This window comes from Triplophysa dalaica, chromosome 1, assembly GCF_015846415.1.
Source record: "Triplophysa dalaica isolate WHDGS20190420 chromosome 1, ASM1584641v1, whole genome shotgun sequence".
NCBI lineage: Eukaryota > Metazoa > Chordata > Actinopteri > Cypriniformes > Nemacheilidae > Triplophysa > Triplophysa dalaica.
Window position 1 is genome coordinate 17,488,528 of NC_079542.1, and position 288,358 is coordinate 17,776,885.

Below are 288,358 nucleotides of genomic sequence, written 5' to 3' on the forward strand. Positions count from 1 at the left end.
TGGAGAGTTTTAGATGGAAATAATGAAAAGACATAACATAAGTGAGTGAAAGATACGAGAGAAAGGTTTTCTTTCGTTCGTGGCTGGGAGACCACTGTCATCATGTCTCAGGAATTAGGCAGACACATGCGTTGGTGCTGCTGTAGGAGTGAGGCGCCGCTCTTGGCCTGCGGTTGGAGAACATGAAAGGGTTTGTGGGATGAGCAGGAGGGCTGGCCTGGCCCCTGGAGCGCCGTGGTGCTTGTAGCCAGAGAAATTTGGCAGCACGCTTTCAGCGCAGCCTGCGGAAGGAATCCACTCCTATATTCCAGCAGGGAACCACAACTCCAAACAATCCCCTGAGAACAGGGCTGCTGACAAAACAACTCTTTCCACACTCGGTCATACACTCACGATCATACACGTTTAGGCTTAATCACTAATGAACGTAATCACACACACAAACTAAGTACATACAGCCATACAGATAGTAGGTCCAGTCCCCGTCACAGCACAAGGGACAAGGGCCCCGTGCACATTGGAATCATTGTCTCATTCTTTTCTTCTCTCCAGAGAGGAGAAAACTCCCCGGTCGCACACACTAGATTCGGCATGCCTCAGTGCTCATTTGGCCATACTGTTCCCCAAACAAAGTTGTCTTTGTGTTTTATTTTATTGCAGCCAATTAAATGGTTAAATTTGATATCTATCATTGAGAGGTCAGACGTTGTGGTGAAGAGGACAGAGAGCAGAGCAGTGGAAGAGGTCCCTCCCTTAATAAAAGAAATACTCAGAAAACACTGCTTGTCTCAGCAGATCGTCTTTACATAACAGAGTGGTGTGACCGTCTAAATCTGTTATGTATATTTTACAAATCAGAATTATATTAATGTTAGTCTCATGTAAGGATGCGTAAAGTACAGTACAGTACAGTACAGTGTGTGCAAATGCATAAAATGCGTAAAAAAGGAATGAAAAATAATCTTTGAAAAAACTATAGAAACCATCAGAGATTCTAGTGGATGTAAGGGTACAATGGATATTTGCATTGGTTTCAAAGGGATAGTTCACCCCAAAATGAAAATTCTGTCATGATTTACTCACTCTCTTGTCATTTCAAACCCGTATGACTTTGTTCTTCAGCAGAACACAAAAGAAGATATTTTAAACAGTGGTACCCATTGACAGCTATTGTACAAACACAAAACAAATGCAAGTCAACGTGCAAGTCAACGGGTATCGCCATTGTTCAGTTACCAACACTCTTCAAAATATCTTCTTTTGTGCTTTGGAGAAGAAAGAAAGTCAAAAAGGTTTGAAATGAAATAAGGGTGAGTTTAAATGACATTATTGGGTGAACTATCCCTTTCATAACAACTGTAATGTTCAAGGTCTGTAATGGTGGGTATTTACTTACAGTATGTTATGGGATCTATTGTTGGGATGTTATCTGTCAAATGGTAACTAATAGACTATTAAATCCTACCGGAATAAAACACACCACATAAAGGCAATTTGTTAGTGGTTTTAACAATAAACAGCAAAGTTCATGAAGATATTTGTAACGGAAAGCGATAAAATGTGTAATGACAGAAAAATATCAATTACATTATATAAATGATGGATTTGAATATATATGACTGATCAATAAGGTTTAATCAGCAAATCCGTGTTCAGAAATTCATTTTAAGTAACAAGCTAGAGTAAGAAGTCACTCTTTCTTGTTCCTTAAGTCTTACTGAGTAGGCTATACTGTAATTCTATACACTCAGGCAGTAGGAGGCAGCATAGACCGACAGATAAGAAACTATGGCAGACTCCACGTCTTGTGCGTTCTCTCCTCCCTCACACTGAACACTGAAAATCAAGAAAACAGTTTTAGACCAGAAGCAACTGCCCATCCCTCAGGCCTGCTGTCAATCCCATTAGACATTTTTCACACACACACACACACACACACACACACACACACACACACACACACACACGCACACACACACACACACACACACGCGCACACACACACACACACACACAGACAAACACACACAAACACACACACCTCTCCACGGCAGATCATTGGACAGAGACCACAGCGACAGGTGACTGTTGCACGGTGACATGTGGCCAACAGAGAGAAATAGAGAGTCCCATACATCTGTGTTAGTTTGGATGAGAGCAGCATTTCTGTTTTCTTCTGCTTATTCTCTATTTTTATCCAACTTCTTTATACTTGTATCAGTTTTTTACTGTTTTGCTATTCTGGGCCAGATTGGGTTTGGCTTCTGCTGTTGTTGGTGGCCTTTATTTTGTTGTTATGCTTCACGACAAGGGTTTACAAGCAAACACTCAGACGTACAGTTGCTACACATAGACTTTTCCCACAGAATCAGCAGAAATCGGCTGGCGTGATACTGCCAAACCAGCACTCAGGAGGGAAAATCACTTCTGGTGACACTCGATTCATCCGTATGACCGCAAAAAAATTGCAACCGGCCACTGACTCAAGTTTACATCTGTAAATGATTTCGAGGATCTCGCAGTATCAAATGCACAGAGGCCGACCTGTTTAAAGCGATTTGCAGGTATAATTTATGGAATTAAGAGTTACCAGAGTTTATGTAAGGCCAAAGTACATGGTCTGTAAAACAAGGCTTTATTCAAGACTGTACAATGAAATCTGACAAGATGTTATCCCTAAAAACCTCAGTCACCTCTTCAGCTATTAATAGAGAAATTTGTCAGGTCTGGCACAGACTACAGTTTAATCTAAGCATGATAATGTCTCGTAGAGCATGAGCAGGAGAGACAGAGTTTGCACTCATGCAGTAAATTGGCCATTAGACATAAAGAGATGAGTTTAAAAAAGCACCCTGAAGTCACTGAGAGGAAAAGAGAGAGAGAGGGAGTGCACATCAAAAATGCACATCAATCCCAAAAATACACTCTGTCTCTTTATAAAACACGTTTACTCAGCCATTTCACTTTATAATTTCGTGTTTGCAATTAAAACCCTATGGCCTGCCCCGAAGCTGACTGTAATTTACTGAAACAATGCTTTAAATCTAGCGTTCTCCCCCATGACAGACTGTCTCTCTCCAGAGAAATCTGGGATTGAGAATACCACAGTCTGCCATCCGCATGTTGCCGTCGCTCAAAATCACGTTTCATCTGCCATGGCCTGCTAATTACCAGCAGCAAAGCATGCTGGGAAAAGCCTCAAAATGGCTGTCTTATGTTTTCTGCTGTGTAACTTTGCAATAACGGCCTTTCTTTGCGTTTTTAATTACGGCTGATTTACGAGGCAGGGAGCTGAGGTCAGAGTCATATAAAATGGGGTCGCGCTAGGTTTATAGTTTCACCACTCTGAAAATCTGACACAGCCAAAAAGTGTCAACAGTTTACTATGTAAATTTAGGAGGGAGGCTATCGTACCCTGTCTTGCTCACGGCCAAGTGCTGTTTTTCTACTCAAACACATGATTATATGCATCCCTTCAACTTCTCAAAAGCTCTGGCTAACCACATGTTAAGATATTTCTAATTGCTACATTCACTGAAATAAACCTATTCTTCAAGCAACTCAGACTGTGAGATTTTTGGGGAGAGTTAACACTTAAAAGCATGTAATTAGTCTACATTTCTTATCGCTTTTACGTGATAGACGACTGTGCAAAAACAGTCAGACAGAACATTCCTGTGGGTTCTGGCTCAGTCTTTGAGCACGGGGTAGGTCACAATAAGTTGCACGTCTTCAGATTTATAGGTTTGAAAGGGGCAAAAAAAGCTAAAGAATGAAGCAAATGTCAAAAGAGTTGTGCGATTTGATGTTGTTGAGCAAACATCGTTTTATTTATATGGTCTTCAGGTTTTAGCTGTGACAGGTGGCACCATTTTTACTCTTCCTGTCTGATCAGGGTCATCCTGGGCCTTTTGCAGCGGCCTGGAACGACGGCACGGTGTTGATGCCAACATCTCTGTCACCTTTCCAGTTAGGACAAACAAACACACTTTAGTCACTGGCTGAGAGAAGCGACTAATGAGAATGTCTAGAAACACTTTCTGGAAATAAATAAATAAAGTGATACGTCAGTAAATATCGTTTTGCCAAGCATTTCGGTTGCAATTGCCATGTCAGTCGAAACAAAGGGAAAATAAATTATTAAAGCCTTGGACACATATTCCGTTGTTAGAAAAACCCAAACACTCCAAATTCAGCCTACAACCACCATAAAAGTTAAAAGCCAGCCAAAGCCTTTTTTCTTTAATGATAAGAGGAGCATTATATGCGGTCACCGCTGTGCTCGCATATTCGAATGCCACCTGCAAATTATTGGCCCGTGGAGGGATTTTTTCCCTTTAACACATACAAATGCATTTTGTGTTCTTTATTGGGGCAAGAAAAAAAGAGAAGTCGCTAATCTGATCCTGGTTCAGTCAGAGGCGGCCCACCGCTGGCACATCTGCGGACCAGCTGAGCGAAGCGTTCCTTCTCCAGTCCAACTCCTCCCGCTTCAGCATATCAAAGAGCCTAAGGGTGCCTTGGCACTGCTCGGATAGTTGTCCTTTTTATAAAAGACAAATAAGCCCAAACCTCGGGCTGCCGTCCAAAAGCCGTCTCTGACACCATGTTGAAATGAGGACTTGGCCAGCAGACATGTGATCAACATGGGTTTAAAAGCCGTGGCGGTTTCGGGACGACAGCGCTCGTCTTCCACGTTCTAGTACAGTCACACATTCTTTCATTAATCTGGCCCAGCGCTGCGCCGCAAAACAACATAATTTGCAAAACCACTTGATAGCTTCAAAAGGTTTTACCCAGACAGCTTTGGTCTTCCTGACAGCGCGAGAGACAGAAAGGGGGAGATCCGAGGGTTATGGAAAGTGCTAGGTATGTGGTAGGTCCCTGTCTATTTCGGGCCTCCTCTTTTGTCTGAAGTGGGTGTTTACACTAAGAGGGGTCTGATTGTTTGTTCTTTTGACGTGGTGATATCATCGAAAAGATCACAAATTACAGTGGCGTTCAATTAAACAAAACATCACAGCGTGCTTGTTTTTCTTCTGCTCCATCTGCGCTGACACTTGGAAAAATGAAGCATTTGAGTTGTAAGAACCTACAAGCTTAAGATGAAACAATTTGACTAGACCGACTGATCAGTAGAAGGGCTAAAGGCCTTATTGATGCGGTAGTTGGTGTTATGATCAGACATTGGAAAACAATGTCACCAGCAGTGTTGGGTGAAACTAGTTAAGTAATTAGTTACTGAAATTGAATTACAGTTACTTCTGATGTAATAAATACTTTGAGTAATATATGCGTGTGCAAAGAATTGACATAAAAATTCAATGTTTAGGCCTAACTTTAAAATCCGTGCTTTAATGCATAATTCTCACATTTGTAATACTTTGGTCAGTAAATAATACTTTTTATGTAGTATTATGTCGTTTTATATTGTTGGTTTGAATGTATTTCCTTGAATCACTTAACAAAATCAAGGTTGATAGAGGATATAGAAAGTAATTGGTAACAAGTAATTAAATACTTTTTGGAAACAGTACAGTAATCTAATTACGCTATTGAATATGGCATTATTTACTAGTAATGAATTACTTTTCAGAGTAACTTGCCCAACACTGTAAGCCAGTAATGATGAAAATGGTGAAGTGAACCACCGCTGATGATCACCGACCGCATAAATGCATGCACGCATCCCCTAAATGACCTCATCAGCTCCAGCTAATAAGGAGTTGTGTTTAACACACACGGACAACACACTGCACTCACTGACTCAGAATCATATAACAATTGCGTATTAATGGAAACAAGCAGCTTTTGGGTTTCGAACATCAAAGCAATTAATAAACGATGGATAACCAGAAGCCACTCTTCTGGGCCAGGCCAAACCAAACATCCATATGCACGTATACTTATGCCAAACCAAATACACAATTAAACACATGTTGAGTGGAGCAGGGAGAATGGTTTAATATTGCTTAGCCTCAGTACGCACGACCTCAAACCAAGCTACATCGATCAAACTATGGCATTATCCACACACATAAGAATGCCATTTTACAATCCTCATGGAAACAACTAAACAGAATCATTTACTGGCAAATAAATAATCTGCGGAGTAGGCCTACAGTTATACAAAAGGCGTAACAGATCATTCATTGTAACACTGTCTACATCGGACACGGCGCATCAAAAGAAAATAGAACGCATTAGAAACCATTATTATAAAATATTGTCCAAACTGAATGTGGCAAGGCACGACGTGACAATTTCATTAGAACAAGCCGTGTGTCGTGTTGTGTCGCGTCGGTCATGTCCGGTGTAGACACTGCTTGTGAAATTTCAAAATTTCCTTTTTAATCAGTCAGCTTCCTTATTGATTAAATTCCTTTTTCCTTAATACTATTGCTACTATTTAAATTAATATTACCTGCAAACATTATAATTTATTTTCAGAAAATAACCTGAGGCCTCAGAGACCTGCAGTGTTTGGCATCTATCAAGACACATACAATGCTCATTGACATGCTTTTGTTCCCTTATATAATATTTATTAAGATGGGGTTTTAAAAAACTGAAATACCACAAATTTGCAAACGGCAGGATTGTTCTAAAATATTGTTCTAAAAGGAAATAATTGCGTTTATACCGTAAATGTTAAATTCGCAAAGCCCTTTCTATGAATCCTGTACCTTGCGCAACATGTTGCTTTTGTATGAATGAAGCCGACTTGACTGCGTCATGGCTGCCATCTAATCCTGTTTGCATGAAATTAGCCTGCTCCCGAGCAGGTTTAAACTAATGGACCTGTTGCTTAAACAACAAGTCCAGGAAGACCGTCGAAGAACCGAGCAATCCAAGATCATGCGAAATCATCAACAATCAAATCCAGCTAACTGAGTTAGCGAGGTACTAAGGACGGCTCCATGTCACTAGCTTGTACTATTTATCTGCCATGATAATAAATTCAATTTGTAGTTTTATTGTGTACCTCTTCACTTTTGTCCTTTGCCGTTTAGTATGGCTTGCATTGAGAGAAAATTCCAGAGAAGCCCTCATAAAAGTAACCAAAAACATTTGTGTTCAAAGAGCTTGCTTTGAACTCCATTATTGCTCTTTAGCTTACATTCTAAAACACTTTGATCTGTCCTGGTTATGTAGAACTAAGAAAAAGCTGAATGCCTGTTTAAATATTTTGAAGAAGCTACCAAAATGACAAACTGAAATTTAGCATTTGTTTATCACCCCAGCTAACAATTTTACGTTATAAAAACGTTCCTGTAACGTTTCAATTAAGTTTTAAAAACGTTTATGTTCTAACGTTCTTAGAACGTTCAAAACGTCCAGTTTTTTAGACGTTGTATTAACGTTATTGTTTGGTTATAAGAACGTTATTCAAAACGTTTTTAGAACGGTTCCATTTGTTGTTATATTAATGTTCTAAGAACGTTTTTAAAAACATTATAAAAACATTCCATTTGCCATTATAACAATGTTCTAAGAACGTTTTTAAAACGTTCCATTTGCCATTATATGAATGTTCTAAGAACGTTTTCCTAACGTTCACATTAAGTTTTAAAAACGTTTATGTTCTAACGTTCTTAGAACGTTCAAAACGTCCAGTTTTTTAGACGTTGTATTAACGTTATTGTTTGGTTATAAGAACGTGATTCAAAACGTTTTTAGAACGGTTCCACTTGTTGTTATGTTAATGTTCTAAAAACGTTTTTAAAAACGTTATAAAAACATTCCATTTGCCATTATAACAATGTTCTAAGAACGCTTTCCTAACGTTCACATTAAGTTTTAAAAACGTTAATGTTTTAACGTTCTAAGAACGTTCAAAACGTCCAGTTTTTTAGACGTTGTATTAACGTTATTGTTTGGTTATAAGAACGTTATTCTAAACGTTTTTAGAACGGTTCCATTTGTTGTTATATTAATGTTCTAAGAACGTTTTTAAAGACGTTATAAAAACATTCCATTTGCCATTATAAAAACGTTCTAAGAACGTTCCATTTTCCATTATAGTAATGTTCCAAGAACGTTTTTTAAAATGTTATTAAAACGTTCCATTTGCCATTATATTAATATTTTAAGAACGTTTTCCTAACGTTCACATAAAGTTTTAAAAACGTTTATGTTTGAACATTCAAAACGTCCAGTTTTATAATCATTGTATTAACGTTATTGTTTGGTTGTAAGAACGTTATTCAAACGTTCCATTTGCAATCATATTAATGTTCTAAGAACGTTTTCCTACAGTTCACAGTTAATTATAAAAACAATATGTTTAAACATTCTTGGAACGTTCAAAACTACCAGTTTTAAAACATTGTATTAACGTTATTGTTTGGTTATAAGAAAGTTATTAAAATCTTTTAAGAACGTTCCAGTCTCTTGTTATAAAAATGTTCTAAGAACGTTATATAAAACATTAGGAAACTAAAAATACTATTCCGGTTCTTTGTAGCAACAGCAAACAATACATTGTATGGGTCAAATGTATAGATACTATGGATACAAAATCAATGACATGTACAAAGAATCAATTAAATGTATACTTTATATTTTAGTTAAATTCAGTTTATAATATAATTAACTTGCAGATCAAACAGTATTTCCAGTTCACATCAATATAAAACAAAATCAAGAACTTTAAGATTTTTAAATGGATTGAAATTATTCAAAATATTTAGAACATTCATAAAAAAAGGTAGACATGGCAATATTTTTTCATGAAAACAGCTTAAACACTTAAATCTAAAACATAGACAAAAAATTAAAAAAACAAATATTTAAAGATGCAGAGAAATATTTTAAGATGCAGAGATGTATTATACATGACAAAAGTTTTTAAGGATGTCACTGTGACTCCATGTCAGCTTCAATCAACGGGACATCTTAGTGGACCTAAGCTTCAGATAATGTCGGGAGATACTGGAACGACAAGAAGACAACAGTATTGTAAGTGGAAGTTCACCCACAAATCAATTTTGTGTGATTTTTTACTCACCCAGATGACGTTAAACAGGTTTAGAGAACTTCCGGCTTCTTTGGAGCACAAATGAAGATATTTAGGTGACATCAGAGAGACTTCCAGGCCTCCTCATAGACATCATGGTGTCAGTTTTGGCCAAAGTCCAGCAAAGTACTAAATACATTGTTAAATTGGTCCACCCGTGCATAGTGGCTCAGTTGAATTTTTTGAAGCGACAAGAATGCTTTATGTTTGAAAAACAAACCAAACTACCGTTTTGTGTCAGTGTCTGACGAATGTCAGTGTATGCTACGCGTTCACAAGAGCACTTCTTCTGCATGAAGAAACACAGAGTTGCGCTTCCGTGTTATGAGTAAGAATGCCCAATAGGGGCAATCCCCATGCGTTGTTCGGCACACAAACCTAATACGCATGCGTCAATGTGCTCTCATCCAAGAAGAAGAAGATGAAGAAGTGCTCTTGTGAATACACTGAAAAGACAGAGGAGAATATATTGATTAAATCTGTATTTTGGTGTGTTGTTCGCACATAAAGCATTCTCATCGCTTCAAAAAATTTCAACTGAGCCACAATGCACGGGTGGACCAATTTGATGATGTCTGTAGTACTTTTCTGGACCTTAGCAAAACTGACACCATGATGTCTATGAGGAGGCCTGGAAATTTCTAGGATGTCACCTAAATATCTTTATTTGTAGTCCAAAGATGCCGGAAGTTGTATAAACATGTTTAACGTCATGTGGGTGAGTAAAAAAAAAAAAATCACACAAAGTATAATTTTGGGTGAACTTCTCCTTTAAGTGAGGTGAGATTTAGTATAAAATAACTGGAACACTGTAGTTGCTCATGCAGAAGATCTTATAAAAAAGGAGCGAATATTTTTTTTTATTGTTTAAGTATTATGAACTAATGATTAGTCAGAGTTATGGACAGGTGTTCCTTTAAGTTAGTATTTGAAGAGTATGCTCCAAAATGAGATAACAATAATTCCAAAATAAAGTTATGTTTAAAAAAAATTATTGTTCATTCCAATTGAGTGATATCAATCAAACTGCAGTTTGTTTGTTTTGATTTAAGACATACTAACTCAAAAAATACAGCTCACTAACACAATGAAACATAATAAATGATTTTTGAAAATTGAAAACCAAACTCTTCATTTGTATTTACAACTAATATTCAAACACTGAGCATTACTGCATCAATATAGTCTCGCTATTGTATCGTTAAAAATATTATTTATTGACAAGAGTTTCAATTTTCTACCTTGCGCAAAATAATATTTTAAAGACATTTTTAACATGGCAAATATTGAAAATAATTGAATTTAAATATAAAAAATAATTTAAATAAATAAAAAAAAAAACTAAAAGGGGGGAACAAAATGGTCATACCCAGTCCCGGTCAGACTCCATGAGGGATATATTTTGTAAAATTGCCACTGTTAAAGAAATGAGAAAAAACAGACAAATTAATTAATCTGAAAATAAAACAAGCCTGATGCGTTATAGTGAATAATATTCTGATAATTTGACAGTTGGTTTGATAACTTTATCTGAAACGGTGGCAGAGTTAAATTAATTGAAGTACATCATATTAAACATAAAAACATGGATTCAGTACCGTATATGAAAACATAATACGCGCAAATGCCTAAATGTCTAATGAATATCAAACGTCAAACTAACTTTAACGCTTTGGGTAAAATTGCGCGTCTTGTTCATCCGGTCATCTAATCTTAGCCCAGTGAAGGCAACGTCGCTACTGGAGTGCCGCGCTAGCAGAGTTTAACTCGATCCAATCCTTATCAAACACAAGTCTTGCTTTCTGGGTTAATAACGTTAATCCCGAATACACAGATGAGCTTTTTATGGCGTGTTATATTAAGGTTGGAGCTATAAACTCTAACGCGGCCCTCCAGGACCGACGATGCTCTTAGCCGATTTGGTTTGAATATCAAGAAAGTGGTCCAACGAAAAACATTTCGATAAATCAAAAGAGTGAACTAAATGTTCGGGAAAACATCGCCTTAGCAAAAACATTTATCAACGACATTCGACTGTATTCCTTAGTTGTAAATAACGTTAGCCTATAGCTATAGCTAACAGCTCTGTGAATAACGGCCGCAGTTTTCGAGATAATTCAATCCTACGGTTAACCCAATCATAACCTCATTAAAACAATAGTAACTGCTGCAAAACTAAGATGATCAACATTGTTATTAATGTATTTTTCATAGAATCAGCAAAGGTCTCTATGCTTACCTGGAAGTCGAAGTAGCTCTGAAGTCGTCCGTCCGTTAGTCCCGCTGTTTGAAAACGCACGTGGTGTGCTCTCTTAAACCACGCCCATACTATCACGGTCATCAGCATCGTTAATCCTTGAAAGTTTTTCATATGTATTTATATTTTTTAAATTAATGTACATTTATAAGATTATATTTGGTATTATACTGCCTTTGTATCAAATTACAAGAAAAAAAACTAGTTAATGCTAATGTGGGGGTGTTTCTTATGCAAATTCTGTAAACTTGATTTCATTCTCTCTGCTGACTGCATTCAGTTCTATATTTTTTCCTATTTTGTGGCTATTTTTGGCTATTTGAGCAAATGGGAATGGAAAAAAAAAATTTGTGGTACTCTCCCATTCACTACAACTTCCGCTGCTGAGAAATGTTGTGGAGTTTGAATAAGTAGTTTTGAGAATTGTATTTCGGATCAGAAATATGAGCAAAAATGAGCGAAAAAAATCTCCTGACAGATTCGCTTAATAGGACTAGTTGGTATAATCGCATTACAGCACAGTTGAATTGCCCAATAAGACATTTCCCATGCCTTATACAGAGGGAAGCAGTCAAGAATATGAATAGAGGAAAGGATGTCTGAGATTGCACTGGTTCGTCAGGTAGCCATCCTCTGTGTCTGGTCATAAATGATTATAATACATAGCATACTTACCTTTCCTTGTCATTATCAGAGAGACATCTCATGAGTTGTGTGTCCCAATTTCATCACAATACCATGCCTTTTGGTGAGGTGTTGCTGATAGTGCCCTTTGTATGGTTCCCATCAATGCGACACATCGTCAGTTGTGCACCTCAGCCTCATTGGGTGTTTCAGCCCTTTATCACAAGACACCCTCAGCCAAGGTAGGCCCACCACAGATTAATCAGACCTGGGTGTGTTGCGCATTGTTACAAGGTCATCTGGCAGAAGCAGTGTGCAGCTATCACAGCAGCTCAAAGGCACCACAGTCGTTTCCTGGCGGCCCTGAGAAATCGAACCGGCAATCTTCTAGTCACGATTCCGACTCTCTAACCATTAGGCCAAGACTACCCAAACCGTTAATGCGCGCTCAGTCCCCCACAGTCCTGTATGGCATACCATTACAACACATTACCAAAATGAACGCAACCAAATACACCAAACCATTGGCTAAGGCTGTTAAAGCCCCTCTGGCTCCGTTAATGTTAGCTCAGACCTCCTGGTCCCATATGGCATCATAAAACAACACTATTTTTTATGTGGTCACTTGGCAGCCCATATTCCGTCATTCTGTTTCAACCAGAGCCAGTGGCCTAACTCGCAACGAGAGTGGCAAGTTGTTTGACTAGTGTTCGTTTGGTCTTTCCTCTGATCCCCACTTTCTTAAGCAGCCTTATAGTGGAATTGGAAACACAGCCCCTGTAGCCCACTTCCACCGGGGAACACTTTCGATGTCCAGCTCCGATCTTCAGCCTTCGCTGACAAGTTGGCATTAGATTCTTTCTTTCAAATGCTTTGTTAATGACCTCATCCCAAGGTACAGACACCTCAACTATGAGGACTGTCCTGGCGCTGCACCACAGAACCAAGTCCGGCTGATCGATGGCACTCATTGCTAATGTTTTTTGAATGTCCCCCTAACAATGCAATTATAGCTTTGGTAATGCTTATCCCAACCTGCAAAAAGTCGTCAAAAAGATGTCTGGTGGTGGGTTTCTAAGTTTTTAGAACATTACATTAAAAACGCAAAGGTAACGTTTTTAATCGAAATGTTTTTAGAACGTTTCGCTAACAATGCAACTATAACGTTTTTAATGCTAACGTTTTAAGAACATTACATTAACAAGGCAAAGGTAACGTTTTCAAAGCAAAGTTTTTTGGAACGTTTTGCTAACAATGCAACAATAACGTTTTTAATGCTAACGTTTTAAGTACGTTACATTAACAACGCAGAGGTAACGTTTTCAAAGCAAATATTTTTAGAACGTTTTGCTAAGAATGCAACTATAACGTTTTTAATGCTAACGTTTTAAGAACATTACATTAACAACGCAAAGGTAATGTTTTCAATGCTAATGTTTTAAGAACGTTTAGCTAACAATGCAACTATAACGTTTTTAAAGCTAACGTTTTAAGAACGTTACATTAACAACGCAAAGGTAACGTTTTCAAAGCAGATGTTTTTTGAACGTTTTGCTATAAATGCAACTATAACGTTCTTGATGCTAACGTTTTAAGAACATTACATTAACAACGCAGAGGTAACGTTTTCAAAGCAAATATTTTTAGAACGTTTTGCTAAGAATGCAACTATAACGTTTTTAATGCTAACGTTTTAAGAGCATTACATTAACAACGCAAAGGTAATGTTTTCAATGCTAATGTTTTAAGAACGTTTAGCTAACAATGCAACTATAACGTTTTTAAAGCTAACGTTTTAAGAACGTTACATTAACAACGCAAAGGTAACGTTTTCAAAGCAGATGTTTTTTGAACGTTTTGCTATCAATGCAACTATAACGTTCTTGATGCTAACGTTTTAAGAACATTAAATTAACAACGCAAAGGTAACGTTTTCAATGCTAATGTTTTTAGAACGTTTTGCTTACAATGCAACTATAACGTTTTTAATCTTAACGTTTTAAGAACGTTACATTAACAACGCAAAGGTAACGTTTTCAATGCTAAAGTTTTTAGAACGTTTAGCTAACAATGCAACTATAACGTTTTTAATGCTAACGTTTTAAGAACTTTACATTAACAACGCAAAGGTAACGTTTTCAATGCTAATGTTTTAAGAACGTTTAGCTAACAATGCAACTATAACGTTTTTAATGCTAACGTTTTAAGAACATTACATTAACAACGCAAAGGTAACGTTTTCAATGCTAATGTTTTTAGAACGTTTTGCTAAGAATGCAACTATAACGTTTTTAATGCTAACGTTTTAAGAATGTTACATTAACAACGCAAAGGTAACGTTTTCAAAGCAGATGTTTTTTGAACGTTTTGCTAACAATGCAACTATAACGTTTTTGATGCTAACGTTTTAAGAACATTACATTAATAACGCAAAGGTAACGTTTTCAATGCTAATGTTTTTAGAACGTTTTGCTAACAATGCAACTATAACGTTTTTAATGCTAACGTTTTAAGAACATTACATTAACAACGCAAAGGTAACGTTTTCAATGCTAATGTTTTTAGAACGTTTTGCTAAGAATGCAACTATAACGTTTTTGATGCTAACGTTTTAAGAATGTTACATTAACAACGCAAAGGTAACGTTTTCAAAGCAGATGTTTTTTTAACGTTTTGCTAACAATGCAACTATAACGTTTTTGATGCTAACGTTTTAAGAACATTACATTAATAACGCAAAGGTAACATTTTCAATGCTAATGTTTTTAGAACGTTTTGCTAACAATGCAACTATAACGTTTTTTATCTTAACGTTTTAAGAACGTTGCATTAACAACGCAAAGGTAATGTTTTCAATGCTAATGTTTTTAGAACGTTTTGCTAACAATGCAACTATAACGTTTTTAATTCTAACGTTTTAAGAACGTTACATTAACAACGCAATAGCAACGTTTTCAAAGCAAATGTTTTAAGAACGTTTTGCTAACAATGCAACTATAACGTTTTTAATGCTAACGTTTTAAGAACATTACATTAACAACGCAAAGGTAACGTTTTCAATGCTAATGTTTTTAGAACGTTTTGCTAAGAATGCAACTATAACGTTTTTGATGCTAACGTTTTAAGAATGTTACATTAACAACGCAAAGGTAACGTTTTCAAAGCAGATGTTTTTTTAACGTTTTGCTAACAATGCAACTATAACGTTTTTGATGCTAACGTTTTAAGAACATTACATTAATAACGCAAAGGTAACATTTTCAATGCTAATGTTTTTAGAACGTTTTGCTAACAATGCAACTATAACGTTTTTTATCTTAACGTTTTAAGAACGTTGCATTAACAACGCAAAGGTAACGTTTTCAATGCTAATGTTTTTAGAACGTTTTGCTAACAATGCAACTATAACGTTTTTAATTCTAACGTTTTAAGAACGTTACATTAACAATGCAATAGCAACGTTTTCAAAGCAAATGTTTTAAGAACGTTTTGCTAACAATGCAACTATAACGTTTTTAATGCTAACGTTTTAAGAACGTTACATTAACAATGCAATAGCAACGTTTTCAAAGCAAATGTTTTAAGAACGTTTTGCTAACAATGCAACTATAACGTTTTTAATGCTAACGTTTTAAGAACGTTTATAAATTGCAGATAACGTTAAGAAAACGTTCTACAAACGTTATTTCAAGAACATTTTTGATAACTTTGAGAGAACCTTCAGAGAACGTTAGCCAAAGTTACGGGAACGTTCCCTGTTAGCTGGGACCAGCCTCGCGCCTTCATTTTTCCTATTGAATTTCCTTACATTGTTTAGCTATGAAGGCAGAAGACTTCAACTTCAAGTGGCCTAACCACCATACAGACTCATACGAGACACAAACACACAGAAAAGATGTGTGCTCCTGTATATTGAATTTTATAATGTCTTTCAGCCTGACATTGCGCACAGGCCTCTTTTGTATGTCAAACCTCACGTTTAATGGATTTCCTATAAAACTGTTCACTGATCGCGGTATTCAAATCACAGCTCTAGCAAAACTGCCCCCTCTGATGGCGTCTGGAAACGATCCTAGCCAAGGAGGTACACCACATCTAACAGAAGGCTGCACGCTCTTCCTTAAGCAACCATCGAGACATTTTCTGCGGTGCGTGTGTGATCATTTATAGGGGGCTTAATCAACATGTATTTAGTGCATGTATTTTGTGAATCATTTTAATAGGCACTGGTTGCCTGGTTCTGCGTACACAAGCTAAAGGTTGCGCCAGAGCTGAACACGAATCCATCAAAAGGGCCACCGTGACATTCAAAGACAGGGTTGTTAACCCTTATTTCACAAACTATTATGAGACGCAGTAAATCAGAGACTACTAATATTTGTGGAGCTTTATACGGTCCTCGAAACACTGCCCGCAGGAAGCGGATGCAACTATTTATGACCCTATTTGTTTTGAGTGCATAATTCTTAAAGCAGGTATTGCTTGGTTTTATCCATTAATGATTTGTGCCACAGGCCGACCAGTCATTCGATAGCTGTAACGGTGGGCCATACCTAGAGAGTACAAACAAAAAATATGAAAATAAAACTGGAAGAAGAAAAAAAATCGCATTGAGCGGTAGGAATGCATAAAGTCAGCAAGAAAAGAAATCTCTTTTGAAAAGGGTACATAATCATTCCGAGAGCACCAGCATGGAACCAAAATAATACTGTTCAGGTTTTGATATGACTATTACTGCCTGGGAAGAGTGCTTTGAAGTTAATTGAAACCACTAGGCAGCAATCTCCTTTATAGCACTGACAAATAACAGTTTCCTACAGCTTATCATCGAAGGTTAGGACACAGGAGATACACATGCCTGTTCCATATGCCTATTCAATACAAATAAAAATCAAAAGGCCGCCCCTTCTCCAAGGCGTATCACGGAGGACACCAAGGAAATGGTCACGGACAGGATGTGGGGAGGACGAAATTTGGTCTTTAACGATATTGAACAACGGTCTCAATGTGTCTGACGCTCTTGGGAAACCCTATTACTATGTTCACAGAATTTTTACCAGACTTTACCACGTCTTTAGAAGAAACCACATCACAACTTGATAATGCTATATTAAAGTATAGGTGGCCCATATATGCACTTAAAGGGGAAACCTATTATTATTTAAAGGAAAGACTGCTTTTACTTACAAGCAGTTTTTTAAGCCATGCATCAGGCAGTCTGTAGCCTCTTCTGGTTCTAATATTTGGGCTCGGCACAATGGTTACTGAATTTGTCTTTAATGTTTCTTTTTGTTTTTTGGCACAAAGCTCTTATTCACCTTTGATTTCAGCCCAGTATAGTCTCTTTTTAACATGCCTATTATATTTGCGGGGGTAAAAAGCAGGCCTGTCAGAGGGTCATTCGCCGCCGATGCTGCACAATAACGCATAACATCCCCCATGGTGAAAAGTGAGAACAGAGAATTGGCCAGACAAAAGACAAGGAGGATTTGATGATCTGCAGGAGTTCAAAGTTTTCTTCTTTGCCTCTTTTTTCTTCAATCCAAGCTTGTACCACAACTGAAAGCACACTGCCCATCAACCTGCATTTGAGTTGCTGATCACGTATTAAAATTATTTTTGAACACAAGACGAGATGGATGACTGGACGCAGCTCAAGCGAATAGCAATTGGCAAGAAGATGAGAACTGATCCGAGGCTGACGGGTCACTGAAATGTCAAGCCTTGATTGACAGTTGTAAGTAATGTACAGTATGAAAAACGATTTAACACGGAAATGGACGGAAATGCACAAACACAAGCAACATTAATTGATTGGATGTGAGTCACACATGAACCATAAACAGACATGAACTTAAATTTCTAGAATGGCAGAATCATAATTTCCTTTCTACTTTCAAAAAATCCAAATAGACACATGTGCTTATGCTCTTATGTCCATATGGAGCCACTTTGCTCAAGGTATTTTTCAAACACATATTTCCCTCCAAAGCTAAAAGAGAAGGACGGAAATGTAGGTTATAAATAGGAATCAAAAGAGCCCTCTTGTTTATTGCAACAAGATGACAGAGACACTGAAATCTTTGAAAGTATGAGCGCTTTGAGCTTTTTACAAGACAGGTGAAAGGAACACATGCGATTAATCTGTGTACCAGGCCTGCCTGGGTCGGCTCTATAATAAAAGAAGAGCGATTACAAAGAAGTCTAATGAAGACACTGATCAAAGTCTGTAATGCTAATACATAGCAGGTGGTTATAAACCTTTAAAACCCCCGCTTCTCCTCTGCGAGGCTCGTGCCTGTATATCTTTCACAGACCCGGTCCTTTCGTCCTCAGTTGAAACAGGCAACCAGCAGAGCGCATTTCAACACCACTTCGAATGCATTTATGAGATATCTGCTGACCTCAGATGCTCAGAGGGGGTTATGTCCATGTCATACACAAATGCTGCTACATATTCTATTACAGCTCAAAGAGGTGTTTTTGGAAAATATAATATCCTGCTTTGGGGCCCTTTATCTTCAGCTGTACAGCATCTGGGCAAACCTGGAGAAAAGGTTGTAAGAGACCAGGCAAGACTGAGTTTTTGGAATGAGCTCAAAGCACGATTACGATTTTTGCCGGAGTTGCAAAGCTCTGCTTTTGATTTTTATTCATTGAAAGCAGGAGTATAAACCACACAGGGGGCACTAACAGAGGCAAAGCTGTTGTGTTTCATCTCAGCAAGGTATTATTAGTCCTAATTGCAGTGCAATTATTTACTATTAATTTACACTCACAGAGGCGAATGTTCCATCATCACGCATTTGCATATTACTTATATACATATTTTACCATTAGAGTCAACATCTTTGAATTAAAGAATCTATTACAAACATCCGAGGAAAGACAGCATTTCATAGCGTTTCGTCTAACCCCATTTCCGGTTTGAGTCAAATTACGAGGACGGTTTTCCTGGCGCGAGGATTCTGGGAAATGTAGTCCTGAATGGACTTCTGGTCACGACTTTCAAATAAATCCTACATATAAACCAACAACCCAGGCTTAATAATGTACAAGCTAAAATGCAATAAATCAAATATTACTGACGCTATATTTAAAACACAACCCGACATTTATCACGCTAAAGACATAATATAAAGACTACATCTCCCAACCATGCGCGTCATGAAACCGAGGCAGTGTAAACAGTACTCCAGGAACATGAAAAGATCGGATGACAGTGAGAGGGAAAAGAGGAGAAAGGTATCGCTTGTAGTTTTCTCTCAGTTTGCCAAGCACTTCATGTGGTTTCAAAGTTGATAAGACACAGTTCAGTGTGTCCGGAGCGGTATTGCATGCGCTGATCGGTGCCGTGTGTTCATTTGAAGTGTGCGCGTGTGATGCTGCTGATCTCGCCTGATGTTTTCATTCTTTTATCGTTTGATTTCTTTCTTTCTTTGTATACCGTGATCCAGCACGTGGGTGTGAGTTGAAGCACAGCGCCAGGGAAGTGTTTTCTCGTGACTGTCACATACAGAGTTGGCTGTAATGTGCCTTGTGGAAGTCAGTTGAATCGTGGTGGTAATGAATGAAGAGATGAAGAGTGTTCAGGTGTATCTGTCCCTCCATTTATATAATTCGAGACGTGTGTATAGTAGTTTAATTTAGGTTAATCCACTAACTGTTGTAAACGTAAGTATGATGTGCTTCTTTTATCTAAACAGGCAAGGATTGTTGATAAAGTAGCATGTCATTTTGTGCATGACCCTGGTGTGAATTATATATAGAGCTTCTACTTGTATCACTTTAAGTAACATTTGTACATCATTAAAGTCCGTTTTCACATTCCACTGTCTCTTGTGGTGAAGATTGTGTGGTTTGTTGGTAAAAACATCAAAAGTTTGGCTGGCATTTCTTTTGCATTTCAGATTACGTTAGTTTATGAGAAGAGCTGTTCTCACAGTCCAGTTGCTTTTGTCAGTGGACTGTCTTCACTCCTCTTTTTGTACTGTATCTCAGATTTCATTATTCGTTTCATTTCTTTTATTATCATGATCATTTTTGATCTTCTGTTCCTCTCTGATGGCATGTTTTTGGATCATGTTTGACAGAAGGGAATCTGTGTAGTACTATGTGGTTCCTTTGGTTTATTGCCGCTGCTTCAGAGTACAGATGAGACTCACCGAGATCCAGATGGTTCTCAATCTGTAAAACAAACAGACAGGTGAGGTGAATAAAGACTATCCACTGGATACGGCCATATTTTTGTACATAAGGGGTTGGTGTATTTACTTGTATTATTATTATTTAGTCATAATAATAAATAAAATAATATAGGAGTTGTTTCTCTTTCATAAACTTTTGAGCATTTATTCTCAATAACTGGGACATGGACAGATGTCACCTGCGAGTCTGTGAACTATCAATCTCAAAAAGGACTGTTTTTATGCTCTGTTTAGCTTTGCCAAGCATTTCCGAACCATATGTGGCACATGTGCATAATAAAAAGACCACTTACATTATTGTGCTGTTGCCTGCTTTAAAAGAGAGAGACTGTTGACTAATAGCCTATTAAAGGCTGACTTCATTCCTTTAGAAGTGGCCTTACATGGCCTTCACCTCAAAAATAATGTTTTCAATATAATTCAATCAAGGGAAATTGGACCATCAGAGTTTCTGGTTTTAACGCTGCCAAGATAACCACAAGGACGCCCCTAAAGTATCACTAGTACATTTCAGTTGCCCATTCGACCATCTTATTGGAATGTGGGTTATGTAATGTGACCTTACATGCTGTTTTTCTTTTATCACAGTTATAAATTAGTAAAGTACATTCTCATTGTTGGTCCATCTGCTGAGCACGTTTTGTTTTATAAATATTACACTTACCAGCCTTTGACACATTTACTGATGAATGCATTTCGGTCGTTTTAGGATTTCATTGTGCAGTGCCTTTGTTTGGAAACGAAAAAAGTCTTCACCGTGAAATCTGGGCAGATAAATAATCAAGGATAAAAGATAAAGCAAGTTATTCCAGAGCCGCAGTGTACGTGATGTGTTACAGAGGGTTACCAGATGTTCGGAGGCTTTCGCTCCTCTCGACCCATCATTCAGAGAGTTCTCGGCTCATTGGCTTTCTCGGCGCGTGTGTTTGCTGGAGCAAGCTGTTTAGGCTATTTCACTCCTGAACACTCATTAAAATGGTTTGTGTTCCCCTTGGCAATTCTGTTAAATTAACAGCTAGCTTCAGTTCAGGCCTGATTATTAGGCCACACAGCCAGTCTTGATGAATCAATTTCTCCCACAAAATGTTCCTCTGTAAAATAGTGTTAAGGTAACGATTTATAGGTCCTAATGCCGGGGCGCTGTCATGTCGGAGCTGATGTTTTAGCGGGAGGTGGTGTTGCTTTCGGCGTAATCAGCAGCTTTTCTCATCCACCCCCCTGTTATTTTTCCCTCTCTCCGTTCGTCACCGCAAGCCTTCGTCCTATTAATGAGTCTATAATAGAGAAACAGTGTCGGACAGCCACATAAAACTTGTCAGGAATACATAATTAGACCCGTGTTCAAGCAGCACCGGGGGTAGATTTATATCTGGAGACTGAGTGATGTGAAAGTTGAATCGAAAATAAAACAAAATAAGGTAATGTTCATGACTTCTGGTTCTGGACATCTGAAAAGAGGAGAGGGAAAGAGTGAAATAGAGTGGGAGTGTTCGAAAAAAATACTGCCACAGTTGATAATGATGCCATTACACTAATGGAGGCAGCAAATGAAGTAGCAGGCGGACATCGTGCTTTATTGCCATAGGGGGTCGTTTCCTGCTGCATTCCTAATGGCTGGAGCCGCCGGTATTGATCAGGCCATCATACCGCTAATCCACACAAGCATTACTTACTGCCGCAATGCCGTGTCAGTCTTTCCACCACTGCCACCCACAGCCACAGGCCCCACAACAGAGCCTGTAATTTAAAAACAGAGGATTGGATGGTGGTGTGGAGGTCCGCAGTATAGAACTGCGTCAGTCAGTGTCCCTTCAGTCAAGCTTCCAGAATGTTTTATGACGCACAGAGAGTGATTGAATATGGACAAAGGTGTTTCTTTAATTAAGAGTTAAGGCGTTATCTGGTCTTCAGCGTTTTAATTGTTCTGTTAGTCCGTGTTTTAGTAGAACGATAAGTGTGCTGCTCTCTTCTCTAATGGCTCAGAGCTGTAAATAAGTCCAGGCAGATCCATACCTTTTGGTGGCAACGTCAATTTACTGGCAAGTAAAACACTAGGCATGAAATTGTATTTGATTAAACAAAATCTCATTCCGATCCATCAGCTCCAAGCCTAATTTAGTTCATCTTTCAGCAAGAAAACGTATATCTACTTTTTCATAAATAAGTTTACATTTTAGGAATCGGTGTCAAACTCCATACAGTAAGTGGATTAAGAAAATGAACCATTTTATGTAAGAGAACTCATTTGCATTATCAGAGGCCCAATTTTAGTTCACAAAGTCCACTTTTAAAGGGGTCATATGACACGGTTAATACCAATACTATTGTTTTTTTGTTTCTGTTTTTGTTTTGTTTCATAGTTTCTCACACTATGATATGTGGTAACTACAAACATAACTATATATAGCGTCCAGCTGTCCACCAACAGATAATAACAATAATGTTATGCTAATTCTATTTGTTACATTTAATTAATAAGTTAGTTCAGTGTTACAGTCATAAAGATGGTTGAAGATGACCTGCTGATGTTTTACGCTTCACAAAGAAACACAACGCACTCTTTATGTCACATGGACTTCTTCAAAGACTAGAGGAGTTAAAGCCATTACTCTGGTGAGAGAGTTTTTGTCTTTTAAGGACAAATTTTACATATATTTTTTATGCGGTCATGTCTCCGTATCAGTTTTAAGGCATCCTGGACATTGCGAAATATGACATCAGCAAGGGCCAGACAACATTCAGGATCCTATCAGTGCCTAGACAAGTATGTCATCATTAATTTGCTAGCGAACCGCCAAAACAGTTTGTAATTAAATATATTAAAATGTAGATATATATGTTTATAAAGCGAACCTAGCACACATTGTGTTCACAAGCCGAAATTCTTTCAAACTCTGACATACGTAGAATGTCTTAGTAGGATTTAAATGATGCTTCCATTAGATTCTTACATGATCAAATAGTCTTTCATAGTTGCTGTAAATTAATTCCCCATTTTCTAATGTTAGCCCTTACCTCACCTAATGATCACCTTCATCACAAATGAGTTAAAGCTCGATTAACATGTACAAGCGGGTCTTACTTTAACACAACCCCGCTCTGCTGTCATCTTCCCAGCCCGAGCCGTCTGTCGCATTTTCCTGTATCAGCATATCGCCCCTAACCTCTGCCCTCCGCTAATCAAACACTTCACCTTGAGGGAAACATTCATTCAGCTCTCTCATTATGATGGCTTCTGTGGTCATAAAGATGTATATTTATATTTCCGGCTGTTGCAGGGAAACTAGATATTGATCTGGATATTTAGTCATTTCTTTCTGCCGGGACATCAATATTACGCTAACGTGTGTGCGAGCCGCGCTTGACCCTGTCCCCAGTCTCTATCTGTCCTCCCATTGGAGTTCAGTGATATACTATTCTGAAAAGCAAATCAATGAGTGAATATGAAGTTTGAAGAGTAATATAAGGCGACCCTGAGGCCTATAGCGGCGGCATTGATCCAATGTGTGGATTAAGGTTGATTTGTTTGTTGTGAAGCATTTCACCTTTTATATCATCCAGAGGCCAACACATATCCTCAAACTAACATTTATGGTTATTATCCGCATTTTCCTTGCCATTGTATTTGCATAGAATATTGTTCATTAAAGCGCCGTGTTATAGGGTTATGTTCATTATGTTTATTAGACATTTATGGCCTATATTATGCGCATTATAAAAGCCCTGTTGCCTATTTCGACCCATGTGGACCTGAAGTGCATATGTTTCCCTCAGTTTTAATGGTTTTTATTGTGATGTGTTTTGAGGTCCACTTATAATGATTCGAATGTCTCATGAAACATGAATAACTGATGTAAACTCAGCAGATTTCAAGTCAGTTTGTCAATGTGTATGTGACATTTGTGAAAGCGGGGAGAGGGGACGCTTGGCTATTTGCTGATCATTGGTGATATGTATTCAATAATCAATGTGATCAATAACAATAGGACCTGCTCAGAAAAGCTTTGAATAAACATAAGATTGACCTTGTAACCTAGTCATACACTCTTCAATTTTAAGGGCCTTTTAGTCAATTTAGTTCAAATTGAATTTAGTCTTATAGTCAAACTGCTTTAAAAGTCAGTTTTCATATGTTTGTTGTAATAATTTAAAATACATAATTAAATAAATATTGTATGTTTTATTGAAAAATATAGATAATATATATTTTTATAGTGCATAATATTGTGCGTCTTTGTCATTTTCTCCTTTCCTCTGACTGTGGCATTGAACAGCAGGTTCCTTCTTTGCTGTTTATTTGTGAATTTATTTTCTTGTGTAATAGCTCACCTTTTCTTGTAAAGGAAAACTAGCTAATGGCAGCCCTTTGCCCAACATCTGCTTCCTATTGCCAGTCCAAAGTCCCCCTTTCACTCGATCTACAGGAGGCCACTTTCACTACAGCCTGTAAACACTAACTCTTAATTTGTACATCATAAGTTATGTTCTATAAATGAGGGAGCGAAAGTGGGCTTGAGCACCTGGCCTGTGTGGGGATGGGGGACGAGGCAATGCCCCTACCTGTGCCAGTTGGAAGGCTGTCTTTACGTCTGTGTCTGCCAGAAAAGAAAATGTAGGTCCTGGCCTGCCAGCCTACTGCTGGGTACACACAGGCACATGTAGTGTGTAATAAAACTACAGTATATAAAGAAATTTACATGTGTGACACTTCTTTTAGCATTTTGAAAACGGAGCTGTTTCAAGTGTTTAATTGAGCTTGCTTCCAGAAAACAGTTGAATTTAGACTTTTTTTATTTCTGGTAGATCAGGACACATCTACGACACCTATATAGTGTACTGGGTGCTTGTAAAATGTTATGGAAATAAAAAAAACATATACTGATAATGATTTTTTTTATATTGAACCTAGTAAGTAGCTTACTATTAAAACAACCTTAAGGCTGAAATCCGTATTTTTAATTTAAAATAAATAAAGCATACAAAAATTCTTGAGCAAAGTTAGTGTTCAAAAATGTCTCAATGTAATGTACTCTACCCCCATTCACAGTGCTAAGCTTACAATAGATGATAGATAATTTGAGCTGTTGTTGGGTACGATTTAACAATAAATCTCAGTGTGGCATATTTGGACTAGTAACTAGTAAGTATAGGTAAAGTAACCTGTCTATTTTATTTCAAACAGAGGTGGCAGTATAGAGGCAGAACATTCAGATTGCAACGTCAGTCAGTTTTTAAATCAGTTTTTAAAAAGCTATGTTTCTGCATCTCCGAACTTCAAACTTTTTGTCTCTCTCCTTTTTCTGGGACACTCGTTTTATGACTTGGAGAAGTCTACTAAAAAGCTGAGGATTTGAATCCACCAAGAACAGGATAGGGAGGGAGATTTAACACAAAATTATGGTGTATAAATGCTTTATATTTGGGCCTTATGTTTTTGGTTTAGTCTACTTGTACTTTTTGTACTGAAGTATTTTCAGACCCTTAGCAAAACATTTGAAGTGTATTTTCTTCTGTGCCTTTAAGATATAGCCTTATTCTTACAATAACATTGTGTCAGGTTCCCAAGACAATCCACACAGGGTTATGGTGAAATTTTTGTTAGTTCACTCAAAAATAAAAGTTCTGTCATCATTTATACACCCTTTTGTCATTGAATTTCTTTCTTCTGCTGAACACAACAGAAGATATTTTGAAGAATGTTGTTAACTGGCCACCATTCACTTGCATTGGTTTTGTGTCTATACAATAGAAGTAAATGGGGGCAGTCCTGTTAGGTTCCTTTCTTCAAAATAACATCGATTGTGTTTGGTGGAAGAAAGAACATCATAAAGGATTGAAATGACGAGGGTAAGTAAAATGTTTTTTGGGTCAACTATCCCTTTAAGGTTCAGAATAGGCCACTGGTTGTAAGCAATTGGCAAATGTTTCATATCGATAGCCATTTAAGGTGATTCTTTATGTTATAATTTTTTTATCAATTCAGAAGTTTTTGTGTTTGAGTAACATATATAAAACTATTTTCTGTGTTTCATTGTTTTCCTTCACTTCATCACAACTTTAGTTTGGCATCGCCATGCCAACAGGTTAAGTGGCACCTTGTCAGGTGTCCAGTGTGTGATGCTCTGGCTTCAAGGTGAGTTGCAGACAGAGTGAAAGAGAGAGCAAGAGTGAGCACTCAAGTGGTCACTGATGCATGACACTGGCCTCTTATTACTGTCTATTCTGCTTTTACCTACACACACATGCACACCGGAATAGTTGTGAGTGGTGGTCTTTTGGATGGTCATTGGTATGCTTGCCGTAATTTTTCTGTCAAAATGCGTTCTCTCCTTTTCTAGCTGTCTTTCTCGCTCTCTCACTCTCTGTGCCCCTGGTCATCCAGCTGTAAGTTCACCCCCAAATACTGTCAACCACATGATCAGGCCTGCATAAAGAAGGCTTCTCTGTTTTTCTGTCTATCATACACTTTTCTGTCCCCCTCGCTCATTCTCGCTCTCTGTCTCTTTGTTTTTGTTAGAAGGCCAGACCTCTCATCTCCCCTGTTGTTTATTTAGATGAGATCAGGCAGGGTTAGTGGTTCAAGTTCAGTTGTTATGGTGATATGAAGCAGACATCTGTGTTCTTCTAACAACACCGGCTGAATGGAAGATGTCCCAGCGTGTTATGAAAATCTTTCATCTAACCATACCGTATCTTTTTGTATTTTTCCCAAGACAGATGTTATTAGCAAATCATTGCGAATAATGACATAAAATATGACTTTGACATGATCAAATCTCTTCCAAATCCTAGTAACCTGCCTGCAATTTATCACATCATAGACATGTTTCTGACCTGGCTGACCTGATTGTTTCAATTGCCAGTTGTAGCCAGGTTTACATACAACCAAATAATCCATTTAATCGGATTGATGGCTCAATCGGACTGAATAACCTTCATGTAAACACTTCGATCTATCCGAATCGATACGATTGAAAGCTGTGTTGTAGACCGAAAGCAATCCGATCAGGAGGAAAAAATATGCAAATGCTTGAATCAGAGTATTTTCTCAATCGGATTTAAAAATACCTTGAGCACATGCGCAGTGCTGCGTATGTTTTATACATCTTATGTTTACGTCAAATATGAAAAAACACGAAACTCTGCACAAGAGCCTTTTCTATTATTAATTAAGGGAATGGGGACACGAGGTGTATGTTCTGCTGCCGGGCTTCTGTGTGTTCTTTTATAACATTTCATAAAGCAAAACGTATGTAATATTATTTGACAACTTAGTTTTCATTTCAAATATAAAAAAACGGACTATGTTAACATCATGCATCCATCCAAAGACAAAGTTTGAAGGGATATGTTAGACGAGTGTGCAGGGTTGCCCTTTCCTGCTACGTTTAAAGTGCATGGACGATCAGGAAGTTTTTTAACGGTTCATGCGGTTGTTTCTTTCCCAAGGGTTAAAAGTAATAATGTTGTTCATCAGTTGTTGATAATTTTCTATGTGAGGTCATTTGAGCTAGTTTTTGGATAGTTTTGAATAGCCATTGGACTGGATTTGTTGCGCGAATCTGGCAACCCTAGCTGTGTGCTTGCGTAGAAGTTTTGTTCAGAACATATTTCATATGCATGTAAACACGTTTTTGAACCGTATTGCAACATTTAGGGGACATGTAAACTGCACCGGCATTATCTGCAATCAGATTGAATTCATTCGGATTGACAAAAATGGGTGCATGTTAACAGCCTGTGTTCCTCAATAGGGAGGACAATCCCAGAATGCATTGGAATAAACTCGATGAAAGTGTCACAAAAGTAGTTTTACTTTTTTCCTCTTTTTGTTGTGTGTATTTTGGTGTGTTGACAGTCTGACAGACGTTCTCGCCCTTGAGTGAGGGCACATACTGTGTGGATTGGGCTAATCCAGGAACCTTGTTCCTCACGCAATCACTCACAGCCTCTGTCGAGCTATCTCTGTTTGTAATAGCGTACTCCACTCTATGATGACAATGGGGATTAAACAATGAGGTTTTAAATTTTTTACTTTTCCTGTTTTAGAGGAAAGAGAGCTTCTTTATCAGCTCCTCCAGGATCCAGCATCATCCTCTTCTCTCCTCCGCTGCCAATTACACAGCGGATCATATACTTCAAGGGTATAAATGTTCCAACACAAGTATTAGTGAGCAGAGCTGAGTCCCTGACAGATGTAGCAACTTTAAGTCTCTACTTGTGGATGTTCTTTTACTTTAATTAATTTATGTATCCTCTTTTTGTCCCTCCCGCTCATTCATGACAATCAGGGTTTTCGTGGGGACTCTGAGAATGTGTCATCGCGCTCACTCCTGCGTCTTGTTTCATAAATTCGGTTGGCTAATGTATCCAGGAAAACAGTAAATGACAGGTTAACAGAGCAGAATTGAGACAGATTGCGTGTTTGTGTTGTGGGACTATGGCAGGAAAGAGAGTTTGGGGGTCAGTGAGTGATTTGACGATGAGAAATGACTTCATAAAGTGCATGAATAAAGAAATAAAAAATACAGACATATATTCAGCTATTCCAACTCAAATCTGCTCAGAGCAGGGTTCGAACCGGCAATCAGTCTAACTTTGCTCGAGAGTCTGACGCCCTACAGGTATACTATGACGTCTTATTAGAGTACTCATGTCGAGGGAAAAATACGTTTTTTTTAAAGGAGACATCAAATGAAACCCCACTTTTTTGTGTTTGAGTGCTATAATCGGGTCCCCGGTGCATCTAGCAACCCAGAAAACGTGAAAATAAAAACCCAGTAAGTTTGTTTTGGTGCGCCTTTCCCTGCAAGCATGTGAGAAATCGAGCCATTCAGATTTCACTCCGGTTGTGATGCCCAAAGCCTTATTCTACACATTTCCACCTGATTTTTCTACCTGGGACAGTACAAGCAGGATTAGCTTCAAAGTTGTTCCTCAAGAGGGATCGAGACTGCCTGAACGAGACAAAACTGCCGATTTGAGAAATATTTATCAACAGTCTAAATTGAGGTAATTGTGCCGTATATATAGGAGGATAATGTTAGCATATGATAGCGAAGGGAGCTAAGTCAGTCACGGGCTAAATAGAACATTCAAAGCTTGTGTTAAACTTACTGTATATAAGTGCAGATGGACACTTGGAGTTTAGCTGTATGATTGTTAATACATTATGTTTTATAATATGTTTAGCAGAGGCAAGCTGTTTGTTTTGCTTATGAACTGGGGTGAACGCTGCAGGTTAGTTTCATTTTAAACTTCTCCAATAATTCGTGCTTAGGTTGAAAAATCCTTCACAGCTTACTAGTTATGCTTTCACGTTGTGAGTAAAACGTTATAAATTGTCAATGACAAACGCTTAAATCCACGTTATTCTGCTTAGAGCTGCAGGTGCGCAATCTGTGGTTTTAAGGCAAGCATACACGCATTTTTTAGTCTCTGGACGAATGATTTGAGACCTTTAAAACTAAACTTACCACAGAGGAGTTCAGGAAACATAATTTAGATAAACCATTGCCATGGCAGTGCTACATGTGTGCTGTGTTGACATGCATGATGGAAGGGGGGTGGTGTGCACTGCGCTGTAACTCATGATCATTTAAAGGGACATGCACCAAAACGGGTTGCTGTGAGCACAGCTGTTTTTGACGAGGAAAGAGGGGTTTGTTTACACAGCCATTGATAGTTTTTAAGCAAAATATGTTCCAGACATTTCATGAAGACCCTAATAAATCATACCAACTTGTTGAAAATTATTATTAAAAATGATTTCTGTCTTATTTCTGGGGTTTTATTCATTTAATGATTCATTTATTAGTTTTTTGGTACATTTATCTATTTATTCATTTAAACTTAAGTCATTTTCAGGACACCATTAAATCCACTGTATGCAGAGCGGAAAGTGTGATTCACTTTAAAGCGCCTTCTGCCGCTATGTTGCTTTTTTGGGTGCCATTGCCATGGTGAATCGTAATATCGGAGCTCCAGTGCCTACCCAGTGTAAATTGAACTAACTCAAATCAGCTGTTCTGAAACCAAAACTCAAAGTTTCTAATTTCTAAGTAAAAAACTCTGAGTTCAAGGTTTTACCTAGTGTTTCTAATTATTGAATATGGCCCCTGGTGTCTTGTCAAAACTTCATACATTTGTTATCACTACTTCACTTTATTTTTGTTTTTAAACAATTTCCTTTTTACTTTAAAATGTTTTAGTTTTCTCCATACTTTCTGAATTTACTCTTCTTATTTTGACAAACAATTAAAATACCAGTAAGTCTGGATAATAAATAAACTTAAATCTACAAAATCTATTTTCAGTTTTATTTTAACTATGATTTTATTTAGAACTTCTTATTTTTATTTTGAATTATTTCATGGTTTATATGTACAATATTTGTTATGCCAATCAATTTTTCGTCCCATTTTTATTTCATTGTGTTGACGTGTTTGCGGTTTAAATAGTAAGTTGGAAAAATACTCTATTCCTTCGTAGGCCATTTCGTTTTTAGGTTTACACCATAGCCCAGCAAAACAATCTCTGGCAAATGGTATTTATGATTTGAGGGAAAGCACATTCTCACTTTAAAGAGCAATTTATTGTACAAAAATGGCCGTATGGTCTTTTTAACAAGATTTTTCATCAAGTTTTTAGCCTCTAGTATCATTATTTGTGTATGTTTATTTTGTGAGCTGTAAGTATAATACTTAACACGTGGCTTCAATGCTAAGAGTCTGAAAACAAAATCCTTTTTAAATGTAATTAAATAGTGAATATGAAGTCAGTGCTAAGCCTTTCAGGAAGATAAAGGCATTTTTGCACGTGTCATTAAGAGGAAGTTCGAAATAATTTATATTTATAAGTTTTGCTAATAACTATTTTTATCACGAATGTCAATAACGATTCCTAAATTGAGTTCCAATTATTTGGAGTTGGAAGAAGTTTTAGACACCTTAACATCTGAGTGTCATTCTGCTTAAGGGTCTCTATGCACATATAGTCAGTGTCTTGAAATGGTACCATATATGAGCTAATGAGCAAACTCGCATTGTTTCTCTTCCATTATCATTAGCTTTGTGTTATTCCTCTCTGTCCTCCTCTCAGAGCTCTCTCTTTCTCTTTGTCGAGATGATTGTGACAATATTTCAGGTGTTGATCAAACATCGCTCTGACATCTGGTTAGACTGCAGTGTGCATTGGAAGTAACTTCTCCCCTGTGCTAATTAAATGTGCACCCGGTCTGTCAGCTCAGAGAGGGAGAGAGCACAGACTTATTATGTCACGCTTTTTGTGACACTGTCCTGACTTCTCTCCAATAGCTGTTTTTGAGATGTTGTCACAGTTCTTTAAGAAGCTGTTGTGCTCTTGGTGTCAACTAGACATGTCTATCACTTTAAAAAAAACACATAAGAAAAAGTACTGGCAGAAAATTACCAGCAGTGTTGGGTGTAACTACACGCTCGACCTGATTTTGCCAGGTGGTTGATGTCCTCAGGGCAACATATTTTGTTGACCTAAGGACAACATTTTTATAAAACCTAAACCCACACCAAACCCCCAACCCTACCCGTAACTTACCCCTAAAATAAGAGGGAAATGATTAGTGGAAAAACAATGGTCGGCAACCTAATCCTGGTTGGAAGATTACATTTAAAATAAACTGTAAACGTATTTCTGAAATCTGATTGGTTGATTTAAATGTTGTCCTAAAGATATCAACCACTTGGCAAAAACAGGAGAGCCGTAACTACACTGTAAAACTTTGCAGAAATTTCGCAGCAGGGTTGCCAGTAACTTACTGTAGATTTAATGTGCAATTAAATAATAAGGCATAAACTCACGTAGTTTATATATTTTTCTTTCATAAAACAAGACTTAATATCTTAGGTCCCTTTTTTTTGTTATGTAAATGTATCGTAATTTAAGAAGTTTTAAATATTTTTAAAGAAAACAAGAGAAAAATGCTTTTCTTTTTTTTGCAGTGTTGCTGTGCTAATGCCAGTCTCTTCTTGCTCATTTTGAATTTTGTCTTCTCAAATGTCAAGGTGTTTTAATTTTGATTAAAGTAATTGAAAACAGTACTAATTGGGAAGTATATTAAGTAGTTATTAAATCTACAGTAAATTACTAGCAAACCTGCTGCGAAAACTACAGCAAAGTTTTACAGTGTAGTTACTAAGTAATTAGTTACTGTAATTTTAATTACTATTCCCTTGAACAAGTAAAGGAAGGGATTACTCAATGTCCTCATATTATATAAGTGTCATCATGATATTACAATCTGGAGATTTTGTGTGTTTGTAGTTGTATGGCATCTGTCTCCAAAAGGCCATAATTCACCCCCACTTCTTTCCTCCCGGTCGACTCCTCCGTCTGAATACATTTGACCACTGGTCATGTGGTATTACGCGGGTCAGTAGGAGTAATTATTTCTAGCCACTGAAAACAGACTGAAGATGAATAGTTTTTGAAGAGAGTGTAATGTGTAGCTGACCCACGCTGACATACGGTTCATCCCGACTCTCACAGCCGTGATTTATTCCCACAGCATGTGTGTGCTTACAAGAGGCTCTTAGCCCTACCTCCATCTTCATCATGATACACAGGATGGGTTTTGGTGAGAGGCTAAAGGGAATGCTATTGCACTCATCATGATTTCCAAATCCCTCTGCTGACTCACAAATAGAGGCAGCTGCTTTACTAAGATACTTGCAGGACAGTGTGCCGTGTATATAGGAAAAAGATGACAAGTGTGTCTAATGCCCTGTTTACATATAGGGGTTATTACAATTTGCATTGTAATATAGTTGTAGTTCACCGTCAGAATGAAAAACCTGTCATCATTTACATGACATCTTGTCATTTCAAAGCTGTATGACTTTCTTTCTTCTGTAGAACAACAAAGAAGATATTTTGAAAGATGTTGGTAACAGAACAGCACAGCCCCCCCCCTTCTATTGTAACAATTGTTAATGAATAATGGGAGGCTGTTAACAATATTCTTAAAAATACTTTTTTTTTGTTCTGGGGAAGAAAGTCATACAGGTTTAAAACCGCAAGAAGGTGAGAAAATGATGACAGAATTTTCATCTTGAGCGTGAACTGGTCCTTTAAAGCAGCTGTACAGAAAAAATCTGGTAAAAGAAACATACACTGGAATTTCGCCTTTTCATTTAGGGAAAGTTCACCCAAAAATGGTAAAAAAGGTGTTTGATGGTTTGATCGCATTTATAATACGTCTGTATGTCCGGCCCAATCGTCCATTCCGGCCCCATACGTTAGCGGCCCACTGGGAAAAGTTCTGATACTCCATATGGCCAGTCTGCCCCTGGTCACAGCCGTAGGCCTTCGGTGGGTCGGCCGTTCTGGACTTTGACAGAATGTCCTACTGGTCAGTCCGCCCTTGAGGAAAGCAAACCGTTCTGGGTCACTTTTGATTAACATTGTAATTTTTCCTACTGTGTAAGTCAATGGGGTCCAAGAACTGTTTGGATATAAGCATTCGTCCAAAAATCTTTCTCAGTGTTCAACCAAACAAAGAAATGTAAACAGATTTGGAAAATCTAGAGAGTTCCTTTTTTTGTGGAACCCTTTCAGCTAAATCTGAATTTTAACCAATTTAGGTCAGTTGCAATAATTAAACTTACTTGTAAAATAAATGTGAACTTTGATTCGATTTTAATAAGTGCAGCTAGATTTTTAGAATCGGTTTAATATAATTTAAATTCAAGTGACTTCAAGCCATTTTTATTAGGGTTAACTGCTGAAATTGTGAAATATATTTATTTTCAGTTTGTCAAAGGGCTATTTACCTAATTCTGCATGTTGCCCAGACTGTTTAAATGTAGTATGTTTTCATTTGTATTTTTTTTTTAATTGTAAAGACTTATAATATTAGTTATTTATCTGTTATTTGTAAAGTGCTATAACAAGAACAATGTATAAGTGCATACAAGGACGTAATCAGCAGCAACAGTTTGTATAGCCACAACATTAGAGACCCTTCACTCAAATCTGATAACAAATTGGGATGATATACATTTGACATGCATATTAATGTTAGGTAAGGACAAAAAAATTAATAACTTAGCTCTGAATGTTTAAATATCCCATCTGAAAGTGAATCGAAATAGAATAGAATAGAAACGTAAATAGAATGCAAAATTATAAATACATTACATGAAATGAAGAGTAAATGTTGCATTCCAACAACATTGATATGCTTTATAAAATATTTTTTGTAAAAAAAAATATACAGGGCCGAGGCCACTTAACTGCGTCCATTCCTGGTTTACTCAGGGGCCAGGAAGCTGTCACTAGGTGGCACCTGGACATCAAGAAACGCATCTTTCTGCTCTCTCCCCTCTCACCAAGCAGATGTGAAGGTGTATTTTATAGGGTGAGGCCACTCTATGATGGCTTCCCTTGGCGCTGAATAGCTGTAAAGAGCCAAGGAGCATGACCTGCCCCACTCCACCCTGTTAAGCCTTCTGATTGGCTCTAATTCTTATTGGCACATTACACTGGGCACATGACAGTAACTGTGTTCCGTCCCACTGGCAAGCGAGCCGTTCCACAACGCACCCCACATACACACATCATCATGTTAGTGTCACTTCTGTTTCACCGATCTCATGTGAATTTAAGTGCTTAAAGCAGACTGCTCAATATGCCACCAGCAATTACATTTTCAAATGGGTCGGTTTGCAAACATCATCTGTGTTAATCTGTCTGTCACTGCCCGAGCTGCTGCCAGAGAGAGGAAAGAGGATTAAGTTATTCAGCCCCTGGTGGAATATTCTCTTTGTTCACACATGATTGAAGGGGAAGTAAATAAAGCAACAAGATCGCTTCCTGACGAGTTAAGAAAAGGCAGATTCCTTCTGCGGTGTGCCTTAGATTTGACTTAAGCTGTTCAGACAAGTCGCCCTCCCAGAATCCATTGCAAATTGGCGAAACGAGTGCGTGCGATCGGTCGTGGCAAGGAGAATAGTTCCGCCCGGGCCGTAGATTAGGACGGAATGACTGACACTGTTTCGAGAGGAATTAAAAGTTGGTCATCTGTTATTACACACACAGCTACGTTTCTGCTGTAAAGTCGCAAAGCGATACTCTCGTCACGGTGCGACAGGACATCAGTAGTAAAATTATCTGATTTACAGTTTGAACTACTAAGAACGGAGTAATCGGGCCGTCACGCTGGGATTTCCAGATAGGAAGTTTACAGGGAGTGATGTGGCACTGCCCCTCGTACAGAAACACGTTCTTAAGTTGACAGGAACGCTTTTAAAACATCGTACACTGGTGTGCCTAAATCTTATTGAGTTGTTTATTGTTGGAAGATCTCAGCCCCTGTCCTCTTCTTTAAACGCTCGGTACCGGGGCGAGCATGCTTCATCACTCAGCTGGGACTAACAAGCGTTACGCTCCTGCTAGCTGAAATTTAACGCCTGACCCGCTTATCGATCCTTCCCGCAGAGGAGAGAGAGGGAGAGAGAGGGCAGGTCCAGGCTGGACATTGTCCTTGACTCTGTGTCCGTTGGAGAGCCCTGGAGGACGCCCCACTTTCACCACCCACGACAACAACGGCCTCCTCCCTGGGGCTCGCTGCACTTTACAGAAGGATATTGATTTTGTTGGAGGAATGCAAGAGTGGAGAGAGTGAACGAGCAAAAGGAGGTGGTGAAAAAGAAAGTGAAAGAAATAAACAGAAGGTTTGACAGAAGGTAGAAGGAAATATTCAAACATAGATCCAGGAATCAGGGTTGATGGATGACTAGAGACTAAAGTCTGTGAGTCATAACATTTTGAAATAATTTAATCTAGGGGTGTCCCATTATACCAGTATTAACAGTGATGTTAAAAAACATGATTATCGATATTGTGTTTGATACCAATATGATAATATTGTAAATATCCCAACACCTATTTCAAATTTTGCCTTAAGAGTAACAATAATCTATCAATATCTGCCTTCCTATACTAACATTTTGTGTGTGATTTATTAACTCAAACAAAAGCAAATGCTAAATTAAGAATGAATCTTAGTTCATAGCATTATAATAAAACACTTGGTTATTCTGATAATATCGTTACGGCCAATTCTTTCCGTCACGATAACTGTTAGGACTGTGTACTGACAAGGTCTTCGCGATGGGATGTATCGATAGGTGGACCGCGATGTGATATATTGCGATACAATACTGTGGTGAGGAAGGCGGGATGAGAGCATAAGCGCACAACGGTCCCGCACATCTCACGGAGGAGATCATAAGAGGTCGAGTGACGGGACTGCTGACGAGGGAGGACCGGTCCCAGAAATGTTTAAGTTTGTATTTATTCATAAGTTTCTTGTGCCCGGCAGTCGACCGTGAGGTGGCTGCTGGTATTTTAATTGCGTATTATTGTTTGTTTATTTTTTATTAAAACTTTATTGAATGTTCGCCGGTTCCCGCCTCCTTCCTTCATATTATTGAACCGTGTTACAATCACAAATTGTGATATATTGTAATTCACAAAATACAGGTTTTTACTTGCGTAATATTGTTTGTTTTATTTTTTATTAAAACTTTCTTGAATGTTCGCCGGTTCCCGCCTCCTTCCTTCCTATTATTGAACCGTGTTACAATTACAAATTGTGATATATTGTAATACACAAAATACAGCTTGCTGTGTATTGATGTGTTAAACATGGTCCTATCTAGTCAGTCATTTCTCCCTTATCATTTCATACCTTATTTGTATTTTTGCATTATTTGTTTTATTTTATATGCGATTTTTACTGCATGATGATTTATGTTGCACTTAATATAAAGCAAGTGTACTAATCTGCAGGTTGATGCTAAACCACCATTTGTCTGCCAATTCCCCAACACTAACATTTGAAATCACGGTTACCGTTGTGTTGTAGCCTAACTCGGCACCAGTGCGTTATGTCTGTTTTTTGAGTGAAACTCTTTCAATCTGTCTGACCTCTAACCTCTTTTCTTTCCTCTTTTGGCAGCACTTGACGTGATGTGTCGCAGAAACATATTTTTCCGCTTTTAGATGAGTAAGACTGTGAAATATGTGTTGACACACATACACACACCATGAAAAGCACTTAAGCCTAGGGCCCGTGTGTTGTTTGTCAGGACGGCAGTGAAGCAACTCTCTTGTGTGCTTGTTTAAATACTTTCAAGTGATTGATTTGAGAACCTGGGCTTCAGCCGCGGGCTTACACCTGCTAAAGTCCTTACCAGACAGAGAGGGTGAATGAGAGTAACGGGAGGAGACATGCGGAGAGTGTCGTGTGACATTTAAGCTTCTGGTGTGTGTAGGTGTGTTTTAAGCAGGTGTAAGCACATACAGCATGTGTGCTTATGACATTTTGTACTCAAAAGTATTGAAATGGTACATAGTCAATATTGTTATTAGTTGCATTTGGCTAAGGATTTGTCTTTTGTAAATGTTTGTGTTTTTAAGGCTAGGATCACTATTATCATTGCTTATATATAGGGCTTTAGGAATTAAGTTTAGAGTTTTGGGACACCCCATAAGTATTAAACTTGAGAATGTACATTATTCTGCATATAAAAGACAAAAATTGTCTTATGTTGCGTTCACACCAAACGTGAATTAAGCGTTTTGCACCAGTAAATTACATACAAAGTTAATGCAAAGACACAAATAGACGTCTACTCGCGCGAAGGAATGTGAATAATTCACATTGCGAACTTGAGTGAGAAATTCACGTGCAAAGCTCATTGGACACCTACCTAATGTTTTTTTGCATCACTTGCGCAAAAATAACGAATTGACAATAATATTGAAGGAGGTACCACAAGTCGTATCTACAACAAGAAATCATTATAGGTGGACTCCTGACTCGGGTCAGTAAGCAACCACCCAAAATGCCCTAGTAATCGCACATTAGAGCACACAAAAACACTCGGAGTACCTCAGACACTGCATAGAAATGCCTGACAACCTTACAATGACACCCTATCAATTATGCCAGTTAACTTTGGTAAGTTCCTTTCACATTTTCTGTAAAAAAAAGTATCATATTAATTTGGGTGTGTATGATTGACTCTGTGGCTGTGGGTTGTGTCCCATTGTTCTGGAAAAACCCAAGATCTGATCTAGAGCTCGGCAGTGAAAGACCAGGAGTCATTTGATCAGGCTTTTCTGTCAGCCTCACACCAAATAAATCCCATATAGTCTGCCAGATCAGAAAAATCATTAATGTGTAGTGCCTGTTTCCATAGAGACCGCCCTGTTTGAGGTGAGCTAACCATGCGTTTGCCGCATGGATCATCTGGCTGTCATCTGAAACCCCCCTCTGCCATTCACATCTCCGTTAGATGGTGGAAACTCTTTCCTGTTACTTGGAGATGCTAACACGCCGACTGCCTTTCCACTTTGCACGGCCGCGAGTGCTTTTGAGTCGGGCCCACGGGCGTGTGTCATGGCACCTACGTGCTGTGTTCTCTCAGCCGGGTTCTATGCAGTCACACACAGGCCTTCAGCATGAGGTAAACGGTCGCTCTACGCCGCTCTGTTTGCTCAGGTGGATCCGTTTTCTCCTTTTCCTTCTATGAGGAGGACATCCCCTGTTCCTCCTCATGCACCTCACTGTCTGTACCACCGTCACCCACAGAACACATTCCGCAACTCCCTGACAAATAGGAGACTCGGAGGAAGTGCGTTTGATGTGTTTTGATGTTTTACAGGTGACTTGTCAAAGTGTTTGATTCAGCGGGGAAAGAATTGGTGACACACAAGCTCCAACCGTGTACTTGCCAAACACGGGGCTCTATTACTCACGCACATCCGAAAAACCTCCGGACATGGAGTGTGCACTCCCTTGCACACATGCATCTTTGTGTCAGGTTTAGTTTCTTTGACTTTGAGCGAGTTTGTTTCTGGTGGAGACTAATGAGTGAAACTAATGCCAGAATCTACACAAACTGGACTGTACATGTTTCAATCTTTTAATGTTTATAAAGCATTGCTTTGAAGCGATTGTATGAAAATCACTGCATGCCAAATAATATTGTGACTGAAAGTTAACTCACTGTGACTGATATCTTATCTTTTTCTCTGATCTCAGAGAAGCAGCGCTAGTTCAGATTGAGTTATTGTTTCTGTGTGTAATCGCTCCTCTTTTTCTATTTGTTTATGTGTGCATGTTAAGTGAAAAGGAGAAGAAAGCGTTCCATCTGTGCAGTAGAATGGGTCTGTCTTCTTTTTTCTTTGGAATTTGTGAGCGGCTTGATGTATTTGACATATGCGTGACAGGCCAGTGCTCCTCGAGTCTTGCTCTGAAACCGCGCTGTCCGGACCAGCTGTGTGTGCGGGTGTGCACATTGTTGTGTTTGCACATCAGAGCAGCCAAGCATCGCCACCGGCTAAAAAAAAACACACACATAAACTGCCCCCTTTTTTAATACCCTTTGCTTCTGTCATGAGATAAATTTTGACACCAACAATGAGTGTGTGTCAAGTTGTCAGTTTATCTCTCTCTCTCTTCCCTTTTACGCATCCACTTTGTCTCATTCCCTCTCACTCGCTCGCCCTTTTCCTCTGCCTTGTTCTTCCCTCTCTTCATCTCTGTCAGGCCTTTAAGTCAAGACTGTCCATGAATAGTGCATGTTATTTTGTTTGTAGATGTCATTTTGACAGTTTGCCTCTTTCTGGTTTTGTTCTGGTTTAGCTGAAACCTCTTAGAGGAGACGGGTCATACCTGGCCTCACCAAAGGAACTAGAGCAGTTCATCTCAAACTTTCTTGCCCCTTATTTTGCAGACCATTTTTTAAATTACAGTCCACCTCAAGTATAAAATGCTAAATGAGTAACGTGGTCCATCAGAATTCTTATTCCCTACGTCTAGAAGCATTTTGGACCAATCTGGCTGGTTTCATTATCAATATTGTGCTCAGAACTGATGAATCCAAAGGCAGAGGCTAGTTTCAGCTCACCTTCAGGAAGTCAAGCATCTAGAGTAAGGGCCTATTTGTACCATTATTATAAAATCTTGGAGTAACTTTATCTGTTATACAAGCCTATTTACACTCATGAGCACATACATACTCACACACGTGCACCCCATCTCTTTCTTAAATCAGGACATAACCTCTTTAATACATTTACTTTAATGTTATTAACAGGACATTTTTATTTTACTCTAAAAGTCAAGACCCATTCACACAAAGTCTAGTCACTCAGCCCCCTCGCAAAGAAAAATGTCCCATGTGAAAACTTTGCCATTATTAACATGTCTGAAATGTGAAACTCCTTCTTCGTAAATGTCAGGGAATACGGGTATATAGGGGCTTCTTTCTCTTTTAACGTCTCAGCTGTGCGCTTGTGTGCTTAAGTGAACAGCACGACCATTGCTTGTCAAGCTCCTCGATGGACGAGGCCAGATCAGGGTCACTGACGTAATGCCCCCACCGTCCCACCTGAACGCAGTCTCTCTCGCACCTGCGGTGAAGGAAAAGAGGACGTGTGTGTATAGGGAGGGACAAGAGTGGGTGCACTTGCGAGATTTATTTGGGTATCAGAGTTTTACACCGGTTGCTGTTGGATTTACAGGTCAGAATGGAATGCAGCCCAATGAAAAGTCCTTTGATGGGCATAGCAGGTTGAGTTTTAACAGAGGAGCATAGCATAGAAGGCCGTAGTTTATGTGGTTTTGAGAAGACCCTCTGCTGCCTGCTAGAGCCATAAAAACCTGAGAAGGCCATGAACGGGAGCGCTATGAGGAGGCAGCGATGGATTCTGGGAAATTCACTCCGACTAGGTGGAGACACTAGTGAAAGTGCCTGAAGTTTTCGCAATAGCCCTCCTCTCATCTGCAGCTCTTTGATGGTCTAAATGTGTCAATATGTGACATTCTCTAGATGTTTCTAGATTCTTTTAGTTTTTTGATTTTGTTTTTTGCAAGTAACATCTTGGTTGTTATAGTCTACTATGTTGTTCCAATATGGTGCCCACAGATAGTGTAGGATAAGACATTAATCTGGCAGTACACTGTAGGCTGTGCCCACACAGCTCTCAGTGCTCTGAAGGGATCAAAAGTGTGATAAAATGCAGAATAAAAACTGAATAATGTCAAATCACCCAAACAGATTCATCCTGGAAAAAGTTTACATTTCTTTTTTAACAACAGGAATGTTAATGAATAATTCACCTTAAAAACATAATCTGTCATCATTTACTCACCCTCTTGTCATTTTAAACCTTTGTCATTTTCAAAAACCATTGACTTCTATTGTATAGACACAAAACCAAAGCAAGTCAATGGGGACCAACGGTTTTCTGTTATCAACATTGTTCAAAATATCGTCTTCTGTGGAAGAAAGAAAGCCATATAGGTTTGATATGACAAGAGGATGTGTAAATACTGATAGGAATTTCATTTTGAAGGTGAACTATCGCTTTAAATCTTGAACTACATATGCCTATGGGTTGTTTTTGAGGGACCCCAAATATAAAGAATGAACAGTCGTGACAGATCACAAGACTTGTGTGTGTGAATGTACTGTAAAGTTTGTTTATTTCTGGTTTCTCTACAGAGGCGGAGGCTTCTACAGGAGCTGGGAGAACAGAGGATTCCCTACCTTTCACCTACAGACCCCGGATTCCAGGAACTGGTTAGAAATCCTTGTAACATCTCCAAATTACTTCAGTACTTTTCGCAAACATACTTTGATGTTGCATAGTAAAAAGACACGCTGTTTTTATGTATTTAATATGTACATATTTAATGGTTGATTGTGTTTATACTTCGACAGTGGGACTCCAGTTATGCCGGACTGGCTCTACGGCAGTCCAGTTGCCTGCCTGACGGTCTCCATGAGAAAGTTCAGTCTGCTCTGGTCACTTTACATCGCCATGGCTGCCTCCTCAGAGATCTCGTCCGTGTCCGAGACCGTGACGTCTTCACAGCCGTTTCGCGCGCCCTCGTCGGTCAGGCGGGCTACACGTACCGTTATCTGGACACGCGTCTCTTCACCATCCCCTGGCACTGTGAGGGAGAAAGTGGACAGAGAGACGAGAAAGAAAAACCGTGCTGTGAATCTGACCTGAGGGACGCTTGCAAAGCATTGTGGGAACTCAATCAGTTTTTTAGTACAGATGTGCAGCAGCAGCAGACAAATGTGAGAGGCGTTAAACGTTCCCGCAGTGACACCGAAAACAGTGAAGATGCATCTGTGGAGGGTCCGTGTAAGGAGAATGTTTTGGACAGGTTGAAAGAGGAGAAGCAGGAAAATGTGGAGAGGCTTGATGAGGAGCAGGAGGAAGAGGAAGAGGACGAAGAAGAAGATAGCGGTCAGGGCTGCTCTCATTCCTCACCTCCTTCCTCTACTATGCCATCAACTCAGACCGGCCTGGTTCAGTTTAATGTTACTCTCATCAACTACATGGACCCAGCAGCCATGACGCAACTGAAAGAGGAGCCATATTACGGGATGGGCAAGATGGCGGTCGGCTGGCATCATGATGAGAACTTGGTGCCTCTCTCACCAGTCGCTGTTTACAGCTATAGCTGCCCTCTAGAGCCAAAGAATGAAGGTGAGAGGTCAGACAGTCTTAGTATAGACCAGGGTTTCCCAACAGGGTTTATCATAAGTTTATGATCAAAATGCAAACAGGATCATGCTTATTTTGACAACAGTATTGTGGACACATGGCAGGCAAATGCTGTTAATTATTACATGAGAACATGATAGTATCATGATGATTAAATGATTGACTGAGTTGATTTCCAAATAACAACATTTTTATTGATCTGGCAACATTTCTTGAAATCATAGAGTACAAATAAATTGGTTCAGCTGATAAAAAATGTTGGGAAGCCTGTAATATTTTATGATAATTAAATAATATTGTTAGTTCACATATCGGTAACAAAATATAAATAGAAATGCTTGTTGTGAGATAAATTTAAAAATAATTTAAATATTAATTAAATATTATGTAAAATAATATACAACTATTATGTAAAATAATATAAAATGTAACGTAAATATTAATAGAAAATGTAAAAATAAAACCAAAATAGTGTAATAATATAATATAAAATAAAATTATATAAAATACTATTAAATAAAAAATTTATTAAAAAAATCTGAGCTCCAGTTTAATGAAAAATAAAAAGACAATTTGAAGGATAAGTTCGAAAAAATATATATTATGATAAAGTATTATAATATTGTGTAAGAGCTCTGTATGTGAAGCATCACACGGATGATGCAGGTTTAAATCTGTCATTCGAAAAATCATTGACCCATTCCCTCTCCCTGTTGTTTTTTTAAATCCTTTACTCTATTAGTCTGAAGAAAAGCTCAGAATGATATTCGTAACAATAAGGGATAATATTCCTTCCTAACATACCTTTAGCACAGTTCATTACCTCACTCAGCTGCGATCTAAAGCTGTTAATATGACACTAGGCAGTGTAAAATCATATTTCAACTGATGGGTTGACTGCACTCATCCAGTCATTGCATGAAGTTGTACCATGAAAAAGGAACCAGATCTACCATATTTCACATGAGAAGCTTTTCTACACATCGGTCTCTATTCATGTCAAGCTAACAGTAACAGCTTAGCAGGCATCTGTGTTTGTGTGTGTGTGAGTTAGACAGAACAGAGCGTGCTGTGCTAACCAGAACCACCTGCCCCACGGGCTCTGTTTCGCCAATCTCTTACTGACCGATTTGACCCTTGACCTCCCCAGAGCCCGCTTCAAACACTGCATGAATGGTCCGTGTGTGTTTTTGTGTGTGAATGTGTCAGTTTGTGTGGAATTATTCCGCAGCTGTTTTTTGGAGGTAAAATTGACCCCTCGGTTCCAGACTTCAGAGAAACTCCCCCGATGGAACGTTTTTGCAGCGTGTACGCACCCTTGCAGAGCATCGCACAAAACGTTGCCTTCACTTTAGAGAAATCGCTGTGAAATGCTGCAGACCAGCTGAAACGGATTTGTACTCTGAGGAATTTCACTTTGTACATCTTTTTTTTTGCCGTGTGTGTTAGTATGTGTGTGTGCACGTTGTATTTTTTATTGTCCCTTTGGATAACATCTGTATGTTGTATAGATTCTTATTTCACCTTAGCGCACTTTAAAGGTTACGTGTGTTCTGCAGAATACCTTTGAATAAGGGTTTCACTATGCATGCATCTTTTAACACATCTGTGATGGGTTTATCGAGTATGTTGGCCATGCTGCGGCATCCCGATCACAGACTCCTCGCTTGTTCGCTCAAACCCGGCAACAGACGTCGCTCCAGCAGGGGAAGTTGCTCGCTGACAAATCTGTCCAACTCTTCATCCAACACTGACTAGATCCAGCTCATTTCCTTTTAGAGCAGGCGTTGGTTTGCGCCACTGTGGTTTTTGATCAAATCTTTTCCGCTTTGTGTGTGTGCTGCTGTGTTAGCTGCAGATGGCCCTTTGAGAGCTGTGTCAGAGAGCACAGACTGAAATTAAGTTACTATTTATCCCTGCTGAGCGAAGAGAAAACCTTGCTCAGGGCTCAGGCTTCCAAGAGCGTTTTAGTATTGATTTCACTGATGGGTGTCGGCCCTGCCCTCTCTGAATTTTGCTGTTATCATTGTTACTTTACTTCAGTCATTTGCTTTTACACTGTATTTCACTTTGGTTCTTGATCATTTGATGGAAAGGGAATGGGTTTGTAAGTTTGTATATAAAGTATCTGAAGTGCCTACTAGTAATGGTCAGTACCAATTGGAGCAATCTAGCATTAAAGGCATAATTCACCCAATAATAACAATTCTGTCATGATTTATTTACCCTCATGCAGTTCAAAACCTTTATGTGACTCTATCCTCTGTGAAACACAAAAAAGATATTTCGAGAAATGTTTTAGTGGTTTTGTGGTTGTGCAACGGAGGTCAATTAGGGCCAGTGTTGTTTGATTAATAACATTCTTCAAAATATCTTCTGTGTTCTGCAGAAGGAAGAAAGTCATAAAGGTTCAGAATGATGTGAGGGTTATGTAAATGATGACATAATTTCAATTTTAGGTGAACTATCCCCATATCCCTTTAAGTGCTTTGATCAAAAGTACAGTAGTGACAGCTGATGCTCCTCATGGGTCTCTAAACAGCATCTTTAGGTCAAAGTTTTATTTAGAGAAATTTAGCTGTTGTTTTGTATGTTTTCAGGAGTGACTGAGAAAGACGGAGAGGGTCAGAGTAAAGAAAAAGAGAACAAGACTGAGGGTGGAGGAACGAGTAAAGATGAGGGACAGAAGGAAGAAGGCGAAGGTTCGAAGAAGGAGGAAGTGGAGAAAGAGAAGACATGTTGGCGAGTTGGACTAAAGGTAGCCTGGGATATTCACACACCAGGCCTGGCCCTGCCTCTGCAGTCTGGAGACTGCTACTATATGACAGGTAGACAAACACGCACACGCACACGCACACACACACACACACACACTATTCTATTGTAGTGAAGTTGTAAATACACTGTTTCTGTATAAAAAATGACATTTTTGACACTGTCACAAAACATGTGCATGACTCCTTGAATGATTATTCCCAATGGATATACAGTACATCACTATGTACATGCTTTTCTACATGTGTATCTCTTTCCCCTTGTCTTTGCCCCCACATGTTATTGTGCGTTAACAGACTAGAAAACCAAATGTCAATTCACTCTTTAAAGCTCTGTGACCCCTGTCTGCGAGTGGGACAGAGACACTCAGTAAATCTGACTTTATTAGTGATGACTATAATTGCAGACGTCCCCTTTTCTCCAAACACACACATGGAAAAACTCTCCTCTAAATATCCCATTGAGGACGTCCGATGATCTTAATAGGGACACTGTTTAGACTTTTTGATTTCTGTGTACAAGCATGACTAATGCTTTTTCCCTCTGTTCCACACACACACTTTTATTGTTTCTCTCTGGACTTTTACATCGGTTTGGAATGTCTTTGCAGTGGTTGGGCCTCTTTGTTGTTGGTATTCAGGTCTGGTCTAAACTAGACTTTATTTATACCCACCTAATGGCACAGTCACTCTGCGACTTTAAGAAAAGTCAAAGCAATAATGGGTCATAATGGGCTTCCTGAGCACAGGACGGGGGTGAGTGAATGACTGGAAAAGGACTTATAAACTGTTAAGGACACTTTGCCTTTTATCCTAGTCTGATGTTTGCTGTTGAATTTATCAAAAGCTGCACTTCTAAAGGTACGAGGTCTAAATGGCAGCGCTATGTGACACAAGTTTCAGATACTGTCGTCTCTCAGATGTGAAGAAAAGCACTCTAACCTTTGAATAAATCAAGGTTCTATTTTAGAGAAAGAAAGAAACAGAGAGGGAGGTAGAGAGAGAGAGAGAGAGAAAGAAATTACAATATTTATCTTTGCATCATTCTCTCAACACTGTTGCATCCCTCCATCCACTAATGCCTGAGACTTCTATGTGCAAATCTAATCAGTGGATTCTCAAAAATGGAATTTTGGGCTAGTTAGCGGGGGTACAATTCGTTGGACCGACACCGGTCCCAGCTGGTAATAAGATTTCCTGTGCTGAATGCTCCAGGGAGAGGACGGACCTAAGGAGAGGTTTTGACCCAATACATTTAAAAGCCCTCCTTTAAAGTGAGGACAGCAGCCAGCTGACGAGAAGAGAATAATGATAAATATTTATTTAAGGAATTTTGCCAAATGGTTCAGGGTGAGGATGTGACAGAGTCCAGGTTGAGGGATGCCATGTATTATTAGATACAATGCATTTTAAAGTTGGTAAAATGTAACGGGAGAAATGAATTGTCTGGGAAGGAAAAGCATGAGACTGCTATTATACATATATGTTTACAGACTACACTTTGCACTGTCTTTGTTTGTCTGAATAGGAATATATCAATTATTTTGCTTATTGTTTGTGTGTGTATGTCATTGTGTCTATAGATGATCTGAATCGAACACATCAGCACTGCGTTCTAGCTGGTGACACTGCTAGATTCAGCTCCACACACAGAGTTGCACAGGTGAGAGTCGTCTCCATTTTCCTCTACTCATTACACCTGTTTCCTAATCGAATGTCCTTTACATCCAAAGCACATTACACTGTCTACACCAAACGCGGCGCGATGCAACAAAAGACAATGGAACGCATCAGAACCCATTATAATATGACATTTTGTCCACACTGGATGCGGCGTGACGCGACAATCCCATTAGAACAAGCTGTGTCATGTCAAGTCGCACAGGTCGCGTCCGGTGTAGACACGCTGTTACAGTTCAGGGTGTACATTTTATAAGTATGTGCATTATCTGGGGTTTGAACCGGTGACCTTGATGTTGCTAGCACCATGATGCACCAATTGAGCTACAGGAATGTTAAAGGGATAGTTTATCAAAAAAAAATATGTCATGAATGACCTTCCCAAGTTGTTCCAAATCTGTAAACATTTCTTTGTTCTGATCACCACAGAGAAAGATATTTGGAAATATGTTAACAGCTGACATTTTTGGGACATCATTGACTACCATAGTGGGAACAATTTCAATGCTAGCCAAAGGTGCCCTAGAACCGATTGCTTTCCTAAATTCTTCAGAATATCTTCTTTTGTGTTCAACAGAACAAAAAGCGTATAACAATTTTTCCTATAGTAGTCAACGATGTCCTAGAAATGTCATTTTTCCAAAGTTCTTTCTTTGTGTTCATCAGAACAAAGAAATTTATACAGGTTTGAGGGTGACTAAATGATGACAGAAATTACATGTTTGGGTGGCACTATTTTTGGCAATCATGGCCTAATGGTTAGAGAGTCGGACTCGTGACCAGAAGGTTGCTGGTTCGATCCTCAGGGCCGGCAGGTAACGATTGAGGTGCCCTTGAGCAAGGCACCTTACCTCTACATGGTCCCCGGGCGCTGCAGTGATAGCTGCCCTCTGCTCCGGGTGTACGTGTGTTCACCACTTGCTGTGCGTGTGTTCACTACTCACTGGATGGGTTAAAAGCAGAGGTCACATTTTTTTTTTAGATTAGATTAGATTCAACTTTATTGTCATTACACATATACAGGTACAGTGTAACGAAATGTAGTTTAGGTCTAACCAGAAGTGCAATTAGCAAGTGCAGATATACAGTGTGAATAAATACAGAATACAATATTAGGAAAATAATTTACGTTGGGCATGTACTATGAAAATATGACAATCGGTATGTACTATGAACAATATATACAGAAGGCTATATACTGTGAACATTAATGTACAGGAGGTTATGAACAGATAACAATATAGACTATACAATAGTGCAAGTGACTTGAGTGTGCATTAGTTACAGACATTAGCTTTTAAAGTTACAGTGCAGTAGATGAGTTAATGTGGTTATTAAAGGTACGGTGCAATACATGAGTAGATGCAGATATACAGTCACAGTGCAGTAGATGAGTTAATGCAGTTATTGAAGTTATAGTGCAATAGATGAGTAGATGCAGTTTGTTATGCGATAGATGCAATAATGCAATAGATGAGTTACAGTGCAGTAGGTGAGTTAGTGCAGTTATTAAAGTTACAGTGCAGTAGATGAGTTAATGCAGTTATTAAGGTTACAGTGAAGTAGATGAGTTAATGCAGTTATGAAAGTTACAGTGCAGTAGATGAGTTAATGCAGTTATGAGAGTAGTCCATTAGTGCAAATGAGCATTCAGTGTAATGTTCCTGGTGTGCAAGTGAGCAGTATAGAGTGCAAATGATGCGTGTAAACAGTCCGGTAGAGCAGATACATGAAGTACTGGTGTGTACAGTTCCGTCATGCATGGCAGCCCTGTAGTGCAATGTAAACATTATAATAGCAGCATTAAGTTAAAGTTATGAGAGGTAGTGAAATCAGTGGGGAGCAGAGTTCAATAATGAAACAGCTCTGGGAAAAAAGCTCTTTCCTAGTCTGCTGGTTCTTGCCCGGAGGCACCTGAAGCGCCTACCGGAAGGCAGGAGAGTAAACAGTCTATGAGCGGGGTGAGAGGAGTCCTTGAGAATGCTGCGAGCTCGACGCAGACAGCGTTTCTTCTGGATGTCCTCAATGGAAGGGAGTGTAGTTCCTGTGATGCGCTGGGCTGTTTTCACCACCCGCTGCAGTGCCTTGCGCTCAGCAACAGAACAGTTCCCGTACCAGACTGTGACACAGTTGGTCAGGATGCTCTCTATCGTGCAGCGATAGAAGTTCACCAGGATAGTTGAAGACAGTTGGTTCTTCTTCAGTGTCCTCAGAAAGAAGAGACGCTGGTGAGCCTTCTTGACCAGGCATGAGGTGTTGGTGGTCCAGGACAGGTCCTCCGAAATGTGGGTCCCCAGGAACTTAAAACTGGAAACACGTTCAACAGCCGTCCCGTTAATGTGGATGGGGTCGTGTGTGCCTCCTTTCGCCTTCCTGAAGTCCACGATGATCTCCTTTGTCTTTGAAGTGTTAAGGAGCAGGTTGTTGTTTGAGCACCATGTGGCCAGGTGCCGTACCTCCTCCCTGTAAGCAGTCTCATCGTTGTTGCTGATGAGACCAATCACTGTTGTATCGTCTGCAAACTTGATGAGGGAGTTAGATCCATTCACAGGCCTGCAGTCGAGTGTGAAAAGGGAGTAGAGAAAGGGGCTCAGTACGCAGCCCTGTGGTACACCAGTGTTGAGGGTGGTTGTGGTGGAGCAGATGTTGCCTAGCCTAACAAGCTGAGGCCTGTTCGTCAGGAAATCCATAATCCAGTTGCAGGTTGTATTGTTAATGCCTAGGTTTCCAAGTTTGATGATTAGCTTGGAAGGGATTACGGTATTGAATGCAGAGCTGAAGTCTACAAACAGCATGCGTGCATAAGTGTCCTTATTGTCCAGGTGTGTGAGCACGGAGTGCAGCGCCATGGACACTGCATCATCTGTGCTCCTATTGCTACGGTAGGCAAATTGGTATGGGTCCAGTGTGGATGGTAAAGAGTCTTTTAGGTGTGACAGGACCAGCCGCTCAAAGCACTTCATAACAATGGGTGTGAGTGCTACAGGGCGGTAGTCGTTCAGGCATGTCGGGCTGGAATGTTTTGGAATGGGCACAATGGAGGTGGATTTGAAACATGCTGGAACCACTGCTTGGGCGAGGGACAGGTTGAAGATGTCCGTGAAGACCCCAGCGAGCTGCTCCGCACATGCCCGGAGTACGCGACCAGGGATGCCGTCAGGGCCAGCAGCCTTGCGCGCATTTATCCGGCTTAGTTCAGTGAAAACATCTGTGGAATTTAGTGTGATGATTGGGTGGTCGGTGGAAGGTGTGAGCCTGGTGGCGGGTTCCTTATTGTCTCTCTCAAAGCGTGCATAAAAGTCATTAAGCTCGTTTAGAAAGGCAGCATCTGTGGTTATGGGGATGGAGTGGTTGGGTTTATAGTCACTAATGGCCTGGATGCCCTGCCACATGCGTCGAGGGTCAGAATTGGTAAAATGCTCCTCTAGCTTCAACTTGTAGCAGTGCTTGGCCTTTTTGATGCCCCTCTTCAGATTTGCCCTGGAAGTACTATAGGCCTGTGCATCACCTGATCTGAAGGCGGTGTTGCGTGCTTTCAACAGGAGGCGCACTTCCTTGTTCATCCATGGCTTCTGATTAGGGTATATGGTGATCTGCTTTTGAGTTGTGACACTATCAATGGTGGTATTGATGTAGTCCAATACAGAGGAGGTGTAGCTGTCTATATCCGTGTGAGAGCCACTGGTGGCCTGAGAAGCAAACATACTCCAGTCTGTGTGTAGAAACCTTTCCTGGAGTGTGAAGTCTGCCCCCGCAGGCCACACCTTGATGGTCTTCATTGATGGCTTCACACGATTAATGAGAGGTGAATACTTGGGGGTGAGGAACAAAGAAAGGTGATCAGATTGACCCAGGTGGGGGAGGGGGGTTGCGGTGTAAGCTTCAGCCATGTTTGTATAGACATGGTCTAAAGTTTTATTTCCTCTTGTGTGGCAGGAAACATGCTGATGAAATTTAGGGAGCACTGTCTTTAAGTTTGAGTGATTAAAATCTCCCGCAACAATAAATGCAGCCTCCGGGTGAGCAGTCTGTTGTTTACTGATGGCTGCATGAAGTTCTTTCATAGCAAGCTTGGCATCAGCATCCGGTGGAATATAAGCTGCCGTTATAATGGTGGAAGTGAATTCCCGTGGCAGATAAAACGGTCTACATTTAACCATGAGAAACTCAAGGTTAGCCGAGCAGTGTCTCCCGACAATAACAGAGTTCGTGCACCAAGCTTTATTGACATAAATGCAAAGTCCACCTCCTCTTGTCTTACCGGATTCCTCTGCCGTTCTATCCGCCCGGTGTGTGTTGTAGCCCGCTAACTCAATAGCGTTGTCCGGTATGCCGCTGTGTAGCCATGTTTCCGTGAAGATTATGACATTGCAGTTCAAAAGTCTTTTGTTGTTGATGATGCGGAGTCGAATCTCATCCATTTTGTTCACTAATGATCGTACATTAGCAAGGAAAATGCTGGGTAAAGAGAGCCGGTGTGGTGTTAGCGTTAGCTTAGCTCTTAGCCCGCCGCGTTTTCCCCGCCTCTGTTTACGATCTCGACGCCGCCGGCGAGCACTTCCGCCGGGCCGTGTGGGGTGCGTAGCATCGGAGGTTTTGACGATCTCAGGGACGAGTTGAATGTTGCTGATATAACTTCCGGGAATGCGCAAACCGATATCCAAAAGCTCATGCCGGGTGTACGTTGTGAATGCACAACTGTTCTTAACGAACAGGCCCGAGATGAGCAAGAAAAACACTATATAATTGCTAAAACTGGAGAGACGCTGAGCCTCGCGATGTTCACGCGCCGCCATCTTGGTCTTATAGAAAGACTTTCGGGTATAGGTCACCATACCTGACAAATAGGTCACTTTCACTTCACTTTCACTTTAATGTCCTCTTCTATATCTACCTCTAACTGGCTTACATAAAAAATCCTTAATGTTATCTGCTTGTTTCTTCAGTGTTGCACAGGTACGCTGGACTACATACAAAAGCGTTGCTCAGAGGCCTTTGAGAACTTGCACATGGATGCTGAGACTAACACCAAGAGCTTGTGTTCTCTCCTTCCCTCCACCCTGCAGCACATCGAGGACATTCACAACGAGGTGTGTGTATACGTGAGTGCAGGTGTGTTTGAACCATTGTAACATTGTGTACTCATGACACCAAATCCCTAGCACCTGCCTCCGACCATAACAGATGAGGTTGCTCGAAGGTTTCTTAAAGGTTGTGCTCGGCATTAATTCTTTTGGGCCCTATAGAATAGCTCTTTCATTGACCTGACCATAAGTGCAGCCCTTGTATAGGTCTCGGTTGAACCCGGACTCACCTGGATTAGCATTCAGCACCTTAAAAACCCCCTAAAAATATTAAAGTGCTATATATACACCCTTGCCCGGGGCGGCAGAGTCCCCGGAGGTTACGGACCTCAACACTCTGACCTGATCTTGGCTATTTCGTTGAAATTGCCCTCTAGTGCCTGTGTGGGTGTTCCTAAATGATGTACTGTATTATTTATTATTGATACAAGTTTTTCTCGCTGGTCTGGCAGAGCTCTGCGTCTAGCTTCCATTTAGTGTATTGGACTGCATGGAGATCAGTGTAGGCAGTCCTCGAAGGGTTTTTGGTGTGTGTGTTAGAGAAGTGTTGTCTAAGCAACAAATATCCACAGATGTCAAATCGCATTTTTGCATGCACATTTTAACTTGATTCCTTATGACACATCGCTCTAGGTTTGAGATCAATGTTGACGAAACAACCTCACTGACTTCAACATATCAGGTTTGATTGAGCACGTTTGTGTGCCATTTGTTACGTACGTTATGCATATAAACTTTGAATTGTCTGAGCTTATGTGAATGCACATATGTGCCTCTACATCTGTATATGTGTGACCATGTGTGCATATGTATAGCTGTGGGTTTACAGAGCAAACAGTACAGACTGCCCTTTATTGATCAAGTCCCAGCGGTGCTTTGGGTAAATTGATTGGTTGAGATGTGCATAAGAGATGTCTAGAAACCTTAACCCATTTGATCTTGTATATAGCTGTGTTGCTATGCATACAGGTCACCCTGGTGAGCATCTGACCACTGCTGTAGCTACAGGCACTCATCACCACTTTCAGCTGGATGGTGATGCTGATGAGATAGACAGATTGTTTGACCACCTGTCACAAAACCCTTTTGTTTCCGCCTTTTCCTCTCTTTCAGCCCTCCAGCATATGCAGGTGGCATTTAGTCTTAGTACTTCACAGCAGCAGACGGTTTGGCTCTAAATGCCAGTCTCATAGTTTCCAGCTCTGTGCCTGTTGCAGTACTGCTCCACAGGAAACTGGCCTCCATGTTGGCTCAAAGCGCCCTGCACTGTGTGGGCTTTTAACACAGAAGGACAGACAATCGGCGCGGGGGGGAACGACAGACACAAAAGAGTCTGCTAGCATTTGTAGCCTCCGGCGTCCGTAGAGGGTCTCTCAGTGGTCGGTATTGGTGTGAAGTGAGCGTAGGTTTGAACCAACACAAAGTGTAGCATTTCTTTGAAGGCGGCCATATGTGAAAGTGAACTCTGGGCGTATGATCTCAGTCCAGCTGAAGATGATCCCGTTCCGGCAAGTTTAAATGGATGCTTAGAAACGGATACCCGACACAGGTTTTTATGAAGCGTCTAGGAAAAAGAACATCAGCTGGACAGTTTTTCAGTTCTTTGAATAAAGAATCAAGCATGTTTGAACCAATTTTTTACATTTTTAGCACATATTTTCGCCACGTCAATCAAATGTGATCTGTCATGTGGTCATTACGAATCAAATGTATTTGATCAGGATCTGAATTGTACAACATTTTGAAGACAGCAATAATATAGACACGAAGAATAACAAGCAAACCATATATATGGGTTTAAAAAAAATAAGGCTGTCAAACGACTATTAAATCGCATCCAGAATAAAGGTTGTAATAATATACAAACATAACAAACATAATATACATAATATATGTTTGTGTACTGTGCATATTCATTTCGTGTTAATAATCACATACACATACATGTTTGCATATTAACATGTATATATATTTTATATAATATATAAATGTTTTTTAATTTTTATATTTCTGATAAATATATGGGTGTATGTGTATGTTTTTATAAATACAAAACTAATATGCAAAGTACACAGACATATATTGTGTAACACAAACTTTTATTCTGGATGCGATTAATCGCGATTAATCATTTGATTATGATGAATCACAATTATTATTATTTTGTTTTCCAAAGAACCATCATTATAGGATATTTTTAGTATAATTAATGTGAAAAAATTTACATACAATATCATAAATAATATTAGCATAGCCTCAAATCCAATTTTTTCTTTGCAGTGCATCAAAGTGAAGCTTTGTATATTTTTATTGCTGTTTTGTTGTCAGTCTGTGTTTTGTGCGGTTGTAACTCTTAGATTGGGCACAGAGGGCCCTGTTGTTTAAAGAATGAATTTTGGAGCACTGCTTTGTTTTGCACTTGTGGGATGGCAAATATGAGGTTCTTGCATTTAGATTTGGGGCAAGTACACAGATACACACATGCACGTGGCTACAATAAGCATCCTAAGGAGGGTTAACTCATCACTTCAAAAGAGTCAAAGATGAGCAGATTCCCAGAGGAGAAAGACTGAGAGCCTGTGGTGTATTCTGTTGCTCCCTGTAGAGGGAGAGAAAGAGAGATTGATGAGATGAAGAATGAAAGCAATGAAGAAGAATGAAAAGCAGCGGTGAGGAGGAGAGAAAAGTGAATTGTGTGTAGGTGCTAGAAGGTGTGATGTTTTCGACTTGTGTTATAAACCTTTACTTCTCTCCTGGGTGTCAAGTAGCAGCAAACAATAGGAACAAAGCAACCAACAGGAAAACAGGAAATGCAGATGTCATCATCTCCCTTCCTATTGTGATGACACAGTTATGATCAGCACCAAGCAAAGACGCAGATGTTGAGTACAAGGCAAATAGTGTATGTATGTGAACAAATAGTTGAAAGGAGATTTTATTAGAAAATTTGAAAATTCTCTCAGTGAAATGGCTAAATAATATTTTGTCTTAAATCTGAAGTGAATAGGATTAAATTTAGCGTTAAATTTACGGTTAAGTTTAAGTAAAAAATGTAAAAGTATGAAAGTTTGTACATACCTACAAACCACACGCAACATCATAGCATCAGGCGCGGAGGCAGAAGGAAAAGTGCGTTTAAAACTAAATTTTTGCGCACGTGAAAAGCATTGTTGAAAAGGACAATCGCAAAGTGTTGTCTCAGATAAAGAGAAAATGCTGTTGATATTATTATTCAGTTTGCCCGTGTGATGTGTGATGTGCAATGTTATGAGAGACAGTTGCCTCCCTTTCGAATTTCCACTTCTAGAGCTCTGCCATTCTAAGTGAACTCGGCTGAACTAAAGCACATTGTCAACAAAACACAGACAACAGTTTCACTCACCGCATGCAGTTCATGTCCGGCATCTTATAGCGACGGCTCCATATATCAATTTCAAACGATCTCCAAATCCAGCGTTATATCCACCGTTTATATAACATTCATCAACCAATTGCAGTGAACACACAAACACCTGAACTTCAAGAACGTATGCTTTTTCTCTCTCTCCTGTACACAAGTGAAAGTGACCCCTGCGCATGCTTCTTCTCCTGCTCACCTTGCTGCCGCGTTGGTGTGCCGCATGCTTCTCCGGGAGAATTGTCCAAAAAACTGTACAAAACAGTTTTATATGTTTGAAAGAAACGTTCTGAAGCCTGTACGATCACTGGGGGAGTGTATCGAGCACAGAAATACTACATAATACGCCCAACTCGTTTTTTGACGTTTAACACTGTGAAGAACAGAATGCATGACACATCATTGCAGCACCCCTTTAATATATCGTCAGGAGCCGCGTGGATTACTTTTGTATTGATTGTTTCTGCTCTTTGAACTTTCTTTTTTATGAAAGGTCTTAATAACTTTTTTTTTTCAATTTGAGCTCTTATAACTATTCAGTCCTCCACTTTATTTTCTCTATCCTGCATGTTTTAAAAACGAAATGTCAGACGCGCAAGAGCTTTGCTTCCGAAGGACACGCTTAGGAAGTTGCACTTCTCCAAAAACCTAGACAAATAAAGATCATTTTAGATGTTTAATTGCAACTAATTTTTTAAATCTCAAATTCTACCAAAATATTGAAATAAATATTTTTACTTCTTTTCCTGTAGCTCAAAATTAGACCGTGCACATTCCATGCCAGCAGCACGGGTCTCATTCGCATATAAGCTTTACCTAGCTCATACCGCTCCATAGGTGTCATGTGGTGCACTTGAAATAAATACATTTTGACCAGTAAATTGTGGCAGCTGTGACAACCTAACAAGCCAACCTCCATCCTCCCCGTTTTTCCCCCTTTTCCGAGTTTTTTGGTCTGCTTGTAGGTCCTCACTAACTTCAAACGTTTGTGTCTATGTAAAAGTGTTTGGAGACCATTTGCATTTGTTTTGTTAAATATTTTTTGTTGTTCTGGCTTGCGTGTGCGTTCTGCATCCGTTGTCCTCTAAAAGCATGCAGATCTACCAGTGTTTTCTTGTCACCGTGACCTTAACATGGGTGTTTAGTTTGGAAAATCACTCCCAGCACCCCCTGAAAATGTCCTTCCCTGGTCTCTCTACCTCACTTACTTCAGTTGACCAACAAACACTCCCTTATGCTGCTCTGTTCCGCTACTAAATTGCACACTGATGGATGGATAGAGTTTGATGAATGGATGGACGTCTGCACTGGTGTTGTTTCACAGTGTGCTGATATAATACAGTTCACATGGGCCAGAGAGTGGGATAGTGAAGAATGACTAGAGCAGAAAACATTTTTGTCCGACAACCACATTTTTTTACAGTCTATCAAACATACTCCACTGCTGTTTTTTTTTAGTTGGTGTTAAGTTAATGTCAGGTACTTGCTATGTGTTGACCTCTTGGTCAAGGACTTGACCAGTCAAAAAGACTTTCAGACCGTGTTTTATTGTTTATAACCAAGAATATCAACAGCTCAGTGTACAGCTTCAGTACACCTGACCTAAAAGCGTATATATTTTTCTCTGACCGTAGGCATGTGTGTGTAGTTTTTTATTATAGTTTGTAGTTTTTTCCTTAAAGTAAATTATTTGGGATTATTAAGGGATGTAGAATAAGTTAATGTAGAATAAGGAATTAATATGTGCTTTATACATAGTAATGTACAACCAATATGTATGTTAATTAAGGGAAATAACAATCCAAACATTTCTGACCCTATGTGTAAAAGTAATTGCCCCCTAAACCTAATAACTAGTTGTGCCACCCTTGGCAGGTAACAACTGCAATCAAGCGTTTGCAAAAGCTCGCAATGAGTCTTTCACATCGCCGTGGAAGAATTTTGGCCCACTCTTCCTTGCAGAATTGTTTTAATTCAGCCGCATTGTAGGGTCTTCGAGCATGAACACCATTTTTAAGGTCATTCCACAGCATTTCAATTGGATTTAAGTCAGGACTTTGACTTGGGCTCTCCAAAACCTTTATTTTGATTTTCTTCGGTCATTCAGAGGTGGAATTGCTGGTGTGTTTTGGATCATTGTCCTATTGCATTACCCAAGTACGTTTAAGCTTGAGGTCACAAAGCGATGGCCGGACATTCTCTTTTAGGATTTTCTGGTAGAGCGCATAATTCATGGTTCCATCAATTATGGCCAATCGTCCAGGTCCTGAAGCTGCAAAGCAGCCCCAGACCATCACAGTACCTCCACCATGTTTGACATTTGGTATGATGTTCTTTTTATGAATACTGTGTTAGTTTTACGCCAGATGTAACGGGACGCACACCTTCCAAAAAGTTCAACCATCGTCTCATCAGTCCACAGAATATTTGCCCAATAGTTTTGGGATAAGATGTTTTTTAGCAAATGTAAGACGAGCCTTTGTGTTCTTCTTGGTCAGCAGTGGTTTTCGCCGTAGAACTCACCCATGGATGCCATTATTCTTTCTTATTGTAGAATCATGAACACTGAACTTAACTGAAGCAAGAGACGCCTGCAGTTCTTTAGGTGTTGTTCTGGAATCTTTTATGTCCTCATGGACGAGTCGTCGTTGTGCTCATGGAGTAATTTTGGTGGGCAGGGCACTCCTGAGATGGTTTACCACTGTTCCATGCTTTCTCCATTTGTGGATAATGGCTCTCACTGTTGTTCGCTGGGGTCCCAAAGCCTTAGAAATGGCTTTGTAACCTTTTCTAGACTGAAACATTTCTATAACTTTGTTTCTTTTCTGTTCCTGAATTTCTTTAGATGATAAGTTATTATTTGAGATCTTTTAGACTACTTCAGTTTGTCAAACAGGTTCTACTAAAGTGATTTCCTGATTCATCAGGTTTGGTAGTAATTAGGCTTGAGTGTGGCCAAGTGAAATTTAACTCAGTTATTCAATTCATCACAGTTATTTCATGATTTAGCAAGGGGGGCAATTACTTTTTCACATAGGGTCAGAAAAGTTTGTACATAATTAATACATAAAACCATCATTTTAAAACTGCATTGTGAATGTACTCTGGTTTTCTTTGAGTTATATAAACATTCGTTTGATGATCTGAATCATTTAAGCATGACAAATATGCAAGAAAACAAAAATCGGAGGAGCAAATACTTTTTCATACCACTGTACAATGTTTTTTTCAGACATTCTCTGTTAGGGTTGCCTTTCTTAATCTTAATTTTGCATTGAAATTCAGTTTAATCTTTCAGTGACAGACCTTTTCAATTTCTTATTAATTTAAGTACGGTGGTTGGTTTAATTTAAATTTGAATTGAATGATCTTGAATAAATCGTAAACAAAAGTATTCAAAGTTTTTTTTTAATTGTTAATAGTTCAGAAACAATTGTCAGAAAACAATTTGTTGATATACTGGGATACAATTGTAATTGTGAACCAGGTATTGTGTATTGTATTAAAATATGAGCTGAGCTTATTTTTACAATTCTATGTGGTACCACTCGTGGCGTAGAAGTTGTTCACTGCAGCTTTAACAAGCTGATCCTCTGTTGTTCATCAGGTGGAGTTTGAATGGCTGAGGCAGTACTGGTTCCAGGGGCGGCGTTACGCTCGATTCTGCAGCTGGTGGACAAAACCTATGGAAAAGCTGGAGAAAGACTGGAAAGAGATGGAGAGAATGGTAAGAATGATAAAGTGTGATGTAAACAGGACTGCACAATCGGCACCTAGAATCAGAATGCCCATCATTCAAAGCTCTACACATCCGCTGCCCCTTACAAAACATTTTGGTTTATCAACTGCTTATAGGTAATGTAGCTAAAAGTGTAGAACTATCAGCACTGTTAAACACATTTCCAGACATAACCCCATCTTAAACAAAAACAAATAAGGTCCACATTTTGTGTGTTGCTATCTATGAGAAAAAAATAAGGAATCCGTTTTTATAATTAAGAAAATTACTTTTTGCCTTATGGACAACATCAAAAGTTCACATTTCTATAATCACCTCTTTATAATACACAGATTCTTCACATGTCTTGAACAGTGTTACTGTTCCCATAATAATCCTGCTGCCTTTAGATGAGCCCTGTATGCAGACCTCTGTCATCTCTCAGTAATCTATCAAATTTAAGCCTGTGTTAGAAAGGATGCACAGAGGTCATTTATACCTTTAACTGTCACTCACCGACCAGTCCTGGCAGATTGAGACATGTTTGATCCATATGTGTGTCTGTGCTCTCCTCTCAGGGCTATAGCTTGTTTCAGTAGGGGGCACTGTTGTATCATCATAGTCTCTCTCTCTCTTTCGCTCTCTGAGCAGTAATCACATCTCATGTGCTGCTGGGGCTAAGGACCGGCTCTTGAGCCAGCCGCAGTGTGTGTTTGTGTGTGTAGCAGGGAGAATAGTCTGTCTTAGTCTTACTTTGGGATACTAATTCTCCTTTCGTCCAGAGACACGTTTTACAAACTTGGATATTCACCAAACGTACATGTGTCATTGTTGTGTATTTTTTAATTTATTTAAATATATATTTTTATTATATAATTGATACATTTTTATTTTAGTTTTTTAAAGAATGTATTTAAAAGAATGTCAATTACATTATAGCATGCATTTTATTTTCATTTCATGAGTGCAGCGTTGTTTTTTGGTCAAGTGTATTTTTCAAATAATCAAAATAAGATTTATGCATATATTTTAATAAACACTCTGTATGTATTTGTATATAAATTTTTCATTTAAATAATAACAAAAATAATGAAAGGAGCACTTCCATTTATAGCATATGATGAAATATTTACTTAAACATTAAAGGAACAAGGAGAGAGAAATTCGAAACATCTTTTAAAACGCACTTCATTTTTCAGTATTTTTTGTTAAAGCATCCAAGATTATATATATATTTTTTCCTCAAAAAATTGTGTCTTTTTTAGGCTTTTTTCTTTCTACTCAATTTATTTGCCTGTTTTTTAATTTGTGGATGCATTACATTTACCTCGATGATCAATCCGTTTTCTGCATTGTATAAGTTGTAAAGAGAATTCGCAGGATTTGTTAGAGGTTGAATAAATCTCTCATGAATGCGAAAGCGCTTAGGCAATAAATATTCATTTGAATTCCTAATATTTGATATTTTCATGCCTGATTTAAATTCATTTAAGAATGGCAGAGTGTTTGTATTTCTTTAACAGACAGTCATGGCATTTAACAGAGACATGCGTTTATCTCTATTCTTGGGAATAGTCTCCTTCACCTTCCCGCGCTTGTCTTGATTTCAGCAGTCTGGGCAGGTCTGGGCTTTTGCTGGTCCATGTATTTCTCTGTGTGTTCACCCTCTTCCTGCTGTTTATTAAAACCGTTCCTCTCCCGTGGGGGTTTCTCTCTTTCGTTTTCCTTCTCTCTCTTTTCTTGTCTCTCTCTCTCTTGCTCTTCAGGCTGTTGTGATGCAAATTTTCACCCCTCCATTTGAATGACATCCTGATAAAACAACTTTGTGTGTGTGTGTGTGTTTCTCCCTCTCTTTCTGTCTCAAACCTGTACCTCATGAATTAATGTGAAATGCTTAATGGAAACAGCGTCGAAAATATGGCGGCAAATAGAAAAGAAGAAAGAAAAGAGAAGAGATGGGTGATGGATAGACATTTAAATGTGCCTAGTTTTTGCTGTGATAAGATGAGGTAAATGTTATCAAACATCAGGTCTCAGGCCCCTCTCCTCAATTTCTCCACACGCACGCACACACACACACACACACACACACACTGGCTGTGCGTCTGGTCCCTACAGGAAAGCTATCGTACTTCTCATACACCACTGACATTTATTTAGTTTCTAACAATGACACACACTCTCTCTGTGTCTTTCTATCGAGGTACAGGTCTGCTAGTCTGTTATGCAAAATATTTTTTAAAACCGTCCAGACATTTTTAAAAAATGTTTGCTTTGGATTTCTGTGTATGAGGCACAGGAGACCGTGTGTTTACCGTCTATGTGTGCTGATGCTTTAGCTCTAATTTGTCACTTTTTTCCACTTCTGTCGCTCAGAGCAACACATCAAAAAGCTTTTCTTCCTGTGTCTGTGTTTCTTTTTCTTTGTTTAGCTCCTTTTTGGCAGTTTATGCCATTATTTGAAGTCTGTGTAAAACGGTGTTATCTGTGTTTATGCGCTCGTCAGATAAATCAATTGAGTTATTTACAGATTTAATTATTGGTCAGTATACAGTTGTGCACTGTGTAAAGTGGACAATGCATGGGGTTGTTTTTTAAAAGCATCAAATGCCACAATTATTTCATTTTTAAAATGCAGTATAACGGTATAAAATAGAAAATCTATTTTTAAAAAATCAAAGCAATTATAAAATTGCCTCAAGATCTTTAATTGTGTTGTGTTGTGCTGGTTTTGAATGAAAACAAGTGACTGTCCAGAATGATACCATAGTGAGCATGAAGTGTTCATCCAGACACTACAAAGATGATTTAAACTGTCTGGTTAATAACATGTTGTAACCAATCACAAAATAAAACTAGGCCCTCACGTGTTTGTTATAATTTTTATATATATATATATATATATATATATTTATATATATTTTGTATTTTAGTCGTTTATATCGCTTATAAGTACTCAAAACTCAAATACTTGTGTCCAACTACTAGGTAGTTGACAACTTTACCGTAAATGTGTCTTATTGTCTTACAGCTGAATAAAAATAAATAAAAATAATTATAAATGTAAATACCAATGCTATTAAATAACATATTTAAGCGTATGTTTTCAAAACTTTTGCTAAGTCACACCATTGGACACATGTACAGTATATGTGGTCAACTACACGTGTAGAATACTGTATCTTTTTTTCCATTTCAGCGATGGCCTGTTTATTTGTGTGTGTGTAGGGCTGTGCACAATGACCATTTCATAATTTCATTCTCTCCGTCCGATGAAAGAAAGAGAGCGAGAGAAAGCGAGCAATCATGACTGCAGGGGTCACCATTGATATCTGATTACGTTATTGACCCGGCGTGTGTGTGTGGCAGACAGGAAGGTAAAGACCTCTCTCCCCAGCGAGAGATGCAAGCAGAGAGTGAGGGTCAATGTAAATGTTATTGCAGTGTGAGCTCATTTGATCAAAGCCACTGAAAGGTTAAGCGAATCCAATCTGGTTTAGTGTGTCTGAGGGCAGGGGGTGTATATGTGTGGCTGTGGAGAGAGGCAGAAGCAGTGAGAGGATTATCGTATAGCTGCATGGTGAAACGCTGGATGCGGTGTGGAGCGCTTCTCTCTGTCTCTAATGCGTTTAGACAGCAATTGGCCTTAATAACCTTTATTGACTTGAGTAGGTCAGTGCCAAGGATCTAATTATTCAAGTGTATCAATTTCATCTAGTTTCGAGCTGCCTCGTTCTGATAATTATTTTAAGGTCGACCGGGGCAATTAATCTCTATTCACTTATTTGATGAGTTTGTAAAACATTATAAATGTAATGGCTCTGGTGCATGTTTTCCCCTTAAATAATATTTCAGAATGCCGTTCCAAGCGCAGGCTGCCGGCATTTCAGAGCTGCTGATGTTTTTTTCCTGCGTAGCTCTTTACGGTTAGTCTTTGGGTTATTATTTTTGAAAATCTGTGCATGTCGGGACAGCGTTTTACTGTCGTTCTCTGTGATCAATTGGATACCAGAGAATATGCAGCTTTTGGCAGTTACAGTCGGAATCCCACACGGAGCAATTTAGCCTTTATTCTTTTTGTGGTGTAATAATAAAAATATGCACATAGAATAAAAATAATAGCATTTATAGCTTCATGTTTTATGTGTAGTTTTTTAACCACCCATCTGCAGTGCGAGTGTGCGGCGGCTGGTTTTTGAAAATCAAGGCGGCGTCCTTCATTGTCTTTTTTTCCCCCTTTGGAGACATTTCTCCTTTAATTTCTCAGAATAGAGGAACGGATGTCTCCTGTCAGAACAGAACGAATCTTGCTTTAATCCCCGATCTGTTTACCTGCGTTTCTCCTTCGGTTCATCTGCTTAAACAAAGGAGCAGTAATTACCTTCCTAATTTCTCTTATTACACTTATAAACGCTTAATAAAGCAGCTTCTAATAAATTTCACAGCAAGGGATGGTTTTTACTGGAGAATGAAAAAAAGGAGAAGAAAAGAGGCAGGAAAAAGGGGGGAGAGGAGAGAAACGGTGTACAGTAGATTTTGCGGGCAAAAGGTATTTATGATTCCCTTTGAAGTCCTTATTGAAACGGGTAAACTGAATTTTAGCAGGCCGTGATACTAGGGAGGGTAAATACTTAAACTCCTTCAGAGAATTTCATGCACTGATATGCCACTTGCAGGCTGTGTTTGTGAACGAATGTTTGTGTTTTCTACCTACAGGGAGACAGTAGCCACTAGCTTTGTACCTGCATACAAAATGTTTTTTTTAGAGATTCTCTGTGCAGCTGGGCAGAAAGACTGACGTGTGTGTACTGTTTAGTTTTTTTGGGCCATGTCCGTAGGTTTGGAATCTCTTTTTAGACACTTTTTATAGTACAGTACACAGTACACAAACATTCCATTGTAACAATGCATATAATCAATTTTAGTTTTTCTTTTAAATGGTTAAACAAATGTACTTTTGGGGAATAACTACTTACTGAATTTCATAGAGTTGGCCTGGTGAATTCTCTGAATGCTGAAGGTTCTGTTTGGGGTATTTAGCAAGTAAAGTAGACATCAAAACATAAAACAGTATTCTATTGTGGTTTCAAAGTAGAAATCTTACACAAATAAACATTGTTTATTAGTTTTATATTTTCTGTACATTTGTAAACATTTACAGTCAAGTTATTATTTCAGTTATCTGACTTTTTTGTCAGTTCTGTTTGATGTGGTTTCATTGATTTTTTTTTGTCATCTCCTAAACGGCATCTCTTGTGTTCACTCTACCACAAACTTTGTCGCTGTGTGTCGCCCGTCTCTTTCTATGAAATCACTAAGAGGTGTTCCTACTTCTGGTTGTCCTGGTAACAGTTATAAACAGTAAGATGACGTGAGCTCCACTTTCTTCACTCACAACTCCTGCAAGTTGCTTTTTATATTCATAAAGTTGAACTTTCCTAATTTTGTTGCATCACTTGACACGCCCACTTCTTTTCACCAATGGTCACTGTCGCTGGAAGTCAGAGTAAATTTGGCCTCACAAGATTGCATGTTATTTAAAACATATTGTCATTTTGTGCTTACAGTACTGTAAATTGAGTATTTTCTAAAGTATTGTTTCTCGTTTAACAAACATCCCAAATGTTTTTAGCCATATTGTTTAATATGTATAAAATTTAGAAACATTGCTTTTTTGTCCCATTTTTGTGTATTATTAGTATAGACACATAGACGGCTGAGTGCTGTTCTGATGGTGTTGATCGTAACTCTCCGAAAGCTGGAGCAGACGTCTCTGACAGCCTCTGAACTCTTTGAAGTGGAGTTTTATTTTTCTTCGAAAACCAATAAGTGCTTTACAATGCCTGATCTATCTTATCTACCGAAACCCTCTCCGCGCACTCGATTTATCTAGCGCTTTTCTTATTTATTTATTTACTCCACAGTTTATTCGGGCTTGCTGCTTGATCAACGAGATAAGACTGAAGACAAAGAGAATAAGATGTGGAATTACAGACCATGACTGATTAATCACTGCTGGGGTTAACCCACACAACAAACACTGCACATACATGCTCCATACATCACACAGGAACACACAAAATCACCTGCCAATCAGGTGGAGCCTAACCTGCTTTAAATATGTCTTTCTCTCTTTTTGTCTAATGTGTCTTTCTCTTTTCTCTCTTCCGTCTTTTAATTCCTCTCCAGGTTGGGTATCATATTGGAGCTCTTAACTAAGCATAGCAAAGGTTCAGAACAATAAAGGGAACAATGGGCGATCCTGACGGCAAGCCACTGAAAAATTGTAGGATTCGCTTGAAAAATCCCAAAGAAAGGGAGAAATTATGAAGAAGATCTCGCAGATAATTTAAGAGGTTTTAGAAAGAGCCAGGTGAGGGAGAGAAAGAGCGGATGATGTAAAGAGAGAGTGAAAGCTCAGCGTGTGAGTTGCGCACATGTGCAGTCTGGTGGCTGATGCATACTTAGAAGTTGCAGTCTTTTTGTTTGTTTTTGTATTTGTTTGTTTGTGTATGGACAGAAGTTGAGAGTAAGGGATGGCACTCTGGCTGAGATGAATAGACACAGATGTGTTTGATAGTAAACATACTCTCTCTCTTTCTCTCTCTCCAAAGGGAAATGTTCCTGTAGAAATCCGTTATGATCCTATTGCTTTCAACTTGCTCTTCCGCTCTCTGTCTCTCTCGTAGAGGTTCTGTGGAAAATGACGAATGGTTTTGTGACTATATTCAGCATCTTTCGCTAAAACAGCAGACCAGACCACAAGATAGTAAAGAGAACATTTTATTGGCAAGGACAGTTGAAGTGGTAGCAGATCGGTCCTGAGAGAGAATGACAACCGATCCTCATAGAAAAGCTTTGGAATATTGGGAAGTTACATCAAGAAAGTTGGAATATATCTTATCGGGATGGCTGTTTGTTACTGTGTGTGTGCTGATGGCGGCTAGGACTTTGTGACATCATAGTTGTGTCATTATTTTCAGAAAACATTACATTTGTTTCGGGTCAGAAAAGCATCATAATAACACAATTCCAAATAAGAGATGATTATTCGGTCTGCTTTGCCTCAGCCAAGACTATATTCACAATATAGAACAGACTTTTGTATCTTAATACTTTACAATCCATGATGTATACATGCTTGCTAAACATTGTTACTGTAATAAGAACAACTAATCCTTTATATTTGTGTTGCAAGCTGGTTAAGAGTAATAAAGCCATCTTTTATTTTTCGCCTGCCTGATCTAAAATGCTATCCTCCGTTCCTTCTAACATGATACTGATTGTGAGTGCCTATTTGTATCTGTCTACCCACTTATATTATTCTTACATGTCATACCAAATGACTGCTGCACATATTTCTTAAGGCGTTCTCGCTGGAGGTATTAAGCTATCAGATTTTGGAAAGAAAATTATTTTGTTACACTTACTCATATATAATGCACTGGAAAAATGTGTCCTGCTATACAAGAGCCCCCGGGCTTCCCAGAACCACTGAAGCATATTACTTCATTCACTTCACTTCTGATATTTTTAGCTTTTAGATGACATATAAATTACACTACACTGTCTCCTGTAACATCGTAAGATGCAGTCAGAACAGCTTGGGTTAGGTTTCGTTCTTTTAGCAGCGAGCCAACGCTAAATACTTTATCAAAAGCGTTATCCCAAATGTCACTTTTCAACCACCGTCGAAAAAAAGACACGTAATGAAAATGGCTTCAGGTCTGCGTGATGGTTATCTTTGCGTGGAGTTCACATTCTGTTAATGGTGAAAATGAATCTGTGTGGATTGAGGGGAGAGTGAGGTTTTGGCCTGCCTCCCACTGCCAAAAGCTTTCACTGGCAAGAAAAGTAGGTGCAAGATTGTAATCTGTAATCTCTAATCAGCAGGCAGATCCAGAAGGTGATGGAGGTGGAGAGAGATGGGTATACGTGTATACATGTGTTTGTGTACGGGAGAGCAGAAGCGAGTCAGAGAGAAAGTGATACTTTAAGGAGACAGCAGTGATGTTTTTAAGAGATGGATGTTGTATCAGAACCTTTTACACAGTTGCCAAAATTTCTAACTGTTAAAGAAGCTCAATTTTGTTGTACCACTGTACAGTGATGGTATCGGATTGTAATACTCTAAAACTTTAAACTTTGATACTGAACTCATGTTCTGTGGTATGTTACCTCAAAGAATACCATGTTAGATGGTAGGGGGGTCAGATTGTTTTACTATAGATGGTTTCAAAGCAAAAACAGAACCAAACGTTCCTGTGCATGCGCTCTTTTGTGGTCCAAACCTAGTCTCTGTAGATTGTTTCTAAAAAACAAACTAAAGAAAAAAAAAGTAAATTACAATAGCTAGCAAAACTATGTCTAGCCAATATTATTTTGGGTTAACAGTAGAAGAACTGTATCCTGGCTAAACTTAGTTACAATAAATTATTTATTTGATGAAATGAACGTACAATAAAATTCAACAAATTGTTTATTTGATTAAATTCATTTACAATTAAATTAAACAAACAGTTTATTTAATAAAATGATTATACAATAAAATATTAACATAATGTAATATTTATACAAATTAAATAAAATATAAATTGTTTTATTATTTGCCAGAACGATAAATGATGTTTTATTAACAAAGTTCGGGAGGAACCTAAGCATATAATCAGCCTGCCGGTCTATCATCAGCAATCAAATATAGTTTGAGCATGTGAGCTCATCACAATCATCTCGGCTGGTACAACATCAGCAATCACAGCTCAAGCAAGCTCCATCATAAATAGACAAGCAGTCTTACCTGATGCTTCTAGCAAGTTCAACATCCCTCCTCCACCCCAGCTCCTCTCATTTTCCTCTCAGTCTCGCAGGACCCCCGGGCGGGTGTGTTCTGGGCTCAAGCCGGTTCCGCGCCCAGCGCACTTGCCCTAACCAGGGTAGAGTGCTTCGGGTTCGGATAGACCCGGTGAGCTCGGAGCCCACTCCTAGCACAGCACGCCAAATACGCATGACCTTCATATCCATGCTTTACCAATTCATCCTACAACCAAGCTGCTTATCTGCAAGGGTGAACTCGTGAAACAAATAAAAACTGGAAGTTGACTTCGTGCCAGGCATGTGCATCTGATGAAACTGCCTATATGGTTATTGTGGCCAAAATAATTCACAATAACGATTTTTTTGCAATATCTGTTGACATTTTTTAAAACAGTAAATGCTGCTGTCAAATTCATCATGAATTTTTGTTTCCCTTTTTTGGGGAGTCAATGATAGTCAAAATACAAGTGTAGGAAGGCGAAAAGAGAGTTTGTAAACATTTTGTCTCTTAATGCAAAACTTTAAATGGATGCCAAAGTTTTTATGAAATTATCATAAGTGTTGTATTAACACAATATTTATAATCATGTTTTTCTATCACGGTTATTGTAAATGACGGTTTATTGTGACACTTATGAAAACTATTAACTATAGTAACCAAAGTTTTTGGCTTTTATTTTGAAAAATCATAGTTTTAATTATTATTTAAATTGTAGTTTGTATTTTGTTTAACATTTGCAGTAAAACTAAACTTATACAAATAGTAATCTGTGAATAAAAACGTTTATAAAATAATTAACATTTTCTGGAATATCTTCTATAGTGATCTATGACATGCATGAAATACCACAGTACTTTTTTAATGAACTATATATTGTTAAGTGATGCTAACTAATGTTTTTTAACTTGCAGTTCATGTGCCTGAACTCTTTTGAGTGGATTTGCCGTATTACCTTTGTTGTGCTTGTCTCTGAGGCAGAAATCTCCTTCAAATTTTTCATTCTGAACCTAATATATCATTACTTGTATATCATTGAACCCATAGCCCTCTCCTAATTTGCTCAGTGCGACAAAAACAGGATTGTGGTATTGTGAGATCTTATTGAGAGCTTTTGGTGTCCTTTTTAAAACTCAGTTTTCTTTCACCTTCGAGAGAGTGAGTGAGGAGAGACAAACAGAGAAAGAAAATCACAAAGCTTTTAGGTTTTGCCTCATTAGCTCAATCAAAAAGCATATGTCCAGTTGTCTCTGGGTAGAAGAGCTTGAATCCCCAGCACAAAAGCCCGCTGCCCACAGCGATGGTCCACAATGCCATTAAACACTTTCACTTGTTGCGTCAGGCTCTTCAGCAGCTGGGTTTCTATTATCCGTCCATTGCTGTGATGTTGCAAACACATTTTTCTAATGTTTTACACTTCATATAATCCATTCTTTCATCGTGCTGGCTCTGGGGGGAGAGGTAATTGATGAGCCTCAGAGCTTGGAGGGTCAATGTGGCTGAAAGGCCAAGCTCTCAATCTCTCTGTCACACACACACACGTATATAAGCAATGGAATTCATTTTTAGGTGGTGAAGGGTATATCATCTAAATACATACTTGGAAACTCGCCGCTTTTAGGCGAAATTTGCCGTTATGAATCCAAAAATGGCATTCTTGTGAATTTAATAGATCTCAAGAGTTTTTATCCAGAGTGGGGGGGGTGGGGGCTTGGTGATTTATAAAATGTAAGTCCTCGGGTGCTATATTTTGAACATGCAATACACAAATACAGGCAACATCATAGCATCAGGCGTGGATAGGGCAGGAAAAATGTGTTCTAAACATACTTCTTGCGCCCGTGAAAAGCATTGCTGAAAGGGACAGATGCAAAGTGTCGTCTCAGATAAAGAGAAAATGGCGTTGATATTTATTCATTAGTTGACCCGTCTGATCGAAACTGCTATGTTATGAAAGACAGTTGCCTCCCTTTCAGAGCTCTGCCATTCTAAGTAAGGCACTTGGGTGCGATCGATATTCGTCCGAGCTTCAGTCGCAGAATCTGTAGTTTACAGATGATATTTAATATTTATTTTAGAGACCGATCAGTTCGCTTCATAATATATTAATATAGCCTATCGCTAGGGGTCGCGCAGTTTACTTTTGTATTGCTTGTATCTACTTTTTGAACTTTCTGTTAGGAAAGTAATTAACAAATTTTTCTTTCATTTTGAGCTCTTATAACTCGCTTTAATCATGTCCTGCACTTTATCTCTCTTAATAACTCTTTTAACATCATTTTTCTTTTTTCACTCCTGCATGTTTTACAACTGAACCAGCAAACGCGCAAGTGCTTTGCTTTCGATGGACACGCATCCTTTTTATTAAAAAAGACTAGGAAGGTGCACCTCATAGTAAACGTAGACAAATAAAGATAACCAACTTGGAGCATTGGGACCGCGTGACTAGGGCAATGTAATCTCAAATTCAACCAAAATACATATTTTCACTTCTTTTTCCTGTAGATCAAAACTAGTCTGTGCGCATTCCGACTCAACATGCCAGCAGCACGCGTCTCATTTGTGTATAAGCTTCACCTAGGACATACGACATGCGATTAGCTGCTGCACCTGCTAGGTCATGTGGGGCACTTGAAAAACTTGTGCAGCCCAAAAGACTGAAGAAATAAATGTTGACCAGCAAATTGTGGCTGGAGTGACAGTTTTTTTTTTTTGTCAGAGTGAACAAGAATTCATTATTGATGTGTTAAAATTACAATAATCATTTATGGGAAGGATTCCCCCAGACCCTTTGCACCTCACACAATAACAAAATACTCACCACAGACCCCCGATGTAACTTTTTTCACCCCCGAGTCAGCACGTCTGTAAATACTTTTAGAGCCACAATATACTTGTTGAGACGCACTTGATGTAAATGCTAGAAGGTAAACTTCAACTTAACAAACCGACTATGATGTAAATGAACATATTGACCCTATATGTACTTCCTGTTTGCCTGGCACATTATCTGTGTGTTCAGTCTGTTTCACAAGTAGATCAAAGTCTAGCTGTGTAACAATTGTGTGTGTCTGCTTGTTAAACCAATTTACTGTATGTGTTCTATAGATTGCCCGCTGGCTCTTTTGTGTGCTCATGTCATGTATTATGTCAGCGTTTCCTGTCTGACACCAGCTCTTCAGGGTTCTGCAAATATGCTGATGTTTGGATGGCCCTTTGGCTATTGGTCGACTGGAGTCGCATTGGTTACCCGTGATGCAGTCCTGGTGTGTGCTAATGTGTGTTTATTAAACTGCTTTTAATGTGGGGTAAACCGAAGTGTGTTCCTTGTACAAATACACACACCCGCCTTAGTTAGTTACATGCCCTCAGTCTCACCCTCTTCCCTGTGGTCCTGAACCCAGAAGCACTGCACAACATCATCAAACTGATGACAGCTAGCGTCATTCGGGGGTAAACAGGCACACACACTTAAGGTGGACACATATAGAGTGCTAGATGTACGTTGGTTGTGAAAATTTCTCTCATCAACCCGCTTTGTAAACACATCACACATAGAATCTCACACACACGCAAACACACACAGTTCCAGATTGTGTCATCTGTGTTTAGACTGATGTGGTTCTTGTGTGGCTCAACTGACCTCGCGACCCCACAGTCGGAATTAGTCCTGAAAGTCTCTCACCCAGGTCTTTCTTAGACAGGTAACAACCGCTGACAGGTAACGCTTCAGTAACAGACAGAAGTGCTGTCTCACGGATGAACGAGGTATGAAAAGAAATAAAGAAAAGAGAAGGCTGCCAAACAGGTGAGGTGAATCTATGCTTAGAGCACTCTTTGCGTAGCTTTTCTACCTGTCAATCACTCTAGCTCAAAGCCGACTTTAAGGATAGACAGCGAGGGAAGAGTTTGGTATGTGGCATCTTTAAAAAGATATGAAAATAGACTTATTTTATAACACCTAAATGAAAACATTACTTTTCTATACACATTTACTTACAATCATATTAGCCTCTTCCTAAACACTCCAACCCTTTAAGAAAACTTGTATTATTTTTACACCAAAAGTTTTATTTACTCTAATTTTATAGCATTTTACAAATGAGGATGTCCCCAAACTGACTTTTTGTAGATTTTTCAGGTTCTGTGATTTTGGTTTATTTATCTGTGTTTAGTTTAGATGCTGTTTTTCAGAGTCCAGCTGCATAAGTGTGGTACAGATTTGACCTCTGACTTTAAGGAAATAAATGTATATTGGTCTCTTTAAGCACTGGCTAAGAGCTTGTCGGTGAATTCAGCTTGATTTATTTATTTCTGAAAAGAAAGATTGTTTTTTTTTATTCTGTCAACATTTACTCAGATTGTTCCAAACCTGTTGAATTGAAAGATAAAAGATATTTGGAAGAATGTCTGTAAACAAAGAGATCTCATCTCCCTTTTACTGCCATAGTAGGGAAAATACATACTATCAGAGTCAATGGGGGATGAGATCCGTTTGGTTACTGACATTCTTCTAATTATCTTTTATCTTTAAATGGATACAGGTTTAGAACAATTTGAGGGTGAGTAAATGATGATAGAATTTTCATTTTGGGTGAAATGCTTGGACTTTAGGTCCAAGTTTTTTTGTTCTATTTCACTTTGTAGTTAAAACATTTACACAATGTAAATCAGTTGTCACAGAATAAGAAAAAATGAACAAAGAACCTTATAGTTAGAAGGTGACAATGTTTATCTGTAATATTTAAATCTCTATTTAGCATTTTAACTTCTGTCTACATTTGTCATGTGACATTTCTTCCTTTAACTGACTTACTGACCGAAATTAGTTCTGTGTTAAATTGTGTGAATCAAGCCCAGCTCCAGATATGAGATGAAAGGTTAGGGTTAGGCCAAGTGATTTTCCAGGTGGGCGGAGGGGGGTGTAACTAAATATATATTTTTTGCCCAAAACTTTTTACTATAAACGAACCATTTACAAAATAACTATTTAGCTTTTTGAATTATGCTTACACATAATTAATATGTGTAATATGTGTAATCTAGTATTAATATTGTATAATCATTTTTACATTCTTATATATTTAGCTTACAATTATTTTTGTTTACTTTTATTTCACATTCATTTAGTAACTTTAGATTTGATGAAAACCATATGAAAGAGTATTAATATTGTATAATCATTTTTACATTCTTATATATTTAGCTTACAATTATTTTTACGTTTACTTTTATTTCACATTCATTTAGTAACTTTAGATTTGATGAAAACATATGAAAGAGCTATTCATATCACTATATATATTGACATAGCATTAACTTTCTGCTCATTTTAGAGAATCTGTCACTACTCATCATGTCCGTATCATGTTTTATCATGAGCTAAAAGTAAAAGTATTTTTCCTCTCATGAAACATTGTTCGGCGGAATGGTGTCAGAACCATCAATACTGCTTTTGATGAACCGCTAATATTTGATGTAACGGATGTAATAATTATTCATGTGTCATTTGGGGTTCGGGTCGGGAAATAATACACATAGACGCAATGCGTATCCAGTAGCCAAGAGTATTTCGACTCACCTCAGCTGATGCAAAGCTGCTTTTACACGTTCCTGTGCTTATTTAGATTCAAGCTCTGCCTGAAGATCTGATTTCTAATTCCCCACGCGCTTTGCAGCGTTGAGCATTGTAGCATTGAGCATAGTAGCCAATCGTGTTCAACTGATGGACAGCAGCCAGCTATAGTTAGGAATCGATACGTTTTCACATTTTACATGTTGCATGAGAAAGTAAATGTTTTTTCTACATCAAGTGTAATGCAGGTGTGGTCCGGGTCGCGGCACTTTTGTCAAACCGATAGGGTCGGGGCCGGAATTAAATGAGTGCTGCTGTCGGGTCGGGTATTATTCTAATTACTGCGGGTGCGGGTATATCAAACAGGACCCGTACTGAACTCTGACACAGAGTCGCTGAGAGAGAAAATCGTGCAAAGTACTTTCTCTGCAATGGAACAGTTTTTTCACAGCAACGGCTGTTCGCAGATCCTCTCTCTCAACGGCTCTGGGTGAAGGCAGGGTGAGCAAAGCTTCTGATAAGGTGGGCAAAGCCCATCCTGGTCCCCCCGCGGTTTAAATGTGACAAAAGTGTATTTTGAAGTGCTAATAATCACTGTGGTGTTTGTAACTAGACTCAACTGTTGCTGGCTGTGGTGGAGGACGAGAACACGGCGCAAGAGAACAGAAGAGAGATGGCCGACGTCCTACTAAACGCCCTGACGGACAGACAGCAACACAGACAGACATGGAGAGACAGGTAAGATGCAAGTGTATAGATAGAAAAACCCTTAAGTCTCGCGAACCATGGCTCTGTCGAAGACTCTTAATATTTTTTTGTTTATAAAATCAGTTGAAGGACAGTCCGTCAGGCTTGGAGAGTTCACACACACAAATAGGCATACACATGTGCTGATAGCTCGTTGACTTCCTTCCTAAGAGATAAGAGCAACTGAGAGACATTGCCCATTTGTTCCGATAACAGATAGAACTGACCTTACTCGCAGATACACATACCAACGCGCTAGCAAACACTCCTCCTTTTTCTCAGTCTTCATTATTTCCCGTCAGAACGGGTTGTGTGTGTGATAATCCGTCTTCATTCACATCAGACCTACACCATTAGTCTGCAGGCCTCGCCATTTTCCCTTTAAAATTCCTGTATCTTAACCTTTACAACATTAAGGGCCCCTCCCTGGCTTCCTATTCCTCTAAAGTGGCCCCGTGAGGGGGGGATCGTCCCCTCTCATTGACCTCTGAGGGACGCCCAGGCCTGCTGGTACCTTTTAACAGTGTTGATGTTGTGCTGAAACTGCATTCTTATGTTAGACAATGAAAACTATGTCTCATTGTGTAGGCATTTGATAAATGAATCACAACCTTGTCCAAAAACACACACCCGCCTGTGCCCGGTTTTATTTTTTGTACTTCCTCACAGCTTTGCCCTTCAAGGCTGGATTCAGACCAAAAAGTGGCCTGTTCCATCCGTGTGTTTTGGTTCTGCGTTTTCTGGTTCCTTCGCGGCGGGTATGTTCTGGCCCGGGGGTCACCCGGAAAAATTCCCAGTATGCACCATTACCGTTACATCCCCGAGTATATTCCAAAATACATATCTCGATTTTACGCTTGAATGCATGTTAACTTAAACAAACAAACACATGTGCACACTCAATCACACACAAGTTTATTTCATTGTACAGAGCAGCGTGATTAGATAAGGATATCTTCACTTCTTCATGTGCGCACACACTTCGGTGTGTTTGAACTCATCCCTTTCCACTATCACTTCCTGCCCCCCTGCTTTTGGAGTGAGATAACGCCACTCTACGGACGTCAAGCGTGGGTCTGTGAAGTAGCTGTCAACATATAGCATTAAGGGAGGGGAGGCAGATAGCTCAGCGTAAGGTCAGGACAAGCTGTTGAGACAAAAATGAACTGTGCTGATAATATCTTCTGTGACATGAGGTGATAAACTAACACACAGCACTCACCTGAATAATAGTGATGTATTAATGCTATTATCATGACAGACTATTATAACAGCTACTCGCAGAGTTCTGTTTACAGACATTCATTTCTGACCACTTTTCTTTAGAAGTTACTTCAGAGGCGTGCGCTAAATCATGTCGCTCATTTTCCAGCAAAAGAATTTAATTGTTTTTTTTTCGTTTAGTATGCAGAAGGCCCGTTCCTCACATTATGGCTTTCTTTTGTCTCTGCATCTGTGTTTTGAGTGGTAAAAGCGAGTGATGGATGACTGGTGCTGCAGGCTCATAAACATAAGCACAGCAGGCTGATTGATTAAGGCTTTTATTGTATTACAGACATTTGCTTTCTTAAACAGTAGTTTAAGTGTTGCAGACTGAGGGGCATCTGGACCTGCTTTCAGCTATCTGACTTTCCTGTCTGAGATGCTATATATGACTGCAGGGACTTATGGGTACTTTCAGGCTGAGCGATGACCGCACTTCGTCTCTCCCGGTAACACATTGATTTACCTGAACTCATGCAACTCGCCGCCCTATCACACAAACGTCACTTTAAAGTATCTGTTTCGGCTATTGGAAAGATAACAGAATAACAGCAGTCTGCACATTTTACCCCCTGAAAGTATGAATGTCATTATATTACAATTAATCAAACTGCAAACAAGTGATGCTGCATATTTTCTCAGGGCTAACTTTGCTTTTCAATGCTCGTTTTCAGTCATCTTCTAACCACCTGGTTATTTTTTATTGAAAGTATGAAGTCACTTAAGTTTGTTATTGGTTCCCAAAAAGATTTACTACAGCTATATTACCACATTAATTATGGTCAAGTTTTACAAGGTTTGACAAGTTTGTCTTGATTTTATTAATATACCAATAACAATACATAAGGTTCCATTTGTTAACATTACAGTAGTTAACATACATTACAAATAATGTTAATTTTAATTCAGCTGTTTATGTACTGTACATTGGTTTATCTAAAGTGAACTATCATTAACCATTATTAGGATAACATTCATTAAAAATGTAAAATTTGTTTTTCTTGTCAACAAAGGCATTAACAAATATTAATGAATATGTTCTTGTTATAAAGTGTAACCACTATATTCATTGCTTTAGCCTTTTAAAATCACTAAAAAGATTGTGTTTTTATAATGCCTAAGACATTCATGCTTAAATATTCATATGTGAGGCTTAAAGGTACAATTTGTAAGAATTTTGCAGCGTTACCTTTGTTAGCGCCTTTACTTACGTAGCAACCACGTGACACTGTCGTAGACAGATGCGGAAGTAGTTTGTACCGTCGGTCCGTTTCGCATTATTGCAAATGATTTGGGTACGTTCAAAATAACTTTTACTATATTAGTAAAACTGCGCAGTGATATAACACCATCGAATTGGACAATTACTGTAACATCTTTGACTAACAATTTAGTTTTAAACCTTACATTACTCCGGTCCATAATGAAATAAAATGATTTAATCAAAGCAACATTTATTCAACTTCGATCTGATTGATGTATCAGCGGTACCATCAGCGGTGGAGTTGAAGACAACATATCCCATCATTCTACGCTTCTACACAGCGTCATCAAGCTGCGCGGTTGTTGTTGTTTTGATCGTGCGCCCTCTAGCGGCGATTTCTATAAACTTTACCTTTAAGGGTCCAAGTTCTTGGGGCCACTGTATCTGCATAGCCATAAGTATCAGGGTGGTGTGTTGAATATTCTTAAATGATTATGGCATGCCGCATCTTCCACAGATCAAAACCCAACTCTGCTTGAAAGAAGAGTTCATAAGGATTCATTTGCATAGACAGACAGAAGGGGTCGACCTTGTGGTTATGTTTCATCCATATGCAAGCCACAGATTTGTGGGTCAAAACTATTGATCTTTAGCCTCCCCTTTACGCCTCCATAGACATGATGCAATGGAAAGTTTCCGTAAAACCCACACACAGACACACATTGCGATAGATCCCACTTTGCTCGGTAAGATCGTACAACTCCTGTCACATCTACATCCTTCCATTGACCTCTGTAGGGGTCACAGTCCATTCCTGTGGTGGGCAGATTGCGTGTTTGGGAGGTGATGAAGGGGGCAGTGCCGGGAACAGCTGTGTGGTTTGTAGTGACCGTGCTAACTGCTGTAGGCTTTGTAAGGTCATTATATGATAATGAAAATGATTACTGAATTACATGGGGGTTTAGGGGAGGGGAGGGAGGCAGGCTGAATTTGATAAATGATCTCTGAAAGTGCCCATCTGTCTCCACCCTCTCTCTCTCTCTCACCCTCCCAGTCTGCGTCGACCTGGTATTTCTCATATTCTTAATTTTTTATCTCTCTTAACATTGAATCTCTTTGGTATTCTACAACATTTTTTGGAGAAAATGTAGTAATGCTATGAGGACAAGTGGAAAAAGATTTTTGTCCAGCATGGATAGTTTTTTTCTGATTTGCAACTGTACTAGTGCTTCCACCAGCAAGCACAGTTCTGGCCTGAAACATGTGAATTGATCCTCAAGACCCACTGGTCTTGACCCAGGAATTGCTGACGTTAGAGGTCAAAGTGAAAGATAATATCCTTACCAATTGTACAAAACAACAACAAATCAGGCTGGCAAAAACTTACTGAAGCAACGCAAAGCTAGATTGGAAAAAATGCATTAGAATGGCTTGCATTAGAATTAACAGTTAGCAAATCTAAAATTTGACCCTGGACAACAAAACCAGTCATGAGTCACACGGGTAAATTTGTAGCAATAGCCAACAATACATTGTATGGATCAAAATTATTGATTTTTCTTTTATGTCAAAAATCATTAGGATATTAATAAAAGATCATGGAATTTCCTACCGTAAATGTATACAAACTTTATTTTGTGAGTGGATGCAGCTAAATCGCTAACCATAGTAGCCGGAAACATGCCTACAAACTTCGCTCGCTGCTGCCCCGCTCTTTGAGCATTACCCACTAAATTTTTTATATCTTTGTGAAGCTTAGAATTTCAGGTCCATCTACTCTCCACAACGTCATTACAGCGGTAAAGCAATAGATAGCGTTAAAACAAACCTGTTTCTTCTTAGCAGCGGCTTGCTATAGCACCTCTGGGTCACACCTTTAAATTTGATTTTCTCAATATTTGGATTTTTTGCAACCTCAGATTCCAGATTTTCAAATAGTTGCATCTTGGCCAAATATTGTCCTATCCTAAGAAACCATAAATCAATGACAAGCTTATTTATATCAATTAAAAAAATACCCCTATGACTGGTTTTATGGTCCATGGTGACATTTATAGTGAGAACACCTGATCTGTAAATGTGATGCATGTTTAGTTAACGGATTTTGCGTTACTGTGCAAGATGCTGAATCAAATTAGTTTGGATGTAAAATTATTTATAATTCAAAGGAATTTAAAATGAAGAATGAAAATTCTGCATGTTTTTGGACATGTTTTGTAGTAATGTTTATTGCTTATTTCCTAGGTAAATTAAAATGCATGGTGGATCATTTCTGAGGGAGGTTCTGAGACACTGTTTGGCAAAGTAAAAAGTGTATCAGTAAAACTACAGGGGAGAGAGAGAGAGAGTGAGCGGTAGAGCGAGCGCTGTTCATCAAAATGTGGAAAAATGATCTCATCCTCCTCCAGATACAGAATATGTCTCTGAGGTTTAAGTGGACAGAGCAGATTTAAAGCATGATTTATTAAAGCATGCAGGTCATCCAAAACCAGTTCTTTTATGAACACAAAGGGCAGGAGAACAAGTACTTGGATGCATGAATGGTTCTTTTAAATGCTGTAGTTATTAATCATTTTATTTATATCCCATACGATTTATTAGCTTCTCAGGGTTTTGGTTAACCTGGTCTCTCATTGTACAGTATTTTCTTGTGTTGTTTGGAGGTGTCTCTAATAATATTAGAACCAAGTTAATCACTAGTTCTCAGGAGCTTTGAATGAATGTGTGTAATGTGACAGTAGTGGAAAGTTTGTTTGCATTTGAGTGTTGTATCCTGGAGCCCGCAGCTGCCCTCATCACTCACCCTAGTGCGTGATCTCTGACCTCAGGCTCTGAATGTCTGTATTTCAGTGAGTGTCCCAGTGTGTTGTGACCTCTCGTACTTCACCTGGGTGGAACCTTCAGAACAAAACTGCCACGGGCTGTCATCGCACACTCACACACACGCTGCAGGGTCATGGAGTTCAGAGGGCAAGCAGAAGTTTCTCTCTAGACTAGAACATCAAATGCCAAAAGTCACACATACACAGACAAACATGATTACTAACTCACCTCCACTTTGGAAATACAAATTTAGTACAATATAGTTACAAGTATAGCTTGCTTTGGTACTTCTTGTTTCTTTTCTGCAGCAAGTACAAGTTACACTTGACTTGCCCACAATCCCAAATCCCAAATATTTATTATAAGCACAGGTAACACTGTTTTTGTAATGCAACAAATGCTAACAATGCAAAACATGCTAAATTCCTTTACTAATAAACAATGTAACATTTATTCATTACTTTTTAATAAGTAATGCAATAGTTTGACACGTTGCTCTTCAGTTACACATTAACACATATTCCAGTTGGCTCTCTTTGTATTCCTTAGACTCACTTTCATACACACAAAAATTCATCGGTTGTCGTCTCATGAGGAATGGGGTGTCTCCATAGCTGTCAATCCAGCACCATATCTTTTGTCCCAGCAGTGACTGTGTCCCTCCCACCAGGGTCCAACAGGAGGCAGACAATAGAGCTGCTGTCCCAATGTGGCGAGAAAAAGACTGTTCATGTCTGTCTTGGATGAGAATGGACAGTCTAAACCCGCACATGACAGCTCTGATGCTGGGTAGACCTTTACATTATATCACATATACACACGCTCGGGCAACCCACCCTTAAAGGGTCACTCAGTATTATTTTAAGTTTTACCTCTAAAGTTGCTTAAAGCGATAACGCTTGTGTCAGTAGTCTAATAAAATCATGGAGCTGGTTGGTTCATGGGAGCCGCCATGTTCAACAAGATCACATTACCTTCCAAACGTCTAACACTTCTGAAAATGCTCTCCAAAGTGGATCGATTTTGGAAAAAGTGGAAAGAAGACGTTTTCCTGAGCAGCTTTCAAAAAACGCCATTGAGGACGAGGAGCTTAGTTTTTTATTTGTATTTATTTATCAGGATTAGTGTAGAATTAGCATAACTACACATAAGACTACACCCATGTGAAGATGCAGTCTGGTTCTCAGGGCCTCTCATTTGTGTTTGGCACCGCTTGCTACATTTACTGCAGCTTTTAGCATTTCTGGATAGATCTACTTATATGTTTTACCGTAGGCTTCGGCGCTCACGGGCGAACACCTGGTCCCGGCCTTCGGTAAACACTCACAGAAGTATTCTTCCACTGGTGTATCTCCGCTCAGAGAGGTAACAAATGTTTTGTGTGTGTTTGGGTGTGTTGCTTTCATCATCGGCAGAGCTGTAATTAGTGTGAAAGTGATGGTTGGGCTTAAAAAGCTGTCATCTAATTTGTCTGTCTTTATCGACACAAACATGTGTGGTCCCTCCCTCGCGACGTGCGTGCGATGTGTTATTAACAGTAGAACGAGTGTCTGAGAGTTTGATCATAAATTACTCTGATATGTCTAAACCGCTGTTTAGCAATCATAAAGCTATGCAAGACATACCCACCACGGCTGTTGCCCCCTTGTGCCCGCTCTCATGTGCCTGCGGCTGTCAGGAATGGAGAGTACACGTAGCGACCCGCTTAGAGAACCGCTTGCATCTGGGCGGACGCCAGTACGCGCTGAAATGCCACTTTGAGCGTTCAACAGTCATTCTTATTATATTTGTTTGCGGTGAGAAAATAAGTCCTCTTTGTTTTTTTGGTTGTACGTTTGTGGTGAGCAAACACAAACAAGTACAAGGAGTTACACCCAAACATACACAAACTCCATCTGCATGCATACTGTCGAACACATGTGGCATTTTTCCTAAATGGCTGGGCGTGCGATGCCTGTTCCCCAGCACATGGAAAGCTTCGTTATGCGACCAAACTCTAAACAACAGTTTACCAGAGGACATGATTCAGCAAGTTACCTCCCCGTGTAAAACTAACGTTTCTCGGATGCGTCCAAATGAGAGGGGAGAAAACCATTAAAAAGAGAAATTGCTTTTGGTTTTAATTGCTCAGTTGGTTTAATAAAAACAGCATCTCGTAATTATACTTCGTGCAGCGATGGTAAATGGTTTGACGTGCTTGATGCAATTATGATCACCGCAGAAATTCAGTGCCCCAGAAAACAGTCGCACACACTGCTATTAAGCGTTGATTTTATACGGAATAAGAAACGAAGAAATGTGTGAGGCAAACCAGAGCGGAGCAACGTTACTGCGAATCCGGATAGGCCAAAAACAGCCCAAAATGAAGCAGGCGTGTTGAGTGACTATATGTGAACAAGATTGTGGTATCTTTCTATGTGAAATACCCTTTTACCACTGCTGGACCCACCCAGTCTCAAGCCAGTTTGTGGCGTAGGCACGAAATTTTGAATCTAATAATACGTGTCAAGGACACAAATTTCCCCAATTTTTCGTGTCTGTCAGCACCACTTTTTTTTTCGTGTCACCAGCACGGCTTTCAATACACATACCGCGTGTGTGTGTAGATTTATAAGCTGATATTATCGTTAACATATACCTCACCCCAAACCCTAAAAGCACAACCGCAAAGACACATATTCCTAAAAACGTGAGTTTCAAGAGGTGGCAAAGCAACATTAAATGGCTACCCTAGCCCTGCCCCTAAACCTACAATAACATCACAGGTGAAAAGTCAAATCATTACAAAACATACAAACGAGATCGTAGGAAATAGGAATTCACACAAATTACCCCTCTCGTATTGTAGGTAAGAATTGCCGTCAGATTGCATTGATATATGGTATTCATACATATGAAATATATTAAGAGTATAGTTAAGATTGAAAGTCATGCTGACTGACACGAAAACAATTCCTGCTGACGTGAAAAAAAAGGGGAAATTAGTAGATAACAGTTCCTGACAATGTCACAAAATCCCTTGAGACTGTGCTTGCTGGGCACAATAAAATATTATAAATGCAGAAAAACATTGATTTGTCAAACATCCTGTAGCTCAGTGGTAAGAGCATTGCGTTAACAACGCAAGGTTGTGGGTTCGATCCCAGGGGATTGCAAAGACCTATGTATAAATGTTTAGGATATTGTAATGTAAATCGCTTTGGATTAAAATGCCAAATGCATAAGTGTAAATGTAAACTGTAAATATAAATAATAGATTATTTATAGATTGCTTCCCAATTAACCCAGTCAGGATGTTTGTACATGCTTTAGCTTTCCATGAATGTAAAACAAGTTTTGATCTTTTTTAATACATATTTGTAAGCTTCTGTACTTTGTGCACTTGAAGACAGTTTTAGGTTAACTTTCTACAGTAGGTGCATTATTCCAAACACCGTGAAGATATTGCCACAGTTTTTATGAATTGAAACAGTTTTTTTTTTCTGTGTATTTTAGTGTTCTTTTCTTAGACTTAAACACGAAAAACAGGTAGCTTGGTCAGTCATAGAAACACAAAACAAGTTTTAACTAAGGAGATTATTCTATGCATGTTCCTGCATAGTTCATATACTGACGACTGAATCATGACACAGTTTGTAAAAAGTCCATAAATTAAATATCCCTACAGTTGCAGAGAAGTTTTCCCCCAAATATTCCGCTAATCACGCAAATCACAGTTGTGTTGGCTTAACGAGGTTCTCAGCAATGTACAGAGGATTTACTGTCATATCACTGACATCAGTGAATTCTTCTTTTATCTAAAAAAAGCTCATATTTGCCGGCCAAAAATCCTTTAAGTGTTGTACGATCGGAAGTAAGCCTGCCCACACACTCGCTGATCGAATATCTAATATGGCGGCTTCGTGCAACTAGCCTATAGTGGAGGTAGGGAGGTGTCGCCCTTGTAACACGCATGTGTGTGTAATTAGTAGCTCATATCCTAGACTCCGCTGAAGTGACATGTACGTTAATGATAGTGTTAGCTCTCCTTAATCTCTCTCTGCAGACACACACACTCGCTCCTTTTGCCCCTGCACTGTTAATTATTTCCAACACCGCTGGAGCAGAGTCCTCTTCGTGGCAAGCATATTGTGTCTGGCAGCCTAGCGGAGGGTTATAAATGATCCTGAAGGTGAAGATGTGACTGTGAGGAGATAGTTATGAAAATTTCATCTGTACATGCGTTACGGCTACAGCTGCTGCTGTCAGTGGAGAAATTAGTGCGGGTCAGGGCTGTCAGAGAGAGAGAGGGGGACCTGTCAGACCCCTAAACACACACACTCAACGCAGGCTGTCCCCAGGCTGTCTGTGTTCATTACCAAACTTAGACGGGGATTCAGCAGGCAGGTGGAGCGATCCTTTCAACCTCACCTATTGCTGTCTTGGTGACAATTTCCATGAGGGCCTGAAAAATATGATTAATATTCCTGTTATCCCTTGAGGGGCTACGTATATTTAGAGCACACAGGAGCAGACAATCACAAAGAAGGTATGGGTTCCATTAATCCTATTAAAAAAAAAGGCGCCACAAAAGGTTGTTCACAGAGATGCCTTAGAAGAACCATTTTTGGTTCCCCAAAGAACCATTCAGTAAAAGGGCAATTCCATGCAAATGTCACCTAAAGATGAAAACTATTTTTTACCAAAGGTTTTCACCATACTGATAGGTCAAGTGTCAATATTTGGTGGATTAAATATACGGTTGAAGTCTCTCTTAAAGTTTTAAAGCATTTTTTTGTGTTTTTAAAGCATCATTTTCAATACTTCAATACAAGTGAATTGTCACGTCAATAACACACTTGTCACATCCATAACAGTATGATCGTCATAAATGGGCACATTAAAGTTTAAATATGGTAACTATTTTACATTCTTTTCCATTTGTCGGGTATTATTATTTATGATATCTTGACTCTATCATCACAGGTTAAGCATCATACATTTACATTACATTTGCAGGAGCTTTGATCCAAAGCAACTTACATTGCATCATATATTTTTGGGGTTCGAACCCATGACCTTGGTTACTAACGCCATGCTCTAACCACTGAACCACAGGAAAGCTAAACAGAAGACTGAATATATTGGTAGGAAATAAATTCTCTTAAAGTTTATATTTCAAGTTTTAACTAAAAATGTCAAATCCATATTATTGGAATATTATTCTTTCTTTTGATAGTCTTAAAGAATTACTTCCACTCTAGGTGTTCAAATTATGTGTATCATCTTTGTTTGCTTAAACAGGGAAATATTTTTGTAAAAAAGGTTGTCACCAAACTGTTTTTGGACCCCATTAACTACAATAGTAGGAAAAATGACAATGGCAGTCAAAAGTGCCCCAGAACTGTTTGCTGTCCTTCGTTCTTCAAAATATCTTCTTTTGTTTTAAGTGATTTTCCTACTATAGTCATAGTTATGTACAATGTGAATATAGGCATACTGTAGTAAGTTACACGGGCATGGGCACTAATCTTATATAGAATAGAACTGAATTAGTTTTATAAAAAATGATCTTTATTTTCTTTACGAGGTTTTTTGCAGCCCCACTCTCTCCTAAAACTTTGTAATTAATACAAGCCTGGCCCGTCATCTCCGCTCCCTCACCACCAACGTGCAGTTTCCAGAGAATTCTATTAGCCCAGACCAGCAGCTGTTAATTACCTTTCTACATCCCTCGCTCTTAGACAAATGAAAAGCTCTGGTACAGATGTACGATAGAGTGATACACTGCCTTTCCACTCTCTCCCATAAAGCCACTTTCGGAAATGGGTCATCAATCCGCTGTTGATAAATGTCTTGGGTTGGTAATGAGTGTCTTATCGGGGTGGGATTAGTGCAGAGATTTTTTTGTAATTAGTGTACCAGCACAGGCCGCCGCCGCCTTCTCTGAGGTGTTTGTCCGTGTTTTACTCGAACTGAATTGTGTGTGAACTTTTCAGAGCATGAAAAGAGTCGGTCTGTGAGGGAACGCAGCTTATATAGGAATTTGAAATAAAAACAGAGGACTAATCCACAATTTCAAATGAGGCGTGAAACATCGGATGGCCTGGATAGAGGAATGAGGCTAAAGATGGGCGATTATACTAATAATGACGCTATTTTTTGAGTGCGTTTAAATAAAGTTTTTGAATATATTTGAGTATGTGAACTTGATTTTCTTATATTTTACATACATACATTTGTGAACGGCATCTGTTGATAATTTTGATATGGTCATTAGTTTAAAACAAGCGAGAAAAGCATTTACAGCAATGGAAGCCTGAATGGAAATTCATGTTTGTTCTCACTATTGGTGTGAGAATACTTCTTTAGTCGTTTCGTCTGAAATAACTTTTAGTCAGAAATGAAATTGCATTAGTGTTAAAACAATTCCCTTACGTTTTTGCCAGCTAAGGGATGAATCAAAGATTTCACCTTGTAATGGAATAGATGGCACAAATGCAGTCTGTACACTTGAGTTTAAAGATTCCCCCTATATTACTTCAATAATCTCTTGTATAATCATTGCTCTCAGGTAAAGACACGTTGTTTTCTCCCTATTGTCTAGTGCTGATTCAATCGAATCCCTTCTCCTCAGATTTTCCCCATCATGCGTCTTTCCAGCGCTAGTGTATACAGCCTCTGGTCTGCCTTCGAGTCCGCTCACTCAGAGGTCACATTACCAAGCAACTGCTGGGGGCCTTCAGCCTCAAGGTACCCACTTAAGCGCCTGTGGGAAGAAGAAAATTCACTTTTAACTTTCTTCTCTTTCTCGTCGCTTTGAGATATCCGCTGCAACTCATTTTTGTTTCCTCCACTCTCCTTTCAGTTCGCTTTTTTTCTGGCTCATGAAATCACAATGCAATGTATTCCGCCCGAGGTGCAACCATTCAGAATGCCGTTTGACACAGAGGAACTGAATTCCTGCTGCTCTCCGCTGTTTAAACGACCCCATGAGCTCGGAGAGGCCATCGAAACGCACACATCTCTCGCTCGGGCCGCGCTCTGTGGCTTATCTGACATTTATGAGGCTGTAAACTGCACTAGCGGGTCCACTAAAAGATATCTGATAAATAAACACATCAGGCTCAGTGTATTAGAAACTCTTCCTCCGTGCTTATTGATGCTTTATGGGGACGTTTTTAGCTTCTCTGCTTACATTTATTCCTCCGATGCTTACTCTGAATGCAATATGATGAATATAATTTGCGGTGATTTAGAACACTGTAATGCATGAATCATTTCTCACAGCCATCAGCAATTCTCAATTAGCGCTATATAGAAATTTGTCTTGTGAATATTCGGTTGATCTGGCATCTTGTGCTGTGGTGTGCTCTGCGTTCGGTGGGTCCGGTGCTGTTGCTTTGACAGATGTGGTGGGTGCAATTAAATGACAGGTGATTAGTAGCAAACATGCTTCTGCTTTGACAGCGCACTGCCACATTGACATTTGACTGAGTTGAGAGAATAAGCACATGTTGTTCACAAGAAGGTGATGGTGGGTCCCACACACTAGACACGGTAACTGGGCATTCATTAATAACAGGAAGTAGAAGCGACTGTTGGGAATGGTAAGGTATATGCGTATGATTATGAATTATGTAATGTTTCGTTAACAGTTCATTTTATTAATCTTGATCGCATTAACATAAGTTTGTGTGTCCTGTATGTACATTAGATAGTGGTATCTGTGGCATCTGTGATGGTGTTATTGTATGTTAATGCTCAGAAATGTAAATCCAGATGTGTATGCAGTTAATTGTGTTATCTAAGATGGAGTCACTGTATTGTTAAAGCTTGTAGTTTGTCAAAAATTCTTCCCCGAAGAATAAAAAGCTACATTTCAGTACCTGTCTCTAATGGCTGACTGTAGTATGCAGGGTGTGCAATAAAAGACTGTGGTCTCTCTAATTAGTAACATGCAGTATCTAATAATGAAGTCTAAGTGGTTCCTCATTACGCGCTCCTGGAGCTTGATTAAAATGTCAAGGTTTAGTGAGGACAGATTTGGCTAGAGGGTCTTTATTTTTGTGTGTCTGTGTACTTTGTAGTAGTCAGTAAATATCTGTGCTTCAGCTTGTTTCCAGCCTTTTGATTAATTGCTGGCACCAGCTGTAGCAGACTGATTCATTTCACTCTGAATTATTTTAAGTGCAGCGTGGCTATGCCCTTCCCAGCAGCTCTGGAGTTAGTAGAATTTTGATGTATATATTTGATGTATATATTGTTTTTGTTTCTGTTGTGTTCAGCAGTTTAAGTGACCGGTCTGCTCTCAGTTAATAATAGCTGTATATAATATTATAATTTCACATATAGTAATACTGAACGTTTAGCTTTTTTATGTCTTGCAGCTTGTCGGTGTCTTAGTCCTTTTATTGTGACTTTAATTGTAGCACACTGCATAAGAAGCCTTTTCTGTAAGTAAACATTCTGACGCTTTTTTGTTGGCGAGCTTAGGTGGAGGCAATAGTGTATGTGTTTAATGGAGCAATGGGTGTAATGACCAAATGTGACCCTGGACAACAAAACCAGTCTTATGGGTACATTTTTCGTAATGAATATTTTTACATAATTTGAAAGAAGAACAATTAAGCTTTCTTTTGATGAATAGGTTGTTAGGATATGATAATATCTGCCGGAGATATAACTGTTGAAATCTCTGCAATCTCAGGGTGCAAAAGAATCAAAATATACCTGTGAAGTTAAAAATAAGAGGCAATGTGTAGTTAATCAGGCGGGACGAGACCGTGAGTCGAGGAGATCACGGAGGAGATTGGGAGCATAAGAGACCTTGCAACTGGACGTCAATGAGACAGGACCAGGCCTGGATTTTAATTGTGGTTTGTGTTATCCGCCGACAGTCGTCCGTGAGGGGCTGCCAGCTGTCTTTTTACTTTGTCGTTCTTTTATTAAATGTTTAAATGTTTGCTGGTTCCCGTCTCTTTCCTTTTATTGAACCTTATTATACAATGTTACTGGTCATCCACTCACAAAAATAAAGTTTTGATATATTTAGGGCAGGAAATTTACAGAATATTTTCATGGAACATGATCTTTACTTAATATCCTAATTATGTTTGGCATAAAAGAAAAATCAATAATTTTGACCCAAACAATTTTTTTTTGTGTTAACTTAAAATGTTCCCCTGCTACTTAAGATCACTTTGTGATCCAGGGTCACATATATTATTATTTCTCAGTCTTTTTAATAGAATACAGCAAGAAAATACAGCAAATGTGCATGCGGTATTACAAAAATAGAAAAAAACTGCTTCTATAGACTAAAGTGGTAAGTGTTAAGTGTGACCTACAGTTCAAGATGTGCTTTGTGCACTAATTAGTTACTTTGTCTAAAAAAGCCATTTTGCAGTGATTTTTTTTTCTTTTTCATACATATACTACCGGTCATCTTTTTTTTCATATTTTTATTAACATTTTAGAAAAATAGTAAGCTCATCAAAACTGTGGACTTACGTAAATGGAACTATGACAATTATGTTGCATCATGAAAAAAACAACATATTCAGTGTAGTCACCTTGAATTTTAAGAAATGGTTTAATTTTATGATGTCATTTTATCAAGCAGATCCACCCTGAGATGCTTTTTAAACAAATTAAAGTTTTTTTTGCTCTTATTGGCTGCTCTTTCTTCATTCATTTCATGAATGACGGCTATTCCAGCATTACCTTTACCCATATATCTTTTTCCTTTTTATCCTGTCTGTTATACTTTATCCTGTTTACAATCCCAAAGTTTTGTTTTTGTTTTTAATTGTTTCGTCTATAAAGTACATGAAAGAGAGCTTTCTATTGTATCATAACCATGGCTGGTATAAATTGCATGTAGTTAATGCTGCTGGGATGGGGGTCTCTGTGCTTTTATAAGTCACTTAGAGTCAGTGTATCAAACGCTGCGCTGTAGATCCTGTGTGTTAAATGGCATTTATTCAGCCAGTTAGTCTGGGAAACATATGGTGCCATTTGGAGCATCAGACTGTGGCATGCTGTTCCTTCTTAATTAGAGCAGACCAGCTAGTGAGTGCCACACTTAGCACTCTGTCAATTTCCCATGCACCACGCAGACTGAGGTCTCACAAACACACATTGTTACACTATACACACTCTACACTACACAATTGATGGCAGAAGATTGCCTTTCATTGTTTCTCTGTTGACGTTGTGTACGTGTAGGTGCTTGGGTGTATCATTAGGAGCAAACAGTAGGTGTATGGTTTGATTTCTGTTGAATGTTGGTGTTTGGGTCATCTGGGAGATAGTTAGGGGAGAAAGAGAGAGAAGGTTGGCAGCACTGCAGGTACTAGTCACTGCTGGGATTTTACTCCGACAAATCTAGTTAGAGGCTGTAGATAAATATGATCTTTCATAAGCAATGAGCCTCTCATAGTTTGTCCCAGTCTCTGCTCTTTTTATCCTTTTCTATTTCATCACCCTTCTCATTTTTACCCATATTGGAATAAAGAACACATGGTTGTCCGGTTTATTTAAACATTTTCCCATCAATATGCTAATGAAAAAATCAGATAGCCTTTGTTATAGTAAATAAATGAGAACACAGCTCTCTTAAGTTACAGAATAATGTAAAAGAGTAATCATCCCCTTCTTTTTCATCCGTCTCTTTTTACCCACCTCTATTATTTTAAAGCACACAGCAAACATCTGCAAGGACACTTAAGACCTCGCTCATCTCTCTTTTCAAGTGTTTATACCCAATCTGTGTGTGAGAACTGGCAGACAAATTAGCATATACTGCATTTATATTTCAGCAGCATTTAAAACGCATATCTTCAGTCCTGAATTATGTATGCTGTACAGAGAGGTGCTTGTTTTGGAGCCACCTGGGAGCCTAGTCTGATTTATTTATGTATTTATATATTTGCTTTTGGAAATGAAATTAATTATTTAAATGCTTATTTTTATTTCATCTGTCATTGTTGTCATAGTTGCGATCTGTTCATTTTTTAGAGAGAAAAACTTGAAATTCTATGCCGGAAGGTTCAATAAATGTACGATAGTTTAGTAACGAGAAAAAGCACAAGTTTAAGGAACTCGGCTTCCGCTTTAGCTTTTCTTTCTTTGCATCTGTGTAAATAATATTCAGTCGTATCATTATCTGCATCATTTCCACCACCTTTTTTTGTGTAATGGTATGTGTTTTTAGCCCTGTGAATTTAAATCATCGCCAGAGATGGCAGGGTGAATAATTCAGATCATCGTGTCCCTATGAATGCAGCGTAAGCAGCGCTTGATTATCAGATAATGGAGGTTGTGTAATGGTAAACATGTCTTGATGACTCTCATTTATTATAGACAAACCTTTTCAAATTCTCGTGGATGCAAAAACGCCACAGATCAGATGAATGCGCAACGTGCGCTCCTACAGAAATATCTGAATGGCTTTAAGATGTCCACATTTTCTTGCTTGGGTAAATTGGATGAGACACGATCGGTCGGGATACAGCGAGTGAGGAAATGTTTTATGTATCAGGGTGTATATTCATCACCACTAAATCATACCGTCAAAAGCCCTGGTGTGAAGCCGTGACAATACAATGTATTAATTCATTCACTTTACGCCTGTCACTCATGTTGCTAAACTTTCCAAGGTGGGTGTTTCCTCCTATTAGTGGCCATTTTCATTTTACTGTGTGCTAACAGATCAGTGGCGTTTGATACGGTTAGCATTAAGCCATTATTTAATTTAACAGCTGCTTTGTTAGTGACACGCTTGCTAACAAGAGTTTCCTCATGATGATAAACTGCAGCTTTTAATAAACACTCTCATCTCATAAACAGCACTTTCAGATGCGTGCTGGCCTGGGGCAACTCATAACACCATTTATTACACCTTTATTAAGTATTTAATAGAGTGTAGAGGGGAGTGAGGAAAGTAACCATCTCTAATGGGAGTTGGGAAACGGACCAGGTATCACAATTTTTTTGTTGTTTCTTTCCCAAGCGTCTAGTTTGTGCACACTATATTTAGCTCAGTGGAGAAGTGTTGTTGGCCCGTCCTGCACCTCTGTAATTTTTCTGTCTGGCATGAAACGTTTGGCACTTAAAACCATTTACTAGAAAGGTGTATTGGAGTCATGCTGATACATACAAAGAGTTTGGTTGAACCGCAGAACAGACCTTGGTCTGAACGGAAAGACGAATAAAATTAGAAATTATTTGTAGAAGATGTTTTCCTGTGGGAAGAAGAACTTTCAAATACTGTATGCCATCGATTTGTTGTTCTTTATTGTACTGCCTTGCTTTAAAGCATTTGTTTGTGTGCCAGTACTAATCTGCCCTCCATCTTCTAATGGCTAGAATGAGCTACTGAATAATTTACCTTCTTTCTGTCTTTTCAAGTACAATGTCTCCTTTGTTGGATGAGATTGTGTTTGTCAAGAGGAGTGGCGGCTTCCCTTGCTGAGAGCACGTTTTCGATCCTGTACACAAAAGTCAGACATTTTCTTATTATCTCTTATTAAAGTTACCTCTGGGTCTGGATATCTAATTTTGCTCCCTAACTCACTTTCTCCAAATACCAATTTGACCTCCCTTTTATTATTACTTTTCTCGTTCTTTCTCTCTTGTTTTTGTGCTCGTACCCCCTCTGTAAAGAATAAAGGTATTAATCTTTTATGTTTTGGAAAAATCAGACGACTGCTATTTGCAGGACCTCCTGTGCGGCTCAGGTTGGCACACTGGCGAGGAGAGCGAGAGAGACACCAAATTGCCGAGTAAATCAATACGTCGCTGTAATGTTGGGAGATCCGCTTTCAAAGTGCAGCATTGAAATTTGTAAGCTGTGGTTTTGATCTCTTTTCCATTCCGCTCCGGCTCGACTTGTTATCATAGTTGCTGTTGTTTGTATGTTATTTTAGCTTCTTTTCCAAGTAGCTATTTTGCAATTTGGACAAAAATACAATTAAAGGCCCATCTGGATGTAATGGCACTAACAGCAGACAGATGGACGGCTCTATTGAAGCCATACCTCGTCTTTGGCAGGTCTAGGCCCCAGTAATGTATGTCTGTAATACGGGATCCCTCAGATTTGAGTTGTGTAAACTGTCCAAGGGGCTATCAGAAAACCGAGGGATGAGTTTTTAAGTGGTTAAGATGGTACGTGTGCCTGTGCCAAACACTATGCGCTGAGCTATTACGGCATAGCTCGGCTGAAACGTGGAGCATGTTTAGATCAGAAATTTAGTAATTAGACCCAGAGGAACGGCATTAACAGGGCGGTTGCGTCTGAATGTGGCCGTTTCTCTGACATCTTTCTCATGTAAAATATCCAACCTCAGTTTTTTGAACGCTATAGCGTTGGCCCACTTAAGAGGAAAATGATATCACCGACTTCATTGCAACGCCCTTTCCATCCTAAATCTCAGACGCACACTATCAGTGACAGTTTAATCTCAGATTTAAGTTTTGAGTGACTACCTGCACTGCTTGTTTTGTGCTAAGTCTCAGAGTCAGACACACATGCATCTCACGTTTCTCCACGACAGTCTTTGAGGTGATTGATTGTGCTTTGAAAATGAGAACAGACCTGGGCTACATTTAAACACACGCTTTTCTCTCCCAGAGCATGCAAGTACAAACATCTCTGACACCCTTTATTAGCTAGAAACAAACCCTGGAGGCTTGGGCCAAACGGGAAATATAGGAAAATTGAGCTGCTTTGAACCAAGGTGTTTTTGATAACTACTTGGTATGCTTCCTGAAGGGTAACCTGTAGGCTTGGCTTCTTCAAACCCTAATCCCTTTGATTAGGTGCCAAGGCAGATAACGCTCTCTTCTCCTCTCTCTCTAGTCTCACTCCCGATCCCTCTGTCTCCCTCTCCCTCTGAAGGCCTGACCTACTCCTCCTCGGTTGTCCTTTGAAATCATTTTTGCCCAGATCGCTCTGTACAGGTGGACGAGCCCATGGACCTCATTAAGACCCTGTTTAGAAGATATCTCATCTGCTGACACCTCCTCCACACAGAGAAACACATGCTTCCCTCACTCCTGCTCAGGGTCACCGTGGCCTGCTCCTCCTCCTGAACTCATCTTCCCGTCACGGCTGCGTGCTAACCTCTGCCTGGCATAACCCTTGGCGCTCTTGCCAGACTACTGTTTTTCTGGATTACTGCATCTTAAGGAGTTGACTGTTGGCTGGCTGATGGGGTCATAGTGACAGTTGCAAGGGGATACAAGCAGAAGCCTTCTAGTCAGCTAGATCAGACACCACAGATTCCATCCCGCCGATGGTTATCCGATTGAGACACCGGGCTCAACCTCTGTAAACAGCCACCGGTTACCTAATCACCTCCTAATAGCTCTCAGCTTTGCCACTGAGCTGTTTGATCAGAATGTGCCACAGTCCTCGTAATCCTATCAGAGTCCATCGAGAAGACCAGCTCTGCGCTAATATTCACGAACACAAACTTCTGCAAAATGATGGGATAAAGAAAAGACCAACCGTCCAGCTGACACTCTGATACACTGATAGTCAACCTCCACTGAATTAATCCATAAAACCCCCAAACCCCTCTTAAAGTATTAGCCCTAATTTCTGTCCAGTTCATGTTACCCAACCCTGTTTCTCGATTGAATTTAGTCCATCACCAATAGTCTCAAACCCTGCTCCCAGAAGACCCAGGGTTCCAGTAATCCTCCAATTTCATCAGCTTCCGGCTTATTGTCAAACCCACATCCGTAAAGCATCTTGCACTTTGGTTTCTTATGCGTGCCACTCTAAAACTCACGTCAGTCTCCAGAGATTTGAAACTTGACTCAGTCGTTTTTAAAGTGGGGTTGTTTCAATGGCTGCAGTTTGTTTTATCAATTTAAATCCATTAGATCATCTATTTTCAGTCATCTCTGTTCAGCTCATAGGGTTCTGGTAGTTTATTATTTAAACACAGCCAGGCCATTTCTCTTCTATTTTTAGACCAAATCTTTTGATCAAGTTTTTGTTCGTTTTTTATTTTTTTTATTTTATTTTATAGTTTGATATAGAATCATATTTTGTTTTATTTTCAGTGAGAATATTCAATTAAGAATTCACTACAGATTTTAAAATAAATTTATTTTACACTTTTTATTTTTATTAGTTTATATTTAGGTTTTTGCAGTTAGGATCTGTTTTTTGGATCTGGTTCCATTCCTTTTCCACTGAGCTGATAATCCCGCCAAATTTCTCTGTATTTAAAGCAATGTCCTTGGTAGTTTCGCATGGGTCATGGATGCCAAGTGTTCTGTGTTTTAAGTTCCTCTCATGTGCTCTTGATGTAAGTTCTAAGATTCTTAAGCAAACTGATCCAGACCCAGTTTCAGCGTGAACAGACATATTTGCTGTTTGGATAAATTGTGATGCTACCATCTTCAGGAATCTTCAGTAGCAATTTTCTGAAGTTTCTAATTATCAAGGAGTCAGCGAACTTTGATGTCCTAATGTGAATGTTCTGGAAGCCTAAAGGAATGGCAAGCTTCTCCAAGTCAAACTAAGGCTCTATGATCTATTAAATATAAAGCTGCATTTTGTCAACTTATTTATTTATTATGTGCAAACTTTTGTCATGCCAGTTCACAGGGTGTGGATAAGCATGTGTCACAGCACTTTACACTCTCTTATGATAAAGTCCCGCCCCGTCGTAGCGTAGCATCGCATAGTGCTAAAGCCTAGCCCCCAGCTGCCGAAGAGCACAGAGGCCCCCTGATATCCATGACTGGATTTGAGCAGACGGGCCAGCCCGAGTCTTGTGCTGATCGCTTTTAGTCAGGCATGGAAAGCTGTCTTGAAAGACTTGTTAATGGGAGGGAAGCCTCGGTAGCTGTGTGCTCACAAGTGTTTGCGTAAACACGTGTGTGTCTGCAGGGTTCAAGGATGATGCTAGGCCAACAGACGTGGAAGATGGAACGACAGTGACCGCGGGCCATGCTGTCACTCTAAAGTTACTCTTACCAGCCCAGGAAACTTCAGAACTTTTCTGTTTGCTTTTCACAGGCATTTAAAGTATGAATTTCTCATACTGTTAATAGTTTAAGTGTTCTTCTCAAGAATGCTACTTTCAGTTATTACCTGACTGTTTGGAATATTCTCTGTTTTGCCTCTGGGTCCTGATCACACCTTTATGAGTTTATTTTGCAATATCAAACCAGCTAACCGCTGTTTATATTGCTTAACAAATAAATAAATATATGATGTGAAATATTGATTTGCCTTGGAATTATGTGACAAGGTACAGATACATGAAACTAGAATGTTACACACACTTTAGTTGTAACTATGCAAAAATATATTTGTATAGCATACATCATTATATCTCAACCAGGGAATCAGGCCCCATTAGGAGGCCTTGAGGTCCAAGGGGACCTCAAGATGACTTAAAAAGATTTAAACTAAAACAAGCATTAAAGAGGATAAACCAACTACAAATCAAGATTGAATCGAATATACTTTATAGTTTTACCAAATGGAAAAATATTTTGTTGGGTTGAAATTGATGGTGCTAGGGCCTTTAAATCCACAAAGTTGAGATCGACTGCAACAGAGCCATGCAAAAACAGTCAGCAATACTCCTGAGAAAGTACGAACACATTATCCTTTAGGGACTATTTCAACATTCCGCATTTTTACAGTGTAACATAGGTGCCAAACATGGCTTTTGGTATGTTAAGAATGAAGTTTATAAGTGTTTTGTACATGTGTGCAATTTTGTGTTCATGTTGTGTTCTCTGTTTCACCTTGTCCTAAGTCTTTCATAAAACATGAACATAAGAGAGACAAATTGCGGCTGAGTTATCTGCAGGTGTGAGGAGTGTTCTCCGGTCTATAGCTCTGGGCCATGCACTCTATGTATAAGAGTGCAGGTAAATGTGTTTTTATTCTAATAGGAATGCATGGCTGATCACTGCTTTCTACACACACAGAGAACAAGGTAAAGCTGACCTGAGTGGGCACGACATGCACAAACTGTCCCCTTTAGCTATGGAGAAGAGAGCCAGAGTAGTCGGGACATGGAAAGACAGACAGGAGGAGAATGAGAAAGAATGCGGGAGGTCAAAGAGAGGGAAAAAGACAAGAATTAGAGTGGAAACGAAGGTGTGGAAGGAACTGGTGGGAACAGAAAGGAAAATGGAGAGAGAGAGTTCATTAGAGCATGGGTTCTTGTGTACAGTACCATTGACACCTAAATGTTTTCCCCCTATCTGATATAACAGTGCATTATTATTAATTTACCAAAGTTTCTAAAGTTCAAAATAAATGTATTGTCGTGTTTTTCAAAACAACTTCGGTTTTATAGGTTTTTTAGATAAACAAATCTAATTCTACTTTCTTGGTGCCTGTTTAAGTAGGTGATAGAAGCATCTGGACTGAGAGTTTTGACACGTCCTGCTCTACCTCAGCGAGTTCTCATGGAGGCCATGACATATAACATGTCTGCCACAGGCACTGCGGCGATAATTATGTGATTACAGATGAAAAAGTGCCTGTATGTGTGTCACCGACCGGTGAACAGGTTTTAGCAAGCTCTCTCAAACATGATAACTCTTTGACAATAATATATTTCTATACACTAGGTCAATACACACATTGAGTATGATTTAAAATCTTAGATAAATGTGGGAGATAGAGAGAAAGAGACAAATATGTCATATATTACTGATAAAGTCACAGACAGGAAAACCCATCAAGTGACTGCATCGGATAAGAATGAGGGTCTGGATAGTGTGAAAAGCCCCTCGTACACAACGTTCCTTCGTGGAGAGTGATGGAGGTACACACATCCATCCACGTCTTAGAGGAAAGCAGGGACAAGTTTACGCGTGTAGGTTAAGAAGCATGGAAGCTGTGCACTTGGGTTTATTTTCAATTGCAGCTTACAATTTTTCATGGTCATATCATTCCCCTTTTCAAAATAATCTGATGCCGGTTGGCTAGGCAGGCCTCCTTTCATTTTGGGGTTTGTTTCTCAAAAGGTGCCTATTATAGCCAAATGGCTTGTGTGCTTTTCCAAACAGGGCGAACATTAAGTCGAGCTCTGGTTTCATCGCTGCTCTTTAATGAGAGACTGAAACAGCGAGAGAGAGAGAAAGAAAGGAAGATCAGTTGTATAGTATGAAACCAAAAGTGTGGTTTTTACCCCTATAAACAGCCTGTCTTTCTCTTTTCTTATTCTTTTTGGTTTTCTTTTAGTTTGCTTTCCTGAGAGAAGTGTGTTTATTTGGTTTAGCAATGAATTATCAGCTGTCTTTAATAGTGAGGGTGGGCACAGCCGCAAGATGGACAGCGTTTAAAAGCTGCACTTTGTTGGTTGGTAACATGTGCATGGAGTCATTTTTGGCTTTTATTCTGACTCCAGTGGCAGTCAGCGGGTCTGAGGATTTTGTTTCAAGAATTTAAAATGTAATATATATGTTGTTTCTAGAAATGAAGTTTTTATACACTACCCTAAACCATATAGGGGCCTTAATTGTGTTTTAGGTGCTGATCCATGTGGCTGGCCGGTTCCCCTGCTTCCGATCTGTGTCATTCGAGTCTGAACGCTGTCGTACGGCTCAGATTCAATATTCTCTACTTTTGTAGTCTGAGGAAGAAAAAAGCAGGTGTTTCTTCTCTCCCCCGAGCGAGTGTTTGTTTAATGGTTTATATAGTCTTTTTGAGGCTTTGTGATTACTTGGGTGGTGAATTGGGTTTGAAACATTCACTATGAACTGTTTGAACTTGAAAGCCTCCCCCCTCACCCCCTTTTAGTCCCGTCTCGCTGTGCACACACCCACCCACCGTTGAGCTGTCTAATAGCATTCGTTATCTACAGTACACATTATTGCTTATTACTGTATTGCTTGACGTGGCTGTCGAGAAAACAGCTCTCCAGAATTTCTGATGAACAGGAACCACTCCTGCTTATTACCGCAACACACGCGCACACCACAATGCTAATAGCAGTGGTTGACGGTCTCACAGTTTATTTGAGCACACCTTTGAGGCATCTAGCACTACTCGGTGAATAGAAGGCTAATCGTGTTATGGTACAGGAATGCATTGTTTCGTATGGATTACATCACTGTATAAAAATCTCGCAAAAAGCTGGGGCTCCAGAAGTAAATTACGTAAAATAACACTTTTTTTCCCTGTAAAATTACACTTTCCTCCTCATATTTTTGTAACTTTGCAATCTTTTTCTGTAATTTGACGCTGTTTGAAAGTAGACCTTAAAAGACATGTTAAAGATCTGTAAATAAAATTGCTTTTTGGACATTATACGTGAAACTTCTGTAAATGTATAACAGTAAGATCTGTAAAAAAAAAAAGGTGACCCAGTCTGTGAAAACCCAGCTAAATGTTTTGTAATTGAATGTATTCTGAAAATATCATTTGTAATATGAAAAAACATGTAAAAATACAACCTTGAAATCTTTAATATTAGTATTGAGGAAGGCCATGTCAAAGATCAGAATAAAATTAATGATTAAAATCAAACTTTAATTCTCAGAATATATCTCATAATTAAATAGAGACTTTGGCCTTAAGTGATTGTTTATTTCTGAAATCACTTCCTTAACCAGCAGGTGTCGTTTTAGAAAGTAACACCGGCCCAGTTTGCTCCCTCCCAAACACACCCCCACATGTTCGCATACCCACACACAGGTGTACACGTAAAGCTGCAGGGGACAGGTAAAGGGTTGGGCTCTTGTGCAACGGGCAGGTGAGTTACTGCGTCTATGTCAGCCAACGCATCTCACCCGTCAAAATGCTATCTTCCAGCCCTGCATTCCGCCTCGGGTGACTGTCATATACAGATGTAGTACCTTGGTTCCCATCATTACGGGCTGTGTCGGATCAGGTCTGGATAATCACGCCTCCTGCTCCAACATGCTTAGACCCAAAGCTGCTGTCTTTGTTAATGACTAACCTGACGAGCGTTTGATGTAGCTGAGGATCGACATTAGCGTAGACTAATTTACTCCACTGATGCGGTATTGGGACTCGCAGCTCGCGTTCCTCTGGGCTGCCTCACGCTATTATTATGAGATGAGAGAGGCGGGTATAAGTCGATCTCAAGCTTTGTGCCCCCCACGCTCTCTCTCTATTTTTCATGTTTGATGATCTTAGTTGAGATGCTGTTTAAAGAGTTCTGATAAGAGAGTTCTTTTGTAAGACCTGTTTAGGCCTGCAGGTGATTCTAAATGACCTTTTATTCCATAAGTCTGTGTGATTTATGTTCAGAAGAATAACATGCCATTCTGTTGAATGGTTAAGTGGATGTGAAAATGTGACTGTTTTGCCATTTGTTTATCCTGAGCTATATTGAAAATGTGGTCACTGCGGTTTAGTCTAGTCTGGACCGGCCCACGTAGACAGGAAGAGCATCTGACTGACATGTGACGCAACCAGTCACACTTTGTTTTGGTTTTCGTGTGCCTTTTAGAAGTTGGTTGAAATACATTATACCACCACAATAAACCAGCATGAAACAATGAATTTCAATCTAGTGCTTGTTTAAGCCCCGTCTGTCAAACTTTTAAAGGAATAGTTTGCCCAAAAATGAAAATAACTAATTTACTCGCCCTCAAGTTGTTCCAAATTTAGTTGTGCTATGTCAGTCAATGGTGCCCCGGAACTGTTTGGTTTCCCACATACTTCTTAATATATTTTTTTTGCTCAACAGAAAGAAAGAAAAAAATAATGTATACAGAGTTGGAACACCTTGAGGGTAAATAAATTATGATAGAATTTTCATTTTTATGTGAACTTCCCTTTAATCACAACTTGGTTGCCTGGTTAACCAATAGAAAAAAATCCTTATTCCTGGAAATAGCATAAAGCCAGTCAATCAGATTAGATCTTGCCAATTCATCAAAGTAATTTATAGTTTTGTTTGCAGTATGCATCAACTGGTCAATAAGAGAATTATGGGTGGTTTCCATGAGGCTGAGACCCTTACAACTGCAGCATCCACACAAAAGGAGAGAGACAGCCTCACGCTCGGAGAGAAAGTTGTAGAAGATCATGAATAGTAACAGCTGTTTTTGGTACTGTTGGATCAGTGTTCTCATTTTAGCTGAGCCGCATTATCTGCGGAGAGCAGAACGTAAACCTGCTACCAGCTAGTGCTCCGGGATTTCCCAGTTAACACTGACACCGCTTCGCATTTCACTTGAGGCAAAATTATTCCGCAATTATATAAACTCATTTTCCAACACGCATACAGAAAGAAGTACGCTAATATATGCCTTCACCTCCAGCCAGTGTTTTATATGCTAATGCAAGTTAGTTTGCAGCGAAAAGAGGAGGTGTTTTATCACAGGGGCTCTTGACTGGGCCTGAAAACCAATCCGTATGTAGAATTAGATTAGAAACAATGGGAATCTCAGAAGAGCCGCCTGGACTGAAGCTTGATACAGTGCAGCATTAGGTGCAGTTCTCACCTATCCGCCGGTTTGTTGTGTGAGCCGCAGCAGTGTTTGTCTGAGACATAATGAACTCTAATAAGCAGAATAAATCATACTGACTGTGTTGAGCTCTAAAGGTACAAGTTGGCATTGATGGAGGGCCCAACCGCTGGGGATAGTTTGTGTGAGGAACAGGAAAACAGACAGTAGAAATACAACCCTGCTGTTTGTTTTCTTCGTTATGCTTCCAGGTAGATGTTACAATAATGGAGGATTTGTTTCTGGTGTAGCAGAACCGTGTGAGCGTTATGCAGCTACTGTTCTGTATTAAAATTCTATGACCAAAATATTTTTAAATGATAGTTCAACCCAGAAATGAAAATTCTGTCATGGTTTATTTACCCTCATGTAATTTCAAACCTTTGAGACTTTCTTTTTTCCACAGAACACAGAAGGAGATATTTTGAAGAAAGTTGGTAACCAAACAGCACTGGCACCCATTTACTTCTATTGTATGGACACAAAACAATGAGGGCCAGTTAAAAACATTGTTTAAAATATCTTCTTTTGTGTTCTGTGCAGTGTTCAAATTATGTCAAAGCTCTTGGGGGGTCTTCGACGGAGCTGCCAGTACAAGCATTAATCACATGATAGTTTGGATCGCAGTAATTTGACCGCATTACATGCATTTATATCCTCAAAATGTTGATAACCCATTAAAAGAAATCCACATGAGGCAGAGATTCAACATTATATTTATTTATTTTTTGCATTGACCATGTATTAAATCTTGCTGTTTATTTTGTTTATTCACAAAAACAGTGTTCTTTAGATTTTGCCTAGGTTTCTGGTCAATCAGAATCAGAAGGAGCTTTATTAACATGTATGTTTACACACACAAGGAATTTGACTTGGCAACAGGAACTTAGTGCAGAAGAAAGAGTACACATGATGCAAAGAAATATACATTAAGATAGAATAAATGAGAAATAAAATAGAAACAATAATTCACTATATACATGAAAAACAGATGTTAAGCTGTGATATTAACAGGTTTAACCTATTGTTTCTTACAATGTATAGTTTCCAGATTCTATGTGCGAGTGTGCAATGTGATGGACAATGTGTAGTAAGAGCTTTTAATTGTTCAGGGTGATAAGCCTGCAGGAAAATGACTGTTCTTGTGTCTGGCTGATCTGGTGGTCAGTGCTCTGTAGCCCCGGCACGATGGCAACAGTTCGATGAGGGAGTGAGCTGGGGGAGTGGGGTCCAAAATTATTTTCTTAACCCTTTTTCTCTTTCTGGAGGTGTAAAGATCTTGAAGGTTGGGCAGGAGGGCACCCATAATCCTCTCAGCAGTCCTGACTGTTCGTTGTAGTGTCTTAATGTCTGATTTAGTAGCTGAACCAAACCAGACCGTTATGGATGAGCGCAGGACAGACTCTATGATGGCCGAGTAAAACTTGCTGAGATTTTGCTTATTGTGAAATCTATTAAACATATTGATAACAAGAATATATTTTTCTAAATTAATGATAACATTTTTCTTACTAATTGAGATTGTCCTTTCCTTTTAATTTCCTTCTTTAATTTACTTTATTCTTGTCCTGTGATTCTCGTTCTTTATATTATTGTAATGCAGTGCTGTTCCACTTTTTTGGAATATTAATTAAAAAAAATCCTTGGAACCAGTGAGGGAGAGGACGTGTCAAAGTCAATCTGTCTGTAAAGTGATGCCAAACCAGCCAGTCACTGTGTACAGAAGAGTATAAGCGTTTTAAACTTGAATTATCTCCAGATAAAGTTGATCAAGTATATGAAATTAAGCCATATGAATCGATGCAGAATAAAGCAAAACGAAAGTCATATCTTTGGGGGAGAGCAGATGGGTACCCTTCTCGACAAAGTCGGAGCTCATGTTTGCAGAACGGAGCGCAAAATAATCTCTGGGGAATGCAAACGTTTGCTGAAGGAAATAAAAATATTCTTGGGGAAAGCAAAAGATTAAAAATATTTTTGCTACCTTACACTTAAATATGAAATATAATATTAAATATAAATGAAATAACCGCACAAAGAACTAAAGTTCACTTTGGGCCAGTGTGTGCATCCGATAAAACTGTCTATAGCAATGCAAAAGAAAACACATTTTTGATTCTCTTAAAAAATCTGTCAGGAGGTCTTATAATAACGATTAATAGAGCCTTCCACTACAAGTACCTTTATTTTGATAGACTATGGTTGTACTTATAAACTTAGTAGAATCATTTTTGAACAATTGCAGTGATAAAGTCAGTAAAACACACAGCCGCTCTTAGTATTTTAGAGCAACAAATCATGCATGTGTGCTGCACAAATTGTTCTGTTAATGCTTTTGGATGATTGCACTGGACTGTAATTGCTGCCTCAGACTTCCAAAATATTGTTTCCCACATTAGTCTTCATACACAAAGCCTTCGATTTACAGTAAAACTTCATTTACACAGCAATAAGTCTGAAACTCTTGCAGATTTTGATTAGGGTTAGGAATGGATAGTGTGTCATCAGAGACAGACAGGTTAGAACAGGATCTGAACAATATTACAGCACGCTGCTTCAGGTTATGAAAAATAATTAGAGATGCTTTTGTGTGTCTGTGTGTGTGTGTCTGAGAAAAATACTCACTATTTTGAAGTTGCATATTACAGTTTTCACAACTTTCATTGCATGCACACTCTCTTTTAATTATGCTTCAAATGAAGACCATTATTCTCACTCACGCATACTGTTATTAAGGGGAAAAGTATTAAAGTAGCTATTGCATTAAAATCTTAAGTGTGCATTAATGAGAAAATAATGCAGTGCGAATGATTTTGTGGTTGGGTCGTGAACGCTGTGTAGACGTAACAGGTTTCAAATCTACCGCAGCAACAGCCAAATGTCTGCTTTGTGTCACCGACACGATAACTTTCATCATTGTTTTAAAAGAATTCTGAAGATAAATGAACAATTTATGTCATTTATGAAACCGTTTTATTTAGGTTTTTTTATTGAGATGCCAAATCTAATAAAAAAGCGTCAAATCAAAAGCAGACGGTTTCCAAGTATTTCTAAAGGTTTCCTGGCATCATGTCCAAAGCCTCTGAAATAAAAACTATGATTAGAGAGAAATAGAGAATGAAAATAACAAGGAGGGGGTGAAACTGCTAAGTGCACAACGGCCATATGAACTGTTCAGGCTTCTGGGTTTTGTGTATCTGTCAGACTGTGTCACGGCGTTAGACTGTGTACTTGTGTGAATTCGTAGGAATAACGATGAATCAGATGTGTGTGCATGAAAAAGAGAAAAAGGAGAGGAGGTTAGTGACAGAGAGTGTACTTCTGCATAAAGAAGAGACGCAAACGCATGAAAGGAAAAAGAAAACTCCTCAGCTTTGGTTTTTCAGGCCCACTGGCAGAACTAAACAAACGGGTGCGTATTGCAGGGGAAGCACATTAACTGTAACGGCTCTTGATCTGTTTGAGCTGAGAGTGCTGTCGGCATGGCTAATAAACACTTCATTTAGTTTTAATGGTCCCGGCGCCTCTCGGCAGCCTTCAAAAGCCCTCTTTATTTGGGTCATTTATGTCTTTCCTCGAGGAGCACCCTGGGGACACGGGATCTGTCCACACTGCTGCGCACCGCAACGTTTGAAAGTGAGGGGAAAATTAATAGGGCTATCTCTAAAAAATAAATAAATGATGGGCAGAATGCCGCCAACTAGCCCGCTGAGCTTATTAAAGTGAGACAGTTTGTGCGTGCACGCGCGAGAGTGATACTGACTAAGAAAGAGATTTTAATATGAATAGCATATTTTATTGCGCAAGTATTTTCCGTTCTTCCCTTTGATTTCTTTTCTTCTTCTTCCCTCCCTCCGTCTTCGCCGTGTCTCTGTTTCAGATGGAGCAAATGTAAACATGGCAATTATGGATTGTGTGAGAGTTAATTACTGGGTGTGCTCCTGCCCTGGGGGACGTTTGGCAGAATGTTTGCGTTGATAAAACGTTCTACTCATCAGCAGCGCTCCAATGGTGTATCAGCCCGGCGAGAGTGGACCGAAGGGAGCCAATCCCAGGAGTCCTCATGGCTCAAGGACCAATTAGTATTTAGCAGAATTAATCTAAATGGAATATTGCCATCGGAGTGGGTCCACTGGAGGTGAGGGAGAATTAACCAAACGGATTGATTGGCTAGATCTTTTAACGGTCCGCTCTTCCTTCCTCCTGACAGTCTGAAGTGAAGATAAACAAGAAGTATGACACATTTAGGTTGGAATGATAGAGTGCATTTAAACATGGCCGCTTTAATGTTGCGATGGCTAAATGAGGTCAACAAACAACAGCGAATATAAAAGACATTTCTGCTGACATCTTGCAAATATGTAGCTATTTTACACAGTGATCTTATATTTACGTTTAGTAGCTTTATTTGGACATCCAAGGTTTCAGGAGTACACATCTTTTTAGTAAATGAAAGGAAATTACTTTGTAATGGTCCAGTGTGTATTTTTGGATGGTCTATTGACAGAAATGCAATATAATAAGCAAAGGTATGTTTTCATAGGTGTATAAAGACAATAAATAATAAAGCGTTATGTTTTTATTACCTTAGAATGAGCTATTTCTATCTACATACACCGCGGGTCCCCTTGCATGACTAGGCCATGTTGTTTCTACAGTACCACTTACGGACAAACTGCTCTGCACGTTTCGTAAATACGTTATCTCCTTTGACAAAGAAGCGAAAAAGTGACAACATCTAAATCCTGTGTCAGCCACCGTAGTGCATCGAAGGGGAGAGGGAAGGGGTGGAGTGAGCCGTTGGTTGCAATTAGCAACCTCACCACTTGATGGTGAACCTTGAAATGATTCAATACTGGGTTTTCAAAGTTGACAAGCACTTTTGAACATTTTTATTATTTATTTAGATATTTGCAAAACCCAGTGACAAACATAAAGGGTGAGTAATACTAATGATTCATGGCATAAAACAATCACGACATGTGGAGATACAAGGTTTCAGAAGGACAACTTAGATTTGCATGTATGCATTTGGGAGATGCTTTTATCCAAAGCGACTAACAGTGCATTTAAGTTATGCGTTTTTTCCGCTGAGCTCCATTAACGATAAATAAGAATTAGCTTCAATATCCTGTCATACTCTGGGTGCTTTTTGGACCAGACCAAGCACCTGCTCTTCCGTTTCCCTCAGGCACCGTGCCCTCTATTGATTTGGGGTGCCTCCATTAGGGAGGTGTAAATGTACCGGTTTGTTTAGGATGAGAAATGGGGCACCCGTGACCCCAGCTGCGGTGTGGAATTGATTCGCTCTGGCCAAGAGAGTAGGAGACGGGTCAAGGTTAACACCGGCAGGCCTCCAGCGTGATTATGCCACATTAGCCTAGTAGCGGTCAAACGGGGGTCCTGTTAAGCTAATTAGCGCTTTCTCGTCATATCAGCGATGACAGGAATGCACAGCTTTTCATTGATCTCCTTTTTCTTAGCATTTCGCTAGGCCGTCCTGAGTAAGTTAACGCTGCAAAACCTGAGATTGTCTCGGCGGAAAGCTCTCTCATTTGATTACCTGGAAACGATTAGCGCTAGTAGTCCCGCGATGCTACGCTAATATGCTCAGCTGCGAAACACTTCCTCACCGGAGCGCCGGTGTAGGAGGCTGTATTCAGATTTCAGGAGTTAAAGAGTTGATTTGGTAGCCCATAGAGAGAGTCGGAGTCTCTTTGCCTGCGAGCCATCTGCGTTCGCATCAAAAGCGGGTCAAAATTCACAAGCGTGATTTCGCGCAATCCACCCCAGCGTGTGTTTACACGCAGACTCTGCAAGCATGTAAAGTTACAGCGTTTTATGCGCCGTGACAGCTGCTGAGATGAGCCGCGCGTTTGAAGACGGATCTCCTGCAGTCGCAGGTGGAACTGTGGGGAAGCGCAAGCGAGCGAGAAGCAGGCGCTTGTCTTTTATGATACGCAGTGTCTCTCTCCTTCTTTCGGAGAAAGACTGGTTCATTTTTCCGTCTTTGAAATATTTCCTCCTTCTACTCATTCGCACACACACTCGGGGAGTGCACGCTATCAGTAATTTCTTCCTTTGGCGATTAAAGCAGGGAAGTGTCAGAGGCAAGGCATCTTTGTCTCTGTCTCACGTTGAAACATTGATCCCTCTGTCACATCACACCTAATCCCCTCATACAGCAAACTGCCATTGTCTTCATATCACTTCCTCTTCTCCTACAGTACTCTGCTCTCTCTCTCTCTCTCTCTTACTGTCTCTCTCATTTATTTACTTTTCAAAACATGCGGCTGTTTGGTTACAGTTACAGTGCTACAGTTACACTTTTGTTGTCAATGAGAAAGCATTTATCATTAATAATCAGTGTGAAGATAAGCTTATCTGATACAGTTGGCCTATAAACAGCTGCATTATCACAGGCTCACACTAATAAGACAAATAATAGATTAGTTAATGACTAAATTCAACATCTTTAACCCAGCCTAATCTTGTTTATGACTTTGTTTCTTCTGTGGAACAAAGAAGAAGATATTTTAAAGAACATTGGTAGTCGAACAACGGCGGTGCCCATTGACTTGCATTGGTCTTGCGTTCATACAGTAGAAGTGAACGTGTTCGTTTACCAACTTTCTTCAAAATATCTTCTATTGTGTTCAGCGAAGAGAAAGTCATACAGTTTTGAAATGACAAGAGGGTAAGTGAATGATGAGAGAATTTTCATTTTGGGGTATACTGGCCCTTTAACAGGTCTCAGTATTGGAGTGGGTTTGAGGGACATCTGTCATCAAATTATGCTGGGAGATCCGCTAGAACAGATTAAATGACTACAAACCAGCTCAGGCTAGTTTAAGTATTTTATTTTGGTTCATCAAGGTGAGAGATATAAATCAATGAGTGCTGATGAATGAATCAATGTCTGATGAAATGACGGATGAATGGATAAATTATGTATTTGCCAGATGTCTTTGTGCAAGGTGAAGTTGCCGGGCCTGATTTGGCGTCGCTCTTCCTTTTCTACGTGTTCTCAGGTGAAGAATGCTGCCATTACAGATCCCCCACGTGATTTACTGGGATGGAGCACAAGCGCAGGCCTCGGGCTAGAAGGGTCATCATGACAATTATACAATCTTGTTTTCTCTTTCTTCGTTGCCCAGCCCTACATTCCTCTGGGTAATTTACAGCACTGCTTTGAATAGGTGCTTCATTTTTTGGCCGAAATGAAAACGTTTGTGGCATATTGACATATTTCTGCTGTTAAACAATGTTGAAGGTGGAGATACATGGGGTATAATTACAGACTCTGTCCTGGAGTTTAGTGATCTGTCGTCATACCCAAACATCCACCTCTTTGAGAATACATGATAAAATGACAGATAAGAGACAAAGCATGAGTAGAGAGGCTTTGTGTTTGTTCGATTCTTTTGTTTTGCTGAATCTGGTCAAAGGAGATATTCAGCAGATGTTTACACTGCACATTTCTCAACAATGAAAGCTGTTAAGCAGGTCGAAAAAAGATTTGAAAACAGCATTGTAAGTTTCAAAGTAGCTTTACCGTATGTGGGGGACAGGACGAAATGTAGGCCACCATGTCTTGATGGTACTTAATATCGTGTGACCAGTCATTGTGAAGTTAAAAGTGCTGCGTGTAATTTTTTGGAGGACCTATTGACAGAAATGCATAAAGTTTATAAAGACTTTACACAATGAAGCGGTTTGTTTTTTTTACTTTAGTTTATAAGGTATATATGCTGTATACATGCTGTTTCTACAGCAGCCCTAAACGGAAAAAACCGCTCCACAGAGCACGTTTCGTAAATACGTTATCTCTTTCATTAAAGAAGTGAAAACGAGACCGTAGTGTTTCGGAAGGGACGGGTGGAGTGAACCGTTGGTTGTAATTTGCAGCGTCACCACACGATGCCACTAAACTTCATAAATCAAACCTTTAAATGAATTTAAAAAGTTGAGTTGAACTCGTTTAAATAAAAGTTGCTATTTGAATCACGGAGTGGAATGAAAGTAGAGCGGAATACTTAAAACCAGGACAGAGGAAACTCGTTATATTTGTCTGGAAAAACAAACGTGCCAAAATTAGTTTGAGACAATAAATAGTGATAAACAAACAACATGCACAAAGTGTAGAGATGTAATAAAAACATGTTTTCTTTCTTCCTTCTCCAAACTGGCATATTTCGGTGGTCTGTAAATTGAGAGCAGCTTCTTGTTAAATATCTAGTTAAATAACAGGCGATCATGAGTGCTCATTACAAACATCCTCGGTTTTATCTTAAGAAAGGTTACGACTAATGACAACTGCAAGATCTCCTTTTTGCGCTCTCTCTATTTTTTTATTGTTGGGTTATCTTCTCTACCAGCATATAGGCTCCTTGAAGTCCCAGAATGGGATAGTTTATGAATGTGTGTTCACAGTGAATTCACAGTTGTAGGCTCATATGCACAGAGCAGTGCTAAGGGCAAATTATGAGAATCGCAAAGAGAGACAGAGTGGCAGAGACAGGAAGGCCTGGTTTGCAGCTGCTTGCCTCCTGACTGTCGCTTTGCATCTCTCTCTCTCTGTTCTTGTAATGCAAAGTTCTGCAGTTGTTAATTTTGGTTTCCCTTTCCCTTCTGTCTAGTATTTGCGCTCTGTGTGGCCAATTAGAGCATGGCTTATGGGGGAGTGTGGAGATTAGCTCTGTTCTGATGTTCCCTGGCCATGCTGTGTGAGGGGATCGAGTGGGTGTGTTCTTTTGTGGCGAAGACTTCCCCTGTCTTCAGGACTCGCTGTTCTAAGGGATCCACGATCCGTGAAATATGATTTGTCAACTTCAAGATGTGCTGGACACTTGTTCAGTTACACATTAAAACATGTCTCAACTGCATGGATGTATATAATTCTCCCGCGGTGACTGGTTGTCAAGGTTGGCTCAATAGCAGGTATGGTTATTTAAGGAGTGTGTGTCCTGAGGTGAATTGTTAAGGTAAATATGTACAGCAGTTAAAGGATTAGTTCAACTAGTAATGAAAATTCTGTCATCGTTTACTCACTCCAATGTCACTTGAATGACTTTCTATTCTTCTGTGGAACACAAAAGGAGATTATGATGGTACGTTATGACTCACTTTAAAACCAAAACACCTGGAGTTTCAGCTATTATATGTGGCTCGCTGGGTGTTTTCTCATGTTTTTTTATTGATTACTTCGACAGTAGCACCGTGGTGGCCACCATAACACCTACACTGTTTAAGCTACATATAAAGAAACCACCATTCACCAACCAAATAATATAGCTTTTCGCATCCTGAGGTGTCACGGTGGCCGCCGCAATTTTCCTCGACTAATCCTTTAAGGTCCTGACCTGAGAGGAAGCTCCTCTTATCTGCCAACATCTGCATCAATCAGAAAGATCATGTCCTGGGCTTGGCTCACACTAAAACTCATTGCTGGGCGATAAAGAAAACAACTCATCATTTGTCAGATGAGGCCCACTGACAGGACCCCTATTAAGATCCCTGCCTGAGGCTTTAGGCGGACGAGTCATTGCCTGCTTTGAGTGACAGTTGATAAAGCGTCGCCTGCATAAGAGGACATATTTGTTTACAGATCACTCTCGGCTAATTGTAGGTGTCTTTTTTTCCCCAACCCAGAGTCCCTCATCACAGGCTTCACTGTACACTCTGTCTTCAAACTTACTGCTCCCCTCCAAATGAGTCTTGACACTGTGGAGAAACGGCTAATGGATCTGTGTAATGGCTTCTGATGACAAACTCCACGCTTGGAGAACCATGTAATCTCTCCACAATTAATTAAAGTGCTTACCGCTCTCTTACACACACACACACACAAACACACACACTCCTCCTTTTCCTCTCCTCCTCCCTCTCTTTTTCTTTTCCTAAGCAGATGTGGCTAAATGACAGGAATAGCATCGCTGTCAGCGGTAAAAAATGAAGGTCTGGCCTGTTAACAAAGAGAGGGGTGCCGAGAGACACAGATGTGGGGTTATCGCCGCGGTAACGCTAGGACGGATGCGAGGGTCCTGTGCTCCTTAGCATCTGCAGCTAGGCGTTAGTAATTACCACGGCAACCCCCAGCAGCACAACAGTCTGTCAGCGCTGTACATTATACCATCACAAAGAGATGAAGAGGCAAGTGTGTTTAATCATTTAATGATTTTAGAATAACCAAACTTTAGAAGTTGATTTAAAAATTAATGTGAACAGTATGTGCAACTAAGGTGACAAAGCAAATTAATGTTTACTTTTAAATAATTATTATCCTTATCAGAAGGGTCAAGACAGCTCTCCCAGTTTTTTCCGCACTGCAAAAAATGACATTCTTACTAAGCATTTTCGTATTGTTTTCTAGTATAAATATCTTAACATTCTTAAATCAAGATACATTTTCTTGACCAGAAAGGTGACCTGAGATATTTAGTCTTGTTTTATGAAATAAAATGTTTATTTAAATATAAAATGTATTTTTAAAGGTGTCATGAATTAAGTCATAAATTTAAATCAGAGCTTTTATTATGTAAGAGGTTATCATATTCAAGAGAACATCCCCTAAGTGTCAGAACTGAAAACGCCCTTGTTACTGAAATCACAACTTTTATTGACAACTGGCCCAGCGAATGCCAGGTCCTGGAATGCACCTATAGATGGGTAAAACACTGCCTCCACATAAAAATATCAACGACTACTTCTCTAGCCCCACCCACTGTTTCACGCATGACAGTACTGAAGTAACACAAGTTGCGCGGAAACAGATAGCGAGTAAGCAATAAACGTGCCTGGTTGTGGACGAACACAGTCGCTGCATAACCTTCTTTGGGATTTCGACATAAGTAATGCGTGGTTGAAGTTTATTTTTAAAGACGTTCCAGCTCACGTGGGTAAAACATTTTGTTTTTGTTCGCTTTATTTCACGGCTGATTCCTTTGTGAACAAGGCCCAGGTCTATGCTGGATTTGCAGAGAGACTAAAATTTTAAAGCAGTGCTGTGCCGTCAATATTGGATCCGACAAGAATGGTGCAGCAATATTATGTGAGTAAAACATATTTGTACTATGCGTCACTATTGCTTTGTTACAAATGGCTTGATATGCCCTCATAATGTGTAACCTAATGTAACGTTTCTAACCAAATTCACAGAAGGCTTCAAGTAAGTTTACTACGCAAACTGCTATCCAATCATAGCAGTGGCCGTTTACTTCCAAGTCTTCAATGCGGCAGGTCCATTAAAACCGAGCGTTTGTCGTGCCTGCCGCAAGAGCTGGCTCGAAAATTGCCTATTAGTTATTGATATTGATGTTTTTGACTTTAAAAACCATGCGCACATCATGAGTAGACCTCATACAACAGTATACAACGATATAAAAGGCCAGTTGAAGACACCTTTAAAACAAACAAAATCCAATTGTGTGAGATAAATAAACGTACATTTAGTAACCTTTAGCTTGTTTATGCATAAATTTCCCTAATTTCCAAGACTAAATATCTTGCTTCACTTTTCTTGTCAGGAAAATGTATCTTGATTTAAGAAGTTTAAGATACAGTATTTTTACTAGAAAACAAGACTAAAATGCTTGGTAAGAATGCCATTTTTTGCAGTGCGGTTGATGGCCTACCTAAAGTGGGCCTAAACTGTTAAAGTGTCAGCCGTCTGCAGACCTCACACCTGATAACCCCAGGTCTATATAATACTATTTACCACAACATGGAACAATAAATAGTCTGACCAGATGCACAACGATGAGATCAGAGTGCATGCAAGAAAAATGGCAAGCTGCAGTTTTTTTTGTCATGGTAATCTTTTCAGTCCAGTTGTTTTGTGTTTCTCATTTGGAAGATGGGGATGACTGGCCACAAAATTAGCTTTTAGCTCTATACCAATTACCACATCATCTGTTCAGTCCCATTAACAATGTCTAACACATTAGTTACAGCAAATCCTGCATGACGTCCTCTGAACTTTTAAAGAACTGACTGATATTCCTTCAACTCCAAAACCTATTTTGTGTGCTCCTTTTTCACCTTTTTGTTTTGTTTTTCACTGCAGTATCGATCTGGACTCAAAAGCATAATTAAGCTCATTTTGGAGATAATTCCTCCATCTTGGTTGATGTTCTATAAATAAATGAGAAATTCTCTATGCTTTGTGTAAGTTTAGAGAGGAGCTATCGGTTTCGAGTTGCCTTCGCCATTGATTTGATTAAAGGCATTATGCATTGTTTAATGAGTTTTACACTTGGTTGAGTGGAGAAGAATTGCAGCACGTTCTCTGGCCCAAAACTCTCTTTTCTTTCTGTGTCTTTCATCTTCCTCCGTCCTCCTCATCCTCATCGCTTTGGCAAAGAAAACCCAGACAGACACGGAGCAAACAAACATTGCGCAAATCACTGGAGCCTTTTATTTGGTGATGCGTTTGTTTTTCCTTCTTCAAATTGATTCTCGAATATCAGTTTAGCTTTAATCTCCATTTTCATAAAGGTTTGATAAATACAGTAGGAATTAATATGAAGATTGGTTACCTACCATACGCGGAGACTTGTTCGAATTTTTTTTTTGCCATTCTGAAAATTGTCTCGCAATTAGAATTCTTAGAACGCTTCCTCTCCTCTTATTTTTCTCATCTCTTTCTGTCTCTCCCTTTCTCTCTTTCTATTTAGCTTTCATAGCACTCTTTTTTTTGACACCCGTTTCATACCTGTGTCAGTTTGGAAAAGGCAGTGTATAAAAGATGAGTTGAATATGTTTGGCTGAATATTGCCCCCTTTCCCCGTGCCGATCTGTCTTGCTTAGAGAAGCAATCCTAGGTGCAGTGGATAAACTAATATTAGAGCATCACCTCCGAGAGACAATACAAACGATGGGGTAATCTTTCATCTCTTTATGCATACAGGGAAATATGAAAAATTGCAGTTTAGGAATATTTCTGTGAGATTGGAGGCTCAAGCGGCGGTCGCCGTGGCGCCCAGGGCCACTTCTGACGCCATGACAACCAGAGGAAGAGTGATGAGAGTATTATGCCCGCCTGTCGCCCGGTACGAGCCCCCTGCCAGGGCCGCGCGTCAACATGCGAGCACACACACACACCAACGCGCCTGCTATTTCTCTCTTCGCCGTGATTGACAGCCGGGCTTGACATAATTGTCTCCGTCATCTCTCTCTCTGGTTGCTTATTGCTCCTGCTGCGGCGGAGTCTCTGCTGGAAGAGAAAGATAAATCTGTCATTTATCACTCCTCCATTCATCCCTCCATCATGCTGTCTCTAACAGACCCTGTTAAGGGGGTAATCTGCCTGTGTTAGCCAGCTACCCTATTCATCACCACGAGTGGACCCGAAGGGGTCACACTGCTCATGTGTCCCCATCCCGGTGCGCTGCGCTAGGGACCGGTGGTGGGAGTGAGCTAGCGTGAGTGGAGCTCAGGATCAAGCTCAGGGCAAACAGAAACAGGCTCACAGCAATAAGGCAGCATTAGGGTGGGATTGATGCGCACATTCAGGGTTTGAACTCGTATGATTAGATCTCTTATTAGCTGTTAGCATATGGCTAACACCTGAAAACCCCAGTGCAGGGAGTAAGCCTCGGGACTTATTGAACACAGAACCATATCCCTGACCTGTCTCGGAGCGATGCATGTGCGGGCTGATATCAAAACGCCATCGATAGGTACCTCAATCATATTGCTAGCCTCTTAACGTTGAGAACGAGTTCATGACCAGGTGTTGCCTGATATATGTGAAATTGCATCTAATTTTCACAGCAACAATTTTAAAAGTGTGTTTAAGATGTAGGGAATTTGGAGATTGTGGGTAACCATCCCCCATCCACCCCCAAAAGTGCTGAATCCCCCACAATTTAGCAAGTAAATGTTATTACCATTGCTCCCTTACAGCTTCCAGAGAGAGAGAGAGAGAGAGGGGGGGGGGGATTTTATTTGGTACTTTATTGCGTCATCTTTCTCTTCAGCTTTTTTGTTGCTGAGAGCCTCAGTGCGTCTTTGTTTACTCTCCATATATATGTATTATCAGACTCTCTTCCCTCCTCTTCAATATGCACTTTTTACTTCACAACCCACTGCTTATTTCTCTTCTCTTTTTGTTTTATTCAGCTAAAAAAACCTCTGTGTCCCTGGATAAATCATAGGAATATATGTGAAGGTGTATAAGTAAGGCGGCCGTTTGTTGATGAGATCAGCGCTCCCATATCTCGCTCGACGTGTGTGGATTTATTGGGCTTCGATAGCAACAAGCCTGCCATCACTCTGGGCCAATAGACGGCCTCCCGCCTGCCTGTACTTATTTCACTGGGCTGCTCAGCAGCAGGCCAGCGGCCCCCATGGGTCCTCTCAGCACCATAGGCTGCCCACACAACTGCCTGAATCATTACCTGTTATTATAGAAAAATAGGCGCACAGAGGGAGATGGATGCTGATGGGTCTCACTCAACTGCTCTCTCAAATGCTACGAGTTGAATCTCGAGTGTCTTCTCAGCATCTCTGTTTCTTGAATCAGTAGCTATGTTTACATGGACACATTGGATTGATTTTTTTCAGAATGTGCAATCTGAATGTAGTGTTTACATGCAAGGTGATCTGATTGATGTGCGGGTATATATGAGAAGCTTCAAAACCGATTTAATCTGCTGACATGCGCAGACTGCACCTAAATACCCACTAAAACAGGGTTTTAAAGCACATGTTGTGTTTTATTAACAAACGGCAAAAAGAAAACACAGTTACAGGTTATAATGGCAGAGTACTGTCTCGTGACATTAAGCATGAGCACATCCGATGCAGTTTTATCATGGTAAAACCAGGACAAAACTACCAAGATCCACCAGAGCCAGTCTGCAGGCAAACAATAATTAGAATAAATGTTTAATAACAGCTAATACCGAATTTTCGAGGTGGTAATATGCAGATTCATTTCAGCATTAATGGTAAGTTAATGGTTAAGTAATTAACAGAGATGGATGCGGTGGACGCTGCTATCATTTTAAGGACTGATGTGTTTATTTCATGTCACAGTCACCAGCATAATAATTTACAGTTTATGAACGCAAAAAAATGTCTACATTTCAATGAAGCAAGGTCATTTTACATAGCGATTTACCATGGTGAAACCAGAAAATCCTTCCAAAGCACATGTAAGTAATCTAGAAATAAAATAAATGTTCGGTAATACGAATACAAATATAATTTTATGATTCGATATTTTAGTATGTTTGTACATCTGAAAATGTACCATTTTTTTAAAAGAAAAAAACATCACAAGCATATGGAAATTTGTACCGCTTTGTCAGATTTATGGCTTTTGGTTTCTTTAGCAACAGCTGCTCGTTCCATGTGTCGTACGCCCTTATGTCTGTAGGACCCAGCGACGTCTTTGCACATGCGAAAAACTTCCTACTTCGGTTTTCAATCTGATCAAGTGTTTACATGTCCTTTCAATGGATTGGGCCTTTTTAATGTGATTGACGTGTTTATATGGAGCATTTTTAATCGGACTACATTAGTCCATGTATAAGTAGCTTGTGTTGTTTGTTTGACACAAAATTCGTGAGTTAAAGCATGTTTTCCAATTTATATAATAAAAGCAATAGTTAGGTGATATTCTGATTATGTTTTTTCTTTGAAACAATATCTGTGTCTCAAGGAATGCATTGTACTGGGAAATATTTGACATTTACATGAATGAAAATTATGATATGAAAATATTTTTAAGTATTATGTGAAATAAGATCATGTTTATCAGCTCTGCAAACGCTCGGTTTTAATGGGCGTGCCGCAAAGAAAGCCTTTATAAGTAAATGCCCACTGCTTTGATTGGATAGCAGTTTGCGTAGTTGGAGCCTTTTGTGAATTAGGTTAGAGACGTAACGTTAGGTTACACATAAGCACCATTCACAGTTTTCACATGGCATCAGTATTATCTGGAGACCTCCTGTGATTTATAAATGACCTCCCCACATTAGTATTTCATGTGACGCACACACACGGGATGACATGGCTCAAATTTACTGACTTCTTTCCCAGCTGTGATGGCAAGGCTTTGTATATAGTTTGTATAGCCTATAGTTGTATTGCGTGTAATGATATCTGACTGTTCCTGTCAGCATTGGAGACCCGTGATCGCGAACCGGACATAAGATCACCACGATCACGGGTCTCAAATGTTACAAGAGTTTCCTTGATAAATAAAGAAACTTGAGACTCCCGATAACTTATAGATATTACCCAGCACCCGAAATAATACCAAAACACTTCATAACAGCCTCCATTATTCGCAAACGGTGGATCAAACATTAATAAGTAATATATGAGCCCGCCAATTCACAGAGATCCCGATTCGCACAAGCTTAAGATCACAGACAACCTCTACAATTAATACAAATGAAAGGTCCCCAGGTAATACTAATCTTGTGCAAATTGTGCTCAGGGCACATCAAGCGATCTCTAACAAAGCAATAGAGGCGCATAGTTCAAAAATGCTTTCTCACATAAGATTGCTGCACCACTCTTATCGGATCCAATATTGACGGCACAGCACTGCTTTAAAACCCCTTTGCCTTTTTACGAAGGAATCATCTGAGAAATGAAACGAACAATCGCTTCATGTTTTTCCCACATGAGCCGGAACGTCTTTAAAAACAAACTTTAACCACGCATTTCTAATATCAGAATCCAAAGGAAGGTTATGCAGCGACCGTATTCTTCCACAACCAGGGATTGCACAATATTTAGCTATCTATAACGGCATGTTTGTTTATTGCTTGCTCGCTCAATCTGGGCGGGCTATAATAGTCGTTGTTGATATTTTTCTATGGAGGCGGTGTTTAACCTATCAATGTCATCATAGATAGGTGCATTACAGAACCTGCCGTTCCCTGGGCCTGGTGTCAATAACATGAACAAGGGCGTTTTCAGTTCTGACACTTATATGATGTTAATTCATGCCTCCTTTAAATAATATAAGCACACAATTAACACACACAATCAGTTGCATCATTTTTTATAAACAATGAACAAAAAGGATAGACGATACTACATGTACCCACAAGGCCTTAATCAATATAAAGATACAGACAACTCAAAGAATTCTCAAAAAAGAGATCTTGAAAAAACACTTACAAATGTCAAAGATCTTTTTGTTGGAGGCATTTCAATTAGTTTAAAATCAGAATTCCTTAGAATACATGTCTTCATTAGCGAGATCATCTTGAATAACAGCGTCCTAGGTGTATGAAAGACAATAATTTACCATACCATTACTGGCAGACTTTATTTCAAGACTTTATTTAAATGGCACGTTTCTGTTTTTTTTCTTGACACTTTTGGAAATTATAATCGATTCCAATTCAACTAAGAGTGCATACCTATAGTATAGTGAATGTACAGTGAAAGTTACTGCAGGGAGTTACCATGATGGCCTATGGGCTAGCGTTCTTGCCTTAAAGGAACTTTGCTGTCCATTATTGTTTGTATTAATTAATCCTGTGAAAGCCACACTTGTTCTTGTTGTCAGGTGTGTTCGAGTGTGAACCTATAGTTAAAAAAAGGTCAGGCAGCTTTTTTTCACATTATGTTGTAAACATACTGTATAGATCGCCTTTACGCCTTCATCTCCCCTCACACATAGGTGAGCTTTCTGTAATTCGTGTGTGTGCTATTACAGCAGATCTGTGTTTGTGTGTTTGTGGGTGTGTGTGTGTCACGCACTCCACTGACCCCCTGATAGCCCCCTGAGAGAAATTTCATCAGATGACATGCTCAGTCTCACAACACTCATCAGGGGGGTCTTTCTTCCTCTTTCACTCTCTTTATCCAAGATATCAAGTGGTACTCGGGGTCTTTTCCAATATCCGAACAAAATAAGGGATTTGATTTGGACAGCAATAGGGCTTCCCGATGTGCCTTTTTTCTGGTATTCGGACCTTAAATGAGCTACTCATACTCAGTTGAAACCCAGATTATCTATGACTTTGTGCTTGTTGTCTTTATTAAATACAAAATGCATCCTTTTAGAATGATTTAATAGCAATAAACATTGGTTTCATAGTGCACTGATAATTCCCCCCTTCAGTGAGCTGTTACCTCATGACTGAAACAACCAATTCATTGGGTCACTAAGGTTAGGTAAAATTGCATCCATTTTTGGCCTATGTGGTCAGTAGCCTACATTCTGTGTTAGTCTTTACATATTTGTGTTACACAGATAAATAACAGAATGTTTGCAATGATGGTCAGTGAATAATCATTTATATTTATAAGCAAAATTATATTTAGGTTAATTGTTATTTTAATGGCCCATTCTTTTTTCCTCCCACGCATATGCTGTACAGATCTTGTATAGATTTTGTTGGGGTGAGCAATATTAACAGAAACTGCTTCAGCAGACTAATCAATGGATGGTGTAAAGACATGCAGACTAGCGAATGAAATCGCCGTTTGGACACGATGACTGTCGATAAGCTGCTGTCCTCCTGATGACTGTAATTGGCCTGGTGTGACCAATCTGAACTGAAAGGATTTGTGTCGTAGGAAATTGAGAAGTTTGTGTATGTGTGTGTGTGTGTGTGTACACAAGACTAAAGATGTTATGTTGTTTTATCAGCCGCTGAAAAATCTTAAGAGACCATTTAATTGTTAATTTAATCAACATTTCTACTAGATGCAACCTATTGTGGCCGTTCAAGCCCAGTATGTGCCGAATTTCAACAAAATCAAACCTCAGGAGTGACATATTCATCCAACAGAAATGTGAAAGACTGACAGCAAATAGGTCTGAAAAACAAAGAGATCATCTTTTCTGTTATTGACCTGTTTCTTCAGTTTTCCTTTTCTGCAAAAACAGGTAAATGCAAAAAGAAACAATATAAATATTGTTAATAGTTTACAGAAGGAATTATATTATAAGATTACGTAAACACATACATATAAATAGTAAATTCAGAAAAACTGAAAATAATTTTAGAATTGTCTCTTGTCTCTTTTTCTGCAGCTGTATTTAGAGTTTTGGCTGCCTGGTCAATTAATTGAAGTGAAATAAATACTCCTATAGCGTTAAATGCTATATTTTTAGTAAATACTAAAAAACATTTATAGTTATTCCTTTCCTTTAAGTATACATTGTACACTGACCTATTATTTGTTATTTCTTTAAAGATTACAGTATAAATTAAACATATGGTCAATATCTGAAATCACTTTTAATGAGTAATTTTTCATGGGGTTTATGATGTACTACAACTGATTGAAATTACTTATAAAATGATAATAAGATACGGTATATCATGGCTTCATAATACATAAAAAAATCCTTTATTATGCAATTACATACAGGCTTTCTTAAATAAAAATACTCCATACTGCAAATAGTTTTTTTACATGTACTTTACTTTTATAAAATTTGGTGCGTGAAAGTGTGTCATCTATTACAGTGTGTAAAGTCTGAGAGGCTTGACAACAGCTGTGTGACCGATCCGGAGACTTTTCTGTCTGCCCTTTAATGATAAGCCCATTGTGGCAACTCCATTTCTGTGTATTGCAATCCCACAGTAAAATCGAACTCAAATGCTGCTCAGCTTCGTATCTGATAACTCTGTGGGGCATCCCATATTCCAATCAAAATCTAAATCCCTTTATTGTCACTCAACCATATACACAAGTGCAACAGTAGGTGAAAAACTTGGGTGCAGTTTCCGACCAACATGGCAGTATGACAGACATGAGACAGAATTGTAGATTACAAGTAACAGAGAATTACAATACTTTACAATTTAATTTTTCCTGTACACATTTACACAGTCAATATTTATGTGCAAGTGTTTAACCATCAAACAGTATCCAATATAAATAGCATAAGAAAAGTCTAAAACTACAAAGTTGGTTCAGAGCTCGCGACACGGCAGCTACTCTGCGCCATATTGGAATTTGCCCCATGAAATGTTTTTTTCTTTCTTTGGATTTTTTAAAAACACACTTCACTATAAAATGCTGCCATACAGTATGTTAACATGTCACATGACTTATTTCTGTAAGCATCAACAAATTCACTTCTACCAACTCGCAGATCTAAAAGAGTCGTAAAAAGTCGCCAGTTACAACACAAAGAGGGTGTCTTTTCAGAATGTCACGTCGTACAGTATCTGATTGAGTTTGTGTGTGTGAAGCCTGCATAGTCCACTCTCCATTAATTTAATGTTAGGCTGCCTATCATCATGCGCAGATGCCTATGGACACATAAATGGCCCTTTTGCGTGTGTGTGTTTGCGCAAGTGTGCGTAGCCCACTGAGCCTAATGATGTGGAAAGATAGCGTATGCCACTGCAGCGCCCGCCTTTATTTACAAACACACTTTCACACTCATATACACACGCCGGCGCTCATTAGCTGATCAGTACAGTTATGATAATTAACACATAAAACACAAGCTCTTTATTTGCCCCTCTCTCTCTCCCTGTCATTAAGATGATATCATTGAGCATTGAGATGGAATGGTTACGTCTGTTCATTCATTAGAGAATGCATCCATCTGGTGTGTTTGGGTGTGTGGGAGTGCGTTTAGCGGGCAGTGTGCCCATCGATCTGAAAGGCTTCATTAGATAAGTGCTGACATCACAGATTGATGTCTCTTTAAGGCAGCCTGCCACAGCGCTGACAAGGGAAATCAGAGATATTGACTCCCTGTGTGTGTGTGTGTGTTTAGAGGTAGTGTATGTAAAGTGAGTGCATGCATTATGGGAGCATGCATTATGCTTACAGGTGAATTTGTGGGTTGAAGTGTGTGTGCGCACCCTGTTCCTTTGCTTTAATGGGCTTCCGAGCTTTAGCCGTTCGCTAATGATTGTTGTTACACACTCCACTGTGCAGCTAAGGGCCTTGTCAAACTGTCAGCCTCACATACGCGTTTTCACACACAGCTTTTCAGACAACGAAAGAGAGTAGATTGGAAGCAAAGGGAATAGAGGGCTCGCAATATTTAGCTCATAAATCTGTTTAGGAGTAGCATTGCTCACACGGGCGCAAATGACGTCATACTGTTTATAACAATACATAATATTAACATGCAGAATATGAACATGCATTTTATTGTGCACTTTTCATTGCTTTTACTCAAAGCAACCTATAAATGATGAGAAGTAGAATACAAAGTCCTTAGATTCAGCAGTGTAAACAGAAGCTGTTAAAGAATAAATGATTGAAGTGAGAGTTTAAAGTAAATGTATTTAACTCATGCTTGGGAACATTGATAATGGATTGATAAGGCATGTCATTACCATTCAAAGTGTTTTACTAATGAAGATCATTCCATTGATTAACTCTGAACCGCTATTGATCACAGTTAAGATTGAGCCTCAGTGTGCATGTGTGTTAGGGAGAATATAGCTCTTTGTGCCTTTAAGGCTTTATTTGGTTATGTCACTTACTACAAAATAGCAATTAAGTTCCATTTGGAATGCTGTATATGCCTTCAGACCGTTGGAGAAAGTTGCAAAGATGCCTGTAATACAGAATTCAACGAATCCCGTGCCTGTTGTTTGCTGGTTTATTAAACAATTGGCCAGTTTAAAGTTGCTAATAAGGGTGTTGCACATGTGGCATGTTTTCCTGTTAAAATTTATTCCCCTGAACTCCACAGATATTCACTAAAATCATACAGAGTTGGTGAGAAAGTCTGCAGTTTCTGTCTGGGTCTCGTCATGACTAAAATCCTAGATTCTGTCTGGCTTTGCATATTTTTTTCCAAAACTACATGTTCTGTAACAACATGGTTTTTCATGGAACAACGTTCCTATCAACCAGTCAGATTTTAGGGATAGTTAAGTTAGGGCAATGACTAGTTTATTTGACAGGAAAGTTGTTCTAAAACTTACAAAAGATATGATTTTCTTTGTGTCTTCTAAGTGGACATTGTCGTTAGGACCATATCCATTAATGAAAAGTGTGTAAATATGAAAAATAGGCCTGCTAGAATATTATTTTTTTTATTTTTTCTAATTTAACATAAACGTTATGTGACACAAATGAAACTTCCTGTAGACCTCTGAAAAAAATCAAAACTGTTGAGTAGTTTTCATTTAATTGAATACAATTAATATACAATAAAATATGAATATAAGTGAATATTAATGTTACTAAATATTACGGTTGATATTACATATCAAATAAGTTGATGTATTTCAATCAAACAAAGACCAGAACATAACTTGGGGCCAGGCGTGTGTTTCCTATGAAACAGTGATGTTTTTTACATTAATGTTTATAATTGCTTTTTTGAGTCAACATTATAAAAATGACCTGCTACATCCTCGACTTTCTCACTTTGTTCTTGTTTTAGATAAGTCTCAGATCAAGTGTATACTGATCGTAGGTTTGGTTTATGTATTTTTCCAGAGCTGTGTTGATTTTAACGATAAAGTCAGCTTTTAGTCATGCAGAAAATGATATTTAACAGTGTAGTAGCGTTATAGAACGTCTCTCCTCCTTTCTTGTACTGTGTAAAGCAAAATGTAAAGTTGAAACTGAAAGTTTTCAGTATGAAATGAGCATAAATCGGAGTCTTTTGGGTGTTTAGTTTAGCTCAGGCAGTGTTAGCAGCCCCAGGCTGGATCCCCACTGGGCCCAGCTCACCCAAGGCCCTTCCCCCATTGGCTGCCTCCAGGAGATTAAAGAGAATAAATGCCACCTGATTGGCTGTTTAAAATTTCATAAGGCTTCGCGAAATATACGGCTTGGTTTTCATAATTCACGTTGTTGAAAGGTTTAACCTGTTAAAAGGGAAGAGGTTTTGATGTGGAGTTCATTTACATATAAAATGAGAACCCACAGGCATGTGCACAAAACCATTGCTAAGTCTGAAGTCTTTTTTACCAAACATCACTGTGTGGTGATAGTTTACCATAGTCTGCAGAGGCTAAGTGACCTACAACACTTAAAGCAAAGTAACGTTTTGAATCCATCATTACATTATTTCACATCACAGCGAAGAAAAACTACGTTTGCATTACATTTTCTTTCTGTCTTCTCTTTTCCAAGCCTCTGTTGATTCTCCGAGGGGGTCTTCAGGGTTTTATTCAGCTTGTCAGAAATTGTAATGTGTCTATTGTGGGACGTTTATTACAGAATTTTGTTGCAAGCCACTGATCAACAGAGCAATTAAAAACAATAAATATGGCATCCAGCTTTAGTTGCAGCTTAGACAATACAATCCCCTCCTGGTCGATGTGTTTGTTTGAAGGGAATAGTGGAGAAATGTCTCTCTCTCTTCTGTCTCTCTCACTGGTTTGTATAGCCGTGGTAAACGGATATTCCCATTTACACTAAATAATCGCATACCATTTGCAACACAGGATGAGTTTGTTTGTGTATACGTTTGCCATTGGGATTTTATACTGTTACGGAGATTAATTGAATTGTGCCAACTACATGTGTTAAGCACACAAAACTGAACTCTGTGCCAAAGGCAGAGATCCAACATATACAAGAAATATGACAGAAGAAGGAAGTAGTGGATAATGTTTGATTTGATATGTTATTTAAGCAGTTGAAAATGATTTGTGTTGTAATCGGCCGCATGCCACAGACGCTATCAATACGTCATTGTATTTAGCTCATCATATACCTGTAAGTTACAGAAAAACAGGAATCATTGCTTATACAGTTGTCAAACTAATGTCATTTTTCCTCTCACTGAACACATGCAAGCATACTCAAGTGAATGACTAGACGTGTACCGGTTGTCATGTACTGTGTGTCAACATGGCACACATGCCACCTTATAAATAACTTAAGAGGCTGATCTGGTGTTTCTGTGGGATTGGCGAGGTGGTGTTGGTGCCAAGTTCATGCGGCTCCGCTGAGGGCGATATGCCTTACCAAGATCCTGTGTAGGATAAGCAGAGGAAGCTGGCAGCATTAACATACTGATGCCGGAGGTCCTCAGCGGAAACGCCTCTTCAGTGCCTGTCTGCTCTTCCCTTCTTACTCCACTTCCGTATGTTTCTTCATCATTTCAACAGTTTTATTCCATGTTACATCCTACTCCTCCACCACACATTGCTCTATTTTGCCATGTATTTCCCCATATCGGAACAAGCTGAATCCAGTTGTTACTCAAAGGGTTTCACCTATTCTGTGGGAAGTGTAAAATACGTGGGTTGGTTTGAAAATCGGTGAGTGATTAGTTGTTGAGTCCGGAAAAGTCTGTTCTCTTGTGTTGGTAGGCTTAAGATTACACCCAGAAAGGCCGTTTTAAATTCTCAAACAACCAGAACACGGTGCATTAATTATCTTGAGACAAGACAAGATGTGATTTTAAAACACGCAGACTACCTGTGGTGGGATTTAACTTCTATCTGCCTACTAACTAGTTTCCCACTTTACAGACTGTGAAGTGTGTTGTAATCTGAAGTCAGTACGTGCGGGGCCTTCATGCCTTTCTGTGTCTACTGTGCCGGTTTTTGGGAAATGTAAAGTTGTGCAGAATTCAATTTAATACTACAGATAGAATGGGAGATTTTATGACAAAAATTGTGTTCTATTCAGCCAAAATGTTTAAAGCAACACTTTGTAGTCTTCGACCTTAAAATAATGTCTCAAATATTATTTTAGTAGGAGAACAACTCTCAACCGATCAAATTCTACAAATTCCGCTTCTACCTAAGCAGCCTCAGTGCTGCTATAACCACTGAATAAGTTCCGTGCTCGGGTCGGTGCACACTGCCCCGTCCATCCCCTGCCTGCGGAAGAGTGCTGCATGGTTTCCAAACAACTTTTTTGCATTCGTTTCTGTTCCATCAGGTTAGTCAGCAAATTAACGTGTATTGCCCTGCCTATGGGAACGTTTATACAGCGACAGCATTTAAGATACTAGAAACAGACAATTGCGCTTATTAACCCCATGGTGGAACCCGTGAGAAAATGTTCCAAAGTGTTGCTTTAAAGAGATAGTTCACCCCAAAATTCTAATTCTGTCATGAATTACTCGCTCTCTAGTTGTTCCAAATCTGGATAAATTTCTTTGTTTGGTTGAACACAGAAAACCATATTTGGACGAATGATTGTAACCAAACAGTTCTTGGACCCTATTGACTACCATAGTAAGAAAAATTACAATGGTAGTCAAGTGCCCCCGAACTGTTTGCTGTGGTACACTGTTCAAAATATCTTATTTTATGTTCAACAGAACAAATAAAGTATTTTTTTCCCTCTATAGTCTGTTTGGGTATAAGCATTCTTGGTAGAATGTTGCCGCTCAAGTCAGAGATTAAGTGTGTCTGTGTGTGTTATGTGATTCCCTTGTGTCGACTCCCTGCTCCTGTTTTGGTTTGTCAGAGCATCTGTTGTTCATGTCAGCCCCCTAGTCTGAGATTTGAGCATAACCTTTCCCTCTCTTCCTCTCTCCCTTGCTCTGATTAAAGGTAGGCCGGTAGCAGCGGGGCGAGTGCTTTTTAGAGCATTAAATCCAGCCACTGCAGATTTGCACACCAGTCGCTCATCTCTGTCAGGCGAATGCCAGAGAGACCTGGAGAGGAACCAGGGTCCACGGAGCTACATGGATAAGCCATTTGTATCTGTTCAGTGCTGTGAACAGTGATCAGAGAGTGTACTTCTGTATCTCATGGGGTGCATGTAGCTACGTGTACGCTGGTTTGGCCGTAAGTGTGGCATGATTTTGGAGAGGACAGGCGGTGGTCCCGGGAGAGGGCTAGGGGGCAGGGAGCCACCCACATCGTGTGTCCTTCCCACTAACTGCCCTCCAGCATTCCCTATATAACTGCTTTCCCTCCAGACCACTCCATTGATTCAACCTTTTCCACCTGCTGCTTCAGGTTAGCCACACAACTAAGTAGATTCATTGAGCGAGCGAGTGCGTGTTTGCATGTTTGTGTGATTTGTTTACCATTTGTCTCTCGAGACGGTTTATTCCTCTGCGGCCACATTTGTTTGTTACAGGTCAAGACAATGTTCATGATAAGATGCGACACTAGAAGGCATTTGACAGATGGCTTGTTAATAATGGTTTTAGGGGTGTTCCTGACTAAGGATTTATATAGTCAAATCAGAATTGTCACGTCTTGCCTGTAGTCGACTGATAGTCGAATCATACTCGTGTGTGCACACCTGCGTGCATGTGGAGATGACACCGGGTGTTTAAGGGTACAGCGCAACATTTATGCTCCAAAAACAATCACACATTTATTTACAGAATTTGTTTAGAACAGAATATATCTTTATAATAAATAAAAATAAGAATTGAAACGAAATAAGCCAGAATCAATCCAGAATCAAGTCACAATGTGCAAAATAAATGTGTTTAGGCAGAATGTCTGAAATGCAGGGAACATTCTTTTTTAAAACATTCAGTAAGTGGCAGATGTTTGAAAACTGTGTACACATTCATTTGCGAGTCATCTGGTGTTGTGTTCGGAACGTGCTGCTTCTTGTTAATGGTCTCATAGCACTGAGACGCTGAGAGACGCATCGTAGCCAGGCCTCGCGCTCATATGCGCCGCAGGTTTCGGTACCCAACCCTAAAAATGTCCCATTTCTTCACATCATAAATAATATTTTTTCCTGCGCAGTCCCCCACTGCCCATATAACCAAAATAGCATGATCCCCATTGCATAACACTTCTGCAAAGATTTGATTTCGAGATTGGTAGTCGAATCAGGCTCCTCCAATTGAAGCATCGAATCTTCGACTATTCGGGGTCACCCCAAATGGTTTACTTTATTTTAAACAGATATAGCAGCACACGATCGTTATTGATATTTCCAGTTCTTTTTATCTTCCTTGTACTGACTGTTTGTCCTCACATGGTCACGAGCGGCCTCATCTTCCATGAGGAGGGGTTTATCGCTGAGCCAATCCATGCTTTATTTTGTTAAACGTGTCTATTAGGCCTGTTCTAAGAAGGAAGGTACATCTCCTTTGAAGCATACATCCTTTGGTAAAACGTCAAGAGACTAATATTAGTAAATCACTTAATTCCGTGTCAAGGACTTCAGTATCCTGTTGAACAGGACACAAGTGCTAAACTAGGATCTGCTAGCTTAGAACCACACAAAAGCAGGTGAGTCGCAATGTTAGCACAAGTTATTAGATTCTATTATGAACTGTAGACACAACAGTTCACCCTTGTCCTAAAGCTGATGTTTGTCGAAAATGATTTAGTTCTATCATTCTCATTCAAATTAAAGTTTTTGTCAAGATGTCAATCATATGTACATTGTTTAAAATTTGATTTATTTAAAAAAGGGGATATACTTTATTTAAAGCGAGATGACTGGATCTAATACTGGTCCTGGGACAGTTATGTTGTAAATATGTTCAAAGCATTATTAAAAAAAACATGCAGTTTCAATGAATCGGTTGGAACGAGTCATTCGTGTGTGTGTCGTTCTGAACACAATATACGTTCACACTGGCGAACTCGCTGTGTACAGTATACGCTGATTCAACGATCCCAACCGCACAGCTTAAGACATTACAATGATGTACGTCATGTTAATTTAAGAAATTAAATGTATTTTAGTGCAGACAAACTGCTTTGAAACACAGCTAGCTCTTTTTCTGCAACTCTTTTTAGCGGCTCAGTGTGCTGAAATCGAAACTGTGGCGTAATAACACAAATGCAGTTACAAATGACAGTCTGTTAAATGAATGCAGCATTTCTTGTGAAGTAACCCGACATAATTTTTGTGAGAGTCTGAGGCGGCACGACATTCGACGGAGGCGGCCACCTCCAATTTCTCTACGAAGGAAAAACCCTATGTAATCATTCCTGTGGCAATAATTCTGTCAATATGACGCTCTGCTTGTTTCATAGCACCTCCAAACAACTTCAGTGGGAAACCTTTATTAACAACAATAGGGCAGGGAATGCAGTGTTGTAAACTGTTCGTTTTTTTAATCAAAGGCTCACCTGGTAATTTGGGTTTGTACGCTAATGATGTTTTGAATGAGTGTCAGAGACAAAAAATACCGTGGGAGAACATGAAGATGAAACCTTCACATGCCTCTCTCTTAAACAGCAGGTCAAGAGTTGAATTGAAGATCATGAATTGGAAACTTGTTCTTGACAGACAACATATTGTGTTTCACGTGTTTGTTTTCCAGTCAAACTTTGTTGTACAGTTTGTACAATGGCAGTCAGCCAAATCCTGCATGAAGAGCTTAAAGTGATACTTCACCCAAAAATAAAAAATGATGTCATCATTTACTCACTTTCGAGTTGTCCCAAATCTGTATGAATTTATATATTTGGAATAATGCTTATAACCAAACAGATATCAACACTCATTTACTCCCATAGTAGGAAAAATTACTTGATCTTTTTTTTTTGTTCTGTTGAACACAAAAGAAGACATTTTGAAGAATGTACAGCAAACAGTTCTGGCCTTTTTGACTACCATTGATTTTATCCTACTATGGTAGTCAATGAGTGTTGAGATCTGTTTGGTTATCATAAGCATTATTCCAAATATCTTTCTGTGTTCATCAGAACAAAGAAACACACTTCTGCTCCAAACAGATATCGAACATAGTTTATTGTCAAGTGTAAATGTAGTTTGTATAAATACTTATGTTGTTTAAAGTGAGTTAAATGTCCAATGTGAAACTTTTGGAGGATCTATTGACAGACATGCAAAATAAAACACATAACTCCGTATGTGTTCAGAGGTGTATAAAGACCTTATGAAATGAAGCGTTATGTTTTATTTCCTTAGAATGAGCTATTTCTATCTACATAAACCGAGGGTCCCCTTACATGAAACTGCAAATCTCGTTTCTACAGTAGCCTAAACGGACCAACTGCTCAATCTCCTCAGGAAAAGAAGCGAAAACATGACAACATCTTAGTTCTCTGTCAGCCACCATAGTGTTTCGAAAGGGAGGAACGGAGTGAGTCGGGGTTCCAATTTGAAATCTCACCTCTAGATGCCGATAAATTTCATTCACTGGACCTTTAACTCAGATGGTTAAGATTTGTCCACTGAGAGTTGACCTTAAATAGAAGATCAATTGATGCTTACAGAAAAATGTTGCTCGGGAATGCGTTTATCAAGGTTTTTTAAGCATGAGAGCGAAATATGTTAGGGCATTTGATTTATAGATGTCTATAGTTTGTTTTTTTCTTCCTGACTGAAGTCCACACACAGTAGCCTACACACATGCATGCACATATACTGCGTTCTTATTCACCGTAAGCAAAAATCCTCTCTCCCCATCAAATATTCATCCAGGCAAGCTGCTGAATGATTTTCTGTCTGTTCCAGCAGTGTTCAGTGACTGGCTGCAGGTGGACAGAGCGAGTCAGGAGTCATTAGGCCTGAAGAGGCTGCAGGGTCCTCAGATTTCCAGGAGGGAGGGAGAATGGATGGTGACATGTTGATGTTGTTCTTAGTATGTTAGGATTCCCTTGAGAGAATGAGACACCTCCCCCAAAACCCCAAACCTGTCCACTTCTCTACATCTCTATATTCCTTTACCCCTTGCTCCTTCTGCCATGTTTTTATTCATTCTACTCGCAGCCTCTATAATTCAGAGACAGACGGACGGTAACTTTCTGTACTTTGTTTCGGTTGTTTCGTTCAAGGAGTAAACAGTTGTGCAAAAATGTAATCTCCCAGATTGACTGTACTGTCTGGACCATGCTTGTTTTATCTCAGGCACTGGCCTTAGGCCAGCTGAGGGTCTGCGAGTCTGAGCCCCTTTAGCAATCCACCCCGCTGTTTCCAGATAACCAGTTAACCCCCTAAGCCGGTCAACTCGACGTCTGCCATAGCTGAGCTCTGTGGGCGAACACAGCCATCCAAAGCGGTTCAAGGAGATTACGGTCCAGTTTATTCAGCTTTAATTGAAATCTTTTAAAGCAGAGGAAACAATTACTGCTGCTAAATACAGCAATGCTGAATTATACTTACAAAACTTAAAGGTCAGATCGGGAGGAATCAAATTGTCCCTGATGTACAAAACTTCCTAACCAGTCCAATAGCAATATTTATTAGCATTTGGTGTGGCTGAAAGTTCTTATAGATTTCACTTAGATCGAAACAATACATTTTGTGCATTTTAGCTTTTTTATGTCGTCAATAATAACAAATCCCAAACTGAACCAGGACTGGAAAACTGTAGATTCCTCTGTTATTAATGTCCTTCCTTAAAAAGGTTTTACTGGAACCTGAAACAAATCTCATCCATCTTTCCTCTGCCATTGTTAATGTATTTGAACAGCATCATTCCCATTGTCCCTTAAGTACCTTCTCCACTTCAGTTGTAATTGTGCCCTTTAGCCTCAATCTCCTTATTAGACCTTAAGGTGTAAGGCCACTGCTATAACACAACGGCTTCTGTAAACCCTCATTGTGACTTTTTATTTGCTTGTTGACGCTGGTAAAGCTCAGTTAGTGTAGACAAAGGGCTGGGTACATTACACACTTTCCTTATATCAATGTATGTGAAATATCCATTCTGTTCACAACAAAGCTAACCTGTTTGATTTTGTCAGCCATGTTTACCTATCCCTTCAACTACAGTGCTCTGTTACTGTTAACACACACACTAACACACACCTAGAGCTGTACTAAACAAACGTCCTTTTAAACAAACACACACTTAACACATTTACACTGAAAGTTTGTCTTTTAATTTGCTCCCTCTGTTTCTTTCCTTCTTTCTCCCTAACACACACTGCTTAAACACACATTCTCTTCTTCTTGCCCATGTCTGTGATTCGGATACCTGCTTGTAGAAGTGCCCCAGGGGCCTGCTTGGCCTGGCCGTTCCCTTAAACAAATTGTTGCCAGTTCACAGGCTTTTAAATGCCACACTGTTTTAATTACACCATTTACTTAATAGGCTGCAAAAGCGCTTTTCACACAGCAGGAGGAGCAGGTGATTCAGGATTTTAAACACCTTTGGCCGTGTTGTCAAATTCTTTCATCTCTTCTCGTAAATTTGTATATCAGTGTTTTGAAAATCGGTGATTCTCTAGCTGCACCTCTCTCTGATTTCTTATATTTCTGTCACCTGATGACATCATCGCTCTCGCATGCCATACTCTTAAATTACTCCAACAGCCCATTTGCACGTCACACATCGTATTTCACATGTTCTTATTAGCAGCTGTCGTTTGTGAGAACGTGACAGTTAGCACCCGCGGCTCTCTAAACATAGCTATTTCTTGGAAACTGAGACTGTTTTGTCCTCTGCCTTATAATACGTGGTAAACGTCCTATGACCTTTATTAAGGTAGCAAACAAAAGCGTATGTTTGTCAGAACACATCTCTATTTGTTCTAAATGGGATGACATGAATTCATTCATGTTGTTTGTACAGAATAATGATACAGTGTTACACAAGTATCAACACCCAAAAGCTGCCTCTCTTTTCTTTTTTCCTCCACCTTCGCTGTAATCATCTAATCACTTTAATGCCATCCATCAATCTTATATTCACCTTTTTAATTTGGTATTTTTATGAACTTGCCTGCAGGGTTTTAACTAATAATTAGGGTAGTTTTCGCTATTGTTCTTCACGTAGGTTGTTATTGTGTTCACTCAACTTAGCTAAAAGGGTGCTTTTAAAGTGTGAATTTATTGTAAACAAACTGCATGTTAAAACGTATTACAATTAATAAAGATGTCAATAGTTTATAATAAATTAGCAGTGTGATCATGATACATGTTTATGCTTTTCTTGTAATTTTTTTTCTTTTTCTTATACCTGATGATGCTTGTCTTTCTAATGAAGTGTTTTATAATGCTGTTGTCACAATCGGTAAGTGCAGAAGTCCTATTGACCCTGATCATGTGATCACGGTCAGATTTGGGTCACCGAGTTGGCAATACACAGTATCTATTAGAACGAGACATTTCTTTCTTAAGCGTATCGGTGTCTTAGTGTAGAAGTACGCAGGTGTATGTTCATGTATTTATCCATAAGAATGATTCTTTTACTGGTACATTTTTCAGAGCAGCAGGTTTGTATGCTTGCGATGTGGCATTCAGACATTTACCTTGTTAAACACACTGTTAGTGTTCCCAGCCACTTCCTGATCACTCAAAGATTTATTGGTTCTCAAACACTCCCCTGTGAAAAACTGCAAACATTCAGAACCTCATAACCTCCTCTCCCTTAGGCACTTCTCTCTCTCTCTCTCTCTCTCTCTCTCATACACACACTCGCACACAAACCCATAAAATGCCTCTTCCTTTTACTAACCTCTCCATATTTCTTTCGGGCAATGTAAATAAACACCACCGGAGCTGAAAAACCCTAGTGTCTTTTAAAGCCACTAATTAGTTTAAACCCAGAATATCAAAAGTTGGTATTTGGCAGGCTGTCATCTCAGTAGGTGACAGGATAAAATGCACAAATGTGTCAGGGTGGAGTTTCTAGGTGATCTAAGACACTATTAATTAATATGAGCACTATTTATTTTTGCCTTGATGATACCCACACCAGACACTAGAGCTGCGTGGTCTGGGTGGTACACCATGATGCTTTATTCAGGCCAAGTGTCATTTAAAGTGACAGTTCACCCCAAAATAACAATTCTGTCAACCTTTATTCATCCTCGAGTTAGGGCTGGGCCGATAGACGATGATCGCCGATTGCTGACGGCCATCACAATGTTGGGCCGGCATTGTGGTTCCCCTGCATGACGTAATTTTCGCCATCAGGAGGTTCTGCGGTCATCCTCACATCCCGTATGCGTACAGCACGACAAATATTGACAGCCGAGTCCAAAGTATGACATTCTGCGCATGTGTAGAGCACGCCATACGCGCTTTTTGGTGGTCGAGTATGATTTGTAAGCTGCGAAACGCCTGTGTGCGCGAGACTTGACAGATGTGGAACGTGAAAGCAAACAGTGAATCGTACTAACCCGCTCACGTTGTGTCTCTGTAAACTTGTCAATGACGATCTGGACTGTGCGGGTCTGCGATGGCAGTGGGAAACATCAGTCTGACCCAAGCAGTTGACTTATAACGTTTAGAGCCTACACTTCTGGGCTGAAGATCCACTTGTCTTTCTACGTGAAGTACCTACTTGAAGAAATTCAAAATGTACAGGGCGTACATGCGCAAATACTTGTTGAAAAGTACGCTGTCTGTAAAACTGGTGGCAAGACCCGATTTGGTGGCAGTCTAGAGCCCTGATGTAATTGTTTTTAATGTTTTAGCAGATGGCCATCCAGCAAAGTAATATAACACCGCCCACCCCCCCCCATGTCATCGTCAATCACAATGTTTCACTGTAGGCATCGTCCGATGCCAATTTGGTAGACATCGCAAACCCTACCTCGTGTTTTTTCAAATCTTTATCAATTCTTTTTTTTTTTTAATTACACAGAGAAAGACAATTCTTGACTACCGTAGTAGGAAAGATGACAATTCAAAAGTGTCACATAACTGTTTGCCTTCCTGCATTCTTCAAAATATATTTTGTGTTCAACAAAACAAATAAATTTAGAAAGCATTTTTTTTCCTACTATGGTAGTCAATGGTGGCCATGTACCTGGTTCCAAGCATTCTTCCAAATATCTTCTCTGTGTTCATCTGAACAAAATTATTTATTCAGATTTGGAACAACTTTTTGGGGGAACTGTCCCTTTAACAGCACTGACTGACAAACGACAGTGAACCTGTGACTGTTGCCCCTTCACACACCTCTCCTTATTACAACCTGTCTCTCTGTGCAGTAAAGAATCAAGTGTGCTGTAAACCTGTGCTGGTGTTGACATCTGGCTGTGTTCTTTCATGAGGCCTGGGGGGGCGATAGGAGGGGCGTGTGAGATAATTTGTTACGGTGTTAACAGGCTAATAGACGTCCACCTGGTTTGGAGAGTTCAGAGACAGTAGTGGCCTCCTCTGCTATCAGCTTAATACCCCTTTTATTAGACCAATTATGAGAGCTGTTTAGAGGGTGTCGTTCTTGTGTGTTTTTTGCATCATCTGGTTGGGTTAGGACCCAGACGACCAGGCTCACCACATCAAACGACCCTGTCTGAGTAAAGGTGTGCTGGCTGGGTCTGTCCCCGTTGTGCCTCAGCCTGTGTGTCCTACAAGAGTTTGTTTCATGTGGTCTGTTAAGAGCTGCTGGGGTACAGATGTAAAGGGCCTGCTGCCTCTGGTGGACCCGTTGCCTGCTAACCAATTATAGTTCCACTTATTGTCTCCAAATGGGAAAAGAAAGAGAAAAAATCAAAACAAGTTTGCTCTGTTTTTCAGGAGTGATTAGCTAGAGGAAGTGCCAGATCAGATGTTTGTTTCATTAGTCAGGGCGTTCACAAAGAATAACCTGTCATTACTTTACCCACACGCACAACAACCCACGCACACACTCTTACATTCTTCCTTGACTTGTTCAAATTAAGACATGGCAAATACTAAAATAGTGATTTATCATTTTTTATATGTTTTTTGGGGGGCTATAAATTGATTTATAAATTGATGTACTGGACATTTACCATAATAGCTGTAACTATACATTTAGCTATGTCAGAGCTATATTCTTTTTGTCAGATGCACTGTACAAAGGTTTTTGCTGCCCTAATTTATTTTTAATGCAATCTAATTACTTGTCATTATTAGTTGTTAAAACTTAACATGATTTAATATTGTAATTTACATGACTTAATCTCATACAATTTCTGTTCAAATCTAAATAAAGCTAACAATGTTTTTAAATCACTTTATAACAGTGAAGTCACTCCAGTTTATCTCACAACCATGTTTGAAATAACTAGTTCAAATCAGGTTCACAAAATCTTTCTCCGTTTAAGTCCGTTTCATTTCAAAAGGATCTGTCTGGTTTAAGAAAGTCTGGTTACGACGAAGCACGCTTTTAGAACCAGACAGGCCTTTTTTATAGTTATAGTTGGGTCTGTCTGAGGGCTTGAATCTGGTGAAGATGTTATCTGCACGCTGTGTACTAGTATATTGCTGATGTGATTGCTTGCATGGGCCTCGGAGCTCTACTGTGATTTACGATCAACTCACTTGTTTTTGCACGACCCGTTTGATGGCATTCTCAGAATGAGGCACATCACCGCCAGAAACTGTAAAACTACACACCTGCACACTAGCTCTCACACATACACCCTTCACACCTGTGCGCATGAAATGAGAAAGAAAAGTTTCAACGCTTCACATTAGGCGCCTGTAGACCACAAGAGTTTGCATAGACAAGCCGGTGTACAAATAGGTCTTATCGCATGCAGATACGGGATAGTGCCGGCCTAACCTCACTGTAATGTCCTAATCAAACAGGCCCATTTGTAGCTGCATGGTTGTAAATGATCTTCTGATTGGCTAATGCAATTAGCATTGTCTACAGTCTGTGTACCCAGCATTTTAGCCCTACATCTATCAGCGTAATGGTGGCGGGCAGAAGCTCTGATGTTGTCTAATAATGGCATTTTACTCCCTTTGAGAGAGGGGGGGCAGGTAATGTACGACCTCAGATGTGAAGTCCAGCGCTTTGCTATAAACCACAGCGATATGTCAAAGAGTGAGAGGGAAAGTCCAACTGAAAAGAGGTTTTAATCATTTCATTTATCAGTTCGCTCTTGCTTTTCGCTCCCCCGCTCCTCTCTAGTTTATCTCCTATGAAGGAGGATATAGAGAAAGAGAGCGAGCGAGAAATCGATACGGAGAACATTACAGTAAAATGTATTGATCAGACACAGAGAGAGGCTTGCGTGCAACGCAGAGATGGCCTAGTGATGCAATGCTTAAAGGAATTTATCCACTGCCTTCTGCATTAACCTTTTATTGACTGCTTTGCCTGTCCATAATTAACACTCACTTTAGCTAAAGTGGTTAGTTTCAGCTGGGACGGCAGGTGTGTGTGCGGGCGAGCGCAGACCGGGCAGACCGGAGTCGAAGTTCAAACGCGCTAAACGTGCCGGGTGGGAGTGTGTGAGCCGCCCCCCAGAAGAACAGAGGTGATAGATCTCCCTCCGCATTCGCTTGCTATTCCTGCAGGCCTGGCTGTCGGGTTATAGAGTTTCAGAGCAAATTGAAATGAATGATTGTAACGTCGATCTCTCTTGAGCGCGGGTCAGATGGGAGAGGTAGACTGCATCTTGAAGAGGTTAATCTGTATGGATGGTTGGCATACATTTTCAAATATACTTCCAACAATCCATACACACACGCGCGCACACGCACACACACTTTACTCTTAACCAGTTTCTGGAAGAAAATGTGACATGAGATCACATACTGATTATTGGAACAGTGGATTTTAAGAAGCTGCTTAACCTTAGAGTTTATTGGATGCTGCAATTTTATGCAACATGTATTTTACGGAATTTTAATTTAGTAAACTCGCTATTGTTGACTGGGTGTTAAACACACTCGGTTTCATATATTTTCCTTGACCTTAGTACATCAAACAAGCCAGACATCCATCACTCCCTTCCACTTCACCGGTCCTTGTGACCTCACCTAATAATTATAACATCATCATTTACAGTTTTAGCACTGCTCCTTAACTGTCCCCTCTAAAGTTTGTACGTCTAAGGGTGTATTTTAGTTTCTTATGGCACACAGCCTCTTTTACAGTCATCTGTTTACTTTCGTTCCCTCTTCTCTGTCTGTTCCAATAATCCAGCAAATGATGAGAGAGTTTAAACTCACACTCATAGACCAGGCCCTCGTATTATTTATGAACTGATGTGCTACATTAGGGTACTTAGTGCATGTTAACGGATGTTATTGTCAAGCCCTGATGCAATATGAGGATGATATATTGTAGCGCAATATGCTAATTTCACCCTCGGTGTGTAATGCAGCCTCTCATGTGGCCGGTGGAGTTGGAGAGACAGCACTTAACTAGAGAGCCACTTCACCATTAAGTGGCCCTTACAAAATATATAACCGCAAATAGTGTCAGAGAGGGGCTGTCCTCTGACCACCGGACAGCACGGACTCATCCATAACACCGGCCTCCTCCAAGCACGACTGGAGGTGGATGAGTTTTTACTGTTGGCTGAGATTGCAAAGAGACGTGTGTTTGTAGGAGACATTTTTGAGATCAGTTTGTGGGCAAAGTGTGCTTCTTCATTATTTAAAGAGGAACCATAAAAATGACTTGGTTGTTAGAGTTTTGAAATTCAGTTGGTTTTGAAGGTCCAGTGTATGAAATGTAGCTGCATCTCGCGGTAACGCCCGTCTCTGGAGCGGGAGCAGCGTGTAGGTACAGCATTGGTGTGTGAACTTCATCAAAAAGCTTTTTTTATGTTGACTGTATCATTTTGATTTGTTTTATCGGTCTGATTCATGCTCTTTTAGATCCACGTAGTACAAGTTATTATTAAAAAGCCATCATGTTTGAAGGATACGATTTAAGTCACTACAGGGTTTACAATCTTTTTTCTCTCACACATGCCTAATATATGCATATAACATGATGTCTATGTAGTTTTATCTGTTATGATGACAGTGGGGTTGAGACAGTACACTGACAGCATAATGCAATCGTTTTCCCCTTATTCATATGTAATATAAGCATAAAATTTGCATAACAAATGTGCTGTTGTGGTTTGGCCCAAGAAAAACTCCTGACAAACGTGTTTTTGGAAGTCATAGCCACTGTTAAGAACACGTTAGACACCACTTACATGTTTTAAAGTTAAACGTTTTTTACTGTCAATACATCTGCATTTTGACTGTAAAGAGTGCACTGTCGCTTTAATTGAGCGTGAGCAGTGCAGTATAAATTGACTGCCCACTGAAATCATCGGTGCACTGCTGCTTATGCACCGCTTCTGCTCCTCCAGCACGCGCTGCTTACGTGTGCGGTATGAATGCTCTCATCTGTTAGGGTTGCGAATTGCAACCAACAGCTCCATCGCTCGCCCCTCTCTTTCGAGGCACTACAGTGGCTGACACAGCAATAAGATGTCGTCACATTTAAGTTTCTTTGTCAAAGAAGATAACATCATATGTGGATAGAAATAGCTAATTTTAAAGGTAATAAAAACATAACGCTTCATTATGTAGGGTCTTTATGCACCTCTAAAGAGTATGTGTATTATATTGCATATCTGTCAATAGATCCTATGATGTGGGATAAGTTACACACTGTACTTGAATATTTATGTAATGAGATTCATTCGATATCAAATGTAACCTTCCCTATGCTTTAAAGTTAGTTGAACATCCACAGTTGAACTGTGTTCTGAAATCTCCAGAAAGTGTTGTCACTCCTCGGGCAACGAGCCTGTCCCTTCATATTAAATTAGGATTTTTATCTTTTACATTAAGAGCATTACACAATTACCTTTAATGTTAAGTTGTGATTGCTCTTCACGCCTAGTTGAAAGGCCATGGTAATCTTTTCCAACGTTTCGGATTAAGGGCAGAAATTCTCTTTTTCTCTTTTGTTTTTGGCTCTTGCACACACAAACAGACATACACAAAAGAGATTCTTCCTCACACACCCAGTTTGTGAGAAGTTATATTGTCGTATTTAGGGGCAAACCACACTGTCAGTGTGTTATTGGTGTGACACAGTGAAATGCAACAACATCAAAGTAGCTCTATGGAATTAAAGCCACAGGCTTCACCTGCCCAGGTGTGAATGACTGAGATATTAATCAGTTCGGGCCAGGTGTGTTTAGATTGTGATTTACACTGCTTACACTTGTAGGATTGCAGAAGTGAATTCCTGAGGCTAAGTTCAAAGGAAGAACAAGGGGATGATACCATACCACACACAGACGTGCATGCTCTCGCTTAAACACACACACACCCAACCTGCGCATGCCGTGTAGTCCTTTACACCGGCATAAACGTGTCATTAAAGAAGGTTATTGTGTGTCGTAAACAAATTAGGAAATGACCGAGTGGACCGCCCCTAGACAAACACACACTTCTTTGTGTGATTAGGACAAAATTGACTCTTCACACTCATACACATTAGTTTGAGGATGCAGAGCCCTTAAAACTGCAGCATACTGTTGGCATCAGTCATTTAAATCTTTATCTTGCTTTTTCTCCCAATAGATGCCAGTCCAGCCTGGCACAGACCTTGCCGCCTGAAGAAGCGCCTGTCGATCGACCCTACTGGAGTAATGAAGACCCTGACATGCCCCTCCCATTTGACCTCTCAGACATCATCAGCCGTGTTGAGTCACTTCTCTGGAGGTGCTTGATAAATGCTTATGAATAAATAGAACATAATAGATGAATACAGTAAAGCATAAATGGATCTATTGTGAATTATTTCTGTTTTTTCTCCTAGAATGTAAAGGAGAGAGAGAGAGAGAAAGAGAAAGAGAGAGAGAGTGAAAGGAAGAAGGATTGTTATGTGGTGAATGATAAAAGAGAGAAGGTCACAAAAATAAAACACACACCTGTTCACGTTCTACCCTGACTCACTTCACCTGAAGACCAACTTTTTTCTTTACACACCACTTTGAGGTCCCCTCGAATGGACTGGCGGATATTTGGATGATAAAGGGTGACATCTGGATGGGACATTTTATTTCGTGTTTCATCAGTATCGTTTACTATCACTTTAACAATAGTGATACAATGACCATGCATAGAAACATATCAGTAGTAGTATACAGTACCTATTCATCAGTATATGTATCCATAAATAAGTTTCAGTTCTCCATAAATCCTTTGAAGCTTTGATCTTTTGGACAGGCATCATATAGATGTATACAGTAAACACGGTTCACTTCTCTTGTGTGTGTGTGTGTGTGTGCACGCGTGCGTGGAAGTGTGTTCGTGCGCTAGTCTGTGTGCCATCTTTAGAGGATGAAAGCAGGATAGAGTCCCACTTAAAATAAAATGACACCACGGAATAAACGTCATGGCATCTTTAACACGTCAAACATGTGCAGTTGCCTTTTGTCTGGCATTTTTGTTGAATTGAAAAGTGCTTTTTGCCTGTGTGTCTGTTTGATTATTTTTAGTAAAAAAGACGAGGTAAAAGTTTTAAAATTAACTTTGTTAATCATGTTTGTCCTTATAGGTGCATGCAGGTTTGAGGCACGCACATGTGTAATTGTTTAGAGCTTTTTATTTCTGTGTGTGATCGAATCTGTGAGTGTGTGTGTGGTGTGTGTGTGTGTACATAAGATGTTTCTTTCCCAAGCTGAGTAGTGTTGATAGGCTCTAGGAGAGCTCGCAACCCTTGCATCCCATAATTCTCACTGCACATCAGCTCCTAACCTTTCAATAACATCTGCCTATCTCTGAAATGCTGCCGGTTTGGGAGGAATGCACTTCAACATCTTTTTTAATGACTGAAGGATGAAGAAAAGCACTCTGGCGTCCTTTGAGCGAATGGAAAAGGGATGACTGTTGAGGCCAAGCAGCTTTCTTTATATGTTTTTCTGTGTCATCAGTGTTAATGTAGAAGGTCCATATAATAGTATTCGATGAAGACGCTTAAATGTGTTTTTTACTTTTGAAGTTTTAGAGTTTTTATTGGTTGCCAAATAATGTGTTTCTGCTGAGTAAATGCTGTGAGGTTGGTATATAAATATATATATATGAATATATAATCTTTCTTTCATTGTGGTTTTCTGTATTCTTCCTCCGGAGTGCCACAAACCCCACTGCTTTTCTGAAAGTGTGTGCAAAGCAAGTTAATGATAGAAATAAAATTCAATGCTTGTTTAGTAATCAGTACATGGTCAGTCATTCTTTCTATAGATTTGTAACCATCATAACAATGATTTGTGTACATATAAACAGTTACAGATGTTCAGTGTTATTTGTATGTGTGTGTCCACGTTGCCTGTAGGTATTGAACATGTTTCCGTTGGTTTGTAGGTGAGTGATGGATGGAAAAGCCTGAGGTAAGCATGTGAGCAGCAAATGGCCATACAGTTAACCTTAGACATGTCTGCACAGGTATGCATTGTTCTGTGAAAGGACGAAGGTCATCAGAAGTTGCTTTTATTAGTAATGGTGAGAGAAAGATGACCAGGTGCTTGTGGAAATCAATGCTGGTGTGTTAGTAAGGATTTTCCAGCATCATGAAGACCAAATGTCTTTAATCATCTACATTACGGAGACAAGGCAACAACTGATCACAATAAGAGATGTCTTTATTCATCTAGAATTCTAGCAAATGTTTGTGCGAGGTTAGGTTTAGGTCATAAAAAACAATTGCAGGCCCCCACCATGACAGATATAACAAATGGGTTTTTTTATCAGGATGTGATTGACAGTTGTGAATTGAAGTTCAAGATGGCATCATAAAGCGATGTTAGGCCAAGTATGGTGTTCCATACTCAGAATTTGTGCTCTGCATTTAACCCACCCAAATGCTCACCCACAGGAGTGAGTTACACACACCCAGAGCAGTGAGCAGCCATTGCTGCGGCGTATAGGGAGCAGTTGGGGGACCGGTGCCTTGCTCAAGGGTCTCACCTCAGCCGTGGTATTGTAGGTGGAGGGGAGCGCTGATCATTCACTCCCCCCCAACTACAATCCCTGCTGGTACTGAAACTCGAACCAACAGACATTTATAAGGACCAATCCGATTTCACATTTAGGAAATATATTTTATACCCTTTATGGAATGATAAGGGAATAAGTTGCCCCACAATGTATTAAACAATTTACATTTCTCACTTTTGTCCACAATCACAATTATATTGTTAATTCCTTCTAGACACATTTCACTAAGTTTGATGCCAGTGACGTCAAATGCCATTGGTTTTGGTGCACATATCAACAGATCAGAGATATTGCAGTCAATTTTAAACAGAATTTTAGGCCGAAAGCTATTGTATGGGTTCAGATTACCCGGAATGTAGTAGATAATGCACATGTGCCTTTTTGAAGCTGCACAGCATTGTGGTTACTGTAAAACTATTGTATGAAATTGCGCAGCATCAACATTCTTCCCATTCTTGTTTACTTGGAAGTAAGGACGTCATACAGGTAAGTAATTAAATAACGAATTTTACTTTTGTTTTGTATTATGATAAATATGCTTGACATGATGAGAAGTTTAAACCCTTCAGACTGTATCATCACATTGCTTTAAGCTGTTAATACATGCAAATGTAGTGGACACAAAGTGTTTCTGCTTTAAAGGTAAACAGTATTCAATCCTTCTGTCTAAAGAAATCAGCTTTTGTCACAAACAGTATTACACCTTTTTACAGTTCATGAAGAGTGTATGCGATATCACCAAATAGAGACTGTGTGATTGTGTGCATGTGCGTGTGTGCGCTCTTGCTTTGCTCAAGAGTCCAAATCTCCACACAGACCGATGAACAAGTTATTTTGTCAGACAGCAAGTCCCAAGAGCTCTGTGTGTGTCTGCGCGTCCAAGTCTCTGTTTGTGTGTCCACATGATGAACACATAATGCAGTTCTACCTGTTAACCATCAGTGAGTGGACCTGTCAGTCCCGTGACTTACTCCCTGATGCTGCCATGACAACACTCCTCAGTGTAGTGCGGGTTAAACGGCTACTCACACCCGTCATGGCTGCCCAAGCAGCAGAGACTAAAAACATTGTTGCTTGACCTTACAGTTCTGTGACAATACTCTGCAGATTTTGGAGAGGAAAGGGGCGGTGTGTTACTGTGATTCTTTTGTTTAAATGCTGTTGTTAAACTTTATTTAAAATGCGTTTATTAAAAGTTATATTGCATTTAAAGCTCACTGCAAAGCTTCACAATTTTCACTGGGCTCATTGCTGTATTCTGTGTTTATTTTATCCATAAATAGAAAAAAAGGATGCTGCTTTAGATATACATAGCTATGAATTTTGGGAGAAACAAAGCCATTTGCTTCACTCATTCCGGGACGCAGTGATCTAGTGCCTTTTCTGCAGCGTGCGTCTTTGTTTGTGATGGAACGGATTTGGCTTTTGACTGATAAACCGATAGTGTTTTGAAACTCTTGGAGCACATTTTTGCCACTTGAGTGAAGGGACACTGCTGTGATCTGGGTTAAAAGATTCCAGTGTGTGTGTCTGTGCTGTTGTCAGTTTCATTCTGCTATACTCAGCTGTGACCTGACTTTTGGGATGTATTTGCAGCGTGTGTGTTTGTGTGCGCTTCAGTTTAGCCTTCTGAAGTCCTTCCATACTCAAAACCCCCCATTTCTCTCAGTCCTTTTCTGATATGTAGAAGTGGCTGTCATATTGCTTGACCCATTTAATGCCCCACAGCACCGGCCACCACTGCTTCCAATAACCTCAAATATACCAGTGCCACTAAAGTGGACACAGAATGGATAAATCTGCTTATTTGATGGGAATTAAGATGTTTCTATAGGCCCGCGAGATTAGATGAAGAGGGAAAAGGCTAGATATATTCATCAGGTACGATATTCACCTTATCTTCTCCGACCTTGAGGGGTATGTGCGTATGGCCACTTCGTTCTCAAACACACACCTACACACTCGACGTGGCTAGCCGGCGCTCTCCTCTCTGGTCTTTGATTGACAGGTGCTGAAATGAGCCTCTGAATAGCTTTGGGCTTCAGTCTCCCAAATAACTCGCCCGTCAAATTACATCCCGCCCTCCTCACTCGCCCGGTCGCCTGGGAGACCTATTTATTTGTCTGTTTATTTGCTTGGTTTAAATATTTGGTGGGGAAAATATTGAATTTTTGTCCCCCGGTCAAAGTGCTCATATTTAGTTAATAACAAGAGGAGAGAAGGTTGTTTGCTCTGAGAGAAAGAGAGGACAGTGAAGGAGAAAAGGGAAAGGGGAGGGTATATATTTATTTTATATAAGGAAGTCTTTGGAGACGGAAAACGACCTCTGAGACTCTCTGTTAACACTTTACTGGACTGTTATGTTAAAACTATGAAAAGCTAAATTGGTATTTGAAACGTTATTAAATTATCTGTAAATGTGGCTGGTTACAAACCACCAACCCCAAATATGAACATGTACATACTGACAAGAAGCATTATACTTATTTTTATTATTTATTTAGACATTTGGCAGACGCTTTTATCCAAAGCGACTAACATTGCTTTATCCTATACATTTTACATAGGTATTTGCAATCCCCTGGGATCGAACCCACAACCCAGGCTTAAACTGGGTGTAAAGGCCCGACTCGACCTCATGAATATATTTTGTCTCTTACACAGTGGTTCTCAAACTGGGGGCCCCAAGATGGATCCAGGCGGGCCACCGATTTTGTGGCATTTTATGACATTTAATAAAATATAAATTTATGCAATCAAACATCAGAAAAATGAGACCATCAACCAAAAGAATTGATGTTCTTGCATTGTATAACTGGACGTGTTTGTGGTTTAATTAAAATTATAAGTTTAGAATTATACATTTTTCTTTGGGGGGGCGCAAAGTGATGCACTCAACACAAAGGGAGCAAGGAAAAGGTTGAAAACCACTGCTCTAACATACATAGTGCTCACTCCTTGGTGTTATCAGTAGTGTTGAAGAGTGTATTCATCCGCTGTTAAATCTCAGACTTCCACCCCCATTGTTTTTGTCTCCTGTCACAAACAGAAACAGCATTGAGGTAGAGAGATGAGTGAGACGGGAGAGATTAAGCCCCCAGCTAGAGAGATGAGTGATTTCATATCCCCTCATATTACAAAGTTAATGTGTGTGTCATTCTGCCCCTCCCTGCCTATTGATTCCTGTTTAAAGGCAATGGTTTGTCAATACCTCGGCTCTCACCACACGTCTCCTTTTACTCATAAATAAAGTGCACAGCATTGACGGATCAACCCTCGTCTGTAAAAGCACACATGGTAATGAAGACAGCCACACACGTAAACACACACACATACAGTCCGTATCGGTTAAAGCATACGTGCTAATCAAAAGTGGCTTGAAGAGTACCTAAGGGAGTTACACACAAATACTCACAGGCTCTCGCTCCAATCATGGTAATTGGCCAGCAGCGCAGTCGTTGTTTAACGTCGCCCGTTGGTGGGGAGACGCCTGCTCTAGTTTCATCGATTTCTCTCCGTTCATTGTTTTTCATTTGACATCAACCAACCTCACGCCCCTCCTCGCCTTGTGTAGGTCAGCTCCAAAGGTTGTGTTTGGTCATTTGTCAGACAGCGGTAGCCGAAAGCGCACACGTTTATCATCTCGGTCAATTATAGATCATACACGGCAGCTCGGTTGCTTTGGCCTGACCGGTACATTTATTCTCAATGGTGGCACAATGTTTCAGCCCGGGTTACATTTCAATAAAAAATGAAAGACATTAATATTACTGTAGATAGAGGTGATGAATTGGCTCTGTGTGTTCCGTTCTCAAATAACGTCTTAGGAAAAAAATTATGAACTGAAATGTGCTTTGCTAATAAGTTTGCACTTGATCAAGCAAATAACTGCGGTGCAACATGAAGAATGACCAAGTCATTTTAAACAAATATATTGTGAAATCCAACTTGGGCTACAAAATGTCCATTCAGAAAGTCTCACTGTGGAAAACTGGGGCTCATACATCACATTGTTCTAAAATCAAACCCAAAGTTGGATTATTGTTAATGTGTTTTTGTCTCTTTGAGAGAGATACGTCCTGTAGAAGCAGTCATCGTTAATATATCTTCACAGGTCAACGTAACCGCACTGAATAATCCAAAAATAGTGAGGCTGCTATGACTCATATGGTATGTTCTGTGGACAGACAAAGCCTGTCTTAACACAGGTGAGGTAAAAGTCCCAACAACATCATAACAGTGTCATTGTGAGAACGCACTGGTCTCTAGGCTTGTGAAGTCATTGAATGTAGGTTTGTGTGTGACCACTTTATAAACATTTCAAACTTTAGAACAACATTGACGCTACCATTCAAAGGTTTAGGGTTACTTGCTTATTAATTTATAATTAGTATAATGTTTATGTTATATATATTTAACATATTTTATTTAAATACAGAATAACACAAATGTTACTATTTGCATTATGTTGCTTAAAATCCAAATACAATAAAATAGAAGTAGAAGATGGAGCTTTGCCAAGAATTTGTAGAAATGTCCACTTATCATTTCATCAACCATCTTCTTTAGGTATCACCATTGGATGCTTTTTCAACAGTATTGAAAAAGTCTGTGGTAGGCTGATGATCTGACTTTCTTTATTATTCGGTCTTCCATTTAACATTTTTGAGATCATTAGAAACAAGTGACCCTAAACCAGTAAGTACAAATGATTTAACATGTAAGCAAAACATTTCTTAGACTTAAATTTGCTAGTAAATTTGATTATGATGTTGGACTGTTATATCTGATGTAATCTTCATCGAGGTAAATGACACACAAACACATACAAACATTATACCAATGAAGACGTTACGACTAGAGTGTCCTGTAAATTTGACCTCAACTGTTCAGAAAATATGTAACTTAAACTGTGGCAGCAAAGTTATAAAGTTATTTTGATTAAAATAATGAAAATACATTTGAAATAAGTACTTGAATTACAAAAATTAAATTTGTTTTAGTTATTCACCTGACGTGAAATAGTTTATTGTAGACCCTGAAGTGAAGGAAAAGTGACCAATTTGTCAGATATGGTGAACCATACCCGAAATGTGATCTCTGCATTTAAACTGTCCACTGAGAAGTGAACCCACGCACAGCAAGTCGTGAACACACGTACATGAGCACACACAAGCCTCACCTTTTCTAAGCAAGCTTTGTTTGCATTATGACTTAATCCGAGTGATGTGAACTTTTAAGCGTCTCACAGAGAGAGGTTTATCCATGTAGTGAGGGTAAGAGCCCCAGTCCCAGTCCCAGGTGCACTGTATATAAGTGTTCAGAGCGACTCTGTGGTAATTCTTCCTCTCTCCTGCTTCCGGCTCAGTCTGTGCCCCAGCATGCATTGCAGGCATGACCTCAAAGCTAAATACTATGCCTGCACTTAAAAGAGTGCACACCGGGGTCCAGGCCTTGAAGTTAGTCAGCATGAAACAACAGGATTATTGTATTACAGTCTGTGTGTAAAAAGAAAAGAGAGACTCGGTTGAGGTTGCTCTTCCGTTGTCTTGCGCTGTGTTGATAGTCAGATGATATCTCCAAATATTGCTTGAGGGCAAAGGCACATTTGGAGGCTCCCAGTGTGTGTTCCCAATATCATTAATGCTATTTTATATTATTATTATTATTTGTATGATATTTTTATTGTTGTTTAGAGAGCGACTGTCATTGAAAATCAACTCCCCTTTGTTCTTTGCTCTTTTCCTGTGAAGGGTGGCAGATATGCCTTTCTTCTTCTCTCCCTTGTTCCTCTCCTCTCTTGCTCTGTCCAGGGAGTCATTATTGCTTTGGTAAATATTTCATAGCCTTCAATACCTCTGCACACAAACATTTGACAACCTTTCACTCTCCCTCTCTCTCTTTCTCTCTCTCTCTCTCATTCTCTCTCTCTGTCTCACACACACGTATGCACAGATCACAGATCAAAACTGCTCCCTCCTGCTGCTCCGCCTTGCAAGTTACATCTGCAGGTTTTGCACACGCACACACAACACAGACATTGAGTTTTCTGTTTTATGAAATAAAGGAGATCTTTCCTGGAAGTTGTCATCTCTGTGGCCAACACTTCTTAGCTTCTCTGCAGCTTGACTGAGAGCTTTCCCAAACATTGCTCCTTGTGCAGATGAAAGGAAGAGGTTCATAGGTGGCTGGTTAGCTTGTGAAAAATATGATGTTTGTTTGTGTATGTACGTGCATGTGTGAATACTAAGATCATTTCTAACCTTGAAAAGGCCTGTAATCCATCTTTCTGTGTTGTGTATCTTCCGTTCCGTTCCTTACTATCTTTCATTTTAGAGGGAAGCGAAAGGTAAAGTTCAAGATGAAATATATGTGTTAGTGTGTATGAATGCGGTCAGACTTGGCCTCATAACACTTAAAGTCACTCTTTCATATTAATATACATAACTTAGTTATTTCCTCTGCAGTATAGAATTTTTAAAGGCCCTCTAATGTAGCCCTTTTACAACATGTGACATAAATCTTGGGAGTCCACAGAATGTGTCTATGAAATTTCAGCTCAAAATACACCACCATCTTTAATTATATTGTGCCCTACAAGTCTATTTTTCCCTGTGAGGAAAAACAAGCTGTTGTGTGTGTCTCTTTAAATGCAAACGAGCTGCTGGTCTCCGCCCCCTTTCCAGCAGATAACGCAGGAACATACGTCTTCCGAAAACCGAAAACATGCTCTCTATGAGTGAGTGCACAAATGCGTCATATGTCTTAACAACACGCACATTGTTTTTACACTTGACGATACAGGTACAAACGCATCATATTTATAAAAAACGATGCATGGTACAAACAAGAGGTCAACCAATATTGGATTTTGCCGATATCTAAGGTGAACAGTCCCTACCGATAACGATTAATTACCGATAGTTTTTTTAATGGTTTATTTCATATAAAAAAAACACACAAAGTAAATTAGCAATGAAGTGTATTACATCAATAAACATGTTGCTTAAACCATTAAACTGTATTGTACTTTCAAATAAAACCCATAAATATTAACCTCCAGTACACAAAACTCACAAATGCCTATCCATAGTAACAATAATAAAATGTAAATGTTCTGTGTGTATTTTTGTCTATTTGTCTACTAATGTAAGCGCTCTCTTAGCCCTGTCGGCAAAATACTGCTGTTCCCCACTAAATGCAGCATATAAATGAATTACTTTTTACATCATGTTTACCGCAATTGGCACTTTCTTATCATTGTGAAACTTTTAAACCCCCATCTGATGTATTCCGCTCCGTGCAAACTGTGGTCTCGCGTCTCCAAACCATAAAATGTATAGCTTCAAACTAAACAGGCTTTCAGTTTTATTTCCACATCTAGATGTTGCTTTTTTACACTATTCTTGGAACTCTCCACCTGTGTATCACAGTAGAGCTGATAATACATGGAACAAACACGTCATTTGTTTAAAAACTAAAAACTTGACCCATTACAACATTCGTTTGTGAAGCATCCCGGTGTAAAGTGACTTCACCTGATGTCTTCTGCACATTCCGTTGAGAAATAAAACTAATCCACAATATCTTCAGAGGCTTTATGTCGGGAGTAAATGAAGACTTGTGTTCAGTCTTGCAACCAACAACAAACACTGTGTTTGTTACAAAACATTCTTGTAGCTAACTGTAAGTAGTCCAGCATGAAAACAATGGTGGGCAGTGTTCACCTCGATGAGGGCGGAGACAGCAGAGTCCATCAGCAGTCATAGGGAGGAGCTCAATCAATGTGACGTCAAGTATCTGACAGCATGCCAACAGATCATTCAAGAGGACAGTTGAGGTTTATTGGAGATTTAAAACAAATAATCTGTGAATTTTTTACAACGCTAGGATGGTTCTGTACACAGACTCCTGACACAGATACTGTAGGACTATGTTCAAACAACATTTAAAAGTGCATTTTCTGGATTAGGGGGGCTGTAAAGTAGTTTTTTATGTTCTTGATTTCAAACAGAGCATTTGCTTTATTACTGCGATAGTGGAAAGTTCTCTATTGAAATCTTCATGGACATTTATGGATTCTAACTGGGATACTTTTAGAAAAAAGGTTGTGACAAATATTTTGGCTTCACCTTCTGTTCAGTAGATTTGATACCAACAACAGTAGCATGTTTTCCTTCTCAAGAGATGTTTTTATCTTCAAAAACCTTAAAACTGTATTATATAATGTAAAGATGTCTGATCCAGCGTATATACCTACTGTAATATTATACAATACTATTATATTATATTATATTTCTACTATATAACAGTTGGTTTCTGTCCTTGAATTTGATTAGACTAAAGGTGTTCCAAGAAGGCTGATATAAGACCAGAATAGAACTGATATGCTGTAATGTTTTGTAATATTTGGCCACAGTATCAAAAAGTTTTTTACTACGTTCATTATTATGCTAACTTATCGAATCGCTTCAGTGGTTTGTCCATATTATGTCATCAAGTCACAGCTTTGCTGTCTCTTTATTGTCTTTGTAAATACGTATTAAGTATACATCTTAACTTTTAAAAAGTCTAAAAATGCAAATGGTATTATGAACATGTTCAAATTTAGACTATTCCCTAAATATTTTATTAGCACATTAAAAGCGATTGTTTAGATGTTGAGATGTGTAGCTACCACCAGTGGCAGCAAAAAGATAGATCCCACTTCATGACACCCTCCTGAAAATTCTGTGACTAGCAGGAAACCTGCAGTTGTACTGACTTAAAATGAGCTTAAAATTCTGACTTAAAACCAGAATTGAGAAAAATCTTCAATAGTGATGTTTTCATAGCGAGTCGCTAAAGAAAGATCCTCATCATTAAATGACACTCCTCATGAACTTTCATTAATCTAGTGATCACAAAAAGAACTAATCGCTTAGAGAGAACTCACAGTGTGCAGCTGGAGATGGATTGGAAAAATAGAGGTAAATGATAAGGAATTAAGTGCATTTTATTCCACTTTAAAGCCTCTGGCTGAAAGAAATAGCAGTAAAGTTAAATGTCATGAAAAGTTATAGAGAGTAGAAAAGAAAACTGAAGAGGAAAAGCAGTGGAATGAGTGGATTAAGCTTTTGAATGCTGTAATCCAGCCAAAACAGAGAAGAAAATAGATAAACAAGTGGAAAGCTATTGTCAGATGTGTAGGCCCCAGTGCTGCAGCCTGCGGGTTAAACTGTGGGTTAAAGCCTTTGCAGCTATATCTTTCTGTAAACAAGACACTTCATGATTGTTTACGAGGTTATTATTATAGAACCTAATCATAGACACATTAGTGGTCTTCTGTGGTTGCTCTCGAATACTGATCCCGGACCTGTTTTTAAGTGTCTGTAATTCAGAGGCCCGTCTCTACTGCTGAAGGGGATTTTCTCTGTGATCTGCCTCTGTTCCTTTCTCTTTAGCCCCTAACTCTATCATTTAACAGATGCATTATTCAGTGTTTAAACAATGCCAGAGGGGCTGTGAGTCGCTCTTTGTACAGGACACACACACATATCAGGCTATAGCACAGCTAGCATTAATAATGCACTGTATGCCAAGGAGAAGCCAGATTTACCTCAGTCTGGTTAAGCACCATTTTAGACTGAAACCGTTTGATTATACAATTGGGGAAATACTTTTTTTCTACATTTTAGTGTTGGCCAGTGCGGTTCAGACCTGGTACTACAAGGATAGTTCATCCATAAATAAATATTCTGTCATCATTTATGCACCCAGATGTCCATTCTACTCACTTTGTGAAACACAAAAGAAGATATTCAGAGAAAAGTCTCAGTTGTTTTCTCAGTGGTTGTCTGCATAATGGAAGGCAGTGTTGTTTGATTTCCAACATTTTTTTAAATATCTTTTGTGTTCTGCAGAAGAAAGTCATACAGAGTCGGACAGACATGAGGGTGTGTAAATGATGACAGAATTTTCATTTTTAAGTGAACCCGTCCTATGTTTTCAGCAGACTGGTGGAGAATGTTTGGGTACAAAATATGTTCTTAAGACCAGACGGAAAAATAGACAGGAAAAAGGAATTCAGATCAACAGCAGGTGTGTTTGCACGTTGTTTGTAATCATGTGTTACTGTTATATCGAACCATGAACAAAAACCCTGTCTGTGAGTTTGTGTATGTGTGCTTGTGTACGTTTAAACCCATTTATCTTGCAGACAGACTGAGCACTAAAGGTGTATAAATTAAATTTCTTTATTTTGAATTTCACCCCGAGCAATTCAGTAAATTGCATCTTGAAATGGGAGTAAAACTCAATGAGATTTCAGATGAATCGGATATATTACTCGCACATCCACTCAAAGTGTCCCTCCTGTTGCTGTGCTAGTGTAGTTCTGTGTATTAACATTTTAAACTGCTTTTCCGTTCCCTTTCTCGCTACGGTAGACCTCCGAGACTCCACTTCAAACCAAATCCGGAAGCCGTAACTACACTTGCGAATAACTCTTCACATTAACATTATAAAGACTGTTCAAAAGTTGCAAATAAATAGCATTACATTTTTCATGCCTAGTCAGACCCCGGTCTGGCATGAAATTAATCAAAAAGGTGCTTCTTTTACCGCCAGGGGACGAGAGAGAAAAAAGAGGGAAAGAAGAAAGGAACTGTCATTTCATATAGCAAGTTAGCTGCTTAATTTGATCTTTGTAAAGCTAAGTTGCTCCAGGTAAGCAGCATACAGCAGTGCTTATAGCCTCAGGGCCAAAAGAGACAGAAAGAACCCTTAGAGAGTTCCCTCTCTTGCTCATCCGTTCTCTCTCTTTCTCTCTTCCTGAACCTCCTCTGAAGTTGCCCTTGGTTCTACATGTGTAGTGGTAATTATGAATGAGGAAGAGTTAGATCGGTACAAACCCATCAAACATTTTACAGCTCGCTGCTATTGTAATAAAGATCAATGAACATCATATCACTGCTTGTCCTGAGATTTGGGAGGGGGTGAGAACATTCTTTTTCTTTCTTTTTCATTCTTTCAATCTATAGCTCTCTCATCATCCGTGCCAAAGGGAAGCATATCAGTTTTAATTGTCATTGCTGGGTTTTGAGAGACTATAGACCTGGAGAGATTCAGGAGACTTTGAGAATTAAAGGGAGACGAAGAGTGATTTGAGAGGGAAGGTGGAAGAGAGTGACAGACAAATGAGTCAACATACATATACACAAAATATTGTTTCTCTCTCCCACTCTAAACATCTCAGACTTACCTGTAACTTTATATGGAAAAATTACAATCTTTCTTTCTTTCTTTCTTCAGAAATAAATGTGTCTTTCTTAAAGGGCTGCTTCCTATATCTCTCCTCCGTCAGCCTGTGATTAATGTACTCAGAATCACTTCATGGGTGATTAAACTCACAAATAAGTATCTTGGTAACACATTAAAAATGAGTCACTGTCACAGAAAGAAGAATACAGTCCTGCTTGTGATACAGAGAGTGGCTTAAAGTGATTTCCAAGCTTGTCAAAACTCCTTAGTGCTTTTTTCAATTACAAATGTATTTTCTTAATCACGTTACCTTGTTATCATTTCTGAAAAAAACAATCTAAAGCATATGTGTGTGCTCAGCTCTGAGTTGCACTTTACCACTGCAGCTTAAAAAAGTCATTTTAATATGTTCGACAACAATGATGGATTCTTATCAGCTTTATAAACCCACTCGATTGTGTCTTAGCGTTTTTTTTTCCATCTAATATGACTATTCCAATCTTCCAGTGCAATCGAAGCTTGTTGGCATTTAAACTTGAAAAGACATCAGATATCTTGCCAAGGTGTTAGAAGTTTCAATCAAATATTGTTTTGGATGATAATTTTATCAGATGAGAACGAATCGCAAATCGTCTTATCAGAGTCATTATTTTAATCCCTCGTTCTGCGGACAGGGCTTAATTGATTCACCAGCGCTGAGGGTTTTTTAAGAGATAATGCGGGGGTCGACTGGGGTCAAAACGATGTTTGCACACAAACCTACTAGGGTTCCATATGCCTTTATTTGCCCTTTAGACGTGCTTTCAACCCTATGACAAATTGTGTTGTTTTTCTGTACTGTATCCTGTTCCCTGGAACTTAGAATTAGTGAAACTAAACTAATATATTTTGCTATGCTTGTTATTACGGACATAAATGAATAGTTCACCCCAAAACAAAAATTCTGTCATCATTTACTTACCCTCTAGACATTTTAAACCCGTGTGACTTTCTTTCTTCTGGAAAACACATGAGAAGATATTTTGAAGGATGTTGGTAAACAAAAATCGTTGGTCTCCATTGACTTCTATTGTATGGACATGAAACCAATGCAAATCTATTGGGATTTGTGCTTTCCGTTTACCAGCATCACTCAAAATATCTTTTTTTTTGTGTTCCTGCAGGTTTGAATTGATAAGAGGGTGAGTAAATGATAACAGAATTTTCATTTTCGGGCGACTATCCCTTTAATTCACACACTTCAGCACAGTATTGTGTGTGTTAGAGAGTTACATCCTTGTAAAGCATCCTTGCATCTTTGCAGATTAGCCTGGTAATGAATTTCACTCACTCTCCGGTCAAACATCCTTTAAGTGTTATGTAGAATGTTATTCATTCTGTTCTTGCAGAAAGAGTCGTACACATTAAATTGTGTGGCACACAATCCTCCGTCTGCAGATCTTTATAGAGACGTCAGTGATTTATACAAAGCTCATTGTCTGCCTAAACTTTTCACCTGTTCAGGCCATTGATGAAGTTCATCCGTTGCTGTCAGACATGCTTTGTTTCATTGTCCCACACAACCCTGCCTATGCTTAGTCAGAGTCTTCTAACCCTGCAGGCAACAGCTAATTGAGAGCTCTGGGCTGGAGACGTACAGCCAAAAGAGAAGTCAGAAAGTTTTTTTAATGCATTGCTTTCATTGTGTTTGTCTTGTGTTTGCATACACATCGGTAATCCTGACTGCATTTTCTCCATCGAAACCTGACCAGCCCATAGACATCTTACCCCAACCTCTGCACTGCTTGGCCCAAAAGCCTCTATTAATCAAAGTCTAATTGAATTCCAGCAAACACATAAAACTCTGATTGGGTTTAGTTATTTCATTTTGCAAACACATGTCTCTGGTGAACCGTGTAAAGTGATATGCAGTGGTGAGCCATGTCATCTGGAACTGTCTCGCTGCTCTGGCTGATGTTTAATAAGCAGAAACATGTGTTGTCCCCGATTTGACTGCCATAGCTGGCCTGATGTCCGGGAAGGGCCATACTTCTGGATTCAGCCTCATCGTCTTCTATCTTTGATTAATGCTCTGTGATTTTATTTGCATGAGATGGCTGTTGCGACCGCTCTTTTCTTCTATCTGACCTGCTATACTTCAGTCTGGAATCGCGGCAAGACAACAGTGAAAATATTTCCATCAAAGCCGACCAACACTGGAAAAATGAATGTAAATGATCAGCAGCTGTCGGCGTGATACCACGTTTCAAACTTCGGAGCATCAGAAGGGAAGCTTTTGTAATGCTTGTCTTGAGGGGGCGCCGATCTCGAGGTGTGCACATCGTAACAGAGATAGGGAGATCCATATGTCTCTGTTCAACCAGTCACTGCATATTATCCATGATACTCTACGGAAAGTTGTGCATGTGTAAATACAAAGCTCCACTCTGTTTTTAGAAGCTGTGTGCTGCCGTGTAAAGTAAAGTCTTACTGCAAGATGTTGTCTGGTTCGATCATTTAATACACATTCAAAGTGGTTTGGAAATGGCTGAGGCTGGTGTGGTCTGAAGCCCTAATAGAAGCTCTTCGCCTTCATTAATACATCCACAGACTTGTGATCTTACCAGAAAAACACAGAGCCAAAGTACAAAGCACTTGTCAACGGTTAACAGTTGCTGTGTTACCACACATAGATCAGATTGGAGGTTTTTCCCCTTTTCTCCCTTTTAAAGCACCAGCTGTCGCCGTCAATGTTCTGTCGCCGCCTAACCAAACTTCCCGACCAGAGATTAGTGGTGCAGGCCGATGATTCTGCAGATGGTTAAAAAGTACGCCCTAGGCGGTTTCATCGGACACACGCCTGGCTCGAAGTTAACTTCTGCTGTGTTTGTTGATCGGTCTGGCTAGTGGCCAATCATATAGCTATTTATATGTTATTTAATTTATATTAATATTACATTGTATTAATATTTTATTGAACAGTAATTTTATTAAATAAAAAAATTGTTGAATTTTATTTTATTTTCATTTTCTTAAATAAACAATTTGTTGAATGGTTGGTGTTACTTTGTTGCATTTAAGTTGGGGTAAGTAATGGTTCTTCCACTGGTTATTAAACTAGACATATTCTAAACTTGCTGCCTAATGTAATTAACTTATTTATTTTGCTTGTTATCAGAATTATTCTACAGGGACTCAATTCTTTGCAGACGCTTTCCGGAAGTTACGTTTTGGCCTCATAAGCGCACATGCACAGTTACGTTGGTTTATTTTGTTGCCGGTAAAACCGTCTACTCCAGGATGAGTCTCATGATAAAAACGTGCATTCTTTATGAAATCTCTGTTATACTCATCTTGTCCTCAATAATAATTTTGCATGTATGAGTGCCAGAAGTCACATTTTCAGCCTTCTTTAGCTGAACTCGATGTAAACAGCACAACTCATGTATCCAGTGCTATTCTCAGAAGGTTGCTCTGCCATCTTCAATTAATTAGATGTTACTATGTTTTTTTCAGAGCAACTTTCATGAGAATGTTGAATTTATTAATGCAGCTTGTTCAACCTGTAGTGAATATATTCACTGTCATTCATAATGATCTCGCCGAGACTAATTCCCTTTAACCCAATATCCCTTATAATTCATCAGTGTTGTCTCTCACCTTGAGGTACACCTAGTAAACGTGTAAAACATTCCTAGGCGATTTGCTACATTTTAATAACTTTGCAGGCTCGACCACAGAGACCTGATATCATTTACCGGCTTTTAAGAGTTTTGCCGTACGCTGGGATGCCAACTCTTGTCCTCGAGAGAAGAGCCATGTCCAAAACCAACAGACGGGACAAGCGGGCCATTTCTTTAGAAATTGGGTTTTCAGTTTCTGCACATATTTTTCCAGCCACGCTGCAAGGCCACGATAAAATGAACATCTGCCCCCCCAGAGCAGAGTTTACCTGAGTGTGTGTGTCAGGAGATATCCTGCCTAATGACTCTGGAAGTTACACAGAGGGGCTTTCTGGCTGTGGTTTCAGAGAGCCCTCCACTCCACTAAAAGTGTCATTCCACGGATAAAATGTGATCTTTTTGCTAATGAACGACATGCTTCGTTTCTCTTGCTCGCACACCTCCTGCTCCGGCTTCTAGTGGGAGCGGCACTGAAGGATGCTCTGTTATTTCATCCTGCTCACATGAAGCGTTATTGGCCACTGTAAACTCTTGAAGCTACTTGTGGGTAAATTCACTGATTCAAAAAGAGAGATTGTGTTGAAGAACGTTCCAGTGTATATAATACCTTAACTGTTTGCATTTTAGAAAATAAGTGTGTGTATGTTTCGGCATGTTTACTTTAAACCGTACCAATATGTGAGGTGAGACATTTTGGCATTTGGCGGTGTGCATGAACAGCGGTTTCACGCACATCACTTTCACCTCGTCCGGCCACACTCACCTCCTCATCCCTCCTTCCCACTCCTCCACATGAGCCTCGCTCCCTCTCTCCCCCTCGTTCAGTCAAACGCTAGTCTAGCTGTCATTGGAATATATGTTTCACAAGCAGTAGTGGGACAGTAAAACTCTCCAGCCTTAGTGTTATTCTAGCTGGACTAACAGGCACCGCTCTGTGAGTTATACCACCCTCCTAAAGTGGACAACATGTCAACATTTTTTTTCTTTTAAATATCAGCCTCCAACATTCAGGCTCAAGTAGCTCATTATAAACCCGCCGTAACAGTGTGGTGTTTGAAAAGTGTGTTGCGGTTTGTTCCTGGCATGTTACGCAGTCTAATTGGAATCCGAAATGGAAGAGATGATTGAGACGCAATGGCAAAGGAACGGTTTGGTGACTAGAATCCATCTCTGTGAGGGAGTCTAGAACCGCTCATTTTGTGTTACGCTGGTGAACAAGAGAGAAAACAGAAAGCCCTGAGGTTCTCCGTATTATATTAGTCTTAGACATTAGTCATAATCAGACCCACATGGATTTTGCCAGCACAGTATACACCCATCACTCAAAAAGTTGTATGATTCACTGCCTTTTGCAGGTTCATTTATTAAATATTTTCGATAATTTAATTATGCTTTCAGTAGGACTATAGTGCTGTTGGCTCCGTTTAATGCGTTGCACTGGGATTTAAAGGTCCAGTGTATACATTTTTTTAGTGACATCTAGTGGTGAGGTTGTGAATTGAAACCAACGGCTCGCTCCACCCACTGACACAGAACTAAGATGTCATCACATCAAGGAGATAACGCATTTACGAAATGTAGAGCAGTTTGTCCATTTAGGGCATTTAGAAACAACATGGCGAATTCCATGCAAAGTGATCCGCAGTAGATAGAAATAGCTCACTCTAAGGTAATAAAAACATATCGCTTCATCATCTTTATACACATATGAAGACATAGTTTTGTAAATTATATTGTATTTCCGTCAATAGATCCTCCAAAAAATTACACACAGCACCCTTAAAGCCACCCAGGTTTTCTTCCAACAGTTCTCATCCTTACTGTTACTGTTACTGTTACTGTTACTGTTACTGTTACTGTTACTGTTACTGTTACTGTTACTGTTACTGTTACTGTTACAAACCATATCTTTCTCATGTTTTCACATTTTGCAGTATGGTCAGCATGTAATGTTTCAGAGACTATGAGTCACTTTACATATGTTTACCTGCTATCTGATAAAGCCAAAGTTGTAATATCTGTTATCTCTCTCTGGCCACTGACATGCTAATAAATGTGTCCATAAATTGAATTTGTGCGCTTGAAAAAGAGCAGGGATATCTGGGATATAAGGGCAACGTAGTGTCTGATTGGCTCCAGCCGGGGTTGTATAGCTACAGTGTGGAAAGCCAGTCTGGCTGCTGCGGTGTATGTATGTGTGAGTGAGTTGTGGTAAGGAGGTGGAAAGTAAAGCGAGTCTGAAGCTTAGCCAAGTAAAATAAAGACTTCTTTATTGGTGTTCAAAAATCATTTGATTGAATTTGCACAAATACAGGAGTGGCAGAGTGTGTGTTGATGGAGCGTGTGATCATTTATGCGCATGTGTGTGTGGTATACACATTATATGTGTGCATGTGCATTATCTCCTTCTTCAAAATCTATTCTACAATTGTGTTCAGTAATTTCCATCTACAGTAGCTGCTCGGTGGCAACATGGTATTCAAAAGAAACCCTGATAGACCTTTAATGTTTTGGCACCAGATAAAGTCCCTCTCAGCTGGGTTTAATTCTCTGTGCTCCAAGAATGTCTGACCAGCGAGTTCTACCTCTTCTCACCGACTCCTCCCAGGTCTATTATATCAGTCAAGTCCGTGTGAGGAGCTTTAAAGGGGATGTAATTTGTGTTTAGACCACAAGCCATTTTTAAGCAGTCTGTGTGCCAAAGGTACATGTAGGACAGGGCTGAGCTTCCTGAAAGAACATTGCAGATTTCCCAAAGATATCACTAGATCTTTGGTTAGGCGGTCCAAAAAGCCATGAATTCAATTGTTTTTATAGAATAGAATTTCTTTCTGATTGTCAAAATGATTTAATTTAATGTATGATGCTTTCCCATTCTTTTGCACAAGGCGCCTTCAAACACGCACATGCACATACAGCTGTGTGCTGGTGCGTGCTCGTGTGTGTGCTGTTACAGAGGTAACAGGAGGTCGGTGTTTTGCTTTGGTTACTCTATCATTAGACATACTGTCCTCTCTCTCTTGTTCAGTCCTTCAAATTTGTTTTGGGTGTGAGTTCATACTCATAAATAAAAGGCACCGTGAAAGGCAGGCAGATGCTCCCTCTGAAACTAAGGGAACATTGGGAGAGACACATTGAATGCATTTCAAGTTTCCACTTGTACAATGCCTTTAGGGACAGTCATGAGTATTTGTCTGCTAAAACATGGCATTAAGAGGCGTGTAAAACATACACACACACAGAGAGAACACAGATATCCTTAATCTTGCATTTATCTATCCCCGTCCTTAATATAAATATACATATATTTAATGTTCAAAAGTCTTCATTTATTTTAAATACAGACGTCTAAACGTTGTGTGTCTGAATGTCTGGCTTGTGAATTACTTTATTTATAAATAACTCCAATTATATTATTGGTTATTGACAAACTTAATTTTGCTTTTAATAATTCATTGTAGTTATTCTGTTTTTGTTCTCTCTCTGTGTGGGACCTCAAAACGTTTTAATCTCAGTAGCAATGTTAACGTTTTTAGTTTTATCTCTGTGTTTGTATTAGAGTAAATCTGTTTTCAATATTGTAATGACTGTACAACAGAAATGTCATCAGTTTCCCCTTCACAGCCTCCTTTTGTAATCGTCAATAACCATTAGCAAATGCAACTTATTTTCTCGCACCCTTCACAAGGCTGTCCTCCGAATGACCCGTGAGTGCTTTTTTCCTTCCAGTGAAGTTTGGAGAGTTAAGAAGTGAATGAGTGTCTCGCTCTCATCGTCACTCGCTCATTTAATTAAAACTTGCATCTCATCAAATCTGCCTCTCATTATGGCCATCATTTGCTTCAGCTCACAGATTTGAAGAGTGGGGCGAACAGCAAGGGGAAAAACTATTAAACAAATCGGTGTTTATCGTGCACGCTTTACATTTGTTTTACAGTGCCCTTGATTATTTGTCCATTTAAATGTTCAGAAAACTGAGTTATCGGGAGATTACACAGGCCTATAGTTCCCCTCTTGATTTAATTTGTACCTCCACGTGCGTGCCTCTTGTTCAAAATCATACACACAGGGTAAACTGGGGTTCACCCATCTAGTAGAAAGAGCTCTGTGAAGGCAAACGGAAGCCCCCATCATCTGTTTCTCTTTTTCTGTCCGGTCTCAAAAGAATGACTAAGGTTTGTCTATTTTGCTCTCTAATTAAAGGGATAGTTCACCCAAAAATGAAAATTCTGTCATCATTAACTCACCCTCATGTAATTTCATACACTTGTATAAATTTGTTCTGATGAACACACAGAGAATTATCTGGAAAAATGTCCAAAGTTTGTTTTCCTAAATGCTTCAAAATATCTCTATTTCTACTATGGTAGTGAATGTTTTCCCAGAACTGAAAATTGCCAACATTCTTCCAAATAACAAAGAACTTTATACAGGTTTGAAGTCTGAGGGTGAGTAAATGAAAACTAATTAACTGTTTTATAAACCCTTTATAAATTGTTATTTGAAGGTAACCAATGTTTATTGGTTTAAATATTTTAGTTTGTGCTAATGTGTGTTGTACAGGCCTCCATGTATTGCTCAGAACGTGACCCTCACGATTCCACTGATGATGCCTGACAGGCATTGAGATGCATGCACCGATGACATAAAGTCTAAAAATGTGACTATTTCAGTTATTCTGACTGAATATTTTGTTTCTTGTGACTTCGCAAACTGTCATGTATCTGTGCCTATCACTGTTGCTGTCTTGTGAGTGTTCGTAAGCAGACACCAGTCTGGTCTTCATGTTTCCTGTGCTGTCTGTCGCACAGCCGCTCGAGTTCCCTGTCTGCGTGATAGAGGTCTGTGGGACAGATGACCTCACCAGATTTTGCCAGCTTCACACTAGAAGCTCAATAGGTAACATGAGTATTACTTTACCTCGTGGTCCAGAGAGAAATTGCACGGTGTCCATAAGTAGAGATGAAATTGGTAGTAGAAACAGATTATCCAGTGTGGATAATGATGGAATACATCATTTTCATATATGCTCCCTCTTTTTTTCTTACAAATGGTCAATAATTCATGGAATGAGTCCTCCCCTCTTTCGTTTCTCTCTCTTGTGAATTAATTAGTCATGTCAGCCTTGAATGGAACAAACACCTACAGACACCTACGCTTTTCTGATCTGTGTAACGTTACCTTCAGAGAGAGAAGATTTGTCCGAGATTTCCATGCGTGCTCCTTATACATGATTGGGCAGGTATTAGTTTCCTTCAGATTGGATCTGAACTTATGATCCCATTTCATATTTTCGATTCGTTATTGTATTTTAAATAAAAGCCTGTCATAAAATATTTTAAACATGTTAGTACGTGCTGTTAAACAAAGTGATAGAAAGAGTGCATGAACCTTATTATAGCCGAAGACAAAAATAAACCAGCTACTTGGTGAAATGGATCACGCAAATAAGCTCATTGTGCGTGACCTGATATAGATGGTGTGGATAGACAGCGATGTCTGGTTTGGATCCTCCTTGTTGAGAGCCCTCGTGTAGAGCTTAGAATAGTCTGGGAAAGAGAGGAGAAGACAGGGTGTGCCAGGAACTCTCTAATGGGGGCTTTCCATAGAGAGTGGTGGCGTTTCTCAATTCCAAGAACGCAACCTGTGTTCTTGTGGAGACCGGTCTTGCGAAGCAGCCCTGGAAGAAGGAACTTGGATGGATGCACCGCAGTGACTTCTTAGACTTCTAGGAGATTACACAGGCGTGCGCAAGGCTGCAGACGATGCATCCTTGATATCCTTGATGAATTAGAGCGAGAACACGAGGGCACAAGACCGCTGAACAACGCATATTGAGAAAGGGCCTGTGTGTTTCTCTGCTGACTGAGGAACACCTGTCCATCACTGATAGATCTCCTCCTGTCTGTGTGCGTGTGATTATTCTCCTCCTCGTGCCTATGTTTCCTGTAATGATTTTTTCATTCATCTTTACTGGCTGGATCATATTCTTTACACGGCTTGTTGTGCGTGCCTGCGTGTGCGTTTGAATAAATGACCAGCTGTGTACCAGCTGTGTGCCCACTAAGTGTTGATTGCAATGGAGACAGAACCTGTATAAGATGTAGCTACACACACAAACGCCTTTCATCTCTGGCTCTGCGAACCAGACATTAGAAAAAATGTAACCCGCAAGATCAAACATAACAGAAAATTATGAATCAACGTTTGGTGGGCTAATAAACTCTGCCCACACATAAAACAAGGCTAAATAGTCTCTATAAGAGGAACAGATGCAGTAATAATGACTAGGTCTATGTTTAACATGCATAATCGTTTTTGTTCAATCTTTTAGGATGCTTTAAAATGCCTCACTGTTATCTACTGGACACTAATCTTCTCCCCAAATTTTAACCTGTTTTGGAACATTTTCATGACTAGCATTGAAATAGTGACCCGCTCAGAGTTCAGCAAATTCCTTTAATACTGTTTATAAAGCGTCCCAGGTCGAGACATCAAGAAGTTGGATTATAAAATGCCAAGAGAATGATTTGGCCAATTCTAGTCAAAGGGTGGTTCATTTATTTGAAATGCTTTTAGTCACAACATAATTCCCACAGTTATAACTGAAATTATTCCATGGTTTTGATGAGTTTACTATTATTCTAAAATGTGGCAAAAATATAAATAAAGAATGAGTGAGTGATCTCAAACGGATGAGTGAGTGATCCCAAACCCAAAATGCTCACTTGCAATAAATTCCAGACCCCAACATTTGTTTTGAAGGAAACACCGTTAGACATGTCAAGATAAAATAAATTCACGACAACAAAGTTATTGTAAAACAAAAAATCCTAGTCTTTTAGAGATATCAAAGCTATTTTGAAAGTCACTATTCTTATAAATGACGTAAATCTTTGTCATTAAATACTCAAAATCGTATAAAGCAAACATAAAAATGTGTGGGCTTGAAGTATTCTTTAACAACAAAAAGACATTTGGCTCTAGAAGGCCTCAGAGCACAGTAACAGTTGTTAGCCGAGTGAGGAATGCAGCCGGCTCAGATTTGCCAGAACTGTGGTTGGGTTGCATATGTTTGTAATTGATTTCTTAAATATTTATTTCTCCATTCACAATCTTTGTTTGGCTTTGTGTAACTCATATCAAAATGCCACTCTGAGCAATTACAAACTTCTGGGATGGCCCACCAGTGAACCCGAAGAGACATTTGATAGGTGTCAGCGGTATACGCATGTGTTTGTGTGTGTATGCGGCGCGTTACGAGATGAGAGAGACAGCAAAGAGAAGACCAAATCAGGGCAGCCCTGCTTAGGGAAATGGATGACAGCTACATGCCTTTCAGCCAATTAATGGCCATCTCAGCTGTTGTTTTAACTCTCTGCCCCGCGCACGTCCCCGCTGTTATTCTTATCATTTCCGGAAGACGAGCTCATCTGTGCATGTAAAAGAGCCTGATGACCTTCAGCCCTAGAGCAAAGGTCAGAGTTCACCGAATGTATAATGTATATTTCATTAGCAGAAATAGAGCCAAATAAAGCTCTGGGGATTTTTCCATGCTATATACACTATTAGTGCTAATTATCCGGTTCTCCCTTTGCCGGTAAAATGGCATTCGACATGCCAGCGCAGACAGTTATCTGGCTCCCTCGCACAGAAATGACGCTGTCAATCTTATTAAGGCACCCTCTCATCTTCTGGGCGACCAACAAATATTAGTTTGACTTATTTAGTCATAAAGGAAATTATACACAGTTACATCGAAGTCAAATTAATCTTCATGTCGGCCTGAAAACAGATAAATCAACTATGCTGAAAACAATTCTTGAGTCTTTAAAAGTCTTGTCTTTCAGTTGTTAGGCTTTTGGATGTTATGCTCTCCCTGCTGTTGTTTAGTCCAGCACCCTGCTGAGAGGCCATCTCTGCAGTCTTTCAAAAGTACACAAGCTTTTGTGTGATAGGAAACGGAGGGAAGGGGAGAAATTTTGTGTGTGTGCGTCTGTGTGAAAGAGTTTACAGTTCCAGTGAGTGACGCTGATTTAGCATTACAACAGAAGAGGCGGCTCTGCTTGCCTACACACTTGTGCACACACTTGGCAAGGGGTGTAAGGGTTGTGCATCGGACCTGACTGTATTGATCGACCATGGGCTTCTTTTTCTGCCTCCCCGGAGCCCCCTACTTCCTACTTCCTGTCTGTCCAGGAAGAGAGGGTCGAAAAGAATTTCAGAAAAGACTTAGTCTGCACAGAAAGCACAGACAACAGGCACACTTGAATTCCTGAGCTCATTGTGCCCAGCAGAGGGAAAAATCTCTTTGTCCCATGTCCAATAGAGGTCCCCTCTCGCCCATTTTTGGAGGACAGAAACACACACACTCACAAACACATCCTCTCTCATTTGCATGGCAATAGCATTATTAGGGAGAGAGATGTCATGGTGACAAGAAGTTTATATGTAAGCACAAAGAGAAGTGAGGAAGAATGGAGTGCTCTATGCTGTTCATTTGACAGCCTTTAACACGAACACAAACACACACACTCTCTCTTTCTCTCATGCACTCACATTCATATCATAAATTGGTCACTGTGAGGGCACAAAAGTGAATGGCCAGGTTTTTTCATTGGTAAATGTGTGGTACTCAAGTCGCCTCCACCGCGGATGCACCATCCGAAAATAATGCATATGGGGCACACAACAAACTAAAGCGATGTATGAGCCACAACCAAAACACATTTTGGCCTCTCGTTTCAGAGCCATTATTAAAACGGACATGAGAGTATTTAATAAACCCTATTAATCTTGTTGAGAGAGCAAGTTCATTTGTGCACTCTCTCTTTCCCAGCTCGCCCAATCAATCAGCTGAGCTCCGCTAATGTATTCATGTGAAACGCACGGCACAACTTGTTTGACAGAGCTCCAAGAAACTTAGAATTTATGAAGTCTTTCCTATCGCGGCAGCCAATCCAAAGAAGCCCACTTTCACAATCAATACTTGAGCTGATAAATATATTATCTATAATTATATAGGTAAAACATTAGTAAAATGTGGAGATACGGTGGCAGACAAATTGACAGAATGTGACTCCTGCTGTTTCATTTGCAGAGTTGTGACAGCGAGTAAACTCGCTCTATTTATATTGATAACGGTACCGGTCGAGAGTAGTCTGAGCAGGGTACTGGATCTGGGGATGTGCTTGGTTCCCTCTTAGTCATGATATCATAGCTTCTTATAACACAGTTATACCTGTCTCATGAGTTCACAGTCATGAGAGTGTGAAATTCTGAGGAGGAGAAATTCTGTCCTAGACTAGTTGGTTTTCTTTTCTTTCTTTCATCTTTTAATTATTTCATTTTGATGTGAAAAAGATATATACATTGATATATTTATCGGAAAAGTTGTTTTAATTAAAGAGAAATGACTACATTTCAGTCTTTTTCTGCATGAAACTTGTACGTAAAATTGAAAAAGAACCCTCCCTTAATCAATTCAGCGGAGCTGAAAAGTTGATTTTTCAAGCCTAGCACTGGTGTGATCCTTTTGTAGTTTAACCTTTACAGTTCAGTCACTCCATTCAGATCCCATTCACCACAGCAGTCCCGTTTTTCATGCTTTGGAGAAAGGGAAGCAAATAGGGGGAGAAGAAGCCATGTTTGGGCAGAGGTGAGGAGAGAGGGATGGAGACTTCTTTTGGCTGGGGGAGCAGGAAAAAAGTGCGGTACTCTGCTTCAAAGAAACATTTCCATAATTGCCCTGTAACTCGGTCATAATGGCTGAGGAGGCTGAGAAAGGCACAATCTTTCAGATGGCTGAACGGCAAAAGCTCCCACCTCTTTTCTATCTTTCTCTCTCTCTCTTTCTTTGGCTGTCCTCTTCCTTTTACACCCATAACCCTCTAACCCACTTGTTGTCTTTCAGATGGAGTGAAAGAATTCTCTCTCTAACCTCTGTCAACAAAGGGCATGAAATTAGCACTCCACACAGCCCCACCTCCTGCCCTACAGAGTGTCACTCTACGCTCTTTTGTCCCCAGACCTGCCAGAAAAGAAGAAACTAACAAACACCGCAACTTCATCACTGCTGTGAATACGCAGCACACTGTATCAATATATGTATGGCTTTCATTGCTTTTACAGCATAAACGCAAGTTCCCTTTGCTCCAAATATCACATTCCCTACATCCGATGTGCCATTATTGTGTTCAGCTTAGATGGTGAACGGTTTGGTAAACATCAAGACTTTCATCCTTTGCATGTCAGTGAGGTTTGAACACTCAATAGTTCTTTTCTTGTGTCATAAAACTAATCCTGGCTTTAGCAGACCAGACACCGAAGGCTGGCGATTGGTGTGCGTGTGTAAAACAAGATTTGCGAATTGGTATCTCTCCTCAGAGGCAGCAGAAGTGTTTAGATGGCCTGTAACCTCATGCGCAGTGACACTGTGGAACATGTGTCCTCTATGCTTTAACTGTTTTCCTCTATAGCCTCACAGGTCACCTAAATGTGTCAACCATGTCTGAGGAAAAAATTCTACACACATTGCTAAGTCGATGTGTGTGTGTGTGTGGATGCTTGAGCTGTGTGTGTTTGCCAAGCTAACAATCAGCAGTGCCTCATAAAAGGATTAGTGACCTTCACAAAGAAAACAGGCCTCTTCAAAGCTTCTGCAGGGCTACAATAGCGATGACATTTGTCCTGCTCAGCACAGGGATGGGGTGTGGTGGGACAGCGTCGCCACAGAACACACTGACAGAGAGGGGAGGACAGGGGCATGGCACAGGGCTGGTCCTCTCTTTCACAGCCTGACTCTGGCCCCTTCAGCAGCCCACTCTGGTCTTCAGGTCCTCCTCCGGTCCTGTCCATCCATGCAGAAGGCTTCTGATGACTCCATTGGCTGGTTGGTCTAAAAGGGTTAGCCCTTTCTGTCCTCCCTCTCGGCATCAATGGCGAGTCAGAAAGATAGATTAGATTTCCCTTTGATTCCGCTGTGTTTCATCGCTTTCCCCCATCCAAATTGGTATTTAACAAAGCATTCCTCACAGTGAGTGGTACAGCTATGCAGCTCTGTCATTGATGTAGAGGGAGAATGGTACTTGGATATATAATGGGTTAGTGGTGGCTAATAGACTGAATTGCCATTTATTTGGAGAGTGTCAATGGTGGAGAATTTCCCACAGATGCTGCGGATCGGCGGTGCTAGAAAAAACATGGGTTTTGTATGCATCCAACCTTTGCGTTTATTTACATCCATGATGATATCATAGGGAGAAATATGTTGGAATTAAAATTAGAATTAATATTACAGGTGGGTGAGCTTTATCTCTCGGCTCGCGGTTTTTTATCTTTGCCGGAAGGGATGGAATAAAAAAACGGAGTCACTGTTGATTATTGCTCATTAGCCACAAGGACATCCACTTAACTCTGAATAAATGAGTGACACTAACAGCCCCAGTCGCAATGTCCTCAGCGTAGCTCAGAGCAAAATGTTCATTAATGCACTCCATTTGCTGAGTTGAGAAAGAACGCGGTCGGACACGTATGGCGACATCGGTATCGGTGATTACTTTGTTTCTGGCAAGCCATTTTAATCCCTAATTTCATGCGATGATCAGAGACGCCGTGAAGCCCGCAGTGCCATCCTTTCAGTAGCATTTCAAATGGATTTTAATGATCAAATGTGGCTCAGGTCCCTGTGCGCGCGATAGGACACGCAAAACAAGCATCAATGACGTTGCTCGTCACTGTAAAAGGCGTGTTATTTCTGTTGAAAGTCCCAATGTGGTAGAGTGGCCACTGGCAATCTAAAACATTTTTTATGGGTTTCTAGTGAAAGACGAAATACTATAGGTGGAAAGTAAACATCTATCTTAACGGAGAGCTATTTTTGGACGCATGAATGTTTTAAGGATTTTTGGAGTTTTGTTTCATGGCAAAAGTAACGTCTAAATGTTCTCCTTCTGTGAGAGTTAAAAACGCACGCAAGCGCGAGCATGTTTGCTATTGGTCGAGCGCTCTCCCTCTTGACCTGCACGCTGCTTGTAAGAGGGTCACCAGTGAAGGGAGATGGTTACTGGCGAGCTGTGGCACTTTTATTTCTGGCTGTTTGTGCTTCAAAGAGAGGCCAGAACGATGATTGCACCAGTGTCACGAACCTCACAAAGACTTTTGTCAATATTCATAGCCAGTTCTAAGGTTTTTTCTAGGAAATCTCTGCAGAGAGTTAGGATTATTTCATTGAAATATTTGTATTTATTTATTCAATTAAATAACAAAAAAGCGCTGACGCAAGTAGCCTAAGTCTATTTTATTTCGTTTATTTTATTTATTTATTTTAACTTTTTTCGTTTTTTTCTGACTGTGTTGTAGTTTCATTTGAGGCAGAGGGACGACTGCATAATTTATGACAACATCCTGTTTGTGTGAAGCGACGTACCAGTTGACCATGCTGAGTGAATTGGTGCACAGTGTCAATAAAGCATTGGCAATGTGACAGGCATGGAAAAAAATATTTTTAAAATATACTTTTCTCTTATTTATTTATCTATTAGTTTAAATATATATTATTTCGTTAATTGTCATTTGTTTACGGTGACTAATGTAGGCTACTGTAATGCTGTTTATGCTGTTTTGATGGCAGCAGTTATTTGTTTTTACATTTTTCATTTTCATTTTGTTTCTTAATTATTTCATTGTGAATTCTTAAAAGTTTGGGCCTTCGGAAATTAAATTTGACATTAAACTATACGCCGGTAATTCCGTGAACAGCATTCCTTATTTATTTAGCCGCGCTGAATATGGTCTTCACTGTAGGTGATATAATTTTGCGTCATTTTTTATGCACCTGGCGCTGTGAAAACACTGACTTGAAAAAGCTCATTGGCTTAAAGCAAATTTCTCAGAACGAACAAAAGATCCATAAAATGCTTATCAACCTTTGCAGATAAATTACCATGCATTAAAGAATGTGATCAAAACAGGTCTGTCCATATAAAGGCCGTTCAGAGTGGGCTGTAGAGGGAGCTCCAACTCTAATTTTCTCCAAACCTTCGGAGCCTCAAACAAAGCTGCTTCCATGCAAATTATCTTCAAAAGGGAAAACACACATAAATAAATAATTTCTCACAGTTTTGAAGGCATATGGCAAGCAGCACAACATCAGTGTCTGATTAGAATTCATTACATTTTTAAAAGACGAATTTCGAAAATTAGTCGAGTGGAAATTATACTAACGGAGGAAAGCACTTTTCATACTTTTTTTTCTCTTCAAAGGAGAAAATATTCAATTCTCATTACAGTGAAATTGAGTTGTATGCTATTTCAACCCAATATAAACGAAATGATTATTCATTTCATATTGGCTGTTCCGCCTCAGTGGGGATAATCCCCATACATTAATATCCAAATGCGCGATTCAAGAAGCTAATTACAGTTAAGTCCCTGAAATAGGAAAATGCTCAAAATCCACCGATTCAAACCTCATAAACTCTAGTTAACGTTTCCCATTACGGCTTTACACAGTAAAGCCTAAAAATAAAATACCCAGTGGCAGTTAATACCTTCACCATGTCTTCAAAAACAGGAGAAAAGTGACGATAAAGTTGCAGCGGTTCATTTATTAGCCAAAATATAGACTTTCTTGTACAATTTCGGATCACAAGTATATACATTTTCTTTACGTTATATACAAAACATTTCAACATCAAATCCTCACAGAGCTTACAAAAGAAAATGAGACTCACAGACTACTTGGCCTGATAGCATTAACATCAGCCATTGTACACAGGACATGCTTACAATGTAAGTATACAGAAGTGTGTTATTTTTATTTTACATTCCTTACACAAGTTAAAGTAAGAATTAAACAAAAAGAAAGAAAACACTAGGAAGACGAGAGGGCGGATAATACCATGGCAGCTTCGAGTTGGTTCTGGGGCCTATGGGGATATAGAAGGGAATCATGAAAAACACGGGGCCAATACAAAACTAAATGTGCAAGCAAATATAGAACACATCAATGATTTTGAATTAAGCATTTTGAAATATCGCATGGACGCACTTGGAGAATTATTGGTTTGACATCTCGGTTTATTATTATTGCACAAGCACAATATATAAATCATGTTTAGACCACGGTATACCAAGTACCCGAGCGCGTGACTAGACAGTCATGCATGGACATAACGAGAAATTTAAATGTAAAATAAATTCAAAGAAACACACTAAAATAAAATATTGGACATATAATGTTAGATCTCCACTCTTACCGTCTTTGAACAGGGTGGAAGGCTGTTTTTAACAACTTTTTCTCAGCTTCCAAGGCACTAGATCTTTCTGAAATAATAAAGCCAATAACAACAAAATAAAGAAAAATCAATTAAAATGCCAAATTCGTTTTTCCCTTTTTTAAGCAGAACCTTTTTATATTGATATTTTCCACCCATTTGTTTAAAATAAAAAAGTTTGCGGCCTAGAAATATCAAAAAATCACACAACAACACTTTGAAAAAGGCCACTAAAACATTTTCCACCATATACACTTTAACAGACTATTTTAAAAGCAAAAGATGAAAAAAAATCATAAGTACTCTCCATCAGGCATTTGCGTTTCAAGTGTGAATCTTTTACTCGAATATTTCACAGTAGTAAGCAAATGAAAATGGATTCATAGAGAAGAAAAATGGTGCGCGTCCAGTCTGTAAGCACAGTCTAATAAAAAGCATTACTTTCAAATCTCTCCGCTTCTCAGTGTGCGTGACATGTACCTGTGACTGTGGACTCGGAGTTTTGACTCCTGTCCTCTGCTTGTCTGCTGTACAGGGCAAGGCCGTTCGCCGAAGCCTGGTTACTGAGTCCTAAGTAGTGGTTAGAGTTCAGCAAAGCGAGCTGGTGTGCGGTGAATCCCCGATTTGTCCAGCTCTGGATTTTCCCTACGGGACACGAAAGGAGTCTGTGAGGAGTGATGATGGTCTGAGCGGCGGACCCTGCTGAAGTTCCGTTCATCAGAGGAGATTTTCGTGGATTGTCTGGGGTTGTTGCAGTCTCTGCCAAAGACCATATTTTAGGTTTTGGGGCCGGCTGTGGATTATTTTCTGTGGGTGGAGAGTTGATGATGGCTTGGTTGAGTTTGACCGGCTCGGCGTTCGCCTGTTGGTTTTTCAGTTCTAAGCTGTTGTGATGATGGTGATGGTGAAAGTGCTCTGCACGGTCACCGTGAACATCCTTACTGTCTTTCACCATCGCTTTTAACAACCTTTGTTCTGGCCCTTGTAAATCCTCAAAGCCGTCTGAAATTTCTGAATCGCTCCTGCCGTCCATTTTCAAATCAGAATGCAGTTCATCCTGCTCGTCTAAATCGTCTTTATTCTCAATATTCTCCGTGTCAATATTCTCCAAATCGATTTCCTCCTCGTCCTCCCGTTTGTCGCCGTCCTCTCCCTCGTGGTCACTGCCGTAAACATTTCCTTCTTCGTCTGTGCGACTCCGTGGGTTCCATGTCATCTTGTTCTCCTTCTTTAGCCTCCTCCTGGCATTGGCGAACCAGGTGGACACTTGAGTGAGGGTCATTTTTGTGATGATAGCAAGCATGATCTTTTCGCCTTTGGTGGGATACGGGTTTTTCCGGTGCTCGCTTAACCAGGCCTTTAGTGTGCTGGTGCTCTCCCTTGTGGCATTTTTGGGTCTAGACGGGTCACCGAACTGGTACTGACCATATGGGTAAAAAGCGGGATGATGGTGGGCAAATCCAGGATGTTGGACACCTGGACTGTCCTTAAGTTCGTATTGTGCCCCCTAAAAAGACAAATCAAAACATGGATCAAGTTTTAACTCGATGAACATTATTCTTAGCCTTCAACATTTGCTTGAAGTCATTTGCAGTTTTTTAATATATTGCTGCTGAATAATTTATTATTCTAGCCCTTTTTTCAATTTCCCTTATTTATTTATTTTTCTCTAATGCGAACAGGAAATGCATTATATATATATATATATATATATATATCGTTTTATATATATGAATATATATAAAAACATTAATAAATGACAGAATGAAACAAATTACAGCCACACATTAAAACTCTTGAGCCTTAATTATTTGTTTTCATCCTGCAACCTCAAAACAATTGTGCAGTGGTTTTAAAATCATATAGATAAAAATCACAAGAAGCACTTCGCTCTTATTTTTTTGTAGAGCAGCTCTTTTTAAAACTGATTTTGTATTTTATAAACGGTGTATAAGTTAACTACTGTTTTTTTAACTGTAGCATTTAAGAATGACTGGTTTTTAAACAATGAAGTTTGAAAGCTGAAGTTATATTGTTTCTAACACATTATTTTCTGAAATTGTATACGTTTAAATTAAAACATAAGAAAACATAACCAAGGAAACATGTTTTTACTCACCAGCTGATTGAAAATGGATAGATCATTTGAATAAGGTAGAAAAGCTCCATAGCTTTGTGCAGCAGCGAAAGGTGATCCGTACATTGTAGAGAGAACATTGGATAGCGCTCCGGACGGGCTTAAGTCTGTCCCGGCTCGGGCACTGCCTATCCCCTGCCTGTCCTGCGGGTATATGGGTCGGATGTACTGATATCCCAGCTGTGGGAAAGACATTGTTGTGGAGAAAGTCTGCTGGAGTCACAAAAAGCGGCGTATCGCCCTCTCAGTACGCACCACGATATCCACTTTACAAAGAGTACAAAGTGTCAGGGAAGTCTATATTTCCTCCGAAAGAGCCAGTGTAAACGATCCGATTGCGCTTTCCTCCCTTACTTCCCTATTGATCTGAATGGACTAAGGTCAGGTCCTTACAGATTGCTTTAGATTATTGGAACTCCTTTTTGTGATTGACATTTTTAGTCGTTTAGAAGCTCCTCCTATTTCTCAAGTCTCACCCCCAATTAAACTCTCTCCCTCGCTCGCTCGCTCGCTCGCTCTCACTCTCTCTCTCCGCTCCTGCTCTCCGTCTGGATAAGAGCTCTGACGTCGCCATCTCTTATTTGTATGAGTTTCAAATCTCATTTTATGGCTCGCCAATCATTTCATTTGTTATTTGTTCGCCGCTTCAGCCCTTTCCAATTTCTTGTGTTAATGCTAAAAAACTTGATCATCCTCGAAATGGTAAATATTTAATTCTTGTTGAGTAGTTGAACTTCCCGCTGATCTTTAGTGACTTTATTTTGCCACGCGTCTAACCACGTGAAATGAAGAACATTAAAGTTTTAATGGGAGAATATAGAGAGACTTTATTGCTCGCACTTGCAAAGTACTAAAGGAAAATTGTGTGAAGATCGTTTTTAGTTCAACTAATATGGAACGAGCCGGTGGGGTCCTCTGACGCCTTTTAATATGAAACATCAAAACATTTGCGTTTTTCTTTTCGCCTTCAGAGTAAGTGGAGAAGAACTAAAAACCAGCAATATGGCTATATGCACCGTTGTTGATTTTGACGAATTATAAGTGAGTTGTATTTATTTATAATTATATTATTATATATAATAAATTGTTATTATTATTATTTACATGCATTTAATTAAAGCACAATTATCATAGCTGTCAATCTTCAATGCTTTTTTGACATATTAAATTATAATCGCAAATGTTTCAATTGCATTCATGTGTAAAAGATAATGCTCTTAAAAAACATATTTTTGGCGATTAATATAAAGGATTACTCTACAGATTGACAGATATCTACTGAAAAGATCTGATATAATCCGCAACCTTCTGTAAATAATACGGATTAAAACAAAGCACGGTCATCACGATTGAAATTCCATGAATCAATATATGAAAATATGTAGGAAACATCCTTGATCGTATTATGCTTAGTCTAGCCTAGTGTCATCATATGTCTGCTAATCGTCTTCTAAACAAGAACAACGATTAGTGATTTAACGGGTTTCGTTTATTTGAGTATAGGATGGCTAAATCAATAATAAAAGATTAGAGTGAAATAACTACAATTTGGATTTATTGTGATAGGGTTTTCAAGAACGTATTGTTCCTTCTAAATCTCCCATCTGCTTTTAAATAGATTACAGACATTTTATGGCATCCTAATTTCTATCTGGAATGTCATTTGTATGGGCTCTTTGGATATTCACTCTCTCCTTTTTATGTACTCTTTTTACCACGTGCTGGTGTTTTGACGTCTGACAATGCGGGATTACGGGGTTATTAATTAGAACAGCAGTCTGTCTGATGCCATTCAGAGCGGATGGTAATAACTACATAACCGCCAGTAACACCCACACGGACCTGCAGAACTAACAAGAGCTCTCAGCCCACCCGGATGACCTCACAACACGGCGCCATCTGGGACAATGCAAAATGCAGCAAACCCTTATCTTAAATCAAAGTATAGTTTGTTTTTATATGCTTCTGTGGATGATTTTTTCGTAAACATGTTCGCCATAATTTTTATTCAATCAAACTCAAATTATATACTCGAAATAATAAATGAAGATTTACGGGATGAAGGATAAGTGTGCCTGTTGGTGTTTGGATGGACACGTGTCTCATCCCGGGATTTGTCAGGGCCTCAAAGTTTGCCCCTGATTTATTGGCCCAATCAAAACACATGCACTAATTTAACACTTTCACACTGACCCAGGAAACTGGGACAGTCATAAAAGCATTAGGACAGTGATTTCTTTCTCTGTTTCTGATCCTTATCAATTTAAATGATAACTATTATTTATAAATTATTAATATTATAGTTGTTGTTGATGTAATAATTAAAAAAATACAAAAAATCAATAATAAAACAATAATGATAATAATATTTAGCAAAATAAATAAATTATTGGAATAATAAAGACTCAACAAATAACATATATATGTTTGTATATACTGTATATGTATATATATATATATATATAGCCTGGAGTTTGTGCATTAAACGCAGGCCAGCCTTACAAAGCGCCGCACCAATATCACGCGGATAAATAGGGCAATCTCTCGGATGTGTGACTTGAGGGATGATTTCTGTGACTCCTTTACTAGCAATTATGCAGATAACACCATTTCGCATTCTCCAACACGCATCCAAATAAACAAGCAGAGACGTTGTGCTCAAAAGAGTTTCCTTATGCAATACACAAGACGCCCGTGACAGCCCTGATCAAAGACTTCAAACAGGGGCTCTTCAAATTACATCTCTGAATCAGTTCTATAATGCAAAGACGACACAAGTTAAACAAACCCAATCGCACATGTTCTTTTAAAGGGTCTTTTCTGATTCTGATCTGTTAATTGAGGTGACAAAAGATTTAAAAGAAAACAAACTTAATGACCTTTGATGTTTAGAATGAATTCGACGGGGGCTGAATGAGAATTATGCGTGTGAGTGACTGGCCTACACCACATTTACTTTTACAACTACAACAAACAGGTTTTATTTGGTCAGTTCCGATTCGAGTCGGGAAAGAAAAGTCACCCAACAGGCTTTGTTAAGAGACTTAATTTTGCAGGTAATCGTTTGGTTACAGCAGGAAAATTATATAGAACAGCATTCCTCTCAGTACACAGACTCAGCGAGGGACTCAAAAATACTATAATAGTTTTTGTAAACTGTAAAATGCGTGGTTTGACATGATCTTTTATTCAGAAAATATATAATTATCATGTCGTTGCGTTTATTAAATATTTTTTATTAAATGTGAAAAAGAAAAATGGTGACTTCACATAACCCATTATTTATCACAACTGCAGTAAATTCCCTTTGCATTTTTAAAGTCACTAAAATAAAATAAGTTAAATATATTGATTCGACCTATCTAACAATATTCACACATGATTTAATACTTTCAAAAATTTACCACAGTCTGACCCAAGAGGAAGCCTACTTTCTGAATATGTTTAAACTTAAATTTTTGCTGTTAGCATAATTTGACTAATGTTATTTTAATTAGGTTTCTTCAATCAATCGTGTCTATTAAAGCGATAACTTGCACTGGAAGAGAAAGTGACGAGTTTTGAACAGTTCCCTGGGCGCGCACAGCAATTTGAAACAAATTAAGAGTAGTCAATGGACTGCAACTTATTAAAACTCTTTAACTAATTGTATCAAAAACCACATTCACTGCGACGGCTGTTTTAACCCTTCATTAACCAAAGGTCCAAGAGCCCCAGCACGGCCGGCCTTGTTGTACCGAACAGGTGGTTTACATTACAGGTCGCTTTAATGTTTTGCGGTCTATAGCCTACACTGGGGATATTCTTAACCTTTATGCCTCCTTCGCCCCGACACGGGGAATTTAGTTCTCTTTCTTGACGATAACAAAGGTCTAAATAAATAACAGAAAGAAATATCTTAATAATATAACAGATGATATATCTTACACTGTCACGGTGTATGACAAAGGCAATACAACCAAAGCACAAACGCAGCACAGACTCCAGTCTCTAAAATGAGTGCTTAAGTCCCCGTGTTTGTGTGCTGAGGCTGCGGAAATCTGCAGGGGTTTATTCTCAATTGTTTCACCGGCGTATACGGAGCAGTCATACGGTCTGAGCAGCGCGGCCATAAAGTGGGCATTTGGATTCGGTAAATTGTGCAGCCAGCGGCGGCCACGCGCAGTAATTGATTGAGAAGGTCAGCGCTGTCAGCTGGCCGCTCTTTGCGCGCGCAGCGTTGGAAAATATTTTGATGGCGTCTATTGCGCGAGCTACTAGTTGTTCTATTAGCAAGGCAGGGTCACTTTCATTTATCGCTATTTACCAACATCTGCCCTCTCAGCAAAGAGTTCACACTCATACAAGAGCTCCTTTTTTCTCTGAGTTGAATTTTTTGAGAATGAATAGATTAGGTGTGGCATTCATAGGTTTCCAGTTTCTCTACTTTTTGTAGGTCACATAATGAGTTTAATAATAATAATGTAATCCATGCAAAAGAACAGCACAACGAACTTCACAGTGTCTCATAAATAAATTATTTTTATTTAACAAATGATTATGTGAATATTTGGCACATGCACTGTTCTCTGCACTCCACTAGCATTTTTTTATAGTTGTCTCCTGTATCATTAACAAAGCAGCCATTGATTTTATGGTGAAGTCACTTTGCAATGGGAATGAGTTCCTGTGGCCGGGGATATCAGTGTGTTACACGGGTATAGCCCAGGTAACAAGATGAGCATTGATTCAGCATTACACAGCTGATCAATACTGAAATAAGTAACTTCAGGCCTGAATTAAAATACAAGCTGGGCATGCTTTGCCATTGTCAGTTTATGGAGAAGTGACAGAAAGGAAAAGGGGAGGTGTCTATATGTGAGTGTGTTGCTGTTTAAAGGCAAGACCAGCATGTACTATCACCATTCAGAATTCTAAGATTCCTTTTGTGATTGGCTGATAAGAATTCACTCCTCGTAGCTAAAACTGATGTGCACATAATTACTGAGCAGATACAGTCAACACCTTTTCATTTTTATGTAAACAGAAATGACAGTAAGCGATCTGCTCACTTATTCTTAGCCCATGTAATGTTAATGTTTTAGCTATGTAATGTGGTGACACAAATCTAAATTTCTTTTGTTTCAAAAAAGTCAGCGGTATAGCTTGTATGTGAGTAATATAATTATTAGTTGTACATTGATTTATGTTGAGAAATTGTATTTAGAGTAATTTATTATATTTATTGTAATTAACTACTTCGACTTCTAAAGCTTATTTGGATAACGTAAACTCTAAATTGATTAAGAGAGATTATTTGGATTAAATATTTTTAGGGCGCCAGTTTATGGTGTGTGTTTAAGGGAAATGTGATTTCAGCCTGAAAATAGTTACTGGGATTTTTTGCTTATGAATTTTAAACTGTAGGGTGTCATTTCCAATGTCTACAGTAGGCTTATTAAGCTCCGTTCCAGAAGTGCTTCTGCCCTGCAGAGTTTAGTTCCAACCTTCATCAAACGCACCTAAACAAGCTTTTCAGGATTACTTGAAAATTACAGGTTTGTTTGATAAAGGTTGGAACTAAACTTGGCAGGACAGCAGCCCTTCAGGACTGGAGCTGAATAGCAGAAAAACTACAAGATGCCCCAAGTAGCAAATTGACTTGACACAATGAATTCAGCTATAAATCCTTTAATATGCGGACACTAACTAGAGTGATAGAAAGAGAATGCAACAGTTTTTATTCTTTAATTAGACAATCACACATATAGAGTGAGCCTAGGGCTATAGCAGCAATCTGAAATGTGTGATATTTATGCAGTCCAGTGCAAATCTCTCTCTCTCTCTCCCTCTCTCTCTCTTTCCAGCTGTTGTAGCAGGTTTGTATGTAGCTGCAGGAGAAGCAGCTGTACAAACATACAGGCCCCTATCCACCCAGAGGCACCGATAACCTGCGGGAAGAATAGCTTTTAGACTACATATTGATGCAGTCTCACAAATAATGTCAAGTAGGGCTTTAAACAATGCATAACTTGTATGGTTTACCTGTCCAGATGCAATTTTGTGTCTTAGAGAAAGACCTTTTTGTCCAGAGATATTGTTTTTCATAACTACCCGACAACAAACAATTCACAATCTGTTATCAGGACTAGCATTATGATCCTCAGTATACGTGTGTAATCAGTATTATTGAGTGGCACAGCATGCCAACACTGTGAGGTCAGTGCAGTTTATACTGCCAGCACTTAAACTCAGCATGCAGTTAGTGATATGACATAGACCACCTAAGCACTGCCGTCATACACACTCCAACAAAGTGTTTGGTGCATTAATGGAAGTAGACTTGCCATACAATACCTTGTATATTAAATAATTTATTATATGATTTTATATTGTATATTACAGTGCTTAAATGTATATTATAATACGTTTAAGCAATGAATGACAGCTGGTTTTGGTTATATTTGGTGAGAAGGCAGGCTATCTTTGCTATATAGAACGCATTAACCCGTTTCTGTGTCTGGGGTCTCCAGACCTTGAGATAACAAGATCGTCTCTTTTGTGTGCTGCCGACTGTAATTGTTTGTCGATTTAGCTTTCAGAGTTGAGTTGTGTAATTGAGCAAATGTTAACCCGCTTTATTTTTGAGAGCGTGCACGCATGTGTTTGTGTATTTGAGGCCATTTCTTAGCCCGTGAGCAGTGGAGCAGCAATGGACTCAGCTGGAAGGTCACTCCACTGTGACCCAGCGATGATTACATGCGCACACAGACACACACTCCGCTAATTCCCTTTTCATACACACAGGCTTGGGAAGAGCTGCCAGATCTTGAGAACAATGCCACCCTCATCATCCCTGTTAACGCCCCTGTCCTCATCTCACATCCCAACACGCCTCTATATTACCAGCACATATAAATGTCTTTTAGTACTGCCAATACTAAATTCAGTCAAATTTTATTGAATACTTGCATATAATGTAGATATAGTTATATGCAGCACAAAAGTAAAGCAATGGGTAATTGTATTGATGCACCTACATCTCGGATACGTATCGGATCTATCTATTAAAAATGAATTGCATAGTTTGGTAGCCACATTAACTCCCTAAAACTCTTATCTCTCCCTCCAAAAACCTTTGCCCGAAAATATGATTCACGCTGCACGACCACACAGCTCGCCAGAGACAGCGGTGCATCTCTCAGTAGGACGCTTGTGAAGGATTAAGATGTTAAATGGAGACTATCTAAATTCATAGCGCTCTGCTGGGCCGCTCTCCCTGTCTCTCCTCACTCTCTCCCTGTCTCTCCTCACTCTCTCAAACGATCGGCTAGAGCACTGGATTAGTATGAGAGAGTCAAGAAGCCGCATACGCATGTATAAATACAAGCATTATTATATATTGGAAAAGTGTCTATGCTATTCCCCTGGTCCCAGTGAGCTCCTGCAGCGCTCTGGTGACTTGGGCCTCAGGCGTAACTCAGGAAAAGGCAAATCACTAATGCTCTTAGCATCAAACAATAAATCCTAGAGTTATTTTCCACCATGTTTAATTAAATATTTTGAGAAGAAAACCTGGCTGATTGATTTGCCTCGGCTATTGATTCAGTATTGATTTGGCACTGTCAAGGGGCCTCCGCAGAGCTACTTGCTAAATGGCCACAAGGAGCCCTAGAATAAATGAAGTACTTTCGTGAGCTTTAACAAAATCAACTTTGCGAGCCGCTCCTACAGGTCGTGATCTTATTGCACCTAGGGTTTGTGAGACTTGTTTCTCCTCTTTGGGAAATACCAGATAGACGACAAACTGCATTTCAAATGAGCGTTTATGAATGCTCAATGACAAAATTATTATGCCTAATACAATTCCTTTTACTTGAACGTGGCTATTGTAGCTCTCTTTGACCCCCACAGTGTGTTTACTTAGCTTATTTCCTCAAAACACATGAAATGGGAGTGATATTAATACAGTAATCCCATTATAAAGCAGGAGGAAAGAGAGAGAATTAAAAGGCCATTAGTTGTGATAAAAAATGCAGTCATTACTCGCTACCTCACTAGATACTCAATTCCCTTTTCTCATCACAGCCCGGCTCTTTGGGATACATCATAATATCTCTCAATGCTCAATTTTCTCCTATTATTGTGCGTTTCATCTTCATTTACGTCAGTCTGTAATTCAGAAATCATTATATTTCTTAAAGGGTGTAGACGATTCAACAAACATTCTTCCCATTGAGAAGCGTATACTTAAGACATAGAACATGTTTATGACAATTGGTCAAGATCATTGTATAAATATAAAAGATGGATGCACGTTTTTTGATCCAGCTGAGATGAGCGCCTTCATAGCCTAACCATGAGGTGAAAAGGCAAGAGAACGAGAGAGAGAAAGAGAGAAGAACGCTGAGATTGAAGGAAAAAGACAGAGGCTCAGTGCTTGGCTAGAGGGATTCAGATTGCTATCAGGCCTTTATCAGTCTCATCTCAGAGCGGCATTGATCTTCGCTGAGAATCTAATCCTAACTATGAAGTTCAATAACAACTCCATTACCTGGCTCGCGCTGATTGGAGCGTTGTAATGCCAAGATTAGTAGCTGGCTGCCTGACCTGCCAACATTGATTTGTGCTGCAAAATCACTTGTTCTAGAAAAAGAAAGAGGGCGAAAGAGAGAGAGAAATAAAGAAAGAAACGTGTCGGTGAGGTAATTGGTAATTGAACAATTTTTATTTTCGCCTTTTTTCTCTCCTCTGTTTTCTCTCACCCCCGGCGTCAACTCAGCCCTTTCTTTCATTGATTAGTTGCCTGTTTATATCACGCGTTACCGAACACAAGGTTCTCTTTCTCTACCCAGCGCGTGTACGCACTGCTCAAATTCGGTCCAGGTTAGCGGCACAGCCTCTCTCTCCTTCCCACAGCAGGCCCAAATAGCTCCTCTCAGCCCTGTGAATGAATGGCTTCACAGCCTGTTAGCTTTAAGTAATAGAAGCATTGAGCCCATCCTACTGGCAGAGACAGCTCATTTACTCTTCTCTCTTTCCCCTCCCTCCGTTCCTTCTCTTTCCCTTTTTCCACCTCCTTTCTTTTAAACAGGCACAGATTACGTAGGTCAAATAAATGAAACAGACTGTTTTGCTCGGGCTGCTCCAGTGGGTGCTGAAATGGATGAACCCATTTCCCTTAATGCAGACACGAGCCTCACACATACACACGTGCACAGACGTATGCCCACCCCCTTCTCGCCCCTGTCTCCGAGGTTACAGGTTAATGACATGCTCATTTCGCCCTGCCATTTGTTTTGTTTTCCTGCAAAGTTCTGATAAGTAGCTAACCAACGAACCTTGTAATTACAATCTTACAGAAACCGGCCCGATCTGTATATAAATCTCACCATCCAATTACAAGATGTAATAATTTTGCACTCAAGCTGGTAATGAGCTCTAATACTGCAGCATGTGATAATCCCCTCTGGATGCTGGCTTGATCAGATGTTGGCTTTGTAATTAGACTGGCAGAAAATCATTATTTCATGTTCAAATAGAAAATGAGGTTGGTGGGAAGTTAATTTCTCTACGCTCTGTGAAGCGTAGACAAGAATTTAATGATTTAATTACAGTTGTAAGCTCCTTGGATGAGACTTAAATTGAGCTGCAATTTTTTAAGCACACTAGCATTTTGAGAGCAAGGCACATCAAAGCCCCTGACAAGAGTGGAAAATGATAGGGCAGTGTGTGATGGTTTTGATAGGGTGAATTCCTTTTTTCCTTATCTGGTCAGTTCTGCTTAAGTGAATTCCTGATTACTGTTTAATGCCTCACAAACTCATTGACGATCTCCTTCATACACAATTTATATTTTCCTTCTGTGCTTCGTTTAATTTCCCACATTCCCCTTCTATCAAATAAATGAATAAAATAAACATTTTTTTTCTGAGGCAACCTTAAAGGGGATGTGCAACTGTGTTTCATGCATACTGACCTCTTTACATTGTAAAGGTTACATTTGTTTGTTGACGGCATTTCGGTGAGGATTGCTATATTAATGGTGGATATAACGCTGGATTTGGAGATCGTTTGAAACTGATAGATAGGGCCGTTACAGCTCTAAAATTTGCCATACATGAAACGCACGTGGTAAGTGAAACTGAATCATTTGTCTGTGTTTTGTTTGCAATGGGTAAGAACGTGCTTTAGTACCGCTCTCCCCCCCACACATCTCATTTGTTTTTCGGAAATAATCATACAGATATTACTGTCTTTTATAAACAGGAGCAAACTAAAGATTCTACGGGTATTTGAAGGGTGCAAAACTATTCTGTATGTACTCAAGATAAACATGAGATATGCAGAAACTGTCTGAGTGACGGCCACTTTAAAATAATGTGTAATACGGTAACATCTAATACAACTGGTATTATTGAAATAAAAATGTCACAATGTAATATTGCCTATGATCAACCTACATTACTAATAAATCATTTTCCATATTTATATCACGTCAAATAAGAAAAGAAGCTAAGGAAAGGGATAATTGTGGAACAAAAATACACCCACAATATTTAAAGAATGTTTTAGTGGTTAAGGGAAGTTAAAGGTGGCCGATGTTGTGTTCTGCAGATGAAAGAGTACTTAGAATGACAGTAAAGAGTACATTTACATTTAGGCATTTGGCAGACGCTTTTATCCAAAGCGACTTACATTGCTTTATCCTATGCATTTTACAGGAGCTACAGGAAAGCTCAATTAGTAAAAATTAAATTTTTTAGAAATGTTTTTTTGGTGTACTATTCCTGTAACGAACCATTTAACAGAATAAATTGTTGCTAGCTTTTAGTTGTGAATATGTTGTTTATAAATGTGGGAAATATAATATCTATGAAATTAAATGAATATTTCACCCAAAAATGTAAAGTTGTCATCATTTAGTCAAGCATTCGTCCAAATATGTTTCTCTGTGTTTAACCAAACAAAGAAATGTATACAGGTTTGGAAGAACTAGAGAGTGAGGAATTTATGACAGAATTTTAATTTTTGGGTAAACTACCCTTCTAATAACATGTGAGGTGAATTGTGTAAAACTTACTTATGTTTTTTTTGTTTTATGTTCTTCTGTAGTGCAATGTTTCTAGGGCTCTCTGCAATCACCTCCACACTCTGCTCTTCCCTCCTGTTTGTGTCTTGTCCTATGACAGTCAGATAAGAATATTTCACCCTGGATAAGATGCTCAGATGGAATGTCACTCAATATGACTGATTCATCCACCTCATGTCTACCCCTCCTCGTTTATTTAGCATTTCAAAATCCCTTTTATTTCTTTCTGTACGTTCCGTCGAGACGCGCTTTGGACATTCTCCTTTTTTGGCCTATCAGAGTGGGAGATGGATGTGTCTGCTTATTGGATAGTAAAAGGCCACTCTTCAGGTGACACGCTTATCCAGCCGCATATTCATGAATATTTAGGAGATGGTAATGAGCAAGTTTTGCATTGTTGCATGAGAATGGAGGAGCTCCCTTGAGGTGGAGGAGGAGGTGATTGCGGACAGGTCGGCGAGGTGTGGCGAGAGTGTGTGTCTGTGTGGCAGCAAGGTGTGTGTCTGTATGTCTGTGACTATTTGGTGAAGCGACAACCCTGTCTGATAACCTGCTTTCACTCACTCACGGACACACACACACGCTCGCCACGATGAACTTGATCTTCTACTGCCATTGTTAAATCATATGGTCTAGCTTCATACATACCTGTCATTCTACAGAGCTCAACAATACATCATCCAGATGGGCAGACTACACTCAGGAGCCATAACCCAGAGCTTTAAATGACATCCTGTATTATTGATGCTGTCTTCCCTCATCTCTCTAACTGACTCAAACATTCACATGTCTAAAACTCAATTTTGTGATTTAAAGAACGGCGCGGCTGTGGCATGGGCGAGCCAGTTATCCTAACTTTTTATATTATAAAGTTTTCACAGGAGACATTTCTTAAGTGGAGATTTCCCAAGGTTTTACTGCACTACTGTAATCCTAGATGCTCTTTATGATCCAACAGCTACCTCCTTGGGGAACGATAACTGTATCATCAGATTTTTTGTCTCTCGGTCCAGCCTGTGAAATAGCAACTGACGTGCACACGCTCTTGTTTGAGCTCCGATTTGAGCGTTCCCTCACCTGTCAGAGACTTGCCTCGTCTACACCGTATCTATATATCAATCTGATTTGTGTTACAGATGCTCTTAGTAATGAAGCAGACCAAATCACTGCGGACGACATCTGTTAGCACACGAGTCACAGTGTGAACTATGTCCATTTTAGCAGATATGTCCCCAAAATCCAGACAGAGAAAGAGCCACCAAGGTGGGCTTTAAGCGGCCAGAGGGCCAACGACTGGAGAGAGTGAAAGCGAGAGAAAGAGAGGGATTGAGTGAGAGAGGTTCTAAATCAGTACGCAATCCAAAGGCCCTCCATAAATCATGTGAATAGGTTTGGTGGCGGGACGGAAAGCACACCTGCAAGACTTATGTAAGTCTTATTAAACCATAAATATCCAGCAGCTCTGGCCACAGCTCTTCAGGACCAGAATAAATCTTACTATGTGCTCGGAGAGGAAGACGAGAGTGAGACCGAGAGCGTGTGTGGGTGTCAAAAAGAGATAGAGTGTATGTATGTGTGTTTATGTGTCTACGCAATTTATGGATGGATAAGTGTTAATACAGTCAAACGACATTTTGAGGATTGTTACGCAGTCTGTCAGGTTCATCATAGTGTCACTTCAGTCAAGACGTTGCCATTTTTAATTGCCGTGTTGGTCATTTGGTGTATAAAAGTGTTTAAAAACAAACCAACAAATAAATTGTATACAGCAAGTTTGTTTGTATGCAATTAAAGTTACTTTACACTCAATCAACAAAATCCCATATAAAAAAGAAGAAATGGCACCTGGGACGCCAGAAATATTGTGTAATTTTTTTTTCTGTAATTTGTAATTTTCTGTGTTTGGACAAAAATCTGTATTTGTTTACATTGTAGATATGTCCACACCATTGTGACCCAGTTTGTAAAAACCCAGCAAGATATATTTTTGGTGAATTACTGTTTTCTACATTATCTAAAGAACATGCTGTATTCATTCAACATTGATATCTTTAACATTGACTGAGTTCTGGATTCTGGACATTTAAAAAAACGATATCAAATTTAAAAAAATGTACACCTCTGAGTTTAAAATCAGGCCTTGTATCATACAGACAATAATGAATCTGAAATCTCACTTAGCTGCTAATGTGGGTTAAAAGTAGAACGAATGGACAGCCGTCATGTGCAGTACCTCCAGTGATGGAGGGATCCGTCTTCTTTCGACAGTCCGTGGACTTGGATAATAACAGTTGTCCCACACACCTGCGTTCTATTGCCCGACCAGCTTCTCAAATGAGCTCAATTAATGACAATAACCCAGCAGGTGCCAGAACACAGACATTAACGGATAGGCCACTATCAGCAGCCGGGAGAGCTTGTCTGTGTAGTAAATATGTAATGATCACAGGTGTAAGAGAAGGGGCTAGGGACGTGAAGGGACCGCAGGAGCAATCTATTTGTGTTTGGCTGAGCTCGATTCAGTTAAGCAAGCTCGACAAACTGAAATGGATGGACTGGAATCTCATTCAGCCAGCCTGAAGTGAGTAGCCAAAAAGCTCAGTAGATCTCTTTATTAGTCTGGGGGTTGGCTTGGGATGGCTAATGGAGTTGAATGGACGGCAATGTTTTGTTTGTGGTTCAATTTATTTTGCAATGTATTTATGGTATGGTGTGATTTGCTTTGTTGGAATAAGCTATTGTTCGTGTTTTAAGGGTAAGTTCACCCAAGAAAGAGAAACTCATTAGTTGCTAAACTGTTATTGTTCCAAACATGGATGACCTTTTTTGTTCCATTTAAGGAAAAAATGAATAACAATTTGGCTTAAGATGATAGTGTCTTAAGTTGTTTGGATGTACTTTTTTTATATTATATATTTGTTTTTTTGTGTAAACCTTTCCATGAAACTGATTTCAGTGTTTGGGCCTAAATTGTGTTTGTATCACTTTGCTATGGATTACAATTGTGTTACAGTGGCTGTGTGTCTGTGTGCATAAGCCCGGCGTGGCCTCCATCAGGGAAAACCCTGGTGATCTGTCTCTCTGTGCTTTAAACTTTAACCCTCCTCTCCATTGAGCTTCTCTTCCCTCTCTCTGTGCCTACATTAGCATAAAGGCATTAAAATGAGAATTGGAATTAATTTGGACTTTCCCCTCCATAGGAATTAATGTACGTTTTCTCTTCCATTCTGCATAGACAGCCCTCACTCGCACTCTCAGTCCATAAATATTAATATTAATACCACAAATGCATTTAAGGAGCAGCGCTTCGGTGAAGCCGTATACAGAATATTATGAGAGATCATGATACATTTCTCGTGGGGAGCACACTTGAATGAGTGCGCTTCCTTGCCGTTGTGATCTGTAAAAATCCAATCTCCACGCGGCGCCGAGCGAGAGGGAGGAAATGAGAGGGTGTGAAAGGAAGATGTCTGAAGCTCTTCCGAGAGTTGAGCCTGAGCTGGTTTCTACTCTGGATTTGTTCTATTCAGTTCACTCTAGTGTAACTCCATTATCCAGGCAGCAGATATTTAGATGAGGGACTGTTATAAGCGTCACACTCTCTTTTTTACCATCTCATCCAGACACTCGGGGATTTACTGAAGTCAGTGGTATAGCACTTTGTCTAGAAGTTTCCCACTTTTTCTCCCTCTCTGGTTTCACCTTTGCATTTGATGATTAGTCAGTGAAACCACAGGTAAACAGATGTGTTTAGATCGAAATCTACATATATAAAGCTAGTAGCCGACTTCCAGTCAATGCTGACTAACAGTCCAACTCTCAATCAGGCTTCATGACTAAACATGAAAATGGTCAAATTGAACTGGGTGTATAATAATGTTTGTGAGGGTTGGTGTAAACAAGTGGTTTAAAATAAGGATTAGTAACTGTAAGGTTCTGATGGAATTATTACCGTTATGCACTTGAGCATCATTAGCTATAAATTAAGAATATAAATTGTATACCATGCCAAGCGTTAATTGTTTGTGCTGTTATATCCAACAAACTGTGTCCGATTTCAAACTACTTGAGAACAAAATAAAGTTTCTTTGTTTTTAGAAGTACACCTATTCACTGATCACACTCTTGCATCATTTTTATTTCGATGCTATTGCATTGGAGCGGAGAAGCCTGCGAGGGTCTATGCACGTCGACAGCAGTTACTCGTGAATCTCCTCCAACATGCAGGCTTTTGATATGTGCAGGTATACAGGTCATTCTGGCCAAGGTGAGATGCGGTGCTGTATACCTGAACTTCAAAGGCATTGTGCTAGACCGACTCTGCGGGACGTCGCCTTCATGACTTCAGTCAACACACACGCCTTTAATCTGAGCTCCGCAATACAAACTCAACCCCGATTGAGTCAAAATACGCGCTCTTTTTGTTTTGTGATAGAGGGTCGTGGAAGTGAAAGCATGATGCAAAAGCAGAGCAGAAGTGCACGAACGCTCTTGTTTAGTTATTAATTCTGAGATAGTTTAGAATCGGTAGAAGCATGCGCTTGGAATATTTTTGTCTTTTTTGAAAGTTGTTTATAATGTCAAGCGTATCTCATGCAAAGACATCGCCGCATAGAAGGAAAACTTTGCATTGCTTTGATTTTCTTTTCTCTGTGACATGCATAATGCTTTCATCTTTCGGTAGAGTAAACAAGTCATCAAAGCAAAAGGATGAATCTCTTATAAAACATTTCTTAGGTATCTAAGCCTACAAGGTTTTTGTCCGTATCAATAAAATCAAAGAAAAAACTGCGAATTCTTGCAACAACAACAAACTTTTTTACTGTAAATTTACCAAATGAGTGTGTATGCGAAATGATTCTCAGGGTTAGGTTACTTATATTAGGGCCATGTCCGTTTCAAAGGTGTGATGTTGGGCCGTCCGTATTTGCAACATGGACATCAATCCAATATTGGTCCTGGGGGGTCAGCTACTAATCCTGCTACGGTTTCATTACCCGTAAAACCTCTAGACTTATTACAATCCTCCCTAACCCTGAAGGGCTCGGTCTTCCTCTTTCTCTCTCTCTCCGTCTCTCTTCCCCTGACTCTCTGCTGCGGATAAGCCATAAACTCTGGTAATTGCGGCATCAAACTTGAGTTTATTATTTTCTGCGGCGGTGCAGGTGTGAGGATGATATGAGGCCCAGGTTGCATTTACATACAAATTGAAGGTTTTTATTAATCAGGCGGGCAGCAGGAATCACAGCGCACCACTCCATCAGCCTTTTAAATACATTTGGTGACATTTTTACCCAGCATTAGCATGATAGGGCAAGCGGAGGATAATGTCCCAATGATTGCTTTTCCATTGAAAGCACAAACGGTTTCATTTTTCCTGTCATCTCAAATAAGTGTTAAAGAGGGTTTGGAGGCTATTGTGGTAGCACTCCGTATGCTGGGGACTGGGAACCGCTGATGGCCATATTAAATAACCATTAGCGCCACACTCAGATCATCGTGCACCCACCGTGCCTCCTCTCTGCTTCCTGCTCTGTGATTTCCAAATGAAGCCAAGCTGTGCCTGGCTCTCATAAAGCACTCGCACCCCGCTCCATTTTTCCTCAAACAAAATGCATTACAACGGTAATTTTGTGACTGTTAAGATAACTAGCGTTAACAAGCACTTAATTAAAATGTACAATAAATAGCCGTCTGCGGCCTTATCTGAGCAGGAGAGCTGGGTGGGGGGGTTCTAATGCTCAGTCCTGCTGCTGCCGCTGTAAAGCTCGTTTACAGATTAATTGCTTTTCTGTCTGGCAGAAGCTGCTTCATCCCTAAATAGCCAAATTCAGGACTTTATCAATCAAACCTGGGCTGGCGCCGCCGTTTTTCACGTCCTTCACATTTTTAACTCCCTCGTTACATTTCTTTCTTGTAATTTGCATGCATGTTTGTCTATGGTGTTTATTTAGTATTTATTTATACATTTGATAACCATGAAGATGCATCTAGCATCATGAGTTGTACTGTTGAAATCCTTGTGACTGGAGTTAAAGGGAGAGTTCACCCAAAAATCTAAATTTTGTCATTATTTACTTACCCTCTTGTCATTTCATACCTGTATGACTTTTACAAATTAAGATATTTTGAAGAATGTTGGTTACAGAACAACGGCGGTACCCAATGGCATTAGTTTTAAGTTCATACAGTAGAAGTGAATGGGGGCCAGTGCTGTCGGTTACCAACTTTCTTCAAAATATCTTCTTTTTTGTTCTGAAGAAGAAAGAAATTCATACAGGTTAAGAAACTACAAGAAAGTTAGTAAATGATGACAGAATTTTCATTTTTGGTTGCACTGTCCCTTTTAAATGGCTAAATGAGGTGTAAATGTTTGTCATTGGCCCTTCAGTTGCGTGTTAATGTGTGTTCTGTAGTGTTTATGTGTCGGTTCCTAAGTTAAAGCGGTTCTGATCGCACTGTAGTGTCTATGGTGGCATAGACTGGTCAAAATGTGTTAAACATACATTTTACATATATGTTTTCATACCAATGTGTGGAAGCATTCATCAGTCTTGTTTATTAACGTACAAAGGTCATGTTTAAATTGAAGTATGTCTGTCGGGGGGCTTAAAAACACACAAACACGCTGTATTCAACCCCGGTTTATGATTTTCACTCATATAAGCTGCTGTGTATTATAGGACCTGAGAGAGAAGAGGGGAGATTTTTCAGAGATTTAAGTTAACAGCAGTTGTTCTCTTGGGATCACATTACTCCACAGCCGTGTGACTGAAACACTTCCATGCTTGCTTTAATGACTTCTGCTCAGACTGCGGACTGCTTGTTTTGAAATGGTGGAAAAGAAAATACGTAAAAGCAAACTTCCCTCTCTGGACACGCCTCCTGGTGGTTTATGTCGCCTGTGTCCTGACTCTAACCCTCAGAAACGATAAATCTGCCAAGAATGTCTGTCTATGCTTGAAAGTGACCCCTATAGGCCTACTGTGTTGCAAAAGTGCATTTCTATAAAGTGAGACTTGCATGTCATTCCTGGCGGACCTAGAAGTGAATCTGTGATGTAATTAGCATAACATGTTAATGGATGTCTGTTTTTGGTTGATGCAGTGGTTGCTGTTTTGTTTCTGTGCAGATAATATTTTTCCAGTGATTGATTTTTGAATCAACAAATTACAACGACTGATGATGTCATTGTTTCCTCACTGTATTAAACAGTAAGATGTGATTTGCAGTGCATATTTCATATCTGCCCTGACACATAAATCTAAAAGTACCAGATGTTTCCATGTATAGCTATGCATGTATACCTTAACTTGATCATTTGCATAAACAAACCGTTTTGTTTTTTGCAGATTATGACACCAGCAGAAAACGTGTTCAGTGATAAGGTGTATTCTTTATGTATACATTACTAGACATATACTTGAAATGAAATCATTGTGAAGACCCTATCTGTTTGAATTATAGGGGCGTAGTTTCCGATTGGTTGATAGTCAACATTTCTAGAAAGATTAATAAAAACACGTACAGTTGACATTTCAACTCTCCACTGTTCAAAACAAATCCACCCCCTTGTTAAATTACCTTCGCCCCACTCAAAATTGAGCCTAACTTTCAGTTATGGAAGGATAAATGATGGCTGTTGGAAAAGAGACTCTGACAGCCATGGTGGTCTCTCCAGTGCAGAGGCCTCTGATCTGAAGCAGAGACGAGAGGGGATGTTGTGCTGTCACTGCTGTGCTTATCAGATCCAATTTAGCCGGAGTGATTTATAATGTGCACAGATGATAAATGTTATTGTAAGAGAGCGGCCCAGAGGAGTTATGCCTGCTGTCTGTCAGAAAAAGTGGGAGAAAGGAGGGAGAACAGAAAAGCAGAGGTGACGACTGTATCGGAGCTAGTGGGAGTTGGTGTCCTGCCGTGAAGTGCCTGTCGTAAATCAGCCTGTCAAGGACCCCTCTTCCCTTTATTGAAACACAAACATAGTCTTGCCACTGGAGGAAATTCCTCTTCGGGTCATGGTCCCGTGGTAAAAAGGTGAGAAACACAACAATAAATATCTTACAAACTCAGAAATTTCTAATTTGGTGATTATTATCCAAAAAGTTCAAACTGTTCCTTGTAAATAAACCCCAGCAACAGTGACAATAACCAGCGGACAGTCCTTTCAGCACATATTAACACACAGCTTCCCATAGATGTGATTTGTGTTTGCGTTTTTCAGAGTATAATCCACCCCCACATCCCATAAGCACTGCATTGACAATAATTCAGCACAGAGTATATTTTCCATAAATAATTTGCTCTCTATTGATTTCCAATGTGTGCTTAGAAATATGTGGGCTCTCTGAAGAGAGGGGGAGGATGTATCAGTCGCTCAGTGTGCGGTGAAAGTTGTGACAGGAGAGGTCGGCGTCCTGGGAGCTGGTGTTCCCTATTTTTATTTACGATGGCTCAGAGAGCAACTCATCAAACCTGGTTGTGCCATCAACTGGGAACGCCCTGGGAAAAAGCAGACACACACACACACACACACACACATACTTCTCACTAGTTTGCAACACTGTTTGATTTACACATGTTAACAGTGATCTGGCATACATAATATGAAAGAGATGTGCTGAATAATTCCGCTCTGTAAATCAAGGCCTAAGCGGCCTTCGCTTGATGTGTATATTTACAGGTCTGACATCTCGCAAGCTTCAGGCCACTACTGAAGGTGAAAGGTCAAATTGAGCTATCCTGTCTGTTCACCTCTGTTCTATCTGCTGCGTCCTGACAAATGATTGGCAGCAGTTGAGGTGAGTGAGTTAACATGTACTGTAGGTGTGTGTGTGGGTGCAAACGTGGTAGAGTGTTCGTGGTATTCGGTGTTGACGACTGTTAAGAGCTCATACTAGAGTTGGATGCCACACTGTCGCCAGCTTAGAGCTGTTAATTTTGGCTCTGCTCTGCCTTTGTAACAAGATCTCTGCATGGACAGTTGCATCTCAATGCTTTTTTTTGCAAGTGTGTTATAAAAACTTGTCTATTTTCATAGAGAGTTCCCTCTTCAATAGGCAGATGCAAATGGCGTAAAAGGAAAATAAATGAGTTTTAGTAGAGTAGTCAAGCTCTCGCATGAAAACAAAGGATCCATACACCTATATTACATTCAAAGTCTCCCAAAGCCATACTTTTTGAGGAACATTCCTAAATATCTATCTGCTTTGACTTATTGTCTTTTATCTTTATTTGTTTTAGTAAGATTATTACTCATCACTAAAGCTTTTAAATCTTATAAGAACAGTAAAAGAAAATTTCAGTCGTCATTCACTTACCCTCAAGTTGTTACAAATCTGTATAAATGTCTTTATTCTGATGAACACAGAGATACATATATAGATATTTGGAAGAACGCTTGTAACTGAACAGTTGTTTAGAAATGTTTTTGTTCTGTTGAACACAAAATAAGATATTTTGAAGAAAGTTGGAAAGCAAACAGTTCTGGGGCACTTTGGACTACCATTACCATTTTCAAATAGTTAATAGTGGCCAACCATTTTGTTACATCATGTGTTTATCAGAACAAAGATATTTATATAGATTTATAACAGCTTGAGGGTGAGCTAATGATGCCAGAGTTTTTTGTTGTTGGGTGAACTGTCCCTTTCACAGCACTCCTGCACAAGCATTGCAATGCATTTCGTTACAATACAAGCTTGTGGTGTCAATGATGTCAAAGCTGGCATTATAAGTTTGCCTCTACATGCATTTGAGTCCTCCGCAGTCCCTTAAACCCCAAAGGCCACCGAGGCTGGCATTGGATCCATGGTGCGACCCTTGGTCAATTTTAGCCCATGACTTCTCATAACCCAACAATGTCCCCTGGGTAATATACAGCTACATGTAAAAGCCTAGTCAATTTGCCAGCTAATTCTGGCTAAATGTCTGTCGTAAGCGGCCTTGTGTTCGGTGGCTCCGTGTTGGATGACACTCTCAGTCTTGCTGTTCTCGCATATGTCATGTGCTGACACATAAAAAACATCCATTAGTGTACGTATGTAGTGTATGCATTCCTGCGAGTTCATATCTGGGTGTGCGTTTATCAGGAAATATCCCTGATGGCAGTTTTTCTTGGAAAGTGAGCCCTCACGAATGTGGAACGAATGTGCTGGTCGAAGGTATCTGCAGGGTTAGCTGAAGCTAATACATACCCTGTTAATGATCCACACTGACAGAGTAAAACGCGAATAAAACGGATTCACCTGCAGATTTCCTCATCCATTTAGCACTAGTCACAGGCCTATTATAAACACATTAGCTAATTATTAATTGGCTAATAATATCTATCCGGAATGTCTCTCGATGGAACAATTTTACATTAATCGCTCTGGTCCGCTGTGTGTTTGCATGTGTGTGTGTTTTACAGCAGATGGCCTGGAGTCTCCAAGCGGTTAGACCGGTCAACTTGGAACAGTTGTGGAAAGAGTAGGAAGACAAGTGTGTCTTTTCTTTCTATGTTCACTTTTTCAAACTAGATGTGGATAGAAAACCTGAATGAAGGGGACTGTGTAAACCAGCATTGATTAATAGAACAGCTAGGTGACTTGCAGTGGAAGATCCTTCATGGTGCTATTGCTGTCAATTCTTTCATTTCAGTCATACACCCAGAGACTGGTATGCCATTTTTTGCAATGAGAGAGAAACCATTTTTCATACTTTTGTTTAATGTGTAAGATTGGAACTTCTTTTTTTTTCATATTCGCAAGTTGAAGTGAAACTTTTGGATTGTTCATTCTTGGTTTTAAAGATGTAAGGAAAGAAGAATTTTATGTAAATTGTTGTATTTTGTTTTAGGCCAGGCCCAAGCAGGCTGTTTATCTAAGCAGGAAAAAGAGAGTTGAACACAACTTGGAGCACGACATAGTTGTTGAGTTTCCTATATGATACAAGTGAGGATATCGATTGATTATAATTATTAGAACCATATGGACGATCTCGATACATTTGAAAGGATTTGGTGCTGTCATGGCTCTTTCTTTCTTTCTTTCTCATTCATTGACATTCTTCAACAGTCTTTTTTCGTATTAATACAATATCATTATTTAGTGCAGTACTAAATCACTTGGCAACATTTAGTCTAAATGTTTACAGATACAACTTTCGATTTGGAATCTGCATTACTAAATATTAAGGTGAACACATACTATGACTAATAATGCTTTTTATAATTGTTCATTGTAAGTTTGAGTTAACTGATGTAGTTAACTTATGTTAACAAATTGAGTCTTATTGTAAAGTGTTACCCTTCCTTTTTCTTTCACCTCAAGGGCTTTGAGTGAAAAAGCAGCTTCAGGCCGGTCCTCACAAATGCCTCTTTAAATGCCTCCTTCCATCCGAGTGAGAGAGTGAGGAATAAAACCATTGACCTAGCATTATTTATATATAGTAGCATTGGCACAGACTGCTGCTGTTTCCCATTGTGTCTTCATAATGAGCAGAGAAATTGGAAAGGAAACTGTCAGGGGAGGCAAGTGTGTGCGTGTGGGGGGGCTTATTACAGAAAGATCCACACAGTAAACTGAACAAGAGAGAAGGCTAAAGGGGTCAGTCTGTGTGGACACCGCACACACACACACATTGTGTGGACATCTCACACACACACACGCACACACACACCTTCACACACACACACACACACTCCAGAGGGGTCTTTGCTTGTAAAGGTGTTAACAGTATGAGATGTTTGGAGCACTGCAAGGGTATGTGGGTCAAAAAATATTTTTGGAACAGACAAGACACTGTTTATCCCACACACTTAACGTGTATTGGATTGAACTGACCCTTGATTCATTCAATAATAACCATAATCATAATCATAATCATAATAAAGATCAACAATTATATACAAATGTTATAATTTTATTAGTAACTTTTTTTAGTGTAATCCTAACTCATATTGGCCCGGTTTCACAGACACAGTATATCTTAAACCAGGACTATGCCTTAGTTGAATTAAGATTTTTATATCGCTTTTACAAAAACGCTTCATAAGAATACATTACTGGTGTGGATCTTTAGACAAAACAATGGTATTTGATATATTTTTTATATATTTATGGGGAAATGATATTGAGTTAAGACAGGTCACACATGCAAACCATTTTAAGCCTGGTTTGTGAAACCGGGCCATTATGTATTAAATAGGTATGTACACTGAAAGTAAAATTGGATAAAGCTAAAACTGTGCTAGTAAATAATAAAGCTGATACATTTTTAACATTAAGAAACTTGATTAGTTAATAATCTTACAATGAACAATGCTTCTAAAGCATTTATTAATCTTAGTATATCCAAATCCCCACATTTAATAATACCTTTAAAATCAAACACTGTTTCTGTTCACAGTAATTGTTACAAGTTAATGTAGAGTATAAGGACAACTGGGCAATTTCTATAACAAATATAATTGAAGACTAATAAATGCTGTAAAATATATATTGCTCATTGTTAGTTCATGTTAGCAAATGCATTAACTGATGGGAAATACTGATACCATTTTTGGCGCCAAAATACTTTTGTGTAGGCCTAAAGATCAGTAAAAGCTAATGCATGCATTAACAGAAACACATACAATGCATACCAACAAATCCCACTTAGGTCACTTCTATTGTTTATTCTGTGGGTGTATGTGTGAGTGTGCATCTGGGCAAAAGATTTGCATAGTTTCTATTACACGCTATGCTATCAGCATTATTGTGCAAAACCCAGCATTGCCTGAAGCAATGTGTACGAAAACACACAATATAGATGGCAGTTTGGACTGACAATAGGATTTGATGTGCACAAGTTTTACCTCCCATTCTTGTAATGTCAGAAATGCCCTAACACATTCTAAAGATGGCATTTTTTCAGCCCACCAATTCCAGCTAAAATATCTCTGTTCTTACCTGGCTGGCTTCCAGACCACCCTCCAGCACCTCCAGTACCTGAACCCCCAGTCTTCACAGAGGATGTGCCTCTGCCACATCAATTCTAGCTTACCTTGAGCACAATTGCTGGGTAAATAGAGGTTTCTGTTAGGTCCAAATCCAATCCTTTTACATGAGTGGAGGATCACACAAGAACAACAGGAAGCAGTGAGAGAGATATAGAGAGAGAGAGGGCAGGTTAAGGCAGATGATTCAGATGTCATACATTAGCTGTGTGTGGGGAGATCAGAAGCTAATGCTAAACACAAGAAGTAGGGCGGACACATCGACCTGTCACTCTCAGCTTCACACCCACACATAGCATCACATAACCACAGTCGTGCCGGCCAAACCCATTCAGGTGTAAAACATGTAATCATCAACTGAGAGTAGATAAAAGCAAACTCTGGTATGGCGAGTTCTGTCAATCACCTATCAGTTGCGTGTGTCACTTTATAATTTTACTATCGCAACTTCCCATTTCACTATGCTGACAAGTATTATATTTTAAGCAAAATATATAATTTAAGAGTGTTTGCACCATGAAAGCTTTCTTCTACTGCTAAAATTCAATCGCATCTAATCCCTCTTGGCTCGTGTAGCAAGTATTGTAAAGCCTGAATATTTGTGCTACACTTCCAAGTGTTGTTAGGCTTTTGTTTTTGCCTATGATAAATGAAATGAATACGTGCATTAAATGTTTGAAATGCCGACATGAATAATTCATGAAAGCCATGCAGATAGAGTGATCAGTACACAGATCCAGGACAAGAGAAATTAAATTTTTAAAAGCTTACGTCTGTCAACTACAGAGAAAGCGGATGTGTTTTTGTGATTGCAAAAGTTCATTGTGAATAATCAATCTGTTTATTTATAACTTTAGCCTCGGCAGTTTTCACTGGGGAGGCAGAGAGATTTAAATACCCATACAGTTGTCTGGCATATTGCAAATTCATAATAATCATTGTTGGTAATGAATTAATCCCACGATGCTTTAGTGAGCAGTGTAGCTAATATGGGTTTGTGAGCTTTACATGATAGGACTGGGATTTTGAAATGACTATCATTCATGTCGAGTAATAAATGTACTGTGGGTAAGGGATCATAGTAATGAATCTGAAAGAGGACCATTTAGTAAAACTATTCTTATATGACGTCAGACGTGAGATTCTGCTCTGACTTGGTTTTTTGGAGTGTTTTCAATGTGTGAGCATCGTGTATAAAAACAACAGGATTTGTCATGCATAAACACAAAATTCCTTCATGGTGTGATGCCAATTATCAGGGTTAAATTAAAGTCAATGACTACCATATTATTATGTCAATGAATCAGAGAGATGACGTAAGAAAATGAGGGATAAACAGAGGGGGGGAAAGGATTTTGGTGGCGTGTAATTGTCAGTGATGACAGTATTTGAACTGGAACTAGTATTTCCCCTTTTCAACTCTTCTCTAACAAGAACAGTTGAGAATGAGATGCTTTAATGGATCTAAAAGCCAAGAAAAGTCCAAAGTCCTATAGATGAATATGGGGGGCGGTGTGTGGGGGTTAAAACGGGGAAAAATATAAGAAAGAGAAAGAAAAATCTCCCCACTGAAGATATTTCCATCCAGGGCATATGAAATATTAAACGTGTTCATTATATCCTCCATTTGCGGTTATTTTGCGGGAGCACACACTGCCGTATTCTTCCAGCCATCTTATTGGCAGGGCTCTGTGGGCCTGAAGTCAAATCTCCCTTTTATTATTTAAATCCATGCATACAGACCAATCCCCGTCAAATCAGCACAGCCCGCATGCCATCCGCCCGCCTCTGATTGGCAGCTCGATATACAGAGGGAGGATACAGGGGGTGATAATGTGGGTGACAAAGGCAAATCCAGCCTGGCGGATCAGTTTTTATTGGGGTCGTCGGGGAAGACGAAAGCAGGGGAGCAACGCAAGAGTTTGATGCATAGTAAAAGTAGCTGTGATAATTGACGATGGCATTGGTCTGTGTCCGTGCCTGTGTTGGCCTGTCAAAGCGGCGATGTAAATTTATTTGACATGTTTTTGTCAGGATGAAAGTTTAATGTGGTGGGTGTGACAAATCGCATGCAAATGTTGTTTTTTATCCCTTTCCGATGAGTTGACCTCTGAGGACTCCCACGGGAAATCAGCCTTTAAAAATGATTTGATAGCTATAACCTGCCCTGCGTCGTACAATAGTCCTCATGCATGCATACTCGAATATATAAACTTCCACACACAAACATGTGAGAAAACAAGAACAAGCACATTCATAAACATTTGTTTAATGTGTTTAAACAAATTTTCGTCTTGCAAATTTGTCACCTTGCAATTATAAGCAGTTTTGAGATATTGATATGAAAGTTTTTGCATTCCAATTAATCTAGATAAAACCTTTTGTTTTCTCAAAAAGTCCCAAATGTACACAACAGAATGAACATCACATGATGTAAATATGTTGTCACAGAATAAGAATAACTTATATTTTATAGCTCAATTTTAGCAAAAATGTACCTTCCATGGCGACAAATTGTGCCTACAGTGACTCACAATTGATTTCAATACAGGCAACAAAAGAGTAATGACAAACTAATGAGCACAAACTCAAATAGTTCACATTTCTTTCCCAAATAGAGAGTCGTTTATTTATTTTAAACTATATTTTTTAGTATTGTATTACTTGAAGTATGTTTATAAGATAGTTACAATGCATTCTGGGATTGCATGCTCTTTGAAAGATAAATACAGAGTTTGGCCAAAATGTGGGATCTTGGCAGCACTTATCATGTCCTCACCCTCCTGTCATTCCGAACCTGTATGATTTTCGTCTGCTGAACACAGAAAAGATATTTTGAAAAAGGTTGGTAACCAAACCATTTGAGACCCCATTGACTTCCACTGTATGGACGCACCACTTTCTCAAAATATCTTCTTTTGTGTTCCACAGAAGACAGAGTCACATAGTCTTGAATGACACGAGGGTGAATAATTAAATAATTTATATTTAGGGGTTTCCTACCTTTATGGAACAGCCATGGCAAGGGAAGTACACCTACAGTAATATGCTGCCTTCAGAGGCAACTCTAAAAAAGGATTTGAAAGACAGTAAGTCTAACTCGAAAAGAATGCAGATTTTCCGTCATGAATGTAATAGTGGAGAGTCAGGAACGAAGCACGACTTTATAAATCTGTTGTGGTTATGTTTGTGTGTATTTGAGGCAGGATGCAGTGGCCTCTACCGTCTCCTTTCTCAGATCTCACTTAATACGCCAATACCTTACATGCACACACACGCACAAGGCTGCCCTCTGTATTCTCTTGTGGTGTGGTGTAAGCATAAGTGCGTGTGTGTGCCGTTGCGTGTTGTGTATGCCTCTGCTGTAATAAGCAGTGGAATAACACCCTCTTTTGTACATTAAGAAGCCGCCTGCATCTGAGACCAATAACCCAGAACCCTGGGGTCCACGTGCAGAGGATGATGGGACAGATATAATCACACAACACCTTTTTATGCTTTCTCTGCACATTTGGAAGCAGGCGGAATAGACAGAGCTTCATAAGTTTAATTATATCCCTGGATGACCTTTTGTCCCTAATAGAGTGGCTCTGCGATAAGGAGATATTGTGTCTTTAGGGGGTTGCAGGACGAATTAGAAAAGAAGGAGACTGACCCGTGTCACACCAGAAGCTTGTGTGTGTGCCTGTCAGTGGATTTTTATGATAGAGAGCATTTAGTGGACTATTTGATGGAAGCTGATCTGAGCACATTTCAACTTGCTCTGTGAAAACCGCAAGAGTGTATTAAAGCTAATGCTACAGATAACCACAACCTGTAACCAGAGAGTACATACATAAGTCACTAACATTCTAAAACAATCTTAATGTCATTTCCTCACAGAATTTAATGTGTGAGTATATGTATACAGTGGCCTTAGAAATTTTGAAATGAACTGTTTTTATTTTTCATAATTGAAAGTTATAGACTACGACAAGTTATTTTGAAAAAGCATAATGGTTTTGAAAATGTCATATTATTTGATATTTTAGAGCAACTGCAAAACATTCAGATATTTTACATCTGACTTCACTCATCCATTGTTTTTGTAAATTATGTTTTGTGGGCCATTGCTTGATTTTAGTAAAGGTCATCGGCAAAGTGAACTCCGAGGTTTCCGGAGAAAGAGAGACAAGAGACGGAGAGAAAGAGAGCTCTACGTAATTTCTCTCCTTATATGTCCAGTTTCTGTTGATCAATTAGAGAGTTTCTTCAGCAGTGCAAAGGTTGTGGGTTCAATTCCTAGGAACACAACTACTGATAGGCTATCAAATAAATACGCTACATTGAATTAAATGTAACTCCCTTACGTAAAAGTGTCTGCCAAATGCACGAATCTAAATGTAAACGTACACCTAATTTCTACTTTTGACCATCAGTTTGACCCTCAATTTTTTTCAGGTTGAGGACAAATAGGTTTATCAAGGTGAGGCAAGTTTTATTTTTCTTAGAAGTTAATTGTTTATTTAAATAAACTGCAAATTGCTGTAACAGATTTCAAACTAACTTCACTCCAGTTTAACAAGATTCACAAGAGTCATCTGCTGTTTGTCTTTTGAAGCTCCGTAGTTGTACTTGGCAGGGAAGTGCACCTGAGAGTGTGAGCTTGTGTGTCTGTGCTAATTTGGGTGTTTGTGTGCATGCATGCTGTTAGGCTAGGTGTTTGATCTTTTTGCAGGTATGAGATTTGCCCTGGGCTGTGTAACTCATTAGGTATGAGTTGTTATGAATATGAGGATATTTGTTAAAGCAGTCAACAGGAATAGAAACAGATGTCCCCTAATTAGAGCAAGCTTAACCTGTCTTACCTCAGATAGAGAGAGTGAGGGAGAGGAGAAAGAAATGAAATTGCTCAGTTAAAGGTGTTCTTAGCAACCTTTTGGAATACCACGCAACATTTGCTTACTACCTGTCCTCAAAAATCCCAGTTGTATCCGTGGAAGCATAAGGTTTGCAAAAATGGCAAAAACTTAGGGTATGTCCTACATTTCGTTTTGCCAATCATAGACCTGCAAACTTGGAAGAGCAGAAAACGCCCAATACCTCCCCACCAGGAAAAAATCTTCGGATTTACACGATTCACATAAATGACCTATTTTTGATTCAAAACCGCGAATTTCGCAGAAAAGGTACTAGTTTGCAGATATGAAACCAGAAATTCTCTTGCATCTAAAAAGATTTGCGTAATTGCTGATATTGTTGTTGACATGAGGAACGGTTTGAAGAGAGTGCATGGTGTAATTCAATTACATAAAGCAGAAATTTGCAAAATGGTTAAATCAACACACCCACAAATCAGAAGGTAATCATTTATTCACCCGAATACATTTTTCATATAGCTTTTCTATACAATGAAAATTCATAGTGTTTACATCTGTCCAGATTTTAGAACTCTGAAATGAAGGAGTGTGAATAATGACAGAATTTGTTTCTTTAAGTAAACAGTTCCTTAGAGTTAAAATTGCAACGTAAATCGAAATCATAATTGACTTAAGACATATAATCGTAATACCACATTAAACAGTAAAAGGCATTTCATCAATGGATAGGGACGTTTACATTGTGTTGAGCAGTGTGTGTTGTGTATGTGTGTGCGGGGGGGAGTGGCCCTCATTGATCAATCGTTACGCATTCAGTAAAATCTCAGGTTGGAAAAGGTCAGCAGGCCTCATGCATACAGCCATTAACACCCTTTGTTTTTCCTCCTGCACCTGGAGAGCTCTGTGAAGTTCAAAAAGGCAAACAACACAATCTGTTAGCTCCATTACCCTGAAGCACGCACACACATTAACAATCACAATACCCTGACACTGATTAACTGATGCTAAACTCACACGCAGTGTCCCTATTAGCAGCTGTTATTGTTTCAATTTAAAGCTCATAAAAACACCCAATTAGCTCTTACTGAGAAGACACCTTCCAGTCGCACCAAGCACACGGCAATATGCATCATCTCTTTTGGTTTTTGGTGTGTTTTATTTCTTTTCCAAACGCGACACCATCTTTCATGCTCATTATTTTTATCTTTCTCTGCCGGTGGCGAATTGGCAAAATGTGTTAGCCAATGTGTACATGTGTTAAGTGGGGATCAATTGTTAGTTTAACAGCTAGTCTGTATTAAACAGGGACGATGTAATTACAGAGAAAGAGTGAGCGAGAGAGAGAGAAGAGAGAGAGAGAGAGAGAGAGGAGAGAGGAGCGACCTTTTTTTGAATAGCACCCACGTTCGCTCTGTTGGGTGGGGGCATTTCCTGACACTTGATCAATGTGAAATCTGGGGTAGGAAGTGACTGTGGAGCAGTGAGGGAAATTAGATTTGATAAAGCAAGCAGGCAGAAAAGAGACCAGCTCTCAGTGAGTCTTTCCTCCATGTCCTGCTGAGCATCCTGGGTAACTCGCCTGAAGCAAACGTGAGTGGGTAATGAAAGGGAATAAGAGACCAAAATAAATACTTATTCCCGATTTTGCTGCTTGACTTTATTGTTTTCAAAGGGCTTCTTTCAAATGTTGCGTACCGACTGTTGGTTTTGGTTTTGCGCTTGCCAAGGAGGCGGATCAGATAACCTTGCCAAGAAATTTTGTGATTAATCAAATCCAGAGTTAAAGTTTGTGTTTACATAATATATGTATGTGCACTCTGCATATTGATTTTTTATTTATAAAGATATGCATTTAGGAAATTATACAATTTTAATTATAGCCTATATAAACATTTATTCATTTTTATATTTTTTATTTTTCTTAAATATAAACATGTAGGCTATGTGTATATAAATACAAAATTAATATGCACAGTACACATACATATATTATGTTAGCACAAACTTTAATTCTAGATACAATTAATCACGATGAATCATTGAATGGCCCTTTATGATGTATTTCAAAATTGTAAGCATTTATAGTGTTTTTATTTACTCAACCTTATGTCCTTCAAAACCCTTTAGGCTAAGAAAATAGCTTAAATACTAAAGCCTTTTTTAATACTCTTGTGTTCTTAAAGTGTTAAAATTAGTCATAATGTACTTTAGTTGTACAAAGTTGACTCAACCAGATATTAATTAAAGTATCACACTTTTGTTTGTAATATAAAGTCTTATGAATTACAAGTAAATTATAAACTATCAGTTTAAAAACAAAATGCTCAGGTCAAGGAAGAATCAAGCTTACAAGCAAAAGATTGAAGGAAAGAAAAATTGTTCAATGTGGGATGTGCGCTTCCACACAAGTCTGACAGGTTCAGGGGTGTAGCAGATTGCCGTACTGTCAGATTTTCACATTAACACATTCATAGTCACTTCACAATCTGTACTTCTGTATCTGTCATTTTGAAATGATTTTTGACTGCTCCTATCTTGTATACAATCTTTTTGTAATTAATATTAGGCAAAACAAGTATATGGTGAGATGTGCGTGCATTTTTTCCTATACCTTCTCTCTACAAGCATTCCTCCAGTGGAAGTCAAATGTGGACAGACACCAAAGACGCTCCATTTGCTCTCCATTTTATGTATGCGTGTGTGAGAGAGAAAGGCCGTGATTGAGTGTGTCTGTGTGTCTTTGAAGTCTGTTCAGGTCATTAGGCTCCATTTCCCATTGACAGAGATCTTATAAGACGACCATTTGAGTCCAACAATAGTCCTTAATGGCTTAACGCCTCTGTCTGCATTTAGTCATCCTCTCTCTCCCTCTCCCCCTCTGCGCTTTCTCTCTTTCTGTACTTTAAAAGCTGCCAGGCTCCCCTTCGATGGCTGCCCACTTTTTATGGGGTGTAATAATGAGGCACAGCTGCGAGGTAAAACAGGGTGTAATGTTAACCCGGGCATAGCAGAGTCACTGCAGAGGTTAAAGTTCACAGCATTGTGCCCTGCCAGAGTGGGTGTATATTAGAGTCAGTAAAGATTGTTTGTTATGCTCAGATTTCCCTTCTAATCCCCTGCTGAGTTTGGGTTTAAGGTACTAAATTATCCCCCCATCATAGGAATAGGTTTGCCTATATTTGGTAATGAAATGGTCTTAATTGCTGAAGCGTGTGTAATTGGAGGCTGTTAAAGGCTGATAAAGTCTTGCAGAGGGGTGAAAAGTTTCTGATGGAGATAAATTCCTGAGATGCTGTGCAGTGTTGGACAGAACAGCATGCCCAACAAACACACTCTCACTGAAGTCGCATTTATAGTCAGTGAATATTTAGGGATAAGCCAGACTGACTGGTTGTGAGACTGTATGGTTGGCAACATTTTATTTTTTTCCAAAGAAATGCAACTTTTTTAATTAAATTAAACTTTACTAATAATAATGCAACACAAGCTATTAATTCTAAGAAATTATGATTTAAAGAAGTATTTACCAGAATTTTCATTTTTATATCAGACAAAGGATAAGAGTAGAAATAGTCCAAGAATAGTGTCAAATTCGGGAATTTGGCAGAGAATTGTTGGTGAAGAGTATAAACTAAAAACATCTCAAATCCTGCCATGGCAGTATATTTTACAGTTTTGATCATTTCTTATTTGTATAATTTTGTGCACACTCTAAGTTTATGACAGTTTAATGTCATTGACTCACCATGTGTTTTTAAGTGGTGTTCAGATGTTTTTCAGCCTGAAACAATGCAAAAAATCTAGTTAAAAACTCATAGCATCGTGTCTTAATAAAAGACCTGTGTGGATGAGCTCTGTGCTTGTGTCCTAAAGTTTTCAAACAAATTCCTTAAGCTGTATATTATTAAATGCTTATTTCGTCTTGGTGGAGGGACATCGAAAGCCCTTGGCAACAAACAGGTTTTTAATTTTTGGGATTCATATGCAAAACAGAACGCAGCAGTAACTCCAATGCTTTCCTTTGTTGTAGAATGTGTAACAACATGACAATATTACAACAATTGATAACAAGTGATTTTTCCTGCGAGACGTGCGAGTTCAGATTATAACTGCAGCTCTGAAGGGATTAATAGTGACTAAAATGACCAGTCTTGAAAGATAATGTGATAAAAAGGCATTCTGGGCCCTACTTAAACATTCTGGACTAATCCCTGTAAATCAACCCTAGTGCAGCCTGTTCTTTAATGTTATGTTCCTAATGGCAGAATTATGACCTTGAACCTAGGATAGAGTAAACAATGTTTTAGGGGCTATTTGACACAGGTGTACAGTTACAAACAAATGCCCGCACAGCCACTCGCGGTCGTAAGCACACTAATATAGCCAGCATGGTTGACGTCATTCTGGTAATGAAAGAGCTCTACCGTAAAGAGAGAAAATATTAAAAGATGAGTAAAAACAAAAGAGACGCCAATCGCCCTGATCAAACTGACCCCTGCCACTCTCTGCTCTCTCTGCACTCCTTTAATCTTAATTGAATCGGGCTTTCAGAGAATGTTGACACTGAGAGATTGCACTACCCTGGGAGGCCCATGCAAGCCAGAGGTGCTACACTAAAAGCAGTCGCCATCCTCATTATGGTGTCCACCCTTCTCTGATCCCTCCATCCCTCACTGTCAGCAAAAGATAATGTCCTTCCTGCAAATTTGATCTCTCACTGTGGTCCAGTCTGAGGCAAAGTTGACCACCCATTTTCAAACCATATACACATACATTAAACACATCCACTAAAATCCTTCTAGGAAGTTTTTGATTATTAAAAACGAATATTTTTACATTTTCCTTAACTACTCACAATTATATTTTAAGTTGATATATTATTGTTGAATTATAATTATTTAAAACCCCACATAAGAAGGGAATAAACTCTGATTGGTCAATTTAAATTTTTACAATGAAATTGCAAATAGATCGTTCTAGGTGCTTGTTTCCTGGTCACTTTATGCTTAGGTATTCCAAAACCCATATCCACAAACATGACACACATGAAGTGGAAACGGTATCAAAACAACAATATACATCGGTGTTTCCATCAGAGGAAGGGGGGTTAAGGGTATCAACACAAGCAAAGCGGTACTGTGTCTGCATTAGGCTGGTCACTGCTGATATCTGCAAAAGGAATTCTGCGTGCTATGTGAAGGCAGTCCGTGATAAGCTCGACGAAGCTCTCAGTTACAGACCAATCCTGTTAGAAAAGCTAAAGCAGTGAGAAGGGATGAAATAGTTATGCTTCTCACCAGCACACATTACTCTGCTTAACCTGTGCCAGCCCTGCCCTGCTAAGCACGCTAAACAAGGCCTGTGAAAGTGATGGACAATAGCTCAGCACCGTTGTGCCAACTCCCCATACTCCATATAAGTCAGTGGTTTGATCAAAGGCTAGAATGCTGCACCTCTCTCTGGATGTGTTCTGGACGAGAACAAAAATGCCAAATTCAGCCCTGAGGCCAGTCTCATGCATAATGAATGTGCATTATTCATACAATTATTGATAATGCTTTTAACATGAGTGATTATTCATACATTAATTATTGCTAACGCTAATGTCTGAGAATTAAAGATATTGTTATTAATGTTGAATCATCTTTAAAGAAGGTCCCAAAGGCCTGAAGCTAAATAGAGTGAGAGAAACAAAGCGATGTCTTGCATGACTCTCATTCTCTTTATCTCTCCCCTCTCTCTCTCTCTCTCTCTCTCTCTCTTTCCCTGTCTGTCTGATTGATCATATCCCATCCTGTGCCCTGGGAGGTCAATGCATCAGTTCAGAGATAAATAATTGATCTTGCATGTGTACATATTCTTTATTATTGTTCAATATTAATAGGACTTTATGCCTGAGGTTGATTAGAATTTTCCCAATGATTGTTGGCTAAGTTTTTCTAATGTTACATCTGTAATGGCGATATTTGACTTGAGCTTCAACATTCAGGAATTAAAAAAGGGCTCCTTTATTTCTTTAGATTACAATAACAATGTGGAGTACTACAAATTATATAGGTGAAGAAATCTGGATTTGGATAAACTTCATAACTTGTTTATTGATATTGAAATGTTCAATAATATTGAATAATTGAATAATATAAAAATGTACATTATCTAACCTCAGTTTGTGACATTGTTGAGACTGCTACCTGAACTCCTATTTGTGAGATTTCTGGGTCTTTTTATCTGAAGTTGTATTATGTTTGCCATTTGATCTTTAATAACTCAGGCCGGGGCGGTCATTTCTCACAACATTCAAAAAACTACTTAAAACCCATCTCTTTTGTGAAAACTTGACAGACAAATTAACAAAACTATTTTTCTCTCAATAGGTATTGGTCTGACTTTTTTGAAACTAGTAACTTTGTATTAGCACCAATTGCATTATTGCTCCTGTATGACATCTTATATGATATTGCTCCCTGAACTCTCTTTAAATCTCTGGAAAATATCTAGGAAAAATAATTGAGACAAGTCTTTGTATAATTAATTTAAAATTAGGACCTGAATTTGACAGAGTTATTTTGTTATTTAGTTCAATGGCACACAACCCTAAATATGTTAAAGGTTAGTTCACCCAAAAATAAAAAAATCTGTCATCATTTACTCCTCCTCTTTTTTAATTCAAACCTGTACGACTTTCTTTCTTCTGCAAAACACAAAATAAGAACATTGGTGGCACCCCTTTACTTACATTCTATCAAAACCAATGTAAGTGAATGGGTGCAAGTTAAAACATTCTTCAAAAGTCATACAAGTTCTAAATTAATTGAGGGAGAATAAATGATGACAGAATTTTCATTTTTTGAGTGAACTATCACTTCAAGCTGTGTTAGTGCGATGCCCATGTGGCCTAGGGGTGGACAACACAAGCCAAACTTTAAAAACAATTTTCTAGAAGGAGATTTTTATAAACAGATCCATGACAGTATCTGTTGTTATACTTCACCATTCTGTCAGCTGAGAGATGTCATATGGTCTTTCTGTTTTACACTAAGTGACTCCTCGAGCTACAGGGATGCTGACCACTGATATTCATAGTGTCATTAGTCTGTTAATGGCTATACGAATGCATAAGCCTCTCTTCCCACGCACAGAGGGAATAAAGAACATGGAATTCCGGACCAGCATTAGATGCCAGAGTATTCCCCTGCTTTGCACACCCTCAATAAATAGTAAATCTATTTCCGAGACTGGGCCGTGTTGCTCAAGAGGCCCCTGGCAGCTGACCTTTAGGTCTGCTATTTAACGAAACAACATTATCATTCCAAGCTCCTCCTGCTGATGGTAAAACACACACATATACACACCAGAAACACTACACTTAGCTTTGGCACAGGAAGCCACAGTGTTTCCAACACCTCAGCCAGAGAGGCTCATGGGAAGGGAGAGTGGGCTGCTCATCTGATCGGGTTTCGCCTCAATGTGTTGAATTACTAAAAGAGCACATTTTCATCCTGCTAATCGCTACGATAATGCTATTGGCATTGATAAACTGGGCAAAACATGCTTCTTAAAAGATCTTTCCTGCTCCGTTAGCTGGTAATTGTCTCCTAAAGCTGTCTGGGGCAGTGAGTGATATCGCTGACCAGGTGGAGGGAGGACAGGAATAAATTTAGCCGTTTTGTGACTCTCGTGGCATGGCGGCCGCTTAGTCGATGCGTGTGGGGTAAAAGTGGTCTGTAATGAGTCCTGGAGACAGACAGCTTCCAGAACCCGAGAATAGGAGCGATCTGTCCGCAAGAGTATTTCTTACACACGTACACACACACACACACGCTCGTTTCGTCTTGTGTGTGTTGTTGTGTACACACACTCATTCCAACTCTTTTTCGGCAGGTTATACACACTCTGTCCTTTAATTGGTAGACAATATCGATTTTTTTAAATTGGGTTTCCAAAGATCTGATTTACCCCATAACACTATCTACTTTCATAGATATCACCGGATTTGTTTCATGCAATTGCTCATCTATCGGTTTCTTCTTTGAACAGCACTAGCCTTTGTCATTAAATAAGTTTTGTCCCATCTTCATTCCTGTAGTGATCGAAATAAGAGCTGCTTCTAAGACACACACGCACGCACACACGCATACACTCTCACACAGATTGGATTGCTGCTGACTAACCATTGTGGCGTTCCAATAAATGTCCATGGTTATGTCTTCACCCTGGGTTTCAGGTTGCAGTGTTAATAAAGAACTGTGTTCCCCCTGGGTTCAGTGCCATCTTGGCATTTCGGATCTGCTGCTTGGTGAAACACAGTACCGGCCCGGTCCGCATTCTCCACACCCCACTAGAGATCAGTGTGTGCGTAGATGCTCTCCTCTTACACACTGCTGATTCGTACACTTCCCTTATTGTTTTACAGCCACTCAGACAATCCTGTGAACAGCTGTCTACAGAAGCCCTGATAAACTGTTTACACAAACACCATGCATTTCATTTTACAGATGATTCAGTGATGGAGGAAAACATCTCAGATTAACAGTGGTAGAATGTATGTACGCAAACAAGATAACTGTTTATTCGGTTTGTGTGAAATCAAACCTGGGATCCTTGCAGTTGCTAGGGTCGAGTTGTATCTATACTGATTTGAACCTGCACAACATCCCTCCACTGTGCTTTATTTAAAGGACACTCTACATATTATTAAAACAGTTAGTTACAGTCATCTATTCTGATTGGTCAATAGCTGTACTTTATCCACGATGAAACACAGCCATGATCATATATATAGAATTAGATGCCGCATTAGCATCTGTTTTTATGGGCCGCTATACGTAGGTCCGTTAAAACTCAAGAGCAAGCTTTCTTGCACACATATTTATTGTTGCGAAAATTCAAACTTCTGCTACAAAGGGTTACACATGGCAAGGTTATCCTATTTTTCGGGAATTTAATAACGTGGTAGGCTATACACAGGTTTCTGTATGAAAAAAAGTACTACTGACCCTAAGAGTTACCCACAGGTACCCACATTTTTTAGAAACTAACCTTTCCATCCTCTGGAGGATTGACTAATTCTTTCAGAGTTATAATCTTCCCACAAATAACCAATCAATAGGAATTGTCGTTGTACCAGACATTTGGAATGAAGAGGATAAATAAAACACTGCATGTGTCTCCTCAAAGCAACATCCACACAGCCTCCTTCCTCAGTCTGTCAGTGTGGTCTGAATGAGCAATGTGTTTAATGACAGCTAATGGCTATTCGAGAGCTCCGAGACAAACAGACAGTGTACTGAGATCAGTGATAACAGACACAATGAGGGTTGAGCCCGATGATTAATCAGCCTATGTCTGATTGTGTGGACAGTCCAACAGGAGTATGGTTGTGGCTTGTGTACGAATTGGTGGAGGGGTTTGTATGTGTGTGTGTGTGAGTGAGTGATTGGGGTCAGGTGAAATCTCCTGACTGGTCATTGTGCCACACACTTGGTGCTCATCCTCTTTCTGTCTTCATACTGGATGGTTTATGTGTCTTGTGTCTAGGTGTGTGTATGTGTCTTGTGATATGAATAAGAAGCAAAGGTTTCACCACAGTATAAAAGGCTTAACAAAGTGTTTCTGTAGCTTAACTCGTAGAGCATTGTGTTAGCAGCGCAAGAAGCTCATGAGTTTGATTCCCAGGAAACCCACATACTGATCAAATGTATAGCTTAAAAGTGAATTGGGTTAAAAGTGTCTGCCAAATACATAAATATAAATGTGACATATCTCAGAAACTAAAGAATAAATATTAAGCAACAAAGTTATATTTCAACCATTAATGTCATCATGATTTCAATTTTTACGTGGTCTTGCTCAGTCAATATTAAAGATATCACGGTTGTTATGTGGGATGATTTTTGTAGAAGTAAACAATAGCCTAAATCACAAAAAATTACTAACTTACATTTTTTAAATAATAAAAATGTAAACAATCTCACACATTTCTACAAGACTTTTTATTGAAATTAGAAGTTTGTTTATTGGAAAAGTGTGTTACTGTGATTTAGGGCTGTCACAATCTCCTATTTTCACTTCACGGTTATTCCTGTCAGGACAACTGTTGTCAAATATTTCAACAATAGCAATATTTAAGGCTGGAAGAATTTAAGTGTGGGGATTAAACAGAGAGAGTTTGTTACCATTGTGGCTCTTAAGGAAAAACAGGTGCTTAATTGTTTACAATATTATCATTTGCATAGAATTGATCAATAAAAATATATATATTTCCAGTTATTGATAATAGTGGTAAATCTTAAATATGATTTCTAAGTGAAATAATGCTTATATGACTGTTCTATAAATAAATAAAAATTGTTTTGTTTATTCAATACTGTTTTAAATAATCAATTAATTGTAGATAGTTTTATACAGATGAAAAAAGTGACTTTTGTTGAAAAAAATATATCAATATTAGGTGTATGTAATAGCTCATTTAACCACATAGTCTGTGACGAATGGTTTGTTGGGCGACCTCTCTTAAGTGCGGTCAGATGCGCAGACCAGTCCGTGACCTTCGGACACTCTTTCCCATTAATCACCGCCTGCTGTGAGGGCTTTTAGCAGTGGTGCTGAAAAGTACTGTCCATCTTCCCTATTTTTCTAGACCATCCATCCTTCTTTCATTTTTCCCTGCCCTAGTATCAGGCTATCAGTTTGCTCTCATCAGCACTGGTTTTATCTGGGAGCACTGCTGAATATTGAAATGTGACCCTTCACTGATAAAGGGTCTCTGTCTGACTCTCAATTCTCTCCCACTCACATCTATCAGATAAAGTCAGCACAGCGCAGTATTACTCCATTGTTTTGCTCAGAAGGTGCTGATAGCACAGGTACTCTTGAGGAGAAGGGTGGGTGGGTGTTTGCTCGGAGATACCTGGGGCAGGTAGGAGAAGAATAACAGTGATGCAGGATAGAATATTTATAGGTCTTTCTTTCTTTCTTTCTTTCTTTCTTTTGTGCCACCTTCTATTAAGAAGTGTTCCTTTCTGGGGAAGAAAATAGGCCAGTGCTAATTAAAGTGTGTATCTGAACAGCAGACCCACTTCAAAGAAAACTCACTAATGCATAACACGCTCATAATTACACACACCTCGCAACCCCTACCACCTCAGGTATCACACGCATTGGGCCCGTGCCACACAACTCAACCAGGTTTTAATTTAAAACAATTTTATTATAGGGGGTGCATTTCAGTGTTTGTGTGAGAGACGTATCTCAAATGCTCAGGTGTGTTGACATGGATCATGTGCATATAAAGGTGTATTTTGTCAGTGATGTTGGCTTTGGGAAAGGCCTCATTCAGGTCGGCTTACTTCACAGAGCTCCATCATGCTTATCTTATTAGCCGGGTTATTAACCAAGATCAAACAAACTATCAAGAATGAGTTAGATCCTAACAAAGTAGGTGTCAAAGAACTGCCATAAAGCCACACCGCTACAAGATAGATTGATTTACATGTGGGTGAGTGTGTATGGTTATGGGTGCTTTGGTAACATCACAGAGACTTGTGGCCAGGGCTTGGGAGTATCGAAATACATGTAACTTAGATACGTATTTAAAATACAAAATTTTTGTAACTGTATCTCATTACAATAACTTTTTAAATGATGATAATCAAATTACAGCTAAAGTGATTTCTTGGAATTTGAATGGCATTTATTTCATTTAAACCTTATATTAACTGTAACAGGAAATTACAGCAATCTGTTATTCTCGGACTATAACAATTTGGAAAAGTATCCTAAAGTACAGTTCTGCTTATAGTTTTCATACCCCTTGCAGAATATGCCAAATTGGAATAATTTTAACAAAAAAAGAAAGATCTGGGTTCATAGAATTTCATATTAATTTGATTTATTACTGTTCTGATTAAGCTATTTCACGCATTAGAAGTTTACATATACTACATAACATGAACTGAGTGAAATTATTGCAAAAAAAGCAAAGAATTCATTGAGAGGAGGGGGTGAAAAGTTATAAACAGGATATTAAGTAAAGTAGTTTAAATTTGTTTATAGATAATATTTTTTCATGAAGTACTGCCCTTCACATATATAACCACGTGTTTCCCTGAAGACAAAATAAGTACAATTTAGCATCCAATTAAAAAAGTTTACGCACCCCAGCTCCTAATGTCTCATGTTATGTTTTTATTGATGTTGTGGCAGAGCCATGACTCTGACTCAGGTTAATATGTGGAGAGTGGCTTTTGGGCCCTGATGGCTTTCCATACTCTCTCTCCGATCTCGTCTCTGTTCCCGCCCTCTTGTTCCTCATTTAGCTCTCCATCAGTGTTTCATCCCGACACCTGTCCCTTGTTAATTGTCCTTTGTTATTCTCCCTATAAAATGCCCTCGTGTCCATTATCCTGTGCTAGTTCCTTGTGCTTGTTTTGTATTTGCCTTGCATACCTCCTTGGATTACCTTGCCTTGTGTTTACCTTACCTTACCTTGTCTCATCCTGCCCTGCCCTGCCCTGCCTTGCATTCTGACGTTGTTTCGTTGTTTAGTTTCTTAGTTTTTTTGTCCTGCTGTTTTTGCCCCCACTTTGTATTTTGTTTTTTGTTTTAATCACTAGTCCTGTCCTCGTTAGGACTTTATGGGTCTTTGTTTTTGTATGAATTGAATCTTTATTAACACCTTCAACGCTGCCTGTATCTGGGTTTTCATCTGACAAATCTTGACACTTAATGCATTGTGTTGCCTTTTTGAGCATCAGCATTTTTTCCTTTTCTTCTTTCTAAGATTCTTTGCTTTTTTGCTTTAAGATATATTGTGGAAAACTGATCTTGTTTAAAATAGTATGCAGAGGAGACCAAGTCCTCTGTTTGGTAGTCCCTTTGTGTTATGTACCTTATTAGTATTCTAAAACATTTTAGATGAAGTTACAGAACTTGTGTGATCTAACAAAAAATGTTACAAATTCCTTTTAAACTCATGCATTTTGAAAATCTGTAGTGAAATACATTTTAAAGCAACCTTCACAGCCCTGCTTGTGGCACAACAGAATATACAGCATGATTTCAGGTGTAAATCAAACAGAAAATGTGGTGTTTTTGTTCTTCTCGTTTCGGCGTTTCCTGTTCAAATTGTCTGAAATATTAACACAGCGAGCAGCACAGCAAAGCCGGCATTAATTATGTGTTTCGGGGAGCAGATGCGTGTTCTCATTCTAATTATCCAATCAGAGCTGTTGTCCATAAATAATTGGAGTGATTTTGTGGGCTGTATACTATGAAAATGACAGCTTATTAAAGACACATGTGCACACAACACAAGGCAAAATACAAACACACTTGTTTTTGAGTGATTGAATCAAATTAACTTCTTATAGTCCACATATAACTGATTCATATTTTTCAGTCTGAGTCTGATGTGAGTGCATGTGTTTGTGTCTGTGTTCAAGCATCTTTGATCTTGCGCCCTGTTCATTAAAAAACTCCAGGACCCGAAAACCCTTGTTAGTGTCTCACATTTCCCGAACAGGACAACGATTGGCAACTGCTCTCTTAATGGCAGCCTGAGTCTTTCACACCTCCTCTCTCTCCATATGCTCTCGTGTGGTCAGACAGGGAGAAAGCGCTTGTGACGTGGTCCTTCCACACACTACAGCTTCGGACTCAAATCTCTCATTAATCTCCTGGACTCGAGTTACCCCACACTTAATAAACACAGATTAGTGCTATTCTTCAAAGCGTGTGGCACGTACCTCCCTCGTAATGTCTTGCCAGGGCCCTGCCCACCAATGGCACCGACTGGCATGAAATTCGTCTCAATTGGCATACCACACACAGAGTTACACAGACAAACAATCACCAACTCAAAGATGTTTTGTAGATGTATTTGCACATACACTTTGCATTACATCTTTACATAAAGACTGGCAGTGTCAGGTGTGCTAAACGAATTGAGTAACGCATCATCTGCTCGGACTGTCTGGCCCATGGATGCATTTGGCTGGACGGACCTTGTTTTTGGACATCCTAATTCTTTCTCGTGCCAAAAGCAATGTTTCGGGAGCGTCCAGGAAAACAAGGGACCTCCTTATTAACCTTTTACTTTGAACCACGGATGTATTTTATAGAATATTTAAATGTTCGGTCGTATAGTAATGCAGAGAAAAAAAAATACACAATACGGTATAAGGAGCAGAACAAAGATGCAGATCAAGCAATAGTGTGTTAGGTGAAATTAATTCTCCTCCAGCGTCATAATGGGCCAGGGCTGTAATATTGAAAGGTTACTTGGGTTACGCAGGCTCGCCTGTCTGTCACCTCTCTGCCTTCAGGGGGAATTAATCACTTTACCCCATAATTACAGACACAATAGAGTCGGTAAAAGAAACCTGCTGCCTTTCAGCTAAAGACAGGGGCTTTTTTTAATTAGGCCCATCCGTCTTAACCTTGAGGTGAGCTGGAGGTAGCCGGTTTGAGCTGTGAAAACACAGCACTGTACAACCCCAAACACACACACACGCATGCCGTATTGTGTGTGCGCGAGTATTGCATAGCATTGCAGACGCTACTGTGGCGGGTGGAGTGACATTGTCTCTCTCTCTGGCTCCAAAGGGGATTTGTGCTTTGAATGGTGTTTTTCTTTTGAGTCTCTATGAGACAATACTCAAAATTCACAATGGGAACCCAACACTACACGCCGGAGTGTTGCATGCCAAACTCGTGATGGCCAACTATAAAAAATTAAGTGAAACTTCAGATGATTAAACAGCTGGTGATGTGACGCAAACTCTGCAGGTTCGAAGCGTGTGAAAATGAAGTTTTTACTGGAGTGGAATCAGGGATTATTTCATTTGAGAGTGTGTGGACCATATCTGTGCGCATGGCGTGTGTATGTGTCTGCATGCATGTGTGTTAGCAGAGAGAGAAAGAGAGAGAGAGAGAGAGAAATCTCTTGAATGTCTGAACTCTCTCACCCTGTGTCAATAAGGGACGTCTTTCCTATGAACATTTCCAGGTGAGACGTGGAATCTTATGATCAAAAGCGTTGTTTGTTTTCACACCGCCGACCTCAGAAGGAGTCTGGGGCACAGCAACCCCTGTCCCAGTAGAGCTCATGCACACACATCTACACACACACAGGGCCAAAGCCCTCTTACTTATTATATCTCTAGAGAGAGCTGATGTGTGCAGGTGTGTGTGTGTGTTCATGTGTGTAACTGTGGCTGCTGGCTTCTTTTGACAGTGATGTGTCTTGTCACCCTTACAGAAGACGGATGCTGCTATGAAAGAGATGGGAGACGAGACCAGGGCTGAGATCCCGGCAAAGACACCCTACTCCTCCTTATCTCCAACACCTTCTCTCTTTTACCTCACTCGTTTTCTTACTCTTTACCTCTTTCTCTCTGACCCTGGGTACATAGCGTCCTCTTTTATCTTCTGTATTGTGGCACGCTCGTATATTATTCATAGGCAGTGCAGCGCGAGGAGGCGTCAACTGGCAGAAGTAACAAGGCACTGAACTGAGGGAGGAAGGCGACGACTCGGCAGGAAGATGAAGTCTTACACATACACACAGACTCGCATATACATACTCGCACGCGCCTGTCTGCATGTGCCACGCTGGAGCTCTGCATGTGTGCCTTTACATTAGATACTCTCTTAATAGTCTCTAGCTCTCACCCCTTGTTCTGTCTCTCCTTAGTAGTCTTTGCCATCCTAGGCAGCAAGGGGAATAACATTCCTGAGGGGAATGTTTCCAGGATGATCTGTTTTGTTGTATGAGTTGACTGGGAAGACGCTTCACAATGCCTTTAGTTTGTTTAGGCAAAACAGGGTTTGTTTCCTTGGCAGCCGATCTGGCTGAGGGTATCGTGCTGTCTTTTGAGGAGATTCAGAAGGGTGATGGATCCAGCAGTTGTTGTTTGTGTTTCGCTGTGGTTCACTGAAAGGAAGAGTAGAGCGGGAGACAGTGAAAGTGCACAGGAGGGAAAGAAAAAGTAGCGAAAAAAAGGGTGGCCACATGATGCCACTTCCAGAGCTGGACTAGACTTAAGCGTGGAAGTAAATACTGTGATGCCAAAGACAGCTTTTTTGAGCATCAAATCCACCTTTTGTTATGAAATAGTGAGGTTTCTCTTGCAATGAAATATTTTCTTTTTAACCAAGAGGCAGCCCTCTGCCTCTCTGGTAGTGATGAACATGTGTGTGTCCAATCAGTTGCAGAGGAGGTTAAAGGGGGGCGTGGCAGTATTTAACCTCCAAGAATATCATACTGAGGCTCAGAGAGGATGATGGGAAGGCAGGTTGGAGGGTGGTAGAGTCTGGGGCCATCTGTGTCTACTGCACCACCTGGCCCTTCGGTTTACCCACTGAAGCGAGAGATCCATAGAGAGCGAGAGAGAGACATAGTCTGGACAAGCTTTAGTTCATCAATGAGACCTCCTCTCCACTACTTAACACAAGCTATTGATCCACTCCACACGCATACCCACTCGAGTGTGTCTCTCTTTTCTATGGATTATCTCCAGTCTATTCTTATTGATTTCCTGCACTCTTGATCATTAGAGGATGTTCTAAACACTTATTTGAAATTATAATCCTCAAGACTAAATGTCATAATTGCCCAAAAGGCCTCTGTTGATTGGTTAAAACAGGTGGTGTGGGATAGCATTCAATACTGATCGCTTAGTGTTAGCAACTGCTAACGCAAGAACGAATTAGCAGCAGGCTATCTGGCGGCTTTAAACAGACTGAACAAATCAAGAGTGACCGCCAGGGTTTTATATGATTCTGTTTATATGATTTCTTTAATGGTCTGGAGAAACTATGTATTAGTAGAACAAGCTATTTGGTCTTTAAACTTGTGTCAAGTAAGGACTATCAAATGCAAGTCAAAGTATCATCGGTTAGGCGATTTGAGTTAAAATGACAAGGTGACGTTCTGTGTGTTTGTGTGTGACCGGTGAGTGATGAGAGAGGATAAACATCGACAGAGATATTGATCTCAGATTCTCAGTGGAAAATGTTCGTAATGTAAGCACTGCCAATCAATAAGACTGAAGTAAATACTCTTTTCACAAATGTTTGATGTAAGATGCAATCATATAGGGGCTGTTTCCCGGACAGACATTAGCTACAACCAGGACTAAGTCTTAGTTAAATTGGGATATTAAAGTAGTTTCAAAACACATACCTTACAAAAAAACATTACTGGTATGCATCTCGAGACAAAACAATGGCAACGATCCTTCTTAAGATATGTCAGTGAAAGCTGTTTTTGATCAAGACACTTTTAACATTTAAGTTACTCTGGGACTAGTCTTAAGCCCTGTTCGGGAAACCACCCCCTAGTGTTTACACAATTTAAAACTAACACGGAGTCATCACCACGGTTAATGTTTTGGTTGCCCTAAATGCTGTCTAAATCTTCCTCTAAGATCAGAAATGTAAGAGTTTATGATACTGATACTGGAGTTCAAACAAAATTGTCCACATCATGCTCTATGAAAAATGACCCACACAGTTAAAATGATGTAGGGAGAAATTACGATTACCAAGTCAAATAATTAAAACTACAATGTAATTATATAGCAAAACTCTGAGTAAGCATTGTTACCTGTTTCTCATAGAAATAAGAGCCGTACAAATATGTTAGTTATAAATGGCCCACAACATTTTAGATCTGTACCAAATTATTGTGTGTGTGTACTTGTACATCTATCTTTGTGAGGGTCAGTTTGAGTTTTAGACCAGTAGAGTGAGGAGAGTAAAGAGAGGACATTTTGGCCAGTCCTCAATTCCGGAGACCCCTTTAAAGGGCTGTTTGAGGGTCAAGATTTGGTTTTAGGGTTTAATTTATAGTTAGGTTTAAGGTAAGGGTTAGGGTCAGGCACTTTCTTCTGATGGTTAGGGGAATGGGCAAGAAATTACATTGTTTCAACGTATGCCATCTTCAAAGATAGTTGCGCAAATGTGTGTGTGTTTGCCTGTGTTGAAATGTTTGCTGAGTAGAGTTTTAACTGGCTTCTTGCTGATAATAGGTGAAATGGGGTTACTTTATGTAGTATAGCTTGGAGAAAATCTGCACGTGAAGGGAACAAAACACGATCATTATGGGCTGCATTTGAACCAAATGGCAGTACAGAACATGCTGACATCACCCACGCATCTCTGTGACAACAGAAGGAAACCCCTGGAGCTTACAAAGAGAAAGCGGGAGAAGAGTGCTGCCTCCCCGTCACACGGGCCCGTACCACAAACACACACAGAGCATGTGTTCTGCAGTTCAGTATTCACTCTGCATTTTGATTTGAACCTGACAGGCTTTGTGAAGCTCCATTTTAAATCAGAGAACAGCAATGAGAACATTCAGCTCTCAGAGTAACGGGGACAGGAGAGGGGGCAGATAGGGAAACACAAAGAAAACACTAACACAAGACGAAAACAAACACATGAATAAATAAATCAACAATCTCGCTTACCTGAGACATAGAAAAGGTTTGTGTGGAAAAACTTGGAATGCAGAAATATGAACCATTAAAAGTTCAGGCGTTTTATTTGTTGTTGTTATTCAACATTTTTTGAGTTTTTAGTGTTTTTGTTTGTTTGTCACCAAAACAGACAAAATAAATAATTAGTAAGAAACAAAGTAAAAATTTACGAAACTGTTGTTATGTTAAATCTGAGCTTATAGGCCCATTTTTTTGTTAGTGAACACTATGACGCATTTTTGTGGGCTGAGCAGAGGTAGAGGCAGAAATATTCCCCTGGCCGCTTTACTAACACTAGCGAGCATGTTTTGATAGCTTGTTTTTTGACAATAACTGTAGAAAATCTGATTAAATATGAATGTGTACGGTCAGTGACAATGTAAACATTAACGGAAGGAACCAGATCGGCCAAGTTCCTGTTAACACTCACTCAATAGATGGAGGAACTGTCAGAATTACCTTCCATACCAGTGGCCTATCTCACAAGGCCAGGTGAACAAACACTGAGTTGCGGAGTAAGTTTCGAGTTGACAATGCCAGACAAACTCAACCTGGTATAGATCATGTTCATCTGTAGCACAAAGCTTGGTATAAACTTTCTCTGTCAACTCTGGTTTGATCCAGAGTTCGTGAGGCACACAGAACATGGAAAGCATCATCAGTTTGATTGACTTCTTGAGAGTGTCTATCGGTGCATTGACTTTTCTGTTGAAGATGAAGAGATCATTATGAAAAAATGTAATAAATTCAAACACATTTACTAGGCCGGAATAAACACTTCTGCAGTGAAAGTTTGAGAAGGCAGCAGACTATATCAATGCAGAATCAACTGATTTTAAATTATTTATAAAGGTTTACAATAAGATCATAGGACAATATGTATACTAATAATTATATAAATGTGTTTTGAATTGTGCTCAATAAATGGAAATATACAATACAAACAAACACTTTTTACATTCTTACATATCACGAGACACGAGGCTTCACTACGTCGGATATAAGTCATTTTCTCACAGCTGATTGGTCCAGTTTTAAGTTATCATGGCAACGAAACCTACTCAAAACCAGTCCACTTTCTTGAGCCCAACAACTCTGCCGCTACTCCACCACCTAGAGATGTTCCAGGATTAAAGGAGCAAAACATCAAGCACGGGTGGCTCGCGGCTGATGACCCTGCCAGATGCCCAACCAGCACTGACGGAAGTGCGCCTGACAGAAATGCCTAGCAGGTATTCTTACCTGTGCTTATATGTATTTGAGGGATATAAAGTGTACGGTGAAAACACCAGCATTTTTTATTAAAATTGCTACCGGTCCGCTCATATTGTGTTTATCTACAGCTGTCAGCGTTTTTGTTTGTTTGGCCATGTTAAAATATCAATTTGGAGACTGTACTCTGTTGATTGTGGCACTAAACAACAATTCAAGATAAGACTTTAAATTCCTCATGTAGCCGAATCTGTGCTGGTTTGTGTTGGTTAACTCCAGTTTTCCCTTAGTTTTCTCTCCAGCTAGCACCGTGGCATTATCGTGACATCGGCCATAAAGGCATCTATATGGGACAAAAAGACCATCCCTCATAAACTGACATGAAAAGACATTTTCTGTTTACATGCGGAATTAATGTATTTAAATCAGGAAATGCAGCTTTGTCTTCACTTTTGTCTTTTTTGTATGTTTTTCCCCACCTCTCGTATGTTCCCTACTATCACACAATCATGCAGTTTTCTCAACCTAAACACAAAGATTAGTGTGTGTGTGCTGGCTGGGTCGCTGGTCTTTGATCAGGTGACAAGTGTGCTCAGAGTTTCATGGTTGGACGAAAGCCTTTCACTCCTACACAAACCAACAAATGACTTGACAAAATCTCACTTGCCTCTCTCTGGTTCTCTCTCTGAAAGAATGTTTAGCACCTGACCCCTGAGCTGTCTTCCAGCTGTCTTCAATTCAGCCTTTGATGTTCCTAGTTTACCTGAAGAATTACACAAATCAAGAATGTACTCCTCATTTGTCTTCCTATCTTCATGTATATCTGGTCAGTTAATCAATGTTTCTATGTAACATCTTAAATTCCTCTTGAAGCATTCTCCAACCCACGTTACGTTCCTTTGGCATGATACATGTCATCAAAACTCCCATCAATCACATAAATTGTATCAAGACATGTCAATTTTCTTCCTGTCCATGTTAAGATCTTCCTGACCTGAAGGAGAATGGCATTTCTGGCCTCCATCTGCAGAGACAAAGAGGTCAACAGCTCTCAGTCAGAAATGATCCTTCTAGACCAAACCCATGGCTGACAGGGAGGAATGTAGTTTGATGCAACCAAACGAACTTCCAATAACTCTAATTCATTTGAACTCTTTGAACGTTTTAAACCCCACTTTAAATACTGTGTAGATTAGAGCATATGAATGGATATATTGCCTAAACCCATCCAAACCTTCTGTTCGGCAGTAACAAATAAGACAGTGATTACATGTTCCTGCGATGCATTACATTTTGTTGTTTTACAAGTTTAAGCAGTGCTTCTGGATTGAACCAAACAGGTGAGGGAATTCCAGAAGAGCCGTGGGCTTCAAATGAAATTCCAAACCGTGATTCCGTCCTGTTCGCTAATCACCACCAGACGCTTTCACATTACAGAGACTGCCCTTTCTAATACATTTTCAAATAATAAGTATTTAGTTTGGATTTACTCAAAGCTGTGCAAGCCATAAAACTCTTCAAAGTGCGGTGTAGCCTTTCAATAGAGATCTCCAGGATGCTGTCCCCCGTCTCTGTTCTTCATTAAAAACAAATCACTTTGCCTTTTACCTGAGAAAACAGTTCTGTTTAAATAGCTACAGTCTCGCAGATTATCTTGTTAACATGAGTAAACAAACCAGACGTGTTGTTTTTCCATATCTTGAAAAAGAAAGTGAAGCGGGGTGTGTTGCTGTGCCTTTGTCTGTGTGTGGGATTTTGTTAGCACATATTAATGCTGTAGCTTTGTGTTCGTACGCAACCAATCATTCCACTCACTATTCGAGTTGTCATTTTACACACTTGTTAACGAACAATACATTTTTTTATACTTTTATTTTTGCGGTCAATTATGTTTTTACATGGTAGTAAATGCTGCCATTTTTTCATTAATGAAATCAAATGTTTTGTATGCCTTGTGTGAGAATCAGGGTGAGGCATGAGACACTGACCACAGCCCATCATTCTGACAGGGGGGTCAGGTATTTGACCCTGCTGACCTTTAACCCCGGACTGATTGAAGTGACAGCTTGTTCTGACTGGGTGGAGGGTTGAAATTATGTAAAAAAGCAAGTACATCTGTGCGTTGAAGTTATTTCACACAGTTTATTGTAAATGGCTTGGATTTGTAACCATTTGCCAGCACAATGTAAGTGTGTGTGCATGCATGTGCAAGTTTGTTTTTGATGGTTTTGTGGAAACACCAGTAGTAGATGTCAGGTGGTGAACTTGATCTGTACTACACCGAAGAGAGGGAGGCCACATTTGCCATGACATTTGCCATGTGTTTAATGTGGTAAGTCTAGTCATATCAGTTTAACTTATTTACACTTTAATATCTATTAGAAAACCCTGTAATCCTGAATGTTTTAGCACCTGCATGATCATATTCCTTTATTCTAATTGCATTACTTAAATAAATTCTTGCAATGACATGTGGTCACAGATTAATGTAATGACCTGTCTAGTTTTCCACCCTCGTCTATTCCCCAAGGTCACATGTCCTCTCGCTGTCTTGCACCCCCTCTCACCCTTCAGCGTTCTCAAATGTTCTGCATCGCTCAGCGTGGCCTCTGACTATAATCCCCTCCCGGCCTAGCTCCCAAAGCTCAGCCCACATGAGTATCTCCTGTTGAAACTGGACCCTGTAGTCTGGACCTGATAGGCACATCGATAACAATCCAAAGCCTGATCTCAGCACACTAGCCTCGTACCACGAATTCCACTTATACATCAACACAAACTTATTAGTGGCCAGCTTTACACGTCCTAGATTAAGGCATGGCCAGACTGGATGTTTTGCCTGTATTTTAATCTCCTGGTTGAGGCAGAGTTCCTGTGGGTCTGGTGCTGCTTGGGGCAGATACAAAATATAGAGTTTTGTCTTTAATGCTACTAGAAATTCTTTTTTATTGGAAAGTTCAACATCGATGTGGATCTACGTCTGCTCAGAATGTCAAGAGCAGGATATCAAAATACCCACCATGGTACTTATCTACCGGCACTCCCAACCAATCAGAGCGCAGCAAGTATTTGTAATAAGCCCAACTGATGATAGATAGGGGTTAGAGGGAGAGAGAGGTGGGGCAGAGGATGAGAACATTTGAGGATTGAGTGTTTCTCAACTTTAGAGAAATGTCAATTACTCATTAGTGCCTCAGGGCAAAGACAGAGAAAAAGATTGATTTTGCTGTTAGGCGTTGTAAGACAAGTCAACAATTCTGTGCCTGTCAAACAAAGCTAATTAATGAGTCCAAATGTGCCACTGTAGAATTCTGATGTGAGCAGATTTATTATGCCAAAATAGATCTTTATTGTGACGAACATGCATGAAAATTATCTCTTTCTAGTCCTAGATGCACTCTTAATCAAGGTGCTTCAAAAGGTTCTTCGAACATCTGAAGAACCTTTCTTTTTCACAAAGAAGGTTCTTCAGCATATAAAAATGAAGAATATGGTTCTTTATATAACCTTTGACTGAATGGTTCTTTGTGGTACTAAAAATGCTTCTTCTATTGCATCGCTTTGAAGAACCTTTTCAGCGCCTTTATTTTTAAGAGTGTATATACATGTGTGCATTGGCAAATGCTTTATCCAAAGCGGCTCACAACTCGATCAAGAAGAGATACACAGTTATAAACATAAGGCTACTGTGGATGTGAGCTTAAGATAGGGTTCTTGACTTTAGGATCTATAGAGAAGCCAGATCCAAAGGTTTAAATGTTTTGTACTTGGCATAATGTAGATCTTCAGCATGGGTTTTCTGAAGAATTTTACTACAATTCTGAATCACTGCTGTCAAATCCCATCCAATCATGGAAGAATGGATTGAGGAAAATGGTTTAAATCTATGGATCTTGGCTTGTGTGTTCTGGTTCTCTTTTGTGATGCCTTTGGTCTGGTGTCATTTTAACAGCCAACCCAGACCAAATGTACGATCTTGGGCGTTGTCCCTGAGCAAACCCACAGGCCTTATCGCTGTGCACATTTCAATGGTGGCAACTATCCTAAGTGTTTTTTGCAGATCGTCTGTGTTTACAATGGGGCCAGCAATTGTTTATCCAGGCCGTAAACCCTGCTCTCTCATCTCTTTGTCTTTGCTTTACTTTATGTCCCTTTAATTATCGTCCCACTCAGTGTTTCTCAGTGTGGCTGACAACAATGTCTGCGTTTAAACACTAACACTCTCCCGACGTGTCTTCGGGAGATGTTTTATGCTCAGTAAACAACAGTGCACACGTCCAAGCCTTCAATTAAGCCGGCTTCCAGCGAGAGTGTGTATGACCATGACTGAGGCGTAATGAAAGTAAAGACATAGCATTTGCAAAAGCCTTGCTGACAGTTCACATTTGTACTGTGTTTATCGCCGCTGGCGCGGTCATAAAGTCGTGTGGTGGACCTCTGACAGCGTTCTCTGAAGCTCTCTGTGTTTGTGTGTGGTTGCTAATACAGAACCATATAATTGAATCTTTTCTTAGTCTCACCCTGGCATCTACATGCTATGCTCAGGATCATCAATAATAGCCATTTGTGAGGGGTTGGCAAGGTGGTACCGTCCGCACCAAACTGGCAGCTTACTATGAAGGAAAATGTCAAGCTTGCTGTGATCTGTTTGGCACATTCTGAAAAGCAGAATATTGCAAATCTGTTGCCGTATAAATAAGCCAAGCCAAGTTCAGTTGAACTGGAGAGGGACCAAGTGCTTTCACCCTGTTCATGTCCAATATGTGTAGCTGGAATGTTTGAAATGAATTATGTTCTGGAACATGTCCTGCATTTATGAAGAATGCTGAGGTGGCTCAGAATGCCTTTTTGAGATAAACAAATATATTATAAGTTAAACCTTATAGAAAAAAATCTTTTCTTGAATCTATCATATTTGAAAATCTACATGTAAATAAACATGCCAATTGTAATGTGCATGTTTGCAAAAATCTCTGGAAAAATTGTCCGTAGGGTGTGAGTGCGTGAGTGAATGAGTGAGTGTGTGTGCCCTGCGATGGGTTGGCACTCCATCCAGGGTGTATCCTGCCTTGATGCCCGATGACTCCTGAGATAGATGCAGGCTCCCCGTGACCCGAGGTAGTTCGGATAAGCGGTAGAAAATGGATGGATGGATGTTTGCAAAAAATAATTGCATTTTAACACATTTTTGTAATGCATTTTTAAACATTTTCTATATAAATATTTAAACTTGCATCCATAAGTAGGTAAAACCATATATTCATTTATATTAATTATAATTCAATTATAAACATATCAATTCAATCATGAAAATTGGCTTTAATGTATTTATGAGGGTACATGTAATAAACTTTATATAAAAAAAATGAGATCAGGTTGCTATTAGGACATGTGGGCATCTGAAGGAAAAATATTCAGCACTTCATCCCATCCAACATGTTTTGATTTAACAGATGGGAGCTGGAACCCGTGGCCCAATGGGAAGGCCAAAAAAATCACATATGGTGCCAAATGTGAAGTGAGCAGTGCACCTGAGAGAACAGAACCTGCTCTTTGTGTAGCAGCACATCGTGGTTTGGAACAGTGAGGGATGCATGCTGAGCCTAAACAGAAATTGTGATTAAACAGCTTTATATATAAAATGTTCAATTGGGTGTACAAATATAATCTTTTCTAGCCGGGAAGGAAATCTGAAAGCAGCGAATTTATGTGAACAGCGAGTGTAGAAAACTCCAAATGCTTATCCTTACCTCCCCTTGCCTAACTTTGCTCCAGGCTTTTGGCCCAACATGTTTGATGTGAGATGGACAGTTGATTTTTGCATGTCTTTCTTCAGCCCATGATCCTTCAACCGCATAATAAAGAATGGACCTGTCGGGTAGGTGAAAACCCCGCAATCTGATTGGTCACAGCAACATTCCTTTTCATGTGCGGACTGCGTGCAACCAAGCATTAAATTCAACAAATCCATGGTTGTGATCCTTAAGGACTGGAGCTTGGGGTTTGTTCAATTTGTAGCAAACGATCCTCATGTGATCAAAGACTGAAGAGCTCTCCCCAACATGCTGCTTAAATTAGACTAACACCAAAGTCTCTAGCTCTGGGACAGTATGTGGAATTTTTTACCAGAAAAGAACATTCCATTGTACAGATGTTTTCAATAAAGACGGATGCCAGCCCCACATCTTTAATAGGCTGACACTCACAGCCCCGAAAACTCTTGTGCTGTCACCCGCAATATTGTGTGGTTTTCTTTCTTTCTCACTCCAACTCTCATATTCTCTATCTTTCTATCTTTTTGCATCTGCGATTATATCTCATAACACAATGAAATAATTTGGAAGAGTGCCTCAGCTGTTGACTTATCTAAATGAGGGTGCTACGCCTCACACGCGTTTGTATCTTTTTGCCCAGATGTGTATGTTTCTCTGTGTTTGTGTGTGATAATCTTTGGACTGTGTTCTGAAACAGGCTTCTTACATTAAAAGTTATCTTCAAGGGGTTGTTTTTCACTGAGCAAACTCACTTGAACGTTTCAGTTTATTTTGGTAGGCAGATAAATGTTTGTAAATAATGTGGTCTGTTAAGATTGCTTGTGTGCTTGAGCATGTGCCGTCCACTCCACTCGACACACGACTAACACATCATGCCGTTCACATACAAAAAACATTTCAGCATCCCAGTTAAACTTTAACACCAAACAGTTTTCTAGTGATGATGTCAAGACAATTTGTAGTCCATCAACTTGAGCATGAGTGACAAATAATAATGACATGGAAGAGTTAATATATATGTTTATAATATAAACACTATTTGAAGAAACAAATCATTTTTAGTTAATTTGTTTAATAGATGTAGTTATACAGAGCTACAAAAGCTAAAAGAGGAAAAAAACGAAGAAATAGAGGATCAGAAAGGAACGACCTCTGCCACGACCCCATGACTGTTTGTTGACACTCTCTCTCATGAAGGCACTTGAACAAAAAAGAGAGCGAAACAAGAGAGAAGAAGAAAGAAATGCTTTTTATGACAGATGAGGGGTTCTCTTGTTACATTTGGAGGGAGTGCAGCTGTGACGAGCTGCTAAGTACAGGCAAACAAGTGGGCTACATCAGTGATGGCCGCTTAACAGGCAGCGGTCGGGTATCCACCTCCAGAGCCAGACTCATAATCACAGACATGTTCAACATGAGGGCAGGCGCAGACCAAAACAGAGACACAAGTGAGGAAGGGTTTTAGCTGAAACATAAACAATCCTTTAACCTTGTTCCTCTGGGAGAGACACAGAAAGCAACTCATTCATCTTGTTAGTCACTGTATGAGAAAAAGAGTGAGATGTTTTGAATGAATTGTGGTTGGACTTCTGAGAAAGATCTGCCAATATGAATCCCTCACGGTGTGTGTATAATGGTTTTTACATGGTGCTGCTCCACTGTAGAACAGAATCTTGCTTTAAGCCTCTTTAGATTCCTATAGTGTCACTGCACATAGATTAAAAAAAGACAAAGAAATCTTAACAACGATAGAATGGCCCAGAATGGCCTGAACCGATATACATCTTTTACCTTGAACTGTAAACTGTATATCTGAAGTTTTTTTTTTTTTAATCTAACCAAACTTTTAATAAAATGTTATTCCTCTGAATACTTTTCAAGGATCCTAAAGATCTGCTGACTTAAAAATTCAGTGGCATTATTTCTTGCATTACCGAAACATACTGAAACAATTCCACTTGAGCCAATCATCAGATCACGTTTTCCACTGACATAATTTGTTACCCTTATTTCATCACCACTGCACTTTGTAACTCAGAAGTTTCTCAATCCCTCATCTTGACCCACAGCGCAGGCACAGAATTGGGTCCTTTAATAGGACTGTCAGCAGAGATCCAGCTGTAGGAAAAGCAGCGCTGACGTAAATATATTTGTATGTAAGGAGCTGGTGCTGAAGCGTATGCTTAATGGTCATGGTGAGCCGCAATTGAGTTAGCAAATTTTGAACTTTGGTGCCTCCAGAAAGAGTCGGAGCACGGAGAGGATGGCACCAAGCACAATCCAAAACATATGGCCTGATGTTTGTCTAGTGTAATGGAGGGCAGTGATTTTGTGCAGACAGACAAATGCTGTCTCAGATGTTTGTGTTTACCCTGTAAAAACTTGTTATTCCCTTTTATTTTGTTTCACGTTTATTAAGAATGCTACTGTTTAACACACAGACAAACTGGTTATGGCAAGTAAATGTAAGCATTAACATTAGTCACAGACAGTCATGTTGAAGCCACATTTCCACAGTAGGATGTATATTAAAACTGTTTTCTGTGAGGTTGCTTTAATAAATAATATAAATAATATATGCTAGCCTATATTTTGATACAGTGTTCAACTGGAAACACATAAACCTTGCAACAGCAACACTGTGGGTTCAAATTTCAAATACTGAACAGACACACTGATCAAATGTAAATCTAGAAAGTGATGTTACCAAATGCATAAATGTAATTTAAACAAAACCCTCTGCTTAGATTACAAAACAATGCCATGATGACCCCGTCATCCAAACCCTTAAATGAAAATAAATTAAGATTTTGATATCACAATGCAAATATAAAGGTAATGCCGAAATTATTTTCATAACCTCTCTCTCCTTCCCTTCCTCTCTCTATCTCTCTCTCTCTGTTTCTTTCGCTTATCTTTCAGGTGAGTAATAATTAAAGCTGTAAGATTTCTCATGACATACACACAGCTGCTGTCAGGATGCCCTGATGTTAAGTGTCACAATCCATCCCGTGTTTGGGTTAAAGAGTAATTCCTCTTCCTGCAGAACACACTTCACACTTGCCTGAGCTTTTCTCCAGGTCAGTACACAATACACTAGTAACCTTTATACCACTAATATCTTCAACATCCTCTCCCTATCTCATACACACACACACACACACACACACAGAGAGAGCGCTCAGGGAGAGGAAATATATTTATTTATAACTCATGTTTATGGTGTTATTTTTCGATCATGCGGTGCCTTTGCTACGTGCTGTTTGGGGATATTTAGTGGAGAGAGGTGAAAGGAACAAGGAAGGAATTCCAGGCCAACATTTGAAGTGCTACTGTCCTCCTGCTGAGGTAACTGACCTGGCAGCAGTGATGCCGTCTGCAGGCTGCTGCTGACGTCAGACACACAGGGAAACATTGTCGCCAAACAAGAACAACATGGCAAAGGGCCATGTTGGTTTGTAAAACATTAGAATAAAGGTCAGGTGTAATTTGTCATGTAGGAGATTTGTGTTTTGTAATGGATTCTAAATATAACCTGTGAGGGTAAACAAAAAGGTGTCTGACCCTGTGTTGTGAAGCTTTCTCAATCAAAATAGCCTCTTTTGGTGGTGTAACCGGATGTAACCAGGTCGATCCCGCATGGGAGTCGGACCAGGCCCAGTTCCTGGCAGGTGCAAAAGGGTGGGCACACACAGTATATAACCGCAAAAAAAAACATTGATAAAAGTTTCTTTTCTGATAAGAATGTGTTTTGGTAAAATTATCATTTTCGTTTAAGCTATTTCTCTGAACTTCTGACAACATTTCTCCCATATAAAAATGTTGTATTTTTTTGCTGAAAATGAACTGGAGAAAAAACAACAGTACATTCCTAAAATCTCTTTGCATAGTATTTTGCTTCCACCATAGCACGTAGCATGCTTCTCTGTTACAAACTAAAGCTGCTATGAGTGAATAGTAGCGTTGCTTTAAGCCAATAGACATTTTTGGTGTTCTTTTTTATTTTCATTGGGTGGGCAAGACAGACGTTTAGGTGGGCTCAGCCCACCCTTGCCCATGCCTGGAGCCGGCCGTGAGTCGGACACTCTAACGAGAAGGCTAAAGACCGCATCCTCTAGCGTCTGTTGCTAGAGCACCTCTTGGGGACAGGGAGTGAGGTTTACACACTGCACAGCTCTTCACTAGCTGGCCTCTGTTACAATGGCACATTATGAAATGCATAGAATAGTACAATAGAAATGTAAAATTACACTAAATTGACCATTCGCAAAGTCTGCCCCTTTTTGCTATGTACGACATCAGCCAAAGAACTCCAACTGCACTAAAGAATATTTATCGTGAATTAATCATTTCTGAATGCCAGAAGCAATAAGAAAAAACGCTAAATTTAAATTTCACAGATGTACTTCGTGTCACCTCTTTTCTTCAGTCTTCAGTCTGCAGAGAGATAGAAATCAAAACACGACAAATACTTGCATGTTTTGCACCCAGATCACTTTTGTGTTTGTCGGTTATTAATTTGATTTCACTTCAAATGCCCGCTTTGAAGTGACAATATTAAATAATAAAGCCCAATTAAATATAAATCACAGCGGACCTTCTGTCGGCATTTGTGTGATTGTGTGATGTTTTTAGAGCATATTTGATCAATTCTCTTTGCCTGGTTTCTTCACAGAGCTCATCGGCCTAAATTGAATAGTTTCTCTCGCTCACTGTGTTTCTTTCATTGTTGTCATTGCCCACCAATCATGCGTGTCTACTTCCTTGAACACATAATGCATGCAGTAAATTATTTAGACCAAATTAATTTTACAGCACCTTGTTTCCACCGAGAATGCCAACATCTGTTGTAGAGTCACAAGTTTACATTGTTGGTCATTACTTTCCACAATGAGCAAAATGTTTTATTAACATCCCATGGGATGCTTCCTTTGGATCAGACCGAAACGTTGCTGCATACTGAACCTCCCCTGAACTTCCATAATCAAAGCTTGTTGTTTGGACAGCGTTCTGCTCACCCTCCTCTCTGCAGCTATTGAGCTATCGTATGATGCAAAAGTACTGGCATAAAACTGCTGACTGAGTCAAAGTAGCAGTTGCTGTAAAAGTGGTGGCGTGCCTCCTGTTTTTTTCAGCTAAGGCTAAGACAATCCTTTTCTCTATTGTTTCACTAATAATAGAAACTTGAGGGTGTTGCAATGCAGTGGAAAAAGAAAAAGATGTTGTTTAAAAGAAAAGATGTTGTTGGACCACCAACAAAATGTTTGGTTTTGGAAGAGTCAGTTAAAAGCTTCGATAGTTGCTGGCTTTAACCTTGTAATAAGTATTTATAAAATCATTATTAAAGGAGCAATGTGGAGACACCAGACAAAAATGTCCTGTTTCCGCTTCTTTGCCAAATAAGATAAAGCATTTACGAAAGTTTGTCCATTTAGGGCTACTGTAGAAACAACACAGCGAATTCCATGCAAGTGGACCTGCATGTATGTAGATAGTTATAGCTCATTCTAAGGTAATAAAAACACAACATTTAATCGTTTAACTTTATACACCTCTGAATACTTTACTTTGTATGGAATACGCACCCAAGGCTTTCACTCACCACACCTAGTGATGTGAAAATAAAAGTGAGTTGAGGACATAGTAATGTACTGTATATTATTTTTTATTGCATTTCTGTCAATAGATCCTCCAAAAACAATATCAGCATTGGCCATTTAACATCATATATGTTAAAATAGAAATGTTAAACTGCAAAGAAAGCATTTAATAGTAAAGAAACACCAGAGATTACAAAATGGAGAAGGCTGTTAATATTCGTTCACCTATTTTACATAAAATTCTCACCGTGACTGGTTCTCTTTTGTTGCTTTATTTCTGTGTTACCTCTCTTTTCTGAAGTGAGTTACTCACTGACTGGTCCCATGCCAGCGACAGATGTGCTTGCTAAAATGACTAATTGAAAACCCAAAACAAAGTCAGCAGCCTGGCTATTTGGCCCCCATAAAAAGAGACCTAGATGAGTACACACACACAACCCTCATTAGACAACCCATTAACAATCACCAGTATTGATGAAAACAACGCTTGGTTTATTCACTAAATGAAAGCACATAACTAGATGCTTTCCCAGGAGTGCATTTCCAGTTTTAATAATACATCAAGGAGCCATGGCCCCAGCACACACAAGCTTTACACATCAGCCAAGAGTACACACAAACATACACACACACAGATGCAAATAGACAAATCCCAGTGTTAGGAATTTAGAAAGATACAAAACACAATATAATTTAGCTAGCTGAACGAACGAGTGCCAGTGAGTGTCTGAAGGTCTCCAGCTAAACATCACTAAACATCATTCCTCTGTTTTCAAAAACACATCATCAAGCACTGCTCCATTTTTATGGCCTCTTTCTTTTCATCTGCTTTTTGTTTTTTAGAGATTCCACTGCTTCAAATTATGGGCATGAATAATACAATACCATCTAATTAAATACTGTTGTTAAATATGCAAAATTCTAATGATAATGAGATTGTGCAATACCTTGGAGTAAAGCAGATTATAAATTACTTAGGAGAGTGAGGCAGCTTGACCAGAGCAGCACGCGTCAAACGTGCCTTCAAATATTGAATGTGATCGTGCGCACGCGTGTTTCTTAGCAACATGGACAGCATATGTTATTTTCCACTGTTCAATAGGCCATTGTTGTTCTTCCTTTTATGACAAGAAAAGTCATGTTAGTGCACGAGGAGTGTATACGATTAATATTATAATCACATCTGTATTAATACAGAGAGGGGTAGTGCAGACACATGATTGAATGGACTTCTGGTCCAGTAAAGAGACATGACTAAAACATCTGAGATAGATTGCCAATTAAATTGGTATAGAGAGAACTGTTATCAAAGCTCTACAAAAAATGTCACTTCTTTTCTCTGCACAAAGGGAGAGAGCAGTTACGAGATCATCTCACAATCTTCACCAGCTTTGCTCAGTTGAACAAAGATAAAACACTACCAAAGTCTCTCCATCTTTCTGCTTTTATCCCTGTTTTGTCTAGCGTTTGGAATTTAAATGTCAAAAATCCACACTTTTTTCTGCTGTGACTGAGTCTGTGTTGTTGCGTTTCATAAAAAACCCTGTGTTCATGGATTTGATAACTATAAAAGTCTTCATCTTTATATTTTATTTATTTCAATTGAATGGCAGAGATAAAGAAGCGAAAAGATGGAGGTTGTCATTTTAACAGACTACTTCAGATCTCCCACCATAACAGACAATCACATTATATCCCAGCTCACGCGGCTTTGTTCCAGTGACAGTCGCGATCAATCTAATCTTGCTGGCATGCTACATATGTAAGTGCATTTCAAAATATTTGTTTATTTGTAAATTTGCTGATGTGAGATCTATTTATGTCGTCTTGTGTTGTGACTATGGGAGGGCTGGTGAGTCTAGTTGATTTCCCTTATATGTAATGCAGATATATTTACGTGCATGTGTATGCTAGTGGAGGCTCTAGTAATATTCACGGTTTAATAAATTGTGGCTGACGCGAACGGGATAGATCCCGTAGTTAACTTGAATGGCTATAATCCTTTACACAGATGAAGAGGTTTTCAGCGCACGCTGTCAAACACAATTGTGCCATTCCGCTGCAGATGGCCTGGGAGGTGCCTGCATAACTCACCCCTGTTTGATAGGCCTCTGAGATGTTTATTAAAATTTTAACAAGACTTTGAGCTTGACAGGTTCATCAGCTATTCAAAGCAGCCCGACTGATCGACTCGACGCCTGTTTCTTACCCTACGTCGATGACCTTCCGCCGCGCAGAGCCGTCAGCGACGCGCGATGACTTTCCTGAGTTTTTATGGCCAAATAAATATCAGCATGCGGGGCTATTCATCAAGCATTATTATTATGATTGTTTTTATGTCTGAACTATAAACAAATACTTGATTATAAAGTAAAGCGATAAATCTTGAGCAGCAGTTTGAGGAGGCAGGCACGTCAACGAAACAGTCGTTTAGATTAACAAAGCAGGGTCTCTCACTCCTCTCTCTTAACACTTTCTTTTAGAGTTGGGTGAACATGATGACCTCAGTGCAGCATTGTGAACTTTAAGCCTTTGAATACTAATCCAAGTGCACAAGACACCTGACCTTGGTCAAGGTTCTAAAGTATTTCATAAAATAAATCCGTCTCGTGTCTGAAAGCTATGTTGTCATGACAAACGACGACAGCGAGTTCAGGGCAGTGTATCTTCTCATTATGTAGGAAAATGGTTAAAAACAATATTAAAGCTAATGTCATGCGATAGTGTGCACCAGCGGGAGTAAACAGTGTCTGATAAATGAGAAGTAAATGTAGTTCAACACAGGGATGACTGCAGATTGCATACAGAGCACCATTGTTCTGGTTATTATGTTTGTTTATTTTCTCTGTAGTACAACGAGGCAGTTGATAGGGTCACACACTCCATCAGAGAGAGGCGAAATGTATTTTGCCATTCAGCACAAAGTTTGTGCAGCAATGCCATGATGTCAAACTGAGTAGTGGACAGTTGAGGGGAAAGTCCCGTGTGTGAAGTACAGCACACACGTAAATAGGGACATGCCATAGACATCTATCATTTTTGTATACTTCTAGCTGTAACTCCTACATTTACACACACAAGGGTCACTGTACAAACAGAATGGACATTCAGTATATACAATTGTCTTCATATCAAGCAGTTACCTTGAATATCCTTATGTCAGGGTTTGAGCCGGGAAGTAGAACCCAAGTGCAGGCAGACACAAGTCAGGGTTAAACAGGGTATTTAGTAATACAAAACAAGACAAAAAGGCAAAACAAAAACCCACGAGCGACAAAACAAGACAGGATAATTAACAAACTGAAACAAGGTACACTAACTCACTAGATTAACAAACACTTAGAACTACACTAAACTAAACTTACAAGTGACAAGGATGACTCACAAGACAAGATTCCTGAAACACAGTACAATCCACCAGCACAGGACAATAGACAAGAGGATGTTTTAAAGGGTAACAAACACAGGATGATTAACAAGAGGCAGGTGTGGGTGATGAAACACTGATGGGAAAGCTAAGGAGACAAAAGGGCGGGAAACACCGACGAGACACAGAGAGAGAGTGAGAGGATTTCTAAGGTCCAACCTCTCTCTCCACAAAGAACCTTAGACTATGTCATGGCTACGCCCCAGGACCAAGAATAGACAAGACAAGATGGCTGAACCATAACACCTTCTTTCTTCTTTTCTTATTAAACTGAAGCGAGAAGGGTTGTAAGGAGGGCATAGATGGAGTGAGAGAATTGCTCATTTCGAATAAATAAAATGGTCTTTATGGAAAGGCAACATTTCTATCATTTCGAGTTGGAATGAAATGTTTTTTATTTAGAGAGATTTGCCCTGAGCCATAATAAATTCGCCCTTTACTGCTTTGTGCCACAGCATTTAACGTGCATATAAATCACACTGGGACCATGATGCATTAATTCTAAAATGCCTAATGAATACTTAACACAATACTTTTAAGAGAGACTAATTTGAGTAGAACAGAATGAAAAGATTTCTGTCCGCTGGCTAAAGAAGCCATAACCATGGATGTATGCTTGTGTACGTACCTTAAACTGCCAGCATTCCTGATCTCGGTTACTCTGGTTGTTTTTTCTGACATTATTGTTAAAGATGCACACAAAAGTATAGCTGGTACTCGTAGTTTAGTGCCATAGGGAAAAAAAAAACATTTACAGGTCATTTCTAAATCGAAAGGAAGCTAAGCTTGGGAGGTGGGCTCCAGGAGGCGCTGTATAGCCTCTGCTTTTGAGTGGAGTGGCCTGAGGCTTTCTGCCATCAGACGGAACCCTACAGACTTGATGGCAGCCACAGAGATAATGTTATTTAGGGTGAGCATGTATTTGGCAAACATAGTAAGCATGCACAGGCATGTATACAGTACAGGGTGGATCATACAACAGTGTTGTTAAGGTTGAAAGACTGTAGAACTGTGAAACAACAATGATCAGTTGCTTTGCCCCAACGCCGTGTCTACACCGGATGAGGTGCGATTGCGACATCACAAGAGACAACAGAAGGTATTAGAACCCATTATAATTTAAAATTTTGGGCACACTTGATGCGGCTTGGTGTGTCCGGTGTAGACACAGTGTAAGTACTAGAGCTGAAGCGATATATATATAATGTTCATGGCTTATTGAATCTTTTTATTGGTCGTTAAGTTTTCTAAATAGAATCTTGTTTTCTGCGAACAGTTTCAAGATCAAATAGCATCTCTGATTTAAGCTTGAGCAACAAAAATAGTTTGAAAGTTGTCAAATTTAAATTTATTTTTGTGATAGAAAAGAAGACAGATTTGAACCTTCTGTTTTAATGAATTTAATCAAAACACTGATTCACATTTACATCAACATTGACACATGTAATTTGAATAAATTAAGAGACCATTCCAAACTTTCCTTTAATGTGCATTTCTAGACGTATTGTGGCCCTTCCAGTCCATTGTCTGAAAAAGCAAAAACATATGTGAAAGACTGATAGCATGACAAAACACATGAAAACTGATAAAAATCAAGGTTATCACATATTTTTTTTTACTTTTCCTGAATACATGTACAAATATTACTGTTGTAGAACATAAAAGAGAATAGGATTTTTTTCTTTGCAATATTTTTCTTTGCGAGCATCTTTTCTGTTATTTATACCTATTTTCAGTTTTTGACCTCCAGTTTTCATTGTAAATAGAAACAATATTTTTATTTGAAATTTGTTAGAAATATTGTTATTAGTTCACAAAGTGATCAAACAAAAGTATAAAAATGATAATTTTACCTAGACAAATACCTATAAACTTCAGAAAAGCCAAAAATTATTTTGAAATGGTTTCTTACATTTGTCCGCGATTGTATATAAATTATAGGGTAGTATATATTGACATTATTAATCTATAGATCACCAAGTCAAATGTCCTGGTCCATAATCATAAAGTTTTTTAAAGATGAACACTTTAATAACATCTCTATGATATATACACAAATTCCTTATTCTCAGTTATTGAGTTCGAAATCCAGGTTGAGGCTGCTCTGCTGTATCACCTAAAATAATATGGGGAACTAAGTGCGTAAAACAGGGAGGAGGAATAATTGATGACTATTTAGAGACTCTGATGATCTGGTAATGATGGTGGTTTGGAAAATTATTTATTTTGCCACAAAACTGACATGTTTGCCACCGTTTGGGCAGTCTTGACCTCTGGTAGAGTAGGATAAGGAGCTTCTCATCCTCCATACTTCAGCATTGAAATTATGGAGTCTAAAGTATAGATCAGGACTGTCATTTTAGATTTGTGGTAAGGAAGATTCTACCTACTATGACATGAGCATGATCAGCACAGAAGATAGAAAAGGCCAGCTGAGAAGATAGATGTGTGGCAATCTGTTCGAAGCTTAAAGGCCATTACAGTGAGAACATAGATTATTAATATCTCCTAAATTTTGGATTGTCTACTTTAGAGGATATTTTTATTGTTTTTCTCACATTTTTCCTTATCCCCATGACACTTGAGCCTCATTAGAACAACTGACCCATTGTTTTCTCTCTATTGAGTCTGATTTACCCATTTTTAAACACTCTATCCAAACTTAATTGTAGTATTCAAAGCTATCAAAACTTAACTTTAATTAATTCAGGTGCTGTTCTATTGCCAAATATTGGCATATTGGCTGCATTATCGATGCTAAATTAGCATGATAACAGCAGCAAATCTCAGTGAGATGCAGAGAATGGCCTTTTTAAATTAAACCAATTATAAGAAGGAACTGATGTCTTTTCAGGGTTGTGTCAAAATTGTGCTTGCACTTCCTGTGTTTCTCTCTCTTTGTTTCTGACTGACAGACAGGCCTGGTGCCCGTGAACTCGCTTAGCTTTTGCTTATAAGAAGGTCAATAGTCTGCTCTTTTCAGCTTGAAAACATGCTTCAGATTTCTTAATTAGGCCAAAAGTCTTGTAAAGATCTCGATCTGACTGGTGGTGAGGGATATGTTAAAACTAGTTTGGAGACATGCGCACTTGGAACAGGAGAATGTATTTGAATCTTGTGGTCGAACAAAAAAATTTCTTTGCTGAATTACAAGAAATTACAAAAGTTATAACAAGTGGGGGGGGATACACACAAAATAAAACAAAGTTCACACAAACATTCTAAAGGTGTAGAGTCATAATTGAGTTGTTGAAACATTCACACAAGGCTTTAATAAATATAGTGCTACATAAAGTCCATTTTCAAGTTTACACTATTTATAATAATCAGGCGTCTTCAAAATCAGTCCATATTAAGTATGTATATTTATGGAATAAACTTATCCAGACTTAACATTTTCTGTTTCTTTCATACGCTTGATTGAAAAATGCTTGTCAAAATGATTTTGATTGTATGTTGCCAAAAAAATAGTTCCAGCTGACCGCACTATTTACCACTTCTGCTCCTCTGATCAAAAGTGTCAGTTTACAGCACCAGGCCTTTGTAAGTTATATTTGTAAACCATGGAAAACTGTATGACACACAACACAAAAGTTAACAATTTTATTTTACTATCCAATTCATTCTTTATGGGTATAATTTATATAATTGCACATCTCTGTCTCAGGGCTATTGTCTAGTGAGATGTGTCTCATCTTAGACATGGTTTTGAAATGGATGCATTTTCTGCCGTCAGTCAGCGAGGCTCCAGGAGGGTCAGCAGAGAACAATGCAACGGAGAACCATAGAGCTGATGTGTTTGGTCCAGCTTTATGCAGGGAGGAGACACCACATTTAACGGTTATTACAGCAAGAGACACAAACACAAGCCTTAGACATTTACACAAACCATTGACCCATCACTCTATCCACACCAGATTAGTGTGTCTCTCTCTTTCTACACATACCGGTTTGTTTCTGTTTTTTCCTGTTGCTCCTCTTCAGTTCTTTTGAGTTCTCATTCTGTACGTCTGTCTTTCTCTGTGGCCCTGTGGGAATCGCACTGCTAGTGGAAAGCTCAGAGGCTTGGTGTGGTTGAAGAATAGCTCTTATTTGTTTGGACAGGACGACCTCAACTGACCTGACCCCCCTATGGTTCTATGTGTGAGTGCTGGAGAGACCTCTAGAGACTGGTTTGTGTGTGTTTGCGTGTTGTATGAGAACAAGTACTGTAGGTATGTGTGTGTGTGTGTGTGTGTGTGCCTACTTTAGCACCTCAAAGTAGCATTACATTTACATTCAGTGGGGCTAAATTACAAACTGCTCAAAATCTAGAATTTAGCACAGATTTCAAATCACATCCTATCGGTTGGAAATTCCCCTGTACTGTTTTAATAATGCTTGCATTCAAACATTGAGGAGAACATTTCATGAACTTATTCCAGTTATATGTCAGTAGGCAATATATGGCTAGTAAATCTTTATATTTTAAGTTTCATGCCATATTTTCACACATCAAATCTGTATAGTCTTTCACAGAGTAACACTCATACACTTGCAGTAGAAGGTTTCAGCGACAATAACAAAGACACATTATGCGACCCAAACTTAAAGTGACAGTTCACCCAAAAATATAAATTCTGTCATCATTTACTCACCCTCTTGTCATTTTCAACCTGTATGACTTTCTTTTTTCCGTTGAACACAAAACAAGATATTTTAAAGAATATGGTTAACTGGCCTGGTTTTTCACATGCATTGGTTTTGTGTCCATACATTTGAAGTGAATGGGCTTACCTACTTTCTTCAAAATATATTCTTTTGTGATCAACAGGTTTGAAATGACAAGAGAGTGTGTGAATGATGACAGAATTTTTACTTCACTTTAACTTAGGGTAGACCTCGGCAAAGAACCAATAACTGTTAAGTAGATTTCATTTAATAACATATTTATATAAATTAAATATAAAATAAATTGTTATATTATAACCAAACACAAACTTGAAGTTAAGTTTGAGTCAGGCATGAGCATTCGATGAAAAAATCCATACAGTAATGGTTTATTGCAGATCTCTTTTTTTCTTTGTAAACCTCTAATCTTCCTGTGATTCCTTTAAATCATGTGACTACGCTTCCTTACTCTTTCTGGATGTTGGCAATTAGCCTTAACTATCCGAAGAGACCATCTATCCCCAATATAACCCCTCTTCAAAGATTTCTTTCATGGCCGTGTTCTCTAGGATGATGTGCTGACTTCAGTGATCAATCCGTGGGAGTGTATAAATGTGTGTGTGGCGTACGTGACTCATGTAGGTGCACGCAGGACAGATGAGGTAAATGTGTCTTAAAGTGTGTATGTGTTGTTGTGTGCATGACCTGTGTGTTTGTGTGAGGACAGCAGTAGGAAGGTGTGTATATATTTGGAGAATGTTGGTTTGACTCCAGTGTGCTCATTAACCAACCGCTGTGGGGTCATTCTGACCACATCAACTTCCTAAAAAACACTCCCTTCGAGCACATGGAAATGTGTGTGTGAGCGCTGAATGCTGGTACACAACATCCTGGTACAAGTACGCAGATAAAAATAACTGTACGAGAGGTACAGAGGGGCTCATATTGGAAAATGTCTGGAAGAGAGAGGTTGAGAAAGAAAGGGGAAAAGGAATGGCTTTCTTTATGTCTCAAGGACAGGCCAAGTTTGACAGCGTGTATGAAGGTAACCGGGCTGAATGAAACCTTAGGGTCTATGACAACCGGATGTGTTTTTGTGCATCTTTCCTCCAATGATTGTTATTGTGGTGTTGCAGTGGCCATGTGGATGTTGGCTGCTCATGATGGTCCACTTGGAATACCGAGGAGGTTAATTAGGGGTTTCCAAGGACACTACAGAATGGCTCATACTTACATTGCATCCCACCAAATGTAACCCTTAATAATTACAGACAAAAGAAAAAAATATCCTAAAATGAAACCTAAAATATATAAACATGTAAAAGTAAACATCTTACACAATTAACAACAAACAGCTCAGAGAAATTGTTAAACATAATGAGGATAATTACTAAGGAATTTTGGACATGTGGGTAGGCCTATTCTGAAAATCCTTTTTAAAAAGGTCTACAGAGATTTACAATTATAACGTTCTGTCAGTGTTTATTGTTGTAATTGTCAAAACACAATACAATACTTGCTCAAATAGCTTTGGGCCTTATAAACGGATCTCAGACAAAAATGCTTCATTGTGTCTGCTCTTAAAATTATAATAAAAAATACTTTTTAACTGCAAGCCAATCTGCTCTTTATACATCAATATAACAACCTATACTGAACACCTGATCTCCATTGGTAATGAAAGTTGAACATACAATTTCCTGACATAGTTAAGATGTGTAATCTAACTAGCAAATGGTAACAGAAAGTAAACATATTAACCTTCTTTTACAAAACCACTCAGCTATCAATAATGCCCAATACCTTACAGGGAAAACCGGACATGCTTGTGCTCTTTCAGGCAACCCTGAGCCACATTCTTGTGAAGTTTATTCTTACTTCATCTATCAGTGGATGTCTGAAGCAGCATCTGTCCACTGCAGGGGTGAACTGCCGTGCATCATCAAGACAGTGAAGAGGATCATCTGCACTCACCTTAAATCCATCAAAATATGTCATGATCATCTGCATCTTATGAGCTCAGATTGCACCAAGCATAGGTAAACTTCAAATGAAAAGCAGCTGCGGCATGACAAGTAGCCTGCATTTCATGAGGAATATTTATCAAAGGCATATTTAGATGAAAATGCAGTATGACGTTAACTCTGTCAAAAGGGTCTGTGAGCAGAACAAGATTCCTAAAGTTTAAAGGAAAAACAATTAAGATGGAAGACAGCATTCTGAAGGTGTATACTAGCTTAATCAAGTACAGTTTTTAAAATGTTGTATAATTTTAGGTATTTTTTTACAAATGGAATGCTGTTGTTTTAAAACTGAATAAGAGGAGACCGCAACTTCTTAGAAAGCATAGGTAAGAATGCGTGAAGGCTGTTTAAAGTAATGACTTTTTTAATATGGATGCAGTCTTTCTCCGCTTAAAGAAATACCTAGTTTTGAATTCAAAACAATAATTCTTGCTCTCTGTCCCCTGCCCCCCATCCACCTGCTTCATTTGAATAAACTATTCTTGGTTGTCAGGAGAAAACCTTCACTTTGACTGACACTATTTTCCTCCAGTGCATCTCTCCCTAAAGGAAGAGTTAAAGAGACGCATCTATTTAGATTATGGCAACAATAGGTTCGTAATCGTTCAATAAAATGCCATGATAAAAACGTCAGGATATGAATTTTAAGGGTATTTTTATCATGCCATGTATTAAAAATATATTGAACTGTCAATGACTTGTATTTGGTTGTGGTTACTATATCTGCATTTTCATAATGTCTTAATTAATCTTAATTTCAATGTTTTTCAGGCTTGGTTCTTGTTTTTTTAATAGTACCAGTGTAATTATTATTATTATTTAGCTCTAGTTGGTGAATTGCTATGGATAGTGAAACAGAAAATGATGTCATCTATGAGGAAAAGGGCTTTCTTGAAGATTTCTGTCTAACAGCTTTACGGGTTCATTCTGGTGTGGTGTGGATTGTTTCTCTATAACAGCGGTGAATATGTTTTTAATATATTTAACAAGAAAACTCGTATATGTTTTTTTGTGTTTTGCACTGCAGTGTTTGCTACAGATAGGATTATCTGATAATTCCTTTCAATTAGATTTTGCACTAATATCACCTACATTGATAACATCTTGCAGACTGACATGTTTGCACAACCACTCTCTGATAACTCCCCTTGACCTTGGCTTGGAGGTCATTCTCAGCCTGTGTATATGTGATTAAAAGGTGGACAGTTTGTTGTTTTCGCTCACTCATCATAATCTTCTCTCAATTCAGAACATATTTCACCAGATCATCTCTCTCTCTCTCTCTCTACGAATTTGGCTAACTGTATTTGATTTATGGTTGATTTATGGCAAGGATGTTTGTCAACGGGCACTTATTCACTTGCATTGTGTTTGTGTCTATACAATAGAAGAGAATAGGTGGTGACACTGTTTGGTAACCAACATTCTTCAAAATATCTTATTTTGTGTTCTGCAGAAGAAAGAAAGCCATACAGGTTTGAAATGACCAGAGGGTGAGCAAATGAACACAGAATTTTCATTTTTGGGGTGAAAAATCACTTTAAGCATATATCACTGAAAATTATATCAATATACATATGCTTTTAGTGCCCGGTCTGGTAAAATTCTAATGTAGCGAATTATTCTATGTAGCATATTTATGCAATCAGCAAAATACCCACTTGTATTGCATTAGCATTGCAGTTCTCTGAGGCGTAGACCGGTATTGCTTTAATTTAGGGGTTTGTGTTAAGAGCCCGAGGGCGTTCAGTGGCTAGTCTCTTGTCTACCGTATAAATGACATGTCTTATTAAAGCACTGATGGCAGGGTTGGGCTTCATTGTCATGAGCTCATAACAAGACCATCACTGCTCCTGCTCTCGAGGTCACCATTACATTTGACCTCTGTCTCATCAACGCCCTTTAGGTGTCACCTCCCTCCTCCACAGGGGCCACAAGCACCAATCACGCGATTACGTGTTTCATTCCGGGTCCTCTGATTGGCCCTAGCAGTGTTGATCTGTCTATGAGGAGGAAATTGAGGTGGGCCAATGCATTTTAATGAGACAGATATAGCATAGCGCTCTAATGTCTTGCACACATATATACACACACACACCCTCAGCATTGTAAGCCCCAGCTGCAGGCTGTCAGGCTGCTTGTTAGGCCCAGTCCGAAGGCAGGCACAGTGGGCTGCCTTGTGTCATTTACTTTCATTTCACTCTCTCTCTCAACACAGCTCTAAAGCCAGGCTGTATTCCTTTTGTATTTGAAAGGACCAGTTGTGTGTGTTTTTGCATCTGAGTGTGCACACTGGAGGTTAAGCACTGCACGGAATCTATCATGTGTGTGTGGGTATGTTTATAACAAACTGTGTACGTACCAGCACGCAACTCATTGTGCACGTGCACTAGTACATTGTGTTAGCGCTCCACCTTCTACATGCCCTTAGAGATATGCTGTTAATGATACACCTGTCAGGCCCACAGACTTTTGCATGTGTTTTGTTTTTTTATTAGAATGCCACATTGGCCTTTGTTAACTGCTCTGTCAACCACTGGGGGGAAAAAAGCATTGTTATTACCCCCTGCATAATTACTTCTCAACATCATTATGCAGGCCTGCCACATACATTGACCAATCAGCACGGTTCTCTCTTTTGTTCCTCATTACCTTTCCTCATTCTGCTGATAGGCGTATGTGTACGGTATAGCATATATAGGAAATGATATAATGACAGTCTTCAAAATGACTTGATTAGCCGGATAGAATTCCAGAAGTTGTTGAAGCTGACATTTCTCCCAGATTATGTCACATAGGCCCATGACATCCAACAGTGCGATAATGACTCCATAGAGCTACAGCAACCGGACCAATTACATTTTCAGATGACAGCACCCACCCCATTAATGACACACAAGCGCATTACTATTCAGATCGCTCTGTTTTTTTTAGCTGCAGGTGTAATTGGCAGTTGGTGTATCTGGAGCAGTTTTCTCTGAGACAAGAACATCTCAATGCACCTCACACAAACACACACTCTTCTGAAAGTGTCAGGGACATTAAACGGCATTCGTGTCTCCATTCGCTCACAGCGCCCGAGTAAAAAGGACAAACTTAGCGCAGCACATTCTGAAAAGTGTTGAGCTCACATCCAAGTCCTGCATACAGTTTTTCAACAGGGCCTCCAACACAAATGGAAGATTCTGTCTCTTGGAGTGACACACAAAACAAACCTTTAGCTCCTTTTTGGTAGCAATTTATTTTAAATATATGTGAGAGCGGGGGGCACGGTGGCTTAGTGGTTAGCACGTTCGCCTCACACCTCCAGGGTTGGGGGTTCGATTCCCAGTTCCGACTTGTGTGTGTGGAGTTTGCATGTTCTCCCCGTGCCTCGGGGGTTTCCTCCGGGTACTCCGGTTTCCTCCCCTGGTCCAAAGACATGCATGGTAGGTTGATTTTTCCATCTCTGGAAAAATTGTCCATAGGGTGTGAATGCGTGAGTGAATGAGAGAGTGTGTGTGCCCTGCGATGGGTTGGCACTCCATCCAGGGTGTATCCTGCCTTGATGCCCGATGACTCCTGAGATAGGCGCAGGCTCCCCGTGACCCGATGTAGTTCGGATAAGCGGTAGAAAATGGAATGGAATGGAATATGTGAGAGCTAAAATATGTGCTTCTTAAGCTTAACTGGTGACTTTTGCTAGTGACAACATTGGCAATACCCATTGGATGCTGCCGTTGTTTGATTACCAGCATTCTTCAAAGTATCTTCTTTTGTGTTCTGCAGAAGAAAGTCATACATGTTTAAAACATGAGGATGAGTAAACGATGACAGCATTTTCATTTACCTTTCACTTTAATTGTAATGTAGAAACATTTTCTGTAAAGCGTGTGAATAGTGCCACACAAATAAATGTAAATTGAAGAAATAATATCTAGGGAACACGTGAATTGATTAAACATTTTTCACTTGCGTCTGCTGTGTCATACCTGCATAATACCTGTGTAATACCTGCATAAATTGTGATATTTGCTGATTTTCTTAAATTTTCTATTCTCTTACCAAACAGCATAATGATGGTTTAAAATGGAGTTCCTGCAAACTTAATGTGCTTTAAATGATCACAGAAGAACCATTTTATTTTTTAGGATTGTAATGCTGTAGTTTGACTCTGATATTCTCCTTTCATTTGACCTTTGACCTTGCTTCACCAACCCTATTCTCTGCAATTTTACTTATTCCTAGCTATTACCCATAGTCGGTTAAGTACTATGCAAAAGCAGACTGCTTGGTTCTGGCCAATTGGTCAGGTAGGGGGGGGTAAGCAGCAGATCTCAGGTGACTCGTCGGAGCCGGTGAGGTTATGCACGGCTCTGGTCATGTTGATAGAGTGCTTATGCCAAGAACTCATTCCACCCATCCTCATGGAACAATTAGCAATGCTGAGCAGCTTCGCAATTAACCGCTCGGTAATTGTCACATGCCCCACTTTCCAAATCAACCGCAGCAATATATGTTTTACAGCAAAGTTTAATTACAAAGTGAAAGCATTTGCATTCTCCATCATTACCATTTTAAATTACTTTTTTACATTGGGGCCTTAGAAAGAGTGAAGGGATGGAAATACAAAAAGTTTCTCAAACTTGGTGTTGTAAGGTTTTTTGGGGGTCTGATATTTATGCTGGAGCTAGAAAAGGTTTTATGCACACATATTCTCATATGCATTGTGTCAAGCCGTTTGCGAAACCTCAAAACCTCCCTTGTGCATCCAAATCGATGGACATTTAAATCCGTCTGTGCCCTTTCCTCAAACTGAAGATACAAAACATGGCGACTTTCAGTTGATAGGATCTGGCACACACACTGTCTGTTATCCAATCTTGTTTTCATCCGTCTCTTTTGGCCTGTCTCTCTTACAGGGTTTAGTGTTTCTGGAGTGTCCCAGTGGGTATTGGGTCTATCACACTGCATTTGTTTCAGGGTCTCTCCATTCACTTTCAAAAGGTTAAACAACCTTTTCACCGGCCCGTCAACATTCCCTGGCCTGCCTGGCGGAAAAGTCTGCTCGGGTTTTGTCTCTCGATCGACACTTGTCTCCGCGTTCTGTTGTTGCCTGCGTGGTGTAATATCCATGACAATCATGTTGGGCCTTTGAGTGGGCTGAATCTGGAGAGGGCCGAGGGGCCACTTTCAGGCTGTAAGGAGCTTTATTTGTGAGGATTTGAAAGAGTAGTGTGAAGGACCCTCCACTCTAAATCCTCTCCAGCAACTCATCCTGCCTCAATGTGCCTCTAACACACACACACATACGCATCAGTACCACCCTCACGTTCTTGCGGCCCGACAGCAATGCTACCATTCTGACAAAGGATGGAGAGTGGAGATGTTGAGAAAATAAAACAAAGAGGATGAGAATATGGAAAAAAAATTATTCAGGTAATGCATATTATAGGAAGATACAGTAGACAGAAACAAATATGATGTTAATTGGATAGGGAAACCACAGTAAAAACACTAAGGCGATAGAAACAGACGTGACACATCAGCAAACATCCCTCCCTCTCACTTATGACTAACAGCTCTTTACATGGCATCAGAGGCATTTATATGTGTGTGTGTTTAGTTAAGGGTCGTGGGAAGGAAAAGCAAAGTGCAGCGTATCTATTTTCATGGACCATATGGAAATTCTGTTGTGTTTGTGTTCAAGGCGACAGAAAACGGGCAACCCTAACGGTTTTGTGTGTGTATATTGAATGGTGTTTGTGTGAAGCAGGAGGGCACTCTGACCCCGGGCATATGGACAGCCGATCTGGAGGAGGACTCCTTCAAACATGCTCGTACCCCTGGGACTTTGATTTGTTAATGAATTGCTCTATTGACTTGAATCTTGGCTTGCTTCATTAGAGAAAGACCAACACTACCACTTTCTCTCTTGCCCTGGTTTAGCATCGAAGTGTGTGTGAGCACAGAAAGCCTTGCACAGAGCAAACCATTGTGCGGCCGATTTAAAACTTCACATTTGTCTGCTTTAGTCTCTCGCTCTCTTTGGCTGAAGCTAATTTGTATTGTGAGGATATAAGACAACTCTCCAGTGTTCATTGACGCGAAACAACAACCTACAATGCCCTTCAACCCCCTCCCTCTTTCACATTCCCTCCTTCCTTCTCCCTCCCTCGCTACCTCTTTCCCTCCCTTCTCTCTTTTTCTCTCCCATCGAAATTTATTCAGGGACCCTCCCTATGTTCATTAGCATGTTTGACAATGATGTTATTGTGCGGGCGATACCTGCTTTACAAGGGCCAGATTATTGTGTAGGGTTAGTGTTAACACAACAAGTACAAGCTCTTCTGTCTGAGGGACACACTGTCTGTCAACAGCCAGCAGCAGCTGTTCTATTGCGGGGCACCACATACCCTCTGTCTCTCCTCTCTCTCCTCTCTCTCTCTCTCTCTCTCTCTCTTTCTGTCTCTCTCACAGACTCTCGATTTTAAGGTTTTTGACTGGAGATACTCTTCCATAGTTTTTGATCTGCTCTTTACACATGGCTTCAGACGTTCTTTTTTTATATTTGGGGCTTGATTTCTTATGTAACTGTTTACTTTAAAGGGATAGTTTAACCAAAGACGAGATTTCGTCATTCTGTCATGAATTACTCATCCTAAAGTTGTTCCAAACCTTTATCAATTCCTTTGTTCGCTTGAACACAAAGTAAGATATTTGGAAGAATTTTAGCAACTGACAGTTCTGGGGCACAATTGATTAAAATAGTTGGAAACATTATTGCATACTTTTTTTTTTCTTTCTGTTGAACACAAAAGGAGAAATTTTGTGGAATTAATTAAAGCAAATAGTTCTGTGTTCAGCCAGGCAAAGAAATGTATACAGATTTGGAACACCTAGAAGATCAGTAATTCAAGACAGAATCTTTCTTTTTTGGGTGAACTATCCCTTTAATAGCATGTTCCCTCTCTGTCGGTCTCTCGACGTTGTGATGAACTGACAGATGGGGTTTGACTTGAGAACCTATCATCTTCTGACTGACTTTAAAACGGCAATGAAATTGGCTAATGAAATTAGTATTATGGACTTCGCCCCAAATATGCGGATTTAAAAGGGAGACGGCATCCTGCATTCATTCACCTTCTCTTCAGTGACTTCCCCTGGGCGTCTCACCAGTAACCAGAAGTGTCTTATAGAGCTACATTTCTGCAGCGCTGCATGTCCCGCTGTGCTCGTGGGTGCAACGCACTCATCGAGGAGGGGGACGGACACTATGTCTGCCTCAAGTGTCTGGGTTTCTGACACGCTGAGGTGGCATTCGTGGATAGCTTAGTAAGGCCTGGGATGCCCCCTTCTCCGCGATTTTCCATCAAACTAGCTCGGAGGCCCTTACTTCCCTCGATGGTTGGGCAGCTTGGGGCTATGTCGACGTGCCCCAGGTGGAACATGCCGTTGCGGTACCTGGAGAGGTCGACCAAGGCTCCGCTCCAAGGCGTGGATGTTTTCTTCATCCCTGGTGTTGAAGGCTTACACTGCTGCTGGTCAAGTTGCCTCAGCTCTGCCCTCGTGCAACTCTTTTAACGCCTTGCCCTGGTGGACCTGCATGATGGGGTTAAAAGAGTTGTGCGAGAAAAAGACCTACCCGTGGATTATGCAGAAACTCCGCACCTCCACCCACCTCGCTCTCCGGGCAACTAAGGTGACAGTGCGGGCCCTGGGTCGGACAATGTCCACACTTTCATGTCTTGATCCTCCCTCGTCATTGACTGTTCCTGGGGTTCGATTTCGAGGGACGGGCACATCTGTACAGAGTCATCCCCTTCGGTCTGTCCCTGTGTCCACGAGTCTTCTCGAAGGTCATGGAAGCCGCCCTCGCTCCCCTCAGAAGGCAAGGAGTGTGCATACTCAACAATCTTGATGACTGGCTCATCTTGGCACACTTGTGAGATCTGTTGTGTACACACAGGGACCTGGTGCTCCGGTACCGAGAACTTTTGGCCCTACAGGTCAACCAAGAAAAGAGCAAGCTATCCCCTGTGCAGAGCATTTTTTCTCGGTATGGAACGCCTCCTCCAGTGGAGTCAGTAGTTAATGTTAAGTTAAGTCTCTGCTAGCCACACACATCCTGGGCGACCTGAACCAAACAGCCGACATGCTCTCTAGTCAGTCGACGCCCCACGGAGAGTGGCGACTCCACCCCCGCGCAGTCCAGCTCATTTGGGTGCAGTTCAGGCGGGCACAGGTGGACCTGTTCACCTCCCAGATACCACCCATTGCCCGCTATGGTACTCCCTGACCAAGGTCCCCCTCGGCACAGATGGTCTAGCTGGACGCAGGATAAGCGGATCTACGCCTTCCCCCCAGTGAGCATCATCGCACAGGTCCTGTCAGGAAAGAGGAGCATCAAGTGTTACAAGTTGCGCCATATTGGCCCAACCGGACTTGGTTCTCGGAGCTAATGCACTTGATGACAACTACCCCTTGGCTGATTCCCCTGACGAAGGACCTTCTTTCGCAAGGGAAGGGCACGTTGTGACTTCCGTGCATGGTTCCTGGTCGAGAGGAGGAGATCCTGAGTGGCCTAACCCTGTGGTGGTTGAGACCATCACTCAGGCCTGCCACTTGGCGGCTGTTCGCCTTTAAGTGATGCCTGTTCTCGTCCTGGTACTTTTCTCGAGGAGAAGACCCGCGGAGTTGCTCTATCGGGAGCGTGTTGTCCTTCCTGCGAGAGAGACTCGAGACCTCTCCCCTTCCAAACTGAAAGTAGCCGCCATTGCCGCTCATCACAAACCAGTCAGTGGCAATTATCTGGGGCAACACGACCCTATCGCTAGCTTCCTAATGGGCGCGAGAAGGCTGAATCCGACTCGTCCATGCTCCGTACCCTCCATGGACCTAGATGTGATCATGGCGGGCCTGAAGTGGCCCCCTTTCGAGACCCTGGGAGACGTCGCTCTTTCTCATCTCTCGATGAAGACGTCTCTCCTGGTGGCGCTCGCTTCTATCAAGAGGGTAGGGGCTTTACAAGCATTCTCCATTTCCACGGATTTCCTAGAGTTCGGGCCCAGACACTCTCACATTATCCTGAGACCCTGGCCCGGCTACGTGCCCAAAGTTCCACCACTCCCTTTCGTGACCAGGTGGTGAAACTGCAGGCGCTCCCCACCGGGGATGTATACCCAACCCCATCTGTGTTGTGTCCAGTTAGCGCACTGCGCCTCTACTTGGACCGAACGCAGAGCTTCATGAGCTCTGAGCAGCTCTTTGTCTATTTTGGAGGTCGGCAAAAGGGGAAACAGAGGTTGGCGCCTCGGTCCCAAGATCGCCCGTGCCCGCTCGCAGTGAGGGCACACTCCACCCGGGATGTGGCATCCCCGTGGGCACTGGCCCAGGGCGCCTCTCTGACAGACATATGTAGAGCCATGGGTTGGGCTACACCCAATACCTTTGCGAGGTTTTACAGCCTCCGCGTGGAGCCGGTGTCAACCCGAGTCTTACATGGTGCCATCAGGTGGGACCGGTGAAAGCTCCTCCCCCCTGTCCCCTGGGTCAGTTCACTATTCAGCCTCCCTTCTTCCCCCGATTGGGCAAAGAATAGTCATTCCATCCATCACTAAGTACTTCCTGGGAGCCGGGTGGGAGTAGCAGCCCTGCCCCCTAGGCCGGGTGTTACCTGAGCATCTAGCCGATAGTTCTAACCCCCAACAGGGCGGTTCCGTCTGATATATCCTCATGATATGGCTCCGATGCTGGTGGCCCATGACCTCTCCTAGGTGGACCTTCATCTCTCGCCACAATCCATTACAAGTCTGCACATTCTCCCATGAGTTCTCCCTTATTGGAGAGACCATGTGGGTGCCCGCCACAATTCGTGCCGCTCGCTGCAGCAGTTGAGAGATGCTATCAGTCTCCTCAGCCCAAAAGGTGAAAGAATGCAGTACGCTGTCTCCTTTTAATGCCCGACTATCTGGGGTGGAGTCCGGCATGCAAATTTGATTCGCCAATTTCATTGGCCTTTTAAAGTCAGTTAAAAGAAGATGGGTTCTTATGCCAAACCCCATCTGTTGGTTCGATACAACGGCTATTTCCTTCCATCAGGGAACAGAGGTTACATGTGTAACCAAGACGTCTTTTTTACATCTGTGTGTGTGTTTCACAGAAAAAGAGAAAGTTAGAACAACATTAACAAGTGTGAGTTGCTGGTAGAGTTTTAATAAAGAATTTATGTAAACTGACCTCATAACCCCCAAAAATCTGCTGATCTTCTTTAATTGCCCTGGACAGAACAACAATCAGTTTTCCAGTGCAAATTTCCTCTGCTCCAGCAGTCGTATCTCTATGAATGTATCCACACCGGAACACAAAGTGAGTGAAAACAGTCTTTTATCTAATCATGTTGAACTTGTGCTGACAACAGCAGACATGGTGTGTTTAAAAGACTCTTTCTCACCCTCCCTCTTCCTCTGCCACAGTGGGCATTGTGTTTGAGACAGTCAGGGAGCTCTTATCTTAAGTTGCTTTGCAAAAGCCACAGGGGCTACATACGGTATGGCACACACACACACACACACCTACACACACACACACACACGCACGGACGCATGCACGCACACACACACACACATGCAAGCACACACACCTTACTACAAAGACAAACCTGGGAACATGACAGATACACTGACTCTGGCGTTTGTAGCCATATATAGACCATATTTCTCAAAGTGAACTGCTTTGCTATTGTTCATTACTGTAATACATGCTTCAGCATAAACTCTCAGGAGGGTGGTCACTTTTTGGATTGTGTGTGTATATACTTCCTAGTTTTAGCATAATGGCGGCTCACCTACTGTGCGGGCTTGGCAGATTGTGTATCCTGTCAGTGCAAGCAGGGGGTAACTGGGCTCACCGTTAGGGTTTCCTGCCCACCGGTTTGTTAAGCACACACACACGCATGCACACCAGTTGCACTTATATACAGTGAAACAAAGAGAAATTCATGTGTATACACACACACATATATAGTCCTGCTGTGAGTCCTCCTGACAGTCTTCCAGCTCTATTGTCTGTATAGAGGATATGTGTCTTTCTCCCCTGGGCCTCAGCCCTGGAGACACGGGGCATGACGCAAGTCTCGTTCCCCCAGACCCCTGCAACACCGGGTGGGGTTCCCCTGCTGGTCAGCTTGTTCCCTGCGGGACAATAATCAGGAGGAACTGTACAGTAGTACTTCTAAAATTAGCCAGATAGGTACAGTGCAATATTTAGAAGATTTCAGTAGCATGAATTATTAACATGTAATCGAGTTGAGTTATAACAATATTTTAGTCAGTAGCCTATTTTTAAAGCATTAACATGTATTAGGCTTCAACATGCTTTATTGTAGATATATTTTAATATTTATAGAACTTAATGCATATGAATGTATGTATGTAATAAACAAGTTATCTTTAAGCATTACATTTATGTTTTAAAAAGCATTAAAAAGACGTAATAGGTGAGGGACAGGGAAGATGCTGCAATGTTTTATTTTCATGCTTAGCATGAAGAAGCAGAGAAAAAAAATGTTAACCCTAATAAATTGTTAAAGAGGTAGTTCACACCCGAAAATTTTAATTTTGTCCTCTTTTCAGAATGTTTCAAAACTGTTTAAACGTCTGTGTTCTGCAGAACACAAATGCAGATATTTGAATGTCAGTAACCAAGTATTTATTTTCCATTCTATGGAAGTAAATGAGGGATGAGATGTGTTTGCTTACATTACATTACATTCCTTCAAATATCGTTATTTGTGTTCAGTACAACAAATACATTTATACAGGTTTGGAACCCCCTGTGGGTGAGTAAATGATGACAGAAATATTTTTTTTTGGGGTGAACTAGTCCTTTGATAGCATTGTTTTTTCTGTGATTCAGTCTTTTTGTTTTTACTGTTCACTCTAAAAAAATGGTGCACACTTCAAAAGGTTCTTTGATGCAATAGAGGTTCTCTGTGGCGATTAAAGGTTATTTAGATTATAAAAAGGTAAGAAAGAGATGGTTCTTTAAAGGGGTGCTGCAACGATGTGTCATGCATTCTGACTTCTTTTCTAAGTTAAACGTGCTGTCTTCTCATGCTTAACATGGTCAACTTGTCAAAAACGAGTTGGGCTTATTACGTAGTATTTCTGTGCTCAATACACTACCCTAGTGATTGTACAGGATTCGGAAAGTTTTTTTCAGACATATAAACTGTTTCGTAACACTTTTTCTTAGTCCCTTATTGGACAATCCTCCCGGAAATGCATGCGGCAGCAAGGTGAGCAGGAGAAGGAGCATGCGCAGATGCACGTTCACTTGTGTGCAGGAGAGAGAGAGAGAGAGCATACGTTCGCGAAGTTCAGGTGATTGTTTGTTCACTGCATTTGGGTCATAAATGTTATATAAACGGTGGATATAACGCTAGATTTAGAGATCCTTTGAAGCTGATATATGGAGCCGTCCCAGTGCTAAAAGATGCCGGACATGAAACGCATGCAGTGAGTGAAACTGATGTCTGTGTTTTGTTGACAATGTGCTTTAGTTCAACCCCTGCACACACCAAAAATCGTACAGCTGTATCTAGCTTCTATAAATATGATCAAACTAAATACTCTTCGAAGATACGAAGTATGCAATACTACTCTATAGGTACTCAAGATTAATATGAGATTGGCAGAAACCGCGTATTGTAGTAAAGAACCTTTGACTGAATGGTTCTTTGTGGAACCAAAATTGGTTATTCCATGGCATCGCTGTGAAGAACCTTTTAAGCACCTTTATTTTTAAGGGTGCGTGTCACATAATTGCATTGGTATATCTATTTTTATACTTGTTTTCTTTGTTGTTTGACTGCTACTTGTCATGTTCACATTATGCCTCATACACCAGTTAGAGAGTATTGGTGTAATTATTCCAAAATATAAGTGGCAGCTCAGTTGGCAAGAATAAAAAATAACTTTCACATTTTTCTAAAAAGGGAAGTGATAACAACTTCTTTGTTGCATTTCCATAACACCTGAATTCACGTATATCATGAAACACTGAAGAAAAGTTGCAGGAGGCCATACGTTTTCTTTTTGTATGTGTTTGTTCTTTTGTTGTGACTGGTGGCAGAGACCAGTGCACAGTTCAGAATGGTTATGTGCAAGCTGAGAACACGCCAAAGATGTGTGCAAGAGCATAGAGGGATTTCATTTAGTTTCAGCAGGCACTCCACAGGGGCCTTCAGCCTGTCAGAGCCCATGTCTCTGATTTTACACGCTGACCTGGACAAATGGTAAATTATACACTGTCAGCCCTTCACACTAATACACACTCTAGTAGACTGGTCTATACCGAGAATAACATTAGTATCAGGGCAGTAATGCGCTACATAAATATTAACCATGCATTTCGTTCTCAAGAGCTAATTTTAGAAATATTTAATTTGTATCAGCACTTTACACACTGAATCTCTATGTGTGTCTAACAGAGAGTTTTGGTATTGGGGGTAGGTTGACCCCTCACTATTGTACTTGTGTTATACTTTGACATCCCATCAAATTTACTATGACAGCATCCCATCTTCATTCTGTCACAATATGAATATTAAATTTTTCCAAGCCAATTAAAATGAATAGAGACTATGACCTATTGGCCTTTAGTGGTTGTTGAGAACTGTCTGGACCTGTCAGTGTGACACGGTGATTGCAGAGGGCTTTAACTGTGATGGATACATTTACAACACGAGGGCTGGAAGAGTAACATGACATTGTTGTAAGCGTTGTTGTGATTAATTGTATGTCTGTGTTGTCCCAAAGGTGAACAACACAGTGTCACAGGACAAAACATTTCAACATCAACATGTCAAGCCAGTTTAATACACGCACATGGTTTTGTTTAGCAGCACATTTTAATTTTGACAGACCAGATAAAACCGATACTGAATGATGACTCCATTTACTAGCAATATTAAACACATTACTTCATCACCCATAATTCTCTTTCCATAAGACACTGAGCAGATATGGCTGACTTGCTTCAGTCTTGTGTCTCTTTTACTCTCTCACATCTGAATTGTCTATGGCAGGATTAAAGAGTTACGCTCTGTCATTATATAACTGCACATTAGCAGCAGTTGGGTTTCATTTCATGTGCTGCTATGCTCACAGGACGTTTTATCACGTTTATGTCTGACCGAAGCATTTGCTGAAAGACACATAAGTCATTTGCGAACATGTGCTCTAATTCATGTCCAATCTCCCTGTCTATGCTGTTTTTCTACCTGTCCCTTGCACGTCTTAAAAATGTCAGCCTCTAAACAGGCAGTAGTTTTATCCAGTCATTTTTGAAGTAAGGGAAACAGAAGTCCAAGCACATTAGAATAATCTGAATGGTGTGATTTGATTAATGTGAGTGGTTATGTGCTGTTGCGCTACTGTAAAATGCCGTCAACGGAGCTGGACTGAATATTAGAGATGCTGAGACACGCTTTGATCTAAGAGCTATCAGCGCAGGCCACTGTGGGCTGTCACTTTCGAAGCAAGCTTTATCACAGATACTTCAGTCAAATAAATCTAAATGCTTAATTACAGCATGTGGTGTCTCTGCTAAAAACAAGCATTTATGAGTCCATTATTGATGAAAGATATGATCACAGAGGTCAAAGTATCTTTATAAGTGAGCATTGAAATGTATAATGGCACAGTCAACAAGTGTGACCAACCCACACATACGGACTAACTGATGGCGCACTTAATATTATATAATTTAAAATTTGTAAATACAAGCAATGGAAAAAAAGATTTATACTGTAATTAGTCTTTGTTGTGGTTTCCATCCATCTGCCTTCTGAACACCCATTGATTTAACACTTAGCAAGAGAAATACAAGCTGAGAGTCTCACAGGAACTGGAACTCTGACATTTTCATTAAAAGGTCACCACTCTCCAACTGATACGCTTTTATTTTAAAGACAGATCATAGTGGCAAACACCATAGATGTGAACTTAAGAGACAGAGATGCTGCTAAAATCTAATGAGATCAAGGCAAGAACAGACAACCTGGTCAAATACCCATCCCGTTTCTGTCAAAAAACACAAAGAGTGTCATGCTAAATTTAAGACTTTAAATCCCAATGAAATCAAAATCCTTGGTTTAAGTATGAATGTGTTATAGAGATCATTTCCACCTGTAGGAATCAACTGTTTTGTGACGTCATTTTGCATTTCAGCTTCTCATCACATTCCAGATTATGTGGTAAACTAAATGCTTTTAGCTATTTTTAAGTGATAGTTCACCCAAAAATTAGAATCCATTCCCCTAACAAAAACTCATAATTTAATCACCCTCTTGTCATTTCTAACTTTTATGATTTTGTTTCTTCTGCCGAACACAAACGAAAATATTTTAAAGAAACTTGGTAACCGAACAGTACTGGCCCCCCTTCACATCTATTTTATGGACACAAAACCAGTGCAAGTAAATGGGGGCCAGTTAACAAAATTCTTCAAAATATCTTCTTTTGTGTTCTGCTGAGGAAAGAAAGTCATACAGGTTTGAAATGACAAGAGGGTGAGTAAATGATGACGCAACGAACAACGCTGTACATTTCAAGGCACTTTAGTGGGTCTTTAATGGGTAAACAATTCAACATAAGTCTTGACTGGTACTCAGTTTTAAGAATTTTATCCCAACAAGGGCATCTGCTTTATAGGGTTCAATGTTTTATTTTAGAATAATTAAAGATCCAAAAGAGTATTTGAATAATCATAGAAAGGCCTTAATTGTGGATAAATAGAACAGTAAATGAAATTCGGATCGTTACGCTTCTGTAATTTGACTTTAAATATGTCCTCATTTAGAGCAGCAAATCTGCAGCTGGAAAATGTTCTCTGAAAAAGGATTAATATAATTTGGTAATCATTTAAATACCAGTAAGGACCCACAGTGTATCTGTTCAGCATGAAATAATTTAAAGTGTAAATTAAATAGCTTATTATTCCTTTCTCCTTCTCCCTCAGGGACTTTTCCGCTCTCAACTTTTTTCTCTTTCATTTTAGTATGAGCACTCATTTCTTTAGAGCTTATGAAATTAGAAAAGAACATTTCGCTGTTTTTCAGGAGGTGAACATACAAGAAGCTCTGTTAAACAGCGAGAGTCTTATTTTGGGTTCTTTGTGTCAGTCTACACAGAGAATTGAAAATCAACCACACTTTCCTTCACACAAATTAAAACAGGAGAGGATTTCCTCATATTCAGGGGATTAAGACTGTCATTTTAATGCGTACTCCTCATTTGAAAGTTTTTATGAATCAGTCATAATAGGCAGCATAAAATTGAGAGTGAAATGACTTCTTAATGGAAAACCAATTTAAAATCATAAGATTTATTCCACCTGAATATTCCAAATATTCCAAAAGAGATATTCCACCTGAAAAGCCTTGACAAATGCTATACTATTCTTTTACAACTAATGTTTTCAATGTTAAAAGAAACATTTTACAAAGACTTTTGGTGTTTCATTTTTGGAACTAATCTGAGAGGATTACTGACCTGAAATGTTTTTCAAACACAACTGCAAGAGAGGCCAATATACACGTTTTTTTTACGTGGCATGTGTGACGTGGCCTATAATATTCAATGAAACATGAGTTAAAGGGAAACAAACAAGACAAACTCTTTTAGATTTAAACTGAGAAAGCTTCCGTTACATACAAGTGTGTGGTGTTTGGTGACTGAGTGAGTGAAACAGCGAGAGAGAGAAAGGGGGGACTTCAGACTGCTTGGAGACTCACAAGTAACTGCATGGCAGACATTGGAGGTGTGTGTGTGTTTATGAATGTGTAAGACGATTTGGTCCTGACAGCTGCGTAGGCCTCTGTAATGCCTCCTCTTGGTGGAGGCCAAGGCCCCTGCCCTGCTGTCAGTGAACCTATCAGTTTTCATGGATCATCTCTTATCTGCTGAACCTGGAGTTGACCAAAGCACACTACCACGGTTCACACTCTGCCCAAATACAACGTCTCTCGCTCTTTCTCCACATCTCATTCTCTGTCTACATTGTTGACACTAAATATATGTTCATTCAAGCAGCAAAAAATAGAGGGGAAGCGAAATAGAGAAAATTCTCAAGAAGTTCCAAGAAATTCCAAGCCAAACAGACAGTCCGTGGATATGTATTTTTTGTGAGTGTGTGAATGTTGTCTGTTTGGACCGATGTGTAGACCCATCTCAGGGATTCTGTCAGTGATCAAAGTGAGTGTTGATGTGGAACAGATTCATGGGCCATGTCTTATCATCTTGTGGTTTAGCCTCCATCCATCAGGCCCAGCTCTGCACCCTTTCCCCCCACCATGACAGTGTCCTAAACAGCCTGCATTAATCACCACACATCATTCAATCCGCACCCTCCTACACCCGGGCCAGGTGTCCTCCCCTGGGGAGATAGGACATGACTGGTTCCTCAGAGGATGGATGAGGATAGGGTTCAGTATCAGTGGTTTTAAGGTTTTAAAGGGTTTAAGATCGAGGCCCTGAGACCATAGGGTCAGTCAGTATGTGAAAAGTTTCATTATGTTTAAAAAAATCACATGGAGATTATATACATACAGACACTTCTACTTCCATTATTTATATATGAGTCACCTGACTTCTAGTCAACACATACACATCTACATATCTATGGTTCTTATCTTCCAGAATGAAGCTGTTGAGCCGTTTGGAATGGTTTTATTGATCTTTGAAACAATGAAAATATGATAAACTGACTGAAAATATTTCAGAAAATCACAGGGTCTCTTTTTTTACATATCTATATCCCAAACCACCAGAAAGACGCTGCTGAAGCCAAACATCTGTTGGAATAATAGTATGTTTATGCCATTTGTACTGAACTGGGGTCAGTTTAAAAAAAAAGACACAAATATCCTATTGGTATCAGTGTTTTGGCCTAATCCAGAAGGCAGATGACAACTGTTACTTTGGAAAATAAATTCAAGTATTAACTTCAAAGATTGCATACATTATTTTATCTTAGTTAGGTCTTTTAATCTTAACTGTTTCTTTTCATTTGTTTTAACCCAATTATTTTTAATTTAAGCATGTGTTTTGAATTTTTCTTGTTTGTATAATATGTTACGGTGTTAGGAACTGTTCTTAACGCTGTTTCATGCATTCTGACTTATTTACAATGTAAAATATACTGTCTTCTCATGGTTGACAATGTCAACTTATCAAAAAACAAGTTGGACATATGATGTAATATTTTTGTAATTGATACACTCCCCCAGTTCTGTATAGGTTTCGGAATTATTTTTTTCGAACATGAAAATCCATTTCGTAACAATGCTTCTTAGTCCCTTATTGGGCAATTCTCCTGGAAAAGCACGCCCACGGCAAGGCGAAAGAAGTAGGCCATCCACGCATCAACCGATGAGCGATAGGAAGACCTGCTTACCATCAAGATTGACTGCTCTGAGTATGTATTATGTAATTACCTTATTTTTATTAACATACAAACAAAACCAAATTTATGTATCCAATGTTACATTTATTATTTAGCATTAGCTAATGCTAGCGCTTTCACCAACAGACCATGTGATCTTCAGTAGCCGACATGCTGTGGCTCCATTACATCTGCACTCTTAAAGTGATGACAACCAACATTAGTACAAGTTAATGTCTAAATCCTAATGTGTCATAAATTAAATCCATTCTCAGAAACATGATTAAATCTCTGTGAAGCTTCATAAAATGGGCCATGCCTGAAGGAACCACATTCATGTGTGTATTTATAGCACCCGTTACATGTTCAATTTATAGTATTTTAACAATACGATGTATATAACTAATCTATATTACACGTTAATTCCCGGATAAACCGAGTAATGGTAAAGAACATTTGCTATGGGTGAATACCACTCGGATGCTTTTCCGCTCCCTGAGATTTTACCGGAAATACGTAGGCAGCACTCAGTGCATCCAGTCTATTGGCTGCGCTGTGGGCCGGCAGCTCGTTACTCTTGCGATAATGAAAGAAGTTGAGGTGTGTTTGTTCATGGCATTTTAGTGGTGTATGTTATATAAACGGTGAAAATAATGCTGATTTGGCACGGTCCTGGCACTTAAAGAAGCCAGACTTGAACCGCACGCGGTAAGTGAAACTAAGTCATATGTCTGTCTTTAATGGCAATGGGCACTTGCGGTAGTCCCACCTCCCCATCCCCAGCACGTGTTGTATGTTTTCGGAAATAATCGTACAGCTGAATCTGTCTTTTATAAATGTGATCAAAATAAAGACTCTACTTACATTTGAAGGGTGCGATACTATTCTGTAAGTACTCAAGATTAACATGAGATATGCAGAAACAGTCTGAGTTATGGCCACTTTAAGCACTACGAGTGTATAAAATATCTTGCCAAAGTTATCATGAACTGATAATATTGATTTAGCTATTATGTCTTGCTTTACATGTATTTACTCTAAACTGTGACGGAAATCTGCAAACACAGTTCCAAAGTGTGGAGTGTATTTGAGACACAGCAGAAGCATTTTGGCAAGCTTGCATTTATTGAACAATCACCTCTCAGTCTCCACAAGTGTGTAGAGTGATGTACGTCCCCCTTTAATAATCATACAGTGATAATCATCACTCTCCCACGACAGCTTTACTCATAATATTCACACAGGTTTAGTCTCCCTGCGAGCTTGCTTCAAGGCTCCACGTCTCTCTTCTCACACATCACCCTCACACCTCTCCCATGCATGAAAATAGAATTGAAATCTATCTATGCCTCACTGACCAGGTCAAGAACCTAATTTCCCTCGGACTCCGAAAGGGGTAATTTGACTTGAGGATATGTTTGTAGACCATGTGTAAGAGAGATGGAGGTAAAGAGAGGGTTTGAAGCAGGCTTGGGGTGACCAACCTGAGCCCTCTGTATTTATGATGCACTTTTGTGAATACATTACAGCTGTCATGATGAAATAAGTGAAATACGTACACACTGTTCGGCCTCTAGGATGAAGGGAGGGGGAAGGGGAGATGAGAGAGAAGGTAATTAATACATTCATCTTTTTTACGATATCATTTTTCAGACATATATGATCACAATGTAAATTAGAAGTAAGGAGGGACCTGAAGAGAAATGGAATTCATTTGCAGCAGGTCAATCGGCCGACAATGGGCGGCAAGAGAGGCCAGAGGTAATTTATTGTGCCGTTTGCGGCCTCCGTTTACCCACTCCCTCTCTCTCTCCCTCCCTCCGCCTTCCTCTCGATTTCTCTCTCGGCACCTGGCTGCTGCTTCTCTGTCTTTCACTCCCAGATGTTGATGTGCTTCTCTGGAGATAAGACTATGTGCTCAAATGAGCTTAATTTACTCCAGATGAAAAAAAAAACTAAAAGGATGAGAACTCGAAAAAGAGCAAAGAAAAGCAAACACTGCTCTCTTGTGATTTCACCCAGACTTCTAATGGCATTCTATGGATTATTGATTTTTGATTTGGTTTTCTGTGCGTGGCAGGAGCCCTGTTTTAGCGGCACCATTACCTCCATAACGATTAGAGACAAAAAGTTAATTATGTAATTATAGAGGCAATATCGGGGCGGCCTGCTTGGCTCTTCCCAGGTCCTTTAAAACATTATCTCCTGTGTGCACATCGGAACAGACGGAATGTGAGACTCGGAGATTAACGCCTTGGAAAGCAGATGCAGTATTTAATTCTCCCTGAACCACGACAGCCTGGGAAACCATTAACCAATCATAACATTCCCTCATTTCAGACTCAACAGAGAGAGAGAGAGAGACTGGGCTGCTGCCAAGCTTTTTCAGTTTTTATTGACTGTAACGGCTCCCCCCGCCTGCAGGCACAGATGAATAAAATGGTTAAATGGGGTCCTGCAATCTGTCAGAGAATGAAAAGTTGCAGTGGGTGAAATGAAGTAAAGAGGAAACGTTAAACGGCAGGCGGGCGGCAGAGATGCTTCGTCTCTGATATGACTCGCCCTGAGAGTGGAAGCTGAATAAACACAGAGCCTCAGAGATTCATCCAGATCGCTGTGATGTTTTTCCACATCTGCGCCCGTTCTGCACGCGCTGGAAATGATTTTTGTTCCCTCCAGCATGGAGATAAGAAATACTATGTATAGAAGTTTCTAAAGGAAGTCTGCTTTAGAATTAAAACGCTGGAGGTAGAGCTCTGTGGTCAAAAGCTTTTGTTTAGCTGTGTGTCCAAATCTTTGTCCTAGACAACGCACCTACTGGCCTTCCAAATGCAAAACAGTGCAAATTAAAGGCCCGGTGCATGCGTTATGATTTATCTCTATGCGGTCAGAGGAGAATGTTTATTTAATGTAACAGGCTGAAGATGGTGCTAATGGCCCTTGAGAGAGGTCAGGGTGTCACAGTCTTATATTAACAAGTGCTTTAGAGCAGGGAAAGGTTGAGGCTGATTAATTGACAAATTTATTAAGTTAGTAGTATAATCATCAAGCCAGAGAATGTATGTGTGTGTGTGTTTTCGATCTTGAAATACAATTTGTTTGAACCATGTATGTGAACAATTTCTGAAAATAATTCTGAAAATGTTTTTCATAATCTTGATAATTGTTTTCTGTGAAAATTATATGTACATTTTCAAGATACATTGGCAGAATTGTTTATAAAACTTTTCTAATAATAAGAAAAATAATATTTCTTACCACATTTTTTTCAACCTCATTCATTTTTTACATTAATTCCAATACAGTATTTACGCCATTTCAATATTTATTATTATAAGTAGAGAAAACAAAAGAGAATTCAACAAGAAGTCTGGTATAGGGATGATTTTAATTATATAAAAAGATTTATCCAACAAGTGTCTGCTTTTCTCGCTCATTAGTGATGCTTGTAACATATGAAAAAACAAACACCTACTTTATGCAATCACGAAAACACACACTAAGTATAATTCATAGACATCGAAAGCACACGGATTTAGAATGTGTTTATGCCAATTTTTTTTTACAATTAACCATTTTGCTATTTCACTTTATTCAGCGGTAAAGGATGGACTTTATGAATTGATGTAATGTTGCAACAAAGTAAACATTGTGGTAAGCAGTCATCGCTCTTACACCAGGGCCTCCTCTGTCACTCCTCTCTCCTGCTCCCCCATGTGTATGTCTCCATCAACTGGGTCTAGACCGGGCACATAGTCTGACACATCCTAATTACACAACAAATAATTAACCTGACAACATGGCACAGAAACAATGACAGACTCTCAAGATGGCTGTCTTAGGGCTTGATGGATGACTTAAAATAGATCTATCTGCATAAAATGACCTCCCAGATACACAGCAGAAATCCATGTTGACATACTGCTTTGAATTACCACCCATAAATAATTCAAGACACTTTTGGTAGAAACTGTACTAAAGTATCAGCAACGTAATGACAACGTAATCTACACACAATGAAGATTAAGTTATTGCTCGCTTTATGCAACAAACAAATATACATATATACATACACATGGGTCACAGAAATTCAAGTCGTAATGAAAGAATCCTGCTTTTGTCGCTGTCAGTAAGGCAAACTGCGGAGAACTAATGGAAAGGTCCTCTTTGCATTTTTCTTACTGCTAAAATATACCACAAAAGACACGGCCAGCGACAAGCCCCATTATTTGGTTATGCTTGCAAAGAAGCGACAGCTCCTGCTGAGAAGAAGTGACGTGGAGAGGGGGTTCTGTAGGAGGGGGGGTTTGGGGCTCAGGGTGTCAAGAGGGCCAGTGAAATGGTGGCTGATGAGTACAGGTCGTCCCCCCTTCTTTTGTAGCAACCTCGCGTGGAGCTACCAGGCCGTCAACACAAAGACAAATTATCGCGGTGGGATTTCACGTCCAAGAAAGACCTGTCATCCACTAAACCATTCTCTCTCTTTTCTCTCTCTCTTTCTCTCTCTCTCTCTCTCTCTCTCTCACAGTGTATCTTTTGCTTGCTAAAGTTACTTAAGAGGATAGTTGCGCAAGAGTGAGAAGGAAACATGTTATGTTTTGGAAGCTGTTGTCACAGTTATGTGGGCACAGAAGCACTGAGACAGGTAAGCAAAACAAAACACAGTGATGCACAGATTCACAAACCACAAAAAGAAGAGCGTCTAATAAGCTTTCATATAGTAAATATAAAATACTTCCAAAATGTCCACAAACGTTCAAAACTCCAACAAATAAAAGTTTTTGTTTGCTTTCATCAACCAATATACAGACAGAGTCAATGAATCAGGACAAAATTATATTTCCTCCATGTTCATAAAATCTTCTGTATTCTTTGATGGAGATTGTCATGTAAAATGTTCCATATTGAGATCGTAGATCTTTGTGTTATAAATAAGTGCATTTATTTTCTATAAAATATGAAAAATATATTTTTCAAGTTTTTCCTGAAAACCTACATAGAAAACGTGGGCACACAATTAATTTCCCCAATGTTGAAATGCACAATTGTACAGTGAATTTAAATAACTGCGACGTGGAACTAAATGTCCATAATAGGTAACCAGTGGTCTCCATAGCAGCGGTCTTATTAACAAGAAAAGTATTCTTTATATATTCCCTGTAATAATAATGGTTGCATAACTCTTCAGCATGTAATAGCTTTGTATCATGTTCAATATTTTACAACTGAATGTCTAACAACGACTCGTTCTAATTCGGCATATGTGGATGTATGCAAACAACATTTCTAATAAAAGGAACAAAAGAACTCTGAGTTGTCCTTAGAAATAGACAGCTGCCATTGTGGTCTAAGATATCGTTTCAATCGCATCAATATGACAGGGCCCTTTAAACCCATCCTGAGGAGAACAAAGACTTCAGATCCTTAACAAATGTAAGGGGGATGCCAAACCCTCATGCCTCTATTTCTTTCTTTCATTTGCCTATTTTCTTTCTCTCTTTTTTCTTTTCTCTCTCCCTCAAGCAGGGGCATGAACTTGGTTGGGCTCGACTTAACCACCCCCCAACCCCCCCGTGAATACCGCATTTGGAACACACTGTCACAATTGGCTGAATAATCTCACCCCCTGTCACAAGGACTGCACATTCACATATAGACCAATTCAACAATACCCACACAGACCGCAGCTAGCTGGATCATGCACAGAGACACATAGAAAGAGAGTGAGAGAGCGTTGGACAAGTGTTCTAACTTTTCTCATGTCAGTTTCTCCTCGGGGGGAATCCTTGTGCGGAGAGATGGAGGGGAGGGGGCGTGTCTTCTAAAGATGCTGCTTTGAACTGGATTCATGGCCTATTTGCATAAGCAGATTTGGGCTGAGTGAATGGCTTAGGCTCTGTGTCTGCTCATTAATATGCGAGCTAATTCAGTCCAATGTAAGCCCATTGAGAGCGTACTAAAGGCCAGTTATCCGAGTGCTATTGTTTAGGGTCTAAACCAGCTCCAGCAGTTGTTACAAATTACATACTTAATTGATTTAAAATCTGCCATAAACCACACAATCAGCAGGGAAGCCGTACCATTGGCTACTGAGAAAGTTAGGAAGCGAGCACGCCTTTTGACTGCCCAAGTGTGCTTTCTGTGGTTGAAAATGACTTAGCATGTGTGCAATAGACATGTAAAGAGTAAAACATAACATACAGTATATTCACAGTATGGTACTAGAATATAGTCTGCACATAAAAAGATGATGTGTTTGTGAATGCAAATATCGATATAAACAACATATGGCAAGTTTTTTTCATTTATTTACTTATTTAAATTTTTCAAACAGGTTGTCACGGTTGTTGTTATCTAGACTGATGGAAGTTAACATTGGAGTAACAGCGGTGTATTCAGTTGACATTGCAATAGAAAGCTTTATTTGGGTGTGTTCATATACTTTATTTGGGTGTGTTCATATACTCTGAAATGACTTATTATTCTGGTATTGAATCAAAAGTTGTTTAGCTACAAACAATCCATTTGAAGGCGTTCAGGTTGTACGTGTGTGTAAGAAATATGATAGTTTATTGTGTGAGAATGAACAAGTGTGTGCGTGCGTTTGTGTGTGAGAGAGAGAAAGTGTCATGTTGGGCAAGAAAACACGCTCAGTCAGATGTAATCTTGTTTAATGTACCTCTGCTCTACTGAGATCTCTAAGCCCTTCGCGTGTGAGTAGTATTAGTGTGCAATCTCTCTCTCTTTCTCTCACTCTTATTCTCTCTCACTCTCTCTTTTGTCCCGGTGACCCCCTGCTTCAGCCGCAGCCATTGTAAACCTCTGTCTAACCCGTGTGTGTAGGGGCCAGCTTCGCTCCTTACCCTTTTCTCCTCGTTTTCTCTTTTTAGCCCAGATGCGGCACATCAAAGCCAGAGGAGACACTCTTTGTGCTTACTGCTCCCTTGACTCACAACATGTGGTTTTGAAGGCTCGAAACATCGGCCCCTTTTAACCCATTCTGAGGAGATTAGGCACTGCCTTCAGTTGAGCATTAGTGAAACTATAGTAACCAATAAGCCGTATGTCCGTGAATGGAAACTATGTATCTTGTCAGAGAGGAGCTGTCGGGACATCACGATCCCAGACAAGTTCCTCTGCGGGGCTTTGGCACCCTTGACAGGGGCCCCTTCTTTTCAGCCCGACACAAAGTGACACCCCAGATCCCCCCTCTTCACCCCTCTGCCCTGCAACCGACGCGCTCCTAATGGTAATTTAAATTCGGCAGAAATGCGTGAAAAAAAAGTTGTTTTCCGCAGGGGCACAAGCATTTAATTATTGCAGGCCAACATTTTTTGGCTTGTTTATGCGTGTATCTCGCCCACAACTGTGAGAGCAAAAACTGTGCTAAGATGCTTACCGAGGAGGGGCTAAAAAAAGCTGTCGGGCAGATGACCCGTGGTCTGTGTGTTGAGACTGGGGAAATAAAACCTGCTTTAAACTGTGTGTTTTTCAGAGGAGGAGCATGTGTGCATATGTATATTGCAGCGACGGGAAAGGGCCAAGTTACTCTGCTGGCTCAGGCTTCATTAAGAGGTGTAAACAGATCTCGGCAGGGCCCGGTGGCACCCACACACACACACCATCACATATACACGCTAACATGGCAAAGGCCACAGATTCTCATCCCCTGATTCTCAAAGTCAAACGCTCTCCATTAAACACAAACACTCTGGGCAGGGCCTAATGGTAGACCCCAATCAGAGTCTGGCTGCTCAGAAAGCCTTGTGTGATCTGAAGGCTCGAAGCAGTGTCAACTCATTAAAACTATGATCCTCGAGCAACTGTCGCACCACTAGGAACTGAAAGCAGACAAGCCAACTGTCCAACACACAGGGTTTCGACGCTTTCACAAACTATTTGACCTATACCTTGCTAGAACATCGCCATATGATGAATGGCATTCACAAGGACATTAAAAGAGACTGTGTTTGGCAAAAGACAAAACTGCATCATGAAGCTGTTGTCCTCTTAACTTTCAAACTGACTAATCTGGTGATTAAAAAAATCTCTTCTTACTGAAAAATGCAGCATTGCAAGTCAGAGACTTGGCCCAGTTTTAATCGGCTTCGGAAACCTTCTGGAACTTTCTTTGGGGTGACTGCTCCTGACTGCTCCTCGGCACGGGTCACTCTCGGGCTGACCCGAGTTCTAAACCGGGCTACTGGCAACCAGCCTGCTTCCGTCTGCTGGGCATATTGGGCCGTTTAGTGGGGTGCTTGTGAAGATCAAACGGGTTAAGATGGCCCTTCTCAGTCTGTTGGGAGAAAAAAGCACATCAAAAAGGTGTAAATTTCACTTCCCCACTTTTGATTAAGTCAAGCATGAAAAGAAATGTAATACTCTTGAGTGGCAAAGGCTCTACACTATTGATGCAGTTACTTCTGCTTGAGAGGAGCCAGTGAGCCTGCAGGGAGAGGAGCTGAGGCTGGGCCGGGTAAAGACACGGCCAGATGGAGGGCTTTCTCTGCTTCTGAAAGGAGGCTTAAGAGCTCCCTTCCTCAATCCCTCTCTATACTGCCTGGGTGCTGTCCCAGTCCTACTTGCCCCCCTTAACCCCACAAGCTCCCTCTTTCTTTTTCTCCCTCTCTCAGTAGCTTCCACCATATGGGCTTGTTTAAAAACTCCAGCAGCTTGCTAAACACTAAGCACAACAACGCAGTATTCATAACTCGTGTTGTCGAACAGAGACCTCCCCCATCCACACACACAAACAAACACTTTTAAAGGAGAACAAAATATCCAATCTTTTTGTTAATAGTGTTTAGAAAAAATTGATCTTGTATATTTGCTTATACTTAAAATATGTTTTGTTTTTAAATGTAAAATGTTTTAATTGTTTTATAAGTATTATACAAACCGCATACATATCTCAAATGTATATAAAAATTCAGTACATTGCTCTGACCTTTCTAAATAGCATTGTGACTTATCATTACATTTCTTTGCCAGGAGACCTTTCCCAAAGTAAAATTCAACCCTAGAAATAGTCGGTCCAGTATGCCTGGGACAGAGGAATGGGGAGGCCTTTGAAAGGACTTAATAGAATCTTTACCCGCTCCAACAATCCACTCCCTCTGAGCTGCATTAAGTAGTTATTGTAGAGGGACAATGACCTAAATAGCTCAACATCAACTTCATTAGCCATGCGGCCAAGACCGAGAGCATTTCACGGTGGAGGCTATTGTCAGGGCTCACCCCAGGTGAGCATTAAATTGCAAATGATACTCTGAAAGGCGAAGAGAGGGAGAGAGAGGGATGGACTGAGAATGGTAGCAGGGATGAAAAAGCAAGTGAAAAGGCAGCGGAGAGCTGCTCGGACCGTAAAAAATCCAATCCATCACGGAACGCATTCCTCTCCTCTCCTAAGTGTCTTATTTGTAAGCAAGACCAAGCTCGATGCTGTAGGGTGAGAGAGAAAGAGCGAGAGAGATAGAAAACGAGAAGAAGAGCCCCCGGAGTCTAATGACAGGCTGATAGCAATTACTTTAGTCCGTCAACAGTGGCTCCCTATCGGCACATTCCTGCTGAAAATTAGTAGACTGAGGAAAATAAGAAGCGAATTGGATTTAGGAGGAGAAGAAAAACAAAATTTGATTCACTCCATATAAGTATATCAAAGTTGCTCTTTTAAGAATTGAGCGAGGAAGAGAGAGAAAGTTACAGAGGGCGAGAAAAAAATCTTCCTTTGCGAGTCTCTTCTGGCCTTGTTACTCTGAGAATCAATAAGCGCATCCTCCCGGCCCCACTATTTCCACTTTAATGGCTCCTGCGATCAACATGTTAATAAAAAAGTCCTCTGTAGAGCGTTCAGCGAGGGCCTGGCGACTGGATGACTGACGGTAAGAGGTGGAATGATTCTAGGGGTGCGTTCCCAGGCGGAACTGCGTCGTGTCATCCTGCCGGATGAGAAATTGGGCCTTTACATATTCCTTGTCACCGACGGTTGAAGTGAAGGCACCCCAGAGGCTGGTGTTGGTTGCTGCTTGCCTGGTGGACTGGAGTAAATTAAAGCAGGGATTAGGCTGGACCGAGATACTAGCTGACAGCCTCTGAAGATGCAGCCTGGCAGAGGGCTCTCTCCCTGCCCATATGTCTTCATGAAGGACCCCAGTGGGGGCTCACTAATGAGACCGGCACAGCACGGCAGTTTAGCTCCCAAACACCAGAGGACACACACACAAAGACCCATCATACAGACACACATACACAGAAGTGACACAAATGGCCACAAAAAGCACTTTTAGCCTGAGACTCATTGCGACTGAACACACGATTAAAAGTGGTGGTATGCATTTGCTACCTCAAATCAAAATTCATGTCATTTCAAACCTGATTGACTTACTTTATCTGCAGATCGCAAAAGAGATATTTTGAAGAATGTTGGTAACCGAACAATGGCGGTAAACATTGTATAGACACCAAATCAATTCTAGTCAATGGGTTCGGTTACTAGCATTCTTCAAAACATCTTTGTTTGTGTTCTGCAGAGAACGAAGATCATACAAGTGTGAGAATACATAAATTTTGACACAATAGAATTTTCATTTTTTATTGAACTATCCCTTTTAGTTCCTATTTTTATATGAAAAGTCCCATAAAAAAAGTTTTATTTGGTCTAGGCTACAGAGGGCAGGTTAATTCGGTCACAAACATGAGAGTTTTTGCTTTTGACAATTACATTTTGATTGTACCAAATGAAGCATATTATTAAGGTTACCTGACAAAACATTTTAACAGCTAACTTTCTAGTGTTTTCTCCTTATAAAGGAATTCCTCAGTATTTTTCTTCTCTTTCTTTACGGGTTTATGCTTTCAATGTGTGAAATTTTATCTAAAAATGAACAAAAACCAAAACAAATCTGACAACCGTGTACCAGACACTCTTCATAAACACTGCTGTGGAAAACTAATCACTATTCTCCATGTGAAACCTATCTAGGCCCCTGATCTAAAGATGGGGGAAGCATGCAATATACCTGCCCGCAGGCCGATGAGAGGTGTGCTAGCTTTAGAAGTATAATTACCAGGCGATTACAGAATAATTACACACATTAGTGCTTTAGGTTTTGCTTGCTCTTCCATGGGACGCTACAATTAGTAAGTAGCCTCTCTTAAAAGCATTTTGAGCGCAAGTATTTGCAAGTCCCCATGCTCCTGTGGATAAATATCTTCTGGCTATGCAACATAAATAGGAAACATGGCTGTGAATAACTCATAGAATGGCACAGAGGAAGTGATTCGGTTTAGAGTGAAAATACAGTTAGAATTTCTTAATAGCCTTTAAAATTCGCATGCTATTGTTTAAGACTCAACTTAAAATGAAATGGGAGCATAAAAGTGAAAATAAATTCCATCAAGTGGGATTGGAGTCATGAAATAGTGGAGCAGAGAATGATTGTACTACAGTCTGACTGTAAGCCTCCGTCCTGCTCAACCATTAAGCCGTTGGAAAAGTCATCGATCCACCTCTCTCTCAATAAGGACATGCATGAGATAAGTGAAGACAGAATTGTGTGAAAAGATCAGAAGAAGTTTATGTTTTGCTGACCGATATTTCATTTGAAGTGGAATTTTAATACTATTATAAGTGCTGAAAAAATGGGTTACACACATTAGCATACACTTTTCAGTCACTTCAAATAGTTTTCATCCATAAAATAGTGGTTGTCCAAATTGTCATATGACCTTTTTTATTCCTTTGCTTGAAGGGTTATTATGAATGCTCACCTTAACCTAAGTAAAGCCATATTATATAAATAACAGCATGGTGTTTACGTATATGAAAATAGCAGGTTTTGGTCATTTTTCATGGCAAAAAATGTACAGTACGAGGCTTTTCTAAATGAAACCATCAGCGCAACGTGTTCCCGGATCCCATTGAGGGCACGGTGCAAAAGTTTATGTTCCCAGGACAAGCAGCAGAGTGAGAACAGAAAAGCAAGACTGTACGACCGTGAGGATGAAAGGATGAGTAGCGCGCCTGCCGCACAGATTTTTTCACCGCAGAGTGGATTACAGACACCTACTTCCAGCTTAGGGTGGAGTTTTTGAAGTTTGGGCTGGGAGGGAAGCGATGCCTTTGGCAGAGTCCTGTTTGATTCTAGTGGGAGCTTGCTACTAATCCCACACTCTACACACACAGGCGCGCGTGCACAAACATCAGCGTTCTCACCTTCCGCTTGATCCACTGCGCTAACTCCTCCCGGCGGTCGTGGGATCGTTATCCATCCCTCCCTCCAATCATTTGCAGGAGCAAGAGATGCGGATGTTGGGGTGTTCTCTTCCCCTGTTCATTAATTTCCCTAAGCAGATTAGCGGCTGTCTGTTTGTTGTTGTTGAAGCTATCTGATTTGCCTAAGCCCTTTGTTTTTTCATGTGGTTTACACTTTAATGCCCCCCCTTATTTTCAATCAGCCTCTCTGATGGGCGATAAAATGGACCTACCGGCAGAAAAACAGGGCATAAGCGCATAGGCACACTCATGCTTGTCTCTGGGGCAGTGGGGTGAGCCCTATCTGTGCATTTAGATATGGAAAAAAACAGCATGGCATGATGAGTGTGCTGATCTGCCGGGCGTACAGCTCGATGCAGCATGTGCTCTGGGGGTCAGCGGGAAGTGGCGCCCATCCCAGAGAACCATCCCGCCATACAGGATACTGGGAACAGACATCAGTGTATCCTGGCCAGCATCTTAGTTTGTATGAATGAGAGTAGGCAAGTTTTCAGCAACACTGAAAAATGAAACATCACAGTGATATGGTCAGTTGGCTGGCTATCGCAGCAAATGACAATTTTTTGAACACTCAGTCAACGGATGGGATTCACCTGTGATGTGTGTCAAGAGGTCGCTCCGTCTTCTCCCAGAAATTTCTCATTAGGGAGATGAACAACGACGGAGTCCCATCCAACAGGCTGCTGGCAGGGGCTGCATTGCCACGATTCAACTGGACGCCCAACACACATCATTATCAGCTATCTGCGACAGTCAGCCCAGAATTACGCAATTAATCCTACTTTTCATATGCCGTGGACAGAGAGTGATCCAGTGTGTTCTGTGTAAATGAGCTGTCATGCTCTATAGCCGCGGACGGAGGAGAGTATATTTCACCCTGAACCTGGTCTAAATACATTGTACCGGTAGTGCTGACAGAAGACACATGAAGGAAAATCATCACAGCAGTTAAGAGTTATATAACTGCAGCGATTTGAATTATTATTTTGCAACGTACATATTTTAAATAACAGTTTTTATTAAGTCTTGTTTTCTTATATTCTTTTTTAATAAACAAACAAACAAACAAAAGTAAAGTGAGTGTTATTAAAAAAAATGAACTAGGTTTATTAAATTAAGTTGAAACTTCCTACTGCCATTTTTATGTTTGCATATATTCACAAGATTTTATGATTTTGTAATTTTGCATCTTTTAAATGTGTCTTTTTTGTACTGGAAACAAGACAATTACTAAGTAAAACAATAATTTGTCACATGTCATTTATAGAAAAAATCATATGGGTAGTTAACACATATGCCATACATGTCCAATGGTGTGAATAGCGAAAATTTTGAAAACAAACTGTATCATAAATATTTTATTATTATTAAATAAAATGTATATTTAATATGAATTATTATTATTAGTTTTTACATAAGAAAGATATATCTTCATTGATGCCCTTAAATACATTTCATTCTCAACCAGTGTTTTTGTGTGTTGATAAATAAACTTGACTTTTAAGAAACGTGTTTATGTGTGTGGCTGTTGCTTCTGTTCATTGCTGTCTTATTTTCCTGTCTTTATGTGTTATGAAGGGCCTCCAGGGGCCTTGAGGGAATGAGCGTGTTTCTGGACCTGCAGGTGACACTGTGAAGCATGTGTGTGTGTGTGTGTGTTTCACTGTACACACTGGTCACAGCCTCCTTGCCTGGTTAACCCCGCTGCTCTATAAATTCGGTAAACTTCATGGAAATTTAATAAGTGCTGCTGCTTTGTGTTTGCCTGGTGAGCTTGCTGCTGTGCCCAGTGCTGAGAGGCATGTTTGTGATGATTTCCGCTCTCCCGCTCCCCCTGTACTCCCACCCGTCTTTTCCTCTTTTGCTCTTTCTTTCTTTTTCAGTTTCTGGAGTGGTAGGGAGGTCCCTCTTAGCTTAGCTACAGAAATCATAGAGGCAGCATTGACCTGCAGGTTACTTCTGTTTAAGCCAATACAGACTAAGCACATACAGAGAGGGGGCATGATATTAAGGGGTCTATCTTTTTCTTACTCTCTCCCTCTCTCGCCCGCTCACTCACACACTCGCTCACTCTCTTTCTTTCAATACTTCAAACATCGTGCCTACAGAAAGCATTCAGTTAAAAGAACAGTCATATTCATTTGAAATCTCTTTCCCTAGTCCTCCTTTACACTTTGCCTTCTCCGTCTCTTTCATCTTTCCTACCTGTTTTTGCTCTTCTGCACCATACCGTGCACATCTCTGCCATGACAACTAAATAGCCCCCCTAATACCACTTCATAAAGGGCGGAGGTATCCCCTAGGCAAGTTCTTGTAAATTAAACCCATAAACGCTGCCCTGACTCAGAGCTTAAAGACTCAAACCTCTCACTCAAGTGACAGAGCCAGTTCCACAGTCCACACTAAGCCACACCTCAACAAGGTGTAATTTATAGGCATGTCTTACAGTGAGAAATAAATGTATTGGTACATAAGGAGGCCTGAAACAGTGAATAGAAGGGGTGTGTGCGTGTTTGACAGCGGCGACTAAAGGGCTTATTAAGGACATGTGGGGTTGAGTGGTGTAAAATTAAAAGGATGCGATCACAAAAGAGAAAGAGAGAGAGGCCGAGAGAGAGAGAGAGAGAGAGAGAGAGATTAGAGAATGTAAACATACACGTTCTTCCTAGTCCTATTTCCGCCATGGCATTATTTTAAATGGGGGCGGAGTCTCAAATCTGAGGAAACCCACAGTCATAAAGCATGATAACACTAACATAGCTGGATCCCCGTCGGTTAAACATCTCTTTATGAGTTTGACTAGTCACCAGCTCCTCGCCTTAGTCAGGCTCTCTGAAGAGTGACAAATCAGATAAATAAAGATGAGTAGCCTATTCTGCAGGGGTTTCCTGACAGTTTGAATGATAAGATGTTCACTCATATGTTTATTTGCTGGGGTCGCTTATCACACCGAGTACTACAATTGGCTGGTGAAGATGCCTATTGCTCAGTGATGACAGTAAAGATGGAACTGAGGGAAGCTGAAATCACACACAGAGAGATAAGACATATCTTTCAACATCTCTCTCCATCTCTGTCTCTCTCTTTCCGCCTCTCTCACATACTATGATCAGGCTTTCAGATGAATGAATCAGCCTGTGTGCAGAGGAATTATCTATTCGGTTTTAAGCGTGCAATGTTTATTCTTTGCCCATTGAGAGGGGAAAGCAGTGTCGTTTGCGAGCAGAGAGACAATATGTTTAGTGGCAAGTGGATGCGCGTCTGGACGTATTGTAACGGGTTCTGATCTCACTGGGGATGTTTGGCTTTGTAATTTTACCCTTGAAATGTGTGATTACAAACGGGACAACTTTTTTAATTTCCTCTTTTGTCTGGATCGTACAGCCTGCCAGTCCACTCCCCTTGCAAGGCCTTTTAATCAATCAAAGAGATAATCAAACGTCACTGGCTATCTGCCCCATGTAATTACTTTTGCAATTAAAAATCAATCTCCAGTCACCTCCTCTAATTAGAAGGATGGCTGTATCGCCATCTAGATTGATTTTATAATACATATTGACTTCACATGCCATAAAATGGCTATATTCTCCTGTTTTGATGCTCCAAGTACTTAAAAAAGACTTTCAATCAGATAAGCCACAACATTATACAGAATGAGAGAGTATGATGAAAGATGAAAAGAGAGAGAGAAAGCACAGAAGGAGGTGCTAAAAGGCCCAGTAACACAAAGGACAGTCTTAGGCCATCATTTAGGAATTGTTTGGGTATTATTCTGGGTTTAAGAGATGTGATTTGGTACATCATTGTATCTAGAAGTTTGTAGTTCACGTTATCTCCATCAGTTATTTGAGGGAACACATAAACATTAGCTGTACATAACATACTTATCCATCTATAATTTGTATGCATATAGAAATATTTCAACTTAGTTAGAGAAATATTAAGTGTTTTAAAGAGACAACAAATAGTTTCCAAACTTAAATAGTTGGCTACACTTGAAGAGTTCAGGTGCAAAAGTGCCATTTGATTTTTTTCCAGAATTATCATCTTTAGGTTCAGTGATTTCACTTTTATTGCAATAAATTAACAATACAAATGTAATATTTGTTTAAAATATGATTTAAAGTAACTTTTAATATAAACGGGATCCTTTTAGAGGAAAACAATCAGATGGCACAAGAGGCTTTTGCATCTCTTTACTTGTTGTATTTATGGCCTAAAGAGATTTTTTATTTGCAAAAATGTTCAATTCAAATGCATTCATACAGTGTCTGTAAAAGATACAATTAACAATTCTGGAAACTTGTTGCAGAGAATAAGAGATAAACACTTATGCTGTGTTCACACCAAACACGAAGGATCGCATTCCTCACTCTTTATTACTCGCAGGAATAGTTATTTATTTTTGATGCGACAGGGAGTGCACACGTCCAGACCCGTCAAACAAAAAGTGTCAATAAGCTCTTCGCACGAATTTCTTTCTCGAGTTGAAATTTTTCATCTCTTGCCACACATCTATTTTTTGCATTGACTTTGTTTGTTCTTTACTCGAAGAAATCGCTTCATTCGCGTTTGGTGTGAATTTATCATTAGAATTGATAATCTCTGAAATTTTCTTTGGACCCCGGCAATTTTTCGGGTGGCCCCATAAGGCTCGCCGGACCCGTTTGAAAACCTCTGCAACCATAAAAAGGTAAAATTAATGTGAAAAATTGGCTGTAAATAACAAAAAAGTGCACACATCTGACAAAAGCAGACTGCTACAGCAAAATCAGAAATTACCCCATGAAAATAATACCCTCCTTGACTCAGATTAAAGGTGGCAACTCTACACTGCCTTAAATAGTCTACCGTATGTAACAGTGGTACAAACTCCATTTAGCAATCCTCCATGAGAGCATGAAGATCCAGATCCGATGCAGCCCTTAAACCGAGCAGATCTGACCATTCATGAGGTAAATATGGAATGTTACAATTAGTCATACAGTGAGCTATTGTGTCGCAGGCGCCCTCTCTCCTCCTGGAGTTAAAGTAGCCCACTCAAGGCTTCTGTGAGGTAATAAGAGCAGTGCTTATCGGGCCTGCCCTTCAGCCAGCTCCTCATTGCAGGCAGAAAAAGTCTGGCCTCAGCCCAGCAGCTATTAATCACTCCAGAGAGGCTCCTGTCAGAGCCGACCCCTCCCCTACTGATAACACTGCCCAGCCCAATTTAACCTGATGGAAATGTGATTTCTCTTTTCCTCTAGCAATGGAACAATCTAGCTGGGGGAGAAAGAGTGCCACACAGACAGAGCCATAGAGAAACACAGAGAGGGAGATTTATTGCATGCTTAAATGTTAATGGCCAACAGTGGCTAACTGGTGATTATTACCTTAATCGCATGCTCCTCTGCTGCACTGCACTTTAACTACTTTTAGCACTAAATCCCCTGCTGTTCATCTCCACACCTGCTTTGGAGTAGTTACTGTACTGTACAGATGTGGAAAAGGAATGGGACTAATTTGTGTTTGTCCCCTTTTTGTAATACAGTTTGTCTAGTGTGAAATCGGGTACATTTTTCTGCAGTGTGGAGTGAAATGTTTAGACATGGCATGTAAATTGATCAATACCAGTTTTGTTTATATACTGTATAGGAAAACATCAAACACATTGAAGGAAAAGTATATCAGGATTTTTCCTCTAAGAAACTGGTTTGAATTTTTTTTTATTTGCATGGTAAAAATAGGTTTGCAGTTAACCACAAAATAAAAACTGTATGTTTACGAAATGAAAATAAAGGGTGGATATTCTGTATGAACACAATACCACCACCCTCCCAAAAAATACTTTTTCAAAAGTGGAAGTGTTCTCTCGCACACAGAGGTCACGACCCTTATTGCTTGGAAGGCTCAACTGAGCCTCTGGGTTTGCGATTCTGCCCTCTGGTCATACTCAGGAATGTCCCACTCGCTTTAAAGCCCATTTCCAAAGCTGCTTTATTTGCGGATCGGGTGTCAGGTACAAATAAGCATGGTGATTCAACACAGTCACCTACGATAACACAACGAGCGACACAATCACCCCGGGCGTAGAGAGAGAGAGCGAGATGAAAGAAATACCACTCCCTCAGTCAAGCTAAGGATTCTTATCGTCTGAGTGGCTGAGAGGGCCAGACCCCGCGGCAGGTTCAAAGCCTCCCGTTCTCCTCTCCCTTGCCTCCATTCTGTCTACCTCACTTTCTTCCATTCTTTTAGCTGCTAGTGGGCCGATAATTCAGTCAAAACTCACTCAATCCAGACAACTATTAGAGTGAAAATGATATCTCTTAACCTGGCCCCAAGTGGACCTTTGAGAAAAGGACACATTTCTAAAGAGTGCTGATTGCTTGTTTTCTTTTGATGTCTGAGTTGATGGGGTTTTAACCACAAAACCATCTTTCACCTCAGGCCACTGGACTTGGTAATATACTACACTGCAAAGCACAAAATAAAATAATCAAGTAAAATGATATTGTAAATTTAATTAAGCACCGAAACATTAACTGTCAAAATTGTACATGTCAAATCCACCTAAGCGCAAGTTGGAACATTATTGATTTCGAAGGCATTCTTAGCTTTTGTCCAAACTCTTTACCTCACATGTCTTTATTGGGAGAATATTTGGCAAGAGTGAGCACATTCCTGACACATAGTCAATACTCAATATACCGCTCAGTGCCCTAAAGCAGGAAATAGACTCTTGTGTATAAGTATATAGTGTAGGTCAAACAGAGCCACTGAAGCCCTGCTGCAATCATGACCCCTCAATAACAAGACTCAACTTCTCAGATATTCCCCTGGGAAACAAACTGCTAAGGGCTAAATAATGTAACCGATTACCTTTCACACATACACACACACACACTCGCACAAACAAAAAAGATTTATAGATAAACACATTTACAGAGATACACTTTTGTCAGACCAGACAGATTGCATCGTCTTGAGCAAAATTGATAGGCAAGCTCAGACAAATTTTCACAGGTTTTCACTGAAAAGGAGTATAGCGCATTAGCAAATTTATCATGCAGAAATATAGGCAGAAATGTCATACCATGTGTTTCATCCCTTAGTAAAGCTGAATCGTGAGGTCACTGCTTAAATAATTAGGCGATTGTGGAGACAGATGAAAGGTAGATTGGAAGTGACTGCGCGAGCAGGATAATGTTTCTCTAATCAGTTTGGTCTGAGAAAATGCAGATTGTGAAATTTTGCAGCAACTTCCTTAGAAAAACGCATTTCACTTTTGATTATGGTTGATTAGAAGGAGAAGGGGTGGAGGTAAAGCCCTGGGCTGAGGAGGGTTAGAGAGCACACTCTCTTTCTCACTAACACATTTATCTGAAATAGGTGAGGAAAGTGTCGTTTTACATAAATATTTTACTTTGAAATTATCTATGATATGCCATTGGAATGCAATAATTCATGCAAATTCATGGAACTCACTCAAAGAACTCAAAGTGATTTTTTTATACTTCAGTATGTCAGATTTATAAAGTGTTTATATGCAATAACACATTCTGTCCTCTGAGTATAAATAGAGTTGATGGACTGAATTTATTCACAAAAAACTGTATGCTGCAAACATTATATACATGTGGCATATAAGACACATATACAGTTGTGGCCCAAATTTATGTCCATCTTTGGAAAATGAACATCTCGAAACTGAATGTGCTTTAATTAAGTAGGCTATATTATAAATTTAACAAACAACTATGTCCAGTACACCTCATATTTTAATGGTTTAATTAAACCTGAGGGAGAATCGACAAGGAAACACATGGGTAGTTGACAAATAAACCCATAAAATTTAGGGAAAACAAAAAACAATGAAGAAAAAATCTCTTGTTTGTTATTTTATACTTTACATATTAATATTATTTTTAACAATATAAAATATATTAACATTCTTTTTTCAAAAATGTTGCTATGTCACGGTCACACCCTACGACACATGTATGGTAGCCTATATTTGTTAAATACCCACGTACTGTACGACCTATAAAACTAGCAGAAAGTTTGAAAGTCACAGCTTCCACATCTGGATCTCAAGTTTGTCAGACGAATTAACTGTAAAAATTACATCAGCATCACACTGTCCAGTAAAACTGTTCTTGGGTTATTCTAGCTAATAGCGTTTGAGCTACAACATCCCCGGCCTTTAAACACAGAGCAGATGTGCGATGTCAAGCATCGGCTGATCAAAGAAAGCATAAGGGGACAGATACGTAGTCAAATGATGATGAATGGGTATCTGCAGAATTGTAAGGACTGCACAAATGTATCGAAAAGCAAGACAGAGCGAGAGACATTGTAAAAACGTGAAAAGGGAGGTGCACATGGCAGGGACAAGGAACAAATCCTAAACTTCATTGGGATGTTTCTGAGCAAGAGCTGAAGCAATTAAGATCCCACAGAGAGGATCTAACTTTGGACAATGTGTAATTGATTTCACTTACAGATCAGTAGCCTGAATCCCAGGGTGCGCACGGACCATTATCCACATAGTAATTCATGACAACCAGTTTTTAAATCCACTAATGCAGACCAGCATTGGTAACAGGATGACATCATCACAGAACATATTTCTTACCTTTATCTTTAAAGTGATGTGTTATCCATGTGTTGGCTGATTCTGGAAAAGATCAAAGGCATTACTGTGTTCTGGCGAAACAGGAAAATTGAAACATGACTTTTGGGCAGAAAAAGAATACGTTTATTTTAAGATCTATTGCCTTACATGTCTGACCCAAGCACTTGAAGAGATATAGCAGAACTTTGCCCAGGTACATGATTAAAGAAGAGACAATTACACTTTTTCTTTTTTCATTTCATGGCTTGAAAACATCTGTTGCTATAAAAAAATCTTTCTTTCGTTCTTTCTTTCTTTCTTTGTGTGTGTGTCTCTCTCTTGCGCACATACATCTCTTTTTCCCATAGATGAGTTGATGGTTAGTGTCATGGTTGGATTTAAAGCAGACAGTAGGACACATGTTTGTGCACTCTGTAACTAACTGTGAACACACTGCATCTCTCTCTTTTTATCTCTCTCTCTCTCTCTCTCTCTCTCTCTCTCTCTCGTGAGGCCATCTCTGCCCTCTCACCAGGGCCATAACAGGGCCAGGCAGCAGGGGGGCGCTGTGATAATTTGATGTGAACTGGCTTGATAAATCACCCCTCCATTACTTTGTCTTTAGTATCTGTTTATGCCTCTACAAATTGAAACCCCACTGGCACAGGCCTGCCTGACTACCGCTCTCCGGCCTCTTGTCGATTAGTTCAAGTTGGGGGGAGTTCAGCCGGGCCGCTCCCTCCTCCTTTCTGTTTTGTCTGTTCCTGCTGAGGCAAAGACGAGTAGACATGTGTAAGCAATAAGACCGAAGGGTCTGTGTCTACCACAGCCTGAGCAGCAGGAATGCAGAACCAAACTATAAAATAATAATGTAAGGCAAAGGCGAGGATGTAAGGATGGGGGTGTGAGCAACCCATCAGCCGTTCTGCCTGGCACTTACCGGGGTTTGGCGGTAAACGCACAGGCGGCTCACCTGTGAGTGGAGTGACTTTTCAGTTCAGTCTGGCACAGCTTCAAAGGATGGAGTTGCAGAAGGCAACGGGCAGCTTGACCTGGGCGCTAAGCTCCCCTTAAGCTTCTTAATGCTGGAGGGAGCTGAAAAGTGAGCGAGCGAGAACTGTAGTGACTACACACTCTGCTTCCTCCCCCGGTTAACCTTAAGATAATCAAAGTCACAGGAAGTGATAGAAATGAATGTGGACAGTAAACAGGGCTTCACAAAAGTCAGGGGAGATAACATGCAATGTTCATGTGCAGTTATCACGCACAAGGGCCCCTTTTATGTACTGCTACTAAATCAACATCCCCTAAGTCTTTTTAAACCACGTTTTCATAATCACTAAAAATAAACTACAATCGGTATGCAAAGACAGACAGTTTTAGTCCTGAGGCATTTATCTGCCTTTAAACATTTGCCTTTGGAAGCTACTGACTTATCAGCAGCCTGTCAACACGTTGACACCATTCTTTCAAATAAGACACAGGAGCAGTGATCACAGCCTACAGCAGCTCTGTCTGCGCAGGAACAGCCAGATTTGATCAAAAGACCATTTCAGCACTGCACATCCTTCCACAAATAAGCAGCAACCATCAGAGGCACTCATTTAACCCAGCTGTAAACACCCTATAACTACAACAAAAAGAGAGAGAGAAGCAGCTCGATGTGAATCTCGCAATTTAAGAAAAAGGAAAACAGAAGACGTCTTGAATTATAGTGGGCGAGAGAGAGAGTGAGCAAATTTTCAAAAGCTAAATGATCTTCTTGAAGGAAACAGACGTATCCCAGAATGCAATGGGACAGGAAATACCCACAGAGAATGGTGGACTCCCCCTGGGTCCACATTAGAGGAATGCATGAAATGAATAGTGACATCATGTTGCTTGGTCAACAAATGCGAGTGATTGATGAGGACAAGCGGTCAAAATGATGGCCAGTTGTTGGCTTTCCCTGGGAGCTGCCATTTCCCTCCCATCCTGACTTCCACCCTGTGAAAGGGATATTACTGATCCCTCTCGCTCTTTCTCCATCCTTTGCTCCCAGATTTCTAGTGGGGATATGATCTTTCATTCTGCCCTGCTGTCTGCTTCACTTTTGTAGGCTTGTCTTGGTCTGTTTCTGATCAAAAGTATAGCCATATATGGGCTGGGCGATTTTTTTTACCATAAAAATATTGATTTGTTAAACAAAAAGCAAAGTCGCATATATCCTGAGGGGTTTGATTAATGACCCTTCTATGGCAAAACATACTGTGACCGCTCCAAAATGGAATTAGTTGCGTCGTGATGTTTGTATTTATCTATTAATTTATTCAAACGTCAAAAAGTAATGTTTAATGTAAAACAGAAAATGATTTTGCAAAAAAGGGAAATGAAACTTGAGAAAGTCAGTGAGCAAAGGAAGTCGGTTGGTTGTTAAACCACTGGGTACTGTCTAGAAAGACCTAAGTCAGTAAATCTTTCTTAATGAGACAGGGGACTCCTCCAGATCACGTGGTACTCTTTGAGGTCATGTGATGGGGTGCCATGTTTTGATAGGGAAACCGGAGTGTGTGGAGGGGAGACCACAAACTGGGCAACCATCTGCCACATGCCATCGGACTTAAGGAGGCATCCTGACCTGGATTTAGAGGATGTGGTAAAATGCACATAGAGATATACAGCAATCAATGAAAATATTGACGTGAGAAAGAGAGAGAGATTGTGTTTTCCTGCCATATTGTCTTTCTTTCTCGTCCTAAATCAATCTTAGTGTGAGGTAAAAGAGTTGTGTCAACTCACATCAGCTCAAGGTGAAGACGGCAAGAGAAAACAGAGCATTGATTTAAAGTTCAAGGGTTGAGTTATTGCTTAGGTTGTGTAAACAATAGCCATATGCTGTCATATTATTGTACATCAGTTGGTAAAGGATGTCCTCAGATGTTATTTCATGGAGGAATAATATAAAGCTAACAACACACACAGTCTCCCATGCTGAGTTTTCCAGACCTTAAGGAAAATTAGTATTGGTGGCTGTCCTGAAGTTAAATATTCTCAGATTTTGGCCTTAACATTAAAGCAGTTTCTCTCGTTTGGAAGTAGGTGTACAAATACACATAGGACAGGAATGTATTTCTTCAAGATGTCTGTTCACTGTCTAACTGTCATGTGGCATGCATGTTTTTGTAATATGTCATAAAATGAAGATATAATGCAAATGATATAGGATCCAACATCAATTGCAACATACACAAATACATCATATACTCAAACATTAAGGGTATTTTTAAGGTCATTGAGTGTTGGTCTACTGTAAAAGAAACGCAAAAAGGATGAGAGTCATTAACCCTGAAGGGGAAAGTAGGGAGGGGGCCGTGTGGGTCAGATGAGAAAATGAAAATGAGGGCCAGTTTACCATTTTCTCGGGGGGTCCCGCACACAGTCTTGAGAAAGGATAAAAGGGCTTATTAATAGTTTTTGCTTTTACATGCCCTGAGTGGATGTTTATGTTGGAATTTGCTGGTTATGTGTGAACAGCTAACAACTGTAAACAATGCCATTCATGTCTCATTTCCCTTACCTCACTGATATTGTTTTAACTCCGTGCCGAGGCGACCACAGTTTAAAAACATCATTTTGGTATTTATCTTAAAGTGGTTCCATAGTGAGGGCTCCCTAGGGGAGGTAATCAAGACAACGCACAAAGTCCTTCCTTCTTTGCCTTTTTGTGTTACAGTTTGCTTTTCTGAAAATACGCACGCACACACACTTCCAGGAAGACACTGAGAAAGCATGTATGTGTGTGTGAATGAATGACAACATGCTTCTACAGGAGTCATGTCCAGATAATCTAATAAAGAAAAAATAAACATTATATAAAATTTCTATGCATACATGTCTTTTATTAATTTATATCCACTCAATAATGTAGGTCTGTATATACTGTACAACATTTAACAGACTCAAGTTATATATACAAGTGACAGAGTCACTTTATTTTATTTTAATTGACAAAAATAAATATTTACTTATTTAAATATAAGTACCTAGAATGTCCGTATTTAAAGTTCCAGTGTATGAAATTTAGCGGCATCTAGCAGTGAGGTTGCAAAATGCAACCAATGGCTTACTCCACCCCTCCCTCTCCATTTTGAAGCACTACCGCAGCTGATACAGAACTAAGATATCGTCAAATTTCCACGTCTTTCCTGAAGGATATAACATATTTACGAATCACATTCTGAAGAGCAGTTTGTCTGTTAAGGGCTACTGTAGAAACAACGTGGTGAATTCTATGCATGGAGACCTGTGGTGTATAGAAATAGTTCATTCTAAGGTAATAAAAACAACTATTCATTATGTAAGGTCTTTATACACCTCCAAAGACATAGTTATGTATATTATATTGCATTTCTATGAATAAATCCTCAAAAAAATACACACAGCATCTTTAAATAATGAAAGAGTGGTTGTGTGTATGTGTGTATGTGACTCTGAGGTTTACACACACATACTTGCTTAACCCCTGGTGCTTTTTATTAGACAAATATAAAATTAACAGCAGTCAGTACAAAGATGGTGAGGCAGTCTGCCTCAAACACAAATTTCCAATCGCAGGTCAGCTGCATGCACCAATAAAACTTTACTGGGGAGCTTAAAGAAGCGCTCCCACTTTACAAGAAACAAACTTTCTTAATTAATCATCAAATTAATAACCTCAAGTCATTTACCACCACACCAGCCGGGTGCAAGTTCCTATCAAAGCCAAAACCTGCAGCAGCAGCCTAATGGCTATTGACATAAATCAATAGAAAAGCTGCAGTGAAATTTTCCCTCGCTGAGCTGACTAATAGGAGAACTGTAAAAGCACAACGCACACCCAAAGAGATGTGACCCAGCTCCTGTATTAAACTCGTATACAGCCCTACAGCTCTACGTTTAAAACCAAATCAAATGATGAAAATGTGCAAAAAGGTGGCAGGTGAGACGACAGCCATAACCGGATCTTTTTTTGAGGGCCTTACAG

General features: G+C 39.6%; 2 protein-coding genes and 1 long non-coding RNA gene across 4 annotated transcripts; 1 reads left to right on the plus strand and 2 right to left on the minus strand.

Annotated features, from left to right (window-relative positions):
* Positions 1-8,730: 8,730 nt before the first annotated feature.
* LOC130428535 (uncharacterized) lies at positions 8,731-11,316 on the minus strand. Its single transcript, XR_008907483.1, has 3 exons — positions 11,259-11,316; positions 10,389-10,435; positions 8,731-8,934 (listed from the first exon to the last, which is right to left on the minus strand). It is a non-coding gene; the product is annotated as an uncharacterized LOC130428535 (long non-coding RNA).
* Positions 11,317-19,067: 7,751 nt separating this feature from the next.
* fto (FTO alpha-ketoglutarate dependent dioxygenase) lies at positions 19,068-141,855 on the plus strand. 2 transcript variants are annotated; one of them, XM_056753586.1, is made up of 10 exons: positions 19,068-19,145; positions 41,665-41,742; positions 41,884-42,664; positions 45,283-45,510; positions 47,040-47,119; positions 52,083-52,226; positions 59,225-59,344; positions 74,336-74,460; positions 140,252-140,392; positions 140,490-141,855. In XM_056753586.1, exons 1-10 carry the CDS (start codon positions 19,068-19,070, stop codon positions 140,494-140,496), a joined length of 1,782 nt encoding a protein of 593 aa, XP_056609564.1. In that variant the 3' UTR covers positions 140,497-141,855. The 2 variants fall into 2 exon arrangements, with proteins under 2 accessions (XP_056609564.1, XP_056609572.1); XM_056753594.1 differs by lacking the exons at positions 140,252-140,392; positions 140,490-141,855 and adding an exon at positions 110,864-111,333.
* Positions 141,856-171,164: 29,309 nt separating this feature from the next.
* On the minus strand, positions 171,165-174,463 carry irx3a (iroquois homeobox 3a). The gene is made up of 4 exons (XM_056749252.1): positions 173,968-174,463; positions 172,329-173,355; positions 171,831-171,897; positions 171,165-171,500 (listed from the first exon to the last, which is right to left on the minus strand). Exons 1-4 carry the CDS (start codon positions 174,178-174,180, stop codon positions 171,446-171,448), a joined length of 1,362 nt encoding a protein of 453 aa, XP_056605230.1. The 5' UTR covers positions 174,181-174,463; the 3' UTR covers positions 171,165-171,445.
* Between the last annotated feature and the right edge of the window lie 113,895 nt (positions 174,464-288,358).

Coding starts and splice junctions, on each gene's coding strand:
- fto (XM_056753586.1), top strand. CDS start 19,068: ATGAAACCGAGGCAGTGTAAACAGTACTCCAGGAACATGAAAAGATCG. Junction 45,511..47,039: donor AGACTGCTACTATATGACAG/GTAGACAAACAC, acceptor TTGTGTCTATAG/ATGATCTGAATCGAACACAT. Junction 74,461..140,251: donor AGACAGACATGGAGAGACAG/GTAAGATGCAAG, acceptor TTCTCCCAATAG/ATGCCAGTCCAGCCTGGCAC.
- irx3a (XM_056749252.1), bottom strand. CDS start 174,180: ATGTCTTTCCCACAGCTGGGATATCAGTACATCCGACCCATATACCCG. Junction 171,898..172,328: donor CTCCGAGTCCACAGTCACAG/GTACATGTCACG, acceptor TTATTATTTCAG/AAAGATCTAGTGCCTTGGAA. Junction 171,501..171,830: donor TTCCACCCTGTTCAAAGACG/GTAAGAGTGGAG, acceptor ATATCCCCATAG/GCCCCAGAACCAACTCGAAG.